Genomic DNA, 243,396 nt, shown 5'->3' on the forward strand with positions numbered 1-243,396 from the left:
CCACACCTGGCTAATTTTTTTTTTTTGTATTTTTAGTAGAGACAGGGTTTCACCGTGTTAGCCAGGATGGTCTCGATCTCCTGACCTCGTGATCCGCCCGTCTTGGCCTCCCAAAGTGCTGGGATTACAGGCTTGAGCCACCGCTCCTGGCCCAAAATAGGTTTGGGGGAAGGAAAGAGAGTGAAGGAATTACAAACAGATCCATCAACACCCTCCTTATCCTCAAAGTTTACTGTTTTTGTTTTATTTTGTTTTGTTTTGAGACAGGGTCTTATTCTGTCACCCAGGCCAGAGTGCAATGGCGTGATCATGGCTCACTACAACCTCAACCTCCCGGGCTCAAGTGATTCTCCCACCTCAGCCTCCCGAGTAGCTGGGACTACAGGGCATCCACCATCATGCCCAGCTGATTTTATAAAATTTTTTTGTAGAGATGGGGTCTCACAATGTTGCTCAGGCTGGTCTCAAACACCTGGGCTCAAGCAATCCTACTGTCTTGGCCTCCCAGAGTGCCAGGGTTACAGGCATGAGACACTATCCCTGGCTTACTGTGTTTTAAAGAAGTAAAGAAGTACTTCAGTGCCCTGACATGATCTTTACTGACAGTCAGATCTCCAGGCACGTTCAAAGGCGACTTGTCATATAATGATACATCCATTTCAATCCACTGGTCCAGGAGCTGCCTTTGGGGCATTAGGACAGCTGCGCCTCACAAGCCACTTCTGTTCTAGTCCACTCTTCAGGGCAGTTGACAGAACACAATGAGAATGTTCCAGCAAAGAAGTGTATACCTAAAGGTGAGTCACAGGTACCCAAAAGAAAGCAATACTGGTATGCACAAAATGAAAAGCTTCCCGGTAGATATTCCCATACCAGCTTCTTTCTTGCCCCATCCTCTGGCTTCTAACGGCCTCTTGCATCTTTCCTTGGCCAATTCTTTTCTCTCTCCATGTTTATTATCTCACCTCCCTTCCTCTCACCCCCAGTCCTTATTCTCATCTTCTGCTTCAGATTCCTGTCTTCTTTCTTTCTTTTTTTTTTTTTTGAGATGGAGTTTCGCTTTTGTTGCCCAGGTTGGAGTGCAGTGCTGCAATGTTGGTTCACCGCAACCTCTGCCTCCCAGGTTCAAGCGATTCTCCTGCCTCAGTCTCCCAAGTAGCTGGGATTACAGGCATGTGCCACCACGCCCAGCTAATTTTGTATTTTTAGTAGAGATGGGGTTTCTCCATGTTGGCCAGGCTGGTCTCAAACTCCCGACCTCAGGTGGTCTGCCCGCCTCAGCCTCCGAAAGTGCTGGGATTACAGGCTTGAGCCACTGCGCCCGGCCAATTCCTGTCTGTTTTCAAGAAAAAGGATTCATTCCCTTCTTGATCGGCATGTCCATCTTGACTCTTGCATGATCAACACCCTCTGTCCTACCCTGCAATCACCCTACCTCTTCCTCCTCACATTTATTGTCCCTCAGTGACAAATTTCTCCCCTGTTCTTTGCTTTTCAAAAGCAAGAACTAAGACAAATTTTGAGGCCAGGTGCAGTGGCTCATGCTTGTAATTCCAGCACTTTGCGAGGCTGCTGTGAGAGAATCGCTTGAGGCTGAGTTCAAGATCAGCCTGAGCAACAGAGTGAGACCCCGTCTCCCCAACAACAACAAAAAAAAAACAGAACAGCCAGGCGTGATGGCATGCACCTGTGGTCCCAGCTATTCGGGAAGCTAAGATGGGAGGATCACTTGAGCCCGGGAAGTTGGGGCTGCAGTGAGCCATGATCATGCAACTGAGCTCTAGCCTGGGCGCTCTAGCCTGCCTCCAAAAAAAAAAAAAAATTAAACTTCGAGATTATGGAGAGCTTCCTGATTGTTAAATATATCCTCAGACGGGGATGGTGGTGCACTCCAACTCTATGCCGATAGAAACTCCTGTACTTACAACCCTTCCAGACCTCATCCTATGCACCTCTTCATCTGTTCCCTTGTACCCTTTATATTAAACTGGTAAACATAAGTAAAGTGTCTTCCTGACTTCTGTGAGCTGTTCTAGAAAATTATCGAACATTATGAGGGAGGCATGCAAACCCCCCGATTTATAGCTGGTTGGTCAACCAAAAGAGTCAAACTCTGTAAAATATTTGAAGAGATTTATTCTGAGCCAAATACAAGTGACCATGACCCATAACACAACCCCAGGAGATCCTGGGAACACACGCCCAAGGTCATTGGGGCACAGCTTGCTTTTACACATTTTAGGGAAACATGAGACATCAACCAACACGTGTAAGATATACACTGGTTTGGTCTGGAAAGGTGGGACAACTGAAAGCAAGGTAGTGGGGTGGAAGGGAGGGGAGGTGGGGATTCCAGGTCATGGATGGATTCAAAGATTTTCTGATTGGCAGTTGGTTGAAAGAGTTTAACTAAAGACCTGGAGTCAATAGAAAGGAGTATCTGAGTTAGGATAAGGGACCAAGTTCTTTTTTTTTTTTTTTTTTTTTGAGACAGGGTCTCACTCTGTTGCCCACGCTGGAGTGGAGTGGCCCAATCTTGGCTCACTGCAACCTCTGCTTCCTGGGTTCAAGTGATTCTCATGCCTCAGCCTCCCTGTAACTGGGATTACAGGTGCGTGCCACTGCAAGAAATTTTACTATCTATTCTCTCTGAAGCCTGCTACCTGGAGGCTTCATCTCCATAAGAAGAACCTTGGTCTCGGCTGGGTGCAGTGGCTTATACCTGTTAATCCCAGCACTTTGGGAGGCTGAAGCGGGTGGATCACCTGAGGTCAAGAGTTGGAGACTAGCCTGGTCAACATGGTGAAACCCCGTCTGTACTAAAAATATAAAAATCAGCAGCTGGGAGTGGTGGCTGCCTGTAGTCCCAGCTACTCAGGAGGCTGAGGCAGGAGAATTGCTTGAACCTGGGAGGTGGAGGTTGCAGTGAGCCAAAATCATGCCACTGCACTCCAGCCTGGGCACAGAGTGAGACTCTGTCTCAAAAAAAAAAAAAAAAATTTTATTTTTGGTTTACATTGGTCAGAAGTACGGGAGTCCTGGGACTTCCAACTGGCATCTGAAGTTGGTGGGTGGGGCAATTTTGAGCCCTTCAGCTGTGGAATCTGCCCTAACTCCAGGTAGTATCAGAATTGAACTGAATTGTTGAATATCCAGTTGGTGGCCAGAGAATCAGAGAACTGGCTGTTGGTGTTGGAAAACATCCCAGGAGTCCTTGAAGTAGGAGAACAGAGAACCAAAAAGAGCATGAGAACCAGAGACAGAGTAAAAAGGATTCAAAGATGAGCTGTTCTGGAGTTTACCCCCTTACACACTCATCACCTATGGACAACCCACCTTTCAATAGACTTGGATGCTTATAGGCTCCCTGAATGGAGGCTGGATGAATTGGACACCTTGTGTGGATAAAGCATGAAAGAACTTCCACGTAAAACAAGATGGAACCAAACAGACACAATTGGAAACATCGCTATGGGCACTAATGGACCTACCTGCACTGTCCCTTAGGTATGGAGTCAGCAAATGCCACTGCAGTATCCCAAGAGTGAACAGGGTTTAGCAGGAGATCCTTTCACAGAGAAGAATCCTTCTAGGAAGTGCCCACTGAAACATCCAGTTAATCTAAGATTTAGGCACTGAGAATGGAGCACAGAAATTTTTTTTTTTTTTTTTTTTTTTTTTTTTTTTTTTTTTTGAGACAGGACCTCACTCTGACGCCCATACTGGAGTGTAGTGGTACCTACATGGCTCACTGCAGCCTCAACCTCCTGGGCTCAAGAAATCCTCCCATCTCAGCCTCCTCAGTAGCTGAGACCACAGATATGTACCACCACACCCAATAATTTGTCTGATTTTTAGTAGGGACAGAGTCTCACCATGTTACCCAGGCTGGTCTCAAACCCCTGGGCCCAAGCGATCCTCCTACCTCAGCCTCCCAAAGTGCTGGCCTTATAGGCGTGAGTCACTGTGCCTGGCTGCAAATTCTTATATCAAGACTTCATCCTTCTTTCTGTTTATAAATATCTGGAAGTTCCATGGAGCTATACCAGATGTCAGGAAGGGTCTCATTCAGAGTCTCATCTCTTGTTTTTCATGGTAATTAAAATCTTAAGGTTGGCTGGGCAAGGTGGCTCACACCTGTAATCCCAGCACTTTGGGAGGCTGAGGCAGGCAGATCACGAGGTCAGGGGATCGAGACCATCCTGGCTAACAGGGTGAAACCCCATCTCTACTAAAAATACAAAAAATTAGCCAGGCGTGGTGGCGGGCACCTGTAGTCCTAGCTACTCGGGAGGCTGAGGCAGGAGATTGGCATGAACCTGGGAGGCGGAGCTTGCTGTGAGCCGAGATCGTGCCACTGCACTCCAGCCTGGGCAACAGAGGTCAGGCTGGCTCAAAAAAAAAAAAAAAAAAATTAGCCAGGCGTGGTGGCGGGCACCTGTAATCCCAGTTTCTTGGGAGGCTGAGGCAGGAGAATTGCTTGAACCCAGGAGGCAAAGGTTGCAGTGAGCCAAGATGATGCCATTTCACTCCAGCCTGGGTGAGAGACAGAGACTCTGTCTCAAAAAAAAAAAAAAAAAAAAAAAAAATTTAAAGAGAATAGCTTCCTGTTGGTCCCCAGCCCAGAGCCAAGCAGCTCTGTGAGTGACATTAAGGTGGATGAAGATGACATAGCAGAGCAAATGGCAATGCTATCTTCCAACCAGAATTGTCAGTAATTTACCTCCAGCCCTGCCAAAGCCCAGGAGGAGGCTTAATTGAAGAAGGGATATTTGCAGGCCACAAATCAAAATGACATAAAGAATTATGAAAAACAGGCTGGGCGCAGTGGCTCACGCCTATAATCCCAGAACTTTGGGAGGCTGAGGTGGAGAGATCACTTGAGGTCAGGAGTTCAAGACCAGCCTGGCCAACATGTATTTTTTGTAGAGATGAGGTCTCGCTATGTTGCCCAGGTTGGTCGCCAAATACTGGCCTCAAGCAATCCACCCACCTCCCACAGCATTGAGATTGTAGGTGAGAGCCCCTGCCCCGGCCTCAAATTTCCCCTTTTCATAAGGACACCTGTCATATTGGAGTAGGGACCCACCTTACTCCAGTATCACCTCATCTTAACTACACCTGCAACAATCCTATTTCCAAATACAGTCAGAGGCACTGGGAGTTGGCACTTCAACATGTGAATCTGGGGGTGGGGTACCCACACCAGGCTCATAGACAAATAGGTTTCAAAATATGTAGATAATTTTCAATTAATCTGAAGACCGTCAAAGAGAAAAATTCTAACAGCTTTAGAAACTAAACAACACCAGACTTGTCAGCAGCAACAACAGATGCAAGAAGACAATGGGGTAGTATTTTGTTCAAAGAATAAAAGGAAAACACTTGGAACTTAGAGAATTTTATGTCTAGCAGAACTGTCATTTAAATGTGAGGGTACATAAAGATATTTTCAGATATAAAAAAGTGTCAAAAATTTATCCCGGGCCAGACGTAGTGGCTCATGCCTGTAATTCCAGCACTTTGGAAAGCCAAGGTGGGCGGATCATGAGGTCAGGAGTTCGTCACCAGCCTGGCCAGCACAGTGAAACCCTGTCTCTACTAAAAATACCAAAAAAAAAAAAAAAAAAAAAAATTAGCTGGGTGTGATGGCAGGTGCCTGCAGTCCCAGCTACTTGGGAGGCTGAGTCAGGAGCATCACTTGTACACGGGAGGTGGAGGTTACAGTGAGCCAAGTTCCCACCACTGCACTCCAGCCTGAGCAACACAGTGAGACTCTGTCTCAAAAAAAAAAAAAGTTTACCCCACAAAAACCTTCAAAAATAATCCTGGAGGAAGTATTACAGTGAGAAGAGAAACAACTTATGAGACACAGCAAATAATAGTGACTACATTTCTATGATAAATAAATAATGCCCCCAAAAGGCATATTTATACAAATCCAAAATCGAAAGACTACAAAATATCAATATGGCAGTTTCAGGGCAAAAGGAAGCAGAGGGGAGAATTTATGGGGTAGAATAAACACAAATTAGTCTGAGCATGTTAGGAATAACTACTATAACTTTTTAAAAATGTTTTAAATTAAATAATTTTCAAATCAGAAGTAGAAAATAATCAATGTATTCATGGAAGCAAGGAAAGGAGAAAAAAAGAGAGTATGGTAAATAAAAGACTGAAAAGAGACCAAAAAAAAAAAGTCTTTTGTTGTTGTTGCTGTAGAGATGGGATCTTGATCTGTTGCCCAGGCTGGAGTGCAGTGGCTCAGTCATAGCTCACTGCAAACTTGACCTTCTGGGTTCAAGCAATCCTCTCGCCTCAGCTTCCCAAGGTGCTGGGATTACAGGCATGGGCCACTGCACCTAGCCAGGAAAATGCATTTAAACCTGGGCTTTCAAGAATTTCCTTAGGGCTGGCCACGGTGGCTCACACCTATAATCCCAACATTTTGGGAGGCCAAAGTGGGAAGATCAGGAGTTCCAGATCAGCCTGGCCAACATGGTGAAACCTTGTCTCTACTAAAAATACAAAAATTAGCTAGGCGTGGTGGCAGGCTCCTGTAATCCCAGCTACTTGGGAGGCCGAGGCAGGAGAATTGCTTGAACCCAGGAGGGAGATCTCAGTTGCAGTGAGCTGAGATTGTGCCACTGCACTGTAGCCTGGGCAAGATAGCGAGACTCCATCTCAAAAAAAAAAATCCTCATATAAAATCCCAAGGAACATAAGTTGATATTTTAAAAAATCACTAACAGGAAATAAACTACATAAGCAGAAGCAATAAGCCTCAGAATCAGACTCACAAATGGCACAGCCACTGGAATTATGCTGTACAGAATATAAAATAAATACAGTAAATCTTTAAAGAAATTAATGGCAGAGCTTTAAAAATACTGAAGGAAAAGCTGATTATTAAAACTGTCAAGGAAGATTTGAAGAGGAAAAACTAAAAATTATATAAGTGAAAACTTTAAAACCCAGTGAACAAATGAAATCGATTACAGCACAGCTAAAAAGAAAAGAAACTAGGCACATATTGGAAGAAATTATACAGGGTGTGGCCAGGCACAGTGGTTCACACCTGTAATCCCAGCACTTTGAGAGCCTCAGGCAGGAGGATGACTTGAGCCCAGGAGTTCGAGGCCAGCCTGGGCAACATAGCAAGACCTCGTCTCTACTAAAAATTTAAAAAATTAGCCAGGCGTGGTGGCGTGTACCTGTGGTCTCAGCTACTGGAGAGGCTGAGGTGGGAGGATCGCTTGAGCCTAGGAGGCAGAGGTTGCAGTGAGCCGAGATCGCACCACTGCACTCCAGCCTGGGCAACAGATTGAGACCCTGTCTCAAAGTCAAAAAAAAAAAGAAGAAGAAAAGAGAGAGATTGTTAGAGATAGTATTAGGGAACCTGGCACTTGTAAGGAGAAAAGTAAAGTTAGTTCCCCACCTCTCCCCATAATACAAAGGTCAAATAAATGGGCTAGAAACCTAAATAAGGAAGGTAAAACCAGAAGGCTAGGACTGTATGTTAATTTCCTAGGGCTGCCGTAAAGTACCACAAACTGGGTGGCTTAACCCAACAGAAATCTATTGTCTCCCCATTCCTGGAAGCCAGCAGTCCAAACTCAAGGTGTCAGCAAGGCCACGCCCATTCTGAACCCTGCAGGGGAATCCTTCCTCACCTGGTCTTAGCTTCTGATGATTTATTGGCAGCCTTTGGAGTTGCTTCGCTTGTAGCTGCATAACTCTAATCTCTGCCTTTGTTGTCATATGGCATTCCGTGTGTGTGTGTGTGTGTGTGTGTGTGTGTGTGTGTGTCCTCACATGGCTATCTTCTTTTTATTTATTTATTTATAGAGACGGGGTCTCACTGTGTTGCCCAGGCCGATCTTGAACTCCTGGGCTCAAGTGATTCTCCCACCTTGGCCTCCCAGAGTGCTGGGATTATAGGCGTGAGCCACGGCGCCCAACCAGGCTGTCTTCTTATAAGGACAACAGTGATACGGCATTAGCAGCCCACCCTACTCTAGTATGACCTCATCTTAACTAATTACATCTGCAACGACCTTGTTTTAAATACAGTCACATTCTGAGGTACTGGGAGTAGGAATTCAACATATCCTTTTGGAAGAACACAATTCAACCCATAACAGCTGCTAGAAAAATGTAGAATATTGTTATGGCTTTGGAGTGAGCAAAGATTCTTCAACCCAGAAAGCACATATGGTGAAAATGTGACGGGTTTGACTACATGAAATTTAAAGATTTCTTCCAAACAAGGACATCAGAACATCATTGAAAAAATTAACACAGCTGGGCGAGGTGGCTCATGCCTGTAATCCTAGCACTTTGGGAGGCCAAGGAGGGCGGATTACTTGAGGTCAGAAATGGCGCATGCCTGTAATTTCAGCACCAGCCTGGTCAACATGGCGAAACTCAGTCTACACTGAAAATACAAAAATTAGCTGGGTGGGCGTGGTAGCTTATGCCTGTAATCCCAGCTACTAGGGAGGCTGAGGCAGGAGAATCACTTGAACCCAGGAGGTGGAGGTTGCAGTGAGCCAAGATTGTGCCACTGCACTCCAGCCTGGGCGACAGAGCGAGACTCCATCTTAAAAAAAGATTAAAAAATAAAAAGTTGACTTGATATTAGTCAAGGGATACAAAATATCAGTTATGCAAGATAAATAAGTTCTAGAGATCTAATGTACAATGACATGACTATCGTTAATAAGATTTTATTGTATACTTGAAATTTGTTATAAGGGTAGGTCTTAAGTGTTCTCACCACAAAAAAAAAAAAGCTCCCCAACTCATTGAATAGGGCTAGCATTCTGCCAATGTCAAAACTAGGCAAGAATAACACCAGAAAATTCCATTTATGAAAACAAATGCAGGCCAGGCACAGTGGCTCATGCTTGTAATCCCAGCACCTTGGGAGGCCAAGGCAGGTGGATTCCTTGAGGCCAGGAGTTGGAGACCACTCCGGCCAACATGGCAAAACCCCATGTCTACTAAAAATGTAACAATTAGCTGGGCACAGTGGCATGCGCCTATAGTCTCAGCTCTGGAGGCTGAGGTGGGAGAATCGCTTGAACCCAGGAGGTGGGTGAGCTGAGATATCACCACTGCACTATAGCCTGGATGACACAGCAAGGCTGTCTCAAAAAAAAAAAAAAAGAAAAAAGAAAAAAGAAAAGAAAAGAAATGCAAAACAACCCTAAATAAAGTATTATTAAATCAAATCCAGCAATGGTGAAAGCAAGAAAGAGGAGATAATCAACATTAATGGATTAAAGGCAGAAAAACCATCTGATCGCATAAATAAATGCATAAAAAGCATTTGATAAAATGTAACACCTGCATTTAAAAAAAAAAGAAAGAAAGAAAGAAAAATCTCTAGCAAGTTAGGAATAGAACCTGATAAAGGACTTCTACTAGAAATCTACTGAAAGCATCATACTTAATGAAGAAACCTTAGGATCATTCCCTTAAATGTCTAGGACAAGACAAGAATTGTCCATTAATACCACTGCCATTCAACATTGTATTGGAACTCCTAGCCAAAGAGGAGAGGATTAAGAAAAAAAGCATAGACATCAGATATTTTAAAGCTGTAATTTTTTTCTTTTTTCTGGACAACAGGATCATCTAGCTAGAAAATCGAAGAGAATTATCTGTCAAGCTATTCTAGAACAAGCAAGAGTGAGTTCGACAAGGCAGCCAAATCCAAGATAATTTTTTTTCTTTTTTTTTTTTGAGATGGAGTCTCACTCTGTCACCAGGCTGGAGTGCAGTGGCGCAATCTCGGCTCACTGCAACCTCTGCCACCCGGTTCAAGCGATTCCCCTGCCTCAGCCTCCCGAGCAGCTGGGATTACAGGTGACTGTCACCGTGCCCTGACTAAATTTGTATTTTTAGTAGAGACAGGGTTTCACCATGTTGGCCAGGCTAGTCTTGAACTCCTGACCTTGTGATCCACCCACCTTGGCCTCCCAAAGTGCTGGGATTACAGGCGTGAGCCACCTCACCGGGCCCAGAGACAACCTGTTCTGCAGCCCATTTGCTTCTTCCAGAGTCTCCCTCTGTCGTCCAGGCTAGAGTACACTGGCTCGATCTCGGCTCACTGCAACCTCCGCCTCCCAGGTTCAAGCGATTCTCCTGCCTCAGCCTCCTGAGTAGCTGAGATTACAGGCACCTGCCACCACGCCTGGCTAATTTTTGTATTTTTAGTAGAGATGAGGTTTCACCATGTTGTCCAGGCTGGTCTCAAACTCCTGACCTCAGGTGATTTGCCTGCCTCACCCTCCCAAAGTGCTGCGATTACAGGTGTGTGAGCCACCGCCCCCACCCTCTATTTGCTTCTTTGAGATGAATCACCCCATAAATGATTGGTAAACAGAGTAATGATGTCAGCATAACACAAGCATGTTGGTTAACATGCAATTTTCTCCAGGAAGTTAACATTTTGAAGCAATCAGGGCCAAGCTTTCTCACAGTTAAAGGGGAAGCCTTAGTACTAAAAGAAGATCTTCAGAGGAAAAAGCTACAAATCTACAGAAGTGTCTTCCTTTGGATCCACAGTGGCTGGTTTAGTGACTTCAAAGACCACCATATTTGTCACAGTGTTATGCCTATGGCAAATCCATGAATGCAGATGAAGAAATTGCAAATATATTTCTCCCATATTAAAATAACAGATTAATGAAAAAGATCACACCTTGGATCACATTTCCAGTTTTGATGAAAACGATCCCCATCAATAGTTAATATCTCCAACCAGCATCCCCAAAGAGGAAGCATAAGCCCCACCTTCAAGACTGCAAAGTGCTGCTGAAAGCAAATGCTCATGGAAATTTACCTATTCTAGTGTTTCTACTAGCATCATTATTGGTTTTGTAGCACTCTGAATATAAAGTTGTATACAAGAGGCCGGGCACGGTGCCTCACACTTGTAATTCCAGCACTTTGAGAGGCCGAGGCGGGCGGATCACGAGGTCAGGAGATCGAGACTATCCTGGCCAACATGGTGAAACCCTGTCTCTACTAAAAATACAAAAATTAGCTGGGCACGGTGGCGCCCACCTGTAATTCCAACTACTCGGGAGGCTGAAGCAGGAGAATCACTTGAACCAGGGAGTCGGAGGTTGTGGTGTGCCAAGATCGTGCCACTGCACTCCAGCCTGGCAACAGAGTGAGACTCCATCTCAAAAAAAAAAAAAAAAAAAAAGTTGTATACAGGTTTTTATTTTTACTTTTTTTTTTTTTGAGTCAGGGTCTCGCTCTGTCTCTCAGGCTGGAGTGCAGTCAGTGCCACAGTCACAGCTCACAGTAGCCTCGACCTCCTGGGCTCAGGTAATACCCCTATGCCTCAGTCTCCCGAGTAGCTGGGAACACAGGTGCACACCACCACACCTGGCTAATTTTTTATTTTTTTGTAGAGACGGAGTCTCCCTATGTTGCCCAGGCTAGTCTGAAACTCCTGGACTCCAGTAATTCTCCCTCCTCGGCCTCTGAAAGTGCTGGGATTACAGGCATGAGCCACCGTGCCCAGCTAGTTGCATATATTTTGAGCAATCTGTCTCTAACTCTATTTTTTCCATGAAGTCTTGTTAATTTTAGTGCACCGTTTTGAAGAACTGAAGGTTTTTAAAGAATGCATATAGCAGGTTATAGCAGAAACACTTATACTCAGAATGAAGCTGGGGCTCTCTCTTCCAACAAGCATTTTTGATATGTTCCGAGTGTCCCTGCTAGGTAGCCAGGAGACCAGGTAACCCACTTCCCTCTGACAGTGGAACAATTCCCCAAGGAGCCCGAGGGGCAGTTCTCTGGAGTTTGGGCACTAGAGTCCCTCTTATTTCCTCTTCTTCTCTCTTCCCTCTAGACCCCATACCACTCAGGAGAGGCCAAGTAAAAAGACCCAGAATTTTGCCTCTTACAAGCTTAGAGATCTTGAAGAAGTCACTGAACCTCTGCGGGACCTACTTTCCTCATTCTTTAAATAGAAAGGCAGTGGGTTTTTTGTTTGTTTTTTGTTGTTTTTGTTGTTGTTGTTGTTGTTGTTTTTGTTAATCGTGGCGATGGTTATTTATTTATTTATTTATTTTGAGACGGAGTCTTGCCCTGTCGTCCAGGCTGGAGTGCTGTGGCGTGATCTTGGCTCACTGCAACCTCCACCTCCCAGGTTCAAGCGATTCTCCTGCCTCAGCCTCCCGAGTAGCTGGGATGGATTACAGGCGCACACCACCACGCCCGGCTAATTTTTTTTTTTTTTTTTTTTAAATAGTAGAGACGGGGGTTTCACCATGCTGGCCAGGCTGGTCACGAACTCCTGGCCTCGTGATCCGCCCGCCTTGGCCTCCTATAGCGCTGAGATTACAGGCGTGAGCCACCGCGCCCGGCCTGGTTGTTAATTTTTAAAACTGCCTTTCATTTTTGCTTTGCCATTTATAGCTCTGTAGCCTTGCACAAATGACTTCACTTCTCTATGAGTCATCTGTAAAATGGGGCTCTTTGTGAAGACTTAACGATACCACGTGTACAAAGCACTGAACACAACATGCACATTAAGCTCCCCGAAATTGAAACTCCTATAAAATAGGAATCGGGGATTCTCAAGAGCAGGAGTTCTGACTTCAGCAGAGGAACCCAGAGCTGGTGGGGAAAGCAGACGTGGCTGTGACATCCCCAGGGACACTAAACACATCCTCCCAGCCCCATCTTCCCCGCAGAGTCCCGCCACCGGCCCGACCCCTTAACTTGCTCCAACCACCCGCCGACGCCCGCAGCCCGCTGTTTGGGGGCCGCCCCCTGCAGCGCCAGGTCCCCGCGCGGACTACAGTTCCCAGCGTACATCTCGGTCGGGGGGTCCGAGGGGCCGTCCTGCCTCAGGGATAAGGTCCAGGCTGCGTTCGCGGCTCCGGGCAGTCACAGTCATGCACGCAGCTCCTATTTTTCGCGTTGCTAATCGCGTCCGTTGCAGTCCACCCCATCCTGGGCCGCGGCCCCCGCAGGGTCTGTGAGGAGCGCTTCCCCCCGCCCCGGGCGCCCGCTACGCCGCGTCCGAAGGAGGGGCCGAGGCCGGGCTCATCTCCCCGGGAGGATTCCTTCGGCTTCGTGGGGTGTCATGTCCATTGCGGCCCGAGGCTGGCCGCGGGGCTCTGCTGGAGGGCGCTGAGAGCCGGGCCCCGAGGCCTCACGGCCGGAGACTACAACTCCCAGGAGGCACCGCGGCGGCGGCGCCCACACGTCACTCGGGCCCCGTCGGTGGCCCGGGGAAGCAGCACGGGCGGGGGGCAGGGGCTGGGGCCGACCGGGAGGCCGGTGCCAAGGATGGGGGCCGCCCGGCTGCCCCGCGCGTGAGGAGGCCGAGGGGCGCGCCACCCCGGCCCGGGGCGGCCGCCCCAGGGGCCCCGCCACCCCCGCCCGGCCCGGCAGTCGTGGCCCGGGATGCGGAGCCGGGGGCCGCCGGTGGAGCTGCGCGGGGTGAGCGGCGCGGGGAACGGGGACTGCCTGCCGCCCTCGCCCTCGTCCCCCACCGGCGGACCCCGGCGGGCATTCGAGAGCCGCGCAGCCAGGCCCTCTTAGCCCTCTGCCGTTTGGGGGGCACGGGTGAACCTGCCGCCCCACTCCCACCCCGCCCCGCCCCTACAGCCAAATCGGAAGGGACGAGCCTGCCCTTTGAAAGGGTTTTTTTTCTTGCTCCTGCGGAGGGCGCCCCAGCCATGGCCCTCAGGAGCTCCCTAGACCCCGCAGGGACTGCCCTCCATCCCGGCCGCCGGGGCCCGCCCTCTGCATCCCGCGGGCAGCCTGTGTGAAGCGGCCTCCCGCAGCCCCCGGCCCCTCCCCCATGGAGGAGGAGGAGGGGGCGGTGGCCAAGGAGTGGGGCACGACCCCCGCGGGGCCCGTCTGGACCGCGGTGTTCGACTACGAGGCGGCGGGCGACGAGGAGCTGACCCTGCGGAGGGGCGATCGCGTCCAGGTGCTTTCCCAAGACTGTGCGGTGTCCGGCGACGAGGGCTGGTGGACCGGGCAGCTCCCCAGCGGCCGCGTGGGCGTCTTCCCCAGCAACTACGTGGCCCCCGGCGCCCCCGCTGCACCCGCGGGCCTCCAGCTGCCCCAGGAGATCCCCTTCCACGAGCTGCAGCTAGAGGAGATCATCGGTGTGGGGGGCTTTGGCAAGGTCTATCGGGCCCTGTGGCGTGGCGAGGAGGTGGCAGTCAAGGCCGCCCGGCTGGACCCTGAGAAGGACCCGGCAGTGACAGCGGAGCAGGTGTGCCAGGAAGCCCGGCTCTTTGGAGCCCTGCAGCACCCCAACATAATTGCCCTTAGGGGCGCCTGCCTCAACCCCCCACACCTCTGCCTAGTGATGGAGTATGCCCGGGGTGGCGCACTGAGCAGGGTGCTGGCAGGTCGCCGGGTGCCACCTCACGTGCTGGTCAACTGGGCTGTGCAGGTGGCCCGGGGCATGAACTACCTACACAATGATGCCCCTGTGCCCATCATCCACCGCGACCTCAAGTCCATCAACAGTAAGTGGTGTCCTCCCCCCAAAATTCCTTCCACAGAACCTCTCAAGGCCAGGCCTAGGTGGCGGGAAACAGGGTGAGGGACACCAGATGACACTGTGCCTGGAGTGAGAAGGGGCAGCAGTATGATACCTTCAGGGTGAAGGTGAGGTAGGCCTTGCCTGCCTTAAGGGAGAAAAAGGAGGCTCAGAAAGGTTGAAGGACTTACCTGCCTCCCAGGCTGCAGAGTCACAATCGCTCAATAAACATGTATCCATGAACAGCTGCGTTCCCTGCATGAACAGGACAGATGCAGTGCCTGCCTTCAAGGTGCTCGCCATCCAGCCATGCTGCCAGAGTCCACCAGGCAGAGACAAAAAGAGCCTACCCCGTCTGGAGTCAGTGTCTCTCAATCCCAGCACTATTGGCACTTGAGGCCAGATCATTGTTGTAGGGGCTGTCCTGTAAATTGTGAGTTGCTTAGCGGCATCTTTAGCCTCTTCCCACTAGATGTCATTAGCATTCCCTGCCCCCTGTCCCCAGCTATGACAACCAAAAGTGTCTCCAGGCATTGCAAATGTCCCCTGGGGGGCAGAATCACCCCCAGTTGAGAACCATTTCCTGGAGTCTTCATAGGCCGAGCTGGCCAAGGCAAACTGGAAAAGATGAGGGAGGAATTAAATGGATGTGGCTTATATAAAAGCTTCCAGGCTGCCTGATAGGTTCTCCAAAGTTGATTGGTTGGTTGAATAAATAATGGAGCCAGGTAGAAGGGAACATTCTGCAAGACTCATTTCTAGATGGAAGAGCTTCATGTGGTGTCAACAAGTATTAATTGAGCACCTATTAAGCAGGAGCCCAACTGGGAGTAAGACAGCCATGGTTTCTGCCCTGACAGTACTCACAGGCTAGCAATTTCATTCATTCATTCCACAGATATTTCCAGAGTGCTGTGTGCCAGACCCTGTCCCAGGGATACAGCAAGAAAAAAAAAAATCTTACATTCCTGGCTCTCCCATTCGTGCTGTGCCCCATCTCACTCCCTTTCATTTCTTCATTCATTTGTTCATTCTTCCATTTGGTATTTACCAGGCCAGATCATGTGCTAAGCAAAGGCATCAGCAGTGGAGAAGGCCAGCATGTCCCCAGCCCTCACGTCACTCACAGTTAAGCCCCAAAATGTGAAGGTGCCCCCTTTGCTCTCAACACCCACATCTCATCTACTCCTGATTTCTGTCACTTCTACATCTTGAAATTTATTTTAATCCATCCCACTATTTTTAGGAATATATTGCTATTCCCCACCCATAGCAATTGTAAGCCCCTAGAATAGAGGGACTGCATCTTCCTTGCCTCCCAAGCCTGACATTTGTATATCAACAGAGAGCTTGGCTGGGCGCGGTGGCTCACGCCTGTAATCCCAGCACTTTGGGAGGCCGAGGTGGGTGCATCACCCGAGGTCAGGAGTTCGAGACCAGCCTGACCAATATGGTGAAACCCCTTCTCTACTAAAAATACAAAAATTAGCTGGGCATGGTGGTATGCACCTGTAATCCCAGCTACTCAGGCTGAGGCAGAAGAATCGCTTGAAACCAGGAGGTGGAGGTTGCAGTGAGCCGAGATTGCACCACTGCACTCCAGCCTGGGTGACAGAGCAAGACTCCATCGCAAAAAAAAAAAGCTAACATGTGACCACGATGTGCCAGAGCTGGTGCTGTGTCTGGGGAACTGATGCTTATGCCCCAGCACCTCTGAAATGTTGGGTAAATGGAGGCAGGGCCACCCAGCATGCTCCTGTTGAAGGCTGGGACTCCTCAGCCCTTCCTCACCTCTGCTGATTGACAGCACGCCCCACACCCCCAGGTTTTTTGTAGCCAGTGCTATCTGGCCAAAGGGTCAGTGGGCCTCTTATGGCCAGGGCTTCCTCCCGGGGTGATGGGTCTGCTCTGTGCCAGAAACAGAGGACACAGCGCCTCCACAGCACTGCTTCCCCACTCATCCTACCCTAAGGAGCGCCTCATCTGCCATCATTCATTCATTGGTTCATTCCACCAGTAATTCTTAAGTGCCTACTCTGTACTAGGCACTGTCCTCAGCTCTGGGATTACAGAAGTGAACAAGGCAAGATTTCTCCCTCCCCCAGCTATGGAATTTATATTCTGGTGAACAGGAATAAATGATGGATAGATGGATACCAAAATTTCAGAGAGTATCAGGGGCTCTCAGTGGACTAAGGCAAAGGCTGGAGCAGAGGGTTCTCTTTATTTAGATCAGGTGGTCAGGGAAGGCAACATTTGAGCAGAGACCTGAACAAAGGGGACCCAGCCTTACAAAGATCTGGGGAAGGGGAACAGTGGGGCACATGTCCTGAGGTGGGAGTGAGTGTGTCTCACTGGAGAACAGCAAGACCAGAACAGCAGGCATTGAGGCAGAGATGGGAGGAAGTAGGATCAGAAAGGCTGGCAGGAGCCACATCACATAGGACCTTGGGGGCCATGGTGAGGACTTGGGGTATTTTATTTGATGTAGTGGAAGCCATTAGAGGATTTGAAGCAGGGAGTGACATGATTACATAAAGATTTTGAAGGGGGACTGACTTAGGCCCAGCCTGGGAAATACAGAAATAAAGCATAAAACCATGAGATGTTCCCTCTGTCACAGGGTTTCGATACAAACAGGAGAGGTGGGGACCTAAGAAGGCAAAACTTCTGCAGAGGTGGAGTTACAGACTAGGAATTTACAGTGGGGGCTTCCAGGAGGAGGTAACATTGAAGCCCGCCCGGCCTTTTTTTTTTTTTTTTTTTGAGACAGAGTCATCTCACTCTATGACCCAGGCTGGAGTGCAGTAGTGTGATCACAGCTCACTGAACCTTCTGCCTCCCGGGTTCAAGTGATTCTTCCACCTCAACTTTCCAAGTCGGCAGGGCTACAGGCGTGCGCCACCACGCCTGGCTAATTTTTGTATTTCTAGTAGAGACGGTGGTCTCGCCATGTTGGCCAGGCTGGTCTTGAACTCCTGACCTCAGGTGATCCGCCTGCCTTAGCCTCCCAAAGTGCTAGGATTACAGGCATGAGCCACCGCGTCCAATCTGAAGCTGGGCTTTAAAGGATGGGCAGGATTATCAATTGTGTGACCCTGGGTGATTTGCCAATCTCTGCCACCTTCAGTTCCTTCATCTGCCAAGTGGGCATGATAGTAGAACTACCTTACTATTATTATTATGACTGGGAAGTAGCCAGGAAAGGCAAAAGAGAAAAGTGGAGAAATTCGGAACAATTATGGCAATATCACACACTAATAATAACAGCTAACACTTTTAAAGGCCCTGTTGCTTCAGGCAATAAATTTTTACTGTAACGCTAGAAGGTAAATTCTGTTACGAGCCCCATTTCACAGAGGAGAAGTCTCGGTGTGAAGATTAAAGTAAACTGTACAAGGTTATGCAGCCAGGAAGAAACAGGGCTGAGATTCAAACCCAGGCAGTACACTGTGTACTTTGGGGCCTCTATGTGATAGAAGGTAGTAAAATATCCCAGCAGTTAAGAGATTGAGCTCTGATGACAAAACTAATTCAAGCCTTTGTCCTGCCATTTTCTAACCATGTGACCTCTTGGCCAAGTGACTTCTGAGCCTCTGTTAGCTAGTCAAGAAAAATGGGTTGTGGCTGGGTGCAGTGGTTTACTCTTGTAGTCCCAGCACTTTGGGAGTCTAAGGCTGGAGGATTGTTTAAGCCCAGAAGTTTGAGGCTACAGCAAGCCATAATCACACCACTGCACTCCAGTCTGAGTGACAGAAAAAGACCCTGTCTCTTTATTTATTTATTTTTTTCATTGAGATGGAGTCTCGCTCTGTCATCCAGGTTGGAGTGCAGTGGCACGATCTCGGCTCACTGCAACCTCCGCCTCCTGGGTTCAAGTGATCCTCTCGCCAAAGCCTCTCAAGTAGCTGGGACTACAGGCACCCGCCACCACACCCAGCTAATTTTTGTTATTTTTAGTAGAGACAGGGTTTCACTATGTTGGCCAGGCTGGTCTCGGACTCCTGACCTCAAGTGATCCACCTGCCTTGGCCTCCCAAAGTGCTGGGATTACAGGCATGAGCCACTGCTCCTGGCCAACCCTGTCTCTTTAAAAAAAAAAAAAAAATGGCTGGGGGGGGTCATTCATGAGTCAATTCCTATAGAGAGCTTAGCACAGTACAAACACTAGCCATGATCCTCATGGCTGTTAGTGACAACCCAGGTAGAAAGTAAGCTAGAACCATCCAGTATGTTTAGGGAATACTTCAGTCAGATTTTGTCACGATCATGCTGTGTATAAGCTACCCCCAGAACTCGGCATCTTAAAACAACCATTGTGTATTACTGCTCCTGCATTTGCGGACCAGCTGGAGGGTCAACTGATGGACGCTGGGCTCAGCTGGAGAGGCTTTGCTCCAAGTAGCTCTCATCTTCTTGGACAAGCAGGCTAGCTGAGGCATGTTGTCATGGTGATGACACAAGTGCAAGAGGGCCAGCAGACATGCGAGGCCTGGGCTTGGAATTGGCACCCTGTCATTCTTAGCCAAAGCAAGTCATACGGCTGAGCCAGAGTCAGGGTGCACTCTGCCTTTGTTTTTGTTTTTTGTTTTTTCGGAGACAGAGTCTCGCTCTGTCACCCAGGCTGGAGTGCAATGGCGCAATCTCAGCTCACTGCAACCTCCACCTCCCAGGTTCAAGTGATTCTCATGCCTCAGCCTTCCAAGTAGCTGGGATTACAGGTGAGCACCATGATGCCCGGCTAATTTTTGTATTTTTAGTAGAGACGGGGTTTCACCATGTTGGCCAGGCTGGTCTCGAACTCCTGATCTCAAGTGATCCGCCCACCTTAGCCTCCCAAAGTGCTGGGATTACGGGTGTGAGCCACCGTGCCTGGCCATACTCTGCCTCTTTAGCAGAAAGAATGGCAAAGTCTCGTGGCAGAGTGTGGACACAGGAAGGGGTAGAATTGGGACCCTGACTGCAGTGTGCCACGGGAGTGATAGACACGAGGGGGAAGCCACGTTCTTCCCTTCTGCCCCAGGTTTGCAGTTCCTGCTTCCAGGGTAGCTGGGAACTCAAGGCCTGGAGGACCAAGGCCTTGGCTGTTGTTTCTTTTTTTTGAGACGAGGTCTCACTCTGTTGCCCAGGCTGGAGTGCGATGGCAAGACCATGGCTCACTGCAGCCTCAACCTCCTAGGCTCAAGTGATCCTCCCAACTTAGCCTCCCAAGTAGCTGGGACTGTAGGCACGCACCACCACACCCAGGTATTTTTAAAAATTTTTTGTAGAGATGAGGTCTTGCCATGTTGCACAGGCTGGTCTTGAACTCCTGGGCTCAAGTGACCCGCTTCAGCCTTGGCTGTTGGTTCTTGACCATTCGTGGAGCTCCCCAAAGCCCAGGACAGAATCAGGAGGGTAGAGGACACAGGAGGAGCTCCCTACTCCCTCGTGGGAGCCTGGGACAGGGATTAGACCTGGGCGGAGGGGCTCATGGATGTTCCAGGCCAGGAAAGGACCTGCCACAGAGTGGGGCAGCCTGAAGCAGTGAGAGGAGAGACGTGTTTCTAGCTGAGGCAGCGGGCCAGAACACTTGGGTCTGCAGCATGGCAGGTCTGGGGTGACCCACCTTTCTTCCCACCCCACAGTCCTGATCCTGGAGGCCATCGAGAACCACAACCTCGCAGACACGGTGCTCAAGATCACGGACTTTGGCCTCGCCCGCGAGTGGCACAAGACCACCAAGATGAGCGCTGCGGGGACCTACGCCTGGATGGCACCGGAGGTTATCCGTCTCTCCCTCTTCTCCAAAAGCAGTGATGTCTGGAGGTGCTGAAAGGCGCAGCCGGGATGGCCTCTGGGGAGTGAGGGAGGGAGGAAGGGGTGAGGGCAGAGTGGGAGGGAGGGTCTCCTGCTGAAGCCAGGATCTCAGTCTGACAAAGGGACCTGCTGGCAAGGTCAGGCCACCAGACAAGTGCCAGTTACCTGTTCAGATAGCACAAATGGCAACTAGGGGGCACACTGGATTCGAATAAAAAACTCATAAGATCTAGAGACAAGGCCGGGCGCGGTGGCTCACACCTGTATTCCCAGCACTTTGGGAGGCCAAGGTGGGTGGATCACTTGAGGTCAGGAGTTTGAGACCAGCCTGACCAACATGGTGAAACCCCGTCTCTACTAAAAATACTAAAATTACCTGGGCGTGGTGGCAGATGCCTGTGGTCCCAGCTACTTGGGAGACTGAGGCAGGAGAATCACTTGAGGCCGGGAGGCAGAGATTGCAGTGGGCTGGGATTGGCCACTGCACTCCAGCCTGGGTGACAGAGCGAGACTCTGTCTCCAAAAAAAGAAAAAATTTTAAAAAGCATAGAGACAGCATGTGGATGCTAGCACTGAAAGCCCCCTCAGACACTAGCCCATGCACTGTCCCATCTGTCAGACGGGAAAATGATTAATTCACTCATTCATTCCTTCATCTAACTGTACCGGGTTCTAGGGATATAGCAGAGAAGAAAAATACATGCAATCCCTGCCCTCAGGAATAGTAAGTCAGTCAACATACAAGAAGCTCTTTTTTATAAAGCTGTTTTTTAAGAAAATTATAATTTTTAAAGACAAGTACACCAGAAAAAAGTGTTAGTACAAAGTGCGAGGAGGCTGAGAGGAAGGGCTGGAAGACTACTTTTGGGAACGCTTCTCTGAGCAATCTGAGAAATGATACTTCATCTGAGTTCCAAGTGGCAAAAAGGAACCAGTCATGAAAAGTTTGGAGGAAGAAGGAGGTGCTGAGGTGAGCATGGTGTGTCCCAGAAACAGCAAAGAGGCCCATGTGGCTGCCACTGTGCAGGCAAGGAAGAGAGAGGTAGGAAATTATGTAGGAGAGGGAGCTGGAAGGCCCTGTGGGTGAGGGAGTGGCCTTCAGGTTTTATTCTAATGAAGTAGGAAGCCATGAGGAGCCATGTCTGAATAGAGTGGTAGCTCACACCTATAATCCCAGTACTTTGGGAGGCCAAGGTGGGAGGATCACTTGAGGCCAGGAATTTGAGACCAGCCTGGTCAATGTAGTGAGACCCCATCTATATGAAAAAGAAATTTTTAAATTAATTTTTATAAAAGGAAGTAAATAAAAACTCCTTTGGAGGCCGGGTGCGGTGGCTCACGCCTGTAATCCTGGCACTTTGGGAGGCCCAGGTGGGTGAATCCCTTGACACCAGGAGTTTGAGACCAGCCTGGCCAACATGGTGAAATCCCACCTCTACTAAAAATACAAAAATTCGGCCAGGCGCGGTGGCTCACGCCTGTAATCCTGGCACTTTGGGAGGCCGAGGTGGGTGGTTCACTTGAGGCCAGGAGTTCGTTCAGGACTAGCCCGGCCAACATGGTGAAACCCCATCTCTACTAAAAATACAAAAATTAGCCAGGCATGGTGGTGGGTGCCTGTAGTCCCAGCTACTCAGGAGGCTGAGGCAGGGGAATTGCTTGACTGCAGGAGGCAGAGGTTGAGATGGCACCATTGCACTCCAGCCTGGGTGACAGAGCAAGACTCCATCTGAAAAAAAATACTTAAAAATAAAAGCTCCTTTGACTGTTAGGTAGAGACAGCCAATGATGGGTCTGTTGCTGTCACCAGTGAGAGTTGATGGTGGCCATGGAGACTTTCAACCCAGGACCTTCTGCTTGGTTGGAGCCAAACCTGGGTCTCCCCATTTACTGTTCCAGTCAATTCCCAGCTGAGGCTCCAGATTGTCCAAGCAGCAAATTAATGGGTATGGGACCGAGACAGATCAGACAGGAAGTCTCCAGCTCAGCCTAGAGCAGAGCAGCCCTTTGGGAGAATTTCCAACTGGCTGTACATCAGGCGTTCATTTGTGCTACCTTTTTTTTTTTTTTTTTTTTTGGGACAGAGTCTCACTCTGCCGCCCAGGCTGGAGTGCAATGGCACAATCTCGGCTCACTGCAACCTCCTCCTCCCAGATTCAAGCGATTCTTGTGCCTCAGCCTCCCGAGTAGCTGAGATTATAGGCATGCACTGGCTAATTTTTATATTTTTAGTGGAGACAGGGTTTCACCATGTTGGCTAGGCTGGTCTTGAACTCCTGACCTCAGGTGATCCGCCCGCCTCAGCCTCCCAGAGTGCTGGGATTACAGGCATGAGTCACTGCACCCGGCCGGGCAGGCTAATTCTTTCTGATGTGGTCCTGTCCTGTACTTAGCAGGATGCAGGATATCCACACCTCCCCGCCATAAACTTCAGTAACATTCCCAGTCATTATTACAATCACAATAACCCCATAGGTTTCCAAGGACATGGGAGAGAGGGGTGGATCATGCTACCCTCCAGTTATAAACCACTGTTTGTTCCCCCACCTTGTGTGGTCTCCCTTCTCAAGTTTACTTCATGATCCAAAATGACTGCTTGAGCTCCAGCGTTTTTTTTTTGTTTTTTTTTTTTGTTTTTTTTGAGATGGAGTCTTGCTCTGTCGCCCAGGCCTGAGTACAGCAGCGCGATCTTGGCTCACTGAAACCTCTGCCTCCTGGGTTCAAGCAATTATCCTGCCTCAGCCTCCCAAGTAGCTGGGACTACAGGCACATGCCACCAGGCCCAGCTGATTTTTGTATTTATTTATTTATTTATTTTTAAATTTTTCAGTAGAGACGGGGTTTCACCATATTGGCCAGGACAGCCTTGATCTCTTGACCTCATGATCTGCCCACCTGGGCCTCCTAAAGTGCTGGGATTACAGGCGTCAGCCACCGCACCCAGCCTTTTTTTTTTTTTTTTAACAGGGTCTTGCTCTGTCACCCAGGCTGGAGTGCAGTGATGCCATCACAAATCATTGCAGCCTCAACCTCCTGGGCTCAAGTGATCCTCCCACCTCAGCCTCTCTAGTGGCTGGGACTACAGGCATGCCACCACACCAGGCTAATTTTTTGTAGAGACGAGGTCTCACTTTGTTTCCTACGCTGGTCTCGATCTCTTGGGCTCAAGAGGTCCTCTTGTCTTGGCCTCCCAAAGTGCTGAGATTACAGGCGTGAGCCACTGTGCCTAGCTCCACACTCCAGCTTTTTTTTTTTTTTTTTCAATTTTAAGTTCTGGGATACATGTGCAGAACGTGCAGGGTTTGTTACATAGGTATACATGTGCCATGGTAGTTTGCTGCACCCATCAACCCATCATCTAGGTTTGAAGCCCCGCGTGTGTTAGGTATTTGCCTAATGCTCTCCCTCCCCTTGCCCCCCACCCCCCAGGCTCCAGGTTTTATGTCTACATTCCAACCACAAGAAGGGGAAAAGAGGAAAATGGCACCCCTTCTTTTTATTTTTTGAGACGTAGTCTCACTCTGTCGTCCAGGCTGGAGTTCAGTGGCACGATCTCAGCTCACTGCAAGCTCCGCCTCCTGGGTTCACGCCATTCCCCTGCCTCAGCCTCCCGAGTAGCTGGGAATACAGGCGCCCGCCACCACGCCTGACTAATTTTTTGTATTTTTAGTAGAGACGGGGTTTCACCGTGCTAGCCAGGATGGTCTCAATCTCCTGACCTTGTGATCCGCCTGCCTCGGCCTCCCAAAGTGCTGGGATTACAGGCGTAAGCCACCGCGCCCGGCCTCATTTTCTTACCCATGTTGTTTTTGTTCCTGCGCTCCTGTGCCTGTCTGCTGTGCTGAGCTGCAGATGTGTCCTGCCGCGGCTTCGCAGGACAGGGATAAGTTGAGACAGGAAGCAAGAAGCCTTGCCTGTCAGGCTGCCCTTGGCATGACTAGAGTGTATGTGGGGATTTTCACCTCTTATTTTGGGGTCCATTCTGTTCCTTCTTTGAACAATAGTCTTTACAGGATAGGGTGTTTGGGGACAGATTTCATCTTATTTAAGATATAAATAATATAAAATTAACCCACTATAAATTTATTTTTCATTTAAAAAAATTTTTAAAAGACAGGCTCTCACTCTCCCACGCAGGCTAGAATGCGGTGGTATAGTCATAGCTCACTGCAGCCTTGAACTCTTGGGCTCAAGCCATCATCCCACCTCACACTCTTTCCCGGCCGGGCACCCCTTCTTTTTGAGGATACTTCCTGGAAGCTAGTTGCCTACTACACCCCCTCCTACATCCCATGTACCAGAACTGTGGTCATGTGGCATGCTTAGCTGCAAAGGAGAATGGAAAATTCATGCAGGCAGCATGTGGCCAGCTCAATTCACCAGCACTGTCACTGAAGAATGGGAGGCTGTCAGCTGCATGGGGGCAGTGATTGTGTCTATCTCTTCCCAATGTCGAAAATGGTGCTTGGCACACAGTAGGCACTTAATAAGTATACGTTGAATGGGCCGGGCGCAGTGGCTCATGCCTGTAATCCCAGCACTTTGGGAGGCTGAGGCAGGCGGAACCTGAGGTCAGGAGTTGGAGACCAGCCTGGCCAACATGGTGAAACCCCATCTCTACTAAAAATACACAAATTAGCTGGGATGGTGGTGCACACCTGTAATCCCAGCTACTTGGGAGGCTGAGGCACAAGAATCACTTGAACCCAAGAGGCAGAGGTTGCAGGGAGCCGAGATCATGCCACTGCACTCCAGCCTGGGTGACAGAGACTTTGTCTCAAAAAAAAAAAAAGGATATGTTGAATGAATGCATGAGTGGGTAGTGGGGAGACCAGGGATCTACTCCAGGATAAACACCACACAGAATGGCCATCGGGATCTGGGAGGATGTAGAGTTTGCAGAGGAAGATAGCCTTGCAGGGACCACAGCACAGTGACGCACGCTCTAGTACCATGGAGCCACTGAGAGCACTGTCGTGGGCAGCAGGCAGACCTGAGTCCAAGTGTGGCTCCAACACTCACTAGCTGTGTGACCTTGGGCAAGCCCCTTACCTCTCTGAGCCTGTACCTGCTCATCAGCTAAAGCGGGGGTCATACCAAATCCTTCTGCCTTACAGGGCTGTTGTGAGGATTACCGAGTGCCTAGCACAGTGCCTGGCCTGCAGTAAGTGCTTTATAAATGTTAAATAATGTTAACTGGTTTTTAGAGGTAAGTACTGAGTGTTTTGGGGAAACATAGAGGAGGGGCCTCTGACCTAGCTTTGGAGGCTGTGGAATCAAGGAAGGCTTCCTGACAGAGGGGGCAACCTGTGTTGAGACTTGAGGGACAAATAGTTACACAAGGGAAGAGTGTTCTCCACAAAGGGAACAGCATGTGTGAAGGCCAGAGGTTAGAAAGCACAGGGCCTGCTCAGTATTCAGTGTGGCTGCAAGATGAAGTTGGGGTTAGAATGGGCTGAGAGTGTTTGGAAGTGAGGCTGCAGGGGTCATCAAAGACCAGGGCCAAGAAGGATGGATTTAGGTGGGATGCAGTGGCTCATGCCTGTAATCCCAGCACTTTGGGAAGCCGAGGCAGGAGGATCACTTGAGCCCAGGAGTTTGAGACCAGCCTGGGCAACATAGTGAGACCTCCATCTCTACAAAAATAAAAATAAGAAAGATGGATTTGGCCAGTAGGAACACGGGACCTGAAGATTTTCAGGCAGGGGAGAGGGAAGAGAGGCCGAGCAAAGGAGAGACGTCAGAGAGCCAAACCCACTCCATCTATTGGAGAACAAGGCCATGGAGGTCAAAGCAAGTTCTTGTGACCTCATTGGCCGGGGGTGGGTGTTGGGGTGAGGGCAGCCCTGCATGGGACCAAGGGCAGGGCTGGGTATAGGTGAGGATTGGGGTGGGCTGCGACATCACCCCTCCCTCTCCCCTGCCTGCAGCTTCGGGGTGCTGCTGTGGGAGCTGCTGACGGGGGAGGTCCCCTACCGTGAGATCGACGCCTTGGCCGTGGCGTATGGCGTGGCTATGAATAAGCTGACGCTGCCCATTCCCTCCACGTGCCCCGAGCCCTTTGCCCGCCTCCTGGAGGGTGAGCCGGGGCCCCGTGACGAGGGTAGGCTCAGCTTGGAGTGGCAGGGACCTGTGGGCCCAGACCTTCCCCCTTCACACCTATCCATACCAGTGGGCCCAGGAGTGAGGAAGAAGGGGCTGGAACCCACTGGACTCTAAACAGCCTCCCCATGGTTGGCTCCATCCCCCACATCCCAGCCCTTGTTTGGGCCAGGCCCAGAGCTCTCAGGACAACCTGTTAGGATTCCTTGGCCCTGGGATTCCACCTTGATCCTGATTCCACTACCAGCCCCTCCTCGGGGTGCAGGTCCTGGGGTTTCTCTCCCAGCGTTTCACTGAGTGGAATTGGCCAGGAGCTTGGCTTTGAATCCATTCCCCTCAGCTCCATAGCAGCTGTTTGTCTGCCATCCCCAGAAATTCTGCCTTTCTCTGAGCAGGCTGAGTCCCCAGAGCATGACCACTGACACCTCCATGCCCCACCACTGTCCTTCCTCCTCCCACCCCAGAATGCTGGGACCCAGACCCCCATGGGCGGCCAGATTTCGGTAGCATCTTGAAGCGGCTTGAAGTCATCGAACAGTCAGCCCTGTTCCAGATGCCACTGGAGTCCTTCCACTCACTGCAGGAAGACTGGAAGCTGGAGATTCAGCACATGTTTGATGACCTTCGGACCAAGGAGAAGGTGAAGGCAGGGGGCAAAGTGGGAAAGATGGAGCAAGACCCCTGAGTTCTGATGCCTTGGGCTGCTCAGAGACTCCTCCCCTGAACCCCAGCCTTTGGGTCCATGCAGGGTCAAGGGAGCCTTTTTTTGCATATTAAGAAAAGACAGCCTCCTGTTGGTGGATTAATAAGAAAAAGGCACCCTGTACTGAAGTACTTACAGGTGACACTGCATGATGTCTGGGGTTGGCTTTAAAATACTACAGCAGAAACGAAGAGAGGGCAAGAGGAGAGAAGGACGGGGATACAAGATTCGCAAAGCATAGGTAATTGTTGAAATTGGATGATGGGTACAGGGGGGTGCACTGTTCTCTGCTTTTGTGGATGTTTGAAGTTTTCTAAATTGAAGAGTTAAGAAAGAAAAAGAAAGAAAAAGCACCCCTTTCTTTGAGCTAACACAGTTCCCTGCCCTGGCACCCAGCTTGGCTAGCAAAGCATGAGTCGGGTGGTGAAACCAGTGTACCCCACAGCAAGGTACCCTTGTGTGAGGCACCAACCAGACGTAGCAGCCCTGGGTCCCTCCCCAGGAAGCAGAGCAGCTAAGCCCCTCCCCCCAGCCACCACCTCTCCTTCCCAGGAGCTTCGGAGCCGTGAGGAGGAGCTGCTGCGGGCGGCACAGGAGCAGCGCTTCCAGGAGGAGCAGCTGCGGCGGCGGGAGCAGGAGCTGGCAGAACGTGAGATGGACATCGTGGAACGGGAGCTGCACCTGCTCATGTGCCAGCTGAGCCAGGAGAAGCCCCGGGTCCGCAAGCGCAAGGGCAACTTCAAGCGCAGCCGCCTGCTCAAGCTGCGGGAAGGCGGCAGCCACATCAGCCTGCCCTCTGGTACCCACCCGTGTCCCCAGAGCGCCCCCCAAGAGGCTGCTGGGAGCAGCCCCGACCTAGGATTTATCTCTTCCTTTCTTTTTCAACTTGTTTTTATTGCTAAATATATCGCACATAGTCAGTGATCAGCCCAGTGCAGTGGCGAGCACTTGTAGTCCCAGCCTACTCAGGAGGCCAAGGTGGGAGGATCACTTGAGGCCAGAAGTTTGAGACCAGCCTGGGCAACATAGACCCCATATTTACCAAAAAAAAAAAAAATTTTTTTTTAATTAGCTGGGCACGTTGGCATGCACTTATAGTCCAAGCTACTGGGGAGGCTGAGGTGGGAGGATCACTTGAGTCCAGGAGTTCGAGGCTGCAGTGAGCTGTAATTGCACCACTGCACTCCAGTCTGGGCAGCAGAGCAAGACCCTATCTCTAAAGGGAAGAAGAAGAAAAAAAGAAAATGACCAAAAACCTGTACAGCCAAATGAGTTACTCTAGTCACCCCCATGAAAGCAGAGAGAACCTCACAGCCATCCCAAGTGCTTTCTACCTGCCCCTCCAGACAACCTCACACCATCCCCTGAGAGGAACATCTGTCTTGACACTTAGGACAGTCACTTCTGAACTTTCTTTTTCATGTTATCTCTCTTTAAAAATATCTTTTAATCTGGCCAGGTGCAGTGGCTCACGCCTGTAATCCCAGCACTTTGGGAGGCCAAAGTGGGTGGATCACTTGAGGCTAGGAGTTCTAGAGCAGCCCGGCTCTAGAACATGGTGAAATCCCGCCTCTACTAAAACTACAAAATTAGCTGGGTGTGGTGGTGCACACGCCTGTAATCTCAGTTACTTGGGAGGCTGAGGCACAAGCATCGCTTGAACCCGGAAAGCAGAGGTTGCAGTGAGCCGAGATGGATCAACCTAATAGTTGATCTCAAGACTTAATCAGATTCAGATTCAGGTTTGATTTTTTTTTCCCCACACTGCTTCCCAGGTAATGCATTCAGGAGGGAGGCACGTAGTGTCTACTTGTCTCTTTCTGTGATGTTACAAGCCAGAAAGCAGTGCCTTAAGCAGCAGTGGCCAGTGGAAATATAATACAAGCCACGTGTATAATTTTAAATTTTCTAGTAAGCTACACATAAAAGCAAAAAGAAATAAGAGATGTCAATTTTAATATCTTTTATTAGGCCAGGTGGGGTGGCTCACGTCTGTAATCCCAGCACTTTGGGGGGCCAAGGCGGGCAGATCACCTGAGGTCAGGAGTTTGAGACCAGCCTGACCAACATGGAGAAACCCCATCTCTAATAAAACTACAAAATTAGCCGGGCGTGGTGGCGCATGCCTGTAATCCCAGCTACTTAGGAGGCTGAGGCAGGAGAATCGCTTGAACCTGGGAGGCAGAGGTTGCAGTGAGCCGAGATCGCGCCATTGCACTCCAGCCTGGGCGACAAGAGCAAAACTCCATCTCAAAAAATATATATATATTTTAATTTAGCCCAATATATCCATGCAATCAATACAAAATAATTGTGAGATATTTTACCTTCTTTTTTCACACTAAATCTTTGAAATCCAGATGTATTTTATATTTATGGCACATCTAAATTTGGACAGTAAATTTTCATTAAATTTTTTTTTTTTCTGAGATGGGGTCTTGCTATATTGCCCAGGGTGGTCTTGAACTCCTGCACTCAGGCAGCGCTCCCACTTTGGCCTCCCAAAGTGCTGGGATTACAGGTGTGAGCTACTGTACCTGACCCATCAAAAATATTGGATCTGTATTTAGATTTCATAAAAGTTAGAGTTGAAAAAGTACATATACATACCCAAGTTGCTCCAAACATGCTTAAATGTTTCCAATAACCAAATGGAGTACCTGTTTTTTGTTGTTTTTGTTTTTGTTTTTGTTTTTGTTTTTTTTGAGATGGAGCCTCGCTCTGTCACCCAGGCTGGAGTGCAGTGGCGTGATCTCGGCTCACTGCAAGCTCTGCCTCCCAGGTTCATGCCATTCTCCTGCCTCAGCCTCGTAAATAGCTGGGACTACAGGCACCCGCCACCACGCCTGGCTCTTTTTTTTTTTTTTTTTTTTTTTTGGTATTTTTAGTAGAGACAGGGTTTCACCGTGTTAGCCAGGATGGTCTCAATCTCCTGACCTCGTGATCCACCCGCCTCGGCCTCCCAAAGTGCTGGGATTACAGATATGAGCCACCGCGCCCAGCCCCCATACCTGTTTTTAAAATTTAAACTTAAATTGCGGTAATTACAATAAAATAAAGAGTTGGCTGGGCATGGTGGCTCACACCTGTAATTCCAGCACTTTGGGAGGTGGATGCTGGAGGATTGCTCGAGGCCAAGAGTTCAAGACCAGTCTGGTCACCACAGTGAGAACTCATCCTTTATATATATATATATATACAGTTTAAAAATTAGATAAATAAAGGTTAAACTCCAATTCCCCCATTGCACAAGCCACATTTCAAGGTGCTCAGCTGCTACACGTAGCTACTGGCGGCCATATTGGACACTGAGGCCTAGGTCCTTGATCCACAAGAGCTCTTGTGCTTGTGCTTATTAAACCACAGTCCATTGCTGAGCCTCACCCCAACTTGCTGATTCAGGGAGGGCCCAAGAATTTGCATTGCCAAGAAGTTTTCAGCTGATGGTGATGCTGCTGTTCTGGGGCCCACACTCTGAGAACCACTGCATTAAGGAATGAAAAATGGCGGTGTTCCCATTCTAGAATTCCTTCTCTACTTCTACAGAAGAAAATTCCCTTTGGTAATCCCTGGAACCATTTGCTTAGGAAAGCTTCTCTTTCTTTCTGCAGGCTTTGAGCATAAGATCACAGTCCAGGCCTCTCCAACTCTGGATAAGCGGAAAGGATCCGATGGGGCCAGCCCCCCTGCAAGCCCCAGCATCATCCCCCGGCTGAGGGCCATTCGCCGTGAGTATCTCCCAAGGCCCTGACCAGTCAGTCAGTCAGTGAACAAATATTTTTGAGCACGATGTTTATAGCTGGCACCAAGCCAGAGTAACAGCAAGAAAGAAGACAGACAAGGCCCTTTTCCTCATTCTTATCACAGGAAACAGATAGTAAACAAATAAGTCAGTAAGCAGGATAATTTCTTTTTTTTTTTTTTCTTTTTTTTTGGAGACAGACAGAGTCTCGCTCTGTCTCCCAGGCTGGAGTGCAGTGGTGCAATCTTAGCTCACTGCAACCTCCACCTCCTGGGTTCCAGCGATTCTCCTGCCTCAGCCTCCCGAGTAGCTGTGGTTACAGTCACACATGACCACGCCTGCCTAATTTTTTGTATTTTTAATAGAGATGGGGGTTTCACCATGTTGGCCAGGCTGGTATCGAACTCCTGACCTCAAGTGATCCACCCACCTCAGCCTCACAAAGTGCTGGGATTACAGCATGAGCCACCGCGCCCGGGCGCAGGATAATTTCTAGTAGTGATAAGTTCTTTAAAGGAGCTAGGGAAGGGAATAAAAGAGGAGATGTATTAATCGGAGTTCTTCAGAGAAACAGAATCAACAGCATATGTTTAGATATATAGAAAGAGATGTATTGGCTGGGCACGATGACTCATAACTGTAATCCCAGCACTTTGGGAGGATGAAGTGGGAGGATTGCTTGAGCCTAGGAGTTCGACACCAGCCTGGGCAACAAAGCGAGACCCCATCTCTACTTAAAAACAAAAACAAAGGCCAGGCGCGGTGGCTCACGCCTGTAATTCCAGCACTTTGGGAGGCCGAGGCAGGCGGATCACGAGGTCAGGAGATCGAGACCATCCTGGCTAATACGGTGAAACCCCGTCTCTACTAAAAATACAAAAAGTCAGCCAGGTGCTGTGACGGGCACCTGTAGTCCCAGCTACTCGGGAGGCTGAGGCAGGAGAATGGCATGAGCCCGGGAGGCGGAGCATGCAGTGAGCCAAGATAGCATCACTGCACTCCGGCCTGGGCGAAAGAGCGAGACTCCGTCTCAAAAAAAACAAAAACAAAAACAAAAACAAAAGAAATAGATGTATTATAAGGGATTGGCACATACGATTATGGAGGCTGGGAAGTCCTGCAATCTGCCTTCTGCAAGCCAGAGGCGTGGGAAAGCCGGTGATGTAGTTCCAAATCAAGTCCAAAGACCTGGCCCAGCACGGCGGCTCACGCCTGTAATCCCAACACTTTGGGAGACCGAGGCAGGTGGATCACCTGAGGTCAAGAGTTCAAGACCAGCCTGGCCAACATGGTGAAACCCAGTCTCTACTAAAAATGCAAAAATTAGCTAGGCGTGGTGGCGCATGCCTGTAATCCCAGCTACTCGGGAGACTGAGGCAGGAGAATCACTTGAACCTGAGAGGCGGAGGTTGCAGTGAGCCGAGATCGTGCCACTGCACTCCAGCCTGGGCGACAGAGTGAGACTCAGTCTCAAAAAAAAAAAAAAAAAATTGTCCAAAGACCTGAGAACCTGAGCACCAATGTCCAGTGTCTCAGGGCAGGAGAAGATGGATATCCACGCTCATGCAGAGAGCAAACTCACCCTTCCTCTGCCTTCCTAGACAAAAAGAGCTAACTCTCTTTTTGTTCTATCTGGGCCCTCAGTGGATTGGATGGTGCCCACCCACATTGGCGAGGACGATCTCTCTTTACTCAGTCCACTGATTGAAATGCTAATCATCCAGCAACACCCTCACAGAAATCATGTTTAACCAGCTACCTAGGCGTCCTTTGGCCCAGTCAAGTTGACGCATAAAATTACCCATCACAGAAGGGTTGCGATTTTCCATCTGGAAGCCCTATGGGAGGAGGTGAGGTTTGAGCAGGGACCTTCCTGCTGAGTGAGACAGGCTGAGACCTCAGGGAAGCATGCCCCTGGCGGAGGGAGCAGCAAAGGCAAAAGCTGGAGGTAAGAACAGCATGGGCTGCTTGTTAACCTGTTTGGCTGGAGCAGAGTGAATGGGAGGAGGACATAGGTTTTGTGATCAGGGAGTTCTCAGGGGTCAGATCAGGCAGGGCCCTGAGAGCAGGATAAGAGTCTGGATTTTCCTTTTTTTTTTTAATTTTCATTTGACACCTTTGGTATGGATTTTTTTGTTTTTAATTTTTGTTTTTAGTTCTGGGGTACGTGTGCAGGATGTGCAGGTTTGTTACATAGGTAAACGTGTGCCATGGTGATTTGCTGCACCTGTCAACCCATCACCTAGGTAGTAAGCCCATGCATTAGCTATTTTTCCTAATATTCTCCCTCCCCCCACCCTACCCCCCAACAGGCCCCAGTGTCCGTTGTTCCCCTCCCTGTGTCCATGTGATCTATTTGCTCAGCTCTCACTTATAAGTGAGAACATGCAGTGTTTGGCTTTCTGTTCCTGCATTAGTTTGCTGAGGATAATGGCTTCCAGCTCCATCCATGTCCCTGCAAAGGACATGATCTCGTTCCTTTTTATGGCTGCATAGTATTCCATGGTGAGACAGACGCTCGCTCTGTCTCCCAGGCTGGAGTGCAATGGTGCGATCTCAACTCACTGCAACCTCTGCCTCCCAGGTTCAAGCGATTCTCCTGCCTCAGCCTCCCAAGTAGCTGGGACTACAGGCCTGCACCACCATGCCTGGCTAATTTTTGTATTTTTAGTAGAGATGGGGTTTTCACCATGTTGGCCAGGCTGGTCTCCAACTCCTGACCTCAAGTGATTCTTCTGCCTGGGCCTCCCAAAGTGCTGGGATTCCAGGCAAGAGCCACCGCACCTGGCCTGGTATGGATTTTCTTTTAACTGCCCTGGGGCAGCCCCCAGAGCCATGCGAGCAAGGCACTGAGGGAATCAAATTGACCTTTTTCCCTCTGGCTGCTGTAAGAAATAAAGGTGGAGAAAGCAGTGAGATGATGGAGGCCAGGCCAGGGTGGGGGACTTGGAAGGGACAGATGTCCACAGTCGGGGCTATATGGTAGAGACACGGTCATCGGAGTTTCCTGGTGGGTTGAAGGGTGAGAGGCTAGCTCCCAAGTTCCAACCCCTCATTCACCCCAGCACTGTCCCCACCCACAGCCCCCCTGCCCTCTGTCTGGGCACCTGCTTTGTACCAGGCCCAGGAGGTCAGTCCTGCAGGGGACACAGAGACAAATACCCATACCATGGCAGCAAACACTGGCACCAGATAGGTCCAGAGCATTGCAGGTACAGAGATGAAGGCAGCTGACCCCCAGGGAACTAACTACCCAGAGCTGGAGACCAGAAGCGCAGGCAGCCCGCCAGAATGAATGGTGAAGGGTTAGGCTGTGAAGAGGAGGGGAGGCTGGAGGAGTTGGCAGGGAACCGCTCATGGCCTTCAGTGCCAGGCGGAGGAGCTGGAACCTTGTCCTGACAGCAGTAGGGGGCTATGGGGAGATATATAGCAGGGAGGGTCACGACTGGAGTTCAAAAGAGCCCTTGGACTCCCAGGCGGAGGGTGGGCCTGAGCTGGGGGCACTGGAGGCTGGAAGCCCAGTGGGGACAGACCCTCCACCCAGTAACCAAGTGGCTTCTCTGGACCCAGTGACTCCCGTGGACTGTGGTGGCAGCAGCAGTGGCAGCAGCAGTGGAGGAAGTGGGACATGGAGCCGCGGTGGGCCCCCAAAGAAGGAAGAACTGGTCGGGGGCAAGAAGAAGGGACGAACGTGGGGGCCCAGCTCCACCCTGCAGAAGGAGCGGGTGGGAGGAGAGGAGAGGTGAGGTGTGGTGTGGTCATGCCCACCCTGTGCCCAAGCCCCAGCTCCCAGGCTCCAGGCCACAGGACTGAGGTCTCCATCTCTCCCTGGACCCCGCAGGCTGAAGGGGCTGGGGGAAGGAAGCAAACAGTGGTCATCAAGTGCCCCCAACCTGGGCAAGTCCCCCAAACACACACCCATCGCCCCTGGCTTCGCCAGCCTCAATGAGATGGGTAAGAGCCTGGGTTCTTGTAAGGGGGTGGGGGTTCCCTGGCCAAAGGGGTGAGCCTCCTGGGGCTGAGCGAAGAGACCAGGTTTCACTGGGCCAGTGAGTGGAAGGCCTTCCTGGGAAGGGAGATGGTGGCCCCTGGGGCGTGGGGGGTCATTTCCAGGGGCAGGGACCACCCTTCTCTGAGGCTTCTCCGGGAGACAGATTCAAGAACGATGCTCGTGGGTCTTGGTCTTGCTGTTGGAGGGGTCATCGGGGGCTGTCCCTTGGCACAAGTCCCCGTGGGGCCCTGGCCAGCCCTGCAGCGGAGTGATGGCCCTCTCCGGTTGCAGAGGAGTTCGCGGAGGCAGAGGATGGAGGCAGCAGCGTGCCCCCTTCCCCCTACTCGACCCCGTCCTACCTCTCAGTGCCACTGCCTGCCGAGCCCTCCCCGGGGGCGCGGGCGCCGTGGGAGCCGACGCCGTCCGCGCCCCCCGCTCGGTGGGGACACGGCGCCCGGCGGCGCTGCGACCTGGCGCTGCTAGGCTGCGCCACGCTGCTGGGGGCTGTGGGCCTGGGCGCCGACGTGGCCGAGGCGCGCGCGGCCGACGGCGAGGAGCAGCGGCGCTGGCTCGACGGCCTCTTCTTTCCCCGCGCCGGCCGCTTCCCGCGGGGCCTCAGCCCACCCGCGCGTCCCCACGGCCGCCGCGAAGACGTGGGCCCCGGCCTGGGCCTGGCGCCCTCGGCCACCCTCGTGTCGCTGTCGTCCGTGTCCGACTGCAACTCCACGCGTTCACTGCTGCGCTCTGACAGTGACGAGGCCGCACCGGCCGCGCCCTCCCCACCACCCTCCCCGCCCGCGCCCACACCCACGCCCTCGCCCAGCACCAACCCCCTGGTGGACCTGGAGCTGGAGAGCTTCAAGAAGGATCCCCGCCAGTCGCTCACGCCCACCCACGTCACGGCTGCATGCGCTGTGAGCCGCGGGCACCGGCGGACGCCATCGGACGGGGCGCTGGGGCAGCGGGGGCCGCCCGAGCCCGCGGGCCATGGCCCTGGTGAGTGAGGCGCCCTGCACCCAGGTCACAGAAAACCCCTTCTTTCCTCCTCTGCCAGGGTCGCAAGTCCAGCCCAGCCACGACCCTCAGGCAGCCACCTTCTGCTTCTTGTGGAGGAGGGAGGGTCTGTGTCCCTTTACCGCTCACTCCTGGAGGCATCGGGGGTCTCCAGGGGACTGAGACACAGGCGGCAAACTGATGCCTATAAGGCCAGGCAGGTGCCTATAGCGGTGGTGACCAGCATGACCATCGCCAATTCTTACACAGCCTAGACACTGTTCTCCTCCATCTGTTAACTGGGTGGGAGATGCGGCCATAGCAGTGTTATTAAGTACCCACGTCAGGCACTGTGCTGCTTGTTTTAAGTTATGGTTATTCTATTTGCTCCTCACCTACGTAGTGAGGCACCATTTTTATCCCCCTTCAGAGCTAAGCCATGCCTGAGCTTAGCCCAATGCAGGAGAGTCGGGAAGACCAGGGCTTTGGCCCCAGGGGCTGCTGCTAAGCAGCAGTTCCAGAAGGTTGAGGAACATGCCAGGGTCCACCCAGAAGAGCAAGCAGCTGGGAGTGGTCCCAGTCTAGGTCAAGGTCCCAGCACTGCCACACTACAGATGGAAACTGGATGCAGCAAGATCCACGGATTTCTCGAGAGAAACCAGAACTTGTGCTTTTCATGTAAAAGCTCTGGGCTTTTTAATGCCACCCTCTGCCCCACCCCACTCACCTCCTCTGAACCTCTCTTACCAGGCCCTCGTGACCTTCTGGACTTCCCCCGCCTGCCCGACCCCCAGGCCCTGTTCCCAGCCCGCCGCCGGCCCCCTGAGTTCCCAGGCCGCCCCACCACCCTGACCTTTGCCCCGAGACCTCGGCCGGCTGCCAGTCGCCCCCGCTTGGACCCCTGGAAACTGGTCTCTTTCGGCCGGACACTCACCATCTCGCCTCCCAGCAGGCCAGACACTCCGGAGAGCCCTGGGCCCCCCAGCATGCAGCCCACACTGCTGGACATGGACATGGAGGGGCAGAACCAAGACAGCACAGTGCCCCTGTGCGGGGCCCACGGCTCCCACTAAGGCCTGCCCACCACCGCCCGCCTGGGCAGCCATGAATGTAGCGCCCCAGGCCCCGCCCCAGCCTGCCATGCCACAAGGTGGGGGAGGCCCTGGGCAGGATGTTCACTCTATTTATTGGGGAAGGAGGGAGGGGGGGGACACTTAACTTATTCCTTTGTACCCCAGGGGGTGGAGCCCTGTGCCCACCCTGCACTGGGGGGAGGGTGGGCAGGGATACTCAGGGACAGGGCATCATGGGGGATTTGGCACAAAATGGAGCATTAAAGGTAACCCCTGCCCCCTACCGCACTTGATTGTGTTCCTTTTTCCTTTTTTTTTTTTTTTTGGAGACAGAGTCTTGCTCTGTTGCCCAGGCTGGAGTGCAGTGGCACCATCTCAGCTCACTGCAACCTCCGCCTCCTGGGTTCAAGTGATTCTTCTGCCTCAGCCTCATGAGTAGCTGGGACTACAGGCTCCCGCCACCACACACAGATAATTTTTGTATATTTGGTAGAGACAGGGTTTCACCATGTCGACCAGGCTGCTCTCAAACTCCTGACCTCAAGTGATCCACCCATCTCGGCCTCCCAAAATGCTGGGATTACAGGCGTGAGCCACTGCGCCTGGCCTAGACTGTTTCTTTCCCTGGCCCAGGCCCTGATGCTGGGTCATCCCAGTGGAACATTCCCCCCCCACCCCACACACCCTCCCTGGGCTTCTCTGGGTTTCTAAGGTCCAAGGGATGAGGCCCTCCCTGGTCCCCCCAAGAACACCACACAAGTTATGCTCACCAGTGACAAGTGTTTTACCAACGAACACATGAGTCAGGGGGAAGTTACATGGTGAGGTGGGAGGGCGAGGGATAGAGAGGTCCCCCTGGATTGGCCTCAGCCAATTACATCCCGAGTCTGGGACCCAGCCCCACTGTCTTCCCGCTGGAGGCTGCAACGGTTCATCTTCAGCTGAGTCAGCTGGATGTAGCGGAGCACATTGGTGTCTGCAGGGGAGGTGGGCAGGGCATCATCTGGGTGTCCCGGGGCAGCAGGTGACTTCCACACCTCCCTGGCTCACACCCCATTCTCCGAAGTATCCAGCAGCTCGCTCACACAGCCAGTAGAGCCAGAGCCCTTCCCCAAAGCCCCAGTCACAGTCGGCAAAGCGGAGCCATCGCACACCTCTATGCGCCTGTATTTGCGGCACCCTCTGCCAGGAATGCCTCTTCGCAGAGGCTCCCGTCACACTTCTCATCCTCCAGCGACATCTGCAAGAAGTCTGTTCTCTCCGAGCCACTTAACAGGAAAACTAATCTCGTCTCGGCTCCCACAACCCTGCACCTGTTGTAATCCCTCTTCCTTCTTCATTGGCTCTTAATACAAAACTGAGTGTTGTGTCTGCCCTCCTGCACTCATGTGTGTAAGTGCACACATGCACGCACACACACACACACCCCAATTTCCTGGCATCGCCCACCCGAGTGGATGAGTGGATGGTGCAGGAAGTGAATGAATAGGTGTGTGTGAATGGGTGAGTGGAGGAATGAGTGTGTGCGGTAGGCAGGGGTGGGACAGGGTAATGGAGATGACAGTGGGTGGATAGGGAAGTAACTGAGCAGGTGAATAGGAGATATCAGATGTGGCAATGACGGTAGATGAGAAATGGCCGGGGAGATGTCAGAGGAGCGATAGGTGGACGGATGTTTGAATGGCGGGTGAAGGGCGGGGTGGATGAATGGATGAGTGGGCGTGTAGGGAGTAGGTGGGTGGCGCAGCCCTACCTAGAAGCAGCTCCGCGGGAGGAGGGCTCTGCTGTTCTGCCCTGATCTTCCTGCCTGTTCCCTCCGCTGCAGCCCCTTTCCCCGCCCTGGGCCCAGCCCTCACCTCTGCCCCGCCCCGCCACTCACCTGTGGGTTCGCGGCTGCGGGCCTCCTGCAGGTAGCGCAGCGCGCGTGCGTAGTCGCCCAGGTGGTAGAAGGCAATGCCGGCACGGTAGGTGGCCTTGAAGTTGCCCTGCTGCTTCTCCAGTACCTTGAGACAGTACTCGCGCACGCGCTCGTAGTTTACCAGCTCCGACTGCAGCAGGCAAGCTGCGAGGGCGCCGCGGCCGGCACTCTCAGAGCCTGCTGGCACCCCCAGAACCCACCTGACTGCGAGGAGCCGAGGCTCCAGGCGGCAGGGAACCAGGCCTAAGGGATTGCTCCGGCAACCAGGGGCGCCAATCCGCTCGCCTATCGAAACAGGCGCAACTGCGCCGCCGCTAGGGGGCGCCAAAACACGGACAGGCGCCACTGGGCGATCCACCCAGAGCTGTCGGTGGGCAAGAGCACTAAGGCCCCGCGCGGGGGCGAGGGCCGGGACCTCGAGAGCCTGGCTCAGGGCAGACTTCCTCACCTTGGGTCCACGTGCGGCCAGGGGGTGGAAAGAATGACTCAGGGGAAGCGGGGCCCTGAAGACCCGACCCAAAGACCATTTCCTGCATCCCAGCTCCCTCCAGCCACAGACCCCTGTCATCCCCTACCCCTAATCCCTTTCCTTGATCAAGCTCTGAAGGCTCCCCCAGAAGCCCACAGCCCTGGACCCTTCAGCCCCAGGGCCCCTGCCCCCGAAGTCGCCAAGCTCTCCCGATTGCCCCCTCCCCTCGTGCCCCATCCCCCCACCCCCCGACGGCGTACCCGTGAGGGAGTCGTAACACTCCACCTCCGTGCTCTCCACCAGGCGCCGCTGCTCCTCGCTGAGGCGCGCCGGCCCGGGGCTGCTGGTGGGCCCGGGGGCGGGGGCGGGCAGGCCGCTAGGGCGGGCCCCCTGCGCCGCCTTCAGCTGCAGCAGCGCTCGGTGGTACTTGCCGATGGCCTCCCGGAACTTCTTCTCTCGATAGCAGCGCTGGCCCTCTGCCTTGAACGCCACGGCGGCACGCAGGCTGCTGTCGAGCGCCGCGCCCAGGCTCCCCGACGGCTCTGGGGTAGGACCGGGACGAGCCGAGCCATGGCGGGAGCCCGAGCCTGGGCCCGAGCCCGGTGGGGAGAGGGCGGGAGGCGGGCGCGGCGGAGGCTCCGGGGCAGCGCTGAGCATCAGCACCGGGGACAGCGCGCCGCGCTGCATTGTGGGAAACTCCTGCCGCCGCCGCTGCAGCTACCGCATCGCCCCCCGCGGGGCTGGTCCCCACCCTTTCTCCGCCCCCTCACCTCCGGCAGCCGACTCCGGCTGCCCCCTATGGGTCTAGGGAAACCCCTCGAGACTTCCCCCATGCTCACTCTCAAATTAACCAAGTCCTAGTTCTCCAGCCCGCCCCCCGATTTGTTCCCATTCCCCTTACCCTCCCCAACCTCCTGCCTGCTCTCCTCCCCGGTGCCCAAAGCTCCCGAAGATTTCTAGAAGGAAAGGACGAGCCTGGGGGAAAGAGCAGGAAGACATCAGCCTCACGGAAAGCTGGCTCTCAGCCCACTGGCCATTTGGCATATCGAATGAGAACACAGGATTTGGACCCAAGCTTCCCAAATTCAAATCCCTGCTTACTTTCTCACTAGTGGTATGACTTAGACAGCTCGCTTAAACTACCTGGAACTCTGTATCCTCATCAGTAACATGGGACAATAATATCACCTTTAGGGCCAGTCGAGGTGGCTCACGCCTGTAATCCCAGCACTTTGGGAGGTCGAGGCGGATGGATCGCTTGAGGTCAGAAGTTTGAGACCAGCCTGGCCAATATAGCAAAACTCCGTCTCTACTAATATACAATATATACAAAATTTTTGTATATATACACAAAAATTGGCCTGGTGTGGTGGCGTGCACCTGTAGTCCCAGCTACTCGGGAGACTGAGGCAGGAGAATCGCTTGAACCTGGGAGGCAGAGGTTGCAGTGAGCCGAGATTGTGCCACTGCACTCCAGCCTGGGTGACAGAGGGAGATGCCGTTCTCAAAACAGGAAAGGAAAGGAAAGGGGAAAGAGGAAAGAGAAAAAAGGAAAGGAAAGGAATTAAAAATAATACCACCTTTGGGATTCATCTGTTAATTTATGAAACAAATATTCACTGACGTCCTTTCTGTGCCCAGCTCTGTGCTGGATGATGCTGGGACATAGCAGACACTGCGTGAGCTTCAGACCCTACTCTCACTGGGCCCCAGTTCAGTGGGAAGACAGACCAGTGACCAGACAGTGACAGCCATGAGCAGGCTAGCCTGGGAAGCACAGGCAGAGGGGTCGGGGCCGAGGTGGAAGAGGCACAGGCAGAGGGGTCGGGGCTGGGATGTGGGAGGTACCTGCGCTGGGCTGAGGTGGTGATAAAGTCTTCCTGGAAGAGGGAATAACTCTAAAAACAAAAGAGATCTCCTTCTTGCCCTCATCCAGCTCGGCTGTCTATGGGGGAAAACAAGTGAGAGGGCAAACAAGTCCCCAGGAAAGGAAGCATGCAGGAGGCTTTCAAGAAAAAAAATCGAGGATGAATGAGTCAATTGCCCTTCAGTCCTCCTTTGCCGCCTCCTTAGCTGTGGGACCTGGGCCAAGTTCCTCGATCCTCCTCCTTCGGCTTCGTCTGTGCGACATGAGGATAGAAGGCAAGTTAACCTCAGAGCGGTTGCAGAGACCGAATTATCTTATGCAGGTAAGGCACTTAGCACAGGGCTTCATACATTAATGGGCAATTAACAACTGGTGTTTCTTATCGTCCATTAGACTCTGAGTCATGTGATCATGAGTGCCTGGCTCTGAGTCAGCATCCATATATAGTTGTTGAATGAATGAGTGTGTCAGTGAATGGCATTATGCATTACTACTCCTTCCCCCTCCTCTGAGACTCTAGCTTGGGTCTCAGCCCCAGGCCTCCCCACTCTCCCCAACTCCACCCCCACAGCACATCCTCCAGCTGGAGGTCCCATGGCAGGTCACATGTGACAGACAGAAACCAGAACTCAGCACCTTCCCTCTCAACCAGAGCATCTGCCTCTATCTCTTATTGTACTTTGCTGTAAAACGCTTTTGCTGAGTGAGTTTCTCCCTTATCCCTGGGGTCCAGCCTTGAACACCTCAGGGGTGCAAACATTTTCCTCTCTGCATCTCCAAACCCAGGCTCAGTTAGGAGTGTAAAACTCGTGAGTTTGAGTTCTTGAGCAGTGCACACACCTTTCCCTACCTCCGGTGTGTCTGTTTTGTAATGAAAAACACAGAGATCTGGCTGGGCGCAGTGGCTCACACCTGTAATCCCAGGACTTTGGAAGGCCGGGGCAAGTGGATCACCTGAATTCAGGAGTTCGAGACCAGCCTGGGCAACATGGCAAAACCTTGTCTCTACCAAAAATACAAAAAATTAGCCAGGGGTGGTGGCGTGCACCACTTGGAAGGCTGAGGCGGGAAGATTGCTTGAACCCAAGAGGTGGAAGTTGCAGTGAGCTGAGATCACACCACTGCACTCCAACCTGAATGATGACAGAGTGAGACCCTGTCTCAAAAAAAAAAAAATAAAAAAAAGGAGATCCGTTGATTCATAACCACGTTTTCTGACGAAGTAAATGCCTAGGTACCCAGGCACAGTAGCACAGGACAACTGTACCTAAAATCACAGTCCTGCTGGGATGCAATGCTAACACTTTTACAACACCTCCTAGGTGTCAGACATTGTCATAAAGCTTTCCCTTTTATTTATTTTTTATTATTTATTTTGAGATGGAGTCTTGCACTGTCGCCGGGGCTGGAGTGCAATGACGTGACCTCGGCTCACGGCAACATCCACCTTCCAGGTTCAAGCGATTCTCTTGCATCAGCCTCCTGAGTAGCTCGGATTACAGAAGCCCGCCACCACACCCAGCTAATTTGTTGCATTTTTAGTAGAGACGGGGTTTCACTATGTTGACCAGGCCGGTCTCAAACTCCTGACCTCGTGATCCGCCTGCCTCGGTCTCCCAAAGTGCTGGGATTATAGACTTGAGCCACCGCACCTGGCTGCTTTACATATATTTTAACTCACATCGTCACCACAGTGTCAGGAGGTTGGTACCATAATTATCCCCACTGACACCTGGGCACTTCCCAGGTTAAGTATATCAGACCCCATTGATAAAACTCTTACTATCCAGGACTTACTACTACAAACTGATGACCTTCGCAGAGCATCTTCCAGGCTTGGGAGAACCTATCTTCATAGCCCAGTATATGTGATGTGTTGGGCTTGTACAACCATTAAGAAATATTGAATTAGGCCGGGTACGGTGGCTCAAGCCTATAATCCCAGCACTTTGGGAGGCCGAGGCGGGAGGATCACCTGAGGTTAGGAGTTCGAGACCAGCCTGGCCAACATGGTGAAACATGTCTCTACTAAAAATACAAAAATTAGCCGGGCATGGTGGCAGGAGCCTGTAATCCCAGCTATTTGGGAAGCTGAGGCAAGAGAATCATTTGAACCCGGGAGGCGGAGTTTGCAGTGAGCCGAGACCGCGCCATTGCACTCCAGCAGCCTGGGCAACAAGAACGAAACTCCGTCTAAAACAACAACAACAACAACAACAAAACAAACAAACAACAAAAAAAAACAGACTGAATTTTTTAGTTGACATCTAAACGCAGATATGGAATTGCAGAACCTCAGGTTTACTTGAATAAGATCTGAAAATCTGGCAACATCGAGGTAGCATTTCTTCTGACCGGGATGGGCATTCTCAATTCCCCCACAGTCCCCATCTCTTGTGATTTTTTGCCAGTCCTTAAGGGATCCCAGTTTTATCCCGCTGAATGACTCTTGGGGAAGCCCACCATTGCCCCCTGGTGGAGGAGTTCAGAATTTGCATTTTATCTCCCAGCAACCATTAAAGGAAGTGGTGAGCACATCCAATCAGAGGGATGCGAGGCCTAGAAAGCGACCAATCAAAAGCGAGAGGGGACTGGAATTCGACCAATGAGGGCAGAGAGCGCTCAGAATAAAATAAATTCTTTTATTGAGATGAGAGACGGATACACACTGGGAGGGTTTTGTTTTTTGTTGTTGATTTTTTTGTGACTGAGTCTCAGTACTCAGGGAGGCTCAGACTGGAGGCGGCAGAGCAGGCAGGCGGCGGCAAGGCTGGTCCCCTGGCGCTGGGGCCGCGCATACTTGAGGAAGATTGCAGCGCGACCGGGCGCGGGACCTCGGAGTGCAGCGCGGGCCATGCACGGCTCGAGGGTGCCCAGTTCCTCGGGGCTGCAGCAGGGAGATGGAGAAACTGAGGCAGGGCAAGGGGTTGGAGATGACCCATCCTTGGAACTGGAGACTAAGAAGCGTCGATGTGGGTCCCCAAGGACAGGTCGGGGGCTCTCTTGAGATCGGGCACGCGTCCCGTCTTCAACTGGAGTGACTAGGCGAGCACCGGGGAGAGGTGGACACCCGATTCTTCCTACAGGGCGCGGCTAGTGTGGAGTCAGAAGACGTGAGGAAGCAAGGAGGGGAGCTGAGGATGGGCAGCCATCCTCTCTATGCTGGGCTCACAGGCTGAGGGAAACCACGGTTCGCCCTGCCTCCTGGTAGCATGGTTAGCGGCCCTAGCAGCTAAAAGAACACCCCATCCACCACCAGATACAGAGATGGACTCGAGGCCTGGGAGATCCTTCGTTCTCAGCCCTGGAAGGCAATAGGAGCATCTTCTGGGCCTGGGAGACTATCTTCCACCCTGGGGCAAGGTTAAGAGAACCCAGATCTGGACTAATGGGGTCCTCCCACCCCATTCTCTCCCACACCCAGAAAAATCAAGTCTAGGTGCCACCTCCTCCTCAATAATTGTCTCTCATTCTCTGAGACCGTAAAAATGACCAGGAAGGTAAGTCCCTGAAGCTGCGGTGACCCCATACACTTCCTCCGCCAAGACTACACCTGTAAAGTTCTGGCTGGAGCCTGGAGCCCGCCCCGTCGAGCAAGCGGTGCGCCAGGCTCAGAGCCGCAGCCGCACGACGACCCGGCTCCCATCCCGCCGCCTCGGCCTCCAGCAAAGACAGCTCCAGGAGGTAGGTGGCAAGTAGCATCACCTGCAAGTGAGGCGGGGCGACTGTCAGGCCACGCCCCACCTCGCGCCGGCCACGCCCCCACCCCGCGTATTCACAAGGGCTCACCTGGGGGCTGCTCCCTGCCAGCGCGGCCAGCAGCCCGAGGCACAGCAGCGGGCCCGGGTAGTGCAGCCGGAAATCCAGGCGGCTCAGGATGCGGCGCTCGGCGCGCAGCAGTTCCGCCCGTGAGAAGGAGTCCGCGCTCAGGAGGCAGAGGAAGGCGGGCTGCAGATGGGGGATGCGGGGGGGGGGGGGGGGGTGAAGGAGTCTTGGATCCGGGCTGTTTACTCCCTGCCCTGGAAAGGCCCCAAGTTCCGGACCTCAGTTTCCTGGTGTGTAAAATGGGGCCATTGACTTGTGTCTGGAAGTCTTAGAGAGCACGGGCTTGAGGGTCCTGGGTTCAAGACCTAGGTTCGAGTTCAAACCCCATCATCTGCTCACTGTGTGACATAGGACATTCACTTAAGCTCTCTGCCTCAGCTACCCCCCGCCCCCCGTAAAACAGATACTACTCCCTGCTTCACCAGGCAGTTCTGATAAGGCACTGAACTCATGCATGTTGACGGTAACTATTCAAGATGGACTAGTTTATATTATTTTTATTTACTTTTCTAAATTAGAGACGAGGTCACCTTGGCTCCCCAAAGTGATTTGTTTTGTTTTGTTTTTTGTTGTTGTTGTTGTTTTTTTTTTTTTTTTGGAGTGCAGTGGCGCGATCTCACCTCACTGCAACTTCCGCCTCCTGGGTTCAAGCAATTATCCTACTTCAGCCTCCTGAGAAGCTGGGCCTACAGGCGTGCACCACCACACTGGGCTAATTTTTATATTTTTAGTAGAGACAGGGTTTCACCATGTTGGTCAGGCAGGTCTCAAACTCCTGATCTCAAGTGATCTGCCGGTTTCAGCCTTCCAAGGTGCTGAGATTACAGGCGTGAGCCACCACCCCCAGCCTTAAGACAGACTATTCTAGACTGAGTCCAAGTTCCAACTGCTTGATTTGGGGCAAATGTCTTCCTCTCTCTGAGCCTCGGTCTCCTCTTCTGTTTAAGGGACACATTGACAGCCTCTCCCTCATACATGTTGGGAATCCCAGACTCAGCACGGTGCTTGGCACACAGTAATCACTGAATCAGTTACTCCCCAAAGGACTCCATCCACCCTCCCAAACCCCACCCCGGAAGTACCTCGGGAAGCACGCACTCTTCCATTTTGCACGCCACAAACAGGCAAGCCACGCCCAGCAGCTGCAGGCGATGTAGGCGCACGCGGCCAGCGCTCAGGTAGGAATCAAGCAGGTGAACCGCCAGATAAAGTGTGTCACCAGCCAGACCCAGGTACTCCTGAGGAGGGGCAAGGGTGACCACAGGGTCCCGGGCGGCGACGCAAACTCAGCCCCCCACACCCTTCCAGATACCTACGTGCACCTGGACCAGCCAGTCTACCACCAGGGCGCGCATCTCCGGGGTCACAGCGCGGGGCAGGGCTCTCAGGGGCAGCACGCGGCACACCTGGGGTTGGGGCAGGGACGCTTCACTCTCCACACCTGTGTCTCTGCCTGTCTCCTGAGCTCCAGCCCTGGGTGCAGCAGCCTCCTCCAGTCAGTTGGACATCTTAGGCGTGCCACACCCAAACTGGACTCCAAATGAGCTCCTCTTCCGTGTCCTCACCTAGAACTCTGGGCTTCGTTCCAGATGCCTCCATACCCACCTCTCCAGTCTGTAGCCCCCAGAGCCACGTGGACTCCTGGGCGTCTCCCCCTAGGTTCCCAGACTTCACTTTTTTTTTTTTTTTTTTTTGAGACAAAGTCACTCTGTTGCCCAGGCTGGAGTGCAATGGCGCAATCTTGGCTCACTGCAACATCCGCCTCCTGGGTTCAAGCGATTCTCCCGCCTCAGCCTCCCGAGTAGCTGGGATTACAGGCATGTGGCACCATGCCCGGCTAATTTTTATATTTTTGTGGAGACGGGGTTTCACCATGTGGACCAGACTGGTCTTGAACTCCTGACCTCAGGTGATCCGCCCACCTCAGCCTCCCAAAGTGCTGGGATTACAGGTATGAGTCACTGCACCCGGCCTCAGACTTCAACTCTTGACCACCAATCCTCAACCCCTCTGCCTCAGAGCACCCAGAAGCGTCTTCCCAAAGAAAGATCTGACCAAGGAACTCCCCAGCTTAAAACCCTTCCATGGCTCCCAGTACCCTTGGAGAAAACTCTGATTTCTTTCAGGCTCTGCTCCAGCATCACCTCTTCCCTCTCTCTCCCCACAACCCACACGTCAGCCACAGCTGCCTTCTTTTTGGCTCCTAGACTATACCAAGCCCATTCCTACCCCAGGCCCTTTGCACTTCCTGTTTCCTCTACAGAGAGGGTCCTTCCCCAGCCCCTTGCTCGACCTTTCCGTCATTCAACTAACATCTCCATGACTTTGTCTATACTCCTACCACCCGATCACTATCTCTTTGTCTCAGCATTTTCACTGTGAAGATGTCTCCCTGTGTGCTTTGTCTATTTGGCCGCTAGGCTGCCAGTCCCACGAGGGCAGGGACTTCTGCCCACAACACAGGTGTCTCTCAGGTCCTAACAGAGATCCTGGCCCAGGAGAGTCGCAGGCAAGACGTTCAACAAACTCCTCCCTTCAGTCTTCCTTCTGCAGCAGGGATATCTGAAGGCTGGCGAGGCCAATGTTTTGGTTTGCGTGGCCTTTCCCTAGTTGTTCTATGTGTTTGCTCATCTCCCCAGAACGAGGCCAGCATTGCAGCATCTCCAGCACCTAAAACATTTGCTACTAAACCATTAAATATTTGTTAAACAAATAAATGTGGAGGATAAGTACAGGGGACCATAAACACCCCAGGAGGGGCTGCAAAGAGCCCTGGGACGGTGGGAAAGGGCATTCCCAGCGGTAGAAACGGCGCTGTGTGAAAACAAAACAAAAGCCTGGACGTTGCAGGGAAAGAACGCCGGCTGCCAGTGATAGGGAGGAGACGCTGGAGCGGTGGGAGTTCAGAGTGGTGTTGAGTGGGTGCCGGGCTGTAGGCCGGCGTCGCCCTCACCAGGGCAGGCGGCGGGTAGGCTCACCATGACTTCGGCGAAGATGTCCCCGGCGTACTCGCGTTCTCCCTGCAGCCCCAGCGCGCTCAGCGCCTCCTCCAGCCCCGGCGGCCTCGCCAGGCGTCTTGGGGAGACACTGGGGCCCGCGGGGAAGCCGTCGGGGACTGCGGCGCTTGAAGGCTCTGCGTCGAGGGAGGCAGCGGGACTCTGCAAAGGAGAGGGCCTGGGGGCCCAGCGCCTAACAATAGACCCGAGCCGGGAGCCGGACCCCTGGTCCCTGCCTCTCACCAGCATCCTCCAGGAGGGTGTTGCGGGCGAGGCCAAGCACCGACCCTTGCAGCTAGGGGAAGAGACGCGCGGCGGGCGCTTTAAAGGCCCCTGGGCGCGTGCGCACTGAGCCCGCCTCGCCTGGGCAGGTGCACAAAGGTGAGTGCCCCGCAGGCTGGCTCTGTCCTCTCGAAGCCCTCTAAGGTCGGACAGCTGGAGACAGATCCTCATCCTGCTGCCCGGAAGCAGCCCCTCTGGGCCTCGCTTTCCTGACCATAAAGTCGGGATGATTTCACAATGTAGAATCAGGGTTTGCACCGTCAGAGGATGGATGTACAAACATAGATCGGAGGTTAGAATGACCCTTGTGGTGTCGGTGTCGCAATGGAATTGGAGATAAAATTGTGTGAACACATGGTTGTTTATATAGAAGTTAAGTGTTGTGTGGCCGGGTGTGGTGGCTCACTCCTGTAATCCCAGCACTTTGGGAGGCCGAGGCGGGCGGATCACGAGGTCAGGAGATGGAGACCATCCTGGCTAACACGGTGAAACCCCATCTCCACTAAAAATACAAAAAGTTAGCTGGGCGTGGTGCCAGGAGCCTGTAGTCCCAGCTACTCAGGAGGCTGAGGCAGGAGAATGGCATGAACCCTGGAGGCGGAACTTGCAGCGAGCCGAGATTGGGCCACTGTACTCCAGCTTGGGCGACAGAGCGAGACTCCATCTCAAAAAAAAAAAAATTTTTTTTTAAAAAGTGGTTTGTATGCAAACATGTATTTCCTAGCTTAATCCACTGGGAGAGCTTAAGAGCAGCGACACCCCAATAGTGAGAAGCACCCCTAACATCCAAACCCTGGCTGCCGCATCCCATTCTCCACTAAAAGGAACCAGGGCTACTTGGAGAAATGGCTGATCCCAGGGTCATACAAGAGAAAGTACAAGATCTGGAATATTTTTGTGTGGCAGAAAGTGTCCCAATGGCAGGGCAAGTCACATAGATGCAGAAGTCACTAGCTAAATCTAGAAAATGTGAGCATCAAGATGATAGTCATGGATCACAAACCACTGAATAAAATTAAAATACAAGTTTATTCTGATATAACTCAGGCAGTGGGAAAGAAAAGCTCTTCTAATCTTTAGAACGTGAACTATAAATGTGTTTTGTTTTCAGACAGGGTCTCGCTCTGTCACCCAGGCTGGAGTGCAGTGGTGTGAACATGGCTCACTGCAGCCTCAACCTCCTAGGCTCAAGTGATCCTCCCATCTCAGGCTCCCAAGTAGCTAGGACTACAGGTGTGCGCCATCATGCTTGGCTAATTTTTAAATTTTTCTGTAGAGACTGGGGTATCACTTTGTTGCCTAGGCTGGTTTTGAACTCCTGGGCTCAAGCAATCCTCCCACCTTGCCTTCCCAAAGTGCTAGGATTACAGGTGTGAGCCACCATGACTGGCCGAACTAATAATGTAGAAGGATGGAAAATCCTATTTGGCAACCACCACAGCATCATTTCATGCAAGAAATATCAATAGATGTTCAAACTAGTGGGTGAACATCTGATAGGAATCGGGATATCTACAAAATGTCTCTACACAAGATGCTTATTAACTGTGTAAACCAAAAGGTATCTGAGATAGGTGTCAATCAATTTAGAAAGCTTATTTTGCCAAAGTTAAGGGTGTGCGTGTGACACAGCCTCAGGAGGTATTCGGGGCACAGCTTGGTTTTATACGTTTTATGGAGACATGAGACGTCATCAATATGTGTAAGCTGTACATTGGTTCGGTCCGGAAAGGCAAGACAACTCGAAGCAGGGGAGGGGGCTTCCAGGTCATAGAAAGGAGACAAACGGCTGCATTCTTTTGAGTTTGATTAGCCTTTTACTGAATGCACAATTTACAGGAAGAGCCATCCATGCCTAGTCTGGGTCAAACAATAGGGCAGAGGAAGCCATCAGATATGCATTGGTCTCATGTGAGCACAGGGATGACTTTGAACTCTGCCTGTCTTCTGTCCACAAGGAATTTCCTTGCGGGCAAATGGAGAGACGTAAGTAGCTTTAAAAAAAAAAAATATATATATATATATATATATGTATACATATATGTATACATATATATATATATATATATATCTTTTTTTTTTTTTTTAGGCCAGGCGCAGTGGCTCACGCCTGTAATCCCAGCACTTTGGGAAGGTGAGGCAGGCAGATCACTTGAGGTAAGTTCGAGACCAGCCTGGCCAACATAGTGAAACCCTGTCTCTATTAAAAATACAAAAATTAGCTGGGTGTGGTGGTGGGTGCCTGTAATCTCAGCTACTGGTGAGGCTGAGACAGGAGAATCGCTTGAACCCTGGAGGCAGAGGTTGCAGAGAGCCAATATCGCACCATGGCACTCCAGCCTGGGCGATAGAGCGAGACTCCGTCTTAAAAAAGAGAGAAAAAAAAAAGTGAGGCAACCAACCCTGGTTGAGGGAAAATAACTGCAAAATAACTGCCCTGTGAGTTTCACACCTGCCAACTGAATGCAACATGTGAGCCTGGTCATTAGCTGGGAATTTTTAACATACAAGGACATTAAGCATGACCATTAGCGAACACTATAAAATCTGTACAGAAGAGCAGTTTCAATGTTAGCTTCCTGACCTTGATAACTGGAGAGCAGTTATGTAGCAGAATGTTCTTTAGGACAGGTATACAATGTGGAGCAGGAGGTGGAGGGGTGAATGTAACATTCCGATCCCATTTTTGTCCGTTTTAAGTAAAATGCTATGACAAACCTGGCGAAGGGTATATTTTGTAATTCTTCTACATAACTTTTATTTTTGAATAGATTGACAGTTCCCACCTACCCCACACCCAATTTCCCCAATGAACATCTCATATTAGTGTGCCCCATTTGTCACAATCCGTTAGACCAATATTCATCTATTAAGTCCATGCTTTATTCAAGCCTTCCTTTTTCCCTACGTTCTTTTTCTATTTCAGGAGACATTACATTTAGTCACCATGACTCTTTTGGTTGATCTTGGATGTGTCACTTTCTCAGACTTTCCTGATTAACCACCTTGGCAGACAAATCCCTCAACTGAGATCTGTCTGATGTCTGCTTCCTCTCAGTGAGGTGGTGTGTGTCTGCAGGAGGAGGATCAGAGGGAAAGTGCCATTCTATCACATTAAAGGGATACTGTGAAGGTGATTCATCGGCAATGTTGGCCTCAATTGGCTGGATGATGTAGTGTTTGCCAGAGACCTTCACTGAAAAGTTACTTTTCCCCCTCTCCACACTGCACTCTTTGGAGGAGTCACTGCAGCCCACGCCTAAGAAGTGGGGGTTCCACAGCCCTCCTTGAAGGCTGTCTACAGAAATTACTTATGATTTTGTGTAGATTTGCGTATTCTCCCCATTTTGCCACTTAGCAATAGACTTATTTCACATTTTAGGTGAAAACCCAGTATTATGCTATTTATTTTGTTGTTCAAATTCTTTTCAGCTTTGGCCACTGGAAGCTTTCTGTTGGCTCCTGTGTCCCTGTGACTTAAGCATATCAGTGCGTGCTTTCAGGCACTGCAAGATGCCCCAGGCTCATCTTGTACATTTCCTGCCCCAGGCCTGGAATAATCTTAGTACAGCACTATTTTTGAAAGTTTTCTGCAAGTCTGCAATTATTTCAAAATTTAAAGTATGTGAATGGCTACACATTTTTGGAAAGGTACTGGACATTAAAATCCTGGGATGTAGACAAACAAAAGCACCAGCACAGTACAGATGGATAGCTAGTTTATTACAGGACTGCTGGTAGCACCAAACGAAACCAAGTCAATTCCTGTTAACGGGGCAGCTGAAGCGGTTGAGGGGTCTACCCCATGGAACCCCAGGAAGCAGCTGGAAAGCCTGAGTTCCCCCCATGCAGCAGCTAAAAGGGAATCGCACTGCTACCCCCGACTCAACACAACCATCAATGCACGAGGGCAGCCCCCAGAGGCTTCACATTAACTGGAAAAGATTACACAAAAAGAGCAGGAAACTACCAATTTATGATGCGTGTCCATTTGCACAGAGGTAATCAGCACCAAAATGAGTACTCAAGGCCCTGCGACCTCGGGTGAATTTCCTTTCTTATACTCCTGCTTTGCTGTCTTTTTTAATGGCATGTATCATGTTTTTTTTATTTTTAGAGACACAGTCTCACTGTCCCAGGCTGCAGTGCAGTGCCACAATCATAGCTCACTGCAGCCTCAAACTCCTGGGCTCAAGTGATCTTCCCACCTCACCTCAGCCTTCCAAGTTAGCTGGGATTGCAGGCATGCACCACCATGCCCAGCTAATTTTTGTATTTTTTGTAGAGATGAAGGTCTCCCTATGATGCCCAAGCTGGTCTCGAACCCCTGGCCTCAAGAGACCCGCCCGCCTCGGCCTCCCAAATTGCTGGGATTACAGGCATGAGCCACTGTGCCCAGTCACTGTTCTTTATATACAAAAAAGAACGTGTGAAATTTTTAAAATGTACATTGCAAAAGACGATTATTCTACTCAAAATTTATTTGGTAAGATTTTATTAAGACTCTAAGTTCAAACACCCTTCTTGGGAAAAGCTCTACAGGATAACCACACATGCTCAACTACGGGGCCAGCTGCTGCAGCTGTGGGACCCCATCCTGTGGAAGAGGAGAGAGGCACTAAAAAGATGAGGTAGCCAGGCCTGTGCCCACACTACAAGACCTGTGTCACCATGGTGTGAGGAGCAGCAACGTGGGTCAATTCGGGGCTGGGACGAGATGGAAGAGTAAAAGGCCTTTCTTCATAGGCCTGCCTATTTTATGACCACCAGGGTAGACTTTTGTAATTAAATTAAGGTCCACATGACTTTAGAAAGACAAACTAAAAAACCCCAACCAAACGAGTCTCAGCTGTAGCTAACTCTGATTTCTGTAAATTGGATCTGACTTTTTCTGCTTACATTCACTTAAAATCTCAAAGACTCAATGGGTGTGAAGTGCTAACACCTTGCGGCAAAATCTCAAATTCATCTGTGCCAGGCCCTCTGCACAGCAGGGCTCAGCAGAGCAGGCCAGGGCTCTGGTCCCTGGTCCCTTGCTGGGGGAGGTGTTCCATCCGGCCAGCGCCCGGCCATGCAGCCACGTGACTCAAGCACGGGAAGTGCAGGGGCCCAGACACATCCAGGCTAAAGGGCAGTGCCTAGGGGAGGGCTGACCCCAAGCTGAACGGGGTTCTAACCAAACGCTCAGGAGCTCCCAGGTGACAGCAACCACGCCACCATGAACACACCACTGGGTCTGTACTGGAATTTGGGGGCCTCAAGGCTTCCAGGTGGCAGCATAAACAGGGAGGTGGGGCAGGATAGGAATGCCCCCCTCTAAGGCTCGGCAGCCGGGTGGAATGAACCACTCCCTCTCATTCAGTGACAGCACAGGCACCCTCCTCATTCTGGGCTATCCAGATCTTCCAGCCCTGTCCCTCCACCCCACCTCTCTTAGCCTAAGCAGCACTGAGGGCCTGGAGTGGTCTCTGTCCACCCCACCCCCACATGCGGGGAGCCTTCCCATACCCCTCAGCCCCACAGCACCAGCTCCACCCACCCTCTCCAGCCTGAGCTCCTGCACACACCCCAGCTGCCCTCACCCTGAGCTCATTCTCACCTCCACGCCCCGGCTCAGTGCCCTCCTTGCTGAAGGGAGCGGCTAGTACAGGAGGAGCTGGGGCCCAGGGGTCCGACTCCATCACCAAGGCAAAGCCCAGAGTGGTTGGGCCGGCGTGAGTGCAGGCTGGGCCCTGGTCTGAAATGAGTGTCTTTATTGCTTGTACCGTACAAATATGAAGACGAGGAGAAAGGCCAGTAGGGACGGAGAACTGTCAGATAACGACATCGCACACAGAGGAAAAAGACCCTCACCCACCCGAACCAACCCCACCCCTCCCCACCCTGCCATGAACTGTGTAGTACAGGAGATGGGGTAGGGAGAGCAAACCCACAAAAGCTAAACTCCAAACACCCAGAGGTGTTGCTACAGGGAGGGGAGGCGTGGGCAGGGCAGCTCATGGATCACGGTGGGGCTCCTCCCACTAGGTCAGCACCCCTCCCCCACAGGATGAAATGCTCGGGCCAGGGATGGGGCCCAAGCCCACACACCATGCACACTGGAGGACATGCTGCCCTCACACAAACACACATGCACACACACCCACGTGTGCCTGCGTCCCGCCGACACACGCAGTCCGAGGCACGCACAGGAGTCCCACAGCACTGACATGGACGTGCACTCATGTTCAACCTTAAGGCTGCAGAACGTGGGGCCCTGGGAAGAGGGAGGGGTGAGGGGGGCCTAGGAGCCTCCCTTCTCAGAGGCCCCCCACCCCAATAGGTACCAGAGATGCCCACCCCCACCCCTCCCTGACCAAGTCCATGGAGCCCAATACTGTCCGGTGTAAGATTGTAACAGCCAAGGCTGGTGCCCCTCCACCCCCGCAGAGGAGAGGGTGAGCCCAGCCCATAGCCCCCCAGTGGGGCCAGGCCAGGCCCAGGGTCCAGCGGGAGGTAAGGCCAGCTGGAAGGAAGCCCTAGTAAGGCACGGGGCTGGGAGGCAGGCAGGTTTGCCCCCAAATGTTCCTCCTGCCTCATCCATAGGGTGAGGACAGTTTGGTGGGGAGGAGGCCGGACCAGGAGGCGGCACCCAGCCTGGCCACTCCTGGTTCCCCATGGTACAGATCCTAGGATCTGACTCCATTCACCAGGGAGCAGCCCTAACCCCCAGCCCTGCAGCTCCCAAGGGCCCCTGCCTGCCCCTGGACATTATTGCTTTTCTGCCCCCATAGGGGGACAGCGGGTGGGGGATTGGACCGCCCCGTGCCTGGCCACTCCGAACCTAGGCCACGGGGCCTGGAAGGCAGCACCACTGTCTGCCGGGTGTCGCGTCCCACCAGAAGGCAGCCTTCGTCCAGATGCAGCAGCGCAGAGGCAGACACCAGCACGACACCCAGGCCAGAAACTCAGGTAGGCCCCGGGTGCCATGCTTCACCCCTCACTGGGGCTTGTGTGGATTAAAACCTGAATCTCCAACCGCCCAACAGCCCAGGCCTGGGCGGGAGGTGGAGTCTTCCAAATGCGAGTCTGGGCACAAAGGTGAGGCTGGAGGCAGGGGCTGCAGGGGCCGCTGGGGTGCGTCTGGGAGGGGCCTGAAGAAGAACTGGAAAAGGGGTGAGGAGGTGGGGGTGGGGACACAAACCAAAAAGGCAAAGTAAAAAGTTAGGGGGAAAAAACCACCCAGCGGTGATGGCAGCGAGCGTGCGTCCTCTGCGTGGACAGACTGCTCACTCGCGGATGCTGGCCGAGTAGGAGAACTGGGGGAAGTGGGTCCGCTGGTCCAGCTCCAGTAAGCCCAGGCTGTCATCTGTGGGCGGCAGAGGTGGATGGGGAGGACCAGTCAGGAGAGGGCCTGGGACACCTGCCCAGACTCCCTGGGGAAACGGCCCCAGCTGGCGGGGGCTGCCCACAGGACAGGACAGGAAAGGCCCATCCCTCCGCAATGGAGGCCCTCAGCCACGGACCCACTCCCCAAACCCGAGCCCCGGGCGGCCTCCCCTGGGAGTTTCCTGTGCCCTTGCCCATGCGCCCCACAGCTGGCAGGGCCTTCTGAGCCTCCCACCTTCTCTCTGGCCCACACACCACCATGCCAGAGTCCAGCCCAGAGCCCTGTCCTGGCCTGCCTCTCACACCCTCCCATCCATTCTCCACGGGCAGCCGGGGGGCTTTCTAAAGGCCTGCTTGAACCCTGTCCCTCTCTGTGTGAAACCCTTCCATGGCTGGCTCCCCCCATGCAAGCAGTCCCCACCCCTCCCAGTGGCCCCCAGACCCTTGCACTCCAGCCCCATGCCCTCTCTTCTCACCACCATCTCCCTGGCTGCTGCCTGTCCTTAGCTATGCCATGCTTCTCCCATTGCTGGCATCCCACACGTCATTCCTCCGGCCAGCTGACATGTTTGCTTCCTCCTCTAGGAAGCCCTCCCTAACTGCAGGCCAGGTCAGATATTTCCTCTGGGATTCCCCAGTCCCTGGCCTCCCACGCCCTAGCCCTGAGCACTCCAGGCCGCCCACCCTACCTGGGCTGGGAGCTTTCCAGGGCAGGGCCCAGGGCTAGCTCAATCAGTGCTGTGTCCCCAGCATAGCCCAGCCCTGGGCTGAGTTCAGAGTAAGAACCCAAACAGCTGTAAAGCAGTGAACCCAGCCAGGCTCAGGGACCGGGCTGCCTCCTGCCCTGAGCCCCTCGACTGAGCTCCAGAACGTGCTGCAGTCGATGGCTCCTGGTGGCCTCACCAGGTCCAAAGAGGACCAACAGCAAAAGGACCTGAGAGCAGACCTTGGGGAAATCTCCCAGACATGAAGTGGGGCCTTCGAGGGCCCTCCCTGAGAAGTGAGTTAAGAGCAGACCCCAACCCTCCACCACTGGGGCAGGCATACCAGCACGGGGGCCCCAGGCACTCACAGCGGTCAGGGGGTGTGATTGTGATGGACTGGGCGGTAAATTCATCATCGAAGTACCTTGTGTCGACCTCGGACGTGACCTGAGGTTTGAAGGGTGGCAGGAGCTACGGAGGAGAGGAGCTCAGGCTCAGGGACCCTGAGGCCAGGAGGCCTCAACCAAGGTCACCACGAGTGGGCGAGGGTCCTGCTGGGGCAAGCAGTGGGGCTCACCTTCTTCTGGACCACGTCCTGCCAGTTGATGCTGAGGAAGAACCTGTGCTCCATGACCTCCTTGGCATCGCTGGGCCCCCCACCAAGCCTGTGCAGAGACGGCCGTCAGCACCTGCCTCCCGGAGCAGCTGGGTTCGGGCAGACGGGCTTTCGGCGTAGGCAGGCCCTGTATGGCCCTTAATGATTCTGTCTTGACCACAAACCACTTCACAGAGGAGGAAACCGAGGCTCAGGGAGGGAGCTCACGTGCCCAGAGTCAGAGCCAGGGAGTCAGCAACCCGGACCCACGTGTCCTCACTGCCTGGCCTTACCCTGAGTCCAGAAAGGGAGTTAGTAGGGCAGGCTCCGTTCCTATCCTGGCTCTGCCACATATGGTTTGGCGGCCCCAGCCAGGCCCAGAGGATGCCCTGTTCCTCAGTGTCCCCATAAAATAAGGCAGTGTCAAGGATGGGCCTGCCCTGGGGGGAGCACTCCCTAAGTGCCACTGTGGACATTTTCAGGGGCTGTGTGGGGACGACACACTGCGACCCTACAAGCGAGCGCCCTTGTGGACGCTGCCCCCTCCAGGCCGCAGGGACAGTGGCAGCAGCTGGCGCTGGGCTAGGCAGGGCCGACGCCAGCCCTCACCTCTGCTTGGGGTCCTTCTTAAGCAGCCCAGCAAGCAGGGACTTGGCCTCGGGGCTGAGCGTGCGCGGGAAGCGGATCTCTTCCATGAGGATGAGCTCGAAGAGGCGCTCGTGGTCCTGGTTGTAGAAGGGCAGGCGGCCGCACATCATCTCGTACATGACCACACCCAGCCCCCACCAGTCCACGGCCCGGCCATAGTCATTGTCCTCCAGCACCTGAGGATGGAGGAGAAATGAGGGCTGGGCCCGTGGCCCTGAGGCTGGCATCACAGTCCTGCCCTCAGGGCATCTGGGCTGGAAACACACAGGTCTGGGGGATCCCCCTACCCTTGGCCTCACACGTTCCTACCCCCGCCAACCCCAGACACCTCAGGCGCCAGGTACTCCGGGGTCCCACAGAAGGTTTTCATGGTGGCCCCGTCACTGATGCCCTCTTTGCAGAGGCCAAAGTCAGTGATCTTGATGTGGCCATCTTTGTCCAGCATGAGGTTTTCCAGCTGTTGGAAAAGTCAACGGATCTCAGGCGCATGCTCCCAAGGCTTCCTGCCACCCCAGCCTTTCCTTCCAGGGAAAGATGCCCGGGGCTCCTGGACATCAACCCTCCCATGCCAGGCTGGGCCCAGCACACACAGCCTCACCCTCTGAGGCTCAGAGAGAGGCCAGATACAACCCTCCCCACCCCCTGGCCCACCCCCAGGGTACCTGGGAACAGCTGGGCAGGGAGAGCCGAGAGCCAGGCCCTGTCCACCCACCGTCCCCATTGTGAACTGCGGTTCTTAAGTTCGAACGTGGGGGCACTAGCTTTCTTCTATTCTTTTTTTCTAGACTTTTTGTCCTTTAATTATGAAATATGCAGCCAGGCAAAGTGGCTCACACCTGTAATCCCAGCAATTTGGGGGACTTAGGTGGCAGGATTGCTTGAACCCACGAGTTTGAGACCAGCCTGGGCAACACAGCGAGACCCCATCTCCATATTTCTTAATATGAAAAAAAAAATTGGCCAGGCATGGTGGCACACACCTATAGTCCCAGCTACTTGCGAGGCTGAGGTGGCATCTCCCCCTGGAAGGCCCTGTGTGCCCCTCCCGGTTACTGACCATCCCCCACAAGAATTAACCTCTACTTCCCATCTGTACCACTGCACACAGACACACCTGTGAACTGTGGACTCACCTCCTCTGTGCAGCTTTCCCTCGACATTAGCCTATGAGACGCGTCCACACTGTCGTGTGTAGCTGTAGCTCATTCCTAACTGCTGTGTGGCGCCCCACTGTGAGAACACTCCACAGTGGATCTGACTGTTCCTCTCACAGTGGATACTTGGGTTGTTCCAGTTGGGGCTAGAGTGAGTCCTGCTGCTGAGTGAGGGGGACACTTTCTAAGGTGAGTGTGTGTCCCCACTTCTCCTGTGCACACAGCTAGGGCAGATGGCTGGTGCTCAGCTTTGGTGGACACTGCCAAACTATCTTCTAAACGTGGCCGGGCGCGGGGGCTCATGCCTGTAATCCAAGCACTTTGGGAGGCTGAGGTGGGTGGATCACGAGGTCAGGAGTTTGAGACCAGCCTGGCCAATATGATGAAACCCCGTCTCTACTAAAAATACAAAAATTAGCTGGGCATGGTGGCGGGCACCTGTAATCCCAACTACTTGGGAGGCTGAGGCAGGACAATCGCTTGAACCCGGGAGGCAGAGGTTGCAGCGAGCTGAGATCACACCACTGCACTCAACAGAGTAAGACTCCTCAAAAATAAATAAATAAATAAATAAATAAAAATAAAGTAGGTATTGTGCCAGTTCACACTCCACTAGCGGCCTAGGAGTGCTCATGGGAGGCTTGGAAAGGTCCCTACTTGGGGCAGCTTGCTACAGAACCACCACCCTGGACCTTGGTGGGGAGCCTGGCGAATGAGGGCAGAAGCTCAGCCCAACCTCCCCAGTGTGAGTCCCATGTGGTGTGCATGCCACAGGTCAGCCTGGTGCACACCCTGCCACTAACCTTGATGTCGCGGTATACCACGTCCCGTGAGTGCAAGTACTCAAGAGCCGAGACAATCTCTGCACCATAAAACCGGGCCCGCTCCTCTGTGAAGACACGCTCCCGGGACAGGTGGAAGAACAGCTGCAGGAGGAAGGGGTGGGGAGAGGAGGTCAGGCCCCAGCCCACCCACCTGCCCTCACCTTCCCAACCCCCTGCCCCAGCGCAGTGATGTGGTGACACCTGTGTCATGAACCAGCAAGTGACAGCTAGAGGGACCAATCAAGGCAGAGTGCAGAAGCTCACAAGTGACACAGAGCTGGGGGGGAAGGGCGAGGGTCCGCCAGGAGGCACCCATGAGAGGGTATGGGAGAGACATCCGAGACAGGAGGGAGGATGGCATGGAGGCAAAAAGAAGCACACGTCATGACCAAGTAACAATAGGCCATGGGCAAGCCCAGATCGGACAGATGAGCAAACCACGCATCCCAATGCAGGTGTGCCAACCACTGCACAGAGAAGGCGCGAGGCAAGGAGTGGGTGACAAAAGTGAGGCGACTCTGTAAGGGGAAGCTGAGCGGCTGCGGGAATCCACTTCGGGAGGACATGGGAACGGAGGGCTGCTAGGTTTTAACCCTTGGGCACTTTCTCTGGGGACTTTAAGACCATCCTTCCCAGTGCTATCGCCCCACAGCCCTCTCCACACCTCTCTGGACTGATTTGGACCTGACCCACCCACTCACTAGCTGTGTAAACTTGGGCAAGCCACTTAACCTCTCTGAGCCTCAATGACTGCCCCCCCAAAATGGAGACGAAGCCGCCTGCCTCAAGGGAGAGGGGCACAAGATGACATTGACATTTCCCTCCACCCTTCCACCTCACCCACAGCTCCTCTCCATCCCGCCCCACCCTAAAGAAGGAGGCCCCAGAGGGCAAAGTCAAGGCAGCTGCGGCTCACCTCACCCCCGTTGGCATACTCCATCACAAAGCACAGGCGGTCGTGGGTCTGGAAGGCGTACTTCAGCGCCTGGGGGATGAAGGCAGCAGGGTGGGAGGTGGGAGGGAGGAGGGCTCTGCTGAGCCATGCCAGGGCGGGGCCCTGGCCCTGCTTATTCTGCACACACACACCCTGCCCTGGCTGGGGCCCCCAGGAGTCAGCCAGATGGGGTTCACATACCGGCTGCACCTTTTGGGGCATTAAGTGAAGGCATGGCTCTGTGGTAGGAAAGGGTTACATGCTGAACCATCTTGTCCTCTGCCTCCATCAGGCACAGCCAGGGGAGAACTAGAACTGTTCTGAGCAACCAGGGCTCTTGTTTTTACAGTAAAATGTGTTCAACTTACACACACAAGTGATTCTGCTGTGGCTGGGAGTGGCAAAGGCTTGGGAGCCAACTTCAATGACAGGATGGACAGGCTGTCAGTCAACAAACAGTAGTTCTCCACTGCACTAAGGAGATCTACAGAGAGTTCCTCAGAGACTCCCACCAGGGGGTCCTTCAGCTCATGACAACTCAACTACTCTGTTTTCTGCACTGAGGTACCTCATAAGATTTTATTTGAAAAAGTACTGTGGCTTAATAGGATACCTGGACAGCAACTGAGATAAAGAAATGATACATAAGCCATCCTCAATCTAGTCCATTTAACTGGTGGCCACTGGCCTTGATGGAGACTGCAGCCCAAACAGGCATCTACTCAGTCCAGGCTGACAGACAACACAATGCTAACACATCTGCTTCTATGAGCATATCTGAAAACAAAAACAAGAAAAATAATGTTTCCACTTCAACCAGCTGGGCTAAGTGCTCCTAACTCATAGAGACAGCAGCCATCAAATAATGTGGTATCTTCAGTTAGTTCAAATGCTTACATGAAGCCACCATCTATGAAGAAGCTGTCACCCTCCCACTCCCCGAGCCTGCTCACCCCCACCACATGTCTTGGTTCGGATGACTTGGCAGGGCGCAGCAACACCTTGCCCTGCCTGCCTGGCCTACCCCAAGACTGTGCTTTGTAGCAGAAAATTTGGGCTCTCTCTCTGAGCTCTGTCCAAAGGCTGGCCTCACACTGTCTGGGAAGGGGAGGGCAACTCACAGTGAGGAACGGGTGCCTGGTGTTCTGGAGGACTCGGCTCTCGGTGACTGTGTGAGCGACTTCATCCTGCAGACAGACTGCGGGTGAGGGGCTGGTGGGCAACACCACGCCTGCCCACCCCGCCCCGACGAAGGTGAGCAAGGCCTTGTGAAATGCAATTCCATTCCCAGCCATAAATGCAGAAAATCACAGGAGTGAAAAGTGAAAGCCTGCAAACCCTCAGCAAATAGCAGACCCAGACGAGGATCATCAGTGGCTCTCAAAGCCACAGGTGAAAAGTCAGCAGGAATGTCACAATGTAAGGACCAGGCTGCTAGGGGCAAGATACCTGTGACGTCCCTGCAAGGGAGACAAACAGACATCACGAGAGCCCCAAGGTGCCACCACAGGCTGTGGGAAGTCCCACCTAGAAAGCGTTCTTGCCCAAAGAAGGAACCGGACCTAACAAAGCTCTAGACAGCAGAACAGTGCTTCATGGTGTGGTCCCCACACAGCACCTCAGCACCGCCTGGGAACTGGCAGCAATGCAAGTTCCTGGGACCTACCCCCAGGCCCACTGAGTCAGAAACTCGGGGTGGGCCCAGCACTGTCTCACAAGCCCTTTGGGTGACTCTAATTCAGGTTCTAATTTGGTACCTGACTGTACAGCAGAACCACCAGGAGTGGTTCCAAAAATCTGGGGCCACCTGCAGCAACCTGAACACAGGCTCTCCCTGGGACAAGTTTATCCCCAGGGGACACCTGAGAATGTCTGAAGTCTTTTTTTTTTTTAGCTGGGGGTCTGGCTCTGTCGCCCAGGCTGGAGTGCAGTGGTGTGAACGTGGGTCACTACAGCCTCAACCTCTGAGGCTCAATTGATCCTCCCACTTCAGCCTCCTGAGCAGCTGGGACTACAGGTGCACGCCACTATGCCCAGCTAATTTATTTTTATTTTTATAGAGACAGGGTCTTGCTTTGTTGCCCAGGCTGGTCTCGAACTCCTGGGCTCAAGCGATCCTCCCACCTCAGCCTTCTAAAGTGCTGGAATTACAGGCGTGAGCTGTGGCGGCGCCCAACCCCAAAGTCATTTTTGATTGTCACAACTTGGGGAGCTACTATTGGCTTTAGTGGGTAGAAGCCAGGGGTGCTGCTAAAACCCTACAATGCACAGGGCTGCCCCTACAGCACAGAACCATCTGTCCCAAAATGTTAACAGTGCTGAGGCTGAGGAAGGCTGCCTTAGGCCCAATCGTCACATCAGGAATGAACAGCTGATTTGGTTGGCTCTGATGGCAGCACCACATGATTATATTCTTTACAGTCTTCATCTGTCAGGACACATGTTCAAGTATGGATGAGTGAAGTGACATGTTGTCTAGGACAGGCCTTAAAGTATTCCAGAACAAGAGGGACAGGCAGAGCTAAGGAAACAAGGCTGGCTAAACGCTGATAACTGGTTAAACTGGACAATGGCTACATGGGGGTCCGTAATATTTATTTTCTTTTTAAATTTTTGAATGTCTTTGGAATCTTCCACTACAAAAAATTGAAATAAGGGAAAAAGTAGAATTCCATTCCTGGCCCGGCCTCCACCTGGGATACCCTGAGCAAAGCCCGGGCCTCCCCAACAGCGACGTCCTCCCCAACAGGCCCCAGCCTCCCTTGACAGTACCTGCTGGGTGGGGCCCCGAGGCTCGCTCTCTCCACAGGCACCCCCAGCCCCTACCAGAGGGTGGAGGTGGGGACTCAGCAGCAAGGCCTGCTGCTCCTCTCTGGGCCTCAGGCTCCCCCTTTTCTGACTAGGGGGAATTTGTGGGGGAAATAAGCCCACAGCAGCAGAAAGCACGGGTAAGCGTCCAGGCCTCAGGGTCAGGCTCCAGACCGCAGCCCCCACAGAGGCCCGCGAGCGCAATTCCCGGGGCACGCACCTTGGCAATGATGACTTCCTTCCGCAGGATCTTCATGGCGTAGTAGCGGCCAGTGGCCTTCTCCCGCACCAGGATGACTTTGCCAAAGGTTCCCTTGCCAAGGAGTTTGAGATAGTCGAAGTCATTCATGGTCTGCCAGGGACAGGGAGAGTGGGGGCAGTCAGCGCCTGGCTCATGGCCCGTGGGAGGAAATTTTAACAAAAGAAAGAGGAAAACCAAAAGACACTGTTGCCAAACGGCTTAGGCTGGAGCAGGAAGGGAGGCTCTGGGCAGCAACTGTGTGTTCTGAAGCGGCCTTCAGACCAGGCTCTGCAGGCACAGGGCCTTGGGAGGGCTGGGCTCTGACGTGGGGGTAGCCAGGTCTTCACCAACTCCCAGGACGAACCTGCAGTGGGTCCACCCAAGGTTGCTCCCTCCCCTACGGGCATGGAGCACACCCTAGGGCACCTGCCACCTGAAATCACCCCACCCTGCAGGGCAGCCTTGTCTCTCAGCTGAGCCCCCTGAACTGTGTTATGGAAACCAAGGAGAGCAGGCCAGCACTAGGGGTGGGGGCACCGCAGGCTGGCAGCCCCACCCCTGCTCCCAGCACTTACCACTTTAGCCCGTGCTTTGCTGACCGCCACTTCCATCTCCTCAGCCGTAGAGGAGTCACTGGGGGAGCCACACTTGTAGTCCATGGGGTCCTCGCCTGGGGCCCGCTGCTTGAGGCTGTTGGCGACCATCTGGATGGCCCGCATCCATTCCTCCCTGTGCAGGGACACACATGAGTCCCAGGAGCCAGGAGTCCTGGGCCTCAGAGTCGAACAGCTGAGTGCCACCTCCCAGCCACCCCCAGCAACAGGCAAGCAAATGACCACGTAACCATGGGAATTTGGGCAAGATCTGTCAGAACCAGAGAGAGCTGAAGGGACCTGAGTGAAATTCCACGCCAGGCGCGGTGGCTCATGCCTATAATCCCAGCACTTTGGGAGGCTGAGGCGGATGGATCACAAGGTTAGGAGTTCGAGACCAGCCTGGCCAACAGGGTGAAACCCCGTCTCTACTAAAAATACAAAAATTAGTCAGGGGTGGCATTCGCCTATAATCCCAGCTACTCAGGAGGCTGAGGCAGAAGAATTGCTTGAACCCGGGAGGCGGAGGGTGCAGTGAGCAGAGATCGCACCACTGCACTCCAGCCTGGTGACAGAGCGAGACTCCGTCTCAAAAAAAAAAAAAAAGTGGAATACCAAGAGCGATCACCAATTTCCCTAAAGTGACCGGCCTGAGGGCCATTTGAAGCCAGGCAGCAGGGAAATGATCAAAAAGGAGTGACCCTCTCTTTTCACAGCCCCTTGAAAATGAGCCACCACCCTGAGCCTTGAATGAGGGACAGACAGTGCTCCTGTGAATTCTTCGAAACAAATGACAAGCTCAAGTTTATAAGTTACCAATGTTTTGTAAAGTTAAACCAAGAGTAAGAAGCAGCATTCATTAGCCAAATGAGCTGAAGACATTGCAAGGCAAGAGCTGGCCCGCAGGACTCCCTGGAGGGGACAGTCCACTGGGAGCAGGGAGTCTGCATGGCAGGGACAGAGGTCCTGGCAGCCCAGGGATGTAGAGGAGAGAAGCTGGTGGACAAGAAGTAGGTCCCAGCAGAAGGGAGCCTGGTTTAAGAACAGTTAACTAGAGGCTAAGCACTGTGGCTCACACCTGTAATCCCAGCATTTTGGGAGGCCGAGGTGGACCAAGTGCTTGAGCCGAAGCGTTCAAGACCAGCCTAGGCAACAAAGCAAGACCCATCTCTTAAAAAGTTTTTAAAAAACAAAAATAAAAAATAAAAACAGGCCAGGTGCAATGGCTCAAGCCTGTAATCCCAGCACTTTGGGAGGCCGAGGTGGAGGATCACTTGAGGTCAGGAGTTCAAGACCAGCCTGGCCAACATAGTAAAACCCAGTCTCTACTAAAAATACAAAAAATTAGCCGGGCGTGGTGACGGGCGCCTGTAATCCCAGCTACTTGGGAGGCTGAGGCAAGAGGATCATTTGAACCCGGGAGGCGGAGGTTGCAGTGAGCCAAGATCACGCCACTGCACTCCAGCCTGGACAACAGTGCGAGACTCCATCCCAAAATAATAATAAAATAATAATAATAATAATAAAATAAAGAACAATAAACTAGTTCTGTCACTCATGGTTTAGAACTTGCTGGGAGAGAACTGTCTTTGGGCTGGGCTCGGTGGCTCACACCTGCAATCCCGGCACTTTGGGAGACTGAGACGGGATGATGGCTTGCATCTGGGAGTTTGAGACCAGCCTAGGCAACATGGATACCCATTTTGTAGAGACCAAAGATAAAAAATTAGCCAGGTGTGGGGGCACATGCCTGTGGTCTCAGCTACTCAGGGGGCTAAGGTGGGAGAACTGCTTGAGCCCAGGAGGTGGAGGCTGCAGTGAGCCATGATCATACCACTGCAATCAGCAAAAAAAAAAGAAAATAATTTTTTTTGGATACTTACAAACTGTTCTGCCTAATAAGTGAAAATGACCAGAGACCAAAATGAAAAATATATTAGGCTGAATTACACCAAATTGTCCACATCCCCCATTTTTGACCACATTGCAATTAGGTGTTTCAACCCAACGCATTTTGAACCCCCTGTGTATTTTGCTTGTATCTAGAAAATACCCATATGACCAACAAGAAAAATAAAATGTTCACTAAGAATAAGAAAATTCAGAGAGTGTAATCACACAACCTCTCAAATCCCAGTGATTTAAATAAGCCACAGGGAGTGCAGCCAGCCCTTCACAGCATTTTCCAGGATGGCCCCCGCCCCAGGGCAAGTGTCACTGCTCCTGTGTTCCTGAGGCACTGGGGCCCCTACCCAAGGTCACGCAGGGAACAAGTGTGGCTGGGACTGGGCTTCAAAATCCAAGCCGGGACACCCTGCTGGGCTGTATTCCTCCCCAGTCTCGTTTCCTGGTGTACCACGCGAAACTACTTCTATTCCCATCCATCCCACAACGCACCCTCTTCCACATTTTGACACTGCTGGAATGCAGATTAATCTCACAGTTGGGGTCTGTCTTGATTTAACTGGGCACGCCTTTTTCTTGGCACTAAATGAAACAGGGTGCCTCCCCAATGACAGCGCCTTCGATTTGATGAAATATCACAGCAGTGTTTAATACACAGGCTGTCGTGAGGTAGAATGCCTGTGAGGCATCTGTGCAATGAGACATTCTGCAGCTGGGGGAAAGATTGAGGCAGGTCTGTATGCTGACTTGGGATGATCTGAGACTTCTTAAGAGAAAAAGGAAGGTGCAGGGCTGGGCAAGGTAGCTCACTCATGTAATCCCTGCAATTTGGGAGGCAGAGGCTGGAGGACTGCTTGAGCCCAGGAATTCCAGACCAGCCTGGACAACATAAGAAGACCACGCCTTTATAAAAAAATTTCAAAATTAAGGAAGGTGAAGAACAGTATACAGTTCTGTGCTCCTAAGTTAGAAAATAATGAACTTCTGCAGACACATGCTCACATAGGCACAAACATCTCTAGAAGAGAAGTCATGATCCTGGAGCCCTGCCTGCCTCCAAGGGAGGGGAACTGGGAGTTGAAGGAAAGGAACAGCCTCTAATAACAAATGGGAAGCACTTGCTATCATCAACTATCCCTACTCCCACCCATTATGAAGGAGGAACTGGGGCACAGATTAAAAAAACAGATTCCAGAAAAACAGCAGTTGCTCCAGGCTCGGTAGCTGGAATCACAAAAGGCACGCTGCCCTCCCCACCCACTCAGAGACTGGAGTCCCCATAACCCATCTATGTCCACCCCACGGAGGCAGAGATTTCCACCTGCTTTGAACACAGTTCTGCCCCCAGAACTCATGGTGGATACTCAGTAGATACTTGGGTAATGAAAGAGTGAGGCAGCCAAAGTCCAAGTGGCCCCAGGGCCAGGGCGCAGCAGGGCCCAGTGCAGACCCGGGCAGAGCACGCGCTGAGCCCTGGTGCACACCCAGGCAGAGCAGTGTTGGCTTCTGCACTCCCTGGCCCAACATCTCAAGCCAGTATTTCTCAACTTGCTTTAACCCATGCCCCCTTAGGAACAAATTACAGCCTAATTCCCAAACCCTACACTAATATTCCTGTTTCTCAAAAAAAAAAAAAAAAAAAAAAGCGGGGGGCGGGGGCGGGGCAGGAGCCCATTCCATGACAGGCTTTTTTCTTTTTTGTTTCTTTTTGTTTTTGGAGACAGAGTCTCGCTTTGTTGCCAGGCTGGAGTGCAGTGGCTCCCAGGTTTAAGCGATTCTCCTGCCTCAGCCTCCAGAGTAGCTGGAACTACAGGCACCCGCCACCATGCCCAGCTAATTTTTGTATTTTTAGTAGAGACAGGGTTTCACCATGTTGGCCAGGATGGTCTCGATCTCTTGACCTCATGATCTGCCTGCCTCGGTCTCCCCAAGTGCTGGGATTACAGGTGTGAGCTGCTGTGCCCAGCCTTCCATGACATGCTTTATCAGACATAGTTGTCCTCTCACAAATTTTAAATTTTTTTAATGCTGACTCTGAGTAAATGATGGCGGATTGGGGAAAAAAAAATCACAGATCTCCTAAGAGATACAGTGAAGATATTAAAAAGGAAAATATGTCTCTCATATGTAAAGATCTTGAAAGACTGTCACGTGAAGATGGCAGATTGCAGACTAAGATGTACAGCGTGGTATCATCTTTGTTTTCAAAGACAGGGGTGGAGAGAACACAGATGGTCCCTCTGTGGAGAGAACCCGAATACATGAAGGATGGCACTGCCACACCACCAGCCCAGAAGCAGCTCTGGGAGGCTACTCCGGATGGGAATCAGGAGCACAGGCCCTGGACCCACCCCAGCTGGGGCTCCAAGAGTGGCTCTGCCACCTGGACGAGCTCAGCCCTCCCAGCTCTCCCCTCCACCAGGGCCTGGGGCTAAGAGGTTGGTGGGCTGTGGGCGCAGAGCACCGCGCACAGGGCTGGGTGGAAGGGAGGGTGCCGAAGACACTCGCAGGGGCGGGCCTACCCCACCTACCTTGGCTCCCACTGCCCACCCTACAGAAAGCTCCAGAAACCACAGCGATGCAGGAGGTTATCTGGGAGTAACTGGGGCTCGCCTGCTGCCTGACTAGCTTCCGATCCAATTCTAACTGGACCAAAGTTGCAAGGTTGCAGCACTCGGAATTCCAGACGAAAAGCAAGGGCCTCTGTCCAGGATCCTTCTCAAGGGTTTGCAACATGGCGTCTGGGGCAAAGGGGAGCTCCCCATGAAGCTGGGCCTCAAGTATCTTCTAGCCCCCAGAGGAGAGCCCCTGGGTAAACCAGGACTGTAAAAATAACAGCACTGAGTGGCTAGCTCCAGACACCACCTCGCTTGATTCTCAAGAGCACTGCAATTCTCAAGAGCCAGCATTTCTGCTGTGGGGACTGAGGCACATGGAGGTGGAGTCACCTGTGAAGGTCACACAGCAGGGATGTGGCAGAGCTGGCACTCACCTGTGCACAGCCTACTCCTCCTTAGCACCACCCGCCTGTCCCTGAGCCTCAGTGAAGCGCTGAAAGCTACACGAGACTCAGGAGGGTAAAGCAGGGACCCTCTCTAGGGAAGGCTCATGGGACGCCCAGCCAGGGAGCCCACGGGCAAAGCGAAGGAAGAACTCTCCTCGGAAGCCATGATCTGCACCCGCCTTTCAGAGAGGGGCCCCCACCCCTGCCACTCAACAGCAGTCCCACGAACACCTTCCACTTGCAGAGGCTGGTACCACTGTGCGTTATGGTGGAGGACTCCTGTCGCCCTCCCAGCAACCCTGTGTAGTAGGTACTGCCATTCACTTCAGGCTAAAATGACAAGACCGAAGCACAGAGAGGCTCATCTGCCCACCGACAGAGGCCAGGGACACAAGAAGTGCCCAGGCACTTCTACCTCCAAGAGCACGTCCCCCATCGGTATTTTCTGGAACCTTCTCATCCTCATTTGGGCTCAGGGCCAGGGGAGGGACATGGGGGAGCCACGTTCGCCATGCCAACACTGGGAAGGGCACAGTACGGGGCAAGCATAGGCTCTGGGCCAGGAGCTGTGGGGTCATTGCCACCCAATGCGCTGCCTGCCTTCCGTACCAGCTGGGGACCTCACAGTGGGTGAGAGGACAGGCTCTGGGGGATGGCCTGGACGTGGATCCCAGCTCTGCCCCTTCCTGCAGGCAACACTGGGCAGGTTGTATGCCCTTCCTGTGCCTCGGTGGGTGAGGCACTAGAGGGTCCTATCAGGGTGAAATGAGACACTAGACATAAAGTGCTGAGAGCGGTGCCCAGCACAGTGAGGTCTCAGAAGGCTGTCATGAGAGTTCACCCAGCCGGCCTGCAAATGTGGAGCATTTCTGTGCACCAGGCTTGTTCAGGGCACTGCGGATGCAGCAGGGGACAAGCCCATCAGGGCTCCTGACCTCAAGGGGAGGACAAGTGTGTAGAAGCTCCAAGGCGGGGGCCAAACAGGGAGAATCCTTCTCAGAGGGCAGTGAGGGGAGGCCTGAGGAGATGACGTTTAAACCAGGACCTGAACAATGGCCATCCCCAGTGCCTAGAACAGGCCCTTGGCACACAGCTATGAAATAAATGAAATGGAGGGAAGGAGGCAGGGGATTGGGAGGGAAAGGAACCCAGGCAGAGGGAACTGCGTGGCAAAGACCCCAGGGCAGGAGCAAGCTGGGGTGTCTGTGGAAGGCACACAGGTGCCAGAATGGCTGGAGCCAACAGAGAGGAGTGGAGGAGATGAGGACAGGGAGGAGCGGAGGAGATGAGGACAGGGAGGAGCGGAGGAGATGAGGACAGGGAGGAGCGGAGGAGATGAGGACAGGGAGGAGCGGAGGAGATGAGGACAGGGAGGAGCGGAGGAGATGAGGACAGGGAGGAGCGGAGGAGATGAGGACAGGGAGGAGTGGAGGAGATGAGGACAGGGAGGAGTGGAGGAGATGAGGACAGGGAGGAGTGGAGATGAGGACAGGGAGGAGTGGAGGAGATGAGGACAGGGAGGAGTGGAGGAGATGAGGACAGGGAGGAGTGGAGGAGATGAGGACAGGGAGGAGTGGAGGAGATGAGGACAGGGAGGAGTGGAGGAGATGAGGACAGGGAGGAGTGGAGGAGATGAGGACAGGGAGGAGTGGAGGAGATGAGGACAGGGAGGAGTGGAGGAGATGAGGACAGGGAGGAGTGGAGGAGATGAGGACAGGGAGGAGAGCATGCCCAGACCGCTCCGGCCTCTACGTGCCACCATGTTAGAGATCTGGGTCTCATCCTCAGCACCACAGGAAGTCGCTGAAGGGTTTTAGTCAGGGGGGAACAGGCTCCAAATTTCTGTTTTAAGTCAGTAGCTGCTGTGTGGGCTACAGACTGGGGGCAGTGAGAGGAGACCCCGGCATCCTCCAGGAAAGAGATGCTGGTGGCAGAGGAGACAGAGGTAAGAAAGGTACCAGCGCTGCGTGTGCCAAAGCTGCCATGGGCAGGCCCTGCGCCAGTGCCTTCACGTTTACTTCCTCCTCTGCACCTCATGACGGCCAGGGAACTGAGCCCCACTGAGGGAGAGACATGGCAGCTGGCCTGAATCCAGGGCCTGGACCCCAGCCCTGGGCCATCCTGTGGGGCACCCCAGAGAGAAGCTCGGCGAAGCAGAGGTGGCAGGGCTGTCCTTCATGCACAAGCCCGTCCTCACCGCTTCAGGAGTGACGGCTGACTGTGGGGACTCTCCCCTAACCATCACTTCCCCGACCTAGAGGGGCATTTACAGCTGGAGGGCATCTGGGGCCCTCCCTGTGCACAGATAGTCTGCCTTGTGAGGAGAAAATAAGTTAATATATGAAAAGTCCTCGGAACAGGATCTAGCTCAGAGAATTTAATTATTTTTTATTCATCCAACAAACATTTACTGAACACCCATTTGTGTGCCAGATACATACATAAATATAAATGTCCCACTTGGTGGACAGGTGCTATGAAGAAAAGCACAGCTGGGGAAGGGCAAGACAGAGAAGGGAGGCAGGGCAGGACGCACTGGGGCGGCAACACTGGGGCAGAGACCTCGTGGAGTCGGGGAGAGCTGTGATGGCATCTCAGGGAAGAAGGCCTTAGACAAACACGACAGCAAGCGCTGAGGCCCTCGGGCAAGAGATGTGCTAGGCATGTTTAAGGAACAGCAAGGAGACACGTGGCTAAGTGAGGGTGCTTGTGGTAGGAAATGCTTCTGGAGAGGTCGCTGGATCATACAGGACTCTGCAGGACACAGCACGGACCTTGGAGTTTACTCTGAGTGGGACTGAAAGCCATTCAGAGTTCTAAGCAGAGAAAATACATGATAAGATTTACATCAAGGCCAGGCACGGTGGCTCACGCTTGTAATCCCAGCATTTTGGGAGGCCGAGGCGGGCGTATCACCTGAGGTCAGGAGTTCGAGACCAGCCTGACCAACATGAGAGAAACCCCATCTCTACTAAAAATACAAAATGAGCTAGGCATGGTGGCGCGTGCCTGTAATCCCAGCTACTCAGGAGGCTGAGGCGTGAGAATCACTTGAACCCAGGAGGAAGATGTTGCAGTGAGCCAAGATTGCGCCATTGTACTCCAGCCTGGGCAACAAGAGTGAAACTCTGTCTAAAAAAAAAAGAAAGAAAGATTTACGTCAAAAAGATCACACATGGCCAGGCACAGTGGCTCATGGCTGTAATCTTAGCACTCTGAGAGGTTAAGATGGGCAGATCACTTGAGCCCAGGAGTTCAAGACCAGCCTGGGCAACATGGTGAAACCCCATCTCTACAAAAAATACAAAAATTAGCCTGGTGTGGTGGCAGGCGCCTGTAGTTCTAGCTACTAGGGAGGCTGGGGTGGGAGGATCACCTAAATCCGGGAGATTGAGGCTGCAGTGAGTCGTGATTCTGCCACTGCACTGCAGCCTGGGCAACAGAGACCCCATCAAAACAACAACAAAAAGATCATACTCACCTGATGCACTATTAAGTATTCCTGCCTGCCAAGACCAGGGGTCTGCAAACTTTTTCCATCAAGGACCAGAAAGCTGGGTGTGGTGGTTTGTGCCTATAATCCCAGCACTTTGGGAGGTCGAGGAGGGAGGATTGCTTGAGACCAGGAGTTCCAGACTGGCCTGGACAACATAGCAAGACTCTGTCTCCACAAAAAAATTTAAAAATTTGCCAGGCATGGTGGTGCACACCTATAGTCCCAACTACTCGGGATCCTGAGGCATAAGGATGGATTAAGCTCAGGAGTTTGAGACTGCAGTGAGCTATGATTGCACCGCTGCACTCCAGCCTGGGCAAGAGAGCAAGAACTTGTCTCTAAAAAAAAAGTTTTAAATTTAAAAAATTTTAATTAAAATTTTAAAAGGGCCAATTATTAAATTTTTTAGGTGTTGCAAGACAGTCTTTGTCACAACTACTTAACCCAGCCACAGTAAGCCAAAAGCAGCCAGACTATTCATGAACAAATGGACATGGTCATGTTCCAATAAAACTTTATTTACAAAAATGGAAGGCAGGGCCATATTTTGCCAACCCTGTTCCAGGCCTAATTCTAGTTTACAAGAAATACAAACATGGGGAACAAAAGTAAACAACACCAAAAGGCAATAATGTGACACACCCAGAAGGTGTGACATTCTACAAGACAACTAGCCTGGCTTGTCAAAAAAATAAATAAATAAATAAAAAATCAATGTCTTGGGGAGGAAAAAAAAAGACAAAGAGCTGAACTAGATTAAATAAAACAAGTCAAAGAGACACGTACCTTGAATGAATACTGGTTTTAAAACAATGTTCTAAAGGTTGCATATCCTTCAAAAGGTAACTAAAGAAATTCAAGTACGGCATGGATAAGGAGAAGTTACTAGTAAACAAAGATTATAATCATCTCAGGCGTGACAGCATCATGATTCTGTAGGAGAAAGTCCTTATTCTTAGGAGATGCCTGCTGAAACGCTAAGAATGTCACTAAGTATGAACACAAGTTCAAGTTCAGCATAAAACACAACCAGATGAAGCAGACACGGTGAATGCGGGACTGCAGAGTCTAGGAGTGGGGCGCGTGGAAGTCCATTCATTATACTATTCTTTCAACTTTTCTCCATGTGAAACACGTCTGCAGTGAAGTGGGGGACAGGGAGGAGGGTCTCTCCAGCTGGAGAGGCAACCAGGAGCCCAGTGAGGAGGCGCTGCAGCACCTAGCCAACAAGCAGTCACCGACTGGCACCCACCTGCCCTGCAACCCCTGCCTCCCTCCCCAGGCTTAAGAGAGGCCAGCTGACATCAGCCTGTGTGGGCCAGGGCTGTGAGGACAGCATCAGTCAGCCAGGAGCAGAGTGGAGGGGGCCTCCCTCTTGCTGGGTTTCTGGTTCACCCCCTCCACCCACCCATAGTTAAGGTCAGAAATCTGGGACCTGGTCTCTTAGTCGTTCCAGCAGTTTTCTCTTTGGCAACAGCAGCAGGTACCAAGAAGAAAAGGCAGGTGGGGCTCTCCAGCCTACAGAATCTTGGTAAAGGAAAGGGCACGTTGTCTTGTGAAAATGGAAACGAGACCATCTCTCCTGCCTACTAAAACACCTTGTCAGCTCCACCTTGTCAGTACCTGATGTGCCAGGTATTGCTGCATCAGCCGCTCCTATTTATCATTCCCCTGCATCGTGTAACTATCCTGGGACAAACCCCAATTTACTAAGCACCTGCCAAGCCCTGTGGGATCTCCACCTGCAGTCCAAGGCCTTGGCTGAGCTCTCCAGCTTCGAGCGCCTCCACTTCCCCTCTTCCAACACTCCTGGCCCCTTGGTTCTCTGGTGACACAGAACCCCCTGTAGTCCCTGGAATGCATGAGCTATTTCACCTCCAGGCCTTTGCATATGCTGTCCCTTCTGAACTTTCTCCTTGCTATCTCCGTGGCCAACTCCTATCCAGTCTTCAAAACCCAGCTCAACACCCAGGATCTATACACCCACTGGTCTTGATCTGTTTTTACTGGCCATTCATGTTTTGGTCCATAGTTTTCAACTGAGTAGCACCTCAGCTGGCTTGAGATGGTAATTTTGTTCCCCTCAGTAGGGCAAGTATATTTTTTACCTTGGGAGGATGTGCAACAATAATTATAGTATAGATTATAGTAACAAGTCTCATGATATTGTGGGTTCCTGAGCTGTACTGTCCAAGAAGGTAGCCACTAGCCATATGTGGCTCTTTAAATCAATTAAAATAAACTAGAAAAAATCCATTCCTTGGTGGCTGTATTTCAAATGCTCAATCGGCACAAGCAGTCAGCACAGGCAATTGGCACAGGTGCCTACTGGACAGTGCAGATAAAGGGCATTTCCACAATGGCCAGAAGTTTTCTTGGACGGCATGATTTTAGGGCTCTCTAGAGGGTCTGCTGAAACCTTACCCCATAGATAAGATAGAAGACTGTTTCTCAAAGTGAGGCCCAAAAGGACAAAGTGGGAAAAAGAAACATTTCCCACTGATTACAAAGGGCAAAGCTCCTTAATCTATAAAGAGCTAATACATAAATAAGAAAAAGACCAACTACCCAACAGAAAAATAGACAGACAATATAGACAGTTCAGAATAGGAACTCACACGGCCCTTGAGGGTCAAACTCATCCACAGAGAAAGAAAGGGAAGTTAAACACCCCGAGGTGCTGAATTTTTCCACTGCTCAGACTGGTACAAATCCAAATGTTTGAAAACACAAGGCCATGGGGGCACTCTCAGACATCACCTAATGGAAACATCGCAAAACCACAAACTTATTTTCCCTGTGCCTCGGCAATCCTGCATCTAAGCACTCGTCACACAGGTCTACCTGTGCGCACATCAAACGAGACAGACATGGCTATTTCACTGCAGCATTCCTTATAATGAGCCAAAGGCTGGAAACAACCCCAGTCATCACAATAAAGAACGGCTAAATAAACACACTTGGGACACGCATGTCCAACTGTCCAAAAAAAAAGAAAGCAAAACATGAAACAAAGCAGCTGCATCTCTCCATATATCAAGGCAAATTCCCCAAGGTACACTAAGGGAAAAAGCAAGTCCAGAAGCATGTACAATGCTACCTTTTGTATTTAAAAAAAAAAAAAAAAAAAAAGGCAGCCAGGCACAAAGGTCTCCCTCTGCTCTTCGAGGGCACCTAAGAACAGTGATTAACTGGGGGGCAGGGAGGTGGATGGAAAGGGCAGGGTAGGGGAAGCTCCCACTAGACACCTCCTTATACTGTTTCAATTTTGAAATAGATGAGTCTTTATCATCTCTTCTGATTACTAAATTGATCTTTTTAAAATGACTCTCTGGACCACCTGCCTCAAAATCAATAGAGATGCTCATTAAGAATGTAGGTCCTGCCGGGCAGGGTGGCTCACGCCTGTAATCCCAGCACTTTGAAGGCCAAGGGAGATCACCTAAGGCCAAAAGTTCGAGACCAGTGTGGCCAACATGGCGAAACCCTGTCTCTACTAAAAATACAAAAATTAGCCAGATGTGGTGGCACATGCCTGTAATCCCAGCTACTTGGGAGGCTGAGGCAGGAGAATCACTTGAACCTGGGAGGCGGAGGTTGCAGTAAACTGAGATGGGGCCACTACACTCCAGCCTGGGCAACAGAGCAAGACTCCGTCTCAAAAAAAAAAAAAAGGGGTCAGGTGTGGTGGCTTGCACCTGTAATCCCAGCACTTTGGGAGGCCGAGGCAGGCGGATCACCTGAGGTCAAGAGTTTGAGACCAGCCTGGCTAATATGGAGAAGGCCCTTTTCTACTAAAAATACAAAAACTAAGCCGGGCATGGTGGCACACACCTGTAATCCCAGCTACTTGGGAGGCTGAGGCAGGAAAATCGCTTGAACCCAGGAGGTGGAGGTTGCAGTGAGCCAAGATCATGCCACTGCATTCCAACTTGGGCAACAAGAGCGAAACTCCATTTCGGAAAAAAAAAAAAAAGAATGTAGCTCCCTGACCCTAGGCAGATCTCCAGGTAGTCACAGGTCTTGAGGCGAGGCCCAGCGGTCTAGACATTTCACGAGCTCTGCCTGTGATTCCGATGCACCCGCAAGTCAAAGGGCAGAGTAGGGTCTTCAGACTAAGAACCCCAGCTCTTCTCAGCCCCAGCTGGGGAGACCCCCCAACCAGAAGCGCAGATAGGAAACCCCGATGTAGGGTCCCAGGGAAAATCTCTCCAGCTGTACCTTTTCTCCTCACACCAGGCTTGCTCCCTCTCAAGGGCAGCCACACAGAGGCCCAGACTGACCTCTCATCTGGAGAATCCACGTGGAAGGTCCTCTCGATGACTGTGGTCCACTGCAGGCAGCGTATGACAAAGGTGTTGGGTCGCGGCCTCTCAGTCTTCATCAGCTGGCATTCTGCAGGCAGAGGGAACAGACAGCAGGGGGCTGAGGGGATAGCCCTACTAGCCTGCAGCCCAAAGTGCCCGAGCCACCTCCCACAGGCCTAGCCCCATGCTAGATGGTGCTGGGGACACTCTAGGGACTGAGACAGCCCTGGTCCTGTTCTCACAGGGCTCAGGGTCTAGTGTGTGTGTGTGTGGAAGGAGAGAAGCCCACCAGAGAGTAATGGCTCCATAGACAGGGCCGCGATGGGGACAAGCCTAGAGGTGTGCAGAAGCTCAGAGGTAGCATCCAACCCAGCCTGGGGGGTGGGGGGGCTTCCCAGAGGAAGCAGCTTCTCTGAACTAAGCCCTGAAGGAAAAGGGAACTTAGAAGGTACACGGAGAACAGACGCTCAGAGGTGAGAGGAGGTTCAAAATCCTCACGGGGTGGCCAATTCTGCTCCAAGGGTGAGGAGGGGTAAGTGAGAGACAGCCCTGGAGAGGTGGGCTGGGGCCAGCCAGGCAGGGCTTTGGAGGCCATGGGAAAGAATCTGGACTTTGTCCTCGGGGCAGCAGGGAGCCATAGAAGGCTTTAGATAGGGAAGAGACACAAACAGACTGAGACTGATCCCTCTGGCTGCCATGTAGAGGGTGAGGCTGGAGGTTGGAAGGCCAGGGAGGTGGGGAGCCAGCTAGGGAGGATGGGGCCACACCAGAGTGGAGCCCTGCAGACAGGCCATGGGGAGAGGGCACTGAGGACCAGGCCCAGGCCTCTCGGCCTGCTGTCCCTGAGACGGAGACAGGAATAGAGCTGGGAGAGGCCTGAAGGTCAGGTTGGGATGTGGCACATGAGGGACCTTGAAGACACTTGGGGAGATGTGTCCAAGGAGCAGCCTGGGACAGGCTGGGAGTTCTAGTGAGACACTGAGGTTGGGAACAGATGTGTCAGGGTCACCAGCACATGTGGAGAGCAATCAGGAAAAGGCTTCATGCAGAGCAGCGTGGGACGGGGACTGGGTTCCAGAGCATGGCAGGAGAGGATAGTGGTCTGAGCTAAGGCACTGGCGGTGGAGATGGGGGTGCCTCTGTAATGTTCTTAGCAGGCGAACAACAGGACATGGTGACCCATCAGGTCAGCAAGGAAGGAAGGCGGCGGAAAGGGGCAGCGATGTGGACAGGACCATATTCTCCAAGGCTCAGTCAAGAGCTTGGGGCTTGTGAAACTTCACTGCCAGGGTCTGGCTGGAAGACATCCCTTTGGGTATCACAGAGGGACAGAGGACGCGAGGCCAGCCCTGTGACCAGCTGAGTGGGAAGCTGTGACCCCTCTACGTCCGAGGGACAGAGGATGGAGGCTGTTACCAAAGCACAGGATGGGAGGCACCTGCCACCAGCTGGGGACTCCAAGGCCTGGCTGACAGAAGCTGGAACCACAAGGAGGCAATGCATGGGGCTGGGTGTGGGCAAATGCCCTGGCTTCTCCCTCCCTCCCACTCTGCATCTACCCGCAGGACAGCCCCGCCTGGCCAGCTAACAAGGAGGGAGAGCAGGGGAAGGGTGAAAACAGATCCAAGGGCAAGCAGGCCCAGGACAGGCCCATGGCTCAATGACCAAGTCCCACAAGCCCCTAAGACCTGCCAGCCATCCTGTGAGCACCAGAACACTGACCCACTCATCCCAAGACACACCTGCTACGGAGAAGTTGTTTAAGGGGGGTAGAGTCTGATCAGGGGCCTCGGGCCTCTCCTTGTACCCAATGAAGGAGCCGTCGCTCTTCAGCAGGAAGTACCGTGGCCTCCAGGTCTTGATGTATTCACCTGAAATGAGGCAGGAAGGGAGGGAGAGAGGTTAGGACAAGGTTGAGTGATGTCCCAGGTAGGCGGCAGGAGGCCCAGTGTGATGGTGACTCACAAGGGGTACCACGGGGCGGGGAGGTGCGGGGGACACACGAGAATGCCTCTCCCGGAGGAGCCCTCCAGGTGGCCCCTGCTGACGCAGGCTGGGGCACTGGGCTGAGCCCGGGTGATCCACAGGTCATGCCTGGCAGGAAGGTGCCAGCAGCAGTGCCCTGGGGCACCAGTTGCCTCAGCGTGTGGCCAGGAGCAAGCTGTCTGTGCCAGCTCCTGGCCTAGTCCCAGGGGAGGCCCAGGCTTCCAAACACACATGCCCTGTGGCCCTGTAAGGCCAAATCCCATGGGCTGGGATTCACCAATACAGCTGTGCAGGTAGCTCCAATGCCAAAACACTTCTGTGCCAGGCAGGGTGGCACTGCTGCCACACCCTCCCAGCGCCCCTTGACTCTTTCCAACTGTTCTTCACCATGAATATCCAAGCACCCTACACGCACACACACACACACACACACACATACACACACACACGAACCCACTCCTCAGAGAGCTGCTAAGGATTAAAAGGAGATGGTGAAACATATCCACGCAAAAACTTACACACAAATGTCCTCAACAGCATTATTCATAACAGCTAGCAAGTGGAAACAACCCTAATGTCCATCAACAACCAATGGATAAACAAAATGTAGCAGATTCATACAACGGAAAACTATTCAGTCATAAAAAGAAACGAAGTACTGAGACATGCTGCCATGTGGAGGAACCGTAACTTATGCTAAGTGAAAGAAGCCAGTCACAAAGGACCACGTATCATTATGACTCCATTTATATAAAAGGCCCAGAACAGGCAAATCTACAGAGATGAAAAGTAGGGCCCGGCACGGTGGCGCACACCTGGAATCCCAGCACTTTGGGAGGCCAAGGCGAGCAGATCACCTGAGGTCGGGAGTTGGAGACCAGCCTGACCAACATGGAGAAACCCCATCTCTACTAAAAATACAAAATTAGCCAGGCATGGTGGTGCATGCCTATAATCCCACTACTTGGGAGGCTGAGGCAGGAGACTCCTTGAACCTGGGAGGCAGAGGTTGCCGTGAGCCAAGATCACACCATTGCACTCCAGCCTGGGCAACAAGAGCGAAACTCCGTCTCAAAAAAAAAAAAAAAAAACCTGAGTATGGTGATGGATGCACAACTCTGAATATACTAAAACCAACTGAACTGTATGCTTTAAATGGATGAATCATGTAGTACATCAATTTTACCTCAACATGGCTATTAAACACCAGCACAGTGGCTCCCACCTGTAAAATCCTAGCACTTTGGGAGGCTGAGGCAGGCTTAAGTCTGGAGTTTGAGACGAGCCTGGGCAACATAGTGAGATCCGGTCTCCACAAAAAATGTTTTTTAATTAGCCAGGAGTGGTTGCGTGTGCCTGAAGTCCCAGCTACTCAGGAGGCCGAAATGGGAGAATCACCTGAGCTGAAGAAATTGAAGCTATGATGGTGCCACTGCAGTCCAGCCCAGTGACAGAGCAAGACCCTAGCTCTTAAAAAAAAAAAAAAAAAAAAAGCATTTACAAAAGCCTCCAAAAAAATACTTAACCAAGGGGGGGTGAAGGGCTTGTATACTACAAAACATTGTTTAAAGAAATTAGAGATCTACATAAATGCAAAGACATCCTGTGTTCATGGATTAGAAGACAATATTGTTAAGATGGCAATACTACCCAAAGCAATATACAGATTCAATGCAATCCCTATCAAAATTCCAACAGGCTTTTTCTTTTTTCAGAAATAGAAAAGCCAATCCTCACATTCACATGGAATTTCAAAGGGCCCCAAAGAGCCAAAATAATATTGAAAAAGAAAAATAAAGTTAAATACTTTCCAATTTCAAAATTTACTATACAAAGCTATAGTAATCAAAACAGTACAGTTTATACAGGACAGACATACAGACCAATGGAAGAGAATTCAGAGCCAAAAAATAAACCCAAATATCTACATTCAACTGATTTTCAACACAGGTGCCAAGATCATTCAATGGGGAAATAACAGTTTCTTCAACAAAGAGACTATATTTTTTCAAAACGAAAGAAAAGAAACCTAGAAGAAAAAATATCCTTACAATTTTTTTTGTTAATTTAAATACTGTTCCTTGCAGAGCAGGGAACAGTGACCCATAGGCAATGTGCCCAGAGTAGCCTATCCTCACAATCTTATCCCTATTTTGCAGATGAAGAAACTGAGGCAACTGGATATCCACATTCAAAAGAATGGATATCACATTCTTTTGTGATATCCTACTTCACACTATAAACCATATACAAAAATAAACTCAAAATGAATTGACCTGAATATAAGAGCTAAAACCACAAAAAAAGTCTAAGAATACATGAGTAAATCTCATTACTTTGAATTTGGCAATGAATTCTTAGATGACACCAAATGCACAAGCAACAAAAAGAAAAACTTCAAGTGAACTCATCAAAATTAAAAACCTTTGTGCATGAAAGGACACTGTCAAGAAAGTAAGAAGATAACCTACAGAATGGGTGGAAATACTTGGAAATCTAATAAGGGTCTATTAACCAGAACACATAAAGAACTCTTACAATGCAACAACAAAAAGACAAACCGCCTGATTTTAAAATGAGCAAAGGACTCAAAGAGATATTCCTCCAAAGATACACAAATGGTCAACAGAAAGATGAAAAGATGTTCAGCATCATTAGTCATCTGGCAAACATAAATCAAAATCACGATGAAGGCCGGGCGTGGTAGCTCACACCTGTAATCCCAGCACTTTGGGAGGTCGAGGCAGGCGGATCACTTGAGGTCAGGAGTTCAAAACCAGCCTGGCCAACATGATCAAACCCCATCTCTACTAAAAATACAAAAATTAGCCGGGCATGGTGGCACATGCCTATAGTCCCAGTGCTTGGGAGGCTGAGGCCTGAGAATCATGTGAACCCAGGAGGTGGAGGTTACAGTGAGCTGAGATCGTGCCACTGCACTCCAGCATGGGAGACAGAGCAAGACTCTGTCTCAAAAAAACAAAACAAAACAAAACAAAAACAAAAAAACCCACACACACAATGAGGTACAACTTTACATGCCCAAGGATGGCTGTAATGAAAAAAAAACAAGTGTTGGCAAGGATATAAACTGACACCCTCATGCACTGCTGGTGGGAATGTAAAATGGTGCAGCTGCTTCTTCAAAAAGTTAAATATAGAATATATCACCCCGAGGCCGGGCACGGTGGTCACGCCTGTAATCCCAGCACTTTGGGAAGCCGAGGTGGGCGGATCCCAAGGTCAAGAGATAAAGACCATCCTGGCCAATATGGTGAAACCCCATCTCTACTAAAAATATAAAAATTAGCCAGGCGTGGTGGCGCACACCTGTAGTCCCAGCTACTCAGGAGGCTGAGGCAGGAGAATCACTTGAACCCAGGAGGCGGAGGCTGCAGTGAGCTGAGATAACGCCACTGCACTCCAGCCTGGTGACAGAGTGAGACTCCATCTCAAAAAAAAAAAAGAATATATCACCCCAATGTCCATCAACAAATTAACAGATAACAAAATGTGATACATCTACAACATAGAGATTATTCATCCATAAGAAGGAATGACATATTGATATACGCTACTACATAGAGGAATCTCAAAAACATTAAGCTTAGCCAAGTGTGGCGGCACCTGCCTGTAGTCCCAGCTACTCTGGAGGCTGAGGCAGGAGGATCACTTGAGACCAGGAGGTTGAGGCTGCAGTGAGCCATGAGCCAAGGTCCCACCACTGCACTGCAGCCTGGGCGACAGCCCAAGACCCTGACTCAAAACCAAAAACCATGTTGCTAAGTTAAAGAAGCCAGTCACAAAAGGCCACATATGATTCCATTTACATGAAATGTCCAGAGTAGGTAAATTCATAGAGACAGAAAGTAAACTGGTGGTTAGCAGACATCAGGAGACAGGGGGTGCTATGAATTGAATTGTCCCCCAAAGTTCATGTGTTGGAAACTTGATCCCCAATGCAGCCTCATGGGAGGTATTTGGGTCAAGGGAGCACCACCCTCATGAATAGATTAATGACATTATCACAGAGTGGGTTCCTTATAAAAGGACGAGTTCGGCCGGGCGCAATGGCTCACGCCTGTAATCCCAGCACTTTGGGAGGCCAAGGCAGGTGGATCACCTGAGGTCAGGAGTTCAAGACCAGCCTGGCCGACATGGTGAAACCCCGTCTCTACTAATAATACAAAAATTAGCCAAGCATGGTGGCACACGCCTATAATCCCAGCTACTCAGGAGGCTGAAGCAGGAGAATTCCTTGAACCAAGGAGGCAGAGGTTGCAGTGAGCCGAGATCGCGCCACTGCACTCCAGCCTGGGCGACAGAGCAAGACTCCATCTCAAAAAAAAAAAAAACAAGACAAATTCAGCCCTGTCTTGTTCTCTCTTACCCTTCCCCTTTCACCATGGGACGTGCGACAAGAAGATGCCAACCCTGAATCTCGGACTTCCCTACCTCCAGAACGGTAAGAAATAAGTTTCTGTTTATTATAAATTACCCAGTCTCGGGTAATGTGTTATAGCAGCACAGAATGAACTAAGACATAGGATACAAAAACTGACTGCTTAATGGGTACAAAGTTTTATTTTGGGGTAATGAAAAGGTTTTGAAACTAGATAGAGGTAGTGGTTACACAACATTGTGATATACTAAAGGCCAATGAATCATACGCTTCAAAATGGTTAATCTCACGTTATATAAATTTCATCCCCGTTTTTTTTTTTTAAAGGATAAAAACTAAAAAAAACCTCATCTGTGTTACTGGAGGTTAGGAGAGTGGTAACTGCTTGGGAGGAGCACAAGAGCTTCCGGGGACCGTCTTATTCTATTTCTTGAACTGTACACTGGGATTGGGGTGAGTTTATTATCCAGGCATTTATCTGTGGCCTTTCATACTTTGGTAACAAGCTAAGAAAAGAAACCTAAAAGCTGAACGCAGTGGCTCACAACTGTAATCCCAGCACTTTGGGAGGCCAAGACAGGAGACTCACTTGAGGCTAGGAGTTCAAGACCCACCTGGGCAATATAGCAAGACCATATATCTATGAAAAAAAAAAAAAAGACAAAAAAACAGGTAGAAGGAAAAATATCCTCACAATTGTATTCCTATTTTGCGAATGGGGAAACTGAGTCACAGAGCGGTCCTATTACTTTGCCCAAGCTTCCCAGCTGTTACCTGGGAGAGCCAGAATTGGAAAGCACAGCCCACATCTTGACTACTATACCGTCTGCCTCTAAACCGGCAGATGGAGCCCAGCATGGGGCGTGGCAGAGGGCAGGTGCTCTGCTAATGGTGGTGTGCTGCAGCTGTGTCAGAAGTGGGACCAGCACATGGCATGAGTGACTCTGATTAGATGTGCTATTACTACACCCTTGGCCTTAAGCACAGCTTGCTGGGTGAGAGGCAGCACGTGGGCCAGGCCTTGAGAGCACTAGTTCAGGAGTCAGAGGGCCTGAGTCCAACCTCAGCTCTACCCACTCCTTGCTGAAACCTCAAGCAAGTCACTCTTCCTACTGAACCTCAGCTTTCCAGTCTGTAAGGTGGCATGTGCTCCACAGGGCATCTATAAAAATTCAACAAAATCAGGCTTGCCTAGAGCAGAGACAGGTGTCTGGCACACAGTAAGTGCTCAGTAAACCAGCACTGCCATTATTTTAACCACCAAGGGGGTCGGTGGGGTGGTACAGGTCCCAAAAAAGCAGTAGTCAGCAGGGCCCACCTCACCTTGCCCACCTCTGCCAGCTGCTACTCAGAAAGATGGGCACTGGGAAGGCCCAAGAGTGCAGGTGTGCACAAGCGTGTGTGTAGGGTGCAAACCTGAGACAGGTGTGTCAGAGCTAGGCCATCCCAGATGACAGGGGCAGGCCTGTGGCTGGGTCATCTGGCCCCTTGTAACATGAACGCGGACACTGAAGGCCCAAGAGGGGCCAAGACTCATTTAATGCCATCAGTAATCCTAGACCAGAGAGAAACTCTTGCCCCTCCAACAGTTCCACACCCATCCCAAGGCTCTCACAGTCCAGCCTAATGAGCCATGGCCTCCGCACGTGCAGGCCACGGGACAGGAGCCCATGACCCTGTGTACCCCAGCACATCACCCACACACCACACCAACCATTCATTCAACAACCATTTACTGAGTGCCTACTGTATGCCCACCACTTTTAGACGTGCTGGGGATACCACTGTGAAGAAGCCTCATGAAAATGCCTACCCTTGTAGAGCTGACAACATCAGAGATCTGGCTTGTTAACCCACTTTATAGATGTGAAACCAAGGCTCAGTGAGGTGACATGGCTTGCTCACAGTTGCACTAAGAGGAAGCAGCAGAACCAGGGTTAGAACCTTGATAGCTGCCAAGACTCAGGAAGCTCCATCAACAAACCCAGACTCCAGGCTCAGGCTGGGGGACTGGGCCAAGGGACCTTAAAAGCCATCTCTGTCCAGAAAGAGCAGCAGGACACGAATCTCCTCTGCTCAGTCAGGTGGGGAGGCTGCTCCCAGGGAGGGGCGTCCATCCCTCATCGCTGCTCCCTGTCTGCGTCTGCAGGCTGGTACAGTGCAGGATGCGTGGCTCTTCCCGATGCCCGCAGTGCCAGCTTCCTGCCCCCTCTTTGAACAAGCCCACTTACCCCCTCAGGACTCACTGGCTGTCGCCTCTGGCATAACTGTGAGGCTCAATCCCCGATTTCCTTCAGGCCTTTATTCAGATGCCCCCTTCTCAGCGAAGCCCCCTCTGGCCACCCTGCCTGCCTCATGCCCTCCCATCCTCACGTTGCTTGTTTTTTCTCCATGGCTCGCGCCACTGTGAGACATGCATGTCTGCCTGGGAGCTGTCTGCCTCCCTATCAGCGCCCAAGATACTAACACGAGGATGGGATGTTTGCCTGTCGGGCTCACTGCTGGACCCCGGGACCTAGAACAGCGCCTGGCCCACAGGCGCTGCTCAGCACGTGTTTGCTGAATGAATGCAAGTGCACACAGGGCAGCCAACCGCCACACCTGGAGACCTTCTTTCCAGGGGGAGGCCCACAGAAGCTGGCCTGGGACAAAGCCATCTCTCAGCAGGTGGCGCTTCTTCCCATCTGCCTCCCAGTCTTGCTTGGCAGCCACTTGGGGACAAACAGCCCTGGGGTCAAAAAGGGTCTCTTCCCTGTCCTAACTTCACTGAAAGGGGACCTCAGCTTCCCACTAATACAAATGGATCAGGCCACGCATCGGCTCACGACATCACAGGGCTGCTCTCGTCTGGAGTGCCAAAGCCAAGGTCCTTTTCCATGACCTGCAGTCGCGACACGGCTGGACTCCGCGTTGCTCCTCTGCTTGCCTCCCCCAGCTCGCCCTAGCTCACACTGCTCCAGCCACGCTGTTACCAGAAAACACCAGGCACATCCCCACCTGGGAGCCTCTGTCCTTGCTGTCCCTCTCCCTGGGACACCCTTGCCCAGCCAGCGTCTCACCTCCTCCAGGCTCCAGGCCTCTGACCACTGCCGTCTCCTCAGGGCAGCCTCTTGATGCCCCCCCGCCCCCAGCCCATTGTCCCTCACTCACAGTTCCCACTTTTCACCCCAGCACTTGCCACCCCGACATTCCATGTCTACTTATTTACTGCTTGCCCCACCCCCACTGGAATGTAAGCTCCATCAGGGGACCACTGTGTCTCGGAGCCCGGGGCTATCCGGCACAGCACACAGTCAATGAATACTTGCTAACTGAATGAATGCTGAATACTGCCTCACCATGTTAGTTCAGTGACGTGACTTCCCCTCTCTGGGCCTCAGTTTCTTCATCTATAAAATGGGGCTATGAATGAGATCACTCATGCACAGTCAGATCCCTGCTCTCCTGCCCAGATGACCACTGAAGGAGTCCACGAAACGGGGGCATAAGCAGCTGTGGGCCTGGGGCTGCGGAATGCTGGCTCCTCAGGCTGGTAAGACCCTCCGCCTCTGCCTCTCAGGGCACAGCTTCCAGGAGGAGCCAGCGTGGGAGAAAGAATCTGGCGGGCAAAAGCGGCCTCTTACCACGCTTGTGGAGCCAGCCTTCTTTGATGACAGATACCTCGTTCATGGTGGCAGCGTGGTACGCTGTCACCTAGCTCGGGACAGCTCAGGGCAGCAGGACATGCAGGAGGCACCGTGGACAGGGCACAGTCTGCAAGACAAGAGAGGAGCTGGTCAGGGCGGGAGGGGATTCCACACCAGCCCCTTCCCTGAGGACGCCGGGCTCTGAGGCCCTCTGGCTGTTCTGCCCACTCAGCAAAGGGTAAGGCCAGCAAGGGTGGCGTGGAGCCCGCTCTCAAGGACCCATTCTGAGCAGAGAGATGTGGCAATGTCCCCAGCGACCCCAATCTGGGGGAAGCAGAGCTCCCCGGCCTAAGCGCAGGCCAGACCCCAAACTCAGGACACCCATGCTGGGGGGAGGTGGCCCCTCCACCCACAGTCACTCCTGACTGAGCAAACATCAAGGTAGCCATGCCCTGCCCTCCCCGTGTCACTCCCATGGCCCAACACTGAGGTAACCCAGTATGAATGAGGCAGCCCAGGGTACCTGAGGGAGTGCGCAGAGCCACCAGCATCTGCTTGTCCCTCCACCATCTTACACACACACACTCTTTTCTCTCTCTCCCCACTCCCTTCTTTCCAAGCCAGGAAGCCACCAACCTGCCACCTTCAACAAACTAAGCACACTCCCGTCCCCCCATGCCATCCCATGCCATTCCCTGAGCCTCAGCGGCCTCCCTCCCCCCATCAGATGACAGAGAAAAGACAGGTCTCAGACAATCCAGGATCTTGAACAAGAAAGCAACCTACTGCGTATGCACGGTCTGGGGCCTAGAAGCCAGTCCTGGGGGCTTGACCAAGGCCCTGATCCCTACCCCAAGACCTTCACTTCTGTCCTCAGGGACCAGCAACCAACAGACTGAGGGACGCCGAGGCCACTGCTTCGTCTCAGGTTCCCAGAACGGAGGGGAGGAGGGCGCGAGGCAGCGCCAGCTGGGCCCCTACCTGGAGCCTGGGGCCTGGCCAGGGTCCACAGAGACCAAGGCGCCTTTGCCTTTCCCAGCCTGGGGTTATTTGCGGACAGCAGGTCGGGAGCTACGGTGGCCCCCAGAGAAGTGGCAGCTGGCTCTAGGGACACCATGGGCATCAGCTTTCTCTCGTGCCCCAGGGGAGCTGGTGGGCCGGACACGCTACTGCCTGGCATGTGACAGTGGCAGGCTGCCCAGGTCCCGGCAGAAGGAAGGGAGGTAAGTGGGAGGAAGCGGGAGGAAAGACAAGATGGACAATGACAGGGAAGTAAACAGGAGGGTGAGAAATCACATTCTGGGCTCCAAGCTGCAAAGGCAATGATGCGAGGCTGGGAGCAGCAATAAGGGGCTCCCCTTGCCAGCAACATGCCCGGCACCCCACAACCCAAACACACAGGACTGCCAGACTCTCAATCCTCAACATCCCCACATCTCGGCCGGGCACAGTGGCTCATGTCTGTAATCCCAACACTTTGGGAGGTCAAGGCAGGAGAATCCCTTGAGCCTAGGAGTTTGAGACCTGCCTGGGCAACGTAGTGAGAACTTGTCTCACTACCTAATTTTTTTCTACAAAAAAATTAAAAATTAAAAAATTAGCCAGGCATGGTGCTGTGCACCTGTAATGTCAGCTATTCGAGACAGGAGGATCACTCGAGCCTGGGAGGTCGAGGCTGCAGTGAGCCTTGATTGCACCACTGCACTCCAGCTTAGGTGACAGAATGAGACCCTGTCTCAAAAAATATATAAATATGTATGTATTTCTGTATCTCCCACTGTTCAGTGTGTCAACCTCTAACGTGACCATCTCTCCCCATCCTGCCCGCGGCCTGGCTCTAGTCAGGTCTGCCCCCATCTGCCCCCACCTCTTCCCCGAGTTCCTACGCTCCACTCTTGCTCCCTCCCACTCACCCCACATTCAGCAGCTAGAGGGATCCCCAACGCTGAACCTGTCTTTCTCCTGCTCAGAACCTTTGTGGCTCCCTGGTGTTCCCAGCAAAAAAGCCAAACTCCTCAGCTGAGGATCCAAGGCCCTTCAGGACCTGGCCTCTGCTGCCCTGCGTTCCAGGTGCATGAGCTGAGACGTGCACCTAGAAAGCCCTCGGGAAAGGCTAAGGACCATGACGTTGACTATTGCACCTCTCCAGCCTCTCCGCCCTACCTGACTCTCCATGTTACGCTTCTGTCACTCAAGCCCTTCCCTCTGGCCTCCATCAGGGACAGCACCTCCTTCTGGGTGTTCTTCTCTCTCTTCCTTGAGGTCTCAGCTAAACCAGTGCCTCCTCCAGGAAGCCTTCCCCACCTCAGAGGCTGCACTGTGTGCTCTTTGTGCACCCTCGGAGCAACCCTCCCAACACCTATTAACGCTAATGCAGCAGACCAGCAAAGCGTCTTATCTAATGAGCACATGAAGAAAGAGGCCAAGTGTCCCCAACTGACCCCCACCCCAGGACCACACACAGCCAGGGACACACTACCAGACTCTCTTCATGACACCAATCTTTTTTGGGGTGCATCCTAGACCCCGGATGGTACCAGCAACAGAATGTCACTAAGACACAGCCCTGCCTTCATGAGGCTCACAGTCTGGTGTGAGGGGCAGAAAAATACACGGATATGCAAATAATCAGGTGGTGGGGAGGCTGGAGAGTGGAAGAACAGGATGTTAGCTTGGTGTGGGGGACTTGTGAGCAGACACCCGAGTTAACTGAGGGAGTGAGCTGTGTAGACACATGAGGAAATGTATTTCAGCAGGGGAACAGAAAATGCAAGGACCTGAGGCAGGAGGGGGCCTGGTGAGGAGAAACACAAGAGAGAGGTGGACAGGGGAGAACACCAAGGGCCTTCTGGGCTATGGCTGGGACTGAGAGAAGCCCGTCCCCTACACGTACCTACACCATGCCTTCCCTGATGCAAGCTCAGTTCAAAATACTTCCCAAATGGCTGGGAGGGAGAACTCGGAGTCCAAAGGAAGGGCTGATGTGGAGGGAATAGAACAGGGGCTCCATGTCTCATCTCCCCTCTCGCTGGCCCACAGCGGCCCAGGGACATCGCCTCTCAGGGCCCTTGTAATGCAGCAGCACTAAAGCACCCACTGTGGGCCCAGGGCTCGGCCTACTGCCTGGCGCCCAGTGAACAGCCAAACACACGGCTGCCATTATTCCAGAGAGAAGCAAAGGCAGCCAGGTATGGCCAAGAGTGGTCTGGGTTCCAGAGTCCAAGAGCCACCGCCAGCTGGGTGGCCTTGGGCAGGGTGCCGGCGCTCCCATGGAGTCTCTCCTGAATGCTCCCAACACCCCACCAGACAGTCAGTGACCATGCCCAGATGAGGACAGAAGCTGAGAGAAGGGAAGCTGTTTACCTTGGGTCTCCCAGCTGAGAAGCAGCGGAGGCCCTGGCCGCTGCTGGGATCAACAGAGCTGCTTTTTACAATCTCATCTCAGCAACTAAGGAGTCAGCACAGCTGGAGGGAGAGCAGGGGGAGGAGTTGGAAGATCTCCTGCGTCCCGCCTGGATCCTGCCCTGTCCTCCCACTGAGGGTGGTGCCTCAGCTGAGGTGTCCGTGACGCAGTCCTGTGGTGATGAAATACCAGCCACTGCAGCCAAGAAGATGGCTGGCTTAGGCCGGGCACGGTGGCTCACGCCTGTAATCCCAGCACTTTGGGAGGCTGAGGTGGGCGGATCACCTGAGGTCGGGAGTTCGAGACCAGCCTGACCAATATGGAGAAACCTTGTCTCTACTGAAAACAGAAAATTAGCTGGGCATGGTGTCACATGCTACTTGGGAGGCTGAGGCAGGAGAATCGCTTGAACCCGGGAGGTGGAGGTTGTGGAGAGCCAAGATCGCGCCATTGCACTCCAGCCTGGGCAACAAGAGCGAAACTACTTCTCAAAAAAAAAAGATGGCCTGATCACTCGGGGGGCTGCCAACGGAGGACACTCAGGCAGGGGGACAGAGACTCGCCTATGGAACCCCCACAGCACGCCCTGCGGAGGGGAGTCCCTGCACGGCCCCACCACACTCATTACTTCCTAAGGTTCCTGGGCATGAGTCTTCTGAGTGCCTGGGCCAGAGCTGCAGCTGTTGACTCAAGACAAGGTAAAAAGAGCAAGAGCACCTCACAGGAGAGGACACCCACACAACCAAGAAACATACATAATCTCATTAGTTACAGGCAAATGCAAATCATAACCACCTACCTGGGATGGCTCGAATTTTAAAAACTGACAAGGCCAACTGCTGGCTCGGATGTAGAGGAACCAGAACCCTTACTCATTATTGGTGGGAGGTGCAAAATGGTTCAACTACTGTGGAAAACTGTTAAGCAGTCAAAATTAAAGCTCAATATATGCCTATCCCATGACCTAGCAATTCCTCTCAAGGAAATTAGTGTATGTACAAAAGACTTGTACTACAATGTTGACAGCAGCAATATTCACAGTAACCCCAAACTGGTAACAGACCAGGAGTCTACCCACAAGAGAATGAATAAACAAACACGTAGATCCACAGTAGAACACTACTCAGCAACGAAAAGGACTAAACTGCTGCTGAATACAGCAGGGAAGGAGTGAGAGAATGTTATAGAGTGAAAGAAGTCAGCACTCTGCCCACGCCCCTCCTGCAGCCTGGAGCCCCGTGACCACCTGAGTCAGCTCCCACCCCTTCTCCGCTCGAACCCTCCTATGCAACATAAAAGCCAAAATCCCCAAAGCAGCCCCAGGACGCTACGCGGCCTGCAACATCCCCCTTTGCTTCTCTGAGGGCACTTCACTTCAGCAGTGCCTGGCTCCCTCAGCTGCCAGGATACACGGGGACGCCCCACCTCAGGGCCTTGCAGGCACTGCACCCTCAGGTGGAAACTCAGGCCCCTCTCCACTCTCTTCAGCCTCTGCTCACGTCCCTTTCTTGAGAAGCCTTCCTAACCTCCCTAGGCAAAGCATGCCCACCCTACCTCCCCTTACCCTTACCCTTCATTTTCCCCTAAGCACCCATCACCACCGATGTTACTGTATGTGTTTGCTTACGCTGACAGCCCACCACCCACACTGGAATGTCAGCACGACAAAGGCAGGACTCTTGGCTGCCTTGGCCACAGCTGGATCCCCAGAGCTTTGTAGGGTGTTGGGCACAGAGTGGAGTGGGTACTTAATAAGTATCTGTGGAATGAACATGTACAGAGTGAAGCCCTGTGCCCAGAACAGGCTCAAAATAAGCTCAATTCCTTTCCTTGCCACTTACTAAGTCCTTTTTCTCTCGCCCCCTCTCACTGACCTGGTTTTGATGCCAGACAGCACAGATGGGCTAGGGAGGCAGGTGGGGAAGCAGAGATGCGTCTCTTGGAGCTGGAGCCGGTGGGTGGGGCTCCTTCCTGGTGCTGCGGAGGCTCACTGGGGAGGTGGCAGCGACCCCCTCAGGAGCCTCTGTCGCCTGCACTCAGATCTGTGCCTTTCCACAGCGCCCAGAGGAAGACTTGCTCAGGAGATAAATTCAAAGACAACAGGAAGCTGGACGTGGTGGCTCACGCGTGTAATCCCAGCACTTTGGAAGGCTGAGGCAAGAGGATCTCTTAAGACCAGGAGTTCAAGACCAGCCTTGGTAACATAGCAAGACCTTATCTCTACAAAAAATATAAAAATTAGCCAGGTGTGGTGGTGCACACCTGTAGTCCCGGCTACTTGGGAGGCAGAGCCAGGAGGATTGCTTGAGCCCAGGAGGTTGAGGCTGCAGTGAGCTGACTACACCACCACACTCCAGCCTGGGAGACAGAGCAAAACTGTGTCTCAAAAAACAGACAAACAAACAAACAAAAAAAGCTGGCCGGGCACGGTGGCTCACACCTGTAATCTCAGCACTTTGGGAAGCCAAGGCAAGAGGATCCTCTGAACCCAGGAGTTTGAGACCAGCCTGAGCAACATGGTGAAACCCTGTGTCTGCCAAAAACAAAAAACAAAAAAACGTACATACATATATATGTATATATACATATACGTATATATGTGTATACATACACGTATATATGTGTATACATACACGTGTATATGTGTATACATACACGTGTATATGTGTATACATACACGTGTATATGTGTATACATACACGTGTATATGTGTATATATACGTGTATATATGTGTATATATACGTGTATATATGTGTATATATACGTATATATGTGTATATATACGTATATATGTGTATATATATATGCATATATATATATATACGTGTATATATATATATACACGTATATATATATATAGTAGTCAGGTGTGGTGGTGTGCACCTGTAGTTTCAGGTACCTAGGAGGCTGAGGTGGGAGGTTGACCTGAGCCCGGGAGGTAGAGGTTGCAGTGAGCTGAGATTGTGCCACTGCACTCCAGCCTGGGTGACAAAGCCAGACCCTGTCTCAAAAAAAAAAAAAATACCAAAAAAGCCAAAGACAACAGGAACTAGTGGTGTAACAGGCAGCATCTGCTCATGGGAACTCAGGAGAAAGGCACCTGGGGCAAGACGTGAGGGAACCAACTCCCTCATCTGCCACCAGCCATTCACCACTCTATAAACTGGTCCCAGCGTCTTGTGAGAACATTCTGGTAAAACTCATAAAGTGGAAAATGTACATGTGCTTGGAGGAATTTCTCCTGCAGAAAATGCTAGTGCTAGGGCACAGAAGTTCTAAGCTGGGAATTCTCAGCCTCAACACTAGTGACATTTGGGGATAGAGAATCCCTGATGTGGGGACTCTTCTGCACCCTGAAAAGGTTTGGCAGCATCCTGGGTCTCTACTCACTAAAGCCAACAGAACACCCTCCCCTGGTTACGACAATCAAACATGTCTTCAGTCATCACCAAATGTCTCCTGGGGTACAAAACCACCACCAGCTGACAACCGCTGTCCTAAGTATGTACTGCTGAAATAGGGAAACCTGGCAACAATCTAAAAGCTCACAACAGGGGTCTGGTGCTATATATTGGTTAATATCATGACTCTACTAAAAAGAGCAAGGCTCACATAGCCCATACCACGTGCCAGGCCCATTTGAGTGCTTCGCACATACCAATATAACCCTCACAGCAACGCTTTGAGGCAGACGCTCCTATTGTTTCTATGACAATGAGGAAACTGAGGCACAGAAGTGAAATGACTTGCCCTGTGACTTCATCTCAGGAAGTACAGGTGGCCCGGCTCCCCCACAACACCATGCCACACAGCCTTGAGAGTTAGGCAGATCTGGACTGGGGTCCTTGCTTACCCACTTTCTAGACTCCCAAGCCTCCGTTTCCTCCTGTCCTTGCAAGGACAGACAGCAGCGCTTTCATCACAGGCTAATGCAGGGAAGGGCTCAGCACAGCACCCAGCGCGTGGAGACGGTCTGGCCACACAACACAACAAGCCATCCTGAGCACAGAAACACAGAAACCAGCCCTGCTGTGCTGACACTGAGACCATCAGCATTCGCTAACGAAGGCTCGCGGCACGACAGAATGCAGGCGGGATGCCTTTTCTGAAACACACACACACACACGCCCTATCACCTCAATTCTACAATATGCGTATTGTTTCACATGCTGATGTCATTGAGATTGGCATGTACCTTGCAATCCATGGATAAAACTCACCTATCGCATTCTTTTCAGAAAAGCAGTTATATGATCAATAATGGACCTTATAGGGCATACTGTCTTAGACTTCAGGGCACGGGGAGGTATGTGTTTAAATGTCACACGCACAGAAAAAAGATATCCGAAGGAAATACGCCAAACTAACAGAGGCAGGAGAGTGGGTGCGGCAGGCAAGGCAGCCTCAGGAACCAAATGCCAGCTTTTCAGCCCTGGCTGTGTCACCTGCTGTGAGACCTTGGGCAAGTCACCAAGTCATGTTCCCTTTCTTCACCTCTGTTTCCTCATCTGTATATTAGAGATAATAACTGCATATACCTAACTCTAAGGCTATTGGAGGGTTCAGTGAGTTAATCCACATGAAGTCCTCCCAAAAGAGCCTGTAAGAGCAACTGCTCAACACGTATCAAATATTATCATCACTGGCCAGGCGCGGTGGCTCATGACTGTAATCCCAGCACTTTGGGAGGCCGAGGCGGGCAAATCACAAGGTCAGGAGGTCGAGACCAGCCTGGCCAATATGGTGAAACTCTGTCTCTACTAAAAATTCAAAAATTAGCCGGGCTGGTGGCAGGCACCTGTAATTCCAGCTACTCAGGAGGCTGAGGCAGGAGAATTGCTTGGACCCGGGAGGCAGAGGTTGGAGTAAGCAGAGATTGCGCCACTGCACTCCAGCCTGAGGGACAGAGCAAGACTCCATCTCAAAAAAAAAAAAAAAAAAAAAAATTATTATTTCCTCTGATGGGTGGAGACATGGGAAACTTCACTTTCTATACTGTATGTTTCTGAACAGGTGAATTTTTACCTATTCTACCTCCTTGGTGGGAAGGTGGCACTGAAGAAACTTTTTTTTTTTTTTCCTGAAAAGGTCTGGGTACTTCAAAAAAAAAAAAAAGAGAGACTTTTTGTTTCTTTTTTCTTTTAAACACACTCCCTACACTCGCCCCATCTGTCTGCTTGGAGCAGGTGGGGCTGGAGGCAGGTTGAAGCCGTGGGCAGGCTGCAAAAGAAACGGGGACAAGAATAAGCACAGAGCAGATTCCTTCTCCTCCCTGCCACCCCACACACACACCTTCCCCCTCACGCCACCCAGGGCCTTACAGCACCCACAAAAATCATGTCAAATATTCTAGTCTGCTTGGCCACGGGCTCCATACACTCTGAGGGCTCCATGCTGCAACCAGCGGGATCCTCCACGCAGTTCTGACCCTGTCCCTCCCCTGCTCAGGACCTCTCCCTAGTGCCCATGGATCACGTCCAAGGCCCCTATGGAAGCTGCCAGGGGCTATCTGCCTTGGCCCCGCCTGCTCTCCAGCCTCACTGGTCTGCTCGCTCCAACACACAATCTCCCCTTCTCCTGGCCCCATGAAGACTCCCTGCTCTCACACCCCAAGACCTTTGCACATGCTGTACCCCTTGCCTGGCACTCTGTTCACCCATCTTCTTCACGAAGGCCTTCCCTGACCACCCCTTTCCCACGAGCAGCGGACTCTCAGAGCTCAGCCTTCCCTTCCCCTCACAGCACTTGCCTCTGTCACCTGCATGACTATGTGGGTAATGTTGCCTCTCCCACTGGACTGTGGGTTCCACAAGGCAGGGATACAGTCTGTCCTCGCCCCCACTGTGTCCCCAGCTCCACTCAGCACAGGGACGGGCCCATAGCTTTCATTAATTCAGGGGGGAGTGGTGAACAGAACCACAGCATTTGTGCCAAGTGAAGGTAAAACAAAAAATCCTGCATTCATTCATTCCACAAATATCACAACAACTCTGCATCATCACTGCTCGGGTCACCAGCGATTCAGCAGTGACCAAAACAGAACTCCCTGCCATTGCGGAGTTGGGGGAATGAGGGAACAGGCAGCAAAATAAAAAATAAATACATAAGCAAATTAGACAGGATAGCCAAAGCTAACAAATGCCATGGAGAAAAGGAGCACACGGAAGATTCAGTGCAGGGAAAGGGAGCAGGGGTTTCCGACTCTACACAGGATGGTGACAGAAGGGCGCACTGAGGCAGCGCAGTCTGAGCAAAACCGGAAGCAGGTGAGAGAGCCAGGGGGAGACCTGGGGAGGAACGCTGCAGGCAGGGGAGGAGCAGGGCTGAGGTGCGTTCGAGGCGCCTACAGGAGTGGGTGAAGGGGAGGGCCGGGAGATGTAGCTAGAGGAAGCTGGGGACCGCTGGGCAGGGCCTTGGGGGCCACTGTCAGCATTGTGGCTCTTATTTGGAGTGAGAGGGGAACTATCCGCCTGAGGCGAGCTGGGGAGTGGGGGAGGGGCAGCAGGTGGAACCCCTTGCATCCAGGGCAGGGCAGGAGTCCTTAGGGAGGCAGCCCTTCCTCTCCAGGAGCTGTCCCCAGAATAAGCCCTGGGCACTGGCCTGATGGGCTCACCACCTGCCTCACTTGAGAACCATGAGGACCTGCATGCAGCAGATGTGAAAACCGAGGATGGGAGAGATTCGGTGAATACCCACAGCGAGAGACAGCAGGGACACAGCCAAGGAGCCCGGACCCCTGTCCTCCGAGCCCTGAGCTGCCTCCACCTCCTTCTGCCTTTGCTCCCAAGAGACAGGGCCACCTCCCATCTTGTGTCGCCTCCTCCCACACCCCGGCCAGCCCTTCCTTACCGCCCCTGATGTGCACGCATGCACGGGAGCCCTCCAGTTGGACTGCATGGGGAATCCCTGACCCACGTCGCTCTGCATCGCCACCACCTCCCTGGGAGCTCCAGGGCAGGGCCCAGTGGCAAAAGGAGAAACCAGTGGGTATGCATCAAGGCTAATACTCAGTGAGCACTCACAAAGCACCAGGCATGGATTAATGTTCATCTTCACAGCCAGCCTGTGTTACTATCCCCGTTCCTCACATGGGAAAACTGAGGCCCAGGGAGAGAGTCACATGCACACAGTCACAGCGAGTAGGTGCAGGAGAGGGACCACAACCAGAGCAGAACTAGCCCACAGACCTTTCCATAACGACAGAAATGTGGTTACTAAATGTTTGAATGATGGCTAGTGCAACTAAAGAACTGACTTTTTACTTTTCTTTAATTGTAATTAATTAAAACTTAAAAAGCCATATGTGAGTCCGGGCACGATGACTCACGCCTGTAATCCCAGCACTTTGGGAGGCCGGAGGGGGGGCGGGGGGCGATCACGAGGTCAGGAGTTCAAGACCAGCCTGGCCAAGATGGTGAAACCCTGTCTCTACTAAAAATACAAAAATTAGCCAGGCGTGGTGGTAGGCGCCTGTAATCCCAGCTACTCGGGAGGCTGAGGCAGAGAATCGCTTGAACCCGGGAGGCGGCGGTTGTAGTGAGACAAGATCACACCACTGCACTCCAGCCTGGGTGACAGAGGAAGACTCCGTCTCAAAAAAAAAAAAAAGTCCATACGTGGCTAGTAGCTACCATTCTGGAGTGCAATTCTATAGAATTCCTGCTAATTAAGCACCGGGAGCCTAAAGGCAGGAGGCAGGGATGTGACTCTCACAGGCCCAAGAGGAGCCAGATCATCCCAGCGCAGCTGGAAGCTCCCATGCTATACCCCATCTCTCCCGCACCCCAACGCAGCTTACCTGGGGAATTGGAGCAGGACTCAGGCCCAAACTCACACCCCTAGTCAACTCAAATCCTGACTCTACCACTTCCAGGCTACACAGGTCACTTCTCTGAACCTCAGCTTCCGCATCTGTAAAATGGAATCTTTTTTTTTTTTTTTTTTTTTGAGACAGAGTCTCACTCTGTCGCCAGGCTGGAGTGCAGTAGTGCGATCTTGGCTCACTGCAACCTCTGCTTCCCAGGTTCAAGCAATTCTCCTGTCTCAACCTCCCGAATAGCTAGGATTATAGGCACCCACCACCACACCTGGCTAATTTTTGTATTTTTAGTACAGACAGGGTTTCACCATCTTGGCCAGGCTGGTACTGAACTCCTGACCTCGTGATCCACCCTCCTCGGCCTCCCAAAGTGCTGGGATTACAGGTGTGAACCACCGTGCCCAGCCTGTAGAATGGAATCTTAACACCAATCTGCCCAAGCACATGTTTATGTTATCTCAAAAGATAATTTTTGCAGGCCAGGTGCAGGGATTCACGCCTGTAATCCCAGCACTTTGGGAGGCTGAGGGATGTGGATCACTTGAGCCCAAAAGTTCAAGATCAGCCTGAGCAAAATAGGGAGACTCCCATCTCTACTGAAAATTGTTTTAAAAAAATTAGCCAGGTATGATGGTGCATGCCTGTAGTCCCAGCTACTCAGAAGGCTGAGGTGGGAGGATCACTTGAGCCAGTGAGGTCAAGGCTGCAATCAGCCATGATGGTGCCACTGCATTCCAGCCTGGGTGACAGAGCCAGACCCTGTCTCAAAAAAAAATGAAAAATTTAAAAAGATGATTTTTCTGATAACCATGGGTTGTCCTGGGGACCCAATGAGATGGCTTCACACACAGCTGGGGACAGGGCCAGTGCTTGAAAAATAGGTGGCAATTACATAAAGGACTCTGACATCAGGGGCCGTCCTGAGCCTGTCAGAGCCATGCAGTGGCAGCTAATGTTACTGCTGTCACTACTTGGTTCTAAAGGAATCATCCCAATAATTTCCAACATGCCCCTACTAACTTTTTGAAAATATCATCTAAATGAAAACACACAGCTAAAAAGAGTCAACGCCCTGCAGACACCTCCTCCCACCCACCAAGGCCTTCGGACACCAGTTTGAGAAGCTGGGCTCTAGGGCACCCTGTCTCCAAAGCAGAATATGGTCTGCTTTCTCCATCCCTGGCTGCCACCTGAATCCAGCCAGCTCTCTCCCACACAGGTCCCTCCCCACCCAACTGTGTCCCTTCTCTTTGGGGATAAAGCCCTGGATCCCCATCATAGCCCAGGCCCTGAGCCCTGCCACCCTGCTCTCTCCCCCTCACCCACTCCCCCGGCTCCAGCCACATGGGCCTGCTGTTCCACCAGCACATCCAGATATCGCCTTCCTTGCGGCCTTTACCTGGCTGCACCCCGTCCAGCCCACTTCCTCGGGCTCTCACATCACAGGGGCTCCTCAGCAGCCTTCCCAAGCCCCTCTCCCACCCAGTCCAGCTAGATCTCTGTTCCCTCCTTCAGCCACACCAAGCACTCACAGGCCAATGCAACCTCTCTGCCACCTCCGATCGCATCCAGAACTACACGTGGCACATAGAAGTGATTCAATCAATATTTGGAGACAGATGGAACACACAAATGACCAAGAACAGCCAAAGGCTGGCTCCTGAGGCTGTTCAGCAATCAGACCCCTAGGGCAGTGGGGAGGGGGTGCCTCCCATCCTCATCTCTTCCCCCTGGGCCCCCCTTGGGAGGGGCCAAGGTCATGGTATTGGGGGTGGAGAGAAGCAGCCACACCCCACATCCCAAGCAGGCATGGAATGGAGTCATTTCTGGATTACTGAGGCCTACTTTGTGCCAGCTCTGTCTAGGAGAAGAGAAAGCAGAAAAGAAATCATGATGACAACAGTGACAACTCCAGTCATAGCAGGCAGGGCAAGAAGATGAGGCTGTCTTCAAAAGGCAGCTTCGCCGACAGAGCAGGGTTCAACCATCATGCCTATTACTGACTTCCAGCAAATCCAATAACCTCTCTATGCCCGTTTCCTCCCCTGTACAACGGGGACGATCGGGACAGCGAGCTGCCAGGCTGTGGTGAGGATGAGTGAGAGCAGACACCTTAAGCTCTGCAGCAGTGCCCAGCACTGAGAGGCGAACTACTCACGAGAATGACCCCAATATTCTATGTGGCTTCCTGGGCCTCAGTTTCCTATCTACAAGATGGGAGTGCTAACACTGCCCACCTCCCAGGCTGCTGTGCAGGTTTGTAGAGCTAATATGCAGCGTCTGGTTGGGCAGGAGTACAGTGGTGGGAGTGATTCACATTCCTGTCTGGAGCCCTCCCATCAGCTAACAGGCCCTACCACTCTCTCCCAGGGACCAACAACCAGCCTGTGCCCACTGCCCTGCAGAGCCCCTTCTGTGCTCTCAGGTGCCCTCAGTCCTGTCTGGCAATCACCAGGAGTAGCATCAGCCCAAATTCATCCCGCATCTCCTCAGGAGGCCTGTGCTTTCCAACGCAGCAGCTCTGTGCATCCTCCCCACCGCCCCACTCAGCAGGAAGGTTCCCGTTTACAGCTGAGCAAAATGTACCTTAGGGAGAAGAAATAAGGCCCCAGAGCTCCACAGCCACCGAGAGGGGTGCCAAGAGCAGGGTTCTCGCCCACGTCAGCTACCCCCGGGACCAGGTCACTCAGCAGCCCCAGCTGGGTAAGTGTACACCAATAACCCACCAGACCATGAAGAACTTGAAGCCAGGCTGGAGAAGAGAACCGGGGAGCGGCAACTGCCCCAGCCCATTCGGAAAGGGCCCACAAAGTGGCAAGCCGAGGAAGACTTGGGTTTCTGGCCTCACCCTTAGAAACAACATCTGCGAACGAGCTTCTCCAGCAGGACGGCTGGGCTGAAGAAACTCCTGCTGGGACCTCTGACATGCAGTCTCCTCTTGGCCGACCCGGCTTGCTGTCCCTCGCTCGGCACAGTCAGAGCACCTGGGCCCTGCTGTGGGTGCCGAGTTGGCAGTGGGTCCTGCCCCAAGGGGGCCAGGCTGAGCTCCCACCCAGCACCCCTCCCACACTCACTCCCTCCCTCCTGGTCCTGCTCCCAGGCTGTCTCCCCCAGCTGGGCCTCTCGCTGCTTGGCTGGCTGTCCAGAAGAGCCTGCCATGGAACCACCCCACCGTGCGGCCCGGAGGCCTGTGGTTGAGGGCCTTCCGCTGAGAGCTCTGGGAAGCTGAAGAGAGGCCCGGGGAGGGGTGACCCTGGGTCCTCCAGGGGCTTGGAGCTCAAGTCTGAAAGACACTCCTTTCCATCCCAACCCATCCCGGGGGCCTTCTGGAGACCCTAGAGGTTTGTTCTGAGGGGTTCTGCTCCTTCTAGGAAGATACCCTGGAACACACCTCAAAAAAAAAAAAAAAAAAAAAGCCAGAGCGCCTGCTCCCGCACCAAGCCTTAGGGGTGAGCCCATGGGTGGGATCAGAAGTCACACTCACCAGGGGCTACTGAGCTGTGGTCGGGGAATCTCTGGAAGCCCAGATTCATAGCCTGTCCCCAACACTTCCTGGTTGGGGGACTCAGCACAAGCTACAGAGGCTCTCCAGGCTTCAGTTCTCACCACTTGCAAAGCGGGAATGAGAGAAGATTCCTCCTGGGTCTAATGGGTCTTCACCCAGATCCTCCCATGGCTCCCTCACAGCACTCCAGTCCCTACCCACACGTCACCTCCTCAGGGAGGTCCTCCCTGATCACCCAGCTATAGTGGAGAAACATGCCCACACTCTCAACCTGGCCCTCATTTATTTTGCCTTCGTAATATCAACCACACCTGAGGCCAACCAGAGACCTGGGTGCTGGGCGCCAGTCACAAGCCCTGGTCTTTCCAATTCCAGAGGAGCACTGGGAATGGCGCAGGCCTACAGGCCCAGGGCAGCGTGGACGCAGGGTCAGCGGGTGCTGTCTGTATCAGGTGTGACTGCTGCCCTGCGTTGCTATTCAGTATTAGTCCGGCTGGTTGGGTTGGGGAGGAATGGGCAGAGAAATCAGCCCAATGAGCCTCCCCTCCTCTTTCCCTAAAAGTAACAGCCACGGGCTCTGGGGAACACGGTGTGAAAACCACAGGAGGGAGGCAACCCTCAGGCCTTTGCTGGCTGTAAGGCAGTGATGCTACTGGAGGGGAAGTGGGAGGCCTGTGAAACGCCCTGCTCCGCTCAGTCAAATCTACCCACGCCCCCAGGCAGGAGCCTGTGACCGGCTCCTGTGTCACCTGCTAACACCCTAAATCTGACCAGGCTGTTCCTGCTGAAATTCCAAACTCCTTCACAGACAGTCCACAAGGCCCCCAGTGAAAGGGCCCTGCCTGCCCCGCAGCCCCCGGACTCATCTCCTCCCTGCTCCCTCGCTCTGCCAAGCCACACAGGCCTCCGTGAGGCTTGTCCCTGCACCTCACCAAGCTCTGTCCTCCCTTCAGACCTTTGCACTGTGGTTCCCTCCACCTGGAGGGCTGTTCCTTCTCCTCCCATCCCACATGACTGCCTCACCTTGCCAAACTGGGATCAGCTCAGAGGCCCTCCCCACAGCCGCATGCATCTAAAGAAGTGCCCAGTCTGTCACCTGATTTGAATTCGCTGCCTAGCTCCTCCCCCTCTAACCGGCTCCTTGCTTATTCACCTGTTTCGGGTTGGTCTTGCTTAGCCCCAAAAGGATAGGGACTTTGGCAAGTACACTGCTGTATTCCCAGTACTGATGCAACGCTGGCACATACGAGGTGTTCAGTAAATGGTGGCGGATGAGCGAAACCTTTTCCTCGGCTCCACAATACCCTTAGGATCCATCCTCACCTCTCACCCAGGCCCACAGGCCAGTGCAGCACAGCCCCTGCCAACCCCTGCAGGCACTTCTGCTGCTCCCCCTGCCCAGGCCCAGCCTTCCTGCCACTCCCAGAGCTGTGAGCTGTGGTGGGCTGGGAACCAGGGGCAGTGGCATGCACCTATAGTCCCAGCTACTCAGGAGACTGAGGCAGGAGGATCACTTGAGCCCAGGAGTTCAAGACTAGCCTGAGCAACATAGCGAGACTCCCGTTTCCACAAAAAATTTAAAAATTAGCTAGGCATGGTGGCATGCACCTGTAGTCCCAGCTACTCAAGAGGATGAGGTGGAAGGATCACTAAAGCCTAGGAGGTCAAGCCTGCAGTGAGCTGTGATCACACCACTGCACTCCAGCCTGGGTGACAGAGGGAGGCCCTGTCTCAAAAGAAAAAAAAAAACAAGCACAGAGCCTGACCTCTGAAAAGACTCCAATGTGTCTACCTTGGAGGCGCTCAGGGCTGCAAAGCCACTGCGTGGAAGAGGAGTGGGCCCGGGAGCTGCCCTTGTCAGTTCTGACTTGATTGCATGTCTCCCCCGACCTCTGTTTCTGCATCTGTAAAACTGAGATGCTAATTTCAGCCCTGATCTCCTCCTAGTGCTCTCTGACACGGTTCTGTGAACTGGCAAAGGCCTTCAAAGTCCCGGCAGAAATACTAAGAATTACAATTGCTAAGACAGACCAACAGCTCACCATGTGTCGGGCACTGTTCTTAGTGAGGAGACATTTCCGGTAGGCTTATTGTATGCCAGAACAGTTATGAATGCTTCCCACAAATTAATCCACTCAGCCTTCACAATAATCCTATCAGGTGGGAATTATCATCATCCCCATGGCACCGATGATGAAATGAGCTCAGAAGGGTTGGGGAGCCTGCTCAAGGTCACACAGCCATGGAGTGGCAGGGCTGGCTTTGAACCCTGTGCTCTCACTCGCTTCCATACACCTCTTTACAGAGGCTGGAAACCAGAACATTGAAGTTCTGGATCCTAGCTGGGCCAGGCTGGGGAGCTGGATCCCGGAACGCTCGAGGGGACCAAAAGTAGGGGGTGGGGGAGGCTGGATGCCTCCGTTCCATAACATAATCATGACTGCCAACCAAGACTTACACAGTACCAGGCACCATTCTACGAGCTTCTCGTGGATTAATTCATTTAATCCTCACAACAGCCCAAGGTGGACGTCCTTCTGAGACCACTGTATGGGAGTGAACAGTGTGGTCCAAGGTCGCAGAGCTAGAACCGACTTCACCATCCTGCTGCTAGCTAACGCAGGTCCCTGGTAGCTGTGTCACCCCCTGCATGGCTCTCTTGCTGTCTTCTTCTCCCAGCACACACCTGCCCAGGGTTAAAGGATGCCTTGCCTCCACTCTGAGGAGGGACCAAGAAATGCTGGACTGGCTGTAGGCAGAGATGCTCAGGGCAGCCTGAGGCTCAGGGGTAAGAGGAAGGAAAGACACAGGACAGTCACCTCTATAGGTGGAGGACAGAGGACAGGGGTGACTCCATCCTATGTCTTTCCTTCCTTTCACCCAGCCTGGAACCTGGTGAGCAAGGAATGCATGGCACTAGGGGCTCAGTGACCTGGGTTCAAATACTACCCTGGCACCCATAGGGTCTGATAAGACCTGGGGGAAGGCAATTCTTCCTCTGAACTTCAATTTCCGACTCTGCAAAAAAGGACACAAATACCATATAAAGCCCGAAGCACAGGGCTGGGCAGAGTATATGCTCACAGACAAAAGCCACTCCTCCAGTTTCTCCTTGACAAGAGGATCTGAGGCCAAGGTGGGCCAAGGGCTCACATCACACCTCTCCCACTTCAGCTATGAGACCTCTGGGAAATCTTTGCACTTCACAGTGAGTAAAATGATTCCTCATCTGTAAAATGGTATCACACTTCTAACTAGCTCGTAGCTCTCCATAAAATAGGCCTAACCACAGGTATGTTTTGAGACTTAAGTGAGATCACATGTACAAAAGCCCTGTCACACGCCTGGCATGGGGTGAATGCTATAAACACTGGGCATCCACTAGCTCTGGAAATGATCTGCCTCTCTGAGATGCTGTTTTCTCATCTAAAAGGGAGAGCATAACAACAGCGCCTACCGCTCTAGAATTCAAGTATTCAGCAAGTTTATCTATATGAAGCATTCCAAACAGTGTGTGGCCCACAGAATGCACTCAGTTACTGTCAGCCATCAATTTCATGATTACTGCTTTCACTGCCACTGTTAGCCCCATCAGGCAAACCCTCTAAAAGCTGGCAGGAGAGGACCAGAGGAACAAACCCCTAGTGGAGAAAGATTCTACAGAGTCACCGCTGCCTCAGACTGTGGGACCTTTCTCTCCAGGAACCACGAGGCACGGAAGCCAGTCAGCTTGGAAGTCACTGCTGTGGACTAGGGGCAACCATCTGCCCCCTCTGACCACATCACCAGCCCAGGTCTGCTGGGTCAATCAGGGACTGCAGCCAGTCCTCTGGGAACTCCAGACCCAGAGCAAAGGCTACAGGGCAAGCCAAGGTCATGATCTGGCCTAGGGAGCAGGGACACTGGCCACAGACCTCTGGGGCTGGCTGCTCCCAGCACCAGCCCACAGACCACAATAAGACACCAGATCCATGGGGGATCTGACTGTCCCAAGCCCTTCAGAGCAGCCTTCCTCCCTGGGCCAGGCTGGGCCAGGGGCACCCCCACTCCAAGTCCCATTGGCCTATGCAAAGAGGAACAGCTGGGAAAACAGCTCCCGGCCTCACTGCAAGGCCAACTGTTACTGCCTTGGTGGGGAGTGTAAACATGATGTGTGACTGAGCTGGTAACTGGGAGACACAAACAGCTTCGTGGCCAGCGACAGAGGAGCATGTAGTGGTCTGCGTTGGTTCCTGGACCCTTCACATCCACTGCCAACCAAGTTCAGCCCACGAGTGAACTCCTGCTGCTTCTCTGGGAAGGTAGGAGTGGATGAAGTTGAAAAGCAGCCCATTGGAGGCTCTAGTTACTCCAGCCCAGGCGTCTTGCTGAGCCCCAAGAGGTCTCCAAATGAGAGGAAGAGGTCCTCACAATCCCAAGATCAAGATGATCCCCAGAAAGCTTCCCTGGGGGGAAGAGGTGTTCCCCCAAACACTCTTTCCTCCCAAGTTTTAACAAGCGGGTGCAGGGGCACGGCTGCTCAAATCCAAGCCCAATCCCTCTTCCTCTTCAGAATGTTAAGGCTCAGACAACTTCAGTGACTTCTAACACAGCTTTCCTCCCTCCCCTATGGAAGGAAAGAACTGTTACTGCCTGGTAAATAATCTGAGAGGGTAATGGAATCCAGAGCTGCACCTCCATGGTCCAAAGCACCCCAGTAACCATGACGTTCCCTCCAGAGTCGTTAAGAAGTTCAATAAAGGCTGAGATCAGTGTAAACCCCCAACGCCACACACGTCAAATACAGGAAACAGAAACCCCTCCTCACCAATCGGCATCACAGTCCTCCCAAAATACGCCCCTAAAACCCACTAGGGCCTGTCCCGCCCCGTCCCAGTCCCTTAAAGATCACAAACATCACAGTCCTTCTCTGATTTGGACTCCCCTATAAGCAGGGCTCCCCCAACGCCGTGGTGATATAACCCCGCCACAGTTGGGGAAGCATCCTCCCCAGAAGCCCCCACCCCTGTAAATACAGCACAGCAACGGCTTCCACAGCGCCAAAAAGGTACAGCCCTCTACACTTGATGCGGCGCGCCCCCTCGATAGCTTAGCCCGCGCACGCCAGGCTCGATCTGCCCGCCGCGCCCGAAGGGTCCAGCCCCCGGCCCGCGCACGCTGGGGCCTGCGCTCCCCGTCCCGCAAACTTGCAGCGCTCCCCCCACCGCCTCAGTGGTATGGCCCGCCGCCACCGCCCCGGCCCCCCGAGGCTGGTCCCACCGCCCCCGCTCGGCCACCCCCACTCAGCTCCTGAAGGAGGGGCTCGAGGGCCGCGGTCCCCCCGCCGGGCACGGGTGGTACAGCCCATCGCGACACCGCGGGGGGCCCGGACGCGACCATCGCGGGGGGGGCGTTCGGGGACACGCGCTGGCGCACTCACCTGTCACCGGCAGCCGCCCAGCCTCTCCGGCGGGGCTCTACCCCCGCCCATCGCCACGCTGCGCTGGTTCCCTTTCCTTGTGTTTCCCGGCAGCGGCAACGGCACCGGCAGCGGCGGCGGCGGCGGCGACGCCTCCTCCGAGGCAGGCCCAACGGCTCGCGCGGTGCGGCCCCCCCCGCCCCCTCCCCCCAGCCCCCGCTTACCGCCCCCTCCCACCCTCTGGACGGAAATACCGCCCTCTCGCGCCACAAACAGGAAGTGACGTGCAAAGAGCCAGAGACGAACTCTGAGAGAGCGACAGCGCAAGAACAGGGCAGAGAAGGAGGCGGGCTCACAGCAGGGCGCCTGCGCACATTAGACAACTTTGGGCCTGTGTGGGTTAGAGATGGGCCTCGCTAGGCCGTGGGGCGGAAAGGCGAGATGGGGCTACGCAGGCGCACTAGGACTCCGACGTCTGCTTTCCCTAGGGCCTAGCCGCAGCGATTATTTCCCGGCAGCCCCTAGTCCGTATTTACATACGCTTTGATCTTGTTTTACTCAGTTCTGGGTTCTGACGCTCTTAAAGGACCCCGGAGCGGGAGTTAGTTAGGAGGGGTTTCCTTTTCAGTGTGCTCGTCATGGTTGAGCTCAGGCTCTGAAGCCACACAACCCCAGACTTGAATTTCCTCCTTTCTGGTGACTGTGGGCAGAAGGCTTGACCGTTTTCTGTGCCTCAGTATCCACATCTGCTAAATGGAAACAATCATCGCTGTGTCGCTGGCTTTTGAACCATTTTAATGTAAACAAAACGGTTTTTACCAATTAGTTCATTACTGCAAGATATTAATGCCACCTGCTCTCATCGTACATATTCCAGTGAATCTGGGATATAACATTTTATAATGCAACTTGGGCCCATAAAGGCCTTAAAATCACCCTGCGGCCGGGCGCGGTGGCTCACTCCTGTAATCCTAGCACTTGGGGAGGCCAAGGCAGACGGATCATGAGGTCAGGAGTTCGAGACAGCCTGGCCAACATAGTGAAACCCCGTCTCTACTCAAAATACAAAAAAAAAAAAAAGCCGGGCATGTCGGTGTGTGCCTGTAATCCCAACTACTTGGGAGGCTTGAGACAGGAGAATCGCGTGAACCCGGGAGGCAGAGGTTTCAGTGAGCCGAGATCATGCCATTGCACTCCGGCCCGGGCGACAGTGCAAGTCTCCGTCTCGAAAAAAAAAAAAAAAAAAAGAAAGAAAGAAAAAAGAAAAAAAATGACCCTGCAAGAAAAGAGCTTTGCACAGATCCTAATCCGTATATTAGCTAGTATACTGGACAGCTGTGAGACATCTGGCTCCCAGCCCCTCCTCTCTCATAGGGGATGTGCTGCCTCCTGAATTTGGGTTCCAGTATGCCATATAACTTGGCAATTGTATGCATTGGTAAGTGAGAAAAATGCCTGACTGAGAGTTGAATCCTGGGTCCACCTCAGTCTGTGAGAGTGTTTCAGGCAAATCCTGCTGAAGGTTCGGCTTTCGTTTTCTGAGATGTAAACCTAATGCTGGAACTAGCCCTTTCTTATTTGGTTTCTAGCTTGGAACTTGCTGCTCGGTATTCCTAATTCCCGGTCTTCCCCATCAGTCGGTGTTAATAACTCTGACCAATGCCTCCCCCTTCACAGCCCTAACCATTTTCATCTATTACTGTCTGGTGACAGGTCTGTTTCCCCCACTGCACAGGAAACCCAGTAAAGGAAGAGACCAAGACTGTCTCAGAGATCAGTGTGTATCCAACATTGCCCAGAGTGGGCTCTTGCAGAATGTTTGTTTCAAGCATTAGCCCTTCTGCCCTAATCTAGACTCAAGGTTACTGTGACCAACCCTCTTCACTCCTGTTCACACTGAACAGCTCACAGGCCATTCCCCTCCGTCTAAGTCTCCCCTGGGCCAACTTGAATCCTAGCCCCTCCTAGGGCACTTAATTATGACACACTGAGATCTCACTGAAACCACCCATGTGCTTGTGTATAAACTCCTTGCAGCACTGGTAGTCAAGGGCAGTGGCTTTTTTTTTTTTTTTTTTTTTGAGACTCACTGCATCGCCAGGCTGGAGTGCAGTGGCGAGATCTTGGCTCACTGCAACCTCTGCCCTCCGCCTCCCAGGTTCAAGCGATTCTCCTGCCTCGGCCTCCTGAGTAGCTGGGATTACAGGCACGGGCCAACACGCCCAGCTAATTTTTTTGTATTTTTAGTAGAGAGGGGGTTTCACCATGTTGGCCAGGATAGTCTCCATCTCTTGACCTCGTGATCCACCTGCCTTGGCCTCCCAAAGTGCCGGGATAACAGGTGTGAGCCACTGCACCCGGCTCTTTCTGGTTTTGGTTTTTTATTGTTTTTTTGAGACAGGGTTTCACCCCCTCTGTCACCGAGGTTGAAATGCAGTGGCACGATCTCAGTTCACTGCAACCGACACCTCCCATGCTCAAGCGATCCTCCCACTTCGGCCTCCCAAGTACTGGGACCACAGATGTGCGCCACTATGCCCAGCTAATTTTTTTGTATTTTTGGTAGAGACGGAGTTTCGCCATGTTGCCCAGACTGGTCTCAGACTCCTGAGCTGAGGTGATCCACCCACCTTAGCCTCCCAAAGAACTGGGATTAGAGATGTGAGCCACCGCGCTTGGCCTAATATTCTTTTTTTTTTTTTTTTTTTTTGACACAGTCTCACTCTGTCTCCCAGGCTGGAGTGCAGTGGTGCCATCCGCCATCTCGGCTCACTGAAACCTCCGCCTCCTAGGTTCAAGTGATTCTCCTGCCTCAGCCTCCTGAGTAGAGGGATTACAGGCGTGCACCACCACACCTGGCTAATTTTTGGATTTTTATTTATTTATTTATTTTTGAGTCTGAGTTTTGTTCTTGTTGCCCAGGCTGCAGTACAATAGCACGATCTCGGCTCACCACAACCTCCGCCTCCTGGGTTCAAGCGATTCTCCTGCCTCAGCCTCCCAAGTAGCTGGTATTACCGGCATGCACCACCACGCCTGGCTAATTTTGTATTTTTAGTAGAGATGGTGTTTCTCCATGTTGGTCAGGCTGGTCTCGAACTCCTGACCTCAGGTGATCTGCCCACCTTGGCCTCTCAAAGTGCTGGGATTACAGACATGAGCCACCACGCCCAGCCCTTAATATTCTATTTATTTCAATTCCGCAACCCTGCTGAACTGATTTTCTGGTTGTGCCTTGTAGTTTGTAAAACATTAGTCTAGGAGGTAAACAACACTTTTTAGCATTGATGATTAGTAGGCCCAGGTTCTAATCGTATCTTTTCTGTGTCCTTGTCAAAGTCACTTCACTTCTCTGAGCTTGCCTTTCTTTATTCTATTAAGACAGTAATAATATAATTTATGTAGCAATTGTTACAGGCCAAGTTCTGTGTAAACACACTCCCACTGATGCTATCCTGTTGCTATCTACACAGTAACCCTGGAGGTTAAATGTAACAGCACATTAAGGGCCTTGCTTGAGTTCCCAGGACAAGTTAAGGACAAAGACAGTATTTGAACCCAGACAGTTTGATACCAGAGCCTGTGCTCTTAACTCATCTCATGCTAGAAAATGGAAAAGTATTGGCCCTACTTTTGTGCCCTATGTTACTTCTGCAAATGGCTTAGTTATCTTTGGGGGGCCTCAAAGGCCATCCTGGGCAACATAGCGAGACTCTTTCTCTATTTTCAGCATCAAGGGTGAAACTTGAGGGCCACTTTGAATCTTGTGGCAGGGCAACACAGCGAGACCCTTTCCATTTCAGCATCAAGGGTGATCGATCGAGGCGACTGGGCATGGTGGCTCACACCTGTAATCCCAGCACTTTGGGAGGCAGAGGCAGGTGGATCACCTGAGGTCAGGAGTTCGAGAACAGCCTGGCCAACATGGTGAGACCCCATTTCTACTAAAAATACAAAAATTTAGCCGGGTGTGATGGCAGGCGCCTATAATCCCAGCCACTTGGGAGACTGAGGCAGGAGAATTCCTTGAACCCGGGAGGTGGAGGTTGCAGTGAGTGGAGGTGGCACCATTGCACTCCAGCCTTGTCAACAAGAGCAAAACTCTATCTCAAAAAAAAAAAAAAGAAAGAAAAAAAGTGTGAACCAGAAGAAAATTCCCTACAACCTCACCCCATTTTCTTCCATCTTAATCTAGTCTATAAACTCTCTCCCCATAACTATAAGTATGGACTGCACATGCACTTTGCTGGGTAGAGGGGGCCGGTAACTTATTAAAAGCTGTTCAAAGGTCTCTTGATTCAGAAAAAAGAAAACGATGAGGGATCTTGCCCCAAGGGTTGGAGAGGACATCTCCTCAAAGCCCCCTTCTGTGCCCAGGGAGTAGAAATCAGGCCCAGGAGTCCATTCCAAGGCTTCTCACAGAGGAGTCTCCTTATCGATGGCAACTGGACAAGCTGTGGGGACTAGTCACAAAATAATTTTTTTTTTTTGAGATGGAGTCTCTCTCTGTCACCAGGCTGGAGTGCAGTGGTGCGATCTCGGCTCACTGCAACCTCCACCTCCTGGGTTCAAGTGATTCTTCTGCCTCAGCCTCCCGAGTAGCTGGGATTACAGGCACCCACAACCATGCCCGGCTGATTTTTGTATTTTTAGTAGAGACAAGGTTTCACCATGTTAGCCAGGATGGTCTCAATCTCCTGACCTCGTGATCCGCCCACCTCAGCCTCCCAAAGTGCTGGGATTACAGGCGTGAGCCACCGTACCCAGCCCCATTTTTATTTTTTATTTAAAATATTAGGCTGGACACAGTGTCTCACACCTGTAATCCCAGCACTTTGGGAGGCCGAGGCAGGAGGATCACTTGAGGCCAGGAGTTAGAGACCAGCCTGGCCAACATGGCGAAACCCCGTCTCTACTAAAAATACAAAAATTAGGCCGGGAGGTGGCAGGCACCTGTAATCCCAGCTACTGGGAGGCGGAGGCATGAGAATCACTTGAACCCGGGAGGCAGAGGTTGCAGTGAGCCGAGACTGTGCCACTGCACTCCAGCCTGGGTGACAGAGCGAGACTCTAGCTCAAAAAATAAACAAACAAACAAACAAATAAATAAATAAATAAGTAAAATATTTAAAAGAGTTTCCCACATTATAAAGAAATGCCAAAATCATGTATTTGATTCCCGAGCCAGAATCTACAAAGCCCACTCCCCACTGCCTCCCCCAGATACTACTGTGTTGGGAAGATCCTTTCAGAGTAATGTTATTAATATATTTGGCAGAAGTACATATAAGCATCAGGGATTCCGCAAATGTTGGTTCCAATTTCCTTTTTTAAAATTTGTTTCTTTTTCAAAAATTGTAATGGAAGACACAGTGCACATTCAATTTTCTAATATATCGGAGATTCTCGAAACGTTTAAGTCCAGGTGCAGCATCTCAAGCCTGTAATCCCAGCACTTTGGGAGGCCGAGACAAGGAGATCACTCGAACTTAAAACTTCAAGACCAGCCTGGATAACATGACAAAACCCCTTCTCTACCAAAAAATACAAAAAAAAAAAAAAAAAATTAGTCGGGTGCAGTCGCACACACCCATGGTCCCAACTACTCAAACAAAACAACAAATATTTAAGTGGTCATGCTAGGCTAGTATACTTTGTGTAGACCTTGGGATGAAGCTTTCTCTGCTCTTTTTTCTTTCTTTCTTTTTTCTTTTTCTTTTTTTTTTTTTTTTTTTGAGATGGAGTCTCACTCCCGTCGCGCAGGCTGGACTGCAGTGGTGCGATCTCGGCTCACTGCAACCTCCACCTCCAGGGTTCAAGTGATTCTCCTTCCTCAGCCTCCCAAGTGGCTGGGATTACAGGTGCCCACCACCACCCCAAGCTAATTTTTGTATTTTTAGTAGAGGTGGGGTTTTGCCATGTTGTCCAGGCTGGTTTTGAACTCCTGGTCTCAGGTGATCCACCCGCTTCGGCCTCCCAAAGTACTAGGATTACAGACATGAGCCACCAAGCCCAGCCTCTTTTTTATTTATTATTTTATTACTATTTTGAGACAGAGTCTCACTCTGTCTTCCAGGCTGGAATGCAGTGGTGTGAACACACTCACTGCAGCCTTGACCTCCTGGGCTCAAGCAATCCTCCCACCTCAGACTCCAGAGTAGTTAGGACCACAAGCGCACACCACTACGCCCAGCTAATTTTTTTTTTTTTTTTTTTTGAGATGGAGTTTCGCTTTTGTTGCCCAGGCTGGAGTGCAATGGTGTGATCTCAGCTCACTGCATCCTCCACCTCCACCACCTGAGTTCAAGCGATTCTCTTGCCTCAGCCTCCCAAGTAGCTGGGATTACAGGCATGTGCCACCATGCCCGGCTAATTTTGTATTTTTAGTGGAGATGGGGTTTCTCATGTTGGTCAGGCTGGTCTCGAACTCCTGAACTCAGGTGATGCACCCGCCTCGGCTTCCCAAAGTCCTGGGATTACAGGCGTGGGCCACTGCACCCGGCCTGCCCAGCTAATTTTTAAATTTTTTAGAGATGGGGGGGGGGGGTCTCACCATGTTGCCCAGGCTGGTCTCGAACTCCTGGCCTCAAGCAGTCCTCCTGCCTCAGCCTCCCAAAGTGCTGGAATTACAGGCATGAGCCACCACACCCAGCCTTTTCTCCTCTCAATAAGATCAAACACCTTTATCAATCTGCTTCCAACACATAGATGGCTTCCAATCCCATGTGGAATATAAACCAAAGGCCTCACCGTGGCCTTCATGGCTGTATATGATCTGTCCCTGCCTGTTTCTCTAACTTCATCACAAACTACTCTTGTCCCTGGCCCATGTTCCAGACACACATACCTCCTCTCTGCCCCTCCAAAAAGACAAGCCTCAGGGCATTTGGGAACTTGCTGTCTCCTCTGGCTGGACTCTTCATGTCCTTGATCCTGATCTTGGCATGACTGGCTCCTTCTTTCTTTTCTTTCACAACTCTGTTCAAATCTCACCTCCGGGTGCAGTGGCTCATGCCCATAATCCCAGCACTTTGGGAGGCCGAGGCAGCTGGGTCACCTGAGGTCAGGAGTTCCAGACCGGCCCGGCCAACATGGTGAAATCCTGTCTCTACAAAAAAAATACAAAAATTAGCTAGGCATAATGGTGGCTGCCTGTAATCCCAGCTACTTGGGAGGCTGAAGTGGGAGAATCGCTTCAACCCGGGAGGCAGAGGTTGCACTGAGCTGAAATGGTGCCACTGCATTCCAGCCTGGGCAACAGAGCAAGACTCCGTCTCAAAAAAGAAAGAAAGAAACAAAAAACCCAAATCTCACCTCCTTAGTGCTTTCCTTGGCCACTCCGAGTCTAAAAGGGCCATGCTGTCACTATGTTTGTAAGCATATTTGAATCCTCTACCTAGGACTTAACACTAAAATATTTTTGTTGTTTATTTTGTGTCCTCCCCCAAGCCAGAATATATATTTGCTCATGAGGACAAGGACTATTGGGCACCGCTGTATTCCCAGCCCATGGAAGAATGCCTATGAAAGAGTTCAGGACACACCACCCCAATATATGCCCATTTGATATGCTGATTACTTCAAACAGAGGGAACTCAGGGGAACAGTAAGTGCAGGGACTTTCTCTGACCTTCCCTTACCTGTCTGCACACGGATCCTCCAAAAGGAACTCCATTGTCATGAATCCCCTCCCCAGGAATCTTCTCAATCAGAGAAGATGAGCTCAGATCACAGGAGAGGAGACTGGAGGTTGACGTGATGCCCAGACTGTCACCTATTCTTCCGGGAAAACTTTTCTTAACTAATAGACAATCTGCATAACAACTTTTATTCACCATACACCTCCTCCCTGCACCCTCCCATAACTTATGTCACCACCACCTCCCAAAAGCCCCAAGCCCCTCTTCTTTTCTGCAGGTCAGGATGCTATATGATAAGCTTCAATCCTCTGACACTTCTTTAAATCTCATATTTTGTGGGACTCTCACGTCTAAGTATGTAATTTTTTTTTTTTTTCTCGAGATGGAGTCTCACTCTGTTGCCCAGGCTGGAGTGCAGTGGTGCGATCTCGGCTCACTGCAACCTCTGCCTCCCAGGTTCAAGCAATTCTCCTGCCTCAGCCTTCCAAGTAGCTGGGATTACAGGTGCCCACCATGCCACCACGCCTGGCCAATTTTTATATTTTTAGTAGAGATGGGGTTTCACTATTTTGCCCAGGCTAGTCTCGAACTCCTGACCTCAAGTGATCTGCCCGCCTCAGCCTCCCAAAGTGCTGGGATTACAGGCATGAGCCACCGTGCCCAGCAATTTTTTGCTACTTTTTGTTTGTTTTTGTTTTGTTTCTGAGACAGAGTCTTGCTCTGTTGCCCAGGCTGGAGTGCAATGATACGATCTTGGCTCACTGCAACCTCCGCTTCCCGGGTTCAAGCGATTCTCCTGCCTCAGCCTCCTGAGTAGCTGGGATTACAGGCAAGTGCCACCAGGCCAGGCTAATTTTTCTATTTTTAGTAGAGACGGGGTTTCACCATGTTGACGAGGCTGGTCTCAAGCTCCTGACCTCATGATCCGCCTGCCTCGGCCTCCCAAAGTGCTGGGATTACAGGTGTGAGTCACCATGCTCGGCCTTTTGCTACTGTTAATCTGCCTTATATTGGTTTAATGTGTAAGTCAGCCAAAGAACTTAGAAGCATAGCAGGAGGGGCCGGGCGCAGCGGCTCATGCCTATAATCCTAGCATTTTGGGAGGCCGAGGCGGGCAGATCACGAGGTCAGGAGTTAGTAGACCAGCCTGATTAACATGGTAAAACCCCGTCTCTATTAAAAATACAAAAATTAGCAAAGCATGATGGCGCATGCCTGTAATTCCAGCTACTTAAGAGGCTGAGGCAGGAGAATCCCTTGAACCTGTGAGGCGGAGGTTGCAGTGTACTGAGATGGCGCCACTGCACTCCAGCCTGGGCGACAGAGCAATAATCCGTCTCCAAAAAAAACGGGTAGCGGGAAGCCATTTTTCACTCCCTTCCAGTTTCTGGTGCCCAACGTGGGGCATCTTTCACTTTTTACTCTAGGACTGCTTCAGCAGCAGGCTCCTGACATGCCTGACCAAACACTGGCCACAGATAAGATTTCCTACCACATTAGCCCCCCAGATCTCTGCCTGTAGAGTCCAGCGGAAGCAAGATAGGTAAGGGTCTCTTTGTCTTTTTCCCTTTTCTAAGTTTGGATTAGCAGGAGAAAATGTGTGCGAACTAGTTCTTGTATAATAACTCTGGTTTTTTTGTTTGGTTATTTTTTTTTTTTTTTGGTAGTGAGGGGAGGTATTATTGTTTTCTGATTCCTCCCCTCCCAGAGATGGTCATTATTTTCCCATGTCTGTGTCTTTTGTGTTGTGTCATACAGAAGAGAATCATAGGGCAAGAACACAGGCCTCAAAGACTGGTGAGTTCACAGTTCTCTGCAAACCAATGTCTGTTCAGACTAATTTTGCTGTGGGTCCCCAAGACAAAAACCAGATGAGGTGCTCCTTGGGTCTTGTTTTATGTCCTCAGAGCTTGGCTTTTCCATCAGTGAGAACACTCTGGCCTCTGCCAGCTGAGGGTGCAAGTGTCAGCTTGTGTCAGCCAGCCAGTCAAATAGGCTGGAAGCCCACGATGCAGTGACAAGCAGCATTCTCTTTGTCCACTCGTGCCAGCTCTCAGGAGAGTTTGGTCCCAATAACTGTCCCAGTCCATAAGGGCTTTGTTGTCTCAACCTTCAATTGGACAGTGCTAGGAAAGTCCAATCCCAGTAGTGCTTGCCCGGTGTCACAGATTAGTGGGTCAGTGAGTGTCATGAGACACCATTTACACAAACACTATCCTTAATGCCTGTGGCAACAAAGGTCTTTGCTTTCTTTTTTTCTTTTTTGAGACGGAGTCTCGCCCTGTCGCCCAGGCTGGAGTGCAGTGGCTTAATCTCGCCTCACTGCAACCTCCGCCTCCTGGGTTCAAATGATTCTCCTGCCTCAGCCTCCCAAGTAGCTGGGATTACAGGTGCCTGCTACCACGCCCAGCTAATTTTTGTATTTTTAGTAGAGACAGGGTTTTACCATGTTGGCCAGGCTGGTCTTGAACTCCTGACCTCGTGATCCGCCTGCCTCAGCCTCCCAAAGTGCTGGGATGACAGGCGTGAGCCACCGTGCCCGGTCTAAACAGCTGTCTTATTGGTACCTATGGAAAGATCAAGAAGAAAAGAGGACAGAAAGGGATATAACAGCTAGTCTTAGAGACTCCTCTAACAAGATTAAAAAGCAGAAATCAGATTACTTTTTTTGTTTGTTTGAGACTGAGTCTCACTCTGTCGCCCAGGCTGGAGTGCAATAACGTGATCTCAGCTCACTGCAACCTCCGCCTCCCAGGTTCAAGCGATTCTCCCTGCCTCAGCCTCCTGAGTAGCTGACATTACAGGCGCCCGCCACCATACCCGGGTAATTTTTGTATTTTTAGTAGAGATGAGGTTTCACCATGTTGGTCAGGCTGGTCTCAAACTCCTGACCTCAGGTGATCCGCCCGCCTCAGCCTCCCAAAGTGCTGGGATTACATGCATGAGCCACCGTGCCTGGCCTAGATTATTTATTTACGTATTTATTTATTGAGACAGGGTCTCGCTCTGTCACCCAGGCTGGAGCGCAGCGTCGCAATCACCACTCACTGCAGCCTCTGCCTCCTGGACTCAAGTGATCCTCCCACCTCAACCTCCCGAGTAGGTGGGACTACAGGCATGTGCCACCACTCCTGGCTAATATTTTTAGTTTTGTAGAGACAGGGTCTTGCCATGTTGCCCAGGCTGCTCTTAAACTCCTGGTCTCAAGTGATCCTCCTGCCCTGGCCTCCCAAAGTGCTGGGATTACAGGCATGAACCAACATGCCTGGCCCACTCATGTAAATTAAATACAGTCACGTGTCACTTAATGATGAGAATATGTTCTGAGAAATTCCTTCATTAGGCAATTTTGTCATTGTGTGAACATCAGAAAGTGTATTTACGCAAAGCTAGATCATATAGCCTACTATATACCTAGGCTATAAGTTATAGTCTATTGCTATAAACTTGTACTGCATGTTATTGTACTGAATACTGAAGGCAATTGTAACACAATGCTGTTTGTTTGTTTGTTTTTATTTTTTTGAGACCACGTTTTGCTCTGTCGCCCAGGCTGGAGTGAGTGGCACCATCTTGACTCACTGCACCTCTGCCTCCTGGATTGAAGCAATTCTCCTGCCTCAGCCTCCCGAGTAGCTGGGATTACAGGTGCACACCACCATGCCTGGCTAATTTTTTGTATTTTTAGTAGAGATGGGGTTTCGCCACATTGACCAGGCTGGTCTCGAACTCCTGACCTCAAGCAATCTGCCTGCCTCGGCCTCCCAAAACGCTAGGATCACAGGCATGAGCCATTGTGCCTGGCCAAGTGTTCGTATATCTAAACATAGAAAAGGTACAATAAAAGATAAACGTGGGCCAGGCGCAGTGGCTCACACCTGTAATCCCAGCACTTTGGGAGGCTGAGACAGGTGAATCACCTGAGGTCAGGAGTTCAAGACCAGCCTGGCCAACATGGTGAAACCCCATCTCTACTAAAAATACAAAAATTAGCTGGGCGTGGTGGCGGGCATCTGTAATCCCAGCTACTTGGGAGGCTAAGGCAAGAGAATTGCTTGAACCCAGGAGGCAGAGGTTGCAGTGAGCTGAGATCGCACCATTGTACTCCAGCCTGGGCAACAGAGCGAGACCCTGTCTCAAAAAAAAAAAAAGATAAAAGTGGTGCACTTGTAGAGGGCATCTCCATTATAACCTTATGGGACCACCATTATCTATGTGGTGCATTGCTCATTAAACATCATTATGCAGGAGATGACTGTATGCCTAAAACTGCTAGAAATATAGGAAGTAATCCAAATGCTTTTCAAGTTCACATGACTTGGGTACATCTTTGGTAAATAAAACTAGTTTAATATTGTTGGTTTAATGAAAAACAGCTCTGTCTTCTGACTTACAAAAAAAAATTAAACAAAAACAAAACCCAAAAAACCTTATACATGTATTTCACTTATGGTCCTTGCTTAGATGATGGCTGCCTGACATGCATTTGATGTAAAAATGGTGAATAGTGGGGACAGGCACAGTGGCTCATGCCTGTAATCCCAGCACTTTGGGAGGCCAAGGTGGGCAGATTAGTTGAAGTCAGGAGTACAGGACCAGCCTGGCCAACATAGTGAAACCCAGTCTCTACTAAAAATACAAAAAAATTAGCCGGGTGCGGTGGCTCACGCCTGTAATCCCAACACCTTGGGAGGCCGAGGTGAGCGGATCACAAGGTCAGGAGTTCAAGATCAGCCTGGCCAAGATGGTGAAAACCTGTCTTTACTAAAAATACAAAAATTAGCTGGGCGTGGTGGCGGGCATCTGTAATCCCAGCTACTCTGGAGGCTGAGGCAGAGAATTGCTTGAACCCAGGAAGCAGAGGTTGTAGTGAGGCGAGATTGCACCACTGCACTCCAGCCTGGGCAACAGAGCGAGACTCCGTCTTGAAAAAAAAAACAAAAAAAAAAATTAGCTGGGCGTGGTGGCGGGCACCTGTACTCCCAGCTACTCAGAAGGCTGAGGCAGGAGAATCGCTTGAACCTGAGAGGCAGAGGTTGCAGTGAGCTGAGATCGTGCCACTGCATTCCAGGCCGAGCGACAGAGGTGACTCCGTCTCAAAAAAAAAAAAAAAAAAATAGCGGGGTTTGGTGGTGCACACCTGTAATCCCAGCTACTCGGGAGGCTGAGGCAGGAGAAAGAATGGCTTGAACCCAGAGGCAGAGGCTGCAGTGAGCCGAGATAGAGTCACTACACTCCAGCTTGGGTGACAGAGTGAGACTGTCTCAAAAAAAAAAGAAAAAGAATGGTGACTAGGGAAATGACTTGGGAGAGCTGACTTTGTCTAATGTCTCATGAAACTTCCATGACTAATCTAAACATAATTGTTAAGAACATGTGAAATAAATAAATGTAAGTAGGATCAAAGTTGATAAATGAACTTTTCAACAACAATCGTGCTTTATGCTTTAACCCGGGAGGCGGAGGTTGCAGTGAGCTGAGATCATGCCATTGCTCTCCAGCCTGGGCTATAAGAGTGAAACATTGTCTCAAAAAAAAAGAAAAAAGAAAAAAGAAAAAATAATTGTGGTTTATAAATAGCTCTTTAAAACGGTTTCCCAACCTCACTGATAACTACACCCTTGGATGGCAGATATTAATTAAATATCCAGGTCATTTCCAAATAAAACAAAATACTAAAGCATTCATTGCTGAACACAGACACAAGTTTATTTACCTTTGGCTTCTTAAAATTTATAGAAAGAAATAATATATTTGGGTCCATAGGTAAACATGTCCTGTTTCATACTGAAAAACTACTCTGCGAGAAAACACGTTTCTAGAAATTATGTGTCTTCACAAAATGTTAGCTCATGACAGTTCAAAATCACTTACTTCCTAGGTTTCGCTGTAGAGTTGCTAAGACTTAAAATTCTCATATACAATTATATAACTACTATAAGTGACTCTGTATGCAAAGTGTACAAGGAAAGTAAGATGTTAGTGAGGTATGAAGATGTGGGGGGGTTTTGTTGAGGAAAAATAACTTAGTCTAGTTTATAAGTTGTTGCAGAATAAAGGAAGGAAGAAAAGATACAGGTAAAACTGGATGCATATAAAAGTTGGAAAGAATCTTTTGTGGTCAAACTGACCAAAATTGATTGAATTTATTATGTCTTAAAAATGAGCCTTAATATCAAGGGTACATTGATGCAAAACTAGAATTTGGCATTATCTTTTAAAATGCAAGATTTTCTTGTAGTATTGATAAAAAAGAGTGAAAGATTTTCTTTTTCACCTTTTAAGTAATCTGCCTTAAAAAAATTATGTCTTATCAAAATAATTTTCTCTTTCATGTTATCTTTTATCAGGCCTTCAATTACTTTCCAAGAAAATAAAATCCTCTCTATTAAGAGAGCTAATATATATATTTTTACAACTATATAACTTTCTTTATTTGCCTTCAAAGCCTTTTAATAATTACCCTGGTGATTATGAAATGAATATTAATAAATATTAAATGCTCATTAAATACTTAAATCATAAAATATTAAATGATTATAAAATGAACAGTTGATTAAATAGGATCCCAGATCACTATATAATTCAATAATCACTCTGGTAACCAGACTAATTATTAGTGACCTAAATTAATAGTTACCTGAGATCCTATTAATCAAATTTTTCCTTTTTTCTTTTCTTAATTTCAAAAAATATGGAAGGCCTCATGAATTTGTGAGTTATCCTTGCACAGGGGCCATGCTAATCTTCTCTGCATCATTCCAACTTTAGTATATGTGCTGCCAAAGCAAGCACTCATCAAGTGTTTTAAATCTTTTTTTACATTTTTGACAAACTTCCTAAAATCAAATTCTAAATTCAGTCTTTTGACCTTGAATTAATTTTGGAATTTGCCAGTTGAGCCCCTGAGAAAGCTCAAAAGATGTGTTTCTCACCTCGAAAAAGAGAGACATTAGCCAGGCACGGTGGCTCACGTCTGTAATCCCAGTACTTTGGGAGGCCGAGGCAGGTGGATCACCTGAAGTCAGGAGTTTAAGACCAGCCTGGCCGACATGGCGAAACCCTGTCTCTACTAAAAATACAAAAAAAATTAGCCAGGCGTGGTGACGGGCACCTATAATCCCAGCTACTCGGGAGGCTGAGGCAGGAGAATCGCTTGAACCCAGGGGGCGGAGGTTGCAGAGAGCCGAGATCGCACCATTGCACTCCAGCCTGGGTAACAGAGCGAAACTCTATCTGAAAAAAGAGAGACATTAGACTAATTAGGCTTATTTGAAATGCTAAATTAAATGGGAAACATTGTCAAATAATAAATGATGCTAAACGTTTATATTTATGAACCCAGGGTAGGAGGTGATGAGGGTGATAAAAAACATTTTTTAAAATAAGTTATATGGCCGGGTGCAATGGCTCGTGCTTGTAATCCCAGCACTTTGGGAGGCCAGGGCAGGTGGATCATGAGGTCAGGAGTTCAAGACCAGCCTAGCCAACACAATGAAACCCCGTCTCTACTAAAAATACAAAAATTAGCTGGGTGTGGTGGCAGCCACCTGTAATCCCAGCTACTTGGGAGGGTGAGGCAGGAGAATTGCTTGAACCCAGGAGGCGGAGGTTGCAGTGAGCCAAGATCGCACCACTGCATTCCAGCCTGGGCGACACAGCTAGACACCATCTCAAAAAAAAAAAAAGTTATATTTCTGGATATGTTACTGATATGAATGTTCTAAAAATTATAAGATTCCTAGAAATCTAATGTTATAAGTCATAATTTTGTTACTATGTTAACATGATATATGCCACAGAAATAACCAGGTTTCCTTGTCAATTGCTGGTTATAATGAACTCTCATCAGATTTTTTAACCATGGCCATTCTGTCTTGCTCATCAATAGTGTTTTGGTTCTTCTCTAAAAGCATTTGCAATCAGCTATTGCCCCAAATTGCTTCTTCAAGATTCATGGAAATGACTCTGACAAGTAGTCTGGAATAGAAGGTCCTAATAAACTTATGATTATAACATTGGACTGGGTAAGAATTTCCAAAACTCTAGTGGAAAAACTGGACTCAGAAAACTGCTGACTCGGCTAGGTGTGGTGGCTCATGCCTGTAATACTAGCACTTTGAGAGGCCCAGGCAGGCGGTTCATTTAAAGCCAGAAGCTCGAGACTAGCCTGGCCAACATAGAGAATCCCGGTCTCTACTAAAAATACAAACAAAACAAAAAAATTAGTTGAGTGTGGTGGTGCACACCTGTAATCCCAGCTACTCCAGAGGCTGAGGCACAAGAATCGCTTGAGCCCGGGAGGTGGAGGTTACAGTGAACCGAGGAACTCCAGCCTGGGTAACAGAGCGAGACTCTGTCTCAGAAAAGAAAAAGAAAAAGAAACCCTGCTAACAACATCAGGAAGAATAAGAATTACATGGGACTGAGCTGACGGATTGTAATTTTTTTTTAATACCTACAGTATTATAGTGCCATAGGCATAGTTTGATGGCAAGTCCCTGGCTTCATAACCTTGAGAGGCTTTTATTTATTTATTTATTTATTTATTTATTTATTTATTTATTCTTGAGACAGAGTCTCGCTCTGTCGCCCAGGCTGGAGTGCAGTGGCGTGATCTTGGCTCACTGCAACCTCCGCCTCCCAGGTTCAAGAGATTCTCCCTGCCTCAGCCTCCCGAGTAGCTGGGATTACAGGAACCCACCACCATGCCCAGCTAATTTTTCTATTTTTGGTAGAGACGAGGTTTCGCCATGTTGGTCAGGCTGGTCTCAAACTCCTGACCTCGTGATCCACCTGCCTCGGCCTCCCAAAGTGCTGGGATTGCAGGTGCGAGCCACCGCGCCTGGCCTGAGAGGCTTTGCCTGGCCAACATAGAGAAACCCATCTCTACTAAAAATACAAAAATTTGCTGGGCATGGTGGCCCACGCCTGCAGTCCCAGCTACTTGGGAGGCTGAGACAGGAGAATCACTCGAACCTGGGAGGTGGAGGTTGCAGTGAGCCAAGATCACTCCACTGCACTCCAGCCTGGGTGACAGAGCGAGACTCTGTCTAGGAAAAAAATTTTTAAAAAAAAGGTCCAATCTGGGCCAGGCACAGTGGCTCATGCCTGTAATCCGAGCACTTTGGAAGGCCGAGGCAGGTGGATCACTTGAGGTCAGGAGTTGGAAAACAGCCTGGTCAACATGGAGAAACCCCATCTCTACTAAAAATACAAAACATTAGCTGGGCATGGTGGTGGGCCCCTGTAATCCCAGCTACTCAGGAGGCTGAGGCAGGAGAATCGCTTGAACCCGGGAGGCAGAGGTTGCAGTGAGCCAAGAACGTGCCACTGCACTCCAGCCTAGGCGACAGAACAAGACTCCATCTCCAAAAAGCAAAAAAAAGAATCTTTACAATCAATCATTATTCTTACTGCTCTTACATAAATAATCAGGCCAAGTTTAATAAGAGACCAACCTTATTTTGCAACAAATTGATATTTTTTTCCTTGAAACAGGGTCTTGCTCTATTACCCAGGCTGGAGTACAGTGGTAGGATCACGGCTCACTGCAGCCTCCACCCCCCAGGCTCAGATGATCCTTCTGAGGTCAGCCTCCTGAGTAGTCGGGACTACAGGCATGCACGAACATGTCTAATTTTTTTGTATTTCGTGTGCCACCAGGTCTGATTTTTTTGTATTTTTTATAGAGATGGGGTTTTGCCATGTTGCCCAGGCTGGTCTCCTAGACTAAAGCAATCTGCTCCTGCCTCGACTCCCAAAGTGCTGGGATTACAGGCATGAGCCACCACTCCTGGCAACAAATTGATCTCATTGTGATTGTGTCTGGCAGAAATGGGGGTGACTGTACAAAGAAAAATCATGTTTCAGAAGAAAACTATAGTGTATCCATTATTAGATTCTAGTTCATTGTTGTGGAGGGTTTGTTATTTACCTGGAAACTTGAGTGGATCCTGAATTCTTCCAGTTTGCTCAAATGTCTGGCTATGACTCTCCAAACTAACATTTCCAGTTTTTCTCCCTTCTGACTTGGAGTTACTGAAAGTAAGACTTCCTTTCCTGAAGCCCTGCAAGCTAAAACTAGAAGACTTGATAGAGACTTCAGATAAATCACCACAAACACTTAGGTATACACCACCTTCATGCCTACCGATATACAAACTAATCAGAAAGTTCACTGGGATCACACCTATAATCCCAGCATTTTGGGAGGCCGGGGTGGGAAGACCACCTGAGGTCAGGAGTTCAAGGCCAGCCTGGGCAATGTGGCGAAACCCCATACAAAAATTAGCCGGGCGGGGTGGCGGGTGCCTGTAATCCCAGCTACTTGGGAGGCTGAGGCAGGAGAATCGCTTGAACCTGGGAGGCGGAGGCTGCAGTGAGCCAAGATTGTGCCATTGCACTCCAGCCTGGGCAACAAGAGCAAAACTCCATCTAAAAAAAAAAAAAACAGGCCAGGCGCAGTAGCTCACACCTGTAATCCCAGCACTTTGGGAGGCCGAGGTGGGGGGATCACGAGGTCAGAAGATCGAGACCATCCTGGCTAACACGGTGAAACCCCATCTCTACTAAAAATACAAAAAATTAGCTGGGCGTGGTGGTGGGCACCTGTAGTCCCAGCTACTTGGGAGGCTGAGGCAGGAGAATGGCGTGAACCCAGGAGGCGGAGCTTGCAGTGAGCGGAGATCATACCACTGACTCCAGCCTGGGCAACAGAGCGAGACTCTGTCTCAAAAAAAAAAAGGCCGGCACAGTGGCTCATGCCTGTAATCCCAGCACTTTGGGAGGCCAAGGCAGGTGGATCACAAGGTCATCGAGACCATCCTGGCTAACACGGTAAAACCCCGTCTCTACTAAAAATACAAAAAATTAGCCGGGCGTGGTGGCATGCGCCTGTAGTCCCAGCTACTCAGGAGGCTGAGGCAGGAGAATCGCTTGAACCTGGCAGACAGAGGTTGCAATGAGCCGAGATCGCATCACTGCACTTCAGCCTGGGTGACAGAACGAGACTTTGTCTGAAAAAAAAAAAAAGTTCACTGGAACCCCCAATGCAAATTGCAACCAGGAAAATCTGTGTCAAATTATCACTGCCTGCCCCTACTCCAACTGAAAATGCTTTGATCCAGCATCTAGAAATCATGTCAATTGGCTGCCCTCCAGGCTCAGAAACTAGTTTACAGATTGCTGCAAACATTAACCTTATTCTTTTGTTTCCTCTTATTAAATACCTGTTTGCTTGTGCCATACAGAGGCCTGACTGTGATGGCAGCCCACCTGCCACACCACCTCCTGGAATGAGACAGAACTGATTAATTGGACTGACCTAGTCCCAGGTCTCATACTATTCAAACACTAATCTGATTTTTCTGTCATCCACCACCAAATCAACTTTTAGCATGTGGAACTTCTAGAGAAGTTTCAGATAGGAGAAATGAAGAAGTTCGAGAAATGCCATCCCAAAATACATCCCTTTGATAGACTGATTACTTCAAATGGAGGGAACCTGGGGAACAGCAAGGGCAGGGAGGACTTTCTTTGACCTTCCCTTATCTACCTAAACACGGATCCTCCAAAAGGAACTCCAGTGTCACGAATCCCCTCCCCAGGAATCTTCTCAATCAGGAAAGATGAGCTCAGATCACAGGAGATGAGACTGGAGGCTGGCACCACGCCCAGATCTATTCTTCTGGGACAACTTTTCTTAACTAAGAGACTTATAATCTGCGTAACAAGACAACTTTTATTCACCATACACTTCCTCCCTGCACCCTCCCATAATTTAGGTCACCATCACCTCCTAGAAGCCGCAAGCCCCTCTTTTTTCTGTAGCTCAGGATGCTATATAAGCTTCAATCATCTGGCCCTTCTTTGAATCTCATATATTGTGGGGCTCCTGTGCATACTTACTTAATTAAAATGAGTTTTTTTCTACTGTTAATCTGCCTTATGTCAATTTAATATGTAGCCCAGTCAAAGAACCTAGAAGGGTAGAGGGAAGCCATTTTTTGCTCCCCTACACCAGGCACATAGTTGGGACTTGGGGATCAAAAAATATTTGTTTACCAAATGCAGTTTTGATTAGGAAGGTTAAAGCTCTGTACTAGGCTGATTTTTATTCCAGGTCTGAACTTGTCTGTTTACCGAGTTGGCCAGGCACGGTGGCTCATGCCTGTCATCCCAGCACTTTGGAAAGCTGAGGTGGGCGGATCACTTGAGGCCAGGAGTTCGAGACCAGCCTGCTACTAAAAATACAAAAAATTAGGCCAGGCGCAGTGGCTCACGCCTGTAATCCCAGCACTTTGGGAGGCAAAGGAGAGCGGATCACCTGAGATCAGGAGTTCGACACCAGCCTGGCCAACATAGCGAAATCCCATTTCTACCAAAAATACAAAAATTAGCCAGGCGTTGTGGTGGGCACCTGTAATCCCAGCTAATCAGGAGGCTGAGGGAGGAGAATCGCTTGAACCTGGGAGGCAGAGGTTTCAGTGAGCCAAGATCGTGCCACTGTACTCCAGCCTGGGCGACACCGTCAGACTCTGTCTCAAAAAAAAAAAAAAAGGTATATTTGAAATAGAAAAATCCTTACAACACAGCCTCCCACATTACTAAGAAAAACTGAAATAATATAAACACCACCTGATCTTTTTCAAGAAGAGAAAAATTTCACAGCTGCCCAGTGGATTTATAAACTCTATTCACACTTGCCACAAGATGGCGCCACATGAGCTGGTCATCCCTGCAGAAACCCAGCTATGTCTTGCAGGCATCAAGTCTTCCTAGAGCAATTTGCGGGACCATTATATTTGAACATTCACTGTCTAAAAGGAAGCTCTTACACGACACCTAAATGCAACATGTTAAGTCACCAGCGTGTCTCGGAAAGATAAATAAATAAATGTAACGTGTGATCCTGAATTGGATTCCAAGCCAGGAGAAAAAACAGCAATAAGGAACGTTATTGGGACAATTGATGAAATTGGAACATGAATTTTGCATTAGATAAAAGTATCATGTCCATGTTAAATTTCTTGTTTTGATAGTTGTACTGTGCTTATGAAAGACAATGTTTGGCCAGACATGGTGACCCACGCCTGGAATCCCAGCACTTTGGGAGGCTGAGGCAGGTGGATCACCTGAGGTCAGGAGTTCAAAGACCAGCCAGCCCAACATGGTGAAACCCCATCTCTACTAAAGAATACAAAAATTAGCCGGACGTGGTGGTGGGCGCCTGTAATCCCAGCTACTGGGGAAGCTGAGGCAGGAGAATTGCTTGAACCCAGATGAAGGAGGTTGCAGTGAGCCAAGATCGCACCATTGCACTCCAGCCTGGGCGACAAGAGCAAAACTCTGTCTCAAAAAAAAAAAAAAAAAAAAAAGGAAAGAGAATGTTCTTGATCTTAGGAACTACACACAAGTGTCCTGAGGTAAAGAAAGACACATGATGTTCTCCAACCTAATTCTGAAATGGCTCATAACACAATAGATATAGATGATGCATGTATCCTTATGGAGGGGAGAAGAGGGAACAGTAAGACAAATGGAACAAATTGTAAACAATTGGCAAATCTGGGTAAAGAGTATACAGAAATCCTTTGTACTCTTGTTACTTTTTTTTTTTTCTGAGACCAAGTCTCACTCTGCTGCCCAGGCTGGAGCGCAGTGGTGAGATCTCGGCTTACTGCAACCTCCGCCTCCCGGGTTCAAGCGATTCTCCTGCCTCAGCCTCCTGAGTAGCTGGGGGGACTACAGGCACCCACCATCACGCCCAGCTGATTTTTGTATTTTTAACAGAGACGGGATTTCACCATGTTGGTCAGGCTGGTCTTGAACTCCTGACCTCAGGTGATCTGCCAGCCTCGGCCTCCCAAAGTGCTGGGATTACAGGTGTGAGCCACTGCATCAGGCTTCTTGTTACTTTTCTAAAAGTTTACAATTATACTAAAATAAAGCATTACCAAAAAAGTTATTTTATAGCCTGTAAGAATGTCATTAAAATTTTTTTTTTTTTTTTTTTTTTGAGACAGAGTCTTGCTGTTGCCCAGGCTGGAGTGCAGTGGTGCGATCTCGGCTCACTGCAGGCTCCGCCCCCCGGGGTTCACGCTATTCTCCTGCCTCAGCCTCCTGAGTAGCTGGGACTACAGGCGCCCGCCACCTAGCCCAGCTAATTTTTTGTATTTTTAGTAGAGACGGGGTTTCACCATGTTAGCCAGGATGGTCTTGATCTCCTGACCTCGTGATCCGCCCACCTGGGCCTCCCAAAGTGTTGGGATTACAGGCATGAGCCACCGCGCCCGGCCCTTTTTTTTTTTTTTTTTTTTTTTGAGACGAAGTCCTGCTCTGTCACAGGCTACAGCGCAGTGGTGCAATCCTGGCTCACTGCAACCTCTGCCTCCCCGGTTCAAGTGATTCTTGTGCCTCAGCCTCCTGAGTAGCTGGGATTACAGGCGCATGCCACCATGCCCAGCTAACTTTTGTATTTAAGTAGACTCTGTGTTTCGCCATGTTGGCCAGACTGGTCTCGAACTCTTGTTTTGAAGTGATCCACCCACCTCTGCCTCCCAAAGTGCTGGGATTACAGGCATGAGCCACCATACCCGAGCAGGTGTGTTTGTTTGTTTGGAGACAGGGTCTCGTTCTGTCACCCAGACTAGAATGCAGTGGCATGAGCTCGGCTCACTGCAACCTCTGCCTCCTGGGCTCAAGGGATCCTCTTGCCTTAGCCTCCCTAGTAGCCGCCATACCTGGCTAATTTTTGTATTTTTTGTAGAGACAGGGTTTTGCCTTGTTGCCCAGGCTGGTATTGAACTCCTGAGCTCAAGCAATCCACCTGCCTCTGCCTCCCACAGTACTGGGATTACAGGAAATTTCAGAGATAAAATTAGGTATCAACACTGTATGCCAGGTACTGTTTTAAGCCTTTCACACTAATCGACTCATTTAATCCCCAAAACCATTCCATGGGATAGGTGCTATTATTACTCTCATCTTGGTTTTTTTGGTTTTGTGGCTTTTTTTTTTTTGAGACAGTGTCTTGCTCTATCACCCAGGCTGGAGTGCAGTGATGCAATTTTGGCTCACTGCAACTCCACCTCCCGGGTTCAAGCAATTCTCCTGCCTCAGCCTCCCAAGTAGCTGGGATTACAGTCACCCGCCACCACGCCCGGCTAATTATTACTCTCATCTTAGTGAAGAGGAAACTGAAGAGAGGTTGAGTAACTTGTGGATCACACAGCTGTAGGATCAAGCTCTTCATAATAACACACAATCAAGAAGGTTTAAGGATGGCCAGGATATGCTCTACTGATAATTTAGGACCAAGTACTCTGTAAAATGTCTAGAGGGAGGAAAGGCAACTTTATTTATTTATTTATTTATTTATTTAGAAACGAAGTCTCACTCTGTCGCCAGGCTGGAGTGCAGTGGTTTGATCTCGGCTCACAGCAACCTCTGCCTCCCAGGTTCAAGCAATTCTCCTGCCTCAGCCTCCAGAGTAGCTGGGATTACAGGCGCGTTGTCACCACACCCGGCTAATTTTTTGTATTTTTAGTAGAGATGGGGTTTCACCATGTTAGCCAGGATGGTCTCGCTCTCCTGACCTCGTGATCTGCCCGCCTCAGCCTCCCAAAGCGCTGGGATTACAGGTGTGAGCCACCGCGCCCAGCCAGAAAGTCAACTTTCTTTTTTTTTTTTTGAGACAGAGTCTTGCTCTGTCACCCAGGCTGCAGTGCAGTGGTGCAATCTTGGCTCACTGCAACCTCCACCTCCCAGGTTCAAGCAATTCTCCTGCCTCAGCCTCCCAAGTAGCTGGGATTACAGGTGCCCAAGACCACGCCAGGCTAATTTCTGTATTTTTAGTGGAGACAGGGTTTCACCATATTGGCCAGGCTGGTCTCAAACTCCTGACCTTGCGATCCACCCACCTCAGCCTCCCAAAGTGTTGGGATTACAGGCGTGAGCCACGGCGCCCAGCCCCGGAAAGGCAACATTAAAGGACAACTTTGCTGTGATGAATTTAGGTGTTTTTGTTTTTGTTTTGAGATGGAGTCTCGCTCTGTCACCCAGGCTGGAGTGTAGTGGCACAATCTCAGCTCACTGCAATCTTTGCCCCCTGGGTTCAAGTGATTCTCCTGCCTCAGCCTCCCTAATAGCTGGGATTACGGGCATGCACCACCACACCCGGCTAATTTTTGTATTTTTAGTAGAGACGGGGTTTCGCCATGTTGGCCAGGCTGGTCTTGAACTCCTGACCTCAGGCGATCCACCTGCCTCAGCCTCCCAAAGTGCTAGGATTATAGGCATAAGCCACCACATCTGGCTGAATTTAAGTGCTCTGAGTCCCCTGCCTCAACCTGACACTGAAACTGATGCAAAACTCAGTCCTGAATTATGCAGTTTAACCAAAATAAAAGAGAGACATAAAGTGGCTGCTGATTATGTAGCTGAACCTACCAGCCATTATCACTGGAGGAGAAATCAGAATGTTCTTTAAACAAACCTGATTATTCTCAATACCCACTTTTATTTATTTGTTATTTGTTTGAAACAAGCAAATAAATAAAACAGGGTCTCACTCTGTCTCCCAGGCTGAAGTTCAGTAGCACGATCAGGGTTCACTGCAGCTTCAAACTCCTGGGCTCAGTCAATCCTCCCACCTCAACTTCCCGAGTAGCTGGGACTACAGGTGTGCACTACCATGCCTGGCTAATTTCTTGTATTTTTTGTAGAGAAGGGTTTCACCATGTTGCCCTGGCTGGTTTCAAACTCCTGGGCTCAAGGGATCCGCCCACCTCAGCTTCCCAGAGGGCTGGGATTACAGGCATGAGCCACTGTGGCTGGCCTCAATATCCGCTTTTAAATACATAAATGTTATAAACTCAAACTTATAAAACATAGAGACATTCCCTGTAACCCTGCAATTTTACTCCTAGGTATTTACCCTATGGATATGTTCACAGATGAGCAAAATATGGTATATACAAGAGGGACCATTTGTGATAGAAAAGGTCTTTGGAAAACACCTAAGTGTCCATAATTATAAGACTGGTTAAATACATCATGATATAGCCACATAGGAATAGAACAGATTTTTTTTTTTTTTTTTGAGACAGAATCTCACTCTGTCACCCAGGTTGGAGTGCAGTGGCACGACCTTGGCTCACTGCAACCTCCGCCTCCCAGGTTCAAGCAATTCTCATGCCTCAGCCTCCCAAATAGCTGGGATTACAGGCGTATGCCACTACACCTGACAAATTTTTGTGTTTTTAGTAAAGACAAGTTTTCGCCATGTTGGCCAGGCTGGTCTCAAACTCCTCACCTCAAGTGATCCGCCCGCCTCAGCCTCCCAAAGTGTTGGGATTACAGGCGTGAGCCACCACACCCAGAATAGAACATTTTACAAGAATACACAACAAAAGCACAGTGGCTCAAGCCTGTAATCCCAGCACTTTGGGAGGCCAAAGCAGGCAGATCGCTTGGGCCCAAGAGTTTGAGACTAGCCTGGGCAACATGGCCAGACCCTGTCTCTACAAAAAATTAAAAAATTAGCCGGGCATGTGCCTATAGTCCCAGCTACTTGGGAGGTTGAAGCAAGAGGATTACCTGAGCCCAGGAGGTCAAGGCTGCAGTAAGCTGTGATCATGCCACTGCACTCCAGCCTAGGCAGCACAGTGAGACCATGTTTCAAATAAACAAATAAATAAAAGTGGATATTGAAAATGATCAGGTTTGTTTGAAGAAAATTTTGATTTCTCCTCCAGTGATAATGGCTAGTAGGTTCAGCTACATAATCAGCAGCCACTTTATTTCTCTCTCTCTTTTTTTTTTTTTTTTGAGACACAGTCTCACTCTGTCACCCAGGCTGGTGTACGGTGGCTCGGTCTCAGCTCACTACAACCTCCAACTCCCAGGTTCAAGCGATTCTCCTGCCTCAGCCTGAGTAGCTGGGATTACAGGCATGCGCCACCACTCCTGGCTAATTTTTGTATTTTTAGTAGAGACGGGGTTTCTCCATGTTGGTCAGGCTGGTTTCGAACTTCTGACCTCAGGTGATCTGCCGGCCTCAGCCTCCCAAAGTGCTGGGATTACAGGCGGGAGCCACCGCGCCTCGCCTATTTCTCTCTTTTATTTTGGTTAAACCTTGCATAATTCAGGACTGATTTTTGCATCATTTGAGTGTCAAATTGAGGCAGGGGCTCAGAGCGCTTAAACCTAAATTCATCATAGGAAAGTTGTCCCTTGAAGTTGCCTTTCCTCCCCGCGAACATTTTACAGAGTACTTGCTCCTGGGTGGCAGAGCGACCTTATCTCAAAAAAAAAAAAAAAAAAAAAAGAATATGCAACAAAATATGCAGTTACTTTAAAAGGAGCTTTTTCCAATAAGGACACTAAATTAAATATGCTTAACATCATTAGCTATCAGAAAATGCAAATCAACACCACAGTAAGATGCCATTTAACACCCACTAGGACAACTATAATCAAAAAGTCAGATACTAGTAAGTGTTGGTGAGGATGTGGAGAAAATGGGACCCTCATATACTGCTGGTGGAAATGTAAGATCATACAGCTGATGGAAAACAGTCTGGCAGTTCTTCAGATGGTTAAAAATAGAATTATCATATGACCCAACAATTCTACTCCTAGGGTATATACCCAAGAGAATTGAAAACATATGTCTACACAGAATACTTGTACCTGAATATTGATAGCATTATTCACAATAGCCCAAAAGTATAAACAACCCAAATGTCCATCAACTCATAGATAAACAAATGTAATACATCCATACAATGGAATATTATTTAGCCGATAAAGGAATGAAACTCTGATACATGCCTGGTGACAGAGTGAGACTCCATCTCAAAAAAAAAAAAGGAATACAGGCCAGCCACGGTGGCTCACATGTATAATCCCAGTGCTTTCAGAGGCTGAGGCAGGCAGGAGGATCACTTGAGCACAGGAGTTCAAGACCAGCCTGGGCTGGAGTGCAGTGCCATGATCTCAGGTTCAAGCGATTCTCGTGCCTCAGCCTCCCAAGTACCTGGGATCACAGGTGTGTGCCACCACACCCCGCTAATTTTTGTATTTTTAGTAGAGATGGAGTTTCACCATGTTGGCCAGGGTAGTCTCGAACTCCTGACCTGAGGTGATCCGCCCACCTCGGCCTTCCAAAGTGCTGGGATTAAACATGTGAGCCACCGCACCCAGCCGAATTGTTCACTTTAAATTAGTGAATTGTCTGATACATGAATTATATCTCAGTAGAGCTGTTTTTCTAAAAGCTCGTTATGTACTAATATAAAACAATCTCCAAGGTATATTAAGTGAAAAAAGCAAAGTGTAAAACTATTAGATATGTAACCATCTGAGTAAGAAAATATAATTATGTTTGTAAATATACAGATATTTCTGGGGGAACTCATAAAACTCCAGTAACACTGACTGCCTCTGGAGAGGGGAACTGGATGACTGACGGACCCAGAGTAGAAGCAGAATTGTTATTTTTAAAATAAGAGATGCCCAAAAATACATAAAAATTAACACAATGAATACCATGTGCCTACCGCCCAGTTTTAAAAACCATTACACCAGGCGCAGTGGCTCACACCTATAATCCCAGCACTTTGGAAGGCCGAGGTGAGCGGATTGCTTGAGTCCAGGACTTCAAGACCAGCCTGGGCAACATAGCAAGCCCCCTTCTCTACAAAAAAACCTGCAAAAATTGGGCCGGGCGCAGTGGCTCACGACTGCAATCCCAGCACTTTGGGAGGCCGAGGCGGGCGGATCACCTGAGGTTGGGAGTTTGAGACCAGCCTGACCAACACGGAGAAACCCCGTCTCTACTAAAAATACAAAAAAACTAGCCGGGCATGGTGGCGCATGCCTGTAATCTCAGCTACTTGGGAGGCTGAGGCAGGAGAATCGCTTGAACCCGGGAGGCACAGGTTGCGGTGAGCCAAAATCGCGCCATTGCACTCCAGCCTGGGCAACAAGAGCAAAACTCGGTCTCAAAAAAAAAAAAAAATTAGCCAAACATGGTGGCACGCACCTGTAGTCCCAGATACTCAGGAGGCTGAGGTGGGAGGATCACTTGACCCTGAGAGGCGGAGAGTGCAGTGAGTTGAGATTGCACCACTGCAGTCTAGCCTGGGCGACAGAGCAAGACCCTATCTCAAAAAATAATAATAATAAATAAAAATAAAAAATAAACACAAGGAGCCCCACTGTCTTACCCCACACCTTGCGCTTTCACAGGCTCACACTTCCTTCAGGTGGCGGAGTCCCTCACATGATGCAGTGAAGGGAGATGTGGAGTCTTGCTGGGTCGCCCAGGCTGGAGTGCAGTGGCACAATCTCGGCTCACTGCAATGTCTGCCTCCTGGGTTCAAGCGACTCTCCTGCCTCAGCCTCCTGAGCAGCTGGGACTACAGGCCTATACCATCACGCCTGGCTACATTTTTGTATTTTTAGTAGAGACAGCGTTTCACCATGTTGGCCAGGCTGGTCTGGAACTCCTGACCTCAAGTGATCCACCTGCTTTGGCCTCCCAAAATGCAGGGATTACAGGCGTGAGCCACCATGCCCGGCCCAATTTGCTTTTTTCACTCAGTGTTTTAGTTTATTCATATTGATATGTGCAACATTAGTTCATTTTCACTGATGTACACTATCCCACATCCAATATGTAAAACATAATGCATCCAACATTGGTGTCTTATTTTCCAACATGACCACAATGCGAGTTCTCATCCCACATGCTCTTCTTACAAGGAGATGTTGACTTCCTCTTACTGAGAAGTGGGATCTATCATGCCTCCTCCTGAATCTGATGGGCCAGTGACTGTGGCAGAAGTGAAGCCCTGTGGCTTCCAATGCTAGGTTAGAAAAGGCCATACAGGGCTGGGCATGGTGGCTCACGCCTGTAATCCCAGCACTTTGGGAGGCCGAGGTGGTCGGATCACGAGGTCAGGAGATCGAGACTATCCTGGCCAATATGGTGAAACCCCATCTCTACTAAAAATACAAAAAATTAGCCGGGCATGGTGGCGGGCGCCTGTAGTCCCAGCTACTTGGGAGGATGAGGCAGGAGAATGGCGTGAACCCGGGAGGCGGAGCTTGCAGTGAGCTGAGATCGCGCCACTGCACTCCAGCCTGGGCGACAGAGCGAGACTCCATCTCAAAAAAAAAAAAAAAAGAAAAGGCCATACAGTTTCCTCTGGCTCTCAAGAAGCTCCTTCTTGAAACCCAGCTGCCATGCTGTAAGGAAGCACAGGCCACAGGAAGAAGTCATGTGTAGGCATTCTGGCTGGCAGCCCAAGCTGGGCCCCAGATAAGTGCCAGTACTGGTTAACCACCAGGTATCTGAGGAAGTTTTAAGACGACACCAACCTCAGCCAACATCTTACTAAAATCACATGAGCGCCCCCAAGTGATAACAGCCTAATTAAGTCCAGTCAACCCCTGGGACTATAAGAGATAATAAAATGATTGTTAATTTAAGCCACTAAGTTTTGGGGTGATTAGTGATGCATTAGGTAACTGGAACAACTATGCCACAATCTGTCCATTCTCCAGTTGCTGGATATTTGTTTCCACATTTATGCTATTACAAACAGCACTGCTGTGAACATTCTCATACATGTCTTTTGCATGTACGTGGAAGTTTCTCCAGGGTATATATTTGCTAGGAGAGTAACTGCTGGGTTGGAAAGTGTGTCACCTTCAACTTTACCACAACCTACCAAACTATTTTCCAAGATGGTTGGTACCAGCTTACATTCCATCAGCAAAGTATATCCTCCCATTACTCCAAATCTTCCCTAACACTTGAGACTTAAGGTTTTTGCCAGTCTACTGGGTGCACAATGGTCTTATTTCATATCCTTTTAAGGACTGGAATTTTGTACTGTTCCCATGAATTAATCTAAAATAAGTGCTTAAACCTATAGTAATGTTGCTTTTTTAAATTTTTTATTTTTTCGAGACAGGGGCTCACTCTGTTGCCCAGGCTAGAGTGCAGTGTCGTGATCACAGCTCACTGCAGCTTCTACCTGTTGCGCTCAAGTGATCCTCCTGCCTCAGCCACCCAAGCAGCTGGGACTACAGCCATGCGCCACCACGCCGAGCTAATTTTTAAATTTTTTGTAGAGATGGAGTTTCACCATGTTGCCCAGTCTGGTCTGGAACTCCTGGGCTGAAGAGATCTGCCTGCCTTGGCCTCCCCAAGTGTTGGGATTACAGGCATGAGCCACCATGCCCAGCCCGCTTTTCCTTTTTAAGAATGATTTACACATTGGGGTTCCATATTAAGGCTTCATTTTCTAAAATGGAGTTGTCACTGGTATGATGGCTCATGCCTATAATTCCTACAATTACAGGCAAGAGGCAGGAGGATCATCTGAGTCCAGGAGTTCAAGGCTGCAGTAAGCTACGATTGTGCCTCTGCAATCTGGCCTGGGTGACAGACCAAGATCCTGTCTCCATAATCCCAGCTACTCGGGAGGCAGAGGCTGCAGTGAGATTACACCACTGCACTCTGGCCTGGGCAACAGAGGGAGACTCTGTCTCAAAAAAAAAAAAAAAAGGTATAGAAAAAAAGAAGGGAGGCTCCAGTAGCAGCCAAGCACATCTCATGCCTAGATCTTGGTTTCCACCACTGTTCTGCAATGAAAAGGACCAGGCTCCTTGGAAAAATTGTTGGCTCCAGGACTGCGGCAGGAAATATACAAGATGAGCCTGCAGCATCTCTAGAGCCTGAAAGTAAGGACACAGTAAAAACAAAAACAAGGCTGGGTGCGGTGGTTCACGCCTATAATCCCAGCACTTTGGGAGGCTGAGGCGGGCGGATCACCTAAGGTCAGGAGTTCGAGACCAGCCTGGCCAATGTGGTGAAACCCCATCTCTATTAAAAATACAAAAATTAGCCAGGCATCGTGGCATGTGCCTGTAATCCCAGCTACTCAGGAGGCTAAGGCAGGAGAATCGCTTGAACTCAGGAGGCGGAGGTTGTGGTGAGCTGAGATTGCACCATTGCACTCCAGCCTGGGCAACAAGAACGAAACTCCGTCTCAAAAACAAAAACAATGGGAGTATAACAAGTCAAAGGGACTCTGGAACCAACTGAAAGAGCTCCCCATGGCCAAAGTCAGACTAATGTGAGTGACAAAATAAAGAAAGTAACGTTGGATGATAACCTCAAATACAAAGTAAATACCCCTGAGTCCAAACTCATAAAAATAAATGACTAAGTTACTAAATGAGGAGAAGAGACACATTTCCTTTGCAGAAGAATTCCAAATAATTTATGTAAATCCCTTGCCCCGAAGGAGATGGAGCATAAACCCCCCCAACTCCTTACATGCGGGCTGTGCAGTGAATTCCTTCCAAAGAGGACAAGGTGTAAAGGGAGAAAGAAGAGTAGCTTTACAAAGTGGAGAAACTTGACAAACAGGTGATCAGGACGAACAAAAACAGTGGTGAATCATGTGGTCAGTGTGTACCCTTGATATGTGATGAAATGACACTTCCCCTTTGAGGTCTTCCTCCAAAAAACACGTAACTCCAGTGTAATCATGAGAAAAATATCAGACAAATCCCAGCTGAGGGGCATCCCATAATATGTCTGACCGGAACTCTTCAAAACTATCAAAGTAGGCATCAAAACCAAAGAAAGTCTGAGCAACTGCCCTAGCCAAGAGGAACCTAAGGAGACATGACAACTCCTTACTTGTCAATATAAATGTCTGGAGCCAGAATGTTATCAAATTTGATAACATAATGTCATATGAGATCCTGGAACAGTAAAATACATTAGGCAAAACTAAGGCAATCTGAATAAACTATAGACTTTAGTTAATACTAATGGATCGATATTATTTCATTAATTGTGACAAACGTACCACCCCAATGTCAGATGTCATTAATATTAGGAGTAACTGAGCGTGGGGTATACAGCAGCTCTCTGCACTATCTTCTCAATTTTTTCTGCAACTCTAAAACTATTCTAAGGCCAGGTGTGGTGGCTCATGCCTGTAATCCCAACATTTTGGGAGGCTGAGGTGAGTACATTGCTTGAGCTCAGGAATTTGAGACCAGCTAGGGCAATATAGTGAGACCTCATCTCTACAAGAAAAAAAACAACTGGCCGGGCATAGTGGCTCACGCCTGTAATCCCAGCACTTTGGGAGGCCGAAGTGAGCAAATCACCTGAGGTCAGGAATTCGAGACCAGCCTGGTTAACACGGTGAAACCCCATATCTACTAAAAATAAAAAAATTAGCCAGGCGTGGTGGCGCATGCCTGTAATCCCAGCTACTCAGGAGGCTGAGGCAGGAGAATTGCTTGAACCCGGCAGACGGAGGCTACAGTGAGCCGAGATCACCCCACTGCACTCCAGCCTGGGCGAGAGAGTGACACTCCATCTCAAAAAAAAAAAAAAAAAAAAATTTAAATTAAAAAATTAGCTGAGCATGGTGGCAGGTGCCCGTAGCCCCAGGTACTCAGGAGGCTGAGGCAATAGGATCACTTGAGCCTGGTAGGTGGAGGCTACAGTGAGCTGGGATCATACCACTGCACTCCAGTCTGGGTGACAGAGCAAGCCCCTATCTATAAATGAATAAATAAAGCTGTTCTAAAAATAAAGTCTATTACAAAAAAAAAAGAGAGAGAGAGAGAGAGAGAGATTTAGCCCTGATTTTGCAAAGGGAAATGTCTCCTCTGCTCCAGGACCCCGACAGGCCTTCAAAGTTGGGTCTATAGTTGCAGCACTCGCCAAACTAACTCAGGTCAGATGCCCAAAGGAGGGGTGGAGGTGGCTGCAGCTCAACTCTTGGCTCATCTCAGCAGCAGGGGGCTTGGGCACTGGAGAAAGGGGGGCTGAGGCTGGCCCAGGCCTTGGCCACTTGCCACAGATACTGCTAGTTTGCATCTGGCTTTAGTATCTACTGATGTGGGCTAGCAGAGGAAGGGATGTGTCCAGAGGTGGCCTTGTCTCAGGGCGACCATCCACACAGAATCACTCTGCTGGGCTGCTGCAGGTCTGGTTCTGCAATTCAGCATGAGCCCTGGGCTCGCTGCACCACCATTTCCTCATCCGTTTATGGGATGAGAATAGGAAGACCCTGCCTTTTATGATGTTGCCCTCAGGATTCGACAAGTCCAACAACTTAGCCAAGCGTTGATTTAGTACTTCCTGGCACACAGGTGGTAGTCAACGTTAGCTCTCAGCATCCCCTGACCCAACTCCTCCAGCGGTCTCCAGCTGGAAGAGTCCAACTGCTCTTCATTCCTTTATGAAATGGGGTGGTCACTGTGTAAATAAATCACCTGAAGGATGCCAATCATCTTGGAGGAGAGGCTAGTTCAGATCTGCAATGGACTCATCACCAGTATTTGCACTTAAATAATGTAATGTAATAATGTGTTCTTCGAAGTCACCCCTGAATTGATCCCATGTGTAAGGAAAATTGTTCATTCTAGGACTACTTGTAATAGCACGAGGTAGGAAGCAACCTGAATTTCCTTCAAAAAGGAACTGGTTAAATAAATTAGACTACTAAGACACGTGTATGCTTGTACATGGATCCTATATGCTCCTCTGCTGTGTGTGTGTGTGTGTGTGTGTCTGTGTGTACATCTCACTGGAAAGATTACACAAGAAATTGGTTAACATTTGTAGTCTCTGAGGAAGGGACTAGGGGGCTAGGAGACATGGGAAGATACTTTTCACTGTAGAGACTTTTGTATCTTTTGCATTTTGAACCATGTGAATGTATTCTTAATTTTTTTTTTTTTTTTTCGAGACAGAGTCTTGCTCTGTTGCCCAAGTGGAGTGCAGTGGTGCGATCACAGCTCACTGCAGCCTCAACCTCCTGGGCTCAAGGGATCCTCCCACCTCAGCCTTACAAGTAGCTGGGAATACAGGCATGAGCCACCAAACGTGGCTGTGAATGTATTATTTATGCTCAAAAATGCCTAACAGACAGGGCATGGTGGCTCATGCCTGTAATCCCAACACTTTGGAAAGCTGAGATGGGAGGATTGCTTGAGACTAGTAGTTTGAGACCAGCCTGGGCAACATAGAAAGACCCTGTCTCTAAAAAACTAAAAGTAAAAAGTGCTTATTGGAATCAGTGAAAAAAAAAAATCTACCCTGTGGGTCATGGCTGTTGGGGCGGGCTCGGGAGAACTGCCAAGTCAAATGTATAACGGGTGGGCCACTGTGACTCCGGAGCAACTGGGAGGTGGAGGCAGCATCAGCTCAGGTCACAAGGATGTGGCTCTCAAGGCGAGCAGCATCCTAGCTGCAAATGCTTCCTAGGACAAGCCAATAAGGTTGGTGCGGACATCTACACATGGACAACTCTAGAGAGTCCAAATCCACTGGGTTTTTTTTGTTTTTTTTTTTTGTTTTTTTTTTTGAGACAGTCTCACTCTGTCGCCCAGGCTGGAGTATAGTGGTATGATCTCTGCTCGCTGCAACCTCCGCCTCCTGGGTTCAAGTGATTCTCGTGTCTCAGCCTCCCAAGTAGCTGTGATTACAGGCGTGCACCAACACACTGGCCAATTTTTGTATTTTTAATAGAGATGGGGTTTTGCCATGTTGGCCAGGCTGGTCCCGAACTCCTGACTTCCAAGTGATCCACCTGCCTCAGCCTCCCAAAGTGCTGGGATTACAGGCGTAAGCCACCATGCCAGGTCCAAAATCACTGTCTTAAGACCTCCGCCTTGACCCTTCTCCAAAAGGGCTATGTTTCAAATCTGCTATCAAGGCAGCCCAGGTGGCTGGGTGCAGTGGCTCATGTCTGTAATCCCAGCACTTTGGGAGGCCGGTGAGAGAGGATCACTTGATCCCAAGAGTTCGAGCCCAGCATAGGGTACATAGTGAGACCTCGTCTCCATAAAATATAAAATAAAATAAAAATTTTTTAAAGGCACCACAGGGTAGGGATTAAGGGGCAAGGATCCTGAAGTCTGCTCCCTGGGGTCAAACTCAGTCCTGCCACCCGCCAGCTGGGTGAGGCCTTCAGTAGTTAACTCCCCTCTCTGTGCCTCTGTAAAGCGCAACAATAAGAGAATCTCCCTGGCACAGCTAAACCCTGTGTGGTAAATTACCTATATATGTTTTTATATCATTGCAGTTCCTATTACACATTGAGAAATTACCATGGCTCTTAAATTTAGCAACTGGAACTCTTCCAGTTCACCCCAGCAGTTGTTAAAATTACCTATGAAGTGGAATCAGAGGAAATTATTAGGAAACAAAGAATGCTGAAGCTCAGCAGGGAAAGTGCGCATGTGTGAGCTCTTCCTGGTGGCAATGACCTGAAGGGGCGGCCCCTGGAATCTGAGGGCCAGCATTTGCTGTCCTTTGAGGTCAGGCCTCAGCCAGTCTCAGGAGGGTCTAGCCTGGGCCCCCACAGAGAAAGGCATCTATTACTGCTCTCTACAGCTGTCCCTCATCCTGAAGTCCAGCCCTTCACGGCCCATCCCCAGTGCCTGGGACACTGCATGACACACAGTCGGCCCCCAATATGACGTAACTGAAAAACTGAAAATAACGGATTTAGGAAGATGAAAGAAGTTCTGGAGATGGATGATGGCGAAGGGTACACAACAGTGTGAAAGTACTTAATGCCACTGAATGGTACAGTTTAAAATAGTTAAAATGGGCCAGGCGCGGTGGCTCACACCTGTAATCCCAGCACTTTGGGAGGCTGAGGCGGGCGGATCACCTAAGGTCAGGAGTTCGAGACCAGCCTGGCCAACGTGGTAAAACCCCATCTACTAAAAATATGAAAATTAGCTGGGAGTGGTGGCAGGTGCCTGTAATCCCAGCTACCAGGGAGGCTGAGGCAGGAGAATAGCTGGAACCCTGGAGGTGGAGGTTTCAGTGAGCCAAGATCATGACATTGTCCTCCAGCCTGGGCAACAAGAGCAAAACTCTAACTCAAAAAAAAAAAAAAAAAAACAATAAAAATAAAATAAAATGGTTAAAATTGTAAATTTCACATGAGGTATATTTTCCCACAATGAAAATAAATAAATAAACGGATGAGATCTAGTCTCATCTTTACCTGCTGTCTCATTAATTCTCCTCCAACCCCCTGACCTCTCCTAGGCTGTCTCTTTTTGTCAGTTCCTGTTCTCTAAACAGGGAAAGGGCCCCAGATTCCCTCCTGGGTTCCCTCCAATCTCTATGATCCCTTTCCAGCTGGTATTACCAGGCCCTTGGCTTTTTTTTTTTTGAGATGGAGTCTCGCTCTTGTTGCCTAGGCTGGAGTGCAGTGGCACAATCTCAGCTCACTGCAACCTCCACCTCCCGGGTTCAAGCGATCCTCCTGCCTCAGCCTCCTAAGTAGCTGGGATTACAGGCACCTGTCACCACACCCGGCTAATTTTTGTATTTTTAGTAGAGACGGGGTTTCACCATCTTGGGCAGGCTGGTCTCAAACTCCTGACCTTGTGATCCACCCGCCTTGGCCTCCCAAACTGCTGGGATTACAAGCGTAAGCCACCACGCCCAGCCAAGGCCCTTGGCTTTGATTCCAGCTGTACCATGCGCACTGTCAGCAGCCATGAACCCCCAGCCCAGGTGTCCGCCTGAGCCCCAGCGGGGACCCTAACAGGCGCAATGCAGTCAGAACACAGCTCCCTCTTCCTTGACCTTCCTCCCGTCTCCCCTTCTCTGTTAACAGCCGTTCCCCCAGATGCTCCGGTCTAACATCTAGGCGGGCCCTATGATTCTCATCTTCTCTAGCCCCAACTTCCAACCCATCAGCACATCCCACAGCTCTTCCTCCAAAGCACACCCTAAGCAGCCCAAGCGGCCCTCTTCCCTGCTCCCCACTGCCATGCCCTCGCAGCCATCCTGGCTTCCTGCCTGGACTGCTGCAGTGGCATCCACCCCAGCCCTCCCAGCCATTCCTTCTCCTCACAGAAGCCAGAGCGATGATCCTAAATGAAACTCAGCTCAGCACATCCCAGCTCCAAATCCTCCCAATCCAGCACTCCCGGGTCACTGTGCACACTCCTCCTCCTTGATCACAACACCCCCAGCCACCTAGCCCCTGCCCACCCACCTCTGCCTCATGCTGGAGGCAGGGCCCGCCCTCACTCACAGCCACCAGCCTTCTTCCTGTTCCTTGTCCCACCTCAGCACCTCTGCCCCTGGCTGTCCCTCTGCCTGAAAGCTCTCCTCCTGAACTTCATGAAGCCACATTCCCAACTTGGCCTCCATGTCACCCCTTCTGCAAGGCCTTCCTATCCACAACCACTGAAGTGGCCCTGGCCACTTTCTCCCACTCCTCAGATTCCTTGGCCAGCACCACCGCTTTACCTACACCCCATCCCTGGAGAGGCCCTGCTCACTACCTGCTACCAGCTCCTAGGACAGGCCTGGCTCAGGGGCGCTGTGCAGCAGGGAGGGGTGGGCGACCAAACCAGTGGAAACTCATGGTCTCACAAACGGAGCCCATCATTTGGAAAGGTGCCAACAAGCAGGTGAAATCCATGGGGGGAGGGGATAGAGTGACAAAACCACTACGGCTTATTGGGGGCAGGGGGCGGCCTAACTGAATGGTGACTGTGGCCATTACTCCCCTTGACTCAGGGCTTGCAGCAGGGACATGGACCATGTGTGTGCAGGAAGCCTGACCTTTAGAGACACAGCCCAATCCTCTGCTAGCATCCCCAGCCCAGCTGCGCATAGTGTGAAACAGTCCTGCAACTCACCCTGAAGGAGGGGGGGAAATGATTTGAAAGTCACAAAAATATATTAAAACAGCAGCTGTCTTCACTCTAGGCACTGGCCTCCCTTCCCAGTGCCCCTTGCCCGCCACCCGCCATACACTTTCAGAGACAGATGCCCAGGGCAGGAAAACGGATGCGCCTCAGCCGCAGCCCAGGGTCTGGAGAGGTCCCTCCAGCCTGGGAGTAGAGGGCGGCTAACAGTCTCAACAGGCTCGACGCCACCGCCGACGAGGGGGCCGCTGGGAGGCCGGAGGTACAGGAGGGTCGGGCAGGACGCAGCGGACAGTCGGGCCTTGCCACGGGGACAGAAAACAGAAGAGAAATGAACAAAGTGAAGACAGGGAGAGAGAGAAGTCACAGCAGTGGGGGGAGGCGCAGAGGAGTGAGGGAGGTCAGTGGTGAGTGGGGGAAGGGAGGCCCACCAGGTGACACCCACTCAGTTGAGGGGGACAGGGAGGCTGATGAGCTGGGGTCTGAGGCAGCAGACCCTGCTCAGGGGAAGAAGGGGAATGTAGGAGAGGAAGAGGCCCCCTGGCACTTGGGAGAGGTAGAAAAGTGGGTTCTGCCAAGGCCACAGCCAGAGAAGAAAGCACAGAGGACATGAGAGAAGGGGAGTCCTGGAGCGGGCCAGGCCAGCTGCGACGACCATCCCAGGCTAGGAGAAATGGGGTGATCCCCCGAATGCTCGGGCCTAGCTCTAGAGCCCGAGGGAGACAAGCTGTGTCATCCAGGAGCTGGTGGGAGGCGTGATGAAGCCAGGAGCCTGGGGCGGCCAGGGCAGATGCCCGCGGGCTCTGCTGCCTGCACCCCGCCCACAGGTGGGCTAGAAGGTCCTGCGGCCCAGTCTTTTGAACACGCTCACAGTGCCCGCGTGGTCCATCTGGGCACCAAGGCCCTCGCTGGAGCTGCTCCCCCGGGGCCCCACCAGAGTCCTCTTAATGGTGACCTTGACCTCGGCTGAGGACTTACTCTTGGTGCTGGTGACCTGGCTGTCCTGGGCCTCGGGCACAAGGGCAGCTGCGCCCAGTCTCTTGATGATGCTGACTTTAGACAAGGACTCCGGCTTCCTCTCAGGCCCAGACCGTGAGGAAAGCGCCAGGCGCCGCAGTGTCGGGGCAGCGGCCGTTGTCGCTGAGCTTGTGGCCTTGGCTTTGACAGTCAGTGCTGGCTGGGGACTGGCCTTGGCTGGGCCCCGTCCTAGCTTCTTCAGGACCCCGGCATACTGCAAGACAGAGCTGCTGCTGTCATTGTCGCTGTCCCAAGCCAGATCCTCGTCCGTTTCTGGGGTGGCCCCCAGGCGGCTGAAGACTCCTGTGGGCTGTGGAGGTCAGAGACAGGATGAATGAGTCACTGAGTCACTCAACACACATTCATGGAGAGCTGCTTCCTCTGTGCCTGGCCTCCTGGGACTCACAGTTGGGAGAAACACCCATCACTGACACCCCAGATAGTGGCGAGAGCCATGATGGGGGAGTCCAGGGTACTGGAGGAGCCCAGAGGAAGTACCTGACCTTCCTAGAAGTTCAGGGAGGGCGCCCTGAGAGGGGGGACATCTGAGCTGGAAGTAGGTCTAAGAAAGAGGGAAGAGGACGGGAGTCCCGCACAAAGGGAATGTCATTTGCAAGGTCAATAGGTGGGCATGAGTGGAGTGGAGAGATTAATCTGGTCATTCACTCCACGAATATTTTGAGTCCCAACTCTATATTGTACCTGGACCTAGGCCGGCAGTGCTAGGGACACAGTGATGACCAAGACAGCCTCAGCGCTGCCCTCATGGGGCTCACAGTCCAGTGGGGAAGAGAGGCTTGGCATCAGAAATGACACAAATAATTCTGCAAGAATGACAGTAACACATTCTAGACGGAGAAGGACAGCTGGAGGGCAGAAGACAGGGGTGGCTCCTCATCAGTCCAGAGGAACTTTCCCTGAGGCACCAACTTTGAAGCCAGGCCCTCCAAGATGAATTAGCAAAGAAAAGAGCATGTGCTATGCCCTGAAGGCAGGAAGCATAATCCTATGTATTGAGCACTCACTATGTGCTTAGCTCTTCATAGGGCTGGAACTTCCAGCCACATGATCCCGAGTGTTCCCATCCTCCTCATGGTAAGATTCTTGGAAGTGAGCAAGCCCGAGTTGCTGCACCCTGCAGAGCAGGACACTGGCAGGCAGGAAACGCAGCTGGGGGGCTCTGCAATAGTTCACCAACAGGTGCCGCACACCCCAGCACCATGCGGGGATGATCTTAACCCTACAGCCATCCTTGGAGGTGGGTCTATACAGATGAGGAGGCTGAAGTACAAAGGACTTAAGTGACATGGCCAAAGCCACGCAGTCAGGCCCCTGTGGGCTTCAGGGTGTACTCTGAACTACACACCAGGCCTGGGGCCTGTGGGACTGCGGGCCGTGGCAGGAAGTACAGGCTGCATCATGGGCACAGTGAAGAGCCTCTGCAGGGCTTCCAGTGAGGGGACGGGCCCTGTCCTGTGGGCCGCACACACTGCTGCTGTGGGGATAGGGGCTGGGGTCCACGGTAGCTGTGCGAGACCATTCAGGAGGCTATCATCCTATCCTGACAGGGAGAGGTGGCAGAGGAGGGAGAGAAAGTAGAGTCATCAGACCCACTGACAGACTGCAATGGGGAGGGCAGGCAGCCCTCAGATGGGGCCCCAGGAGAGGGCTGACTTGGGGAAAGACACTAAGACCAGTTGGGGACATGGTGGGTGGGAGGCATCCAGGAGTACTGGACCCCCAGGGCTGGAAACCGGGAGAGAAGCCAGGGCAGAAGACATATGGGAAAGCCGCCAGTGCAAAGCCAGGAACTGAGGCTGGAAAGGCAGGTTAGACGGCCCTGGGCCGAGTGAGGTTGAGATGTGTTAAAGAGTCAGGAGCACCGCTCAGGGAGGACAACAGCTCGCACGCCCAGAATCGCTCCCCCATCCCCACTCACTTTACTCCCTGTCGTGGTGTCTGCCTTGGTCTCGGCGCCGAGGCGGTCAAACACAGACGTCCTATGGAGACCTGGGAGGGAAGTGAAGCCATCAGGGAGAGGCCCCGGTGGGCCAGGCCTAGGCTGAGCTCTGTACAGACACCAAGGCAGCCCAGACACCAGTAGCTCTGGGACAGGCATGGCCAGACTGTGCTGAGTTGGGTGTTATGTCTACACTGTTGGCTCACACTGACCCTAACCCACCCCTATCTGGCTAGAGCCAAATGTGGGAAAGACCAGCTACAACTGGCAGATTCCCTACACCTCAGCACTAGCTCATGAACTGTGTGCACGGGAAGAGTTCTTAGCGCCTGCATGTTCCTTTCACTTCTTGGGGTCAGGGACCTCTGAGAGAATCTGATGAGTGGTAGTGCATCCTCCCCTAAATTATAACCTAATAGCCATCAATAGAATGGTTACCAAATTATGGTATATGAATACTCTGGAAATAATAAACGACCATTGAAAAAAGAATGAAGAAGATCTACCTGCATTAATATGAGAAGATCTCAACAAAAAATTTATAGAACATGGGCCAGGCATGGCAGGGTGTACCTGTAATCCCTTTGGGAGGCTGAGGCAGGTGGATCACCTGAGCCCAGGAGTTTGGGAACAACCTGGGTAATATAGTGAGACCCCATGTCTAAATATATATATATATGAACAAAAAAGTTATAGAACATGCTAAGAGTGGTGACTCATGTCTGTAACCCCAACATGGTGGGAGGTGGTGGTGGGCAGATCGCATGAGCCTAAGAGTTAGAAACCAGAATTTAAAAATTAGCTGGGCGTGGTGGCCCACATCTATAGTCCCTGCTACTGGGGAGGTAAGGTAGGAACCCAGGAGGTCGAGGCTGCAGTGAGCCGTGTTCGTACCACAGCACTCCAGCCCAGGCAACAGAGCAAGACTCTGTCTCAAAAAAAAAAAAAGAAAAGAAAAGTTAGGTCCAGGCATGGTGGCTCACGCCTGTAATCCCAGCACTTTGAGAGGCCAAGGCAGGTGGATCACCCGAGGTCAGGAGTTTGAGACCAGCTTGGCCAACATGATGAAACCCCGTCTCTACTAAAAATATAAAAATTAGCCGGGCACGGTGGCGTGCACCTGTAATCCCAGATGCTTGGGAGACTGAGGCAGGAGAATCACTTGAACTCAGGAAGCGGAAGTTGCAGTGAGCCAAGATTGTGCCACTGCACTCCAGCCTGGGTAACAGAGCAAGACTCCGTTTCAAAAAAAAAAAAAGTTATAGAACAATACTTACATTTTAAACACAAATACTATTTGTGTTTAAAAAAGAAAAACTAGGCTGAGTGTGGTGGCTCATACCTGTAATCCTAGCAATTTGGAAAGGTGAAGCAGGCAGATCACTTGAGCTCAAGAGTTTGAGACCAGCCTGGGCAACATGGCAAAACCCCCTCTCTACAAAAAATACAAAAATTAGGTGGGCATGGTGGCATGAGCCTGTAGTCCCAGCTACTCGGGAGGCTGAGGCAGGACTGCTTGAACCTGGGAGGTCGAGGAGACTGCAGTGAGTTGACAAGGTGCCACTGAACCCCAGCCTGGGTGATGAAGTGAGACCCTATCACAAAAAAATAAAAATTAAAACTAAAAAACAAAAAACTGCCTATATATGTGTTATGTATGTACATAGATGCTGGTCTGGAAAGGTTAACAAGAGACGGGGATATGGGAGTGAGGGAAAAGAGTTTGTTTTTACTGAATATGTTTCTGTATCATCTGAAAGTGCTGGAGTTACAGGCATGAGCCACCGCGCCCAGCCTTTTTAATAGAGATAGGGGCTCACTATGTTGCACGCTTGAACTCCTAGGCTCAAGCAATCTTCCCACCTCAGACTCCCAAAGTGCTGGAATTACAGGTGTGCGTCACCACACCCGACCAAGAGATCATCTCTGTACTCCAAGTCAGAAGGCCTAGCTTTGGACTATATCTCCACTCGTCTCCTCTGGTTCATATTAACGGTGCCACTTTGGGGTATTTGCCCTTGGCCAAGCACAGCCACTCATTTTACAGCAGGCCATCACTCTATCATTGCTCCTGCCCCTTGGGGAAGAGGTGCCAAGGAGCCCAGCTACACTAACTGCAGGATCAGAGGGCAGAGGTGATGTATTTCCCTCCTCTGCAGCCACCATCACTGTCCCCTTGGCCTACGGCTCCTGCATCCCCGTTAGAACCTGCTTCTCAGCCACCGTCTGTAGGATATGACGGGCCCTGTGTGATGCAGACGGAGGGACGTGGACCCCGCGGGGAAGCATGCCCCTGATGGGCCAGTACCTTTTGCAGCCTGCTGCTGCTCCAGGATCTTGCGGGTGCGGGGTGTGGTGCCTTTGGGCATGTTGATGACGTACTTCCCCTCCATCTCAGCAGTGACCCGGCGCCGCTTGGCAGGAACAGCCAGGCTCTCCTCCTCCCGGCGGGCCAGGGCTACTGGGGGAAGAAAGCAGGGGTATCAGCACTCTCTGAGACAGAACGTTCTCCCAGGATGGAAGCTGGACACTAGGTGTCCTTTATCTCCACACATTCACGACTGGAATCCCTTACCTTCCCAACCACCCACATCACCACTGACCAAACCACAGAGAAACTCAGGTCTCTGTTACACGAGGTCACAGAAGGTGCTCAGAATCCCCAGGCTGTGGCAGGCCTCCCAGGCTTTCTGTGGCTCTGTCCCTATTCCAAGCAGGCTTCTGGCCCAGCCCAGCCCACATCCCCTCGGATGGGGAACCTGCTGGGTGGTGAAAAGGTTCTAGAGCTCCAAGCAGGCAGTGCTTTATGGCTGCACTCACTTGTCAACAAGCACTTGAGCTGTGTACACTTATGAGTGGTGGATTGTGCATAAGTTACACCTCAATTTAAAAAATGAATCCCCTCAAACGTGTTAAGGGTTAAAAGAGCCAGTTGCTCCCAGGCTTGCCATCTCTGCAATACTTTGTTACACTGATTTTAACTTTTTTTTTTTTTTTTTTTTTTGAGACTGAGTTTTTGTTCTTGTTGCCCAGTCTGGAGTGCCATGGCATGATCTCAGCTCACTACAACCTCCGCCTCCTAGGTTCAATCGATTCTCCTGCCTCAGCCTCCCAAGTAGCTGGGATTACAGGCATGCGCCACCACGCCCAGCTAATTTTTGTATTTTTGGTAGACATGGGGTTTCACCATGTTGGTCAGGCTGCTCTTGAACTCCTGACCTCAGGTGATCCGCCCACCTCGGCCTCCCAAAGTTCTGGGATTACAGGTGTGAGCCACCCCACCCAGCCTACTTTTTTTTTTTTTTTTTTTTAATGTAGAGACAGGGTTTCATCATCTTGTGCAGGTTGGTCTTGAGCTCCTGGGCTCAAGTGATCCTCCTGCCTCAGCCTCCCAAAGTGCTGGGATTATAGACGTGAGCCACCATGCCCAGCCTGATTTTAACTTTTTTGCTCGTGGCACACAAATCAAAGGCCAGAAGAGGGTGAGGCACTTCCAAACCTGCAGGACAAAGGGGAGACTTAGTGATGGAGGTGGACGGGGCGTGATAGGAGTGGGTGTCAGAAACATGAAGCGCCCTGGGCCTCAGTTTCCACATTTGCCTTATGACACCATGAGGTCATTGCTGTGGGGATGGGTCCAGCAAAGGCTTAAGAGCATGGTGGATGGGAAGGCCTGGGAGCCCAGTGACTGCAGGCCCATTCCCAGCTCTCAAGCGGAGACCTGGAGGAGGACAGAGGCCAACACGGAGCAGTCTGGGAAGGAAGAGTGCTCAGGCCAAGGGGTCACCAGGAGCAAAGGCCCCATGATGGGAAGGAGGCTGGAGGGGAGCAAGCGAGCACGCAAAGTGGGGTGATGCAAGAGATGAATCTACATGATGCAGGGCCCTGCAGACCATGTGGGGAAGATGGCCTTTATTACTGGAATAATGGGGAGCCCCGGAGAGTTACAGCCCAGGGGGTTACAGGATCAGACTGAAGGTTTTCAAGGATGGATCCCGTGGCTGCTAAGAGGAGGCAAGAGGTTCTTAACCTATGACCCCAGGCATCAAGCACAGAGCTGGGCACAAGTAGGGGGCTCGGTGAACACCTGTTCACAAAGCCTGAACCCCTGAGTGAGAAGGCAATGCACACATGCCTCAACACACCAACTCAGGTGCTTCTGTCCATCCTCCTGGGTGGGGTATCGCCACCCCCCATGCTACAGATGAAGAAAGTGAGGCTCACAGACGTATGGCACCTTGACCAAGTTTACAGAGGTGATTCAGGTTCAAATGTTTTGTATACCTTGTGGCCTTCAAAGCACCTTACAATATTGGAAGCATGACCCCCAACACCTCCTACCAACCCACGTTCCCCTCCAGCTCCTCCTACCACCTGCCCATGTTCCCTCACCAGTGGCCTTGGCACTCTTTGCTGCCATCTTGTTGGATACAGTGACCGAGATCTTGGAGGTGCTGGTGTCCGGGCGCCTGGGGGGTGTGCTGGGTGGAGAGTCATGGTTCAGGCTGTTGGTGATCATTCGGGAGGCAGCTGTGGGGAGAAAAGGAGAGTCCGGTTGGGTGGGGTCCTGGAAGACAGGCCTCAATCCAGCAGTCTCAGGGTCAGGATGGAGAAGGTGAGGCTTGAGACTGAATGAGAAGGTCAGTGGGTGTCACCCTGTAACTGCACGGTACTCGTGATGGGGATGCTTGGGGGCAGGGTGGGCTGCATCTCCCCAGGAACTAGCCCATCCCTCCCTATCCTGGGAGCCTTTCCTGAGGCTCTAGACCACACTAGTTCTGATCACACCTCACCCATCAGTCACCCAGCCTCGTGCTGAGTTCGCTTCGCCCCTCCCGGAGCTGCTTCAGCCATGCTGGTCTCCAGGATCTTCCTCACCTAGCAAGTAGGCGCTTCCTCAGGGTCCCTGCTGTTCCTTCTGCCTGGCATGCAGTTCCCCAAGCACAGCGGAATTGCTGCGTCTCATCATTCAGGCCTCCTCTCTGATGGCAACTCCTCAGAGAAAACTTCCCTGACCACCCCATCAAAAACAGCACCTCCTCAACCTCTATCACCCTTACCCACTTTCATTTTCTTCACAGCCCTTACAACTGCTTGACATTAAACTCTATTTGTTTACTGGTAAACTCACTCACAAGAACATAAGCTCCACGAGGAGGCTGTGTCTGTTTACTGCTGTATCCCAGTGCCTAAAGTGGTGTCTGAGGACAGGCACAAGGGCGCATGCCTGTAATCCCTGCACTTTGGGAGGCCTAAGGGGATGGATCACTTGAACCCAGTTCAAGACCAGCCTGGGCAACATGGCAAAATCCCATCTCTACCAAAAATACAAAAAATCAGCCAGGCATGGTGGCACGTGCCTGTAGTCCCAGATACTCAGGAGGCTGAGGCAAGAGAATCACTTGAGCCCAGGAGGTCAAGGCTGCAGTGAGCTGTGATCGCACTACTGCACTCCAGCCTGGGCAACAGAGTGAAACCCAGTCTCAAAAACAGGGGGGAAAAAAAAGGAAAACTACATTAAACCATCACAGACCATTTAATAAAATGTGACCCCCAAGCACCCGTCACCCAGGTCAGGCATCAGGACATTATTGGTACCCAGAAGTCCCAGGACAGATCCTTCCCTATCAGACCTCCTCCCTCTCTGCAGGAAGAAATTCTTGGTTTTCAGGCCTGCTCTCTCTCCTCTGTTAATAATATACCCCAGCACTTCTTCAGACATTTTTCAGGTTGGATGGGTGGCTTTATGTCTAATGGCTGCAAACTCTCTGGCTATGCAGAATCTGTCCTGTGAGAGCCTCCATTCACAATACTCTTTACCTAGCTGAGTGCAATAGGATCAGGATTTTCTGCTATAAAAGGCAAGCTGTTAAGAGGGCCCTACCTCTCCTGCTGTACCCAGAGGGAAATATGCAGCTGAAAAGATGTCAGGAATGTGATGCTTTATCATCATGACAGGCAAGCCCCATTTGGGTGGCGGTTAAGCAACCAACTCTGTCTTTACTCTGTCTTGCATTTGCATTGCAGTCAGGATATCAGAATACAAAGAATTGTTCTCTTTCCCACTCCTGACAGACACATCATTCAATGTTCTAAAGTGTGTAAAGGTGATCATCTCAGGAATGTTTTTAGAGCATTCTTCCCACCCCTTTCTTTCTTTGCCTTATTCCCCTTCTCTTTTTATTTATTTATTTATTTATTTATTTATTTATTTATTTATTTATTTATTCTTGAGACAGAGTCTCGCTCTGTCGCCCAGGCTGGAGTGCAGTGGCGCGATCTTGACTCACTGCAAGCTCTGCCTCCCAGGTTCACACCATTCTCGTGCCTCAGCCTCCCGAGTAGCTGGGACTACAGGCGCCCATCACCATGCTCAGCTAATTTTTTTGTGTATTTTTAGTAGAGACGGGGTTTCACCATGTTAGCCAGGATGGTCTCGATCTCTCGAGGTCTGACCTCGTGATCCGCCCAACTTGGCCTCCCAAAATGCTGGGATTACAGGCGTGAGCCACCACACCCAGCCCTCTTTTTTTTTTTTTTTTTGAGACAGGGTCCCACTCTGTTGCCCACGATGATGGAGTACAGTGGTGCCATCATAACTCACTGCAGCCTCAAAGTCCTGGGCTCAAGCAATCCTCCCACCTCAGCCTCCCAAGCCTCCCACAGCTAATTTACTAATTTTTATAGAGACAGGGTCTCACTATGTTGCCCAGGCTGGTCTCAAATGCTTAGCATCAAGTGATCTTCCCACCTGGGCCTCCCAAAGTGCTGGGATTAAAGGCATGGGTCACCATACCCAGCTGAACATTTCATTTATAAAGATTTGAAAGACTGGTAAAACTAATGTGTGCTGTTAGCAATCAGGCTAGTGGGTACCCTGGAGACAATGTGGTGGCTGGGAGGGGGCACAGGGGGATTCTGGCAGGCTGGTCATGTTTCCATTGCTGGATTTGGGTGCTGGCTACATGGGTGTCCCATCTGTGAATGGCACCCCACTGTAATATTATGAGTGAATGCTTTTCTGAATGTATGTTATGGAGGAGTGTTGCAGAAACGAACCCTAATTTGCTCAGCTTCTTTGCATCCACATCTTTGGGTAGGCCCTGCCCACAATGACTCTGGACTTAGCCATGTAACTTGCTTTGGCCAACAGGACAAGAGCAAATGTTGTGCAAGCAGTGGCTTAAGAGGTGCTTTGCACACTGGGGCCAGCCCTCTTCTGCTGCTTTTAGGAACCCTGCAACCACCACTGTGAACAAGCCCAGGCTAGCCAGCTAGATAATTATGGACACGTAGCCAAGTCACCCTGTGGGCCCAGATAACATCAGGACAACCATCAGATATGTGAATGCGGCCGTCAACCTGGCTTCAACCTAGCTGCCAGGTGACCACTAAAATCAGCTGAGCTGGCCTAGAGCAGAACTGACCAGCCAACCCACAAAATCATGAGAAATAAACACCCATGTTTTAGCAAGACATGGTGGCTTGTGCTTGTAATCCCAGCTATTCAGGAGGCTGAGGAGTCTGAGGCAGGAGGATCACTTGAGCCCAGGACTTTGAGGCTACAGTGAGCTATGACTGCACCACTACACTCCAGCCTGGGCAACAGAGTGAGACTCCCATCTCAAAAAATAAAAATACATGTCTGTGTTTTAAAGCACAGTTTTGGGCGGCTTAGTTATCAGCAAAGGGAAGCTAATGTGTATATTAAAATTTTAAAGTTTATTTTTAAAAAAGGTATCTGTCGGGTGCGGTGGCTAATGGCTGTAATCCCAACACTTTGGGGGGCCAAAGTGGGTGGATCACCTACAGTCAGGAGTTCAAGACCAGCCTGGCCAACATGGTAAAACCTCGTCTCTACTAAAAATAACAAAAATTGACTGGGCATGGTGGCAGGCACCTGTAATGCCAGCAACTCAGGAGGCTGAGGCAGGAGAATCGCTTGAACCCAGGAGGTGGAGGTTGCAGTGAGCCGAGACCATGCCATTGCACTCCAGCCTGAGCCACAAAAGCAAAACTCCATCTCAAAAAAAAAAAAAAAAATGGTATCATACTGCTTTTAAAAACCAAAAATAGCCAGGTGCAGTGGCTCATGCCTGCACTTTGGGAGGCTGAGGCGGGTGGATCGTTTGAAGTCAAGAGTTCAAGACTAGCCTGGCAAATGTGGCAAAACTCTGTCTCTACTAAAAATACAAAAATTGGCTGGGCATGGTGGCACACATATGTAATCCCAGATACTTGGGTGACCGAGGCACAAGAATCACTTAACCTGGGAGGCAGAGTTTGCAGTTAGCTAAGCGTGCCATTGCACTCCAACGTAGGCAACACAGCGAGACTCTATCTCAAGGAAAAAAAAAAAAAAAGGTCAGGTGCAGTGGTGGCTCACGCCTATAATCCCAGCACTTTGGGAGGCTGAGGCGGGTGGATCACCTGAGGTGTTCAAAACCAGCCTGGCCAACAGGGTGAAATTCTGTCTACTAAAAATACAAAAATTAGCCGGGCGTGGTGGCAGGCACCTGTAATCCCAGCTACTCGGGAGGCTGAGGCAGGAGAATTGCTTGAACCCGGGAGGCGGAGGTTGCAGTGAGCCAAGATCGCGCCACTGTACTCCAGCCTGGGCAACAGAGGGAGACTCCATCTCAAAAAAAAAAAAAGAAAAAGAAAAAATATAAATACAGTCAATACTCATCATTCATAGATTCCATATTTGCAAACTTGCCTACTCATTCAAATATATTTGTAACCCCAAAATCAATACAGCAGTGCTTTCACTGTCATTCACAGACACACACAGAGAACATTTTGAGTTGCTCCAGACACGTTCCCAAATGAGGACAAAGAAGGCATTCTCACCCTCTTGTTTCAGGTCCCGCTCTGTAAACAAGCGTCATTTGCCCAGTCTACTTGATGTCATGAATGTGAACATTTTTCACATTTTTGTTGGTGATTTTGCTGTTTAAAATAGCCCCCTGGACGGGAGCGGTGGCTCATGCCTATAATCCCAGCACTTTGGGAGGCCGAAGCAGGCAGATCACTTGAAGTCAGGAGTTCGAGACCAGCCTGGCCAACATGGTGAAACCACGTCTCTACTCAAAATAAAAAAATTAGCTGGATGTGGTGGCAGGTGCCTGTAATCCCAGTTACTAGGAAGACTAAGGCAAGAGAATTGCTTGAACCCGGGAAGCAGAAGTTGCAGTGAGCCGAGATCGTGCCACTGTACTCCAGCCTGGGCAACAGAGACTCCATCTCAAAATAAATAAATAAATAAGAAAATAAATAAATAAATAAATAAATAAATAAATAAATAAATAAATAAAATGGCCCTCAAAGCACAGTGTTGAAGTGCTGTCTGGCTTCCTAAATGTAAGAAGGGTATGATGTACCTGATCAAAAAAATGTGTGTGTGAGATAAGCATTGTGCAGGAATGAGTTACAGTGTTGTTGGCTATGAGTTCCCGGTTAATGAAATCAACATTATGTATTAACTACAGTGCCTTTAAAAGGAGACACACATAAAATAAAGCTATATATTTGACGACAGGCTTGCAGGAACCTAACCTAGTATTTCCCATAGGAGCAACAGATTCTCCATTGCTCTGTATTTCTTCTAGGAGCTAAGAATTCACTAAGTGTACATATTAACTTTACAGAACTTAATGACCACAGATGACAATTGACTGTGTGTACAGCCATTCACTACCCAGTTTATTTTTTCCCCTAAAAGAAGAGTAAGAATTCCTCCAATGGCTTTGTTTCTACCTTTGCAAATTACAGGCGGGGATGGGATGGCCAGACGTGTCCCCTTCACTGACAGGGTATAAAAATCAAGGAAAAGAGGCCTGAATAGTTAGGACTCACCACTAGTGCCACGGCGAATTTCGCCTGCAAGGGGGCTAGGGCTGCAGGGTACTGACTCAGTGGCAGCTTTGCACATGTCCTGTGAAAAAAGAACAGGCACCTGGGTCACCACAGAAGAATCATGCATGAACCTAGAGATCTAAGCAACACCACAAGGATCAACACCTGACTGCTAGAGAAGATTCTAACACATTTCACTCCTAACCATAAGAAAGCATCAGATACCTCCAAACTGAGGGACACTCTATAAAATATCTGACCAGTATATTCAGATATATATATCTGAAGTTCAGCCTCCTCACCTATTGAAAAAATAGGCCAGGTGTGGTGGTTCACGCCTGTAATCCCAGCACTTCGGGAGGCCGAAGCGGGTGGATCACCTGTGGTCAGGAGTTTGAGACCAGCCTGGCCAACACAGTGGGACGCTTATCTCTAGAAAAAATTAAAAAACTAGCCAAGCATGGTGTCACACACCTGTAGTCCCAATTATTCAGGGGCTGAGGTGGTAGGATTGCTTGAGCCCAGGAGTTTGAGGCTGCAGTAAGCTGTGATTGTACCACTGCATTCTAGCCTGGGCAACAGAGTGAGACCCTGTCTCAAAAATAGGTGAAAGATGGCCAGGTACGGTGGCTCACACCTGTAATCCCAGCCCTTTGAGAGGCCGGGGCAGGTGGATCACCTGAGGCCAGGAGTTCAAGACCACCCTGGGCAACATGGCAAAACCCCATCTCTACTAAAATTATAAAAACTAGCTGGGCATGGTGGCGCACGCCTGTAATCCCAATCACTCGGGTGGCTGAGGTACGAGAATCTCCTGAACTTGGGAGGTGGAGACTGCAGTGAGCCAAGACAGCACCACTATACTCCACCCTGGGCAACAGGGCAGGATTCTGTCTCAATTAAATAAAATAAAGAGGCCAGGCACAGGGGCACATGCCTGTAATCCCAGCTACTCAGGAGGCTGAGGTAGGAGAATCACTTGCACCCGGGAGGCAGAGGTTGCAGTGAGCCGAGATAGTGCTACTGCACTCCAGCCTGGGCGATGGAGTGAGACCCTGTCTCAAAAATAAATAATAAACAAGTGAAGAAAGGAAGGAAGGAAGGGGGGTAGGGAGGGAGGGAGGGAGGAAGGAAGGAAGGGAGAAAGGGAAGGAGGGAGGGAGGGAGGGAGGGAGGAAGGGAGGGAGGGAGACAGTGCCTGGCAGGCCACAGCAAGTGCTTGGTAAGTGTTAGCTATTATATTAATCACTTAATGAGTACAACACTCCAGGTCTGGTGCTCAAGGCCACATATACTATCTGGTAGGTGGCCACAGCCACACTAGCATCAGGGCTGTGTGAGAAGCCCATTTCAAAGAGATCCAGGAAGGTGGGTCACTATAAGTGGAGGGGTCAAGACTGGAATGTCCAGGTTGTGAGCCAGGTTGCCATCTGGATCCCACATAGGAAGCTGCTGTCCTGGAGATAATAATTATCACAAGGAAAATGTGAAGCAGCAATAATAGTTATTACAGAGGGACCCGAATACAGGCAGTTTCCACTGTGCTAGTGCTTCACATAGCTTAATACTCACAACCAGGGCTGGGAGCAGCAGCTCATGCCTGAAATCCCAGTATTTTGGGAGACCGAGGCAGGAGGATGGCCTGAGCCCAGGAGTTCGACACCAGCTTGGGCAACATGGCGAGACACCGTCTCAAAAAAATATATACAACCACCCTTCAAGATTTTTTTTTTTTTTTCTTGAGAGAGTCTCGCTCTGTCGCCCAGGCTGGAGTGCAGTGGTGCGATCTCGGCTCACTGCAAGCTCCGCCACCCAGGTTCACGCCATTCTCCTGCCTCAGCCTCCCAAGTAGCTGGGACTACAGGTGCCCGCCACCACGCCCGGCTAATTTTTTGTATTTTTAGTACAGATGGGGTTTCACCGTGTTAGCCAGGATGGTCTCAATCTCCTGACCTCGTGATCCTACCGCCTCGGCCTCCCAAAGTGCTGGGATTACAGGCGTGAGCCACCGCACCCAGCCAGGTTTGCCTCTCTTTCACAGATGCAGAAAATACAGCTCAGAGAGGTTGGGCAATGTGCCCAGCGTCACACAGCAAATGGCTGAACCAGCCCTGGAACCCGGGTCGCCCTGCCTCTGCTGCCAGGCCTCCCATTGGCTCTGCAACTGACCCTCCACCTCCATACCAAACCCAGAGACAGAGGGGCTGGGCACAGCACCCACCTGACGGTGCACCACTTTGGCATGCTTGAGAATGGCGATGATGTCACCCACCACGGTCACGCCCAGCTCATTCATTATCTCCTTATTGAGATCCAGCAGCATGCTCTTCTGAATCCTGCAGGGAAAGGTCAGTGGTGAGGCCCCAGGTGGGCCAGAGTGGGTGGGCCAGCCAGCTCCCCACCACCCCATCCCCAAGTTCAGCCTCCTCACCTATTATCCACAAACATCACGGCATAATTGACGGCAGGTCCTGGAGGAATGCCGGCTTCCTTAAAGAACTGGATCCACTCGGAAGTGGCTGTGGGGTTGGACAGGGCTCATTACTCACACTGTCCTCTTTAGAGAATAGCATTAGCAAAACCACAATCACAGCAGCTCCCACAAATTAAATGCTCATCATATGCCAGGCCCTGCATGGAGTGCTCCACACACACATGATGGAACTGAGCCTTCCTGACCCTGTGAGTTAAGCAGTATTAAGACTCGCCTGAGTTGCCGATGAGGAAAATGAGGCAGGGAAAGGTTGGGCAACCCACCCCAAGCCACAAAGCTAAACAAGGGGCAGAGCTCCCAAACCTTTACCACAGCCTTTCTCCTTACAGCTCCACCCCGCCCCAGTGCTGGCTCTCTGCATCACTACACATGCTGGGCCCATGACTGATTTAGGGTAACTGGGACTCTGGGTTCTCTGCCCTAGTCCCCATCAGCCAGCCTAGGCCCAGAGGATGATAGGATCCTCAGGTGGCTGCAAAGAAGCATCATAGAGCCAGCCCATGAGCCTTGGCAAGCCCCCACCCGCCACAATAGCAAACCTCCCTCAGAGAGAGGCATGGAAGTTACTAACATGGGCTTCGGAGCTTGGGTTCGAATCCTAACCCTGCGATTTCCCTATGGAGGGACTTTGGGTAAGTTAACTCTTGGTGCCTTGGTTTCCTCATCTGTAAACCTGGGATAACAGATCTGACAAGTGTTTACCCAGCATTTGGCAAAGGACAGGTCCTGTCCTACACATGGGGGATACCACAAGGCACAAGATGAAGTCCCAGCCCTTGTGGAGCTGAGATTTTAGTGATAACAGCCCCAATGTTCTTGGGTCACTGTGCAGACTCAATGAGAACCTCCATATAAAAGGCTTTAAATGATGCTTGACCCAGAGGACATCCTCAAACCATGACAGCAATTATTATTATTATTATTATTATTATTACTATTACTCCCATCACCACTAAACATAGAGCCACAGCCAAGACCAGGCAGACCCCACCTATGAAACTTTATTCTTTCTAAATTTTCTTGGCTTCTTGGTGGGTGTGACCCTCAAACTGACCCCAACCTGCCAGGCCAGGTGATACCTAAGATCACTGATTCGAAGTAGAACTTTTTTTCACATTTTGACATCTCTGAAACTAGGATCTACTTCATGACTGACGGTGTGCCACAGTTTAATTAGCAAACTGTTTTTCTTTCTCAGTACATCCAACAATCCATGCTATTTTAGATTAGAAGAAATCTGTTATTACCTCACCCATTTTTCTTTTAAGACAATAGAGACTCAGAGCAGGGAAACAGACACACAGGTGTTACACGAGTGGCAGTGCGGGGCTCAGGTGAAACCCCATGGGCCACATCTCCAAGTAAGGCCCCTGCCCAGCCAGCCACAGGCCGGTTACCCAGGGTGCTGACTGGCCCTTGGGGACTGAGGCTGGCGAGGAGCTCATGTCCTTAGGATTTCCTCTGCCAGGCCAGAGGAAAGGGGTACCATTTCCCTATGTTGTGCAGGCACCATCCACCTGCTAAGCCATAGGGCCCTGGGTCCCACTGACCAGAAGCAGGCACCTCTAACTATCAACAAGCACCACATAATGATTCCATGTATATGAAATGTCTAGAACAGGCAAATCTAAAGAGAAAGTAGATTAGTGGTTGCTAGGGGGACAGGGGAAGTGACTGCTAATGGGTATGGGGTTTTAATTTTTTTGAGACAGGGTCTCCCTCTGTCGCCTAGGCCAGAGTGCAGTGGCGCAATCATAGCTCACTGCCGTCTCAACCTCCTGGGCTCAAGTGATCTTCCCACCTCAGCTTCTCAAGTAGTTAAACTACAGGCGCATGCCACCAGGCCAGGCTAATTTTTTGTATATATATACACACACACACACACACACAAATATATATATATACACACATATATATACACAAATATATATATACACAAATATATACATACACACACACACAAATACATATATATATATATACACATATATATATATATTTCTTTTTAGATGGAGTCTCATTCTGTCACCCAGACTGGAGTGCAGTGGCGTAATCTCGGCTGACTGCAACCTCCACCTCCGGGTTCAAGCAATTCTCCTGCCTCAGCCTCCTGAGTAGCTAGGATTACAGCCACGCGCCACCATGAACAGCTAATTTTTGTATTTTTAGTAGAGACGGGGTTTCACCATGTTGGTCAGGCTGGTCTGAAACTCCTGACCGTGTGATCCACATGCCCTGGCCTCCCAAAGTGATGAGATTACAGGCGTGAGCCACCGCCCCCGGCATTTTTTTGTATTTTTTATAGAGACAGAGTTTTGCCATGTTGCCTAGGCTGGTCTCAAACTCCTGGACTCAAGCGATCCACCTGCCTCAGCCTCCCAAAGTGCTGGGATTACAGGCATGCACCATAACACCCTGCTAAGGTATGGGGTTTCAAGAGAGAGTGATAAAGATGTTTTAAAATTGATTATGGTGATGGCTGCACAACTCTGTGAACAGATAATATAAAAACCATCGAATTATACACCTTAACTAGGTAAAATGTATGATAAATGCATTATAGCTAAACTAAGCTGTTATTAAGGGGAGAAAAAAGTACCAAGTAGGTTGGGGGTAGCTCTCTGAGCCAAAGCCTATGATTGATTAATTGACTGATTGACTTTAAGGCTAGTCAAGTGAAGCAGTGGGAAGGGAGAAGGAACAAAGAAATCTGTAACTGGTTGTGATCAATTAGTTGTAAAGACCAATCAGTTCCTAGGGACCAGGCAAAGCCTGTGAATTTAACCAAGAGATTACTGAAACCCAGTGTCTGAGGAATTGAAAGAGTCCCCACATTAAGCACACACCATCATTTCATGTATTGCTAAGGAAGGAAAATATGCAGCCAATTAAACTGTCATAAGGCACTGGCTGTAAGATATACCCCTACTTCAGAAATATTAAGTTGTGCAATGATGTGAGTCTTGGAATCGATGAGATGTGGCTTGTTGCACACACCAGAAGACACGTACAAGAATGTTCATAGCAGTTTGTCTGTGATAGCTCCAACCCAGTAATAATGCAATATCCATTGACAGCAGCATTGATAAACACACGGTGGTCACTCTCAAGGTGAAATACTATACAGCAGTGAAAAGAAAGTCAACATAGATGACCCTTAGACATTATGTTGAGCAAAAGAAGCCAGATACAAAAGAACACAAGGTATGATTTCATTCATGTAAATTCAAAACCAAAGTCTATAGAATAGGAATGTCCCACTGGTAATACAACTATAAAGAAAAGCAAGGAAGGCCAGGAGCGGTGGCTTACACCTGTAATCCCAGCACTTTGGGAGGCCGAGATGGACGGATCACCTGAGGTCAGGAGTTCAAGACCAGCCTGACCAACATAGAAAAACCCCATCTCTACTAAAAATACAAAATTAGCCAGGCATGGTGGCGCATGCCTGTAATCCCAGCTACTCAATCTGGAGGCTGAGGCAGGAGAATTGCTTGAACCCAGGAGGCAGAGGTTGCGGTGAGCCGAGATCGCACCATTGCATTCCAGCTTAGGCAACAAAAGCGAAACTCCATCTCAAAACAAAAAAAGAAAGGTAAGGCAAGAAAAGATGTTCACAAAATGATTTATTCCATATGGAGAATGGAGAAGAGAGGGGAGTGTAATTGGGGTAGGACTCTCAGGGGGCTGACAATATTCTCTTTTTTTGACCTGGATGGGTAATAGGGTTTGGATTTTTCAATCTTTTTATGGAACTATAATGTACATGCAAAAAAGTGCACAAGTCAATAGATCTTCCTAAACCAGACACACCTATGTAATCAGCACCCAAATCAAGAAATCAGGTATTTCTAATACCTCAGAACCCTTTATATTACCTTTAGAGTCTCTACTCACTCCTTCCCAGAGGCAACCACCACCTTCTAACAAAATAGATTGATTTTGCCTGCTTCTATGCTTTATATAAATGGAATTATAAAGAATACAGGCAGCCAGGCGCGGTGGCTCACGTCTGTAATCCCAGCACTTTGGGAGGCCGAGGCAGGTGGATCACGAGGTCAAGAGATCGAGACCATCCTGGCCAACATGGTGAAACCCCATCTCTACTAAAAATACAAAAATTAGCTGGGCGTGGTGACACATGCCTGTAGTCCCAGCTACTTGGGAAGCTGAGGCAGGAGAATGGCGTGAACCCGGGAGGCAGAGCTTGCAGTGAGCGGAGATCATGCCACTGCACTCCAGCCTGGCGACAGAGCAAGACTCTGTCTCAAATAAAAAGGAATACAGGCCAGGCGCAGTGGCTCACATGTGTAATCCCAGCACTTTGGGAGGGTGAGGCAGGAGGATCTCTTGAGCACAGGAGTTCAAGACCAGCCCGGGCAACATGGCGAAACCCCATCTCTACAAAAAATACAAAAATTAGCCGGGCGTGATGGTGTGTGACTATAGTCCCAGCTACTCGGAGGCTGAGATGGGAGGATCACCTGAGCCTGGGAGGCAGAGGGTGCAGTGAGCTGAGATTGCATCACTGCACTCCAGCCTGGGCAACAGTGTGAGCCTGTCTCAAAAAAAAAAAAAAAAAAAAGGATATACTCAGACTTTGCTTTTTAATCACTCTTAAAACTATACAAATATATTTTATGGGCCAGGCGCGGTGGCTCATGCCTGTAATCCCAGCACTTAGGGAGGCCAAAGAGGGAAGATCACCTGAGGTCAGGAGTTCGAGACCAGCCTGGCCAACATGGTGAAACCCTGTCTCTACTAAAAATACAAAAATTAGCTGGGCATGGTGGCACGCGCCTGTAATCCCAGCTACTTGGGAGGCTAAGACAGGAGAATCGCTTGAACCCGGGAGGTGGAGGCTGCAGTGAGCCGAGATCGTGCCATTGCACTCCAGCCTGGGCAACAAGAGCGAAACTCCATCTCAACAAACATATATATATAATATACTTTTCTATATTATAATAAATGTCAAAATTTTTCAAAGCCACCAACTAACCTCTGTGCCTTAGCAATCCCCAAATACAGAGCTTAAGGCTTGTGATAATAACAACACCTAAGGTTTGTTTAGAACTATGCCCAAGCTTTTACATGCTATAATCTCCTTAATCCCACGATGTGTGAATATCATTTCCATTTCACAGGTGAGAAAACCAAGGCTCTGTGAGGCCACGTGGGAGACCTGCTGGACTTCATAACCCACGTTCTTCACAGCTAAACTATACAGTCAGGAGAGAGATCCAGTGAGGAGGCGGGCAGGCCTCAAGCAGTTCCAGCCCCACCCTGCCACGGTCCTCAGAGTACAGCTGTTCCTGCCAGTGACCCAGTCCTCCCTCCCCCATCCCATCGTCCCCCACCAAGGCCATACCTCAAAAAGGGCAGTGGGGAGAGGGGGCCCTGGAGAGAAGGCCACAGACTCACCCATAGTCACGGAGACCATCGTCTCCCTGGCCCTGACACTGCTCCCTGGAGCCTGAAAGAGAAGAGAGGAGAGAGCCCATGAGTTGCTGCCGGCTGTGAGTGTTTGTCCCTCTCCTGTGCCTGTCTGTCTGCATGCCAGAGGAATGTTCCTGGGCTAGGGGCTCACCGCCCAGGAATAGCCTGGAGCAGCTGGCAGGAAGTCAGCCTGGGACAGAGCTGCCACCACCATCATCGCTTGTGCCTGAGACAAGGCCCAGGGACAGCAAATGTCCACAGCTCCATTCACACACACCCCAAAAGGTTGGCTGAAAAAGGAGTGCAACAGAAATAAGACACTTCTGGCCAAGACTTTAACAATAAATACCAGCCAAGCATGCTGGCTCATGCCTGTAATCCCAGCACTTTGGGAGGCCAAGGTGGGAGGATCACTTGAAGCCAGGAGTTCAAGACCAGCCTGGACAACATAGCAAGACCCTGTCTCAAAAAAAAAGGCTAGTCCGAAGGTAGTGAATTATCTCAATTGACTGTTCATAGTCCTTTACAGATGGAACTCCTTATTCTACTCTTTCTCCTTTTCTCACTACTGCAGTTGACTAGTCTTCAAACAAACAAACAAACCCAAAACCCTATTCACTGAGAACCTACTATGTGTAAGGCACTTAGGGATACCAAGTTGAACAAAGCCATGGAACTTAGCAGCTAGCTGGGTACAGGGGACAGGGGAGACAGAGAGTAAACAAGCCAAACAGTTAATATAGTACGTTAGGAAGCCTTTAGTGCCACAGAGAAGACATGGAGGACCTGGGAAGGGAGGGGTTGTAATTTTCAGCAGAGTGATCAGGGAAGACCTAAAGCAACATTTAGAGACCTAAAGGGAGGGAAGCAATGAGCCATGTGGTTTTACAGAGAAAAAGTGTTCCAGAAGAAGCTACAGCAAGTCCAGCGCCCTGAGCCAGTGGCTCATCTGGCATGCTGGAGGGAAAGCAAGGAGCCAGTGTGGCTGCAGTGGAGCGAGCAGGGAGGACACTGGGAGGAGACAGGTCACAGAAGTGGCGACCTGATCATGAGACGTCCCAGAGAAGACATGGAAAACCAATTTTCCCTTACATTAGCAGATGGTAAAAAGGTGGTGTTAAGGACATATTAGCACCAATGGAGACTGTCTCCGTTAAAAGCAGTGTTGAATGGGAACTAAAGGAAATAACTTTTTCATGTGCTGATTCAACGCTATGCAACTCCAGAATCACGGGGCCCACACTGCCCTGGCCCAAACTTCCTTCCTACTTAGCCCTCTGCCTCTTCCCTGACCCGGCTCCTCTGCCCTCTTCCCTCACTCTGCTCCCTTCTATCTACCGCAGCCCCCAATACTGATCCTCCCTCACCCCTGCATGGGGTGCAGAAGCCCTCTGTCCCAGAACCTTCCTGTTTACCACCCCATATGACCTGTCCCATCCCCTAACAGATTTTGATGGTATAATGAAGTGGTCAAGAGTAACAACTCTGCAACCAGACTGTACAGTTCAAATCCAGCTCTACCACTTATTAGCTGTGTGATCTCGGCAAGTGACTTCAACAGTCAGGCCGCGGTGTCCCCATTTGTGAATTCGGAGGGTGCAAACATGACTTACCTTAGAGGACTGCTATAAGGGCTGGATGAGTTTCTATGAATAAAAGCACTTGAGACAGTGCTTGGTGCCTACTAAGCACCCTGGAGGTGTTGTGCCTGGTCTCATCCTCCAGGCCTCCTTCCCCACACAGGTGCTTTGCCGGCCTCCCAGTTTTTAGAGGATGTCACCTGTGCCTGGAATGCCTGTCTCCTCCTGGCAACCTATCCTTCCTTCTGCTCCACTGCCATCTACTTTGTGACACTTTCCCTAAGTCCCCACATATGAGACTCTCTTCTCTATCCTCACTAGGGTTAATCTTGCCCTTCTCTGGCTTCTGCTCAATTTTTTTTTTTTTTTTTTTTTGAGACAAAGTATTGCTCTGTCGCCCAGGCTGGAGTGCAGTGGCGTGATCTCGGCTCACTGCAACCTTCGCCTCCTGGGTTCAAGCGGTTCTCCTGCCTCAGCCTCCCGCGCAGCTGGGACCACAGGCACTCGCCACCACACCCAGCTAATTTTTGTATTTTTAGTACAGATGGGGTTTCACCATGTTGGCCAGGCTAGTCTCGAACTCCTGACCTCAAGTGATCTGCCCACATCAGTTTCCCAAAGTGCTGGGATTACAGGCACCTGGCCTTCTGCTCAATCTCTTATTGATGAGTATGACCACAGACATCACTCTGTCCTGTACTCAACACTCTTAGATCCAATTTCCCTCCTGAATTTTACCACTGGCCAAAGACAATACAGGCCAGGAGCAGTGGCTCATGCCTGTAATCCCAGCACTTTGGGAGGTCGAGGCAGGTGGATCACCTGAGGTCAGGAGTTTGAGACCAGCCTGGCCAACATGGTGAAACCCCATCTCTACTAAAAATACGAAAATTAGTCGGGCGTGGTGGTGGGCGCCTGTAATCCCAGCTACTCGGCAGGCTGAGGCAGGAGAATCGCTTGAACCCGGGAGGCAGAGGTTGCAGTGAGCCGAGATCACACCACTGCACTCTAGCCTGAGTGACAGAGTGAGACTCTGTCTCAAAAAATAATAATAAAATAAAATACAGTACAACATGCATCTCTCAAAGAACAGCACGGAGAGGTCTCAGTAAGTCAGACAGAACATCTCACAAACCAAGCACTAACTGTGCATCAGGACCAGCGCCAAGCATCATGCAGATGCATCCCAACAGCTCAGCGACTGAGGACTATTATTAGCCCTGTTTTTATCGATGAAAAAACCCCGACTCATTGAGGTGCAGTCGTTTGTCAAATGGCACATCTAGCAACTGACCTTACTGGAATTCAAAAACAAGTTCTTCCTGATTCTGATGTCCAGGGAATAGGTCCCATTGAGTGCTTACTATGTACCAGGAACTGAGCATATACACATCTCAGTCACTCCTCACAACCACCCTCGGAAAGTTACAGATGAGAATGGCAGGTCCAAGATCACACAGCAAAAGGCTGGGCACAGTGGCTCAGGCCTGTCATCCCAGCACTTTAGGGGCAGGAGGATCCCTTGAGCCTAGGAGTTCAAGATCATATAGCAAGTAAAGGAAGCAGCAGGACTTGGACCCCAGGCAGTCCAATGGCTATGGTTCATGCTGATTGAGGGATTACTACCAGCCAGGTACTATGGTCTGTTTTTCAATGTCTCAGTTAATGCTAACCAGAATCCTTTAAGTACTGGTATTCTCCCCCAAGTGCTACAGACCCTACTGAATTAAATTTCCTCTCTCCACAATCTTAAAAGCCCATCTCCAGCACTGACTTTCCGAATAGTGAAAATTATAATAGTGATTTTAAAGACAGCAGCTCCCAAAACTCAAGGGATTACCACATACCAGACTCCATGTGCTAAGCCCTTAGAAGACCTGTATCCAAATCCCAATTTTACCACGTCCTAATCCTGACTCTGGACAAGTAGCTTAACCTTTCTGACCTCACTTCCCTCAACTGCACAATAAGAATGGTAAGGCCGGGTACGGTAACTCACACCTGTAGTCCCAGCACTTTAGGAGGCCGAAGCAGGAGGATCTCTGGAACCCAGGATTTTGAGGCCAGCCTGGGCAATATAGCGAGACCCTGTCACTGTTAAAAAAAAAAAAAAAAAAAAAACTGGGTGTGGTGGCTCACGCCTGTAATCACAGCACTTTGGGAGGCTGAGGCGGGTGGATCACCTGAGGTCAGGAGTTCGAGACCAGCCTGGCCAATATGGTGAAACCCCATCTCTACTAAAAATACAAAAATTAGCCAGGCATGGTGGTGTATGCCTGTAATCCAAGCTACTCAGTAGGCTAAGGTGGGAGAATCGCTTCAACCCGGGGTAGGGGGGGAGAGGTTGCAGTGAGCCAAGATTACGCCACTTCACTCCAGCCTGGGCAACAGAGCAAGACTCTGTCTCAAAAAAAAAAAAAAAAAAGGAAAGGTTGCTGGGCGCAGTGGCTCATGCCTGTAATCCCAACGCTTTGGGAGGCCAAGGCAGTGGATCACAAGGTCAGGAGTTTGAGACCAGCCTGGCCAACATGGCGAAACTCCGCCTCTACTAAAAATACAAAAAACTAGCTGGGCATGGTGGCAGGCACCTGTAATCCCAGCTACTCGGGAGGCTGAGGCAGGAGAATCACTTGAACCCAGGAGGCAGAGGTTGCAGTGAGCCGAAACTGTACCACTACACTCCAGCCTGGGCAACAGAGTGAGACTCCATCTCAAAAAAAAAAAAAAAAAAAAAGTAAGATTACCAATTCTTGGCCAGCACCTTGGGAGGCTGAGGCAGGTGGATAACCTGAGGTCAGGAATTCAAGACCAGCCTGGCCAACATAGTGAAACCCCATCTCTACTAAAAATACAAAAATTAGCCAGGCGTGGTGGTGGCACCTGTAATCCTAGCTACTCAGGAGGCTGAGGCAGGAGAATTGCTTAAGCCCGGGAGGCAGAGGTTGCAGTGATCCAAGATCGCACCACTGCACTCCAGCCTGGGCAACAGAGCGAGACCTTGTCTCAAATAAATAAATAAATAAATAATAAAAATAAAAAAACACCATCTTAAAAAAAAAAAAAAAGAGGACCCTTTTTTTTTTTTGAGATGAAGTCCCACTCTGTCGCCCAGGCTGGAGTGCAGTGGCATGATCTCGTCTCACTGCAACCTCTGCCTCCCAGGTTCAAGCAATTATCCTGCCTCAGCCTCCCAAGTAGCTGGGATTACAGGCCCCCACCACCATGCCCGGCTAATTTTCTGTAGTTTTAGTAGAGACGGGGTTTCACCGTGTTAGCCAGGATGGTCTCGATCTCCTGACCTCGTGATCCGCCCGTCTCGGCCTCCCAAAGTGCTAGGATTACAGGCGTGAGCCACCACGCCCAGCCAAGGACCCATTCTTAAAGGTGTTACAAGGATTAAACGAGTTAATAAACAGAGTCCTTAGAACAAAGATGCACGGCAGGTGGTTAAGTGCGATGTTAAGTGTGCATCAAATAAAACAAATCTTTAGTAAGCTAGGGAAACAGTGGGACAGTCACTGACTTAATGCTAGTTGTATACAAAGTGTGAGCTGGGAACAAGTATAAGGACAACTTAATGGGGGTCCATGGGATCTGACAACAGGGAATCACACAGTACAGGTTCTGAACAGTATCCCTATTCAAAGGGAATACGTAGTATTCCTTTTCAATTATCTTTCCATTTCAGTGTACAATGTAATGGGCTGTTCAGTTTCCATTGTATTTTACCTGAACTTTTCCTTCCTCTCATGGCCAGCAATGCTAGTTTTCCATTGAAGACAGCAATGCGCCGGGCACGGTGGCTCACACCTGTAATCCCAGCACTTTGGGAGGCAGAGGCGGGCAGATCACCTGAAGTCAGAAGTTCGAGACCAGCCTGACCAACATGCAGAAACCCCGTCTCTACTAAAATACAAAAAAAATTAGCCGGGCGTGGTGGCGCATGCCTGTAATCCCAGCTACTCGGGAGGTTGAGGCAGGAGAATCCCTTGAACCCAGGAAGCGGAGGTTGCGGTGGGACGAAAATTGCACCATTGCACTCCAGCCTGGGCAACAAGAGCGAAACTCCGTCTCAAAGAAAAAAAAAAGAAGAAGACAGCAATGCAAATTTGCCTTCTTAAATTAATTTACTGGGTTAAAAAAATGCACTAGTCATTATCAAGAAAAAGAAAAAAACTAGTACTTCAGGACTAAGCAAAATTGGTCAAATAGTAAGTGGCAGGATGTCGATTTCCCCGGCTCCAATTCTAAGTTTTTCCTATTGCTGTCTCTGAGCTTTCTCCCCCAGCTTCCCTGGAATTCCCAGCTACACCAATGACTCTCAGAATCATTATCATTATAGTCCCAATCCACGAGCTCTCACTGTGCCAGCCCCTCTGCTTAAAATCTTTACACACACAGATTTCATCAGAATCCTCAAGACGACCCTATGATATTGGGACTATCTGCTCTCATTGTACAGATGAGAAAAAACGGGGTTCAAGGAAGCGAAGACACAGGCCCCACTGCCGCACAGTGGAGCGGGACTTGAACCAAAATTCGACGGCTTCCAAACCCAACAATTTTTCATACTAAGCGCTCAAACATCAATACTAATAATAATAGTATAGTAACGAAGTGAGCGTTATGCGGAGGCGCTGAGCTAAGGGATCCAACGTACACGACCTGACTTCTCACTCCCATTTATAAAGCCGGTGATAAAGTCGGATTCTAACCCCCATTCCACAGGGGAGGAAACTGAGGCTCAAAGAAACAAATCGTACGTCCGAAGCCGTACAACGGAGCTCGAACTGAGTCCAGACCCCCGGACGCCACCCGTCCCTACCGCAACCGGCCCAGTCCCACCACCCCCGGCCCGCGCCTCACCTGGCCCACCGGGCCCGCGCCCACTCGCGCCGCCCGCCCTCCCTCCCGGCGGCGCCAACTGTCAGACACTCCTCCCCCGGCCCGGGCTGCCCGCCCCGGAAGCATCCTCTCACCGCCGGAAGCTGAACTGACTCGTCCGCGGCCGCTCTACCCCAACAGGCCGCCACCAGCGAGAGTGCGGCCATAACCATCACGTGACCGCCCACCGACACCAGCGAGAGTGCAGTCGTAACCGTCACGTGACCGCCCACCGTCGGCCCGGCGCTCCCCTCCGCCCGAAGCTAGCTAGCCGCGCGGCCAATGAGAAAGGCGCATGCCTGGCCCCCGCCGGCCTGCAGTCTAGCCGTAGTGCGCCTGCGCGCGGCTAGGAGGGGCCGTCAGGCGGGGGTACAGCCTGGAAGGTGCGTGTGGGGCTGGGTCTCGGAGTGGGAGACGTGGAGTGCAGGTACTGTGCGATCTGGGGGCGCGGCGCCTCGGCTACCCTCCTCGTGTTGTCTTCCACGCTATAATGCATGGAATATAATATATATAATATGGAATATAATATATATAATTATAGCGTTGTCTTCCACGCTATAATTTATGTCGTCCTCGGTCTCTTTATGTCACCATTCCTCCTTCTGTCTCATCCCACTTAAATCCTCACAACTCCTTCTGTCGCCATCACCCTCTTTAAATCCTCACAACTCCTCTTGTTGTCATCAACGCCCTTAACTCGCTTTCGTTCCCCTTAAGCCCTCTTTGCCACCATAGGTCGTAATCGCTCCCTTTAAATTCGTCATCGCCATATGTTACCTGCATCCTGCTTTTGTTGCCATTTCTCCTTTATAAAATCCTCATTTCTCTTAAACCCTCATCACACCCCCAAGTCACCTTCGCATGGCTACTGTCCCCATCGCTCTTCTTAAATCGCGCTAATGCAACTCTTATGTCATCATTACCCCTTATGTCTTTGTCCCTCCTTTGGCATCACTGTTCCTCTGACCAGTCACCATCCACTCCTCATGTTTCCAGTTTTCCCCATAAGGAGCCACCCAGCCTTACAGTTATTTTTCTTCCCTCCGTGTCTTCGTCATTTCCCCGTGTCACATCTCACATAACATACGGGGTACTGCAGCCCATTACCTGGGGTGTGTCAGAATCCCAGCCCCACCACTACACCTCTGGATACCTTGACTGCCTTATGGCACCTTTCCAATCCCAACTTCATCTGCAAAATGCACACGGGGACATCCACATCAGGGCTGAGTGTGACGATTCTGTGAGTTTATTCTTGTGGTAGGCTCAGCTTGACATGGTGTTTTTGGCTAATATTGTTATTAACCATGTCACCCTCGGCCGGGTGCGGTGGCTCATGCCTGTAATCCCAGCACTTTGGGAGGCCAAGGTGGGCGGATCACCTGATGTCGGGAGTTCGAGACCAGCCTGATCAACAAGGAGAAACCCCGTCTCTACTAAAAATACAAAATTAGCCGGGCGTGGTGGTGCATGCCTATAATCCCAGCTACTCGGGAGGCTGAGGCAGGAGAATGGCTTGAACCAGGGAGGTGGAGGTTGCAGTGAGCCGAGATCGCGCCATTGCACTGCAGCCTGGGCAACAAGAGTGAGACTCCGTCTCAAAAAATAATAATAATAATAGGCCAGGCGCGGTGGCTCACGCCTGTAATCCCAGCACTTTGGGAGGCCGAGGCGGGCGGATCACCTCAGGTCGGAAGTTCGAGACCAGCCTGACCAACATGGAGAAACCCCATCTCTATTAAAAATACAAAATTAGCCAGTCATGGTGGCACATGCCTGTAATCCCAGCTACTCGGGAGGCTGAGACAGGAGAATCGTTCGAATCCGAGAGGCGGAGGTTGCAGTGAGCCTAGATCATGCCATTGCACTGTAGCCTGGGCAACAAGAGCGAGACTCCGTCTCAAAAAAAAAAAAAACAAACAAACAAACTGCATGATCTTGGGCAACTAGCTTAACCTCCCAGTGCCTCAGTTACTGCATCTGCAATATGGGAATGAAAACACAAATTAATCATTCCGCACATAATTCTTAAGCATGTACTATATATGTGCCCAACACTGCTAGACACTGGGGATACCTCAATGAACAATACAGACAAAAATATCTCGGCCTGGCGCAATGGCTCACACCTGTAATCCAAGCACTTTGGGAGGTGAAGTGGGTGGATCACCTGAGACCAGGAGTTTGAGACCAGCCTGGACAACATGGTGAAGCCCCATCTCTACTAAAAATGCAAAAATTAGCCAGGCATGGTGGCACGCCCCTATAATCTGAGCAACTCGGGAGGCTGAGGTGAGAGGATTGCTTGAACCCGGGAGGCGGAGGCTGCAGTGAGTTGAGATTGCACCACTGCACTCCAGCCTGGGTGACAGAGTGAGACCCCGTCTCAAAAAAAAAAAAAAATCTGGCCTTATGGACTGTGTACTACACTCTAGTGGGGGGAAGAGGCAATGGGTAAATAGGTAAGTAGATTATTGGATGTATTAGAAGGGGCATGGGGAATGTGGGGTCAAGGTTATAGTTTTAAATAGGGTGGTCAGGGAAAGCTTTCTGAGAAGGTGACATTTGAAACAAAGACTTGAAGGAGAAGAGAGAGTAGGGCTGGGCACGGTGGCTCACGCCTGTGATCACAGCACTTTGGGAGGCTGAGGAAGGTGGATCGCTGGAGCTCAGGAGTTTGAGATCAGCCTGGGCAACATAGCGAAACCCCATCTCTACAAAAATTAGCCAGGTATGGTGGTGTGCGCCTGTGGTCCCAGCTACCTGGGAGGCTGAGAGGTGGGGGGATCGCTTGAGCCTGGGAGTTCGAGGCTGCAGTGAGCCATGATTTTGCCAATACACTCCAGCCTGGGCAACAGAGGGAGACCCTGTCTCAAAAAAAAAAAAAAAAAAACGGCCAGGCGTAGTGGCTCATGCCTATAATCCCAGCACTTTGGGAGGCCAAGGCTGGCAGATCACCTGAGGTCAGGAGTTCGAGACCAGCCTGACTAACATGGTGAAACCTCGTCTCTACTAAAATTACAAAAAATTAGGCAGGCATAGTGGCAGACACCTGTAATCCCAGCTATTCAGGAGGCTGAGGCAGGAGAATCGCTTGAACCCGGGAGGCGGAGGTTGCAGTGAACTAAGATTGCGCCATTGCACTCCAGTCTGGGCGACAGCGAGATTCTGTCTCAAAAAAAAGAGAGAGAGAGAGAGAAAGAGTGACATGGCCCTCTGGGGGAACAGCATGCTGGGCAAAGAGAACAGCAAAAGCAAAAGTCTTGCGGTAGGAGCAAGCTTGGAATATTTAAGGAATAGCAAGGAGGTCAGTGAGAGAGGAGAGGGGCAAGAGACGACGTTGGAGGGGTGATGGGGCACATCGTGGAAGGCCTTGTGAGCCATGCAGAAGGCTGGCTTTTACTCCAAGTGAGGTGGGAGCCACAGGAGGATGTGGAGCCGAGGAGGGATGCGGTCCAGTGTGACATGAAGCCATCACCCTGAGCTGTGGCAGCTCCAGAACTTCTACCCAGGATCGACTAGTGAGAGGCAGCCTTATTGGAAAGAGAGCCAGAATCTTCTTCAGTCCGCACTCACATATCCTTTATGTTGGGAGAAAGTTTCAAATATCCCTGTCAAAGATCGAGACCGGGCGTGGTGGTTCACGCCTATAATCCCAGCACTTTGGGAAGCTGAGGCGGGCGGATCACTTGAGGTCAGGAGTTCGAAACCACCCTGACCAACATGGTGAAACCTCATCTCTACCAAAATTATATAAAATTAACTGGGCGTTGTGGCGGGTGCCTGTAATCCCAGCTACTCAGGAGGCTGAGGCAGGAAAATCGCTTGAACCTGGGAGGTAGAGATTGCAGTGAGCCGAGATCACACCACTTCACTCCAGCCTGGGCAACAGAGCAAGACTCCATCTCAAATAAATAAATAAATAGTCATAAAATTTGAGGGCAGGCTAGGGAAATGCTAATGGAGTTTTTGAGAGGCCGGCGCCACCACGGGGTTCAGCTGCTGTCCCAGACGGTGGGGGGCAGGCAGCAGGGGATCTACAGATGATGAACAAACAACAGGAGAGGCAGCTGTCATGTGGCATCTGTCCCTGGAAGCTTGAGGCAGCTTGGGTTCAAATCCTTGCTCCATTTCCTCTCTTTTTTTAACCAAAGTCCAGTTCCAGGCTTACCCCATATCCTATTTCTCTTTATACCTGTGACTTCACCTCTCTGGATTCTTAATTCCCTAAGTGGGATTTTTAAGAGGACTGTTGTGAAAATTAAATATATTAAGTCCAATTTAAAAAAAAAACAAATATATTAAGTGCTTTGAGGCCAGGCACAGTGGCTTATGCCTGTAATCCCAGCACTTTGAGAGGTTGAGGTAGGCAGATCACTTGAGCCCAGCAGTTCAATAGCAGCCTGGGCAATGTGGTGAGATCCCGACTCTACAAAAAAATTAAAAACTAGCTGGGCATGGTGGCACACACCTGTGGTCCCAGCTACTCAGGAGGCTGAGGCGAGAGGATCACTTGAGCCCAGGAGTTCCAGGCTGCAGTGAGATGTGTTCCCACCACTGCATTCCAGCCTGGGCAACAAAGCGAGGAGACCCTGTCTCAAAAAAAATCAAAAATGAATGCAAGAAGCCCCATTGTCTCACTCCACACCCTGCACTTTTGCAGGCTCACGCCTCCCTCAAGCCGCAGGGTCCCTCGCCTGATGTGATGAAGGGAGATTTTGCATTGTTTGTTCATGAATTAGTTCAACCATGTACTGCCCTGGAATACAACTGAGCTCTGGGTTCAAATTCCCAGCTGATCCCTATAATCCCAGCACTTTGGGAGGCTGAGGTGGGCAGATCACTTGAGGTCAGGAGTTCGAGACCAGCCTGGCCAATATGGTGAAACACTGTCTTTACAAAAAATACAAAAATTAGCCAGGTATGGTGGCGGGCACCTGTCATCTCACCTACTCAGGAGGTTGAGACATGAGAATCACTTGAACCTGGAAGATGGAGGTTGCTTTGAGCCGAGATCCTGCCACTGCACTCCAGTCTTGGTGACAGAGTGAGACACCATCTCAAAAAACAAACAAATTTCCAACTGACAAACCAATGCTGTGCAACCTAAGCAGGTAATTTCCCTGAGCCCTGCCACCTCATCTGAAAAACAGAGATGGTAACACTGCTTTGCCCTAAACTTACCATGTTATTATTTTTCTTTTCTTTTCTTTTCTTTTTTTTTATTTGAGATGGAGTCTTGCTCTGTCACCCAGGCTGGAGTGCAGTGGTGTGATCTCAGCTCACTTCAAGCTCTGCCTCCCAGGTTCACATCATCCTGCCTCAGCCTCCCGAGTAGCTGGGACTACAGGTGCCCGCCACCACGCCTGGCTAATTTTTTGTATTTTTAGTAGAGATGGGGTTTCACTGTGTTAACCAGGATGGTCTCAATCTCCTGACCTCATGATCCGCCCGCCTTGGCCGCCCAAAGTGCTGGGATTACAGGCGTGAGCCACCACACCCGGCCCTACCATGTTATTATTTTTCTTTCTTTATTTTTTTGAGACAGGGTCTTGCTCTCTCACCCAGGCTGGAGTGCAGTGGTGCAGTCATGGCTAACTGCAGACCAAGCTCCCAGGCTCAAGCCATCCTCTTGCTTCAGCCTCCCATGTAGCTAGGGCTACAGGCGCATACCACCATCCCCAGCTATTTTTTAGCCTTTTTTTTTTTTTTTTTTTTTTTGAGACAGAGTCTCACTCTGTTGCCCAGGCTGGAGTGCAGTGGCGCGATCTCGGCTCACCGCAACCTCCACCTTCTGGGGTCAAGCGATTCCCCTGCCTCAGCCTCCTGAGTAGCTAGGATTACAGGCACATGCCACCAGGCCCGGCTAATTTTTGTATTTTTAGTAGAGACGGGGTTTCACCATGTTGGTCAGGCTGGTCTCAAACTCCTGACCTCGTGATCTGACTGCCTCGGCCTCCCAAAGTGCTGGGATTACAGGCGTGAGCCACCACGCCTGGCCTAGGCTTTTTATTTTTCTGTAGAGACAAGATCTCACTTTGTTGCCCAGGCTGCCCAGGTCTCAAACTCCTGGGCTTAAGTAATCTTCCTGCTTTGGCCTCCTAAAGTGCTGGAATGACAGGTGTGAGTGAGCCACTGTGCCCAGCCATGTTATTATTATTATTTTATTTTTCATTGAGACACTGTCTTGTGTCACCCAGGCTGGCGTGCAGTGGTGCAAGCTCAGTTCACTACAACCTCTGCCTCCCGGGTTCCAGTAGTTCTCCTGCCTCAGCCTCCCAAGTACCTGGAATTACAAGTGTGTACCACCACGCCCTGCTAATTTTTGTATTTTTAACAGAGACAGGGTTTCGCCATGTTGGCCAGGCTGGTCTCGAGCTCCTGACCTCAAGTGATCCACCTGCCTCAGCCTCCCAAAGTGCTGGGATTACAGGTGTGAGCCATCGTGCCCGGCTGTGTTATTTTTGTTTTTGTGTTGTTGTTTTGAGACTGAGTCTCACTCTGTCGCCCAGGCTACAGTGCAGTGGCATGATCTCAGCTCACTGCAACCTCCGCCTCCCAGGTTCAAGCGATTCTCATGCCTCAGCCCCCTCAAGTAGCTGGGACTATAGATGCACACCAACACGCCCTGCTAATTTTTGTATTTTTAGTACAGATGGGGTTTCACCATGTTGGCCAGGCTGGTCTCGAACTCCTTACCTCAAGTGATGCACCCACCTCGGCCTCCCAAAGTGCTTGGATTACAAGCATGAGCCACCATGCCCGACCCTGTTGTTATTTTTGAACTGGGACATAAGCCTTTGGCAGTTGTGATGCCACTGTCTCCCTCCCCTGCTTTATTTTTTTCCAAGGCACATTCCATGTATTTCACTCATTTATTTTCACTCCCTCACTCCCTTAGTAGAATAACATCTTTAAGAAGATTTTTTTTCCTTTTTTTTTTTTTGTTTTTTGTTTTTTTTGAGACAGAGTTTCGCTCTTGTTACCCAGGCTGAAGTGCAGTGGCGTGATCTCAGCTCACCGCAACCTCTGCCTCCCAGGTTCAAGCGATTCTCCTGCCTCACCCTCCCAAGTAGCTGGGACTACAGGCATGCGCCACCAGGGCCTGGCTGATTTTGTATTTTTAGTAGAGACGGGTTTCTCCATGTTGGCCAGGCTGGTCTCGAACTGCCAACCTCAGATGATCTGCCTGCCTCAGCCTCCCACAGTGCTTGGATTACAGGTGTGAGCCACCGTGCCGGCTCCTTTTTTTTTTTTTTCCTGCAATCTCAGTTTCTGGAGCAGGGCTTGTCAGCAAGTCATTATTGATTAAATATTAGTTGAATTAATAGATTAATTAACTGGCCACTGAGCACCTGCTATGCACTTTCCTATGCTCCATGGTACTGGGGACATGGCAGTGAGTTAGATAGCCTGGCCCTGCTGTCATAGGTCTCCCAGTCAAATAGGAGAGACGAACCCATCATTAGGCACTGCCAGCAGCAAGCACTGCCAGCTAATCACAGCACTGATTTTGAGCAGGAGTGGGACAGCTTAGATTTCTCTAGTTCCAATTTAGAAGTGTTCACCATTCGTGATGCTTTCTTGGACCTATTTAATTGTTTTTCAGACTGACCGTCTTCTCTCCCTAGGAGGCATAGGCAGAGGGATCAGGGCTGGGAAAGGGAGGCCCAGGGGACTGTGTGAGCCCAGAGGGCTTCATGGAGGAGGTGGTATGTGAGCGGACAGAAATGAGCAAGGTGTGCTCAGCAGGGAAAGCAGCTGTGGGAGGGTCTGGTGATGAAAGTGTGGTTTTGGTTCAAGGAACTGAAAGATCATAAATATGGCTGGGGTGGGAAGAACGGTGAGAGAGTAGGCCAAAGAGGTCATTCAGGGAAGATCATTCAAGGCCCTGTCAGCCACAGTGAGGAGCTGAGACTGTGTACTGAGGACACCGGGGAGCCACAGAGTTTTTGAGCAGGAGAGGGATGTGTCAAATTCATGTGGAGGTGGGATTGCAAGGATTGAGTGGAGTCTGGAAGCCAAGGGAGGTGGCTGGAGTGGGGACCCAGGTGGGAGAGACTAAGTCAGAGCTTGTGGGGGAGGGTGAATTGGAGAGACCCTCACAGGACCAAGTCGACAAATTGTTGGGGTCCAGGACAAGGCCCAGGGCTGGGGGTAGTCAAGGAGAGCTTTCTGGAGGAGGAGGCACCAAGGCTGAGACCTGAAGGATGGGTTCAACAGCTCTTCTTGAAATGGGGACCTGGGGCAGGAAGATGGTAAGGACAGTTGGGGACATAGTAGGTGTGGGAGTCTGGGGACACCTTGAAGGAGGTATCTGGGGGGCCCTGGAACCTCTAGAGCTGGAGTCAGGGGAAAGGAGGAAACAAGACAGAGCTTTGGGTTGAGAAAGAGGGAACTGAAGCTGTAATGATGGGGGAAGGTCCACAGGGGCCTGTCCATGTAGGGCTCTATAGGACATGGTAAGAAGTTTGTACTTTGTCCTGGGGGCAATGGGGAGCCACAGAAGGATTTTGAGCAGGAGTGAGACAACTTAGGGTTTTTAAGTTCCAGTTCAGAAGTGTTTATCATTCATGATGCTTTTTGGACCTATTTAATTGTTTTTTAGACTGACTGACTTCTCTCCCTAGGAGGGGCACTTATTTTAAAGGGTCCGTTGAAATAAAAGATCTAACTGCTGAAAATGAAAAATCAGTTTGCAAAACCAGTGTTCCGTTCTGTTTTCTGTAGACAATTGATGGTTCAGTCCAAAGAGGTCAGAAACAATTGATGGTTTAGTCCAAAGAGGTCTGTACCATCTAGTGAAAATCAGCACCATTAAACATGAGAACATTTCTGTTTTAAACCATTTGGAAGCCCCGTGAATTTTATTTTATTTTGTTATTTTTAAAATTAGAGACAGGGGTCTCGCTCTGTTGCCCAGGCTAGTCTCGAACTGCTGGGCTCAAGCGATCCTCCCACTTCAGCCTACCAAAGTGCTGGAATTACAGATGTGAGCTACTGCTCCTGGCCAGCCTGTGGATTTGTAAATGTCTCCTGTGGTGTGATCTGCCTCATGTTTCCTGTATGTAGGCTTCAGAAGCACACTCTGCATTCTCAGATGGCTTGAATCAGCCTTGACTTTTTCCCCACCCTCTCAGCGTGAATCTCAGGTTGAGATGCCATTGTCTGCACCCACCCTATACGCTCTGGGCTTAGAACTGATACCAGCTGGTTATCATTGTGTATAAAAGTGTCACTAGGTATAGAGAGACATCTAAAATAATCTCCTCTCAAATTTTTCTATTCTGCTGCTCCATTTCTTCTGCTTTCAATATTTTTTGAGCAATTACAATGGTCTGGGCCCTAGAGCTAGAGGAATAAATCAGACACGGACATAGCAAGGGACACATATGTTGATTATGTGTGATTAAAGTGTATACAAGATACGAGGGCGTACACAGATCTCACCAACTAGCACGTTTCAAGGGCTTACTGTGCTTCCTGCCTTCCATGGATGATCTCATTGACTTCCCAACAAATGTGAGGTTGGTATTATTAATCTCCACATTGTTCAGAGAATGAAAGTGTGGCTTAGAGAAGGGAACCTCTTTTCCCAGTTCCACAGAGCTGAGATCTGAAGTCTGAGCTGTGGGACTCTGAGACCCACCTCCTTAACCATTCAGAGAACCCCCAGCCACCACCCTCCAGTGCATATAAGATGATACCCATTTCATTTGTTGTTTTGAGACCGTGTCTTGCTCTGTCGCCCAGGCTGGAGTGCAGTGGCACAATCACGGCTCACTGCAGCCTCGACCTCCTGGACTCAAGCAGTGGTCCCACCTCAGCCTCCCAAGTGGCTGGGACCACAGGAGTAGGCATGGGCTACCACACCTAGCCAATTATCTTTTTGTTTGTTTGTTTTTGAGATGGAGTTTCGCTCTTGTTGCCCAGACTGGCATGCAATGACGCAATCTCGGCTCACTGCAACCTGTGCCTCCCAGGTTCAAGCGATTCTTGGACCTCAGCCTCCCGAGTAGCCTGCCACCATGCCAGGCTAATTTTTGTATTTTTGGTAGAGACGAGATTTCACCATGTTGGCCAGGCTGGTCTCAAACTCCTGACCTCAGGTGATCCACCCATCTTGGCCTCCCAAAGTGCTGGGATTACAGGCATGAGCCACTGTGCCCAGCCGCCTAGCCAATTTTTTAAGTTTTTGTAGAGATGGGGTCACACCTTGTTGCCCCAACTGGTCTCAAACTCCTGAGCTCAAGCCATCCTCCCGCCTTGGCCTCCCAAAGTGCTGGGATTATAGGCATAAGCCACTGCGCCCTGCCAATATGGCTAATACTGGTTTATAGATGAGGCCAGCAGGGCTCAGAAGTAAAGCCCCATGCTCAGCATCACTCAGCAAGAAAGTGGCAGAGGTGTGATCTGAACCATGAGCTCTCCAATTTAAAGGGCTGCTGTAGAGGAGGAATCAAATCTCTCACTGCCACCCTCCCCTGGGGGTGGGGTGTTCAGGGATCTGTGACCCAGTGGGTTTTACTTCCTCCTTTTTGTGGGCTATGGTGTCATACTCCAAGGGGGGCAGGACCACAAGGCAAGGGGACTAGGGGGTATTCTGTGGGCTGGGAGAGAGCACGCTTCCTGGCAGTGCCCTCTCCCAGATGAGACCTGATCTCTTTTTTGTTTTTTGGTTTTTTTTTGAGACAGAGTTTTGCTCTTGTTGCCCAGGCTGGAGTACAATGGCGCAATCTTGGCTCACTGCAACCTCCGCCTCCCAGGTTCAAGCGATTCTCCTGCCTCAGCCTCCTGAGTAGCTGGGATTACAGGCATGCGCCACCATGCCCGGCTAATTTTGTATTTTTAGTAGAGACGGGGTTTCACCATGTTGGTCAGGCTGGTCTTGAACTCCCGACCTCAGGTGATTTGCCCACCTCAGCCTCCCAAAGTGCTGGATTACAGGTGTGAGCCACTGCGCCCGACCGAGACCTGATTTCATTTCATGTCATACCAGCAAGGAGGCAAAGCATAAGTACCAACCTGGATGGGGCGTGCTGGGAGCCCCATGGATGTTCTAGGGTCCTGAGAATACAGGCATTGAGATGGGCTGAGGAGGAACTCCAGCATCCGGCTGCCCGTGCCCACCTTCAGTTTCACCCTGCCCTGCTCCCACAAGGATCTGAGCAGGGAGGGGGCCTGATTTCCTTCTCCCGCTGAGACCACAGTCCTCTGGAGGCTAGGATCTGGTGATGGGGCACCCTAGCTAGGAGCCTGATCCTCTTTATAATTTAGTTTCCATAGAAGTTATATGTGCATTTAAAAAAATTCAATGTAAGTAAAGACCTACAATGAAAAGCAACCGTCTTGTCTCTGGGGGTGGGATGGGGGATGCCTTTGCGTGGGGAGCTGTTAGGAGCCTTGACAGTCACCTTTGCTGAGAGCCTCCTGCATGTCAGGGGCTCTTCTACGCACATTATATGTGTGCTAATTCCTTTTTTAAAACTTTACTTTTTGTAGAGATGAGTCCTGCTGTGTTGTGTAGGCTGGTCTTGAACTCCTGGCCTCACGCAATCCACCCCCAACCTTAGCCTCCCGGAGTGCAGGGATTACAGGTGTGAGCCACCTTTCCCAGCCTGTTGACTCCTTTAGTTCAGAGGAGTCAGTCAGATTTTAGACATCTCAAATGTTGTATGTTCAAAACCAAACTCCTGGTCTTTTCCCCAAACTTGTGCCTCCCTGTCTTGCCCAATCAGCTATTGACACCTCCAATCCTTGCAGTTGCTGCGGCCAAAACTCAGTCATCCCTCACTCCTTTACTGCTCTCAAACCCACATCCAGCCTAGAAATGCCATCCCCTCCACCTTCAAAATGCATCCAGACCCCGCCCTTTCTTCGACACTTGGCTGACCACACCCTGGTCCTGTCTACCCTTGGCTCCTGTCTGGATGCTCCCAGCAGCCTCCTCCCTGGGCTCCCTTGCCCTGCCCCAGTCTGTTCCCCACACACAGCCGCCAGGGGATCCTGTAACACCTGTGTTTGTTTCTTCGGGCTGCTGTAACAAATTGCCACCAAGTTGGTGGCTTAACACAACAGAATGTATGGCCAGGCGCAGTGGCTCCTGCCTGTAATCCCAGCACTTTGGGAGGCCGAGACAGTCGATCATTTGAGGTTGCGCCACTGCACTCCAGCCTGGATAACAGAGCGAGACTCCATCTTAAAAAAAAAAAAAAAAAGACAACAAATTCATTCTCTCAGTTTTGGAGCCGAAGTCCAAACTCAAGGTGTAGCAGGGCCATGCGCCTCCAGAAGCTGGAGGGGAGATTCCATTCCTCACCTCTCCCAGCTTCTAGTGGCTCCAGGCATTGCTGGGTTTATGGCCACATCACCCTAATGTCAGCCTCCCTGTTCACATGACCTTCTGCCTGTCCTATCTCTGAGGACAGTTGTGATTGGATTTAGGGCCCATCCAGATAGTCCAGGATGATCTCATCTCAAGATCCTAAATCTGATTACAATTGCAAAGATCCTTTTTCCAAATAAGGTCACATGCACGTAAGTTCCGGGGATTATGCTTGCGTGGGACATATCTTTTTTGAGGCCACCATTCAACCCACTACAAAATCCAACTGAAGCCCAGCGAAGTGGCTCATGCCTGAAATCCCCGCACTGTGCGAGGCCAAGGCAGGAGGGTCGCCTGAGGCCAGGAGTTCAAGAGTAGCCTGGGCAGCATAGGGAGATCCTCATCTCTTTTTTTTTTCGAGACGGAGTTTCGTTCTTGTTACTCAGGCTGGAGTGCAATGGCGCAATCTTGGCTCACTATAACTTCCTCCTCCTGGGTTCAAGCGATTCTCCTGCCTCAGCAATCCCGAGTAGCTGGGATTACAGGCATGTGCCACCATGCCCAGCTAATTTTGTATTTTTAGTAGAGACAGGGTTTCTCCATGTTGGTCAGGCTGGTCTCGAACTCCCAACCTCAGGTGATCCACCCACCTTGGCCTCCCAAAGTGCTGGGATTACAGGCATGAGCCATCACGCCCAGTGGAGATCCCCATCTCTTAAAAAAATCTGAAGCAGATCACATCGTCCTTCCCTGCTGGGAACCCACACGTGACCCTGTTCTACTCATCACAGTCCAGGCAGCCCTGCAGGATCTGGCCCTATCACCTCTGTGACATCTCCTCTCCCACTCCCCCCAGCCCACTTCACTGCAGACACACTGGCATCCTCACTCTTCTCCATCCACACCAGGCACGTTCCTCCCTCGGGGCCTTTGTACTGATCATTTTTCCCACAGATGTCCATCTCACCCCACCTTGAAGTTTTTCTTCAGGTATCCCCTTCTCAGTGAGGCCTTTTCTGACCTCCTTATTAAATATCACAAACGATTCCACCCCCACCCCCTTCCCTGATCCTCTATGGCACTTACTACCTTCTAACATTATATCATTTATTTATTATCTTGTTTATTATCCCCTTTTTTTTTTATTTTTTGAGACGGAGTTTCCTTTGTCGCCCACGCTGGAGTGCAGTGGCGCCAACTCACTGCAAGCTCCACCTCTCTGGTTCAAGCAATTCGCCCACCTCAGCCTCCTGAGTAGCTGAGATTACAGGTGCCCTCCACCACGCCCGGCTAATTTTTGTATTTTTAGTAGAGATGGGATTTCACCATGTTGGCCAGGCTGGTCTCGAATGCCAGACCTCAGGTGATCCACCCACATCGGCCTCCCAAAGTGCTGGCATTACAGGCGTGAGCCACCGCGCCTGGCCTCTGTTTTTCCCTCGTGTCTATTTTGTTCACAGCTGTATCCCCAGTGCCTAAAACAATACCTGATGCACACAAGGCAACCAGTAAATGTGTATAAAATTAACGAACAGCAAATGCTATTGTTACCATGCCCATTTTGCAGATGGAGAAACCAAGAGCACAGAGGTGTTGTCACTTCTCCAAGGTCAAACAGTCACTAAGTGCTGAAGCTCAGATTCAAACACAGGTATCTGGCTCTAGCACTTACTGTATTGTCTTGCCAGTCTCATCCAATCTAAATCGCTTCTCCAGTACTAGTTTTTATTTGTTTGTTTTTTATGAGACAGGCTCTCACTCTGTCAGCTGGGCTGGAGTGAGGTGGTGCGATCACTGCTCACTGCAGCCTCCACCTCCCAGATTCCAGCAATTCTCCTGCCTCAGCCTTCCACATAGTTGGAACTACACATCCACACCATCATACCAGGCTAATTTTCTTTCATTTGTTGTAGAGATTAGGTCTCACTGTGTTGCCCAGGCTGGTCTCAAACTCCTGGGCTCAAGCAATCCTCCCACCTTGGCCTCCCAAAGTGCTGGGATTACACGTGTAAACCACCGTGCCTGGCCCTCCAATATTAGTTTACTTTTTAATCAAAAGTTAACACAATAAGAAAAATAATACAATTAAAACATCAAAAGTTAAAATTAAACTAATCATTACAGACCTGTAATCACTGTACAATTTGGAAGCCAAAACATCACTGACAATTTGAATGAAGTCCATCTATTTTCTTCCTATTTTTATTTTGTTTTTGTTTTTATTTTTTATTTTCTTGTAGAGACTGGGCCTTGCTATGTTGCCGAGGCTAGTCTGGAACTCCTGGGCTCAAGTAGTCCTCTCACCTCAGCCTCCCAAAGTGCTGAGATTACAGGTGTGAGCCACAGTGCCAGGCCTTTCTCCTTATTTTTGGTTTATTAGTGACCATCCCAGTTCTCCAGCCCTGACGCTGCCAGTCCTGTTACTTCAGATCTCCATGCCCCACCTCGCCTTCGGTTTTGTTTTTCTTCATCTTGGCTTCCCTAATTTCACATTGCCTGCTGTTCCAACTCCATATTCTTCAATAAAAATATGTCTCACCAAGGCCTTCAAAGAAAACTGAAGACAAGCATTTCCTGCACTCCCTCCTGCCTCCTCCACCCACAATGCTGTGGTCAACCGCCTCTAAAACTGATGTTATCTTCTGCTTCTCCTAGTGACCTCTGGAGTTTCAAATAACCTTAGTCTGTTGCTGTTTCTTGCTAGATTTTTTTGTTTGTTTGTTTGTTTGAGACGGAGTCTCGCTCTGTTTTAACCCAGGCTGGAGTGCAGTGGCGCAATCTCAGCTCACTGCAACCTCTGCCTCCCAGGTTCAAGCAATTCTCCTGCCTCAGTCTCCCGAGTAGCTGGGATTACAAGCGCCCGCCACCACGCCCAGCTAATTTTTACATTTTTGGTAGAGACAGGGTTTCACCACATTGGCCAGGCTGGTCTTGAACTCCTAACCTCAGGTGATCCACCCACCTCGGCCTCCCAAAGTGCTGAGATTACAGGCGTGAGCCACCACACCCGACCTGCTAGATCCTTTTTAGGCATCCCCATTTGTCTTCCTGCCATGAAAAGAGGGGATCTAGCATGTTCTACCCTCGCCAATCTGGGATCTGACATTGGTAGGGAGGAGTTTGCAAGTTATCCCTACAAATCTAGGTTGGATCTTGGAGTAAGGGGAGCACCTAGCTCTGAGAGTTTTCTTTTTCTTCTTTTTCAAAAAAGAGTAATGCGCGCCCCTGATTTTTTAAAAGGTAATGAAACTGGTGACGGCTGTGTTTGCTTTATAATTATTTCTCAACCTACACCGAGATATTTTCTATACTTCTCTGAAAATAGCTTATGTTTCACAATTTTAAAAAAGAAAATAGGCTGGGCACAGTGGCTCATGCCTGTAATCCCAGCACTTTGGGAGGCCAAGGCAGGCGGATCACGAGGTCAGGAGTTCGAGACCAGCCTGGCCAACTTGGTGAAACCCTGTCTCTACTAAAAATACAAAAATTAGCTGGTCGTGATGGCAGGCGCCTGTAATCCCAGCTACTCGGGAGGCTGAGGCAGGAGAATCGCTTGAAACCGCAAGGCGGAGGTTGCAGTGAACCAAGATTGTGCCACTGCACTCCAGCCTGGGCAAAAGAGCGAAACACCGTCTCAGAAAAAAGAAAATAGGGGCCAGATGTGGTGGCTCATGCCTGTAATCTCAGAACTTTGGGAGGCCAAGGTAGGAGGATCACTTGAGTCCAGGAGTCCAGCCTGGGCAATAAGCAAGACCCCGTCTATACAAAATTAAAAAAAAAAAAAATTAGCTGCAGCTGGGCGCGGTGGCTCATGCCTGTAATCCCAGCACTTTTGGGGGCCGAGACGGGCGGATCACGAGGTCAGGAGATTGAGACCATCCTGGCTAACACGGTGAAACCCCATCTCTACTAAAAAATACAAAAAAAAAAAAAAAAATTAGCCGGGCATGGTGGCGGGCGCCTGTAGTCCCAGCTACTCGGGAAGCTGAGGTGGGCGAATTGCTCAAACCAGGGAGGTGGAGGTTGCAGTGAGCCGAGATGGCACCACTGCACTCCAGTGTGGGAGAGACAGAGCGAGACTGCGGCTCCAAAAAAAAAAGGAGCTGGGCATGGTGGCACGTGCCTGTAGTCCCAGCTGCTTGGGAGGCTGAGGCAGGAGGATTGCTTGAGCCTGGGAAGTTGAGGCCGCAGTGAGCTATGATCGTGCTGCTGCACTCCAGCCTAGGGAACAGAACTCTGGCACTAAAAAAAGAAAAGAAAATAGGCTTACAATAAAAAGCAATCTTGACCTACCCCAAAATCCCACTCCCTTGAAGACAACCACTTCTGCCTTGTTGCTTCTCTCAGTAATATTCCTTTTCTGCAGTTATCTCTTGACTTCCTGCCATGTGTGTTTGGGGGAGCTTGAGGGAAGAGGGTGTCCCTGTCTCATTGAGAGAGGTGCCACCCTGCCGTGAAAAGAGGTGCCACCCTCTGTCAATTAGGAGAGGAGGGATGAGAGAGGAAAGGGGTCTCCAGTGTATTTCTCCAGCCGGGGCCTTAAATCCCTCTTGGGAGATATGGGATGGGGTGGATCGGAAAATAAATTTTTTTAAATCCCTACCAAAATATCAGCTGGCTTTTTTTAAAAAATCAAATACCAAAATCTAAATAGACTCCAACAGAAAATTCACCATCTCCTCTGACCTTTTCTTCCCATCTCATGCTGTGAACTGTCTTCTGTTGACTTTATCGCAACATTTCTTCATTCTGTTATTCAACCATGATCTCTCCGTTTCATTTTATAAGCGTTTTATTAATTTCATTTATGTATTTATTTTTGACTAGGTAATGCATGTCCATGGTACACAAATTCACAAGGTTTGTAAATGAGAAAAGACGTGAGGTTCCTTTTGTTCTTTACCTGTGGCCTCCCTGCCCTACACGGGGACTCTAGGGTGGAATGTAGCAAAGCCCATCCACCAGCCAGGTACTACCCCCCAACCCGGCCAGGCTGGAGCGACCGTGTCTGGGGAGCCGAGCCCCCCTTCTCGCTGCGGTGAGCCCGGACTGGGGCACGCACTGCGCAGACTCCCCGCTGCAGTGGGCGGAGCTCCCACAGGCCCCGCCCCCTCCTCCCACCCTCGTTCAGCCTGTCCAGACAGAAGCTGGGGCCCAGCGGAGGTAGCAGCAGACGCCTGAGAGCGAGGCCGAGGCCCCTCAGGGGTAGGTGGGGGGAGGCTGGCTGGGGGGATGGGCAGCGGGATGGCAGGGAGGCCCCGATGATCCCTGGCTGAGCTGTGTGGTGTGGGGGCACCTGAGGGCGGAGGAGCCACCTAGAATATACCCCTGTCCCAGGGCTGAGAAAAGCCAGGCACAAAGACCTGGGGCTCCGCTGACCTCATCCAGCGCTGCCTTTCTGGGGGTGTCTACAGGTTGGAGGAGGGAGAAGGGGGCTGCTAGAGGGGAGCTGCGTGGGTGCTGATGGGGGCAGGGTGGGCACTGCAGAGTGAAGAGCAGGCAGCAGAGCGTTGGATTTTGAGGGATTTCGAAATCCTGCTGACCAGTGACCAGCTTCCTCTTTTTGGGGTGGTGGGCAGTGTGCCAGTGGCCCCCATGATTATGAATAGCCCCAAGACTAATCACTCTTCTGTGATGTCTGTCCCTGGAAAGCGTAGAACACCCCACACAGTGCCCACTTTTGTTCTGCCAGTTTGGAGACCCTGACACACCCACCTTCTCACCTGGGCTCTGCGTATCCCCCAGCCTTGAGGGAAGATGAAGCCTAAACTGATGTACCAGGAGGTAGGTGGATTGGGGGGCTCAGCAGGGTGGAACTGGGTACAGTGGGGGTGGGGGTTCCCAAGAGCCACCTGTCACCCCCGTTGTTGTCCCCATCCCCAGCTGAAGGTGCCTGCAGAGGAGCCCGCCAATGAGCTGCCCATGAATGAGATTGAGGCGTGGAAGGCTGCGGAAAAGGTAGGAGCCCTCCGCCACCCTCGCTCTGTCTCAGAGACAGGCTGGGCTGCCCCCCTCGGGCTGGCTGACCACCTCCTCCTCCCCACAGAAAGCCCGCTGGGTCCTGCTGGTCCTCATTCTGGCGGTTGTGGGCTTCGGAGCCCTGATGACTCAGCTGTTTCTATGGGAATACGGCGACTTGCATCTCTTTGGGCCCAACCAGCGCCCAGCCCCCTGCTATGACCCTTGCGAGTAAGTTGGGGGTGCTGCAGGTGGTGGGGGAGGGGCCTGCCAGACCAGGTACACTTAAGCACACACTAAACAGGGCCTGCACTCAGCCCTACCCAGCGCTTGCGACAAGTGAGGAGGTTGCAGGCTCCCAAGTGCTCGCCCGCCCCCTCCTCCTCCACACACATAGTTTCTATGGCAGCCACAGCGTCATCTTCTATTCGGCCTGTGAACAGACACAGCATCTTCCACCCACATCTGTGGACCCACACACACATCTCAATACACGACCTTCCTTCCACACCTCTAGACAGACACGCAGAGGATCATGAGTCCAGGCACGCATTCAAATACACACAGTTTTAAAAAATTTTTTTAAAAGAAAAGAAAAACTCAAATACAGTTTAGCTGGGCTTGGTGGCTCACGCCTGTAATTGCAACACTTTGCGGGGCTGAGGCGGGAGGATTGCTTGAGCCCAGGAGTTCCAGACCAGCCTGGGCAACGTAGTGCGGCTCCATCTCTACTAAAAGTAAAAAAAGTAGCCAGGCATACTGGTGCACACCTGTAGTCCCAGCTACTCAAGAGGTTGAGGTGGGAGGATCACTTGAGCCCAGGGGTTCGAGGCTGCAGTGAGCCGAGATGGCGCCACTGCGCTTCCAGCCTGGGGGACAGGGCAAGACTCTGTCTCTAAAAAAAAAAAAAAAATACAGTCTATCCAACACACCCATGGACGGACAGCTGAGCACTCACCTCCCAGCCCTTGTTCTCCGGCACCGTATGGCTGATAGCATCCCCCACCCCCCAGAGCAGTGCTGGTGGAAAGCATTCCTGAGGGCCTGGACTTCCCCAATGCCTCCACGGGGAACCCTTCCACCAGCCAGGCCTGGCTGGGCCTGCTCGCCGGTGCGCACAGCAGCCTGGACATCGCCTCCTTCTACTGGACCCTCACCAACAATGACACCCACACGCAGGAGCCCTCTGCCCAGCAGGTACCTGCAACCTTGGCCCTGGCCGGCAGCAGGGGCAGGGGGTGGGAGGCAGCGGGGGCTGTGGGGAATGAAGGGGTTTCTCCTGCAGCCCGGGAGACAGAGGGGTGTGTCTCACACAGCGGATTGGACACAGGTGTTTGCAAGCAGCTGGCGTCACATGGCTCTCTGGACTGGGGGCGTTTGTCACGGTCATCTGTAGGCCTCTGAATGTCAGGGTGCGGGTTTGGTTACAAGGGATTATTAGGCTGGCAGATGTCACTCACCCACAAGCTGTCCTGACCCAGTCACACAAAGAAAGGGAAGAGTGGAGTAATTAACAGCCCAGCCTCAAGACAGGGGCCACCTCCCAGCTGTGTGACCCCAGGCAGGTCACCTCTTCTCTCCAGCTTCAGTTTCTTTATCTGTAAAATGGGGCCAATTTATAGCACCTGCTTCTTAGGGCTCTTGTGAGGATGAAATGGACTAATCAATGCAAATGTTAGCACAGTGCCTGGCACAGAGTCAGCCTTTGTGAGTCTGCTGTTACTATATCCTGGTATGGTCTGCAGACAAACTTAAAGAACATAAAAGCTTCACAATTTGAAAAGGAACAGCCTACATGGATAACCTCTTCCATTGAAAAACCATGAATTTGTTCCTTCTGTTTTCTTCTCCCTACTGGCTCTTTTTGTGAGAAGTTGTCTTAAAACTTAACTAAAATTACAAGGCTCCTTAAGAACTGCCTGAAGAAAATAATTATGGCCAAGTGTGGTGATTCACACCTGTAATCCCAGCACTTTGGGAGGCCTAGACAGGAGGATCACTGGAGCCCAAGAGTTCGAGACTAGCCTGAGCAACATAGTGAGACCCCCCCCCCCGCCTCCCCTCAACCGTCTCTACTAAAAATAAAAAAAAAATTAGCAGGGTGTTGTGGTGCATGCCTGCAGTCTCCGATACTCAGGAGATGGAAGGAGGAGGATGGCTTGAGCCCAGGAGTTGGAGGCTGCAGCGAGCCGTGATCATGCCACTACACTCCAGCCCAGGCAACATAGCAAGACCCTGTCTCAAAAAAAAGAAAAAGAAAAAGTAATAATAATAATTACAAAAGTTAAAAACCAAAGCCAGGCATAATGGTACACACCTGTGGTCCCAGCTACTTGGGAGGGTGAAGCAGGAGGATGACTTGAGCCTAGGAATTGGAGGCTACAGTGAGCCGTGATCATGCCACTGCACTCTAGCCTGGGCAACATAGTGAAACCCTGTCTCTAAAAAAAAATTTTTTTATGTTAAAAAACCGTATGAGCTCCCACTCCCTGCTGGCTCCCTCTAAAGTGGTTTAAAACACAGATGTAGGAGGCAGATGGTCTGGGTTCAAATCCTGCTCCATAGCTGGATGTGGTGGTGCACTCCTGAGGTACTAGCTACTTGGGAGACTGAGGCAGGCGGAATGCTTGAGCCCAGGAATTGAAGATCAGCCTGGGCAACATAGCAAGACCCTGTCTCAACAAACAAACAAACAAAAACAAAATCCCACTCCACTACTGAGTTCTCTGTGGGGATTATAATTAAACCAGCCTCACTGGGTTGTGAGAATTCAGTGAGTTCGCTGAGAAGGGGCCTAGAACAGGGCCTGGCACACAGTAGGTTCCAGGGCATCCTTGACTGTTGCTGTTGTTGGCATCATCGTGCCTCATCCGATACCTTCCAGGATCCCCTGCCTGAGCCTCGCCCCCACCATCCTGGGAGATGCCTGGAGGCCCTGCCTTGATGCTGAATTTTGAGAAAGTCCCTGGAGGGGCAGGAGGGGTCAGGAGGCCTTGGAGGGGGATCACAGGGCAACTAATTATTAAAGCAGATAAAGATGTTTAAAACAGATAAGGAAGTCTTTTAATATTTTAATCTGTAAAGTCTTTAATCTATGCAGGCTAATGTAAAGTCTGTTTACTCCTAATCATGTCTCAAAATAACTCCACCGGGCATTACCTTGTGGGGTTGGAGAGCTGGCTGGCCCAGCCCCTCAGAAGCTCTCCCCTCCCCGCAGGGTGAGGAGGTCCTCCGGCAGCTACAGACCCTGGCACCAAAGGGCGTGAACGTCCGCATCGCTGTGAGCAAGCCCAACGGGCCCCAGCCACAGGCGGACCTGCAGGCTCTGCTGCAGAGCGGTGAGCTGGGGCCCAACTGGGGCTGGTCTGGGCCTGGGGGTACGCAGCCTGGCCCCTGATCTCTGCCCCTGCTGGTCACAGGTGCCCAGGTCCGCATGGTGGACATGCAGAAGCTGACCCATGGTGTCCTGCATACCAAGTTCTGGGTGGTGGACCAGACCCACTTCTACCTGGGCAGTGCCAACATGGACTGGCGTTCACTGACCCAGGTCTGTCTGCACCCTGTCTACCTTCCTTCCAGGCCACTCCCTGCCCCACAGGGCACCCAGCCTCCGACTGCATCCCTCACTCAATCCAGAGTCCTCTCCACCCATTCTCTGTAATGGCTTCCTTCTTGCCTCCTACCAGGCCTCCCTAATCCAAGCCATGCACGGTGGCTCACACCTATAATCTCAACACTTTGGGAGGCCAAGGTGGGAGGATCGCTTGAGCCCAGGAGTTGGAGACCAGCCTGGGCAACATAGTGAGACCCCATCTCTACCAAAAAAAAAAAAATAAGCCCGGTGTGGTGGCACACACCTCTGGTCCCAGCTCCTTGGGAGACTGAGGTGGGAGGATCACTTGAGCCCAGGAGTTTGAGGCTACAGTGGGTTGTATTCATGCCACTGCACTCCAGCCTGAGTGACAGAGTGAGACCCTGTTAAAAAACAAAGAATCCCTAAATGGAGCCCTCTACTGCCCTCCCCCTGCTCCTGGAAGCCTGGGGCTCCCTCTGATCCCCAATTGCAGCTACCAGCCTTCTACAGGGCATTCAAGGACCTGCGCACCCATTTGATCTTCATTGTACATCTCCGTGTGCTTGCTCTAAGTCCAGCCCTATCCTGGGTAATGTTGGGAACATGGTGGTAACAGATGGACCTCATGGAACTCCCAGTCCAATGCAGACTGGCCTGTCACCTGACAGTGACAGCCCAGAGGGGTCAGGGCCGGGGTTGGGGAGACACAGGCAGAGGGTCAGGGCCAGGATGGAGGGAACAGAGGGCTGTGGAAGCTCAGAGACCCCAACCTGGGGCATTGGAGGGTTTCCCAAAGGAGGTATAACTAATCTGATCCCTGAAGGCTAGGGAGGAATTAGCCCAAAATGGAACAGGAAACAGCTTGGGCAATGAGGTGAAGATAAGACAGGACAATAACTCATGAATTCATTTCCTCAACAGATAGTTCCTTAACCTTTAATCTCAGCAATTATGCAGGGAGATGCTGTAGATATAGCTGTGACTGAGACATCCCTGGTGCCTGTCCTCCCAGCCCAATGGGAAGACCAGTTTGTCACCAGAAAGAATGAGGAGGGAATCCCAAGGGACTATGAGAGCCCAGAGGAATGCCTGGTGCAGGCTGGGTAGTCACGGGAGGCTTCCTGAAGGAGGCAACATGTCAGCCTAGACCTAAGAATGAGTAGAAGCTAGCTCAGTGGAGGGTAGAAGCAACAGCAGATTGCAAACGTTCAGGAAACCTGGAGCTTTAGAATAACTGATTTTCATCAAAACTTAAGTTGATAATCATTCTAGGACTTTAGCTATTGGAGCTGGGGTGGAGGGGGTACTGTGGGACAGGGGGATAGACAGAGACCAGACTGGGGAGTGTCCCTGTCATCCGTGAGCACTAGGCCGCTATCCCTGAGCTCAGCACTGCCCTCCTACAGGTCAAGGAGCTGGGCGTGGTCATGTACAACTGCAGCTGCCTGGCTCGAGACCTGACCAAGATCTTTGAGGCCTACTGGTTCCTGGGCCAGGCAGGCAGCTCCATCCCATCAACTTGGCCCCGGTTCTATGACACCCGCTACAACCAAGAGACACCAATGGAGATCTGCCTCAATGGAACCCCTGCTCTGGCCTACCTGGCGGTGAGTCTGGGGCAAGTGGGGCCTGTCATGTCCCAGCCCCATGCCGTCACTCACAGCCTCCATCTGTCCCTGTTTGGTGATGACAGGGAGGGCATATCCTGACCATCAGTTCTCACCCCAGCTCATTCTGCTTGGTCAGGGGCCTGGAGTAGTTCCCAAGATCCCTCAGCCTCTATTTCAGTTAGAAAATGGGTATTGTTTCCAACCTGTTAGGGCTGCTGGGAGAGGTACCCTGGGTTCATGCACACCAAACCTTTGGTGCTCTATATCATCCAGTATAGCCACAGGTGGCTCTTTCAGTTTAAGTTAATTAAATGCAATTAACAATTCAGGCCAAGTGGGGTGGCTTATGCCTGTAATCCCAATACTTTGGGAGGTTAAGGTGACAGGATCACTTGAGGCCAGGAGTTTGAGACCAGCCTGGACAACATAGCAAGACTCCATCTTTACAAACAAACAAACAAACAAAACTAGCTGGGTTGGGTTGTGCATGCATGTAGTCCCAGCTACTCGGGAGGCTGAGGCAGGGGGATCACTTGAGCCCAGGAAATCTAGGCTGCAGTGAGCCATGATCACACCACTGTACTCCAGCCTGGGTGACAGCCTGTTTCAAAAAAAAATTTTTTCAAGCCAGGCATGGTTTCTCATCCCTGTAATCCCAGCACTTTGGGAGGCCAAGGCCAAGGTGGGAGGATCACTTGAGGCCAGGAGTTCAAGACCAGCCTGGGCAACATAGGGAGACATCATTTCTTTCTTTTTTTTTTTTTTTTTTTTGGTCTTATTATTTATTGTTCTAGATAGGATACCCAAGAACTAGGGAGACACCATTTCTACAAAAACATAATATTAATTAAAATTAGCTGGGTGTGGTTGTGTGCACCTGTAGTCCCTGGGGAGGCTAAGACAGGGGGATCACTTGAGCCCAGGAGTTCGAGGCTGCGTGAGCTGATTGTACCACTGCACTCCAGCCTGGGCAAGAGGCTGTTGCCTTGTCTCTAAAAAAAGACAAAATTCAGTTCCTCATGCAGTAGCCACATTTCATATGCTCAGTAGCACCTGTAGCAAGTGACCACCATATTGGACATTTCCATCACTGTGACAGGCTCTATTGGACAACACTGGCTCTCGCCCATGGCAGATACTGACCACTCTGGACAAGGCACTGATGTTTCTAGCTCTTGATAGTTTCACTAGTTGAGGCAGGCAACCCAGGTCTCCCTAGGTCCCCCTGAGCAAGTCACCTGTCCAAGCCCAGAGTCATCATGCAAGGCACGACCCTAAGGCGTGGACGCAGGGAAGTGTGACTCATTGGGGTCTTTCACTACAAGGGCCTCCCACAGGGGATCAAGGCTCTCCTCATTACCACTTCCCCTTTTAGAGCCTCAGTTTCCTTGTCTGTTGAGCATTAAGGAAGATGGGGGACCAGGCACAGTGGCTCATGCCTGTAATCCTAGTATTTTGGGAGTCCAGGATGGGCGGATCACTTGAGCTCAGGGGTTGGAGACCAGCCTGGGAAACGTGATGAAACCCCATCTCTACCAAAAATACAAAAATTAGCCTGAAGGGGTGGCGGGCACCTGTAATCCCAGCTACTCGGGAGGCTGAGGCAGGAGAATCACTTGAACCCAGGAGGTGGAGGTTGCAGGGAGCCGAGATTGCACCATTGCACTCCAGGCTGGGTGACAGAGTGAGACTCCACTTCAAAAAAAAAAAAAAAAAAAAAGGAGGGGCAGGGGAGCTGGGAAGAGGGCCTGGTGAGGCACTGGGCACCCGAGGGGTTCCCAGTCAAGGCAGGCTGTGAGCAAATCAGGGAAGAAAGTGACTCGAGGCTGGACACAGTGGCTCACGCCTGTAATCCCAGCACTTTGGGAGGCCTAGGCAGGTGGATTGCCTGAGGTCAGGAGTTCGGGACCAGCCTGGCCAACATGGTGAAATCCCATCTCCACTAAAAATACAAAAAAATTAGCTGGCTGTGGTGATGTACGCCTGTAGTCCCAGCTACTCGGGAGGCTGAGGCAGGAGAATCGCTTGAACCTAAGAGGCAGAGGTTGCAATGAGCTGAGATCATGCCACTGCACTCCAGCCTGGGAGACAGAGCAAGACTCCATCTCAAAAAAAAAAAAAAAAAGACTTGATCAGAGGTCCTCAAACTGAGCATGCCCCAGAATCAGCTGGGCGGGCTTGTTAAAACCCAGATTCCTGGACCTCACCCCAGCACTCTGATTCAGTAGGCCATGTGCAGTGAGGCCCAGGAATTTGCATTTCTAACAAGTTCCCAGGTGACGCTGTTGCCGCTGGATCAGGGACCTTACGTTGAGAAGCACTGGGTTAGAGCATAAATTTCCGGAACCAGACAGCCTGGGTTCGAATCCTGGCTCCATTTATCTGCTGTGTGACTTTAAGTAAGTCACTTACCCTCTCTGAGCCTCAGTTTCCTCACATGTGAAATGGATGTGGTGATTGACCCTCTTCTTCATGGAGGCTGAGGATTCGGTGAGATCCACAGTACCTGGCTTGTGGTGAGCTGTCCGTATGTGGGGTCCATTGTGACGATGACCCTGGCAGGGCACGTGTCTTAACTGTCCCCTCGCCCTCAGAGTGCGCCCCCACCCCTGTGTCCAAGTGGCCGCACTCCAGACCTGAAGGCTCTACTCAACGTGGTGGACAATGCCCGGAGTTTCATCTACGTCGCTGTCATGAACTACCTGCCCACTCTGGAGTTCTCCCACCCTCACAGGTACTGCTGGGTGTGGAGATAGGGAGCCGCTGCAGTTGGCCTGGAGATGGGAGAGGGAATCATGGAGACCAGAAAGCTGGTGGGGGCTCCAGGCAAGGGGACAGATGGAAGAGAAGCTGCAGGGAGAGACAGTCACCAGGAGGTGACCGGAAGAAGGTATCTAGGCACTTGAGACAGGAGAAAGAGAGATTACAGAGGAGACAAGGATGAGGTTTCAGGACAAGGTTTGAGGGAACAGAGAAAAGGATGAGAGGGCCGGGCGTGGTGGCTCACGCCTGTAATCCCAAAATTTTTCGGGGCTGAGGTGGGTGGATCACTTGAGGTCAGGAGTTCAAGACCAGCCTGGCTAACATGGTGAAATCCCATCTCTCCTAAAAATACAAAAATTAGCCGGGCGTGGTGGCACGCCCAGCTACTTGAGAGGCTGAGGCAGGAGAATTGCTTGAACCTAGGAGGTGGAGGTTGCAGTGAGTTGAGATCGCGCCACTGCTCTCCAGCCTGTGCGACAAACAGAGCGAGACTCTGTCTCAAAAAAACAACAACAAAAAAGAGAAGGCTCAGAATATTGGGGTTGAGGGCAGGAAGCCTGAGGCAGGGGTGCAGGATGTGGGATTTGGGGAGGTAGGAGGCATGGGCTGGAAACAGGACGAGGGGCTTGGGGGATGGGGACTAAAAGTATTTGGGTTTAGGGTAGCAAGCTTGGGGATTTGTGATCCTGGGATAAGAAGGATAACAACCGGCCGGACGCGGTGGCTCACGCCTGTAATCCCAGCACTTTGGGAGGCTGAGGCGGGTGGATCACAAGGTCAGGAGATCGAGACCATCCTGGCCAACATGGTGAAGCCCCGTCTCTACTAAAAATACAAAAAATTAGCCGGGTGTGGTGGCAGGCGCCTGTAGTCCCAGCTACTTGGGAGGCTGAGGCAGGAGAATCGCTTGAACCCGGGAGTCGGAGGTTGCAGTGAGCCGAGATCATGCCACTGCACTCCAGCCTGGGCGACGGAGCGAGACACCTTCTCAAAAAAAAAAAAAAAGAAAAAAAAAAAAAAAGAAGGATAACAACCATACCCACTGCAACATCCAGGTGGATGATGGCACTTGTGGGGCTCAAAGAAGGTATTCTAGGGGCAGTAGATAAGACAGTGGGTCCAGGCATGGTGGCTCACGCCTGTAATCCCAACACTTTGGGAGGCCGAGGCGGAAGGATCCCTAGGAGTTTGAGACCAGCCTGGGCAACATGATGAGACCCCGTCTCTATAGAGAAATTGGAAGATTAGCCCAGTGCGGTGGCACTCACCTGCAGTCCCAGCTACTCAGGAGACTGAGGCAGGAGGATCACTTGAGCCCAGGAGTTGGAGGCTGCATTGAGCTATGGTCGTGCCACTACACTCCAGCCTGGGTGATAGAGCAAGAACCTGTCTCAAAAAGAAAAAAAAGAGGATGGACCGGGCACAGTGGCTCACGCCTGTAATCCCAGCACTTTGGGAGGCCAAGGCGGGCAGATCACCTGAGGTCGGGAGTTCCAGACCAGCCTGACAAACATGGAGAAACCCCGTCTCTACTAAAAATACAAAATTAGCCAGGCGTGGTAGCGCATGCCTGTAATCCTAGCTACCCAGGAGGCTGAGGCAGGAGAATCGCTTGAACCCAGGAGGCAGAGATTGCAGTGAGCCGAGATTGTGCCATTGCACTCCAGCCTGGGCAACAAGAGCGAAATTCCACCTCAAAAAAGAAAGAAAGAAAGAAAGAAAGAGGATGACAACACTGGGTTTTGGGGAGCAGGAATGGGAGCCACAGCCAGGAAGAGGAAATAGGGATGTGGGATTTATGGAGACAGGAACAGGGTCTGGGAGCCAGCGATGAGGAAGTCCTCTCAATAGCTAAAGCAGGGCCCAGGCTTGGTTCCCCAAAGCTGAGGGCAAAGCCTGTGGACACAGCCACCCTCTGCATCCTGCCCCACCTCCTATACACCCGTCCTCAGGTTCTGGCCTGCCATTGACGATGGGCTGCGGCGGGCCGCCTACGAGCGTGGCGTCAAGGTGCGCCTGCTCATCAGCTGCTGGGGACACTCGGAGCCATCCATGCGGGCCTTCCTGCTCTCTCTGGCTGCCCTGCGTGACAACCATACCCACTCTGACATCCAGGTGGTAAGTACCGCCCCAAGCCACCCCTTGGCCCCTGTGTGGGGCAGTCCTAGGGACACAGCCCTCATGGGACTCGTCTGTCAACGACAAGGGCAACCCAGAGTGAGCCCTGTCACTGTGGGGAAACCATGGGTCAGGGCCAGGGTCGTGGGGCACAGGGAGAGGGGCCAGGACCGGGATGAGGGGGCACAGGCAGAGGGGCTGGGACCGGGATGGGGGTACAGAGAGAGAGGTGTTGGGACCAGGAATGGGGACATGGGCAGGTAGAGGGGTCAGGGCTGGGATTGGGAGCACAGGCAGAGGGGTCAGGGCTGGGATGGGGAGGCACAGGCAGAAGGGTCGGGGCCGGGTTGGAGGGCACAGAGAGAGGGGTTAGGGCCAGGGTTGGGGGCACAGGCAGAGGGGTCGGGGCCAGGATGGAGGAGGCCCAGGCAGAGGGGTGAGGGCTGGGGTGGGGGGCACAGAGAGAGGGTTTGGGACCAGGACTGGGGGAGTGGGCAGGTAGAGGGGTCGGGGCTGGGGTTGGGGGCACAGGCAGAGGGGTCAGGGCTGGGATGGAGGAGGCCCAGGCAGAGGGGTCAGGGCCAGGGTGGGGGGGCACAGGCAGAGGGGTCAGGGCTGGGGTGGGGATGCCCAGAAGAAGCCTCTGCCCTAGCGGGAAGGGCCAAGGAAGATGTTCTGGAAATGGGGGCATCTGAGATGAGACCTCAGGAATGAACAGGAGCCATTCTGCCGGGAACAGTGTTTTGCAAATGAGACCACCGGGGCCTCCCTTTCAGCTTTCATTCTCAGAGGGCCCCTCCACCTGGCCCTGTTCTGGCCCCCGAGGATTCTATGGGAAGCAGTGGAGTCCCACAGATCTCGCTCCACACTCTGCTCCCTGATCCCGGGGCTCCTCCGACTACCCCTGCCTCTCACACTCCTTCCCATCCTCCCCTCCCACTCAGAAACTCTTTGTGGTCCCCGCGGATGAGGCCCAGGCTCGAATCCCATATGCCCGTGTCAACCACAACAAGTACATGGTGACTGAACGCGCCACCTACATCGGTGAGTGTCTTGAGCACCACGGGGCGCTGAAGAAGAGGGGGTTCAGACACCAGGGGCGGCCCCCCGAGGGTGCCCTTATGCTCCACCCATTCCTCTCTAGGAACCTCCAACTGGTCTGGCAACTACTTCACGGAGACGGCGGGCACCTCGCTGCTGGTGACGCAGAATGGGAGGGGCGGCCTGCGGAGCCAGCTGGAGGCCATTTTCCTGAGGGACTGGGACTCCCCTTACAGCCATGACCTTGACACCTCAGCTGACAGCGTGGGCAACGCCTGCCGCCTGCTCTGAGGCCCGATCCAGTGGACAGGCCAAGGCCTGCTAGGCCCCCGCGGACCCAGATGCTCTGGGTCACGGTCCCTGTCCCCGTGCCCCCGCTTCTGTCTGCCCCATTGTGGCTCCTCAGGCTCTCTCCCCTGCTCTCCCACCTCTACCTCTGCCCCCACCGGCCTGACGCTGTGGCCCCGGGACCCAGCAGAGCTGGGGGAGGGATCAGCCCCCAAAGAAATGGGGGTGCATGCTGGGCCTGGCCCCCTGGCCCACCCCCACTTTCCAGGGCAAAAAGGGCCCAGGGTTATAATAAGTAAATAACTTGTCTGTACAGCCTGTGCCTGACTGAGTGGTGTGAGATGGGGTGCAGGGGTAGGGGACAGCTGGCATGGGCCTCTGGTGGGGACATCTTTTTGTGCTGAGCCCTCAACATGTCACTGGCATGTGCTGAGCCCTCAGTGTGTGACTAGTGTGGGTTAGCATGTACTGAGCCCTCAGCATGTGCTGGCATGGGTTGGCATGTGCTGAGCCCTTAACATGTAGTGTACATGGGCTAACCTGTGCTGAGCATGCAGCGTGCCACCCTGTGGCCTGGCATGGACTTAGCACTCATGTAGCCAGCATGGGGTATGTGCTGCACAGAAGCATGTTCCCAGATTGATCAGCAAGGACCAAACCATTGCCACATCCCAAGGGTGAACAAGCATGGCTGAGCACCAGAGTGTGCACCAAGTGTGAATTTCGGCCTGCCAAGTGGATTTACACCCAGCATGTCCCAAATGTGGGTGAGTGCATGCCAACCCTGTAAACATGTAGGAAGGACAGGTCAACAGACAAGGAGACCCCAGCATCCGGCAAACTTGACTAACACATACTGAACACAGCATGTTCTGAGGGTGGATTCCCAACATGCCAAGCACATAGCGTATTTAGGACATGGGTTAGTCAACCAAGCACAGCTTTTCCCTCCTAGTGTGACAGCAGCCCAGGCTCCTGCCTAAGCCAGTGGTCAACTGGGCCCAGCATCGCAGAGCAAGTCACTGGGTGCCAGCCTGGAGCCCCCATTCCCCCCAGGGCCAGTCCAAGCCCCAGGCAGTGAGAGCAGGCTTGAAGCAGGACTGCTGAACAGTTCTATATTGAAATAGACACAGGCAGCAGGGCCAAGGGCAAGCGCAGGGCCAGCGGGGTGCAGCCCCCTTTCCTGCTGTCCTTCTGGCCAAGGAGCATGGGCCAGACTCCAAAGCCCTGCTGTGTTTAGGAGAGGTGTGCAGGCACGCACCGCACCGCAGACGGGGAATGAGAATTTCTGGATAACTATCTTTCTGTAAGAATAATTTGTGGGTTCGGGAGATGGCTCTGAGGAGCAGTTCAGGTTGGGAGGGAATGCCAGCCCAGCTAGCGCAGCCCCCAGTGATGGGCAGGGGTGGAATCACCATCAGTGGTGCCCGGTGACATGCTGGAGGAAGCTGGTGGCCCCCCGGGGTGGACCATGCTGGTGGGAGCGGCGGGGTGGGAGCCCTTGAGCCCGTGGGCCCCTGACGCTCTCCAGGGTGCAGTCTGGCTCACTCAGCCATTCTCCAGGACAGCTGCTGGGGTCGAAGAGCTCAGGGTCTGGCCTCTGTGGGGGAAGAGAGAGGGGCATCAGCCAAGCAGTGTTAGTGTATTAGTGTCTGCTGAGCCTCTGTCACCTCCTCCTGATGAGGGTGAGCATGTGCTAGGGTCTTACCAGTGCTGGGCCTTTATTGCCCCTTTGTAGTGATGTGATGACAGCTCACTGCAGCCTCGACCTCCCTGGCTCAAGTGATCCTCCCACCTCAGCCTCCCGAGTAGCTGGGACTACAGGTGCATGCCACCAAAACCAGCTAATATTTCTAATTTTTTGGTGCAGACGGGATCTCACTATGTTGCCCAGGCTCTTTATCAAGCTTCTTATAAGTAGATTACTGTGCCCTGAGTTTTTGTCACAGCCTGGAAGTAGCTGAGTAAGTGCTGAGCCTTATCATATCTTGACGGTATTAGGTGTGTGCTGAGCCTCCTAAGTCCCTAATTGTATCCTGAACATGGGTGAGTGTGTGCTGAGCCTCCTCACACCCCAACTGTATCCTGAGCATGGGTGAGTGTGTGTTGAGCCTCCTCACACCCAATCGTATCCTGAGCGTGGGTGAGTGTGTGTTGAGCCTCCTCACACACTAATCATATCCTGAGCACGGGTGAGTGTGTGCTGAGCCTCCTCCCACCCCAGTCGTATCCTGAGCATGGGTGAGTGTGTGCTGAGCCTCCTCATACCCTAATCATATCCTGAATGTGGGTTGAATGTGCTGAGCCTCCTCACATCCTAATCTTATCCTAAGGTGGGTGAGTGTGTGCTGAGCCTCCTCACATCCTAATTGTATCTTTGAATGTGGTTGAGTGTGTGCTGAGCCTCCTCACACCCTAATTGTATCCTGAATGCACCCGGCTCACCTGAGCTTCCATGGTCATATTGTCAATGTTGGGCCCATCCTCATCTCGCTGCAGGATGGCCAGTGGCTCAGCAGAGGCCCCGAGATGCTCTCCTTCCTCCCAGCTGCTGCCCCGGCAGGGCCTGTCATCCTCAGGCGAGACCTGGCTCAGCCGGATGAGGTTGCTGAAGTTGGAGTCGGACTTGGAACCTGCAGGTGGCTTGCGGGCCTTGTGGCGGCCTGCCAGGCGGCTGCTATAGAAGGCCAGGATGGGCTCAGGGCCCGAGTCGGGCATGTGGTGACCAGTGATGGCTGCCTTGAGGGGGGCCATCATGTCGGAGACCGCATCGGTGCAGGTCTCACCCCACAGCCCATGCCCAGCCTCCTGCAGACTCAGGTCATCCAGCTGGTCGATGGATCTTTGCATACCTGGTGCCTTCTCCTCTCGGAAGAAGGGGCTGCTGCCGGCCACACTGCCCATACCCGCGGCCTCCTTCTCCTCAGCCAGACGGTAGTAGGGGGTCCCATCTTCTGCGGCCACGACGGGCGTGGGGGGCTTCCCCTCCACCTGCAGCGAGAGGCGGTAGCTGCGCAGCGAGAGCTGGTAGTAGTGCGTGGTCTCGTGGGCACTGCGCAGCTGCTGCATGGACACGAAGGGGTGGCGCAGGGCAGCACTGGGGCTGATGCGTTCGTGTGACTCCCAGGTCAGCATGCGCTTGATCAGCTCCACCATGCTCTTGAGGTCGGCGTGCTCCGCCAGTGCCTCCCGGTCAGGGAAGGTTAGCCGACTGGCCACACTGCCACCATTCACTGTCTCAATCTGGTCCAAGGACTTGAGCATATACTTGCGGCGCTCCAGTGGGCGCACCTGGCGGGGCATGGAGAAGGGGGCAGGGTTGACCATTGTGCAGGGCTAGGGCCCTGGGCACTCCTGCTGTGGCACCCACATGTAGCCCCGACTTCCAGGTCTGCCCATGATCTGCCTTGGAGCTCTCTGGCTGCTAGGAGGGCCACCCTGGATCCGTCCCACCCAAGCCCCTCTAATCTAACCCAAATCACTGGCCCAAGTTCCACCCCTTGCCCCAGACCTCCAGTCCCCCTCAGCACCATGGGTGCAGCCCCTACCAGCAGCTAGCAGAAGGGCTGCCCGGAATCTCTAGTCCTCCCTGGAATCAAATCCAGGTCCCTCTTACTGCCACAGCTCCACATTTGATCCCAGGCCTCCTGGTGGTCAAACCCAGACCCTTCTTGCTATAGTAGTTTGTCACCCCCTGCTATTAAACTGCCATTGACTTTTAGTCTCACCTGTGGTCCCATCCAGACCCTTCTTGCTGTGAAATCAAGACCTATGACCTCAAACTCCTAGTCCCCTCTGCTGTCTAACCCAGGCTCTTGCTGCACAGATTGGAGGGGCAAAGCCATAGAGGTAGCAGACTGGCTGCTGCCCCAAACCTCTAGAGTCACCTGAGGTCTCACTCAGATCCTTTTTTTTTTTTTTTTGTATGTGTGTGAGACAGAGTTTCACTCTTGTTGCCCAGGCTGGAGTGCAGTGGTGCAATCTCGGCTCACTGCAACCTCCACCTCCCAGGTTCAAGCGATTCTCCTGCCTCAGCCTCCTGAGCAGCTGGAATTACAGGTGTCCACCACCATGCCCAGCTAATTTTTGTATTTTTAGTAGAGATGGGGTTTCACCATGTTGGCCAGGCTGGTCTCGAACTCCTGACCTCAGGTGATCCACCCACCTCGGCCTCCCAAAGTGCTGGGATTACAGGTGTGAGCCACTGTGCCTGGCCTTAGATCCTTTTTTTTATTTTTTTTTAAACAGGGTCTTGCTGTGTCGCCCAGACTGGGGTGTAATGGTGCAATCATAGCTCACTGCAACTGCCAACTCCTGGGTTCAAGTGATCTTCCCACCTCAGCCTCCCAAGTAGCTTGGAACTACCGGTGTGTGCCACCATGCCTGGCTAAATTTTAAAAAAATTTTTTCTAGAGACACAGTCTTGCTATGTCGCCCACGATGACTTCAAGTGATCCTCCTGCCTTGGCCCCCACCAAAGTGCGTGGACTACAGGCATAAGCCACTGCACCTGGCCTCTCTCGCAATTCTCATAGCCAATCTCAGACCTCATATATTCTCTGTGGTCTAATCCCTCTTGCCACACAAGTTGCTGACCCCGGAGCTGAAGCTGGCAGAGAAGCTGCCCCAATCGTCCTGTCACACTTATAGTACGACCCAGATCCCTCTTGCTAGAGCAGCCCCCACATCTGACTTCCAAACATCTAATTCTCCCTGCAGTTTCTCCCCCAGATCTATCTTGCTGCAGTTGCTGACCAGTCCCACATTTGATCTCACGCAGCTCTTTCTTGCTGTGAAAATGCCCTAGGCTGACCCCCAAGTTCCAGTCCTCATTGAGGTTTAGCCCAGAAATGTTTTTTTTCAATTATTAAAAAAATATTTTTTTGGCCGAGCACGGTGGCTCATGCCTGTAATCTCACTGCTTTGGGAGGTCGAGGTGGGTGGATCACGAGGTTGGGTGTCTGAGACCAGCCTGGCCAACATGGTAAAACCCCGTCTCTAGTAAAAATACAAAAAAATTGCCGGGTGTGATGGTGGGTGCCTGTAAGCCCAGCTACTCAGGAGGCTGAGGCAGGAGAATCTCTTGAACCTGGGAGGCAGAGGTTGCAGTGAGCTGAGACCGCACCACTGCACTCCAGCCTGAGCAACAGATCAAGACTCCGTCTTAAAATATATATATATATTTTTTTTCTTTTCTTTTCTTTTTTATTTTTTGAGACGGAGTCTCACTCTGTTGCCCAGGCTGGAGTGCAGTGGCGCGATCTCGGCTCACTGCAACCTCCGCCCTCTGGGTTCAAGCGATTCTCCTTCCTCAGCCCACCGAGTAGCTGGAATTACAGGCGTCTGCCACTGCGCCCAGCTAATTTTTTGTGTTTTTAGTAGAGACTGGGTTTCATCATCTTGGCCAGGCTGGTCTTGAACTCCTGACCTCGTGATCCACCCACCTCGGACTCCCAAAGTGCTGGGATTACAGGCGTAAGCCACCACACCCAGCCTCTGTTTTTTGTTCTTTTCATTCCATTCTTCTGGTCTGATAGATTTTTCTTTTTGAAACAGAGTCTTGCTCTGTCACCCAGGCTCAAGTGTAGTGGCATGATCATAGTTCACTGTAGCCTGGACCTCCCAGGCTCAAGGAATTCTCCTGCCTCAGCCTCCCATGTATCTGGGACAATAGGCCCATACCACTGTGCCCGGCTGATTTTTTTTTCCACGTTTTATAAAGAGGAGGTCTCACTATGTTCCCCAGGCTGGTCTCAAACCCCTAGGCTCAAGGGATCCTCCCACCACAGCCTCCCAAAGTGCTGGAATTACAGGTGTGAGCCACGTCGCCCACCCTAGAAATTTTTTTCATGTAACAGCCCCCACACTGACTGCCCTCACCCAACTTTTCCCTTACCTTCGTCTCGGCCAGGTAGTCAGCCAAGGACTTGAGCTGCCAGGGGTTGGCAGCGTCAGGGTGGGGGTTGCACTTGAAGAAGTGGTGGGCCTTGCGGGCGGCGTGCAACAGGTGCGGCTTGGGCAGGCCCTGGGTTTCGCAGATGTAGCGCACCTGGTCGTACTCGTTGTTGCCGGGGTAGAGAGGCCAGCCCAGGTGCAGCTCAGCCATGACGCAGCCCAGGGACCACACGTCCACCTTCTCGCAGAAGGGCAGCCCCAGCAGGATCTCAGGGGCCCGGTAGAAGCGCGACTGGATGTATGGCTCCTTCACGTAGCGCACCTCGCTGAAAATGCTGGCGGATCCGAAGTCAATCACCTGTCGGGGGTGGGGAAGAGGGCGAGTGGGCAGGTCAAGCAGCAGGGACAGCCGAGCTGGGCCACCCCGGCATCTTTCACCTGGCATCTTCCTGCATCTGCTATTTGACTCTGGCCATCTCTGGGTCTGTGATTCTTTAGTTGCTTTGTTGGTTTTTGTTTGTTTGTTTGTTTGTTTGAGACAGAGTCTCACTCTTGTTGCCCAGTCTGGGGTGCAATGGCACGATCTCAGCACACTGCAACCTCCACCTCCCCGGTTCAAGCGATTCTCCTGCCTTAGCCTCCTGAGTAGCTGGGATTGCAGGCGCCCACCACCACACCCAGCTAATTTTTTGTATTTTTAGTAGAGACGGGGTTTCACTCTGTTGGCCAGGCTGGTCTCAAACTCCTGACCTCATGTGACCCACCCGCCTCGGCCTCCCAAAGTGCTGGGATTACAGGCGTGAGCCACCGCACCCAGCCTTTGTTGGTTTTTTTTTTTTTTTGAGACCGAGTCTCACTCTGTCGCCCAGGCTGGAGTGCAGTGGCGCAATCTTGGCTCATTGCAACCTCTGCCTCCTGGGTTCAAGTGATTCTCCAGCCTCAGTCTCCTGAATAGCTGGGTCTACAGGTGCACACCACCATGCCCTGCTAATTTTTGTATTTTTAGTAGAGACGGGGTTTCACCATGTTGACCAGGCTGGTCTTAAACTCCTGACCTCAGATGATCTGCCCTCCTCAGCCTCCCTAAGTGCTGGAATTACAGGCATGAGCCACCGCACCCAGCTGTGGCCGTAGTTGTTAAGTCCCTATCTCTGTCTCTTCCAGCCTTTGTGTCTGGTTAGAGTGACTGACTCTGTCTCTGTTTCTCTCCACTAGAACTATGCAAAGGAGGGTTAGGACCCTACTCTTCCTCTTGCACCCCACACCTTGTCCATCAGCCAACAGATCTAGAATCTGCTCCCTCTGCATGCCATCCACAGCCCCCACCCTGGTCCTATCCCGCATCCTCTCCAACCTAGACCAACGCAGGGGTCTCCTCGCTGGTCTCCCTGCTCCTCTCCTCTGCCCCCTAGTCTGTCTGTCACAAGCATAGGGGGATCCTGTGGCCGCCCGGGATAGATTGGGTCCTTCCCTACTCACAGCCACATCCTGTGACAAAAGCCAAAGTCCTCACCGTGGCCCACAGGTCTCCAACGTCTGCTCTGTCACCTCTCTGCCACATCTCCCACTCTCCCCATCACTCACCCTCCTCCAGCCACAAGGGTCTCCTCACTATTCCTTGAACAAGTCAGACATTCCCAGCTCAGGGCTTTTGCACTCACTGTTCCCTCTGCCTGGAATGCTCTTCCCTGCATGAGCACAGGGCTCCCTGCCTCACCTCCTTCAGGTCTTTACTGAAATATCACCTTTCTATCAAAAGGTGAAAGGCAAGACAAAAAAAAATGATCACCTTCTCAGTGAGACCTTCCCTAATCATTCTGTGAAAGCATCAGCCATCAGCCCCCACCCTTTCTATCCCCTGCCAGGCCCCTGTTTTTCTTTTTCTTTTCTTTTCTTTTTTTTTTTTTTTTTTTGAGTCGGAGGTTTTTGAGACAGAGTTTTGCTCTTGTCACCCAGGCTGGAGTGCAATGGTGCAATCTTGGCTCACTGCAACCTCCTCCTCCCAGGTTCCAGTGATTCTCCTGCTTCAGCCTCCCAAGTAGCTGGGATTACAGGCGCACACCACCATGCGCAGCTAATTTTTATATTTTTAGTAGAGACGGGGTTTCACGATGATGGCCAGGCTGGTCTCGAACTCCTGACCGCAGGTGATCCACTCGCCTCGGCCTCCCAAAGTGCTAGGACAGGCGTGAGCCACCGCACCCAGGTCCACCATTGCTCTTAATGCCATTTCACACACTATATCTCTTAATTTTTTATTTTAATTTTATTTTTTAATTATTTATTTTTTTGTGATGGAGTCTCGCTCTCTTGGCCAGGCTGGAGAGCAGTGGTGTGATCTTGGCTCACTGCAACCTCCACCTACTGGATTCAAGTGATTCTCCTGCCTCAGCCTCCTGAGTAGCTGGGATTACAAGCGCTAATCTTTTGCATTTTTGGTAGAGACAGGCGGGGTTTCACCATGTTAGCCAGGCTGGTCTCAAACTCCTGACTCAGATGATCTGCCCGCCTCAGCCTCCTAAAGTGTTGGGATTACAGGCGTGAGCCACGGCGCCCAGCCCTTTTTTCCTTTTTAGAGACAGGATCTTGCTCTATCACCCAGGCTGGAGTACAGTGGCACCATCGTAGCTCACTGCAGCCGTGAACTCCAGGGCTCACAAGATCCTCCCGCCTCAGCCCCCTGAGTAGCTGGGACCACAGGCATGCACCTCCATACCCAGCTAATTTTTTAACTTTTTGTAGAGATAGAGATGGGTCTCACTATGTTGCCCAGGATGGCTCCTGGGCTCAAGTGATCCTCCTGCCTCAGCCTCCCAACATGCTGGGATTATAGGCATGAGGCCCTGCACCTGGCCCTAGACTACTTCCTTATCAAGTTCAGTATTTCTCTCCCCAGCTAGGATGTCAGTCCCACGAGGGCAAAGAATTTATCCATTTTGTTCAATACTGTATCCCTAGATGCCTAGAACAGGGCTTGGCACACAGCAGGGGCTCAGTAAATAATGAGTGAATGAATGAATGTATGTATGGGCTTTGAGTTCCTTCATTCTATTTCCATCTCTTGCTTGTATCTCTCTCTCTCTGTCTCTCATTTGAGACAGTGGCTCACCCTGTCACCCAGGCTGGAATGCAGTGGCGCAATCTCGGCTCAAGGCAACCTCCACCTTCCAGGTTCAAGCGATTCTCCTGCCTCAGCCTCCCAAGTAGCTGGGACTACAGTCACATGCCACCATGCCCAGCTAATTTTTGTATTTTTAGTAGAGATGGGTTTTCACCATGTTACCCAGGCTGGTCTTGAACTCCTGGGCTCTAGTAATCCTCCCACCTCGGCCTCCCAAAGTCCTGAGATTCTAGGCATGAGCCACTGTGCCTGGCCATTTGTACCTCTCATTCTTTCTTTGCAACTGCCTCTCCATCACTTGCCTGTCTCTTGTCTCTCAGTGTCTCTCTCTCTCTTTCCATCTCTGTCTCTGTGTCGTCCACTAGGAAGACACCTCCCTAAAGTCCCGGTCCTCTTCTGTCTTCCTCTTCAGGCACTGTTCACACCCGTCACAGGCCTTTGACACATGACAGGTGCTTGGCCAACAGCTGCGGAACCAACATTGCGAATGGCCGAAAGCCTTTGTCTCTCCCCATGCCTCTGGTGGAGCTGTCTGCCATTTTCACTCTGAATCTCCGTGACTCTCTCTTGGCCTGTTTCTTTTTCTTTTTCTTTTTCAGGTGGCTTCACTCTTTTGTCCAAGCTGGAGTGCAGCGGCATGATCTCGGCTCACTGCAACCTCCGCCCCCATCTGGGTTCAAGCGATTCTCCTGCATCAGCCTCCCAAGTAGCTGGGATTACAGGTGCACCCCACCACATCTGGCTAAGTTTTGTATTTTTAATAGAGACGGGATTTCACCATGTTGGCCAGGCTGGTCTTGAACTTCTGACCTCAGGTGATCCACCTGCCTCAGCCTCCCAAAGTGCTGGGATTACAGGCTTGGGCCACCACACCTGGCCAGCCTGTTTCCTTCTCTGAGTTTTTCTGCTTTTCATTCAGCCATTTCTCAGTTTTTTGTTTTTGTTTTGTGTTGAGACAGAGTCGAGCTCTGTCGCCCCGGCTGGAGTGCAGTGGCGTGATCTCAGCTCACTGCAAAACCTCTGCCTCCCAAGTTCAAGTGAGTCTCCTGCCTCTGCCCCCCAACTAACTGGGATTCCAGGTATGTGCCACCACGCCTGGCTAATTTTAGTTTAGTTTTTTTTTTTTTCTGAGACAAAGGGACTTCCTCTGTCGCCCAGGCTGGAGTGCAGTGGCGTAATCTCAGCTCACTGCAACCTCTGCCTCCCGGGTTCTAAGCGATTCTCCTGCTTCAGCCTCTGGAGTAGCTAGGATTACAGGTGCCCGCCACCACACCCGGCTAATTTTTATACTTTTAGCAGAGATGAGGTTTCACCATATTGGTCAGGCTGGTCTTGAACTCCTGACCTCAGGTGATCCACCCGCCTCGGCCTCCCAAAGTGCTGGGATTACAGGCGTGAGCCACCGCACCTGGCCATCCCTCACCTTTCACTTGCAGAAAGCAGTATCATGAAATGGTTATTAATTGCGATTCTGATCCCAGAGTGCCAGGGCTTCAGTACCCAAGAGGCTGAGTGACCCTGGGCACTTAGTCTATGTTTGTGGAATTCATTCATTCATTCATTCATTCATTCCACAGAAACAGTGGGGGTGATAATGCCGGCCAGGTGCTGTGGATCCGTCCTGTCTGTCCCCTGCTGTGTTTGTGGAAGTCCCTGCTTCCCTGGGTCTCTGTCCTTCCACCTCTTGGGGCAGAATAATCCACCTTTTTCTGTCTCTGTGTCTCTGGCAAGCATTTAGCACTGGCTCCATGACTGCAGTGCTGGGAGATGTCAGGGACACAGCGATGATTAAGTCAGCCCCAGCCTTGCCCTCAGGGTGCCCCTGGTTCAGAAGCATCCAGATGGTATCAAACTCAAAAGCAGACAGAGGACTGGGCATGGTGGCTCACACTTGTAATTCCAGCACTTTGTTGAGGCCAAGGTGGGCAGATTGCTTGAACTCAGGACTTTGAGACCAGCCTGGGCAACATGATGAAATCCTGTTTCTACCAAAAAACACAAAAATTGGCTGGGCGTGGTGACTCACGCCTGTAATCCCAGCACTTTGGGAGGCTGACGCAGGTGGATCACAAGGTCAGGAGTTTGAGACCAGCCTGGCCAACATGGCGAAACCCCATCTCTACTAAAAATACAAAAATTAGCCGGGCGTGGGTGGCGGGCACCTGTATTCCCAGCTACTCAGGAGGCTGAGGCAGGAGAATCGCTTGAACCCGGGAGGCGGAGGCAGTGAACCAAGATCATGCCATCATCACCCCGTCTCTGATAAGTACAAAAAAAATTAGCTGGGCGTGGTGGCGCATCCCTGTAATCCCAGCAACTCGGGAGGCTGAAGCAGGATAATCACTTGAACCCAGGAGGCGGAGGTTGCAGTGAGCTGAGATTGCGCCACTGCACTCAAGCCTGGGTAACAGAATGAAACTCCGTCTCAAAAATAATAATAATAATAATTTTAAAAAGTTAAAAAAAAATCTAGGGCTGGAAGAAGCTGGGAAAAAGACAAGGAACTAGGGACGCAGCCACCCTAGACGACCCCTACTCACCTTGACCCTGAAGGGGCAGCGGGTCTGGTCCACCAGCATGATGTTCTCAGGCTTGAGATCAGCGTGGATGATAGCCAGCTCCTTGAGCCGGGCCAGGGCTCTGAGCACCTGCAGGGTGACTGTACGGATGTGGCGGGCAGGGAGGGGCGCGAAGTTGTTCTCCTTCTGGAACTCAAAAAGGTTTTGCTCCAGCAGCTCAAAGACCAGGTAGAACTTGAGGGCGTCGTGGAAGAACTCAAGGAAGCGGATGACGTGGGCCTCTTCAGGGTCTAGGCCTCGCATGCAGTGCAGCAGCTTCAGCTCGTTCTTGATGATGCTGTTGCGGTAGGCGTCGTTCTTGAGGATCTTGATGGCCACCATCTCGCCCGTGCTCCGCCGCCAGCCCTTGGCTACCTCCCCGAAGGTCCCCTTGCCCAAGACCTCGATGATGTCGTAGCAGTCGGTCTCCGACTGGATGGTGGACATGGTGCCGCTGCTGCCAGACACCGCCCTGCCCAGGCCCCTGTACCACTGGCTCTGCCGCCCAGGCCTCCCGCCTGGCTGCTGACACAGCAGGCCCCCCAGTGGGGGAAAGAGAACCGCACTCGTGTCTCCTCCTATGAGGTTGGCCCCTGCTTCCCTGGCACCCCCAAACCCCCAGGCCACACTGTCAGTCTGCCAGGGGCTGCACCCCTCCCCAGAAACCCTCCTGGCTTGGGATGAGGGGCCCCAGGCCCCACCGAATGGGTTCCAGCGCTGTTGAGTGGCTCTGGTTCTGTTGTTGGAGACCTGAGCCCTGGCTGGAGTGGGGGTGGGGTGCCAGGCTGGGCCCCCCCTCCCCCGCCCAGTGGCGGAATCTTGCAAAGACCAAACAGGTGAAGTGTTGACAGAGGGGAGTCTAATCGTGGGCCTTGGGCATACAGGAATGGAGATAAGGCAGGAGTGAGGAAAGGTGGGCTTCTTGAGCTTGGGAGATGTGATGTGTGTGTGTCTGTGTTCAGAAAACTCCTGTCCCAGCCTGTGGCTACTGTAGGGTGAGGTTGTAAAAGGCCCTGAATGCCAGGCTAAGGAGTTTGGACTCTGTTCTGAGGGCACTGGGGAGCCACAGAAGGGCTTTGAGCAGGGGAGGGCAGGGTCAGATATGAGTGTCAGAAAGTTACTGTATGAAAAGGGATAGGTTGGAGCGGGTAAAAGTGGAAGCCCCAAGCCAGGGAAAGAGTCCAGGACAGGGCACAGATGGGAGAGGTTGGGGAGGAGAGGGCGAGGCCAATGGATGAGACACTCAAAAGGCCAGGAGAAGCAGCCGTGAGACCGACGGTTTGGGGGAAAGGCGGGAGCTGTCTAAGACCGGGCCTAGGGCTCTGGCATGAAGGGGCAGTCCCCGAGAAACGGACATGGATAAGCAGCAGCTTGGGGGAGATGTTGAGGCCAAATTAGAAAATGTATTTATTTTTGGCTGGGTGCGGTGGGTCATGCCTGTAATCCCAGCACTTTAGGAGGCCAAGGAGGGCAGATCATAAGGTCAGGAGATCGAGACCATCCTGGCTAACACGGTGAAACTCTGTCTCTACTAAAAATACTAAAAATTAGCCAGGCATAGTGGAGGGCGCCTGTAGTCCCAGCTACTCGGGAGGCTAAGGCAGAAGAATAGCTTGAACCCGGGAGATGGAGGTTGCAGTGAGCCGAGATTGCACCACTGCACTCCAGCCTGGGTGACAGAGCGAGACTCCGTCTCAAAAAAAAAAAAAAAAAGTGTTCATTTTTATTTATCTTTTTAATTTTTTGTAGAAATGGGGTCTCACTATGTTGTCCAGGCTGGTCTCAAGTGATCCTCCTGGCCTCAAGTGATCCTCCTGCCTCAACCTTCCAAAGTGCTGGGATTGTAGACATGAGCCACCACTCCAGCCGGATTAGAATATTTAACATCGGGCCGGGCTCGGTGGCTCATGCCTGTAATCCCAGCACTTTGGGAGGCTGAGGCAGGTGGATCACCTGAGGTCGGGAGTTCGAGACCAGCCTGACCAACATGGAGAAACCCCGTCTCTACTAAAAACACAAAATTAGCCGGGTGTGTTGGCACATGCCTGTAGTCCCAGCTACTCAAGAGGCTGAGGTCGGGAGGCTGAGGTATGAGAATTGCTTGAACGCGGGAGGCGGGGGTTGCAGTGAGCCAAGATCACGCCATTGCACTCCAGCCTGGGCAACAAGAGTGAAACTCCGTCTCAAAAAAAAAAAAAAAAAAGTAAAAGAAAATGTAACATCAAAACATTTAAACAAGGATGAAGTGCTTTAGAAGTCTTATCTGATCCTTACAACATACAAAGTAGGGATTTTATGGAAGAGAGAATCAAGGCACAAAGAAGTTTTTAAAGTGCCTGGCCAGGAGCGGTGGCTTACGCCTGTAATCCCAGCACTTTGAGAGGCTAAGGTGGGCAGATCACCTGAGGTCAGGAGTTTGAGACCAGCCTTGCCAACATGACAAAACTCCAACTCCACTAAAAATACAAAAATTAGCGGGGCATGGTGGTATACACCTGTAGTTCCAGCTACTTGGGAGGCTGAGGTTGGGAGGCTGAGGTATGAGAATCGCCTGAACCTGGAAGGCGGAGGTTGCTGTGAGCCAAGATTGCACCACTGCACTCCAGCATGGGTGACAGAGTGAGACTCTGTCTCAAAAAATAAAAATAAATAAATAAATGATAAAATAAAATGCCTAAGGTCACTCAAGTGACTGCCAGAGACAGCCTCTGACCCTAAGCAGCCTGGCTCCAGCGCCAAATTCTGAACCACCACCCACACAACCTCCTAAAAACCAGGAGACCTCTGGGGAAGGGGTGCAGAAGCTGCTGGGTCCCCAAGGGGATGCAGGAGAGAGTTTGGGAGTTGTCAGCACAGAGAGGAGGCGTGGAAGCCATGGGGGAGGGTGATGCACCCTAGGGAGGGTGTGGGGGTGGACAAGGGCCCGGGAGGAACCTCTGGTGCCCAAGGAGCACGGGGAGAGAGAGGTGTGGGGAAGAGGAGCAAGTGTCAGGAAGATCGAAGGGGCCTTGAAGAGTCAGGACAAGAGAGACAAAGGAAACCCTCAGGCGTGGCCACGGGGAGGTCACTGCTGACACAGACAAGGTAGGAGGAAAACCCCAAATGCTGGGGTCTTGGAAATGGGGGTGCACCGTGAGTGTAGATAACTCCTGCCATGTTTGGTGGGGGCAAAGAAAAAGTGTGTGGTGAGACAGTGACCTGAGGAAGGCCGGCTCGAAGGGACAAGGTACTCAAGTGAGTGGGGAATTCTGCCAGGCCCCTCATCCACTGAGACAGGATAGGGAGATGTGAAGAGAGTGAGGGGCTGTCGGGGCGAGACTTGGGACTGGATATTGAGTCTCCTTAGTCCAGTGTGGGACATCACAGAGAGACATGGAGGAGGCTGGAGGCCCTGCTGGGAGCCTCAGGACTTAGATCCTGAATTGGGATGGCAGGGATGGATGGCCCATGGCCCCTGGGAGCTGAGACCAGCACTGACAGGTGCTGAGGACCCTGGGACCTAGTTCCAAGAGGCGGCTGTGTTTCTGGGGTAGAGGCTTTGAGGGGACCAGGAGCGGCCTTCCTGGGTGGGGCCAGAGTGGACAGGGCAGTCAAACCAGCCAGACAGGAAAGAGAAGGCCAGGATGTGCAGAAGTGCCCTCACCGGCAGAGGGCAGGTGGGGAGCAACCAGCCTGGTAGGAGTGGGTCCCCCAGGACAGGCAGGCTTCCTGGCAGAGGGGTCCCGAAGCTGTGCTCTGCCAGGGAACATCCCAGAGTCCTCTTTAACAACCCCTGGGAATTCTCAAGGGCTAGGGACGTCTCCCTTCCCACCACGGCCTGTCCCAAGGCCATCCTGAGTCTTTGTTTTTGTTTTTGTTGAAACAGTCTGGCTCTGTTGCCCAGGCTGGAGTGCAGGGGCGCCATCAAGGCTCACTGCAGCCTCGACCTCCCGGGCTCAAGTGATCCTCCCACCTCAGCCTCCCGAGTAGCTGGGATTACAGGCACGGGCCACCATGCCTGGATATTTTTTGTATTTTTTGTAGGGATGAGGTTTCCCTATGTTTCCCAGGCTGGTCTTAAACTCCCGAGCTCAAGCAATCCTCCTGCTTTGGCCTCCCAAGTGCTGGGCTTACAGGCATGAGCCACTGCGCCCAACCCGCCCTGACTCTTCTCAGACCAAGTATGACCTGTTTCTCCCCTCACACCAGAGGTTCCCCTCAGGCCAGGCTCAGGCGACCGCTAGAACCTCCTCTTTGGAGACTGCCTTCTCTGCATCTCCCCTATACCCACTCCTGCCCCTCCCTGCCCCCTATGCACACAGAGGAGACAAATACATGGCTACTTCCAGATTATTTTATTCACATGGCTTGGTGGGGTACAGGCACTCCTGCCAGAGAGACAGGAGCAGGCCTCCCTGCCAGCCCTGGTCAGTCACCCACCTCCCGGCCCTCTTAGGGTTAGTGCTAGTTATCACACACACGACAGCGAGGGGGTAGAGAAAGGAAGGCAGGAAGGGATCCCCATCTGACTAGGGGCTTCAGACAGCCGCAGCCTGAGCCCCCTCCATCCTGGCTGGGCCTGGAGCCCCTGTCTCTGAAAACCCCACGCTGGGCAGCCGCACCTGGAATCCACCCTCTTCCTGGTCCCCACTCCCACTCCGGGCCTTGGGGCTTAGGGACACCCTGGGGAAGCGGAACTTGGGTGACTTCTCTCTGACGGGGGACTTGGGGCCTGCATCGCCCTCCTGCCCCCGAGAGGCTTTAGAAGGGGCCGCCAGGCCTACACGTGGCAAGCGGACCCGGCCCCGGCCCCGGCGACCCGAGGCCCCTTCCCCACTGCCCTCTTCCTCCTCCTCCTCCTCGGGGCTGGGGGAGCCTTCCCCAGTGACCATCTCACTTTGGCTGAAGCCCACTCGGGGCAGCCTGAGTTTGGGGCTCTTGGCCTTCTCACCCTCCTCGGCCCCCTCCTTGGCCCGCGCCAGGCCAAACCTGGGCAGCCGTACCTTGAGCTTGTGTCCGGCCTCTCCCTCCCCCTCTGCCACCTGGTACTCGGCATGGTTGCCCCCGGGTGGCGAGAGCTCCACGTCGGGCAGTGAGAGGCAGAAGGTACGCTCGGCCCCTGGGGGCTGCTCCTCAGCACCCTCGCCCCCCACCCTAGCTCTGGCCCCCAGTGTGGGCAACTTCAGCCTCAGCCCACCCTCGCCTGTGGCCGCCTCGCCCGCCTGTGCCTCTCGGCTTAGCCCCACGTCCAGCTCAAGCTGGGGCACTGTCACGGTGGGCATCTTGAAGACACCCTCACCCACCAGCAGCTCACCACCTGCAACCTGGGCTCCAGGCAGAGACAGGGTCACCTGGGGCACCTGAACCCTGTAGCCTGCTGTGCCGTCTGCTGAAGGGACTGTACTCTGAGCCTGCTGCCCTGGGGTACCTGCCTCCCCAAAGCCGGTCAGCTCCACCTGTGGCAGGGAGATGCCCAGCGGAGGCATCCTCAGCCCCGCCTCATGGCCCTCAGTGACCACCTGCCTGGCTGTGGACACCTTCAGGCCTGACAGCTGCATTCCACTGACGGCCACAGCCCCCTCTGCCCTCCCTTCCTCCTGGGCACCCAGCGTGACCAGCTCCACCTCGGGGATCTTAAGCTGCACAGCGGTGGACTCAGCCTTTTCCTCTGGGCTGGCACGATCACCTTGAACTTCTGCTTCCTTCCCTCGAGCCAGCCCAAAGGAGGGCATCTTCAGCTTGGGCATCTTCACCCTCCCATCCCAGCCCCAGCCCTTGCCCTCCAACTCAGCCATCCCTGGCACTAGTTCTGCTGCCTCAGTGTCCCGGCCTCTGACCCCAAACTTGGGCAGAGCAAACCTGGGCCCCTTGAACTTGAGGTCGGCCCCTGCCACCTCTACCTTGCCTGAGGGCAGGTGGGCATCCAGGCTGAGCTGCGGGATGGACAGATCGAGGGCAGGCAGCAGGCCTGCCTCCCCGGCCCCTTTGGCCTCAGCCTCAGCCCCCACCCGAGCCTTGGGGAGTGAGATGGCAAATTTGGATACCTTCAGCTTGGTAGCTCGCCCAGCCCCCTCAGCCTCTGCCTTAGCCACCTTTGGCCCCGAGAGTCCAAACTTAGGTAAGGAGAACTTGGAAGAGGGCTTGACTTTTGTCTCCATCATCTCCAGCCGCCCTTCCTCAATTTCCCCGGCGGGCAGCTGTGGGGTGACAATTTCAACAGAGGGCACTCGGAAGCCCACTTCCCTGACCCCTGCTGCCACCTCGGGGCCCTCTGCCCGCTCTCCCTTGCCCATTTTAGCGGCTGGGACCTGCCCCTGCAGGCCAAGTGCTCCTGGCAGGTCTAGCTCCACTGAAGGCAGAGTGAGAGAGGGGACACCCACATGAGCCTCACCATCCACCTCTGGCTGCAGACAGGGAAGTGTTACCAGCTTCCCTGAGACCTCAGCACCCGCCTCGCCTGGCTTGCCACGTGATGGGGACTCTGCCCTCCCTAGCTTGGGCATGGTCATCTTGGGCATCTTGAAGCCAAATTCCATCCCTTCTGCCTGTTCTGCCTTGGCGGCCTTTAGCTGCACCTCTGGAGCCCTGGGCATCTTCACCTCTGGTGCCTTCGGAAGATGCACGTCGGGAACCTTCGGCACTTGCATTTCCGGCAGCCGAATCTCTGACACTTTCGGCAGCTGCACCTCGGGGAGATGCACATCGGGCACAGCCATCTCAGGCACCTTGGGGAGTTTTATCTCTGGGAGCTTCATGTCAGGGACTTTCATTTCACAGACTTTGGGCAGCTGCACCTCTGGGAGGTGTACATCGGGCACGGCCATTTCAGGCACCTTGGGGAGTTTCATCTCTGAGACTTTTGGCAGCTGCACCTCGGGGAGTCGAACCTCTGGCACAGCCATCTCAGGCATTTTAGGGAGTTTCATCTCTGGGACTTTCGGGAGCTGCACTTCCGGGAGGTGCACATCGGGCACAGCCATCTCGGGCACCTTCGGGAGTTTCACCTCAGGGAGTTTCATCTCAGGGAGCTTCATCTCTGGGACTTTTGGAAGCTGCACTTCTGGGAGGTGCACATCGGGCACGGCCATCTCGGGCACCTTCGGGAGTTGCACTTCAGGGAGTTTCATCTCAGGAAGTTTCATCTCAGGCACCTTTGGAAGCTTCATCTCAGGGACTTTCATCTCTGGCACTTTCGGCAGCTGCACCTCTGGAAGCCGCACCTCTGGCACAGCCACCTCTGACATCTCTGGGAGTTTCATCTCTGACACTTTCAGCAGCTGTACCTCTGGAAGCCGCACCTCTGGCACAGCCATCTCTGGCACCTTTGGGAGTTTCATCTCCGACACTTTCAGCAGCTGTACCTCTGGAAGCCGCACCTCTGGCACAGCCATCTCTGGCACCTTTGGGAGTTTCATCTCTGACACTTTGGGCAGCTCTACCTCTGGAAGCCGCACCTCCGGCACAGCCATCTCTGGCACCTTTGGGAGTTTCATCTCTGACACCTTGGGGAGCTCCACCTCTGGGAGTCGAACCTCTGGAAGGGCTGCCTCGGGCACTTTTGGAAGCTTGACCTCAGGAGCCTTGGGGAGCTTCACTTCAGGTCCCTTGGGCACCTTGACCTCGGGCCCTGACACTCCGATGCCAAGGGAGGGCATCTTGATGGTGGGCAGCTTCAGCTTGCTCTCTACAACTTCAGGAGCAGTGGGCCGGGGCTCCAAGAGGGAAAGCCCAAAGGTGGGCATTCGAAGTCTGGGACCTTTCACCCTGGCCTCAGGGCTGACCTTGGCTACCTTGGCCTCAGCAACTTCCTTTGCTCGAGCCCCAAATCGGGGAAAACTAAGGCGGGGCATCTTCAGGGCCACCTCAGGTGCCTCTCCCCGGGCCTCCACCTCTGCACCTGGCAAGGCCAGGTCCACCCCCACAGTCGGTGCTGCCACATCCAGGGTGGGCACCACTACCGACACAGCCCCTTCCCGGGTCTCTAGGCAGGGAAGTGTGGGCAGAGTGGGCAGTGAGGGCAAGGCAGGCAGCTCCACCTGGGGGACCTGGATTCCCACGGCTGGGGCCTCCACAGCAGGCGGAGCCGGGGCTCCGAGCCCAAGGGTTGGCAGGTGGAGGGCAAAGCCACCAGCTGCCTCTGCTGAGGGGGCAGCCTTGGGGGCTGAGACCTGGGGGACACCCACCTCGGCCCCTGGCAGCCGCGGCCCAACCAGCTCCACCTGAGGGGCTGTGAAACGAGCTCCTGCGGCCACCTCAGCCTCCACCTTGGCTTTCCTCGGGGGAGGAGCGGCGGCGGCCAGCCGGGCTGCCTGAGCCTCTTCGGCCACTTCTCGTACACGCAGCCGAGGCAACTGGAGGCGCCGGCGGGCAGGGGCAGCCGGGACAGGACCCTTGACAGCCTCGGCTTTGAGGCCCCGACGCAGGCGGGAGAACTTGGGAAAGGAGAACTCGACGTCAACAGGGGCCAGGTCAGCGGGGACCCCCAGAGCCCCAGGCACCATCTTCTTCTTCTTCACAGGGGACAGACTCTGGATGTTCTGGGGAGAGAGGAGAGAGGCAGGAGGCGGTGGGACAGTGGGAGGCTGGGAGTGGACAGGAAGAGCCCCACCTGGTATTGGACCAGGCGGGGGATGTGCTGGGTCAAGTATCTTGTTCCCCAAACATCATCCCCACTTCTTGCCTGTCATTTCACCATGAGTGCCCAGCAAAGCAGGCAGCCATCTAGAATCTCCAAATGAGTCAACAGGAGTGTAGGGACTGGGACCCAAGACTTCTAGATCCTGATCCGGGATTTTCCCCAACATCCTCATTCTAGAGATGGGGAAACTGAGGCCCAGGGAGAGAAACAACTTTGTCCAGGGCCACTCAGCAGTAATTGGGCCGGCACTCAGGCTGGAATCTGGCTTTCCTGGTTCGAAGTAGCCTGGTTCAGGACCCCTAGCAAGCCTGGATCCAATGGTGGGGACGCCTCTCCGAGGTGGGTGAGGGCCCTGGGCTGGGGTGGGTCTGTCCCCCTTCCCGGGGAAGAGTTTGGGGCAGAGAGGAAGGGGCAGAGGGTGGAATTAGCTTGGGTTAGTGACAAGACAGAGGGCAAGGCTGGCCCACGATGGCGGGGAATGGGGCTCACGGCGCAGAGACCGGATCGCTGGGGCAGTCCAGGGCCGGGGCCGGGCTAAGCACGCGTACCAGCTTGGCCACCTTGGCCCGCGGGCCCTTGATCTCGTAGCCAGACACGGTCCCGGGCCGCAGCGCCAGGTCCCCGGTGGGCACAGTGCGCTTCAGGCAGAAGGAGACTTTGTAAGGCTCGGCGCATTGCAGCAGGCGTAGTGCGTCCTCGTACTTGAAGTTCTCGAAGAACACTCGGGCACTCAGCAGCTGGTCCCCTGCGGGCGAGGTGGAGGTGCGCAGCACGTGGGCATCTCCCGGCTCCACCCGGGCCTAGTTCTGCCCACTTGCACGGAGCCCTCGCGGTGAGGACCCGCCCCAAATTTTAGTTTCTCCAATCCCCAGCGCAGGATTAAGTCGCAGTTACGCTAGTCCCCGCCCCATGACCTTATCCCCGCCCCCTGCAATGAACAAAGCCGCGCCCACTCAGGTCACGCCCGCACCTTGTCGCTCCCCTACCCATCCTTACGTTTCAGATACTGACTTTGCTTCTTTTACCGAGAGAACAGAATCAGAAGGGAACTTCCAGAATCTCCCACACTGTGTGTTCACCCCCTTTCTCCTGCGGCGACTTACTCCACTCGCCTTCCTGTTCCTGGGGATGAACTAACCCCACTCCTAGCTCAGGGCAATCTCTCCACCGCCTTCTCAGGGACATCCTCCAGCAATTCTCTCCTCTTCCCACGTCATCAGTTGTCCTTCTCGTCTACATTATTCCCATCAGCATACAAACATATTATTACTTCTCGCATAAGAAAGGTTGTCATGGCCTCACTCCCCCGGAGCTCCTGCCCCATTTATCTGTTCACCTTAATAGGCAAAAGGTATTCAGTTCTCCAGTGGCATTGTTACCAGTTCTCCAGTCACACCTCTGACCCTGCTTTCCAACACGCACATCTGAACTGCTCCTCTCAAGGTCCCAGGCAGTGACCTCTGTATAGTAAGTCCAAGGGTCAAGTCCCAGGCCTCATCTGCTTAAACCACTCAGCATCTGATCTAACCTCACTCTCTGTCATACCCTTGCTTCCCTTGGCTTCCAAGGTGCCACACCCTCTGGAGCGTCTCTGGGAGTTCCTTGTCAGTCTCCACAGATGTTTGCTTTCCCTCTCCCTGATTTCTTTCTTTCTTTTCTAAACAGTCTCACTATGTTGCCCAGTCCAATCTCAAATTCCTAGGCTCAACTGATCCTCCCACTCCAGCCTCCCAAAATGCTGATATTACAGGCGTGAGCCACTACACCCAGCTTTCTTTCCTTTCTTTCTTTCACCCAGCTTTCTTTCCTTTCTTTCTTTCTTTCTTTCTGTCTGTCTGTCTGTCTGTCTTTCTTTTCTTTTCTTTTCTTTTTAGGTGGAGTTTTGCTCTTGTTGCCCAAGCTGGAGTGCAATGGCGCGATCTTGGCTCACCGCAACCTCTGCCTCCCGGGTTCAAGCGACCCTCCTGCCTCAGCCTCCTGAGTAGCTGGGACCACAGGCATGCACCACCACACCCAGCTAATTTTGTATTTTTAGTAGAGACGGGGTTTCTCCACGTTGGTCAGGCTGGTCTCGAACTCCCGACGTCAGGTGATCTGCCCGCCTTGGCCTCCTAAAGTGCTGGCATTACAGGCGTGAGCCACCGTGCCCAGCCCCTCCTCTTTTTTTTTAAGACAAGATCTCGCCAGGTGCGGTGGCTCATGCCTGTAATCCCAGCACTTTGGGAGGCCGAGGCAGGCGGATCACCTGAGGTCGGGAGTTCGAGACCAGCCTGACCAATATGGAGAAACCCTGTCTCTACTAAAAATACAAAATTGGCCAGGCATGTTGGCACATGTCTGTAATCCCAGCTACTAGGGAGGCCGAGGCAGGAGAATCACTTGAACCCGGGAGGCGGAGGTTGCGGTGAGCTGAGATCGCGCCATTGCACTCCAGCCTGGGCAACAAGAGCGAAATTCCATCTCAAAAAAAAAAAAAAAAAAAAGACAAGATCTCACTCTTCACCCAGGCTGTGGTACACTGGTGCAATGACAAATCACTGCAGCCTTGAACTTCCAGGCTCCAGCGATCCTCCTGCGAATGCAGGCCCATGCCACCACACCCAGCCTCTCTGGCCTCTTAAAGACACACTACCCCAGACCTCAGGACTTGGACCTCCTCTCTGTCTACATGCTCAAGTCACCCCTTGGGAATTCTTGGGAAGTTCATCCAGATTGAGAAGTTAAAAGATCATAAATCTGCTAACAATTCCCAAGTATATCTCTCCATTCCAGCACTCTCCCCTCCACCCTAGACTCACATCCAACATCTCCATCATATCTCCACCTGGATGTCCCACACCACGCCTCTCCTTTAACAGATCCAAACTGCACTCCTGGTCTTTCTTAGTGCTAGCCTCAGTGTGCTCTTTTTGAGGGACCAGCAACTCCATCCTCAGGTCAAAAATCCCCAGATCCATCCTGGACAACTCTCTTTCCATCATACCCAATATCCAGTCCTCAAAGCTCCTCCTTCAAAATATATCCAGAATCCAAATATATATATACCTCCGAAACCCTTTGGTCCTGAGCATCCTCATCTCTTACCTGGATAATCACAGTAGCCAGTTTGTTGATCTCCCTGCTCCTAAACCTGCCTTCATATATTCTACTGTTTGTTGTTGTTGGCCTTGTTTTTGAAACAGAATCTTGCTCTGTTGCCCAAGCTGGAGTGCAGTGGTGTGATCATGGCTCATTGCAGCTTCAGTCTCCTGGGCTCAAGCGATCCTCCCGCCTTGGCTTCCCCAAGTGCTGGGATTACAGGTGTGAGCCACACAATGCTTGGCCATACTCTACTGTTAATGCAGCAGTTCAGCACAGCCAATTCACGTTTCTCCCTGCTCACAGCCCTCACAGAATAAAAGCCAAAGTCTTATAAAGCCCTCTAAAAAATGTCCTCCCCTTACCTCTCTGGCCTTCTCTCTTACTCTCCTCTTCACTAACTCAATTGCGTAGACACTGGCTTCCTCACTGTTTCTACCACAAGCTAGGCATGGTCCCACCTTGGGGCATTTTTGCTGTCTGTTCCCTCTTCCAGATGGCCTCATAGCTTGTTCCCTTACCTCCTTTAGCCTTTTCACCCTTTCCAGCCCACCCCATTTTTTTTTTTTTTTTTTTAGGCGGAGTTTTGCTCTTTCGCTCAGGCTGGAGTGAAGTGGCGCGAACTCGGCTTACTGCAACCTTAAGCAATTCTCCTGCCTCAGTCTCCTGAGTAGCTGGGATTATAGGCGCCTACCACCACACCCGGCTAATTTTTGAATTTTTAGTAGAGACAGAGTTTCGCCATATTGGCCAGGCTGGCCTCGAACTCCTGACCTCAGGTGATCAGCCCACCTCAGCCTCCCAAAGTGCTAGGATTATGCACCCAGCCAAGCCCACCCCCATTTAAAAATGCAGCTGTAGGCCGGCCTCGGTGGCTCACTCCTGTAATCCCAGCACTTTGGGAGGCCGAGGAGGGCGGATCACGAGGTCAGAAGATGGAGACCATCCTGACTAACACGGTGAAACCCCGTCTCTACTAAAAATACAAAAAAAATTAGCCGGGCGTGGTGGCGGGTGCCTGTAGTCCCAGTTACTAGGGAGGCTGAGGCAGGAGAATGGCGTGAACACGGGAGGCAGAGCTTGCAGTGAGCCGAGATTGCGCCACTGCACTCCAGCCTGGGAGACAGAGCAAGACTCCGTCTCAAAAAAAATAAATAAGTAAATAAATAAAATAAAATAAAATAATAAAAATGCAGCTGTAGCACATTGTCCTCCTGGCAACTGTAGCACTTACTGCTTTCTAATTTACTAGGTATTTTACTTAATTTGCTTAAATATGTCTCTCCCGGCTGGGCGCGGTGGCTCACGCCTGTAATCCCAGCACTTTGGGAGGCCGAGGCGGGCAGATCACGAGGTCAGGAGATCGAGACCATCCTGGCTAACACGGTGAAACCTCGTCTCTACTAAAAATACAAAAAATTAGCCGGGCGTGGTTGTGAGCGCCTGTAGTCCCTCCCAGCTACTAGGGAGGCTGAGGCAGGAGAATGGTGTGAACCCGGGAGGCGGAGCTTGCAGTGAGCCGAGATTGCGCCACTGCACTCCAGCCTGGGCAACAGAGCGAGACTCCGTCTCAAAAAAAAAAAAAAAAAAAATCTCTCCCCACTGGAATGTAAGCTCCATAAGTGCAGGGACTGTTGTTCACTGTTTTGTTCACGGCTGAAGCCCAAGCAGCTAAGATAATGTCTGACATAGGGTGGGGCACGGTGGCTCACGCCTGTAATCCCAGCACTTTGGGAGACTGAGGCGGATGGGTCACCTGAGGTCGGGAGTTCGATACCAGCCTGGCCAACATGGTGAAACCCCGTCTCTACTAAAAATACAAAAATTAGCCGGGCGTGGTGGAGGGGACCTGTAATCCCAGCTACTCAGGAGGCTGAGGCAGGAGAATCGCTTGAACCAGGGAGGCGGAGGTGGCAGTGAGCCGAGATCGTGCCATTGCACTCCAGCCTGGGCAACAAGAGAGAAACTCCGTATCAAAATAAATAAATAAATAAAGTCTGAAATAGAAGGCACTAATAAATAGTTGTTGCATGAATAAATCACGTCAGCTTCATCCATATCCTAAAACATCCTTTACTCTTCCCAACCCCTCTAAGTGGCTCACTCCACCCTTTTCTCCTGCCCCAACAACAAAGACATTTACTAGCACTCACCTAGTTAAGCACTATGTGCCACTTAGCTATGTGCTAAGTGTTTTCACATACTGACTTGTTAAATCTTCAATACACAATAACCCCATACTAGAATAAGTCGCATTTCAGAGATGAGAAAACTGAGGCACAGAAAGATCACAAGCTAGTAAACGGGGGATGTGAAATTCGCACCCAGACAGTGAACCTCCGGAATTTGCTGTGAACAGTCAGCAAAGCCCCGCCCCAAGCCCTTAACCCCGCCTCCTGGTCGCCGGTCACGCCCCCATCCCCCGGTCAGTTTCAGCCTCTCTTTGAACCCAAGGCAGATTCCTAACCCCGCCCCCGCAGTTCGACCCCGCCCCACACCCCGGGCCCGCCCACCTTCCTGCAGGCTGAGGCTCCTGGCGGCGGGTGAGTCCTCGCGCAGCTCCCGAACGAAGATTCCCTCTTTGCCGCCGCCCGCTACGTTGATGCCGCTGACCCCGGTCTGCGCCTCCGTCTCCACGATAATTTCCACCAACTCCGCCCGCCTCAGCTCCTGCAGAGGGCGGCGAGGTGTCGCGTTGGGGCTCTAGGGCCGGACCTCGCCCAGAGCCCGCCATTGCGCTCAACAGTGGCTCATATACATATATATACATATATATATTTATATATATTTAGAGACGGGGGTGGGGGACGGTCTCGCCACACTGCCCAGGCTGGTCTCGAACTCCTCCTGGGCCCAAGGGATCCTCCCGCCTCGGCCTCCCAAAGTGCTGGGATTACAGGCGTGAGCCACCGCGCCCGGCCAAAAGCGGCTGTTCAGCGGGCCTTCAGGGCACACGCCCCTCGGCGCTGCCCTCGCAGGACGTCGGGGCACACCCACTCCGGCGTCTCCCCTTTAAGCAAGCCTGCGGGCGGCTGGCTTTCTAGGACCCGCGGAACGGTTAAACAGCTCCGCGGGCCGGCTGGCCTCTCCGAGGCCCTGGAGCGGCAGCCGAAAGGGGTTAGGGGAGGAGACGGGGTTGTAAGGGGAGGGACTGCGTCGGAGTGGGCTGGAGAGAACTTGAGTTGTGATTGAGAGGCGGGACCAGGATCGTGGGGGCGTGGTCAGGTTGGGAGGGCGGGGCTGGGGGGGTTGGTGCGGGTAGGAGGGGTAAGACAACACAGGCCTGGGAGGAACAGCCAAATGGGGTATAGAAGGGTGCAAAAGATAGGAGAGGAATGTGGCCAGAGTTTATGGGAGGTTATTTGGAGCTGGGGCGGAGACCCTTATTATTTTTTTGTTGGGGGAGACAGGGTCTCTCACTCTGTCCCCAGGCTTGAGTGCAGTGGTGTGATCATGGCTCACTGCAGCCTCCACCTCCTTAAACTCAAGCAGACCTTCCGCTCCGGTCTCCCAAGTAGTTGGGAACACAGGCACGCGCCACCACGCCCAGCTAATTTTTAATTTTTTTTTTTAAGAGACAGGGGTATCACTGTGTTGCCCAGGCTGGTCTCAAACTCCTGGCCTCAAGAGATCCTCCTGTCTCAGCCTCCCAAAGCGCTGGGATTACAGGCATGAGCCACTGCATCTGGCCCGGAGACCCATATTCTACAAGCTGAATTTAACTATGGGGGAGGGGCTTTAATTACAGCAGAACAAGAGAATAGTTGAGGATGGGATTCTGAGGAAGGGGCTGGCTGGACCTTCAAGCCCTCTGGGATTGGCGGGACAGGGAGTGGGATTTGCCTCCCTGCAGGCTTGAATGTGTGTGAGAATGTGCTCTATTGTAAATTCAATGACCCGAAGACCTGTGAAACGCCCACAGGAGAGGGAATCCAGTGAAGGGGGTCTGCGTGGGTAATGAATGGGACTGGGAGACATGGCATTCCCGGTATTTACTGTAAATGATGCAGATTGGACCTGGCCCAGAAGCCACTATGGGATTCACAATAGGGCTTCCCAGAAGAGGCAGTGACAAACCTGGATCCTGTCTAGGAATCCAATCTGCTGTGTGTCTTAGGAAGAATCTTGCCCTCTCTGGACCCACTTCCCTGCTGCAAAATAGGGTAACATAGGCATACTGGAAGGAGGTTGCAGTAGGGATCTGAGAGGACGCTGTCATGGCCAACGCATTGGGGCCAGCACGGACTGGAATTGAGCCCAGGACTTGGAGGGTGAGCAGGTCTAGGCCAGATGCCCCACAACAGTGGCCCCAAGGGACTAGGGGGCTGAGCAGGGCAGTCTGGGTAAGGAGAGTTGTGGCTGGGACTGTAGGGAACAGCGTGACCACCAGTACCACCCTTTGGCTCAGCAGGCCCTGGGCTCAGCATTTTATGTGCAGAATCTCTTTTTTTTTTTTTTTTTTGGACGCGGAGTCTCGCTCTGTCACCCAGGCTGGGAGTGCAGTGGCACAATCTTGGCTCACTGCAACCTCCACCTCCCAGGTCAAGCGATTCTCCTGCCTCAGCCTCCCGAGTAGCTGGGATTACAGGTGCACGCCACCACGCCCAGCTAATTTTTGTATTTTTAGTAGAGATGGAGTTTCACCATGTTGGCCAGGATGGTCTCGATCTCTTGACTTCATGATCCACCCGCCTCAGCCTCCCAGAGTGCTGAGATGACAGGCATGAGCCACCGCGCCCGGCCACTTTTTTTTTTTAAGAGTCGGAGTCAGGCCAGGCGCGGTAGCTCACACCTATAATCCCAGCACTTTGGGAGGCCGAGGCGGGAGGATCACCTGAGGTCAGGAGTTCAAGACCAGCCTGGCCAACATGGCGAAACCCCATCTCTACTAAAAGTCCTAAAATTAGCCAGGCGTGGTGGTGGGCGCCTGTAATCCCAGCTACTCAGGAGACTGAGGCAGGAGAATTGCTTGAACTTGGGAGGCGGAGGTTGCAGTGAGCTGAGATCACACCACTGCACTCCAGCCTGGGTGACAAGACCAAGACTCCGTCTCAAAAAAAAAAAAAAAAAAGAGTCGGAGTCTTGTTTTGCCCAGGCTGGTCTCCAGCTCCTGGGCTCAAGGGATCCTCTGGACTCAGCCTCCCAGAGTGTTGGGATTACAGGTGTGAGCCATCGAATGCAGTCTGCAGGATCTCATTTCATCCTCTCCCTATAGCCTTGGGCAGTCACAGAGGAGGACACTAAGGCCCAGAGAGGTAAAGTGACTTGCCTAATGCCCTGTAGCAAGTTAAGTGGCTGGGCCTCAACCTTAGGTCTGTGACCCCAGAACTCATAGGCCATCCTGTGGGCAGAGAACTCCTGGCGCTCTACCCACTGCCTCTCGCCCCCAGTAGCAGCTTGGCCCCTGTAACAGTAGACCCGCTGTGTGCCTGGTATACAGTAAGACATGGTTGATGCCAATCCACCATCTCAGTAACAGTGACAGCAGCTGTCATTCAAAGAGGCTTCCTCAGCACCAGACTCTGTGCAAATGGCTCAAGTGGGAGTTCTCAGAGGTGGAGATCATTACCTCCATTTCTTTTTTTTTTTTTTGAGACAGAGTCTCGCTGCGACCCTCAGGCTGGCGTGCAATGGTGTGATCTCGGCTCACTGCCACCTCCACTTCCTGGGTTCAAGCAATTCTTCTGCCTCAGCCTCCCGAGTAGCTGGGACTACAGGTGTGCACCATCATGCCCGGCTAATTTTTGTATTTTTAGCAGAGATGGGGTTTCACCATATTGGCCAGGCTGGTCCCGAACTCCTAACCTCAAGTGATCCGCCCGCCTTGGCCTCCCGAAGTGCTGGGATTATAGGTGTGAGCCACTGCGCCCAGCCCCATTACCTCCATTTCAGTGGGAAACTGAGGCTGAAAGAGGTGAGATCATCTGCCCAGGGCCACACAGCTGAAGTGGTAGGGTTGGGATTTGAGCCATGGGTCCAAGCCCATGTCCTTAACTGCTACATTATATGCCCTTGTTTGTGTGTGTGTGTGTGTGTGTGTGTGTGTGTGTGTGTGTGTGTGTGTGTGTGTGTGTGTGTTTAGACAGGGTCTTTTTTTTTTTTTTTTTACTTTGTTTTTCTTATTTATTCTTTCCACACAGGAGACTTAATGAGACAGGATCTTGCTCTTTCACCCAGGCTGGCGTGCAGTGGTTCAATCATATCTCACTGCAACCTCAACCTCCTGGGTTCAGGTGATCCTCCCACCTCAGCCTCCTGAGTAGCTGGGACTACAGGAATGCACCACCAAACCCGGCTAATTTTTTTTTTCCGGTAGAGACAGGGTCTTCCTATGTTGCCCAGGCTTGTCTCAAACTCCTAGGCTTTAGCGATCCTCCTGCCTCGGCCTCCCAAAGTGCTGGAATTCCAGGCCTGCACCACTGCACCTGGCATATACTGCCTCTTCTGATGAAGGGTTTCTGCCGGATTTTCTTCAGCTCCTTATTAATTTAGCTCCTTTGCGCGCCAATGAATTCACTGCCTTGAGTCTTAGCCTGTGCCAGACACTGCACTAAGGACATTACATATGTTAATTTTCTTCTCCTCACAGTGACCCATAAAATAGACCCTGTTATTATTTCCATTTCACAGATGGAGAGAATGAGGCACAGAGAGGCCAGAAAATGTCTCCTTGCTGCCCTAGTCTGTGCCTCCCCATTGCCCTCAAGTGCGCCTTGCAGGACACATGGGCACTCACCTCGGCACTCCGGCTCCTGGCCTCCATGGCGTTGCTGGGAGGCACCTGCACCCCAGGCTCCTGTGTCCTCTCCCCTTTCTGCTGCAGAACCAGCTTCAGTTCTGCATGGAGCAGCTGCCTCTGAGCCTGCGGGAGGACAGCAGTGGAGGCTTGAGGCCAGTAGGGGACGAGAGGTGGAGGCCATGCTTACAGGGAGAAAGCAGGGTGGGTATTGGAAGGGGAGAAGGGCCCCCACCCCAGCTGTCCTCTCACCGCTGCCTGGGTGCAGGCACTTCCTCCTAACAGGAGCCCAGCCCGAGGTGCCGCACAGCTGTCTGCAGGGCTCACGCCCTTCCGTGGGGTTCTTGCTGCCTGCCAGGGAAAGGGCAGGATGTGAAGCTCCAGGCAGGCAAGGAAGGGGTGGGGAGGGGCATATGGCACCAGCCTGCGCTCACCTGAGGGTCACCTCCAGCTCCTTGGGCCTCCTGGGTCCGGCGCTCTAAGAAGAATAATGTGAGCAGTGTTATTGGCTAACACCCACCGATGACTTCCTGAGTGACTGACCCTGCTGCGTTCTGCTGATACCCTATCCCCGTCGTGCAGGTGGGAAACTGAGCCTCAGAAGACCTTTACCCAGGATGACTCAGCTGGACAACACCCGGTAAAGCCAAAACTGACTCCGAGGCCTGTCTGGCAGCAGAGCCCCCGTGCCAAAGATCTTGGCCAACTGAGGGGGCCAAATTCACTAAAAAATAATTGCTATTTGAGACAGGGTCTAGCTCTATTGCCCAGGCTGGAGTGCAGTGGTGCAATCACAGCACACTGCTGCCTCGGTCTCTGGGCTCAGGCGATCCTCCCACCTTGGCCTCCCGAGTAGCTGGGACCACAGGTGCATGCCACAACACCTGGCTACGTTTTTTTTGTTGTTGTTTTGTGTGTGTGTGTGTGTGTGTGTGAGAGAGAGAGAGAGAGAGAGAGAGAGTTTTGCTCTGTCACCTAGGCTGGAGTGCAATGGCGCGATCTTGGCTCACTGCAGCCTCCAACTCCTGGGTTCAAGTGATTCTCCCGCCTCAGCCTCCCGAGTAGTTGGGACTACAGGCACGCACCTTGGGACTACAGGTACGCACCACCATACCCGGCTATTTCTTGTATTTTTAGTAGAGACGGAGTTTCACCATGCTGGCCAGGCTGGTCTTGAACTCCTGACTGCAAGTGATCAGCCCACCTTGGCCTCCCAAAGTGCTGGAATTACAGGCATGAGCCACCGCACCTGGCAACACCAGGTTAATTTTTAAAATTAATTTGTAGAGATGGGGTCTCCCTAGGTTGCCCAAACTGAGCTCCAACTCCTGGGCTCATGCTATCCTCCTGCCTCAGCCTCTTGACGCTATAAAATAGTTATAGCCATTCCCATGTACTCCCAGTGAGCAAATCACAGCGCCTCTCTGTGCTTCAGTTATGTTGTCTATAAAATGTGGAGAATAAGAGCTTTTACCTCGCAGGGCTGTTCCGAGGCTCAAATGAGTTAATAAGTGTAAAGTGCCAGGCACCTGGCAGGTGCTTTATAAATACTTGCTATTATTATTATTATTATTATTATTATTTTGAGACAGAGTCTCACTCTGTTGTCCAAGCTGGAGTGAAGTGGTGCGAATTCGGCTTACTACAACCTCTGCCTCCTGGGTTCAAGTGATTCTCCTGCCTCAGCCTCCCAAGTAGCTGGGATTACAGGTGCCCGCCACCATGCCTGGCTACTTTTTGTATTTTTAGTAGAGATGGGGTTTCACCATGTTGGCCAGGCTGGTCTGGAACTCCTGACCTCAGGTGATCCACCCGCCTCAGCCTCCCAAAGTGCTGGGATTACAGGCATGAGCCACTGCACCTGTCAGGCCATTATTATTACTAAGAACTTCCTATGGCCCTGACCTTGTGTCGAGCGCCCCACATGCTCCACTGCACATGGCCCTCAGCACAGCCTTGTGCAATCAGCTACTACTGAGCCCAGTACAGAGGAGACACCTGAGGCTGGGGGAAGGACTGTCACTAGCCCAGGTCACAAATGGTCGAGCCAGGACTTGAATTTGTCTAAAGGCTCCAGCCCTTTATCTGGGTAGTAATAATACCTGATGGGTACTGAGTGGTTAGTATTTGCTGGCCCCCGTGCTAAGACCTTCACCTTCTACTTCACCTCGGAAAACCCCATTTCCTGAGAGGCCAAAAGAACTTGCTCAAGGCCTCATAGCACAGCCAGAAGGAGGCAAAGCTGAAATTCACATGCAGCCACCCGCCAGGCCCATCTGGGGAAATGGAGATGAATACTCTCTCCCCCAACCCCCGACTCTGGGCTTGTCCTCACAGCCCCCACCTGGCATGCCAACCCGCCAACCCCTATTGCACAGGGAAAGGTCAGGCCTCACGCGGCACATTCCCTCACACAATGGCCCGTCTGCTGTGCTCAGTTGCATTCCGCCCCTGCCCACCCACCCTGGCCACACAATGGCCTTTCATAGCCCATCAGTGGCCAGGAGAGAGGACACGGGGACCCCTTAACACTCCCACAGCACCCACGCCCCCCACAGTGTAAGAGGGCTTCTCTCTGCATCTCCTAGGGGGTCCTGGTCTCTGTGGCCTTCCCTGGGATCCCCTGTGAGCCCCCTGCACCTTCCAGGCTGTGCCAGGACTTGAACTTGTCTAAAAACTCCAGCACGGGCTGGGCGCGTGGCTTAGGCCTGTAATCCCAACACTTTAGGAGGCCGAGGTGGGTGGATCACGAGGTCAGGGGTTCGAGACCAGCCTGGCCAATATGGTGAAACCCCGTTTCTACTAAAAATACAAAAATTAGCCAGGTGTGGCAGCTGTGCGCCTGTAATCCCAGCTACTCGGGAGGCTGAGGCAGGAGAATCGCTTCAGCCTGGGAAGCGGAGGTTGTGGTGAGCTGAGAATGCACCACTGCACTCCAGCCTGTGCGACAGAGCGAGACTCCATCTCAAAAAAATAAAAATAAAAATAAAAAAAGCTCCAGCGCTTTAGCTGGACAATCACAATAACAACTGATGGGTATTGAGTGGTTAGTATTAATATTAGCTGGTCCCTGCACTAAGACCTTGTCTGCCATGTCTGGGGCATTTCCTCTGAATTGGGCCCTGTGCTAGCACCCACAGGCCTCAAAATCACCCTAGATGTTGTGGCTGTTACGGGGTAGAAACTGAGGCTCACAGAGGGGTCACCCAGCCAGAAAGGGGCAGAGCTAGGACCCGTGCCTGCCCTTCACCCCTGCTTCACCTTAATTTGCATTGGTGGCTCTGCGCACTGGGGCAGGAGCTGGGTTGGGCAGGAGGGGGCCAACGGTGCTAGAAACACACCCAGGCCAGGTGCCGGGCCTGGACCGGGCAGGCGCTTTACATACTTGACCTTGTGGGACCCCATTTAACTGATGAGTCAATGAGAGTTAAGAGACCGGTGATCACAGTGACAGAGTCGAGACTTGAGCCCAGGTGTGAAAGCGAACTCAGTTCCATTACCCAGGACTGATACACAGCACAGAGTCCTGAGCTGGGGACACGAGAAGCCTGAACCTTGTAGGTGGTAGTAGAGGGGGTCTCCTGGGTCATCAGCTCTCTGTCCCAGGCCCGTGGCTGTGAGGGTCATGCCCGGAGCCTGGCACAGGAAGTTCAGGCAGGGCAGGGACAAGAGAGAGTGCCCTCCTTCTTCGTCCCTGCCTGGACAGGCACCCAGCCCAGGTTATATTTAGCCCAAATGTGCTCTTCCTGAGCCACGTACCCAGCCCCTGGGGTAAGGTGGGGGCAGCTTCGGAAGGAAACCCACAGAGAGGACTCTGTGTTCCCAGCTCTGACTATCCCACTAGGCAGGGGAAAGAGGGGTGGGGAGGCTCCTGGGGAGGGTCCCTGCCTTGTGTTAGAGGCAGATCCACTGGGACCAGGCAGACAACTCCAGATGCCAGCAGCCTATTTCTTGGGTAGTTACTGTGGCATGACCCTGGCATATGCCAGAACTTTCAGAATCCCCAGGGTCCCCATTTCTTGAGCACCTACTATGTGCTAAGATCCTTCCTGTCTTGGCTCCTTAAATCTTTGTAACATCTCCCTGGAGTGGGTACAACTGAGATATCCATTTCAGATGCGACTCATGCCCTTCAGAGCAGCTGGGAGCGAGGGGTTGTCATTTGGAGGCTGCTGAGGGATCGGCTGAGGGCATTGCCCTTCTGGCCCTCTTTCCCTGGTGACTGCCACCAACTTCACTTGGGAACCCTGCCTGCTCAGAGCCTCAGCTTTCCCCCGCCACCAGCGTGATCTCTTATAGCAATGGGGGTCAGGGATTGGGCTGACTCATCCAGACCTCTAAACATTATCTGAGGCCACCTAGGGGGTCAGGGGGAGTTAAGGCAGTGGCCTCTGGCTGCCTCGGTTAGTCCCTGCTCCAGCACTTCCCAGGTGTGAGGACTTGGGCAAGATCCTTCATCTCTGGGGCCTCAGTTTCTCCATCTGTAAAATGGAGCCAATAAGAAAGGCTTTGAAGATTTGTGAGAGAACAGCAGGTGCTTAGAATATCCCTCATGTATAGTAAATGCTTAATTAATATAAACTCGTCTCTGACAGCAACAGGGAGAGTACGGAGGGAGGGAGCTGTTCCTCTCACAGTGTTGCACATCCAAGCTTTGCTCCTCAGTGGCCCCCACTTTCTCTGCTACCAAAGGGGAGCTTTGGCTGAGCGACAAAACCCAGCTCAGGCACCAGCCTGCCACCAACAGGATCCATGCTGCCTCCCTAGCACCCTACTCCAGGGACCCACCCCAGGCATCCTGCCCCAGCTCTGGTGTTTGTTAGTTTGTTTTTTGGAGACAGGGTCTCCCTCTGTCACTGAGACTGGAGTGCAGAGGTGTGATCACGGCTCACTGCAGCCCCGACCTCCTGGGCCCAACCCAATCTCCCATCTCAGCCTCCAGAGTAGCTGGGACCACAGGCATGCACCACCATGCCCAGCTAATTTAAAAAAAATTTTTTTGTTTTGTAGAGCTGGGGCCTCTCTATGTGGCCCAGGCTGGTCTCGAACTCCTGGGCTTAAGCAGTCCTGCCGCCTCAGCCTCCCAAAGTGCTGGGATTATAGGCATGAGCCACCATGCCTGGCTGCCCTAGCTCTTTAAAAGCAGCAACTCATTTACTCGGCGCCAGCCCTGTGAGGTGGCCTCCAGACATCAGCCCATTTTAGAGGTGGGGAAACAGAGGCACAAAGGATGAAGTATCTTGCCCAAGGCTGCACAGCCAGAAAGGAGAGGAAAGGGGATTTGAACCACCAGCTCCAAAGTCTGTACCTTTAACACCTACACCACATGGCTTCCTGAGCCCCCAGACCCCCTCCCAGCACCTCCCGGGACCCTGAACCTCATTCCCACAGTGTCTCAGCCTGGCCAGGGAAGGGACCGGCCGGCTGATCTCTTACCGCTGAGCCTCCAGACACCTCGAGAGCTCCTGGTCCCGTCTGTCAGCCCTAGCCCTAGGCTGGGGGGGAAAAGGAATGGGGAGGGGGGAGGAGAGAGAGACCCCAGCCATTGGCTGCAGGGGTGTGACGTCACCAGAGGGTGGGTGGTGGAGAAACAAACATCCCCCTCCTCCAGCTACATCTATCCCCAAGGGGTGGGGGCCACGAGACAGCCACCAGCCGCCTCTCTCTTGCCTGGGCCGAGATCTCTGCCATGAGCTCAGCTTCAAGGATTTGCACGTTGGCTTCCTCGACTTGGAGAATCAGGACCCCACCCCAGCCCCACTGTTTCCTGGCTCCAGGACACGGGCCTGGCCAACTGCCTCTACTGTAAACTCCTTTCACTCCCTCTCCCTGTCAACTTGGGTTCAAATCACAGCGCGACCACTTCCTCGCTGGGTGACCTGCTGCCAGTCACAGCTTCTCTTTGCGGATAGTAAGAGTACCCACCTTAATGGGTTGTGGTGAAGATTAAACGAGTTAAAAGAGACTGAAAATGTAAGACAATGCCGGGCACATAATGAGGGTTACTAATAAGTATTTGGTATTATTTTTCACACAAATTAGGTGGCTGGCTCATCTTGCTGGGGGGTTTTGGCCCCTTTTCAGTAAGGCTGGGCACAGGGGACCCCCAGTTCTCTGTCTAATGGAGTTAATGTTTAGGGGGACACCTATCACATACTAAGTACCATGCTCAGTGCTGAAGCCCTGCTTTTGAATCAAGGGTGTAACATGGGCTCCTTATGCTCCCCACCCTTTTTTTTGAGACAAGGTCTCACTCTCTTGCCCCGGCTGGAGTGCAGTGGTGTGATCATGGCTCACTGCAGCCTCAACCTCCTGGGCTCAAGCAATCCTCCCGACTGAGCCCCCTCAAATAGCTGGGACCACAGGTATGCATCATCATGCCCAGCTAATTTTTGTATTTTTTGTAATGGCGAAGTTTCACCATGTTGCCCAGGCTGGTCTCGAACTCCTGGGCTCAAGTGATCTTCCCACTTCGGCCTCCCAAAGTTCTGGGATTACAGGCGTGAGCCACTGCGTCCAGCTATGCCCAATTTATAGCTATGTGGCCAGGAGGTGGTGAAGCTGAGGTCCAACCCCTGTTCTCCTGGACCACAAAAACCCTGCTATACTCTTCTGCCCCTTCCACTTTGCAGACCAGAAGGCTCAGAGAAGGTAAGTGACTCTCCCAATATCACCATAGCAGGTCATTGGCAGGGGTCCAGAGTTGAACCCAGACCTGCCCGACTCCCAAGCCAAAGCTACCAGGCCTCACCCCCAACCCCTGGACCCTGGTCCAGCCCCCAGCCTGCCCTGACTCACCAGACCCCGGGGGGCGGCACAGGGAGCACAGGTACCCCCACATGCCACTTGAACCCACCCGGCTGCTGCCTCGGAAGCTCGTCGCTCTCTGAACCCAGGCCCCAGGCCTGGGCTGGGCTGAGGCTGGGGGATTACCCCCAAAGTGCATGTCAGCAGCTTCTGCCCCATTGTCCAGCCAGGCACAGACACCAAGCCCTGGCCTCTGTCGGCACCCTCGCCCCTCACACCAGCCTGGGTGGCCCCTCTGCAGACCTGTCCCCCATCTCACACCAGAGGGTTGGGGCCTACTTCAGAGGGCGTGGGGGACCAGGCCAGGATGGCAGGATCCCGGAATGCTGGGGGCCTCCCTCCCTTCTCTCTGAAATGCCCCCTGCCCACTCTCAGCCACCGGGGAAGGCAGGAATGTGCTGAGCTCTGGGAAATGCCTTCCAGGCCTGGCAGCAACCAAGCATTGGGGTGTGGCCAGAAGCCAGCCAGAGCCCTCCTCCCGGGAGGGGTAGAAGGGATGGTATGGTCGGGGCTCCCGATGGGCCTGAGGAGACCCTCACTTCATTGCAGTCTCTCTCCTTCATTGATTCACGCAAACATTCTTTCGTTCCTATATTCATTCAACAAACACTCACAAGCCCTGTTTAGTGGTAGGTCTTTTGCTGGGCACAGGGGACATCAACAGATCTAACTCCACCCCAGGGAGGAGGCGGCAAACTCAGGAAAGGATCCTGCAGGAGGTGATATCGGCAGTCAAACTGAATTAGCCAGGCGTGGTGGCGGGCACCTGTGATCCCAGCTACTCGGGAGGCTGAGCAGGAGAATTGCTTAAACCCAGGAGGCAGAGGTTACAGTGAGGCAAGATTGCACCATTGCACTCCAGCCTGGGTGACAGAGCGAGACTCTGTCTCAAAAAGAAAATAATAATAAATAATAAAAGGAAGTCAAAATGGAAGATTGAGGAGGAGGGAGCTAAGGAAAAAAGGAGGGAAGGGGGTTCCAGGCAGAGGGACAAATGTGGGCAAAGGACCAGAGGTGAGAAATGGAGCGGGTCTTCATTCACCATCAGGAAACATTCAGTGAGCACCTGGTCTTCTGTCCAGTCCCAGGCTGGATGGTGCTGGGGACACAGTGTGACTGGGACAGCTCAGGCCTGCATCCACACCATTCACAGTCCAGCAGGGAACAAACCCAGAAAGAGGAGGGTTGTGATGGGGCAATCATAGGCAGAGAGGTCAAAGCCTTGATGGGGAAGTCCAGAAAAGGTGGCTGCCCCAGCCTAGGAAGAGAAATCAAGGAGGGCTTCCTGGAGGAAGTGGCATTTGAGCTTGCACCTGGAGGATATATAGGAGTTAACCCAAAGCCATGGGTGGTGAAGGAATGACAGTGTGTTTCAGGTAGCGGGAACACCCTGTGCAAAGGCCCTTTGAGAAAATGGTTAAGGTGAGAGTATGAGGGAAAGGTAAGAGGTGGTCCAGGGGTCAGCAGGGCCATGAGGAGGGCCTCAGACTTTGTCCTGTGGGCCCTGAAGAGCTATCAGAGGGACAAAGTATGAATAGCACTGAGCTTTTAGGTACCTGAAGGCAGAAAGAGGCTGAGCTATCAGCCAGGCTAGCGTAGGGAAGAAAATCCCCCTCTCTCTGCTCAGGGTCAAACAGAAAAGGGAGGCTGGTACACAACATTCCCCTCTCTTCCCTTGTCTCAGAGAGCAGAGATCTTTGCTTGTTCTCAGTCTTAGGGGAAAGCATTTAACCTTTTGCCATAAAGTAGGAAGTTAGCGGTCCGTGTTTTGTAGATACGCTTTATCAGGTTAAGGAAGCTTCTTTCCCTAGTTTGCTGTGAGTTTTTTGTTTTCTTGTTTTTGAGAGATGCGGGTCTCACTATGTTGCCCAGGCTGGCCTCAAACTCCTGGCCTCAAGCGATCCTCCTGCCTTGGCCTCCCAAAGTGCTGACATTACAGGCATGAGCCACTGTGCCTGGCCTGCTGTGAGTTATTTTCTTTCTTTTTTTTTTCTTTTTCTTTTGTTTTTTTTTTTTGAGGCAGAGTTTTCGCTCTTTCACCCAGGCTGGAGCAAAGTGGCGCAATCTCGGCTCACTGCAACCTTCGCCCCCTGGGTTCAAGAGATTCTCCTGCCTCAGCCTCCCGAGTAGCTGGGATTACAGGCGCCTACCACCACACCCAGCTAATTTTTGTATTTTACACTTGATCTTAGCCAAAAGGCCAAGAAGCAATAATTTTGTATTTTTAGCAGAGATGGGGGTTTCGCCATGTTGGCCAGGCTGGTCTTGAACTCCTGACCTCAGGTAATCCACCCGCCTTGGCCTCTCAAACTGTTGCGGTTACAGGCATGAGTCACCACACCTGGACTGTTGTGAATTCTTATCACGAATGGTGTGTCTCTCTGTGTGTCTCTATCTTTGTGTCTCTCTGTTCTTCTGTTTCTCTCTGTCCTTATTCTTTGTCTCTCTTTCCTAGTTTCTTTCTGTCTCATTCTGTCTGTGCGTTTCTCTCTCTCTCTCTCTCTCTCTCTCTCTCTCTGTCATGCTTTCCCTCACCCAAGGGGGTGTGGCCATGGGAAGCTAAGTTGGGGGTGGCCCCAGTGTCCTGGTTCCGGCTGTGGCCACGGCAGTAAACACAGGACATCCTGTGAGGCTAGGGAAGGAGGTGGACGCTTCATCTCAGGGACCACCCTCTCCAGACTCAGTCTGAGCCAAGCAGGAGCCTTGGCCTGCCCTGCGTGGCCTAGCCACTCCGCCCCACCCAGTCCAGCCAAGGGACACTGGTGTCTCCCTCGAGCCCACCGTTCACGCCCACCCCCACACCCCAGTCCTCTCTCCTGAGCTCCCGGCCCAGGGCCCGGGCAGCTCCATGCCTTCCCCTGGGTGTCTCCCCAGCCTCTTGCACCCCCTGGGTCCCTCCTTGGCCTCAGCCCCAACCCCAGACTTGGTTCTCTCCCCAGTTGCCATCTCAGGGATGGCCCCAGTGTCTCCCAGTCCCCTGATTAGAGCCCTGAGCCTGGTCTGAGACCCCTCCTCCAGGCCTTGTCAGTCCCACAGCCTGTCTGCTGGGCCTCCTGAGTGCCTCTTCCCTCCCAACAGCTGCTCCGTCCCTCCCCAGATTCTCCACCCCTGGGATCCTGGGCTCCTGGCCTCCAGTGTCACCTCCCCGACGATGCCACCCACCTAGTGAAGGGATCCTTTTACTTCATGACTCCCCAGCGTCTTCAGAGTTAAGTCCCCCATCCAGGGTCCTATATGCCCTGGCCCCTGCGGACCCTTCCAGTCTTGTCATTTACCTTACTGCTTTCCTCCTCCTTCCAGCCAAACCCAGCAGCTTAGAGATCCCTGAAAATGTTGTAGGGTCTCTCTCTCAGTGACCCTTGCTGTTTCCTTGCCCACCAGAACAATAGTTCTTTGGGGCAGATACTGTTACTGTTCCAGTTTACAGGTGAGGACCCCGAGGCTCAGAGAAGTTAAGTACCTTGCCTAGAGTCACACAGCCACAGAGCGGTAACTCTTTTTTCTTTTCTTTTCTTTTCTTTTCTTTTCTTTCTTTCTTTTCTTTCTTTCTTCCTTTCTTTCTTTTCTTTCTTCCTTTCTTTCTTTCTTTCTTTCCCTTCCTTCCTTTTTTCTTCTCTCTCTTTCCTTTCTTTCTTCCTTCCTTCCTCTCTCTCCCTTCCTTCCCTCCCTCCTTCCTTCCCTCCTGCCTTCCTTCCTTCCGTCTTTCCTTCTTTCTTTCTGACAGGGTCTTGTTCTGTCACCCAGGCTGGAGTGCAGTGGTGCAATCATGGCTCATTGCAGCCTCAAACTCCTGGCCTCAAGTGATCTTCTCACCTCAACCTCCTGAGTAGCTGGGACTACAGGCGTGAGCCGTCGCATCTGGCCAAAGCTGGGGTTCAAACCCAGGCAGTCTGGCTTTCAGGAACAGTCTCTTCTCTCCAGCTTACTGCTTCAATAATATCTCTGTTAGATTTCTAAAGTGTGCCGGGACTGCATACCATAGGTGCTCAATAAGTGTTTTTTAATTTTGTTTGCTTTGGTTTTTTTGAGATGGAGTCTCACTCTGTCGCCAGGCTGGAGTGCAGCGGCACAATCTCGGCTCACTGCAACCTCCGCCTCCCGGGTTCAAGTGATTCTCCTGCCTCAGCCTCCTGAGTAGCTGGGATTACAGGCCCGCCACCTTGCCCAGATAATTTTTGTATTTTTAGTAGAAATGGGGTTTCACCATGTTGGCCAGGATGGTCTCAATCTCTTGACCTTGTGATCCACCTGCCTCGGCCTCCCAAAATGCTGGGATTATAGGCGTGAACCACCATGCCCGGCCGCTCAATAAGTGTCTAATGAATAGGGACAGAGGTAGAAGGTGAGCCTTGGAAAGTACAGAATTCAGACCCCAGAGAAGTGGGGTAATAAGGGCCCAGGGGCAGGGGAGAGATGTGGTCAGATTTACTCTTTACATAGGGATAGGCACACAGTAGGTGTGTGCTCATAAATTTTTGCTGAATGAAGGACAGGAAGAAGGGAGGGAGGAAAAGGAGACAAGATAGCTGGTCACAGCTCTTCCAGGTGAGAGAGAGAGAGAGAGAGAGAGAGTGTGTGTGTGTGTGTGTGTGTGTGTGTGTGTGTGTGTGTGTTTGGGGGGTGGTCCTGTGAATGCCATGGAGGAAAACTGGCCTAGGGGGTGTCATGGCAAGCATACACAGAGGCTCTGTGAAAGGTGGCAGTTGTGCCAGGGCTGGCGGCTCAGCTAGGAATGGTGTGGGCCCTGGAGTCTGCTGGCCAAGGTGGTGTGGCCTCCTGGGGTTGAGCCTGAGGGTGGAGCAGCACACCAGAGCCAGGGAGCCTGCACAACCCATCTGGGGGTGACACATGGGGAGAGAGGGGCAGGTCCTCACACATGAGCCATTCATAAACCTGAGGGCACCGGGCAGATGGGACCAGGGCTGATGTAGCCCATATGGTGCTTTTGTGTAAAAGACATGCCCCTTCCTGGAGGTACTTGACCTCCATCTGCTGGGAAACTTGTAATAAATATGTAAATGCAGGGTACCTGGAACACCAGTGGCAGCCCCTTACACACGGAGCCTATATGCAGTGCACAACCTATGCAACTGTACCTAGAGGCTCTGGGGAGAGGGGCCATCACTGGCAAAGCAGGCACAGGGGCAGATGGAAGGATCAGCTCACCCCATATTGGGCCTCGGAGACATCAGAAACAGGTCCTTAGCTGGGCACAGTGGTTTGTGCCTATAGTCCCAGCTACTCTGAGGGCTGAAGCCAGAGGATCCTTTGAGCCT

The 243,396-nt window shown here is 51.7% G+C and overlaps 7 protein-coding genes and 2 non-coding genes across 55 annotated transcripts; 2 read left to right on the plus strand and 7 right to left on the minus strand.

Annotated features, from left to right (window-relative positions):
* Positions 1 to 12,565: 12,565 nt before the first annotated feature.
* On the plus strand, positions 12,566 to 37,230 carry MAP3K10 (mitogen-activated protein kinase kinase kinase 10). 3 transcript variants are annotated; one of them, XM_016935958.4, is made up of 10 exons: positions 12,566 to 14,525; positions 20,167 to 20,347; positions 26,269 to 26,441; positions 26,905 to 27,080; positions 27,696 to 27,942; positions 30,755 to 30,871; positions 34,456 to 34,627; positions 34,727 to 34,839; positions 35,168 to 35,872; positions 36,620 to 37,230. In XM_016935958.4, exons 1-10 carry the CDS (start codon positions 13,844 to 13,846, stop codon positions 36,940 to 36,942), a joined length of 2,889 nt encoding a protein of 962 aa, XP_016791447.1. In that variant the 5' UTR covers positions 12,566 to 13,843; the 3' UTR covers positions 36,943 to 37,230. The 3 variants fall into 3 exon arrangements, with proteins under 3 accessions (XP_016791447.1, XP_016791448.1, XP_063656807.1); XM_016935959.4 differs by having other exon boundaries at positions 26,269 to 26,417; XM_063800737.1 differs by lacking the exon at positions 36,620 to 37,230 and adding an exon at positions 36,300 to 36,606.
* A 472-nt stretch (positions 37,231 to 37,702) lies between these two features.
* TTC9B (tetratricopeptide repeat domain 9B) lies at positions 37,703 to 40,230 on the minus strand. Its single transcript, XM_016935961.3, has 3 exons — positions 39,590 to 40,230; positions 38,822 to 39,004; positions 37,703 to 37,918 (listed from the first exon to the last, which is right to left on the minus strand). Exons 1-3 carry the CDS (start codon positions 40,014 to 40,016, stop codon positions 37,809 to 37,811), a joined length of 720 nt encoding a protein of 239 aa, XP_016791450.1. The 5' UTR covers positions 40,017 to 40,230; the 3' UTR covers positions 37,703 to 37,808.
* Positions 40,231 to 43,818: 3,588 nt separating this feature from the next.
* On the minus strand, positions 43,819 to 50,097 carry CCNP (cyclin P). 4 transcript variants are annotated; one of them, XM_009435595.5, is made up of 6 exons: positions 48,000 to 50,097; positions 46,338 to 46,427; positions 46,104 to 46,259; positions 44,986 to 45,144; positions 44,750 to 44,901; positions 43,819 to 44,083 (listed from the first exon to the last, which is right to left on the minus strand). In XM_009435595.5, the coding sequence occupies exons 1-6, from the start codon at positions 48,468 to 48,470 to the stop codon at positions 43,918 to 43,920; spliced, it is 1,194 nt and encodes a 397-aa protein (XP_009433870.2). In that variant the 5' UTR covers positions 48,471 to 50,097; the 3' UTR covers positions 43,819 to 43,917. The 4 variants fall into 4 exon arrangements, with proteins under 4 accessions (XP_009433870.2, XP_016791451.2, XP_016791452.2 ...); XM_016935962.4 differs by having other exon boundaries at positions 44,750 to 45,144; XM_016935963.4 differs by lacking the exon at positions 46,338 to 46,427 and having other exon boundaries at positions 44,750 to 45,144.
* A 3,938-nt stretch (positions 50,098 to 54,035) lies between these two features.
* Positions 54,036 to 171,821, minus strand: AKT2 (AKT serine/threonine kinase 2). Of its 22 annotated transcripts, none has more exons than XM_054674197.2 (23): positions 171,614 to 171,693; positions 170,477 to 170,599; positions 165,153 to 165,204; positions 159,669 to 159,756; positions 159,459 to 159,573; positions 157,238 to 157,316; positions 151,772 to 151,909; positions 149,688 to 149,840; positions 147,359 to 147,429; positions 145,381 to 145,729; positions 86,929 to 87,021; positions 78,623 to 78,751; positions 76,857 to 76,968; positions 64,151 to 64,304; positions 63,555 to 63,686; positions 61,648 to 61,713; positions 60,509 to 60,577; positions 59,572 to 59,694; positions 57,943 to 58,071; positions 57,576 to 57,790; positions 56,949 to 57,036; positions 56,740 to 56,842; positions 54,036 to 55,647 (listed from the first exon to the last, which is right to left on the minus strand). In XM_054674197.2, exons 3-23 carry the CDS (start codon positions 165,169 to 165,171, stop codon positions 55,568 to 55,570), a joined length of 2,505 nt encoding a protein of 834 aa, XP_054530172.1. In that variant the 5' UTR covers positions 165,172 to 165,204; positions 170,477 to 170,599; positions 171,614 to 171,693; the 3' UTR covers positions 54,036 to 55,567. The 22 variants fall into 22 exon arrangements, with proteins under 22 accessions (XP_054530172.1, XP_063656808.1, XP_024207146.2 ...); XM_063800738.1 differs by having other exon boundaries at positions 149,688 to 149,837; positions 171,614 to 171,683; XM_024351378.3 differs by lacking the exons at positions 170,477 to 170,599; positions 171,614 to 171,693 and adding an exon at positions 171,727 to 171,821 and having other exon boundaries at positions 149,688 to 149,837.
* MIR641 (microRNA mir-641) lies at positions 104,408 to 104,505 on the minus strand. The gene is given in 1 exon segment (NR_035962.1): positions 104,408 to 104,505. It is a non-coding gene; the product is annotated as a microRNA mir-641 (primary transcript).
* Positions 121,349 to 121,455, minus strand: LOC112206470 (U6 spliceosomal RNA). The gene has a single exon (XR_002940834.2). It is a non-coding gene; the product is annotated as a U6 spliceosomal RNA (small nuclear RNA).
* Positions 171,743 to 201,621, plus strand: PLD3 (phospholipase D family member 3). Of its 19 annotated transcripts, none has more exons than XM_016935977.3 (13): positions 171,743 to 172,014; positions 188,784 to 189,161; positions 189,649 to 189,740; positions 189,840 to 189,914; positions 190,003 to 190,145; positions 190,928 to 191,111; positions 193,132 to 193,252; positions 193,334 to 193,461; positions 194,895 to 195,095; positions 197,693 to 197,832; positions 199,814 to 199,979; positions 200,924 to 201,023; positions 201,124 to 201,621. In XM_016935977.3, exons 3-13 carry the CDS (start codon positions 189,714 to 189,716, stop codon positions 201,309 to 201,311), a joined length of 1,473 nt encoding a protein of 490 aa, XP_016791466.1. In that variant the 5' UTR covers positions 171,743 to 172,014; positions 188,784 to 189,161; positions 189,649 to 189,713; the 3' UTR covers positions 201,312 to 201,621. The 19 variants fall into 19 exon arrangements, with proteins under 19 accessions (XP_016791466.1, XP_063656826.1, XP_016791465.1 ...); XM_063800756.1 differs by having other exon boundaries at positions 171,748 to 172,014; positions 188,784 to 188,816; positions 189,614 to 189,740; XM_016935976.4 differs by having other exon boundaries at positions 171,858 to 172,058.
* Positions 201,622 to 202,409: 788 nt separating this feature from the next.
* Positions 202,410 to 214,181, minus strand: HIPK4 (homeodomain interacting protein kinase 4). 2 transcript variants are annotated; one of them, NM_001280292.1, is given in 10 exon segments: positions 202,410 to 202,697; positions 202,738 to 202,908; positions 203,754 to 204,188; positions 204,191 to 204,193; positions 204,196 to 204,204; positions 204,320 to 204,322; positions 204,325 to 204,326; positions 204,329 to 204,599; positions 207,205 to 207,561; positions 212,865 to 213,603. In NM_001280292.1, coding segments are annotated over 10 exon segments (1,728 nt in total). In that variant the 5' UTR covers positions 213,330 to 213,603; the 3' UTR covers positions 202,410 to 202,685.
* Positions 214,182 to 217,197: 3,016 nt separating this feature from the next.
* Positions 217,198 to 236,790, minus strand: PRX (periaxin). 2 transcript variants are annotated; one of them, XM_024351380.3, is made up of 7 exons: positions 236,750 to 236,790; positions 231,748 to 231,791; positions 231,566 to 231,664; positions 231,314 to 231,439; positions 227,091 to 227,247; positions 222,048 to 222,244; positions 217,198 to 221,398 (listed from the first exon to the last, which is right to left on the minus strand). In XM_024351380.3, exons 4-7 carry the CDS (start codon positions 231,338 to 231,340, stop codon positions 217,400 to 217,402), a joined length of 4,380 nt encoding a protein of 1,459 aa, XP_024207148.1. In that variant the 5' UTR covers positions 231,341 to 231,439; positions 231,566 to 231,664; positions 231,748 to 231,791; positions 236,750 to 236,790; the 3' UTR covers positions 217,198 to 217,399. The 2 variants fall into 2 exon arrangements, with proteins under 2 accessions (XP_024207148.1, XP_024207150.1); XM_024351382.3 differs by lacking the exons at positions 227,091 to 227,247; positions 231,314 to 231,439; positions 231,566 to 231,664; positions 231,748 to 231,791; positions 236,750 to 236,790 and adding an exon at positions 222,603 to 223,584.
* Between the last annotated feature and the right edge of the window lie 6,606 nt (positions 236,791 to 243,396).

Source organism: Pan troglodytes, chromosome 20 (genome assembly GCF_028858775.2).
Source record: "Pan troglodytes isolate AG18354 chromosome 20, NHGRI_mPanTro3-v2.0_pri, whole genome shotgun sequence".
Taxonomy (NCBI): domain Eukaryota; kingdom Metazoa; phylum Chordata; class Mammalia; order Primates; family Hominidae; genus Pan; species Pan troglodytes.

Coding starts and splice junctions, on each gene's coding strand:
- MAP3K10 (XM_016935958.4), top strand. CDS start 13,844: ATGGAGGAGGAGGAGGGGGCGGTGGCCAAGGAGTGGGGCACGACCCCC. Junction 14,526..20,166: donor CGACCTCAAGTCCATCAACA/GTAAGTGGTGTC, acceptor CCCACCCCACAG/TCCTGATCCTGGAGGCCATC. Junction 34,840..35,167: donor CGCCAGCCTCAATGAGATGG/GTAAGAGCCTGG, acceptor CTCCGGTTGCAG/AGGAGTTCGCGGAGGCAGAG.
- TTC9B (XM_016935961.3), bottom strand. CDS start 40,016: ATGCAGCGCGGCGCGCTGTCCCCGGTGCTGATGCTCAGCGCTGCCCCG. Junction 39,005..39,589: donor GTGTTACGACTCCCTCACGG/GTACGCCGTCGG, acceptor GCGCCCTCGCAG/CTTGCCTGCTGCAGTCGGAG. Junction 37,919..38,821: donor CCGCAGCCGCGAACCCACAG/GTGAGTGGCGGG, acceptor CCTCCCCTGCAG/ACACCAATGTGCTCCGCTAC.
- CCNP (XM_016935962.4), bottom strand. CDS start 48,470: ATGAGGATCTGTCTCCAGCTGTCCGACCTTAGAGGGCTTCGAGAGGAC. Junction 46,260..46,337: donor ACTGGCTGGTCCAGGTGCAC/GTAGGTATCTGG, acceptor GCCCCTCCTCAG/GAGTACCTGGGTCTGGCTGG. Junction 44,084..44,749: donor CTCCAGCCAGAACTTTACAG/GTGTAGTCTTGG, acceptor TCCCTGCTGCAG/CCCCGAGGAACTGGGCACCC.
- AKT2 (XM_024351377.3), bottom strand. CDS start 171,804: ATGGTTATGGCCGCACTCTCGCTGGTGGCGGCCTGTTGGGGTAGAGCG. Junction 61,714..63,554: donor AGGAAGTCATCATTGCCAAG/GTGCGTGCCCCG, acceptor GTCTGTCTGCAG/GATGAAGTCGCTCACACAGT. Junction 58,072..59,571: donor TGGTATACCGCGACATCAAG/GTTAGTGGCAGG, acceptor CTTTTCCAACAG/CTGGAAAACCTCATGCTGGA.
- PLD3 (XM_016935977.3), top strand. CDS start 189,714: ATGAAGCCTAAACTGATGTACCAGGAG. Junction 189,915..190,002: donor CGTGGAAGGCTGCGGAAAAG/GTAGGAGCCCTC, acceptor TCCTCCCCACAG/AAAGCCCGCTGGGTCCTGCT. Junction 193,462..194,894: donor ACTGGCGTTCACTGACCCAG/GTCTGTCTGCAC, acceptor GCCCTCCTACAG/GTCAAGGAGCTGGGCGTGGT.
- HIPK4 (XM_009435560.3), bottom strand. CDS start 213,329: ATGTCCACCATCCAGTCGGAGACCGACTGCTACGACATCATCGAGGTC. Junction 207,562..212,864: donor GCTGCCCCTTCAGGGTCAAG/GTGAGTAGGGGT, acceptor CACCCCCGACAG/GTGATTGACTTCGGATCCGC. Junction 202,909..203,753: donor ATATGACCATGGAAGCTCAG/GTGAGCCGGGTG, acceptor CTTCCCCCACAG/AGGCCAGACCCTGAGCTCTT.
- PRX (XM_024351380.3), bottom strand. CDS start 231,340: ATGGAGGCCAGGAGCCGGAGTGCCGAG. Junction 222,245..227,090: donor GAGCCTCAGCCTGCAGGAAG/GTGGGCGGGCCC, acceptor CCTCGCCCGCAG/GGGACCAGCTGCTGAGTGCC. Junction 221,399..222,047: donor GGGCCAAGGTGGCCAAGCTG/GTACGCGTGCTT, acceptor CTCTCTCCCCAG/AACATCCAGAGTCTGTCCCC.